General features: G+C 31.8%; 33 protein-coding genes, 2 long non-coding RNA genes and 1 other non-coding gene across 56 annotated transcripts; 19 read left to right on the top strand and 17 right to left on the bottom strand.

Moving 5' to 3' along the window:
- Positions 1–12147: 12147 nt before the first annotated feature.
- LOC138342325 (uncharacterized) lies at positions 12148–14171 on the bottom strand. The gene is made up of 2 exons (XR_011215162.1): positions 13380–14171; positions 12148–12908 (listed from the first exon to the last, which is right to left on the bottom strand). It is a non-coding gene; the product is annotated as an uncharacterized lncRNA (long non-coding RNA).
- Positions 14172–15238: 1067 nt separating this feature from the next.
- On the top strand, positions 15239–15858 carry PSK4 (phytosulfokines 3). Its single transcript, NM_001306180.1, has 2 exons — positions 15239–15392; positions 15525–15858. Exons 1-2 carry the CDS (start codon positions 15273–15275, stop codon positions 15651–15653), a joined length of 249 nt encoding a protein of 82 aa, NP_001293109.1. The 5' UTR covers positions 15239–15272; the 3' UTR covers positions 15654–15858.
- A 2574-nt stretch (positions 15859–18432) lies between these two features.
- Positions 18433–19005, top strand: PSK2 (phytosulfokines 2). The gene is made up of 2 exons (NM_001306182.1): positions 18433–18569; positions 18653–19005. Exons 1-2 carry the CDS (start codon positions 18450–18452, stop codon positions 18782–18784), a joined length of 252 nt encoding a protein of 83 aa, NP_001293111.1. The 5' UTR covers positions 18433–18449; the 3' UTR covers positions 18785–19005.
- A 673-nt stretch (positions 19006–19678) lies between these two features.
- LOC101267466 (uncharacterized) lies at positions 19679–22783 on the top strand. Its single transcript, XR_182442.5, has 2 exons — positions 19679–20208; positions 22407–22783. It is a non-coding gene; the product is annotated as an uncharacterized lncRNA (long non-coding RNA).
- A 743-nt stretch (positions 22784–23526) lies between these two features.
- On the bottom strand, positions 23527–27794 carry LOC101267180 (protein PHLOEM PROTEIN 2-LIKE A10). Its single transcript, XM_004231894.5, has one exon. The coding sequence runs from the start codon at positions 24946–24948 to the stop codon at positions 23695–23697; it is 1254 nt and encodes a 417-aa protein (XP_004231942.1). The 5' UTR covers positions 24949–27794; the 3' UTR covers positions 23527–23694.
- Positions 27795–31294: 3500 nt separating this feature from the next.
- On the top strand, positions 31295–34927 carry LOC101266885 (ACT domain-containing protein ACR1). Of its 2 annotated transcripts, none has more exons than XM_010317729.4 (8): positions 31295–31481; positions 31829–31915; positions 32105–32150; positions 32835–32949; positions 33103–33176; positions 33340–33996; positions 34129–34233; positions 34355–34927. In XM_010317729.4, the coding sequence occupies exons 2-8, from the start codon at positions 31842–31844 to the stop codon at positions 34739–34741; spliced, it is 1458 nt and encodes a 485-aa protein (XP_010316031.1). In that variant the 5' UTR covers positions 31295–31481; positions 31829–31841; the 3' UTR covers positions 34742–34927. The 2 variants fall into 2 exon arrangements, with proteins under 2 accessions (XP_010316031.1, XP_004231941.1); XM_004231893.5 differs by having other exon boundaries at positions 31324–31481; positions 33103–33170.
- Positions 34928–35066: 139 nt separating this feature from the next.
- On the bottom strand, positions 35067–39474 carry LOC101265979 (uncharacterized). 2 transcript variants are annotated; one of them, XM_004231890.4, is made up of 3 exons: positions 38484–39474; positions 37313–37503; positions 35067–35938 (listed from the first exon to the last, which is right to left on the bottom strand). In XM_004231890.4, exons 1-3 carry the CDS (start codon positions 39085–39087, stop codon positions 35273–35275), a joined length of 1461 nt encoding a protein of 486 aa, XP_004231938.1. In that variant the 5' UTR covers positions 39088–39474; the 3' UTR covers positions 35067–35272. The 2 variants fall into 2 exon arrangements, with proteins under 2 accessions (XP_004231938.1, XP_010316030.1); XM_010317728.4 differs by having other exon boundaries at positions 37313–37500; positions 38484–39320.
- A 5284-nt stretch (positions 39475–44758) lies between these two features.
- On the top strand, positions 44759–49613 carry LOC104645675 (uncharacterized). The gene is made up of 3 exons (XM_010317725.4): positions 44759–45281; positions 45575–45653; positions 48821–49613. Exons 1-3 carry the CDS (start codon positions 44906–44908, stop codon positions 49404–49406), a joined length of 1041 nt encoding a protein of 346 aa, XP_010316027.2. The 5' UTR covers positions 44759–44905; the 3' UTR covers positions 49407–49613.
- A 3295-nt stretch (positions 49614–52908) lies between these two features.
- On the top strand, positions 52909–54432 carry LOC101266579 (uncharacterized). 4 transcript variants are annotated; one of them, XM_010317724.4, is made up of 4 exons: positions 52909–53242; positions 53323–53398; positions 53468–53710; positions 54053–54432. In XM_010317724.4, exons 1-4 carry the CDS (start codon positions 53159–53161, stop codon positions 54157–54159), a joined length of 510 nt encoding a protein of 169 aa, XP_010316026.1. In that variant the 5' UTR covers positions 52909–53158; the 3' UTR covers positions 54160–54432. The 4 variants fall into 4 exon arrangements, with proteins under 4 accessions (XP_010316026.1, XP_004231940.1, XP_069150705.1 ...); XM_004231892.5 differs by having other exon boundaries at positions 53004–53242; positions 53323–53380; XM_069294604.1 differs by having other exon boundaries at positions 53004–53242; positions 53323–53380; positions 54062–54432.
- A 552-nt stretch (positions 54433–54984) lies between these two features.
- On the top strand, positions 54985–58287 carry LOC101266283 (glycosyltransferase 6-like). The gene has a single exon (XM_004231891.5). The coding sequence runs from the start codon at positions 56663–56665 to the stop codon at positions 57992–57994; it is 1332 nt and encodes a 443-aa protein (XP_004231939.1). The 5' UTR covers positions 54985–56662; the 3' UTR covers positions 57995–58287.
- Positions 58288–62125: 3838 nt separating this feature from the next.
- Positions 62126–64979, bottom strand: LOC101265691 (putative glycosyltransferase 7). The gene has a single exon (XM_004231889.5). The coding sequence runs from the start codon at positions 63650–63652 to the stop codon at positions 62285–62287; it is 1368 nt and encodes a 455-aa protein (XP_004231937.1). The 5' UTR covers positions 63653–64979; the 3' UTR covers positions 62126–62284.
- Positions 64980–69807: 4828 nt separating this feature from the next.
- On the top strand, positions 69808–69881 carry TRNAT-AGU (transfer RNA threonine (anticodon AGU)). Its single transcript has one exon. It is a non-coding gene; the product is annotated as a tRNA-Thr (tRNA).
- Positions 69882–69910: 29 nt separating this feature from the next.
- LOC101265385 (heptahelical transmembrane protein 4-like) lies at positions 69911–73395 on the bottom strand. The gene is made up of 4 exons (XM_004231888.5): positions 73014–73395; positions 72641–72911; positions 71634–71931; positions 69911–70811 (listed from the first exon to the last, which is right to left on the bottom strand). The coding sequence occupies exons 2-4, from the start codon at positions 72889–72891 to the stop codon at positions 70158–70160; spliced, it is 1203 nt and encodes a 400-aa protein (XP_004231936.1). The 5' UTR covers positions 72892–72911; positions 73014–73395; the 3' UTR covers positions 69911–70157.
- A 6900-nt stretch (positions 73396–80295) lies between these two features.
- Positions 80296–83579, top strand: LOC101265085 (uncharacterized). Of its 2 annotated transcripts, XM_004231887.5 has the most exons (4): positions 80296–80656; positions 80805–81104; positions 81180–81331; positions 83235–83579. In XM_004231887.5, the coding sequence occupies exons 2-4, from the start codon at positions 80855–80857 to the stop codon at positions 83358–83360; spliced, it is 528 nt and encodes a 175-aa protein (XP_004231935.1). In that variant the 5' UTR covers positions 80296–80656; positions 80805–80854; the 3' UTR covers positions 83361–83579. The 2 variants fall into 2 exon arrangements, with proteins under 2 accessions (XP_004231935.1, XP_069150706.1); XM_069294605.1 differs by lacking the exon at positions 80296–80656 and having other exon boundaries at positions 80708–81104.
- A 1353-nt stretch (positions 83580–84932) lies between these two features.
- Positions 84933–87489, bottom strand: LOC101264773 (desmethyl-deoxy-podophyllotoxin synthase). The gene is made up of 2 exons (XM_004231886.5): positions 86094–87489; positions 84933–85755 (listed from the first exon to the last, which is right to left on the bottom strand). Exons 1-2 carry the CDS (start codon positions 86985–86987, stop codon positions 85138–85140), a joined length of 1512 nt encoding a protein of 503 aa, XP_004231934.1. The 5' UTR covers positions 86988–87489; the 3' UTR covers positions 84933–85137.
- Positions 87490–88634: 1145 nt separating this feature from the next.
- LOC101264475 (probable amino-acid acetyltransferase NAGS1, chloroplastic) lies at positions 88635–95572 on the top strand. Its single transcript, XM_004231885.5, has 10 exons — positions 88635–89226; positions 89331–89418; positions 89966–90171; positions 90341–90492; positions 91333–91753; positions 92262–92359; positions 92921–93032; positions 93142–93301; positions 93736–93808; positions 94961–95572. The coding sequence occupies exons 1-10, from the start codon at positions 88903–88905 to the stop codon at positions 95109–95111; spliced, it is 1785 nt and encodes a 594-aa protein (XP_004231933.1). The 5' UTR covers positions 88635–88902; the 3' UTR covers positions 95112–95572.
- On the bottom strand, positions 95563–100847 carry LOC101264166 (NADH dehydrogenase [ubiquinone] iron-sulfur protein 4, mitochondrial). Of its 2 annotated transcripts, none has more exons than XR_011215110.1 (5): positions 100468–100846; positions 99472–99560; positions 97650–97779; positions 96734–96880; positions 95563–95751 (listed from the first exon to the last, which is right to left on the bottom strand). XR_011215110.1 is itself a non-coding variant. In XM_004231884.4 (5 exons), the coding sequence occupies exons 1-5, from the start codon at positions 100630–100632 to the stop codon at positions 96314–96316; spliced, it is 471 nt and encodes a 156-aa protein (XP_004231932.1). In that variant the 5' UTR covers positions 100633–100847; the 3' UTR covers positions 96109–96313. The 2 variants fall into 2 exon arrangements, 1 of the variants encoding a protein (XP_004231932.1); XM_004231884.4 differs by lacking the exon at positions 95563–95751 and adding an exon at positions 96109–96370 and having other exon boundaries at positions 96851–96880; positions 100468–100847.
- Positions 100848–103033: 2186 nt separating this feature from the next.
- On the top strand, positions 103034–108117 carry LOC101263861 (putative F-box protein At1g49610). Its single transcript, XM_004231883.4, has 4 exons — positions 103034–103316; positions 103847–104926; positions 106816–106983; positions 107595–108117. The coding sequence occupies exons 2-4, from the start codon at positions 103889–103891 to the stop codon at positions 107967–107969; spliced, it is 1581 nt and encodes a 526-aa protein (XP_004231931.1). The 5' UTR covers positions 103034–103316; positions 103847–103888; the 3' UTR covers positions 107970–108117.
- A 1804-nt stretch (positions 108118–109921) lies between these two features.
- LOC101263560 (uncharacterized) lies at positions 109922–110895 on the bottom strand. The gene has a single exon (XM_004231882.5). It carries the CDS (start codon positions 110738–110740, stop codon positions 110240–110242), a length of 501 nt encoding a protein of 166 aa, XP_004231930.1. The 5' UTR covers positions 110741–110895; the 3' UTR covers positions 109922–110239.
- A 369-nt stretch (positions 110896–111264) lies between these two features.
- On the bottom strand, positions 111265–117103 carry LOC112940952 (pentatricopeptide repeat-containing protein At5g67570, chloroplastic). The gene is made up of 9 exons (XM_069294606.1): positions 116304–117103; positions 115849–116040; positions 115596–115677; positions 115321–115509; positions 115067–115180; positions 114246–114339; positions 113980–114137; positions 112741–113178; positions 111265–112398 (listed from the first exon to the last, which is right to left on the bottom strand). The coding sequence occupies exons 1-9, from the start codon at positions 116864–116866 to the stop codon at positions 111613–111615; spliced, it is 2616 nt and encodes an 871-aa protein (XP_069150707.1). The 5' UTR covers positions 116867–117103; the 3' UTR covers positions 111265–111612.
- A 475-nt stretch (positions 117104–117578) lies between these two features.
- Positions 117579–121754, bottom strand: LOC104645674 (ADP-ribosylation factor-like protein). The gene is made up of 6 exons (NM_001346439.1): positions 121570–121754; positions 119145–119226; positions 118989–119021; positions 118759–118880; positions 118198–118359; positions 117579–117878 (listed from the first exon to the last, which is right to left on the bottom strand). Exons 1-6 carry the CDS (start codon positions 121605–121607, stop codon positions 117761–117763), a joined length of 555 nt encoding a protein of 184 aa, NP_001333368.1. The 5' UTR covers positions 121608–121754; the 3' UTR covers positions 117579–117760.
- Positions 121755–133691: 11937 nt separating this feature from the next.
- LOC101262066 (uncharacterized) lies at positions 133692–137238 on the top strand. The gene is made up of 9 exons (XM_004231877.5): positions 133692–134147; positions 134244–134431; positions 135093–135368; positions 135458–135516; positions 135753–135789; positions 135876–135947; positions 136033–136183; positions 136267–136425; positions 136522–137238. Exons 1-9 carry the CDS (start codon positions 133959–133961, stop codon positions 136939–136941), a joined length of 1551 nt encoding a protein of 516 aa, XP_004231925.2. The 5' UTR covers positions 133692–133958; the 3' UTR covers positions 136942–137238.
- A 3249-nt stretch (positions 137239–140487) lies between these two features.
- On the top strand, positions 140488–145789 carry LOC101262370 (uncharacterized). 2 transcript variants are annotated; one of them, XM_010317720.4, is made up of 4 exons: positions 140488–140746; positions 140896–141064; positions 142034–142613; positions 144743–145789. In XM_010317720.4, the coding sequence occupies exons 3-4, from the start codon at positions 142062–142064 to the stop codon at positions 145592–145594; spliced, it is 1404 nt and encodes a 467-aa protein (XP_010316022.1). In that variant the 5' UTR covers positions 140488–140746; positions 140896–141064; positions 142034–142061; the 3' UTR covers positions 145595–145789. The 2 variants fall into 2 exon arrangements, with proteins under 2 accessions (XP_010316022.1, XP_069150158.1); XM_069294057.1 differs by having other exon boundaries at positions 140607–140746; positions 142114–142613.
- Positions 145790–148185: 2396 nt separating this feature from the next.
- LOC101262675 (protein SHORT-ROOT) lies at positions 148186–150744 on the bottom strand. Its single transcript, XM_004231879.5, has one exon. The coding sequence runs from the start codon at positions 149984–149986 to the stop codon at positions 148463–148465; it is 1524 nt and encodes a 507-aa protein (XP_004231927.1). The 5' UTR covers positions 149987–150744; the 3' UTR covers positions 148186–148462.
- Positions 150745–154441: 3697 nt separating this feature from the next.
- Positions 154442–160559, bottom strand: LOC101261768 (peptidyl-prolyl cis-trans isomerase CYP65). Of its 3 annotated transcripts, none has more exons than XR_739546.4 (12): positions 160186–160559; positions 160027–160089; positions 159833–159936; positions 159383–159474; positions 159190–159279; positions 159022–159097; positions 158569–158942; positions 157184–157440; positions 156764–157052; positions 155623–155730; positions 155059–155517; positions 154442–154903 (listed from the first exon to the last, which is right to left on the bottom strand). XR_739546.4 is itself a non-coding variant. In XM_004231876.5 (11 exons), exons 1-11 carry the CDS (start codon positions 160311–160313, stop codon positions 155308–155310), a joined length of 1791 nt encoding a protein of 596 aa, XP_004231924.1. In that variant the 5' UTR covers positions 160314–160559; the 3' UTR covers positions 154692–155307. The 3 variants fall into 3 exon arrangements, 1 of the variants encoding a protein (XP_004231924.1); XR_739545.4 differs by having other exon boundaries at positions 154442–154918; XM_004231876.5 differs by having other exon boundaries at positions 154692–155517.
- Positions 160560–161744: 1185 nt separating this feature from the next.
- Positions 161745–164164, top strand: LOC101263263 (uncharacterized). The gene is made up of 4 exons (XM_004231881.5): positions 161745–162128; positions 162425–162575; positions 163509–163579; positions 163701–164164. Exons 1-4 carry the CDS (start codon positions 161892–161894, stop codon positions 163923–163925), a joined length of 684 nt encoding a protein of 227 aa, XP_004231929.1. The 5' UTR covers positions 161745–161891; the 3' UTR covers positions 163926–164164.
- Positions 164165–164612: 448 nt separating this feature from the next.
- On the top strand, positions 164613–165191 carry LOC138342201 (uncharacterized). The gene has a single exon (XM_069294426.1). The coding sequence runs from the start codon at positions 164613–164615 to the stop codon at positions 165189–165191; it is 579 nt and encodes a 192-aa protein (XP_069150527.1).
- A 224-nt stretch (positions 165192–165415) lies between these two features.
- On the bottom strand, positions 165416–169355 carry LOC101262973 (adenylyl-sulfate kinase 3). The gene is made up of 7 exons (XM_004231880.5): positions 168873–169355; positions 168121–168261; positions 166676–166825; positions 166475–166593; positions 166293–166377; positions 165960–166006; positions 165416–165698 (listed from the first exon to the last, which is right to left on the bottom strand). The coding sequence occupies exons 1-7, from the start codon at positions 169156–169158 to the stop codon at positions 165600–165602; spliced, it is 927 nt and encodes a 308-aa protein (XP_004231928.1). The 5' UTR covers positions 169159–169355; the 3' UTR covers positions 165416–165599.
- Positions 169356–176440: 7085 nt separating this feature from the next.
- LOC101261475 (BTB/POZ domain-containing protein At3g49900) lies at positions 176441–179830 on the bottom strand. 5 transcript variants are annotated; one of them, XM_069294056.1, is made up of 6 exons: positions 179639–179816; positions 179492–179544; positions 179046–179242; positions 178820–178889; positions 177478–177999; positions 176441–177312 (listed from the first exon to the last, which is right to left on the bottom strand). In XM_069294056.1, the coding sequence occupies exons 3-6, from the start codon at positions 179189–179191 to the stop codon at positions 176554–176556; spliced, it is 1497 nt and encodes a 498-aa protein (XP_069150157.1). In that variant the 5' UTR covers positions 179192–179242; positions 179492–179544; positions 179639–179816; the 3' UTR covers positions 176441–176553. The 5 variants fall into 5 exon arrangements, with proteins under 5 accessions (XP_069150157.1, XP_010316017.1, XP_004231923.1 ...); XM_010317715.4 differs by having other exon boundaries at positions 179492–179549; positions 179639–179806; XM_004231875.5 differs by having other exon boundaries at positions 179492–179549; positions 179631–179793.
- Positions 179831–183989: 4159 nt separating this feature from the next.
- On the top strand, positions 183990–184678 carry LOC101261182 (large ribosomal subunit protein uL24z). Its single transcript, XM_004231874.5, has one exon. The coding sequence runs from the start codon at positions 184095–184097 to the stop codon at positions 184533–184535; it is 441 nt and encodes a 146-aa protein (XP_004231922.1). The 5' UTR covers positions 183990–184094; the 3' UTR covers positions 184536–184678.
- Positions 184679–186383: 1705 nt separating this feature from the next.
- Positions 186384–190390, bottom strand: LOC101260681 (mitochondrial outer membrane protein porin 2). Its single transcript, XM_010317714.4, has 7 exons — positions 190042–190390; positions 189840–189907; positions 187583–187693; positions 187405–187491; positions 187098–187306; positions 186645–186989; positions 186384–186542 (listed from the first exon to the last, which is right to left on the bottom strand). The coding sequence occupies exons 1-6, from the start codon at positions 190250–190252 to the stop codon at positions 186683–186685; spliced, it is 993 nt and encodes a 330-aa protein (XP_010316016.3). The 5' UTR covers positions 190253–190390; the 3' UTR covers positions 186384–186542; positions 186645–186682.
- Positions 190391–192224: 1834 nt separating this feature from the next.
- LOC101260388 (calcium-transporting ATPase 2, plasma membrane-type-like) lies at positions 192225–197341 on the top strand. Of its 2 annotated transcripts, XM_004231871.5 has the most exons (7): positions 192225–192802; positions 193308–193362; positions 193441–195392; positions 195526–195684; positions 195910–196081; positions 196195–196493; positions 196583–197341. In XM_004231871.5, the coding sequence occupies exons 1-7, from the start codon at positions 192626–192628 to the stop codon at positions 196820–196822; spliced, it is 3054 nt and encodes a 1017-aa protein (XP_004231919.1). In that variant the 5' UTR covers positions 192225–192625; the 3' UTR covers positions 196823–197341. The 2 variants fall into 2 exon arrangements, with proteins under 2 accessions (XP_004231919.1, XP_010316015.1); XM_010317713.4 differs by having other exon boundaries at positions 192492–192802; positions 193308–195392.
- Positions 197342–200811: 3470 nt separating this feature from the next.
- LOC101259898 (BTB/POZ and TAZ domain-containing protein 4) lies at positions 200812–203786 on the top strand. Its single transcript, XM_010317712.4, has 7 exons — positions 200812–201153; positions 201289–201357; positions 201569–201832; positions 202177–202322; positions 202657–202960; positions 203065–203378; positions 203489–203786. Exons 3-7 carry the CDS (start codon positions 201584–201586, stop codon positions 203613–203615), a joined length of 1140 nt encoding a protein of 379 aa, XP_010316014.1. The 5' UTR covers positions 200812–201153; positions 201289–201357; positions 201569–201583; the 3' UTR covers positions 203616–203786.
- Positions 203787–205001: 1215 nt separating this feature from the next.
- LOC101259597 (formin-like protein 6) lies at positions 205002–210056 on the bottom strand. Its single transcript, XM_004231868.5, has 4 exons — positions 208624–210056; positions 208344–208543; positions 207007–207248; positions 205002–206298 (listed from the first exon to the last, which is right to left on the bottom strand). Exons 1-4 carry the CDS (start codon positions 210054–210056, stop codon positions 205504–205506), a joined length of 2670 nt encoding a protein of 889 aa, XP_004231916.1. The 3' UTR covers positions 205002–205503.
- Positions 210057–223521: 13465 nt separating this feature from the next.
- On the top strand, positions 223522–229329 carry LOC101259304 (phototropic-responsive NPH3 family protein NPY3). Of its 6 annotated transcripts, none has more exons than XM_019212546.3 (6): positions 223629–224175; positions 224357–224407; positions 224941–225361; positions 226493–226562; positions 227142–228317; positions 228490–229329. In XM_019212546.3, the coding sequence occupies exons 3-6, from the start codon at positions 225300–225302 to the stop codon at positions 229066–229068; spliced, it is 1887 nt and encodes a 628-aa protein (XP_019068091.1). In that variant the 5' UTR covers positions 223629–224175; positions 224357–224407; positions 224941–225299; the 3' UTR covers positions 229069–229329. The 6 variants fall into 6 exon arrangements, with proteins under 6 accessions (XP_010316012.1, XP_019068091.1, XP_069150160.1 ...); XM_069294059.1 differs by having other exon boundaries at positions 223995–224175; positions 226320–226562; XM_010317710.4 differs by lacking the exon at positions 224357–224407 and having other exon boundaries at positions 223522–224175.
- Positions 229330–237081: 7752 nt separating this feature from the next.
- Positions 237082–239260, bottom strand: LOC101259010 (probable N-acetyltransferase HLS2). The gene is made up of 3 exons (XM_004231866.5): positions 238738–239260; positions 238459–238658; positions 237082–238269 (listed from the first exon to the last, which is right to left on the bottom strand). Exons 1-3 carry the CDS (start codon positions 238924–238926, stop codon positions 237405–237407), a joined length of 1254 nt encoding a protein of 417 aa, XP_004231914.1. The 5' UTR covers positions 238927–239260; the 3' UTR covers positions 237082–237404.
- Positions 239261–243793: the final 4533 nt, after the last annotated feature.

Consider the following 243793-nt stretch of genomic DNA (forward strand, 5'->3'; position numbering starts at 1 on the left):
CCAAACACACCCTTAATTCAAATTTTAAATGTCCTTCGCTAAGAAAAGCGAAATGCCTACTGGTTTTAAAATTCAACAAGAGACAAAAAAACACTTGATAATTCTTTTCATTTATTCTAATCTTGATAGACAAAATTACCTTATACCTATTTTTAGCAAAAAATAATAAATATTACGTGAAATTAATGGAGGTATTCGAAAACTAACCTCCAAACCACAGTCATAAAACCAAATTGAGATGTCTATTCACCATTTAAGTAACTGAATTTAATTATATCTGTACATCTATATAACACATGATAAGAATTATAATACTCTAATTAAACAACATATAAATCCTCGCCAAATTTTCTTAACCAAGGTAAACATCTTTAACTTCTTTACTAAAAAGAAGATTCCCAAGCTGCGTGCATCAAATAAGAACATCCCCATAATTTAATTTCCCTCATTTTCATAGCACTATTACATTATTGCTTATTGTATTTTGGCCGTGAATAGAAGTTGAATCGAGCTGATAACCATAAATTTTAATCCTAACCATGAATGTTATATATTCCACTAACGTTACGTTGATCATGTTTATGTTTTTCTTCATGGGCAAATAATGGATTAGCAATATTGTTGAGCTGCCCAACGTTAACCTCAGGGATCATCAATGTACAACTCTCTCCTACGTCATGATCAGAATCATGTTTAGTATCAATATAAACGCACGAACAACGTTCCAATGATACGAAAAATGCCGAGGCGACGCCGCTAATAAGCCGCGTCGCAACGCCATCAACTCTCTTGGAGACCACTGTCCCATAATTTGTGATTGATTTTTCTGGCTCTTCTCTTGGTGTCACAATCGAACTTTTTTGACACCAAAGGAAGTCCACGCCGCATCTAGGTGTTTTCTTCATCCTAATTGTAATTGTAAATTTAATTTGCTGTAAAAATGAATTTTACAATTTTTTACGCTAAGCTTTTTATAATCAAGTCGAATATAAGTATATGATTATTGGCGTGCCATTAGGATATTATTTACTTCCTCATATAAACAACACCAAGAATTTCTTCTCATCAAAGTGTCATGATTTAAATTATGCAGGCCTGTGTGTTTATTACGACTCAAAATATCATTAGGGATGATTATATATATATATATATATATATATATATATATATATATATTATAGAGTCACTCAGCTAACAATTTTTATTACAAAAAAGTCGTACAACTTTATTTTGTAACACAAAAATCATTCAAATAATGATAATTATCTTAGAAAGTCGCTCAACTTTAGTTTGATTGGTAATGAAAAATTCACTCAACAATCAGTATTTCACCTACAAAGTCACTCGGTCAATTCAAGTGATATTTCTGCTAGATATTGCTGACAAAGAAATTTTCTTAAGTTCTTTTTGAAAAAACTAAAATTCTTTATTTTAGTTAACTCGTTCCTTAATTAGCTGTGTTTAAGTCAGATAAAAGCAATTAATTGTGTGAACTGGGCTGTACAAAATCGATCAAAAATCGAATAAAAAATCGAATCAAACCGTAAATAGAGTCGACATGGAAAAAAAAACCCGACTAATAGTTTAGTATTGAAAAAAAAACGACTATATTTGGTGTTGGTTTGGTTTTAACTAAAAAAATTCAACCAGAGACCAAGTCAATCCGACATTATATATGTTATTTTAAAATTTATTTTATACATACAAATATTTACTTTGATATAATTTTAAAATATTTCTTATACTATTTCATAGTTTTATATTTTAATATATTAGTTCAAGTTTAAAACTTAGAATTCGTAAATGTCCAATAAAGATTATAGTTCATAGATGTTGATATATATAATAAAACTTAAATCAAAATCAAATTAATACTAATGCAAAAAGAAAATCAATTCAACACTAAGAATGATAATAATATTGAATATTTGTTCTTTAGTTTTACATTAATATTAGATAATTAAAATACATAATCTAATTTTAATTTTTCTGAAATATTTAGTAATGTAACTAATGCTTATTAAACTTATTTTGGCATGATTTGGTACTTTTAAATTATGATCACTTTCACAATATTTATTTTATAAAATGATTTCATTATTATTTTTAATTGAATATTTTTTTGTCATCAATACTCATCTCATATTTTGTGTTATTTTTCTAAGAAACATCTTAGATAATTGTATTTTGGTTGGACTAAAAAAATACTTGAAGCACAAGTTAAATATATGTTTGTATGCAAACTTAACTGTAAAAATCTGAAAAAATTCAAAGTTTATTATTTGGTTTTATTTATAAATTTAAAATTTTGACACAATGATTTAGTTTGGTATTTGAAAAACTCGAATCAATTCGAAGTTGAAAAACTCGAAAAAATTAAAATTTTATTAGTTTGATTTGATTTATAAAATTTAAAATTTTATAAAAATGATTTAATTTAATATTTGGAAAATGCGAACCATTCCGATGATGTATACCCTAGGGTGAACATGTGAAAAACTTAGTGCAACTCTTTTCTTTTAGGTCAGGTAATGAGAGTGGTAATTAAATGCAATTTTAACAGGAAATAATTAGAAGAAGAAAAGAATGTTTTTAGGGGTAACTGGTAATTAAGGGATAACTTATGGGACGAAGTAAATTAAAAAAATACTTATGCCTAATAATTTTTGTTCACATTTATATATTCTTTTAAAAATTATAAATAAAAGGATAATTTTATTATATCACTTTTTAAATATAATAAATAATACATTTTAAAAAATATAATAAAGAAATGACTATAATTAATTATAAGAATAAATAGAAACTAAGTGTATAATTACTTAAAGTGGACAACATTGTTTGACACTCTAAGTGACCAAAATTTTTGGCCAGAAATTTAAAAAACTTATAATTTCTTTTTTATTTTAAAAAATTGAGCTTTTCTTTCATCTTTTTTTAGTTAAAATGTATTAAAATTAAAAAAATAAAAATGTTTAAAAAGATAAAATAATATAGATAAAATGTCATTCTAACTAAATTTTGGTCAATTTTTTTTTTTCAATTCTAAAATATTATAGTGGACAACTGTCGTTGAACGGAGGAAAGGGAATATCAAATACTGCAGTCTGCAAGTCTCAAAAGTTTATGAGACCGAACCAATATTCTTTTGTCTTTGTTTAATTAGACATGGAATTTATAAATCCACATGATATATTACACAATTATTGAAAGACCTAACTCGAATTGTAGTATGTCATATGCTTCTGTTGTCTGATTGATCTTATTTGAACTAATTCCATTAAATTACGAGAGGAGAAAAAGAAAAAAGAAAAATACTAGGGTTCCATTTTTGAAAAAATGGCACAATAAGATAACCTATAGATTTTATTGACAATAAATAATTCACTTTAAATTTTTTAGCAATTTTCTTTTAATATTTATTTGACATTAAATAGCCACATTCTTTTCTAATAGATTTTTTCTTCTTCTGATATTCTCACTCTATTTCCTAGTAGTTATGTTTTCCTCCCTCCTTATAATTTGTCAATAATTTTATTTTTATTTTTCGTATTCTTCAATTCTCACTTCCTTTCCTTTTTTTCCTCCCTCTTTTCAAGTTTAGGATTTCTATATTTTTCTCTAAATTATTTTCATTAAAGATCAATCACAGTAAGTAACTCAAATCATACTTATTTTATATTTATTGATTTTCTTGGTTATTTTACAAAAAAATTGAGATTTTCTATATTCTTTATCTTGCTTTTTATAAATTCTCGTATTTGTATTTTTTGCTACGTTTTGCTCCATAAAAATTTCTATATCGTGATTTCTTGATTTGAGATTTTCTCAATTTCTAATAAATAGTTAATTACTCCCTCCTGTTCAAAAAAGATGACTTAATTTGACTTGAAACGGAGTTTAAGAAAAGAAAGAAAACTTTTTAATCTTGTGGTTCTAAATTAAAAAAATGTACCAAAATGTCCTTTAATCTTGTGATTCTAAATTAAAATTATGTCAAATGTACCAAAATGTCCTTTAATTTTGTGGTCTTAAACATGCCACTTGGAAAGTTAAAATTAAAGTGTTGCCAAAAAAGAAAAGGGGTAATTCTTTTTCAAACAGACTAAAAAGGAAATATGATCATTCTATTTCAAACAGACGGAGTAATACATTCATGACAAGTTTTTAAAATATTTAATTTTGTTGATTGAATTTGATGATGAATATTTATTTTGTCTCCAACAAATGTATCTAAGTTTGTTAATGATACAAACGAACAAATAATAATTATTAATGAATTTTGTTAATTAGTAGTGCAAGCAACTGTATACATATGTAAATTTATAAAGATACTAATTCAAACAAATGTATATCTATTTATAAATGAATATGGACGAATGTATCCAATACGAATGTATTCCTATGTAAATTTTAAAAAATATTAATGCAAATAAATGTATACCAGGTTATTATGAATATGAATAAATGTATACCAATTTATTATGAATACGAACAAATGCATCCAATACAAATGTAAATTATATTTTAATGAATACTAATGCAAATAAATGTATCCAAATTTGTTAAATGAATATGAATTGAGTTCAAAGACAAAATAATTGTCAAACAATGAACTCATAAGAATACTTCAAAGAATAATCATAATCAAAATATTATTTGTTAATTTTTTTACAAAAATATATAATTCTAAACTATATTTTGCTATTTTTAAGTGGAAATGGTTGAAGATAGGATAGAGATAGTATTAATTTTATTTTAATTTTTTTTTAAAAAATATAAAATAATTTGAAAGAAGAGAGTTTTAAATAATCTTTTGCTAATTTTAAGGAGAAATAGTTAATAGTTAGAAGAGAGGTGAAATTATTTTTCTTTTATTATTTCAAAAAATACATAATAATTTGAAAGGAGAGACAATTTTAAATAATCTTTTACTAATTTAAGAAGTAATGATTATTAATTAGAAGAGAGATGTATTAAAATCTTTTATTATTAAAAATAAATAAAAAATGTCGATAAAGTTACTTTTTAGGCTAATATGTGCCAATGTTTTAGGGGCATCCAAGCCCAATAAATGCGCTACAAAGAATTGGGTCTTGACTATAAGTCCGGTAAGAATGTATGACGAGTCCAATTAGATTGAGTTGGGCCATTATATTTTGCAGAATAATGTCAGAAATTTCATTGGGCTAATTCGTACTGTAGTGCACGGATGTGTTTGAACTTTGGTGTGTGTATATATATATACACCAAAAAAAAAACTTTTGATATACTAAATTTTATTCCATAAATCTAGATCATAAATATAATGAAAATCTGACTTTGCAGCAAATATACATTTATACTAATTTATACCATGTGTTGGATAAATATCTTGTAATTAGAATCGAAACAAGAGTGATCAGAATTCAGTTTGGAGTCATTAGACCCTGAATTGTCGTTTAAAATAACCGCTTCTTCTTCTTCTTCAAATAAAAAAGCCGGTTCGATACATTTCGTAGGAGTAAACCCGCCATCCAAAGCCGTAGATAAATTGGCGGACAGAGTAGTAGCTGGAAAAGTGGACAACATGATCGGAAAATCGCTTCGATTGGTGGTTAGGGATAGCAATGATACGGGTGCATCATACGATCAAGCTTAAGATAACAAAATAAATACATCATTAAGTACATATCAACTTTAATAATATTGGAATACATGAGATGTATATGTATTTAGTTAAGAATATGTACATCCGAGTTAAGAGATCATATATATCATTGAAAAAATGTCATAGGCTAAAAAATAAATGATTTTCTTTATTAATGATAAGATAAATACTAATCTATCGTTGTGATTTTTTTCTAAATGTGCATTTCAATTGTATTTCATATTTAGATACACATAATTTTATGTATATGTTCATTATGTATCCAAGATTCATGTTTTGAATATAATATATGAAATTGATACTTGATACATCAAATTAAATTAACAGTAGATAATAAATTACATCATATAAATAGATAGGTATAATATTAGATCACATAAATAGATACATGAAATTAGGACTAAACCACATATAAAAAATATATGAAATTAATATTAGATACTTCTATGATACATATGAATATACTTGTATGATACTCATGTATCTAAGTGTTTAATTTGTTAGATACATCATATGTTGATAATAGATACATCATATGTTGATAATAGATGTATCAAATTAATAGATTTATTATTTTAAGAGTAATAAAATGAAATTAATCAAGTTTCATAATCGACTAACGTATACATGCGTTTATTATTTATTAATATTAATGAATTTATAGCTTCAAATAATGATAAAATGAAATTAATTAAATATAGATACATTCTTTGATTTTTGCCATATAGTAAAGAATTTGATTAATTTATATTTTCAAAATTAATTGCCTATTCTGCAGATACATGTATCTATTGGATTTAAACTCGTGTATCCTGAATGTGTATATGATAAAGAAAATAATATTTGAAACTATCGAAAATTTTAAACTAAGAATTTAAATTAGTGAGATTTATAAAGTTTGACGTTATATTTATCGCGTGTTATACTACTACGTACTTGATATGTGCTTAGGTCATCATTTGGTTTTCCTCTGATTAATTGTTACTTGTAATTATACTTTAGGGGCGGATGTTATTACTATTAAGTTTTGAATTTATCTGAATTTAATGGATCATGATTAAAAATTGTAAAATACAAATGATTCAGTATTAAAAAGTTGAAAAATTCAATTCCACAAACTTTATTCCAAGTCTCAAAAGTTGGTGAGACCAGACCAACATTCTTTTGTCCAATTAGAGATTACCAGTTACCCCTAAAACATTTTTTTTCTTCTTCTTCTTTCAATTTGATCAAAAGATATATAGCACAGTAATAAAAAAGAACTAAAGAATTCGAATTGCAGTATTTCATAAGTTTCCTGATTCTGTTGTCTTTATTAATTCCACTAAATTATGCGAGGAAAAAAAAGATATCACATTGGACTATTATATTATGAAAAAAATGAGCAACAACGACTTGGGTCACGAATAATAAGTCCGGTATGGATATATGACGAGTCTAGTGCTGGTAATTTAAATTCATTTTTTACTATCTCATCTAAATAACTCATCAAATATGGATTGAAAGAGTAATTTTTTAAATATGGGTAATATTTGAGATTATATGCATATTTTACCCATTAAAATAGGGGTATATTATGGGTAAACTACGGGTCAAATATGAGTATTGAAAGTTTTATTCAAATTTTCAAAAAAATTTCTGTTATCAAGTTTTAGAAGCGATTTTCAAAACTTTCATATATGGGTCCCTATTAATATTTCAACTCTCGACGTCCACCCCACGCTTTCCCAAAAAAAATTAAAGTTTATTTTTAAAAAGTATTTTAAACTTCGAAATTTCATTTTTTCACCCCTACCCTCGACACCCCCCCAACCCACCCCTACACCAGACCCTCACCTCCCCCGCCCAAAAAAAAATTTAAGTTTATTTTTAAAAAGTATTTTCAACTTCAAAATTTCATTGTTACATCCTTACCATCGCCCCCAATCAACCCAAAAAAAAATTAAGTTTGTTTTTAAAAAATATTTTCAACTTCAAATATTTATTTTTTCACCCTACCCTGGACCCACCCAACCTCAGCCATCGCCGCCCACCCCCTACCCCCAACCCACCCCACCCTCTACCCCCAAACCTCGAAATTTTATTTAAAGTTTTTTTTTTACTTATATAATAATATAAAACTAAGTGAAACATTTTCAACATATTTCATCTAAAAAAAATTAAATTATTTTCTCCATATTGAATTCTTAAGTAAAGAAATATTTATTCATGAGATATGAGAAAAATATGGGTAAACTTTCCAACCAATTTTTACGCATATCAAATATGGACGGGTTGAATGATTACCCATTTTATGTTTAACTATTTTTAACCCGTTTCACATTTGACCCAATTTACCCGTTTGCTACCACTAGACGAGTCCAATTGAACTTTAGTTGGGCCATTATATTTTGCAGGATAAAGTTTCACAAAATCGGTTGGGCTATTTCGTCTGAATAACCTCATAAGAAAAAGGAAAAATATTTCCTAACACATATACAACAAATTTATATACATTTTAAATAGGGCAACTTTCACATATAGCAAACATAAAATTCATATTTGTATGCTATAGTAAAGTTTGCATAATTGCATTCCATAGCAAACGTATAAATGTATAATTCGCTATACATATACAATTAAAGCAAATTGTATAAAATGAAGTGTATAAAACGAAAACGAGAAAGAGAAAGGGACTTGGGCAGAGAATTGTATAAAACAAAGTGTATAAGATGAATTGTATGTGTAATTATAAGTGTATATAACGATTGTATGCAATTTAAATTTGTATAAAATGAGGAAGAGAGAGACAAAAGAGATTTGGGCAGGAAATATACAATTGAATCGAATTGTATAAAACGAAAAAGAGAGAAACTATATACAATTTAAATTTGTATAAAACAAGAAAGAGAAAGGCAAAAGCTAACAAAAAAATTTATGTCTTTATACAATTTTCTCTCACTTTATACAAACACAAACTCATTTTATACATTTGTGTTTGTATAAGGATATATAATTATTTAAGTTAAATCGAATTTGGAGAGAGATTTTAGGAAAAATTGAAAGAAATTGGAAGAGTAAAAATAGCTAACAGATTTGAATTAAGATAGAGGGTGGGCCACAACCAATTAAAAATAATTGATTTGGGAAGAAATTTTAGGGATAACTAATGAAAATGGAGAGAAAAGATAGGGAATGAATTAGAATAAAAATGAATCTTCTGCTTGATGAGTGGGTCCGAACCAAATGCCAAAATTTGTGCAAATTTGCTACGGAGTACAAATATTTCAAACAGTAGCTATAGGATTTATTTTAATTTAAATGTTTGCTATTATGTACAATTTTCCCTTTTTAATAAACGTTTATTACAAAAAAATTAATCATATTGATGTAATAAATATTATCATTTATATTTACTCCATTAATTTATATCATAAATAATACTGTAACTATAATCTAACTGTGCAACAAATTATATTTTATCATGGTATAACTAATAATTTATACCATGGTTTGGACAAATATCTTGTAATTAAGACAGTTAGGGACTAATTTGAATTTAGAACACTGGCTTAAAACCAACAAATTAACAAAATGATAATTTCAATATTATTATAATCTTTTAATTTTTCTAGAAATATTACAATTTCGTAATATGTTTGGTTTCTACTCTACATTACATTTCATTATTCAGGTATATATCACTCATATACGATGTTAGTAATTTCCGCAAGAAATAAATTGATGCTAAAAATGCTGGATGGTATAACTTTACTGAATCTTGATTTTGTTTTTCCATAACTTGGCCAAGTGATCTCACAATTGTTAATTTATCATAATGTTTAAAATTGAGAAATCTTAAACTCGAAAATATAAGACTGGCTACTTTTTTCTATTAATAGGGAGCCTATATCTCTATCAGAAAAATCAACGTATCACTTGAGATAGTTCAATGATATCCTTTGGTTATAATTAAACTGTCGTGTATAATCCACAATTATGACCAACCACACTAACCAAATACATAACAAATATTTGAAGTATTCAAATATTTTGAAACTTGTAAGTAATGGGGACCAGACTTGTATATATATTACTGATGGATGGTGGGAAAAGTAAAATAACAATTTTAACTTTCAAAGGTTTCCTTTTAAGTCCACAATAGTTAATCATCACGTTTTGTGATAATTACTATTAATCGTCATTATATTCAACATATAATTTTAAGTGTTCATACTCAAGGTTCACGAACTTCCCTCATTTCTATTTTAATTGCTGGATCATCAAGATTAATTTTATTATGACATGGGCCTAATATAATCCATTTTCAGTTATTTATTTATTTTTGTTTTTAAAATTGATGCCATATGCATGTGAATTTTGTTTATAGCTAATTAACAGTAAAGGAGATTTCCCTTACCAGTTCCGTTTGAAAAATACTGATAAAAGGTTGTTGTACGTGTAATTTTATAAGCGTTAAAAAGACTTGAAAATTATAATAATCATATATCGACTAATATTTTTTTGTAAATTAAGACGTTAGCTTAGGAGCTAACTAATTTGGAGTTACGTTATTGCAAAAGCAACTTAAATTAATTAACAACTTATCAATTAAGGAATTTGAGGATGCATATATATATATATATATATATATATATATATATATATATATATGTCTCATTTTAAATGTGAATTGAGAAGTCAAATTCTTTGTATGTGACGATAATTTCCTCCACAGTACAAGCATTATATATAATGGCAGTAATGATAACAATTGACGAGCAATATATTCACATATTTATTTTATTTTGAACCTTACCACTTCTCTAGTCTCACTTTGAATATTGGCACAAAATGTCAATTGCACATTAATAGATGCAAGACCAATAGCTAAATTAAAGCAAGCAAGTCATCACTTTTATGAAGCCTATCTGCAGAATTTCAGAAAAAAGAAAATGAAGGTGAACCAAAAAAAGAGATACTTTACGACAAATCGTTCTAAAATAGATATAATGGCCAGCCTGGATTGTCAAACATAAAATGATTATGAGGTTTTGCTATGCAAATTTTTTGTTTGACCGTTAGGAGGCAAACGAATTGTATTCAAAACATGTTTGAAGCTTTTGTATCAATAGTCAAACATCAAAATGCGTGTCTTGAACATATATATATATATATATATGTTTTCTCATTTGAGCATCGGTAAAATAATATATTTTCCACTTTAATTTAGAACGCTTAAGATCAAGTTGTTTGAGTTTAGTGTAAATAAATGCTAAGTAACAATTATTTTCCTATTGCTGCAAATTAAGCAGTAAATAGTAAACACACTTCAATCAATCCACTCTTCTAAACTAGCCGTATATCCTTTACTTGGAGTTTTGGATACGTGCATATATTTGATGCTGGAAGTCTAACTTCAAATTACATTACTGATAACACGTATTGTCTGCTTTAGTCTAATAGACCTCCTGGATTTGCCTTTATATCATTCAATGAAAAACGTACGTTTCATATAAAGTTAAGTTGTAACTTATTAAAGTCTTCATTTTTTATTATCATTGCAATGTAATATTCGCCAAAAGTGTAATATGCAACCATTTTTTTCAGAAATTTGTCGGCCTATATACAAAAGCATATCAATCTTTCTCTTTGTCAGCTCATATGGTTGTCACACTATAAAGTTGTCAAAAAAACGCCGAATCACAATCTTAGAAGATCTTGTTAAAACCCTTTTATTCTTAAATTCCTTTCTTTCTTTGTTTTTTCTGGTAGGCAGCATATATTAACATATTGTTTGCTTGATCAAGAAAAATATACAAAAGGTAGGAATTAAGCAATTTGTGCTTTAGCGGCCGAAAGTGCTTAACGGATCAGAGCTTTTGACTGGTAGAATATTTGCCTTTAATTTTTAACTTCAAGCATTCTTTTCACTTGCTATTTTTTAAGGGCACATCCAATTTCTTTAAAGCAAAAGTATATATGAAAACATGACTTTTTAGGTATATGACCTTACGCGTTTGGTCAACTTTGGTGAATAGGACATATTTAGGTTATTTTTCTCTACAGCTCTATTTAATTAAGTGCGTTTTTTAGTTATAAATTTAGTTAGCGTATTGTATTTGAATATTCAAAGCTGTTGTACTTGAGTACTTCTGGTGATGGGTCATCTCATGATCATTAGAATAATGATTTATTCATTAATTAAGTTAATTAAACACATTGCTTAGTCCGCTTTATGTTAAAGAAGCTGGCCTTTGGGTTGGACAAGACCGGGAGGGAATTGAGTTGAATTGTATATTAATTAGAAGTATCTAAATAAGGCACAATTAGACTGGTATATTTTCTTGTATCCATCACCACCTTTACAAATTGGCTAAACCTAAAGCTTAGCACCTCATCAATGCACGTAACCTTTGTTGCTTGATTCGGTTAGTGTTCGGGTCAGAATTTTTATTAACGATATTCTGAATATGAAGAATTAAACAAATAAAGAAGTAAGACTGAGATTCAACATCTACTATATATAATTTTATTTTATTTTCAGATATAAATAATACACTCTCCGTTACACAAAAAATGATCTAGTTTAACTTGATACGAAATTTAAGAAAATAAAGAAGACTTTTGAATCTTAATATCCTAAATTAAAGTTATGTCAAATAAACATAATTGTCCTTTAATTTTATGGCCTTAAACATGCTACGTGGAAAGAATTAAAATATTAAAAAAAGATTTATTCTTTTTTAAACGGAGAGACTCACGGAGTATAAAGGAGAGGCTCATGTTTCTTTATCAAGTTGAGAACAAACAGAAATGCTGAAAATTTATTAAAAATTTATGTACAACTTTCATGCACCACATGCAACTTCATTTTTTAAAAAGAAGTTATAACTGTATGGTAATTGTATCTGTTGATTATTTTGTTTTAAAAACATCTTTAATATAATGGTTGGCTAACAGTGATCTTTTTCAGTTTGAAATAGAAGTAACATATCATATGGGGCCATGATAATCAAGAGACAGATAAGGAAATTGGCCTATATATCACCATAAATATGTAAGAAGTATTCATTCATCATTAAGAATGTGAAACATAAATGTCAACTTTTACTAGATATTCTTCAATTTAAACGGCGATTCTGCAACGTAACCTACTCTGTAGCGTTTTCAGAGCTCTCTAGCCACACCAAGTCCTTAAAATTAGTTTGATGAAATAAATTGCCAGGTCCCCATATTTCACTGTCCTCCAGATATGATATCCCCATAACACTACGTACTACACACGGCACCACAAATTAATTAATCATAACAAGAAGACTACAAATATTTAAATTCTCAACTACCTAACAAAAGAACCAGTAATAAAAGGAAGACGGTTGATCATGAAGAAAACCGTTAAAAGAACATGCTTGGCTGTTCTAGAGAAATGTAGTAGATCTATTATGCATGCTTTAAAATATAGAAATCCTGATATTATATCATACGTATGTTGCTTCACAGAAGTGTACGTCTATATCGAATATTAACACTCAACCTTGCATTGATCTCGCTCTTGGAAACTGTATTTATAAGGTTAGTCAAAAAACAGAAATAGAAATAAGATAAAGTAGACAGAATATAAAATAATCTGAGTCTACAGAAAATAATGTGTCTCCTTAAGATATTTAATCCCCTTACTGTACCCAAGATTATGGATTAATTTGTCCCAATATAAAACGGATTAATCATGTTAAAGAAATAACGGTACCTCAAACTTTTTTAACTTGAGCAAACTTAAGAAGAGCAACAAGTCACATAGATTCAGTCAATCAACACTTTGATTTTGAGAGGGACAAAAAAATGCAGAGAAGAAAATTTCAGTGTATGAAAAAATGAAAATGACTTCCTTTTATAGCCATTTTCAGCAAGAAACGTGTCTATTCAGAGAAATCTGTTTCACTAAGCGCTTCTCCCATTGGGGAGAAGATGAGCCCCCTGATCTGGTGCCTCTTCGCAAGAAGAGATTCAACCGAATAGTCCCGTCCCGGTCTGAATTCAGGCACGGCCCGCCCGTCTGCTGCTAGGTCCGGAAATGGCGCCGGACGAGGGTGCCGCTATGCCCCTTAATGAATTGAATGGTCCCGTCAAACCCGTTTTATTCATAAAGTTGCATCTTTTGAAAAAAAAATATCAACTTTTCGAAAAATGTGTCTGTTAGAAAAATAACGACTTTTTGGAAAGAGTTATCCAAAAAATTTATCAATCACATCATTTGCCAAATCCAAATCCGAGCAATGACGGCGGCGCGACTTCTTCTTAGCTCTTTAAGAAGTAAAGGAAGTGTTATATAAAAGAAGTAAAGGAAGTGTTAATTTATATAAGGACAATAATTTTTTTTTCTTTTATCGATATGGGAGAAATGAATTTTCATTTGTACTTTATAAATGATGTTTCATTTTCGCTCCAAATTAGTTCGCTCACACTTTTAATATTTTTTGCTATTCACACTCTGCTAAACCCTACATGAAATTCATATGAACACCTCAATGCAAAAAGCATCTTACGAAATGCATGCAAATTATGACATATTAGTGACCAGTTTCACATAGATAATTTACTTTTATTTTGAGACTCTTTTCGGAGGTTTTTACCAAATTAAGTCATTATATAAAGTCATTCACCAAAATAATACATTTTTCTAAAATTTTACAAAATTAGTATAAACGTATTTTACGATAACGTTTTAGGGTATATTTTAATTTTTAAAAGCTGATGGCGTCAGATTGATATACGTTACTCATAGTAACGTTTTAGGAGTAAAACGTTACTAAAAATAACGTTTTAAGAGTAAAACGTTACTTACAGTAACGTATATCAACCTGATGCTGTTAGTTTTTAAAAATTAAAATATACCCTAAAACGTTACCATAAAATACGTTTATACTAATTTTGTAAAATTTTAGAAAAATGTATTACTTTGGTAAATTATTTTATATAATGACTTACTTTACAAACCTAGGCCACAAAAAGGCGTCATATTTGTGGATGAGGAGAGTTCACAAAATTAAGTGACAGAAACAAATTCAAATGTCAATTTTCGAGTTAATGGTGTTCATTCGAATTTTCCTATTCCCTTTAACAACTCGAAAATAAAAACAATAATTCACGTTTAACGGACCCCAGAAGGCGTGTTAGCCCAAAACTTAAATCTCTTAGCAAGACAATGCCATTTTGAATTATCAGTGATAAATACTTCTACTTTCAATCGGAATTCAACGACTATATATTAAACAAAAAGGTATAACATATGAATATCTATTTATCTACCAGTAAATTAATTGTACTTCCATTAAATTATTCCTGTTGTCTGCTTTAATTAATGTCCCTTTTAGTATATGTCTTTCTCTGGTAAAAAAACTTTGTTATTTTACATAGATTGTAGTCCACTTAAAAGATAAAATATCGTCATTCCCCTGACATGGATATATGTTTAAAGTCTCCCTTTCACTCATTCAAGTTCACACCTAGAAATTTGTGACTGTCATTCTCTCCATTTCATTATAAATTGAAGCCACCACATAACACAGAGACCATTAAGCTATAGACAGCATATACATATTCAAAAACTAAGCATCTAGCTAGAGCTAAATAATAAGCCATCATGTCTAAAGCATCTGCCAGCTTTTTTTTCATCATCCTTCTCCTCTGTTTTGCCCTGTCCTATGCTGCTCGCCCTAACCCACTTTTTCACGAGGCTACTCTCAACAATATTCAACACCAGGTATGTAGTCTGATTATTGAATTATATGATTATCTTATTTAAAATTACGTTGTTAAATATAGAACGTTATTATTATTATTATTACGAATAATTTAGTCTGGTATTAGTATTAAATAATTTGAATAATTTCAGGATGTTGTTGAACCAAAGGAAGTTGGTAAGGAAGAGAGTTGCAAAGGAGTCAAGGAAGAAGAATGTTTAGAAAGGAGGACTTTGGCTGCTCATCTTGACTATATCTATACCCAAAATCAGAACCCTTGAAGAAAGTTTACGATTCCCAAGGACCAAAATGATCAGTTAATTTGTTTTACAATGATTAATTGACCTAAGTTTAACGTTAATTCATGTTTCACTAAAGTAGTGATAGAACGAGTGAGTTATCACATATATTTATAGTATTGCTTTTCGTGTGTTGCTTGTTAATTTTCCCCTGTACGTTAATAAATCCCATATGAAGTTTCTGGTGTATGCAAGTTGATCGATTACTTAATTTGTCTACTTGAATGCAAGTTGATCGATTAGTAGAGCAAGTTCAATAATTTCTTACTACTAATTGAGAGAAAAAAAATCACAGTGAGAAAATCTATTTTTTGATGCAAGAAGTATGTACTTAAGATATATAATGTTTCTGTTTTAATTTTATCATGATTAGGATTTCTGTATTAAACTTATTGCAATACGCCACGTCAAAGTTAGCGCAGCATTTCGGCTACGGAGACGAGAGAAGACCGGTTGTTAGTTGTTGAATTAATAAAACGTGAGCATTGGACCTGTACTAAGTTTTTTTTTTCTTTTTGCAAAATCCTAATATAGTGATTTGTATATTATCATAAATTCAAGTTGGTACCAATAAGAATGACGACTTAAAAGTTTGACATATATTTGGTTTTATCTAGAGATGGTTTTTATTTTGACTTGTTTTCAAAATTAATTCAATTTTTTAAATAAAAAAACTAGATTTTTAAAAATTATACGAAAAGTACTATACATTGCAATATTTTACAAATCAATATGATGAAAAAATATATCTTAAAATATTAGTCAAAGTTTTATAATTTGACTCAAAAAAATGAAAAATATGACAATTAATAATGGATGAAGGGAGTGATATACAAGATATCAAATTTATGAGTGCACCACAATTCCACAATTATATTAAGTTGGGAAACCAAAATTTTTACTGAATTTAAAATACAAAGAAGATGAAGGGATTTAATATTTACTAATTAAATATTTAAAAGATAATTTTAATCACATATAAAATATATAATTTTTGTTGAAGGAAGTTCGGATGAACCTGGCTTCCCTACGTTGGACTCATATTTCCAAGTTCCTCCTCATATCATGTCGTGATTACGAAGTGGCATTTTATATCGAAACAAACATGTATGATTTTTGTCCATTATGAAGAAGAATAAAAAAATGTCAACCTGCTATACGAAATGTGCTTCGACCATAAAAGGGACTCAAATATATTAGTGGTCTAAAGTAAAAATTAAATTGAATCTTAAATTTTAACTGTTAATAACTTTACATATTTGATTTCTTCTAGTTTTTGATTGATAATATAACTATTTTTATTTTAAATTATTTTTAATGAGATATAGTAGTTCAAATATGTCAATTTTTTTTAAAACTGGTCTTCAAATATGTCAAATTTCTTCTATTGTTCCTTCATTTTTCTTGAAACTTTATTTTTTTCTACAAATAATATTCAATATTTGTTAAAAAATACTAACTTATAACCTATTATTATTAAAAATGAGGCCCTTAAATTTGAGAGCTTAAGACACTTGTCTTTTTTTTAATACGGCAGAGCCACCCCTGTTCGACCAAGACGATTATTCTATTTCTGTCAACTATATATTTAGAGTTTTCCAAAGAGTCAATAGCAAATTGAGATGCATGCATATTGCTCCTATATTTCGCTTTCCTCCAGAATATCCACAAGACTATACAAGTATAAAACCAAAATAATAATAATACTATTATATAACGAGAAGACTAGCTGTGATTAAATTTTTATTTCTATTTTGTTCTAGAATATGTGGACCATTGTACACGTGTTTTTACTCATGTGGAAAATGCTTAGATTGGGCAAGGTAGAAAAATAAAACGCCCCTGGTATCATGAAAATCTTTTAGACCAATGTGTAAATCGAATGCTAAAACTTGCATCTCATTCTCAGAATTTTGATTATTCATTATCAGTTTGAGAATAATACTCCTCATGAACTACTGTTGTTCTATTGTTCTTTCTAATTCCTTATTCGGGGAAAGGCCTTTTACCCAATAACTATTTTTATTTAAAGGGAGTCAATTGAAGGAAATAAAACATTTTGATCACGTATGAATAAAATAATAGAAGAAAATTACCATTTTCAGATCTCTTATCTATAAATATAAAGATGTTAAATGATTTATAAATTTGATTCTCCATATTCAATTGTCATTCATAAGTTTGAGAAATTATTATACTGGATGAAAATTTTAATTCAACCACTAATAGTAACAATAATCAAACTTTGGTGTCTTGGCTTTGAGACACCGCTTTATTAATTTTCCCATTAATTACGCTCATCACAAAAGAAGTCGCAACCCAACTTTTGCTAAATATATATTGGGTCAGCAAAGCATAAATGCCTTTCTAATTGAAAAAAAGGTGAATACTAGTTGGGAAACGTAACAACCATTTATCAATGGTGTTATAAATGGCGTCATGTACGTAGCTATGAATTTTATCTTTTATCAATAAATTATCGTTAATTAATACTCCTTCGAAGATTCCTTCTTCTTCTTCTGCCCTCTTTATTGTTAAAAAAAATAAATACTTATATCTTAGTCCAAATTGAGAAAACAACTAATTTCCTGATTCTCCATTACCCAAATATCTTTAAAGTCGCCCATTTTAGCTCATCCTTGTTCACACTCAATCGTTGAGATAGGCCCTCCACTTCGCAGTATAAATACATGTCACCACATAACGCCATAGAGCTGCAGTTACATAGCAATATTACTCGAAACAAGTATTAGTATTAAATTAAAATTCTAATTAACCATGTCTAAAGCCAATACCAGTTTTTTCTTCATTATACTTCTCCTCTGTTTTGCCCTGTCCTATGCTTCTCGTCCTGCCCCAGCTTTTCACGAGGCATCCCTCAACATTGATCACCACCAGGTAACCAAAGTTCAATATGTCAGTGAATTTTTATGATTAAACATTAGACGATGATCTAAAATTTTGTTATTATTACGTTTCAGGATCATGTTAGGGAATCAAAACAAGTAGCAAACGAAGAGAGCTGCAACGGAGGGCAGGATGAAGAATGTTTAGAAAGAAGGAACTTGGCTGCTCACCTTGACTATATCTATACCCAAAATCAGAACCCGTGAACTAGTTTGCTATTTGGTATATTGGAAGTAGATGAGACAGTTACATATCACACATTAAAATTACCTTACTGTACATCAGTCCCGTTGATTTTTCCTGTACGTTAAAATGTATTAATAGCATTTCCTCTTCCGTCCTAGATGATACTATCTCTGTTTTGCTTTGTATTTGGCGGTATTTCAACTAGGCATATGGTTTAATTACGAAATAAAACCTTCTTTGTATATTTACATGTGTGTTTTCAGATTTCTAATTTTAAACATGTTTGTGACATTATTAAGAGCAAAATTAAGGAATTTTTCAAAAAAATAGAGTATCACTTTTTTTGCTATGACATCCCGTAAAATGAAATTTACTAGAAAAATTAAAATGTTTTGGTATATGGAGAACAATATTGGGACCTAGTTGGAGTAGCTTAACATGGAAAGAAATCACATAGGTGGTGTGGGAGGGTTGAAATTTCCAATAAGTTGAGAGAGTGTTAAATAAACCTTGTAGTGCACGGATGTTAAATTTAGTAAACTTTCAAAAACCAAGAGAAGAAAAATGAGCAGAATATTAAACGTTATAGCTGATCTGATGACGCTTTAACAGCACAAGGTCGGCTATATAAATGCTGAAACGAGCCGTGTTAAATTATAGTACATAGATAACATTTCCTGCCTCATCAAAGATAAAAATAAGGATAGTAAGACTTACTATCTTTGACATTTGTCAGATAGTTGAAATTGGTGTATCTCAACGTGGTTATACATATTTCTAGTACTCCGCCATTACAATTTTTTATTTTTACAAATGTTAAGCTGATTCTTGACTATAGTATCCTAAATTCATATAATAACAATTTATTTATTTTTATTCATTATATAATTAGTTCCATCTTGTAGGAACTCTTTAAGATAGCATGCCACAATTCATAACTCATAAGTTAACAAGAAATAACTAACAATGGACCAACATGACATTTTTCCACAATTCAATTGTAGTACCATCATATAGCAAATTGGATGACAAACACAAATATTAATGGCAATAATTATAATGCTGAGATTACTTTTTGTTGCAATTGTCTAAAATAAATTGTACAAATATGTTAATGTAAAAGCTAATTGTAGGTAAATATCGTGAATAACCTAATGGAATTAGATCAAATTACATTGGGTAAAGATAACTAAATTGGAGAGTAGCTGAATGGTAATTTTTGAAAGTAGAAGGGTTGTTGTGTAATTTTCTTAAGGAATAGAAGAGGTGAAGGTAATTGAACAAAACAGTAGCTACAGCCGATGCCGAATTGCCGATAGCTCCGATCTCTTGCTTCTCAAGACGGAAACTACTGGACTGAGAGAGAGAGAAGATTAGGAGAAGATAAAGGGAAGATGTTCAGGAGAAGATTTTTGTCGTTTCCGCTGGTAATTGGCGCAGTTATGTAAGTTTCGTATTACCATTATTCCATACTTGCTTAAGATTGACATTTGTATATGGATTCATTACTGACCTATCATGGTACCCAAATAGAAAAGAGGAAAACCAGAAAAGAAACCCATCGTACTGCGTAATCTAAGTTTTTGAAAAATTATCATGAATTGGAGCAAAGGTGTTTGAAGAAATACATAAATGAACTGTCATATGTTCTTATCATGATGATTAAGATTAAGAAATTTCTAGGGTTGGTTCTCTAATTGTTGTGTTCATAGCTCTAAGTATGGTATAGGTTCAAGTATCAAAAATTGTAGAGAGCATCTTTGACTTGTCCTAAATTTAGCTTGCTGTTTGTTTTCTGTTGTTCCTATTGTTCTCCAACAATAAAGTCTCTGTTTAAGCTCGATTCACCTGCCTAGACAAAATTTTGGACTTCCTGAAAATTGAAGATACTACAACTTAGGAAATCTGCGCTCACAGTCTATCCTGTATAGCAACTAAAATTGAGCCTAGAACCTCGGTGAAATTTCTAAGTGTTTTTGGGGATAGATATTGATCCAACCCCCAATGTTTTCCTTGGTAAGGTTACTAGGTTAGAGAGTGAGTACGAGACAATCCATTAGATATAGCTCCGCCAACTCCCTACATGCAGATGGCTGCAACCAGTGGATAAACGAATTCCCTCTGACCATTGGCTGAAAGTGAGTTGGAGAACATCCTCAATATCAAGCTCCCCGCCAACAAAATAGAGAGATAAAAAGACAAAAAGTAAAAGAATGACATATTTTCCTTCTCTCATTTACCCCTTGTTCTTCCTAGCTTTTGCTATATGTACCTTTTGACATGTTTCTGCTGCTATGGTTATCATACAGTACGACAATATTTTGTTATATTTGGTGTATGGTTGGGAAGTATGCATTTTTTGCGCCATTCCTAGCACATTTACTTCTGTATATTTTGACATATTGATAAGCTAGAGATAGAAAAGGGGTTTATCAAAGAAAGAATTAGAATAATCGTTAATAGCCGCTACCTGTACTCTTCACAATTCACAGGTTGGAGCTGCCACATCCTTAGTACTGCTTTGTGAATCTTCATCACATACTCAGAGATAAGTAGAAGTGTATTTTCCATTGTTCCATCTGTTTTTTTTCCTTTATAAGGGTTCCATCTAACTGTTAGAAAGAACTAGGTATGACTTTCAAGGTCGTTTGGATGGGGTTATCTCTGAGTGTGTGGGGTGTGGCTCATGCATGCAGGGAGGAGGTGGGTCGGGTTGCTTAGTTTGGAACAGTGATTAGTTAGCTTAGGTTCAGGTGAAATATTAAATTGTAGATGGATTCCTCTTCTCTTCAAGGGAAGAGTAGGAAAATCTGCTTTCATAGACACCCAAATTAAGAAATCTGCTTTCACATAGACACCCAATGTAATTGTATAGTCCCTGTAGTATTTTAGCTCTTTTCTGTTGAACCATCAATGCCCATTACTCCAAGAAAGCCAAGGTGCTTGTATGCTAAACTTGAATAGAGATACTTAAATTTGTTAAACACCTTGTTTCATTTTGCTCTTTTTCTTTGCCAACATTTTGTTTGTAAGGGGCCTTGTTAAAGAGAAGGCTGTCTTATGTTTCTTAAGGGCTATTGCTGCCTCTTTTAAGACTTAAGAGTGCATTTGTACTCTCTTGTAGCACTAACAAATAACTGCTGCATATACCCTTTCTTGTTTCTTGCCTCTTCCTTATGTTAAGTAAATTGCTGTACTGGTACTTCGTATCATTCTAATCTCTCGATAATACTGCTAGCCTCTGCCTTTGTTGAATCATTACCTTTAATAACTTTGGCACCTTTATTCAGCTTGGTGTTTCTGAGGCATGATTAACCTAATTAATTAAATATTTACTATGCAAATGAACAAAATGTGTATGCACTGAATTTGTTGGAACCTAAGTTATATTTTTGGAGTATACAGTTCAAAGTAGAAGTAACAACTACGGGTGATTAGATATAGTGTATTTTCCCAGTATACCTGCTTCATGCCTTTCTTGACCAAAGCAGTTCCTGACACGTCTTTGACATCTGGATTTTTACACTCTACAGTTCAGAAATTACGACTTCCATCCTCTTAGACCTCAGTCAATAAATAATATGTATACTGCATTATGTTTTTATTTCTATTTGCTTGATCTTTTACTTGGTCAATTTGTAGAATTGGCGTTGTATCTGGGAAAGCTATATTTGCACAACCACTTGATGAATATTGGAAGAAGAAACTTCAGGAGGAACCAGCTGCAAAAGAAAATGATTTAAGCACCTCATAGAACGATCAGACGCATATCTGAGCCTAATATAATGCTAGTATTTTTCTGTTGGTAGTTGCTCTTTAGAAATGCTTTCTGCAGACACATCCTCATCCAAATAGTTTACGCCATGATGATTTGGATATTTCATCCTTCAGTGGCTTGTATGAGACTGTGCATCAAAATTATTTCTGGTTTTTTTCTTGTTGTTGTTGAAAATAGACACGCAAAAGCAACCACTGTGGCATTATGGTTCAGGAGAAATATTATATGTCAATTAGAATAATATTGTGCCTATGTTACCTTACGTCTCTTATTTTTTTTCCTTCCACTGCTTATTGCATCTTACTTGGAACCAAGAAAATCATCCTCTTTGAAGTATTTGGATTAAGAATTTGTGATCAGAATCAAAAATTGATCATTTACAAAGCATGGTGGTTACTGAATGTAATATCATGAAACACAATTTGTTCCTCTTTAATTTGGAAGGATCTTTACTTGCCACAAGTATGCGTCTGTTTCATGGTTCTGTTATCCAATGGCTTGATGGAATAAAATTTTTAGAACATTAGCGCTGAGCTCCTGAATCGACAATTAAAGCTGAAATATGTCGAAATCACTTTTTTTTTCTTCTAGGAAGGCTACCAATACATGGTTTGCTTCAAACGTATCTCAAACATTATTGCAGCCTACTTAGTTGCTTTTGGTGTAACCATGAAGCTGTGGGCCTAAAATAGCGGGTTATCAACTTTTGAGGGGTTCCTATTGCAACACTGATTTTGTCAATTATTTTGTTGACAATGGACCATGCCATTATCAGAAGCTATTCTGATATTCCTTTTTACTGTATAAATTCATACCACTGGATCAAACAACAAATGCCCTTACTAAACACCTGACTCGAGATCAAAAACTTCAATGGTTGATTGTTGGTTGCATGGCTTTTAATATTTTCTTTACTTACTAGAACTATGATCACCTCAACTGAATGAAGAAAAGCAAAAGAACCGCTGCCAGGAGACAGAAAAATTAGAGGCATAATTACATTCACTTTGACATACTTGAATTGAAATACAATCAATCAACAAGAAGAGACAAATCATATACAGTTGTACTATCCAAGATTCCCTTGGGAAAAGAATGTAATACTCTAGGAAGCTTAACAAACAAAAAGCCTCAGATTCTATTCGAAACTTGCTAATTTGGAACCAGGATCCAAGGGCCATTAAGTATGTGCAAACACAGCGCGAGGCATACACTAACAGCAGTAGATGATTTCCCACTCACATACCTGCAAGCTTCCGTACTCTTATCAACCACCTCCTCTTGTATAACATCTACACTTGTTCTCAGTGTCACCACTTCCTCCTGGACAACATCTATGCTTTTTCGCATACACTCGTACAACTTTTCTAGCAGAAACTCCAAGAAAGATTTAACACTCGCAAAGGTGACCCTCCCAGTCAAATCAAGAATAAACCTCCTATTTCTTGGGAAAGCCAAAGTAGAAGATACTTTATTTGTCCACCCGCTGTGCATGTTCTCGTCTTCGTCCAAAAATTGCTTCGCTTTGAAACTAAGTGGCAAAGAAGAATACATTTCTGAAGTTGTATCCATATCACTATTTGTCAAAACTTGATGAGAAGTTTTAACAAAAGTTCCAATGGCACCACTACATATGGCTACTAACATATCTCTCATTTTCATTTCATGCTTGGGATTAGTCAACCCAGAAAATATTTCATCGTAGGTGTTGATGTTCATTGTTCTATCGAGATAAACAGCAACTGCAGTGCTCACAAACAATTGTATACAATTTCCTATCAGTTCTCTGCACTTGTCCTGGCATAGAACATCAACCCATCCTGGAACAGAGTGTTCAATATCAGAATAACTAGCATTGCCTTTTTTGTCCGAACAATAAGCAAGAACCAAATTCCTCGCGAAGCTCCCAACAATTACAGAAGCAAAACCAGACCCTGCATCAGTAAACAGTTTATCTAAAACCTGGTCAAAAAGCCCAGAATTTGCAGCCCCAGAAACATCATTTTCCGCAGTTACTTGCTGGTAGCCTCGCACGACTCCTACTGTCAACGCACTAGTGACCTTAACAATAGATTGTGAAAACTCATCTGATTTACCAATCTTCGAAATTTGTTTCAAACTTCTAGGAATTTGATCAGAGTCAGAGGAAATGAATTCCTTCAGATCTTTCGAAACAATCCCAATTACATCAGCAGAATCAGCCACCATCTCAGCTAAAGAAACAAAAGCACTTATGAGCTTGAAAAATCTATTCCTCTTTCTAACCATAGAGGGTGAGTAATAAGCTCTATAAGCGCCATAACCAGTAACACCAAGAGCTCCTAAAGCAACAACCCAGTTCCTATTTCTCCGAGTATAGTCTAAACCCTTCCTTAATAGCTTTAAATCCGCATAATTCAAAGCCATAAATCTCCAAAATCTTGGATTCTGGACTTGAATCCTCGAAACGGATTTGAGAAATTGTTCTAACAGATACAAAATTCAGGGAATTTGTTAACAGAAATATAGCGGAAAGATGTATTCCAACCTGAATATGCTCAAGGCTGACGTCAAAGCAGTTTTTGACTATCTAGATCCTGGTGCAGTTGCGCATCAGCAACAGAGAAAAAAAGAAGAAAAAAAAGACGATGATCCACCACAGAACTACTGTATAAATTATGCATTGTAGATTGATAAGAACGACTTAAAATACGACAGCTACTACTAGGCCTACTCTGTTTCAGCTTTCACGCTACGTCCTTGTTAACTGCATTTATTTATTTTTATTTCACAGATATTTTAATATAATATGATTTGAATGATAAATAGTGGGGATGTGTGTGTATGGAAATGGATAGCGATAGCTGTGAAGCATATTAGTGGTCTTGTGTTTGGAAATTACGTAAATATTTTTTTAAAAAAAAGTTAAAGTGAAATTTAATGTAATTAAAATTTTTATATATTTTTTGCCAGCATAATGAAAAATTTATGTTCTCTTAATATTGAAAATCTTGTAAAGCCGCCCCTGTGAATAGATAGGGATATAAGTCATGAGGAGGAGTCTGGAAATTAGAGAGTTAGGTATTCTGTTAAATGCAAGGAAAATGGTATTGGAACTTGAAAGGATATAGATGATCACGTTCATGGCGGGTCCCACTATTATCTTTAGAGTCAAAAAGCGGTGTACAAAATTAGCTACAATTTTTGGTGACGTGGCTTTGTTTTCTTTTGCCAAGTGGTTGCAACCAACTGGCTCCTCGTGGCCCGGGACTTTCATTTTCTTCTTTCGTATCATTTTAGATATTATTTCTTCTTTTTTCAATTTACTTGGAAAGACATTTTTTCCATAAAAACTCAAAATGCATTTTTCTAATTAAGGTACGGACTAGGGAGTGTTCAAAGCTCATAGGTCTTACTCGATTTTGTTATAGCATTTCATCGACAACCTTTTTAAAGAAATAAACAAAGCATATTCTTATTTATCGTGTATCACATAACTTGTGGGGAATATTATGCTCTGAAGTCTGAAAATATTTATGTATATCTCAGAAGAAATATCACTCTTTGTTACGACTTGGCGATGCAGGCCAGGGTTTCCCAACAGAAATATAGATAATCAGGACCAAATAAGTCCAATTCACAACTACAGGAATTGGATTACGTTTGGCAATTGCCTTCAAATTAAAAGTCAGGGAAAAGCCCAACAACAGTCATATACGAAATATAGGAGTCCTTTGATATGGAAACTAAATTATTTCGTTGTTACGCTCCTACAATTATAATTGATTGACTAATTTATTCCCTTAGGAGATGAATAATCATGATTAATAATGAGATTAAATTTATTTTACGTTTAATAGATATTATCTTTAGTATAATTCTGAAATATCTCACCTTATCCTATGTATCAACAATTCCTTAATTATATCAAGTGAAACATTTTTTTTTAAGTTGAAAGATTCTCTCATATAATAACTCATACTAGCTCCTTCATAATGAATGGAATGTAAAATAGTAAGTGTGGTTATGATACAAAAACAAAAGAAAAATATCAATCATGTAATCACCCACCATGATATACATAAGACGTATTCCGTTTTGATATAAGAGACAAATAAAACGACAAGTGTACAACCCAACTTCTTTTCATTATAACACGTACCCTTCCAACCTATTTCAGATTCATTCACGATATGAACCCATACCGTCTTGGACAAATATTAGATCATTTACAAATAGAATACTCCAATTCGGTTTCCTTCCTCTGCCAACGGCATATATTGGGATTGTCTAATGTGATTTTTATTATCTCTTATAATTTACGGATGTTTAGAAGTGAATTTATACGTTACATAGCCCTTAAAAAGGGAAAATTGTACATAATAGCAAGCATTTAAATCAAAATAAATTTTATAGCTACTATTTAATTTATTTGTATTGCGCAGCAAATGTTGCACATATTTTGCCAATTTAATTGGGATTCACGAATCTAAAAAAAGCTGATGATTCAAAATCAGTTTTTTTTTTTCAATTGATTGGGGTTCACGCTCTATTTTTATACAAATTCATTAGCTATTTTTACCTTCTGAATTTCTTTCAGTTTCTCCTAAAATTTCTCCCTAAATCATATTTTTCTTAAGAAATTATATATAGTTTCCACTGATATAAATTTTAATTATACACAAATTTTTAAAATTATAATGTGCAGTTCCACTAATACATTAATAGTTATTGTACTAGTAGCTTCACAATAGTTTCTCTGTATATACAATATAAATATTTACATTTGATACAATTTTGTGCATTGTTCTTTTATAAGGTTACTTTTTGTATAATGATCATTTAGACACATACAATCGCACAAACTTATTCATCCAAACTAAGGACGAACCTTCACTGTATAAATAAATAAATTTGAAAAAATAGACAACAGTTTCATATACTTATTCAACTTAAAACAACACCGATAGGTATATGTATATAAACTACAACGAGTTCTATTTTTCATTTATATATATATATTTCCAATATACACTTATATAAACAATTTCTTTTGTCTAATTCTCTTTCTCGTTTTATATAAATTCAAATTGTATATAATTTCTCTCTTTCTCGTTTTATACAATTTATTTTATACAATTCATTTCAATTGTATATGTATAGCGAATTATACACATGTATATTTACAAATATGAATTTTTTATTTACTATATGTGAAAGTTGCCCTACTAAAAATTATAGGGATTACAAAAATTTTGATATTTTCAAAAAAAAAAAAAGAACAGTGGGAATACATAATTAATATATTATTATTATTGTTATTATTATTTATGTTGAATAATCGTTGAATGCTCTCAAGTAATCATATAAAACTTGATTTGAGTCCTTTTTCACTACATGCCTAAAACATAACGACAAGCTTATTAATCAAGAGCATTTTGATTAGTAATTCAATTATAGCTAAGGTTTCGTCATCAGCTGATTTTCAGATTAGACAAATGTGAATGACGGCTTTTCACAATAATGATTCTTTTGCTTAATCAACTTATTAATCATTGTGTAGTGGTAATACTAAAAAGTTTTGACAACTTAATTAGTAGGTGACGTGATATAACTAAAGTCCTTGTGTTCAATTTAAATATTTAAAAATATTTTTTTTTTAGTAAGAGACGGGAAAAAAGGGTCACCTGACCCATAACTATAAAAGGAAAAAAGCACGTGCCGGGTAAGAAGTTTGCGGCTACAATTTATGCTACGAAATTGACAGCTACGACCCGAGCCGCCGCGGTTGATCTATAAGTTTGCCACGCCATATTTGACCCATGCTCATGCCCTGCCACATAGGTCTCCCCAGCTGTACCTTTTCTTTTTTTCTTCGCTCTTACTCTTATGAAAAAATAATAAAATAATATATATACATATATATGTATAATATATCATTGACATAATACTTATATTGTAATTCTTGAAATTTACGATATGAAATATGTCGTAATATTTATAAGGATATAAAAACTTCATACTAAAAATAATATAAAAGTGTTTAATTGAATTATTTCAAAATTTTAAACAAAGGTCATTCTTTTTACGTAGGTAGAGACATAAATGTATTATTACATCTATAAAACTGGAGAAACTTTTATCAAGACTAAAAAAAATAAAAAATTGCATAATTTCAATGATTGGAAAAGGGTTATGATGTATTTTAAACGGACTAAGAAAACTAGATTTGCATTTATGTATGTATTAAAAGCACAAAAGTTCTCAATAATGTTATTTAAACATTGATTTCGCTTGAAACGATTATAAGAAAATAGTCAAAAACTTTCAGAATTAATAAGGAAAACAAAATTAATATGTCCAAAAAAGGAAAAGGCAAAAAAGGACCAAAAAATAGGGATAAAACTTATTCCTATAAAAAAAATAGTAGTATGTATTATCTTTATAGTGAAAGAGAAAAATTTAAATCTAAAATAAAATTCATTTAACTTCTTCCTTTTTTTAATGCGGAAATTGGTAATGAAGCTTTAAGAATCACTTTAGAATTAGAATTCCTTTAATCAATTGATTAATATTACTTATGTTATTAAGTAATCTATTTAGGTTAGAAAAATGCATTTACAAAAGCACTCAATATTAGGTTTATTAATAATATATGTTTTTCTTTTCTTAATATTTTATTGTCCTTTTATTTTGTTAGTATCTTTTCTTCGTTATCATCCTTTGTATTTTGTTTAGTTCGTGATTCAAATATTTTCTGAAATATAATTTTTCATATTATATATTTAAACAAAATATGATCATTTTGATTGAGAATAAATCAATGAAACTATACTAATTTTTCATAAAATATACTATTTGAATTATAATTGTTCCATTTACTTAGACTCGTGTAGGCTAGGAACGAAAAATAGTGAGCGGTAGGTATATCACATGTGGATCAGACTTTGGATTTTGAACATCAAATGAAAAATAAAAAAATAATATGTACACTCACGATAATATTAGAATTTTCAAATCTCTATTCAAGTTATCATAAGAAAAAAAAAGAAATATTCAATTAATAATATTATCGTGACATACACGTACAATGCACATATTTTAAACCAATACATTAAAACTAATGAAAATATTATATAAACAAATTGTTAAATTATAAAGTAGAATCAATGATGTAATTTTATTGTGACGAGACCTATAACGGTAAAGGAAAGATGCTATGATGGCTGACAATGACATTTTTTTATCGAAGAGATGAGTTCACAAACTTTAAATTTATGTCATAATATTTATATAATTATAATTTTCTTAAAATTTATGATTATAAACATGCCATTAAATTTATAAAGATATAAAACTCTTCACTAAAAATAAAATGAAAAGTCATTTAAAAGTTTTAGATAGAGGCCATCCTTTTTACATATGTAGAGACGTGTGATATTAAATATGTTATTAACATCTATAAAATTATTTTTAAAAAAATAAATTATTAGGAATAAAGCAAAAAAAATTTAAATCACATAATTTCGACTTTTAGAAAAAGGGATATGATATTTTCTTAAATAGACTAAGGAAATCAGGTTTACATATGTATAATCTAATATGTATAATCTAATGGGGAATCGAATATTGTATCAAGAAAATCTTAAATTATAAAATAGAATCAATGATGTGATTTTATCATTGTAAGGGATGATTATGGTTGTCATGGGAGGTGGCAACATAGTTATTGTAATTGTGGCCTGATGAGAAATATATTTGGTGATAATATCCAGAGATGGTTTACGACATGGCGATCTGATTGATAATAAGATTGTTGTGATCATAACGTATATTTTTAATGTTAATAAACATGTCGATTATTGATTAGAAAGGAAATATCGAATAAGTAACTATTTGGCTAATAGTAATGGTGTTGATAGCAATAATAATTTACTATGATGACAAGTATAATAGTGAACGAAATGTGTTATAATGATGATAAATTATAATTTTGATAGCAGAAATAATTTATCGTTATTTTATTAATAATTATTATATAATAATGAAATAGTTAATAGTAATCGTAACCAAAATAGGAAGCTTGTTTTTATTAAAATCTTCTAATACTAACTTCTTACTAATATATGACATTATATCGAATATTTAAATTTTTTTTTTATCAAATTCATTAAGTGATTAAAACTAAAAAGAAAAACACTTTAATACTATAAAATAAAAAGTATTAGTAAAATTTAAACTTCCATTTTATGAATTTACTATCTCAGCACACAATTATTAATCAAGCTGGTGAGTCGTGACTTCTTGGTACACTTCCTCAACAACTGCAAGAACTACCAAAATGAATTACTCTCTCTTCCCAAATTTATATTATATAGTTTGAATTTATAAGTCAGATAAAAAATTATAATATTTTATTCATATACTTAAATTATTATTTATTCGTGAGTTAAATATTTTTTATATAATTTTTAAATATATAAATTATATTTCAAGAATTATATATTCAAATTCTCCAAATTCACCGTCAAAATAAAGTAATTTGACATTGTAATTTGGACGAAATGGAGTAAGTAAATATTTTCAATAAATAAAACAGAAACTTGGAGAAATAGAGTAAATAAATATTTCTAAATAGATAAAATAGAAATTTATTTAGTGAGAGAACAGGTAAAAGAAAAGGAGAAAAAATGTGAAAAAAGGGGAGTTTTCTTGTGGACGTAAAAGAAAAAAAGAAAGAGCAAGTACGGATTTGTCTCCCCTGTTGTATTGTATATAATTAGGAGAGCCACATATTTATATAACACACAAATACTTATAACTCTCTCCTCCAGTTTTTGATCCCTCTTTTGACTCTGTCTCCTAATCTCCCTTTATATATATATATATATATATATATCTGTTTTCTTTCATCAAAATCTGAATTTTACATTCAAATTTCAAGATTCCACCTTTCTCAGGTAAATTTTTAGTATCAATTCTTGGTCAAAATCTTGATTTGCATTCAATCTAACTCGCCGTTTTGCTGCGTTTTTTTTTTTTTGCTTTTTCAAGAAAGTAATGGGTTTCTACTTTTAGTAATTTGATTACTACTTCTTTTGAACTACTTGTCGTGTGTTTCTTGAAAATACTGAAAACTTGTATCGATTGACAACCAAGAAATCAGATGATAGTAGTAAAGATTTGTTCTTTTTCAAACTTGTTGATTCAAAAACAGGACAAACAGCTGCTAGCTGTATTATATTTGTATATACTATAAATTAATGTGGATTTTTCTCACATGTTGTTGTACATTTATCAATCACAGAAAGCAAAAGCAAATGGAGATTTCTGTTTACAAACCCTATGGTGATCATGAATTTCAATCACTAATTGAAAGAATTCACCCTCCCAGGTTTAGTTTTAACTTCAATCTTACTGTCTAATTTTTTTTTTATTTATAATTTTGATTGATACACCCACCTTGTTGGATTTCAGTATTGTGTAAGTAACTTTTATACTGCATAGAATTTGAGCCCTTGTTTATATTTTGGCTTCATTACTTAATTTGTTTCTTGTTGTGGCTTTGGCTTTGGCTGTTCAGGGTGTGCATTGATAATGATACTTGCCGAAACTGTACTATTGTGAAGGTAGGAAAAATCGTTATCATTTTCTCTTATTCTATATGTTGATTTCGATAATGACTTGATTTGATTTGTTTTGGTTTAAGTTTTGAGTACCTAACCAGCTAATGGATTCCCTCTTAGACCCCAAACAGTATATACTGGGGCCAACTTACAGAAGTATTAGCCTAAAAAGACCTGCATTACCATCATTTAGTTAGGCGGTAATCAATTTAGTTAGGCGATAATTTTATATATTTTTCTTGCTTTAAGATTAATCCATGTGCTGTTATAGTTGAACAATTTCTTAGAAGATAAATAATTATTCTAAATTCGCACAAGGAATTTCGGAGAAGCTTATGTTTGCCTACTTTCCACTTATAAAATTCAGATTGCAATACTGCAGCTGTTTATTGATTGTTAATTGAAATGCTATTTACACAAAAATACTTTCTTATAGGGTCCACTATCGTTAAGGGATTGGGAATATTCTTAACCAGTTCTGGTGTAACCAAAAAGCTAAACAGAAAATGATTGAGAAAACTGAAATTTAATTTCTGCTCAGTTTCAACTCCGCAAGCTGCAATTTCTTTTGTTGTGCAATATTGATCTGAGATGTTTAAATTGTGCAAACATGACGTGAGAATTCATATAGCTGAATCTTATTTGTCCGGGATTATGACGTAGTTATTGTTATTTTTTGGACCACAGGTTGATAGTGCGAACAAACATGGTATATTGCTGGAGATGGTCCAAGTTCTGACGGATCTGGACCTACTGATTCTAAGATCATACATATCCTCTGATGGTGGCTGGTTAATGGATGGTTAGTTCTCTTCTTTATATATGCCTTTTCTCCCTTACAGCTGGTTTGAATATTATAATCCAATTAAAAAAAAGATGCAAGTAACAACTTTCTGAGCCATAGCTGAGTCATTCACAACTATAGTATTTTGTTTTTTCTTGCATCTTTTTCCAGTTTTCCACGTAACTGACCAACTTGGGAACAAAATCACTGACGAAAGCCTCATCCACTACATCGAACAGGTTAGGGTATGCTTTATTCACTTGAATTATACTACTTCAAGAAACCCATATTGTGGGTTTTAGGATAAAGGGCCTATAAAGTGTGTTGGCAGCTGTTATCCAAAAATAGGTTTTTATTTTTCGTTTTACAAATTAAACATTAAACTAAAAACAACCTTAATGCTTACAGGCTATTTGTGCAAGTAGAAGAGGGTCCAGGGAAGTCCAAACATGTGTTGGTAGAAATGTAAGGCCCAGGCATGTCTCAATGGAGCACACAGCTATGGAGATGACAGCAATAGATAGACCAGGGTTAATGTCCGAGATATCTGCTGTGCTGGCTGAGTTAGGATGCCATGTCTCTGGTGCCGTGGCATGGACACATAACAAGCGAGCAGCCTGCATTGTTTACATGGAAGATGATCTGAAGCATGGGCCAATCATGGACCCCTATAGAGTGGCACAAATACAGGCCCAGCTGGAGAATGTTGTTGAGGCCCACCATTATGAAGGGGAGCGACGGAGTGTGAGGTTGGCAGCCCCTGCAGCTAGCCAGACCCATACCGAAAGACGGCTTCATCAGTTGATGGCTGCTGACAGGGACTACGAACAATGTTGTTCCTGTGGTTATGACTCAAGTGGAGATGATGTAGCTCACAGGCAGAAGAAGGGATCTAATAGCACAGAAGTGAAGATAGAAAATTGCAAGGAGAGGGGCTACTCCATTGTTACTGTGAGGAGTATGGACAGACCCAAATTGCTATTTGACACTATCTGCACCTTGACAGACTTGCAATATGTCGTGTTCCATGCATCCATCAATTCTTTTGAATCCATTGCCATTCAGGTAATCGTTTACTTTTGCCCTCTTTATCTAACTGCTCCTGCAAAGTCATGGTGGTACAGGTCCAGACAGTACAAAAAAACCCTAAATCTTTGTTTTTAACTATCTACGTGTGCATGGAAAAAAAAAACACAGGAATACTATGTGAGACACAAGAATGGATGGACTTTAGATTCAGAAAGTGAAAGACGGAAAATGATCCAAAATCTGATGGCTGCTACTGAGAGGAGAGTATCTCATGTACGTTTTCAAATGGATTAACTAGAACACCGTTTAGTGTATCTTTATAATCTACTTCCGCCCTCCCTATAACAAAGTGCTCTAATGAGATATATATTAAGTGACTATATGATTTATACAGGAATTGAGACTGGATGTTACTACTCAAAACAGGGTAGGACTGTTAGCAGATGTCACAAGAGTGTTTCGGGAGAACGGATTATCCATAAGCAGGACTGAGGTTGGGGTACAGGGAGAGCAAGCAGTTGGCACATTCTATGTAAAAGATACTTCAGGGCAAGATGTGACTTCAGAAACCTTGGAGGTAGTAAGACGAGAAATTGGAGGTACCGTCCTGGTGGCAAATAAATCCTCAGGGAGGCCATCTTCTCAACCAACAGATTTGTCAAATACAAGCCCTAGCAGTAGCAGTGGCAAGCAAGACAAGAAGCCTGGTTTCTCATTAGGAAGCATGTTCTGGTCTCAGCTTGAGTGGCTTTCCAGCAATTTCAGACCTATAAAATCCTAAGTGCTGATCTTGAAGACCCTACTGTGTTTAGGCCATGTTGATTGTAAATATTTAGCAACTTCCTTCTGTAAATAATTAGCAACCTCCGTCTGTAAATAATTAGCAACAGTGGTAAATAATGATAGACGCATGGTACAATGTACATTATCTTTGCAGAGTAAAACCATTGGAAGTTCCAAAATTAAATGGGTGGCGTATGAATCCTATCAACTAGAATCATCGGTATAAAGCTTTACATTTATTAAGCTTGACAATTATATTTTGAATTAGATAAGCTATGCTCATACAGTGGCTTATATTTTGAATTGGAACTTCTCCGAGTATATATGCTCATGTAGTGACACAAGCAGGAAGCTACCATCAATTAATATCATGAACACTATATTACAACCCGATTGTCTTTCATTAGGCGTTCTATGTACAAACAATACAGTTAAGGAGTTCTCAGCGGAGAGTACGGACTGGAGGATGGGGAATAGCTATTCACAAGAAATGAGCGGAACAACAACTATATTTAAATCTTACATAAGTTCACGCCACCTCAAGGTCATCAATATCCAGCCAATCATTTGATTCTTTGCTATCAGGATTTTCCTTAACAGAACTAATCTGATTGATGGAGCTGGAATCTCTAGACAAGTCGGTGGAGCTTTTCCTCAACTGGACCCAATCTTGTGAGTCCTTATCAGAGCTGTAAGCTGCGTTTTTTGATTTTGCAGGCATATCTGAATCATCCTCTTCAAGATCACTGAAAGACACATCCTCATCATCCTCAAAAGACATGGTGGTTTTACTGGTACCTGTAATTTCCGTGTTTTCTTCCTTCAACCAATCATCAGCATCCTCTTCGTCACTCTCCTCTAACTTAGTCGCTGATGCAGATTGCAATTTTTCATCTTTGCTTAGGGTAATAGGTCCTTCTTCAGCCACAAGTCTATCAACTGTTTGATTTTCACTAATGACAGGGTGCACATCGGTACCAGAGCCGACCACTACAGATAAAGAGGAAACATCCACACTAGACATGTCTTGAACCGCATCCGCGGAGAGCGGAGCAGAAGGGACAGTAAGCATCTCCTCATGTTGAGAACCACCCCCGTCAGTTGATTTAAAAGTCTCCTCCTTTGACCAATCTCCTTCTATTGGCTTGGTTCGTTTTTGTAACTCTTGCGATAATGAGGCCCTGGCATTGAATACCTGCACACAGGATTAGCATTTTCAGCACCAAATGTTACCAATAACTATTCTCTAGTACAAGAAATAAAGGATTAGTGAACTGTAGACTACTTTTTAGAAGGCATGCTTTGTTCATATGCTAACTAACCAAGCATATGCGCAATCACTCTGTTTTACTATTGGTTTCATACTCATTATATATAGATGGATAGAGTATAATTTCCCTCCCTACTCATCCAAATGCACAACTACTGAAAAATACATGTTTACGGTACACATTAGGGGTCCAGGGGGTTCACAAGAAGCCCAAAAATGTCAATAGGACGCTCACCAGAAAATACCAATAGTAATGATAAAAAAATACAACCTTGAAGCTTTCAACTGCTAAAAAGAGGAGAAGAAGAATTTCCAAGTAGCAACATAAGCAGCAAAACAATAAAAGAAGGATTTGATGCAAAAAGATAGGTAGGAAGATGTTTTGACTAGCTCCCCTGAATAGCGAGGTGTCAATATGACATCAATATGCTGAACATGTACAGGAGTAAAGTCCCAAAAATAGCAATGAGTCGGAAATGGGAAAATGAATAATCTCTAAGCTCTGATGGATTGTTTAAATACTAGCTACAGCAATACTGGCATTGGTTTCATAAAATCTTCTCACTAGAGAAAAAACTATTCTGACCCATACATATTACCAGAAAGAAATAATTACTTCTGTATAAGAGTTGTTACCCTAGAATCAGATGAGACCAGGCCAATTCTCTAAACCCCATAAATAACTATGATTTGAAAATGTTTTTTCCAAACCCACAATAACTTTTCTGTTTAGAATAGTCCCATCTCTATCCATTTTTCATAAGGATATTTCTCCTTCTGCTCTTTAATACTTAATCATCCATTATAAATAGTAACACAACAACACAAGAGCTACTTCACAGTAAGAGCTGTACACATATTAGTCCCACTTCTACTATAAAAACTTCAATTCTTATTTCATAACCAGCCCAGACAAAAATGACCTTGATGGGAACTACATGAGTGAATGGCCAACCATATCAAATAGAAAAAAGGTGTGGAAGATTTGACTAACTCGAAACAAAGAAAGATTTAGCAAGTGACCTTCCATTCATTAAATCCTAATCAGCCTTTCTCCAGGTCCAACAACGTATCCATTAAACTACATTCTACTCATTAGGAACCAGTAAGTAGTGCCAATCGTTATCAGAGACAATGATTCAAAAAACAGTAAGTTGTGCATGGACTGTCTTTTACTACTTTTGTCGATAAAGCATTTTTTTCATTTATAAAAGGAGATAAAAAGAGCATCATTTAAAGTGCTAAATAGATTGTAAATGAGAAATGGAACCATTTATAGCATTACATGCACTGCCTTACCTGGGGTGTGGATAGAAGTTCAGCATCTTGTTTATTCAGTCTAGGGTGCAGAAGAACAAAGTAAATCTCCCAAAAGCGAGCCTCATTCATGTAGCCTGGGCAGAGCTCAATCCTCAAAGCAGCCAGTCTTGGAGCAAAACGCTCAACAGCTAATGCATGCTCTTGTTGTGCATCAGACAAGTCAAAATCTACTGTAATATATAGAGCGAAATGTTAGATATTCCATCTTTAAATATACGTCTCGCAGAGCATACATTACACAATAATGTACTGACAGTCACATAAGTGAGAAAGAGTAACAGTCATGTATGATAACCAATAGTTTAGGTAAGGGTTTTGAGATTAACCAGAAAAACAGGACACAGATAAGAAAATAAAAGTGAGAAAGGGAGTCGACATATTTCCATGTCACCATCATAATGGGAGTATTAATAAAACTTACAACAATAAAATATATATATATATATTAATAGAATTTCAGCATCTTGCTCATCCACTTCAGGGTGAACAAGTACATATATGACCTAAGTCATCGTGATATATATATTTCTTTGATAAGGAAAGTCATCGTTATATGAAAGGGCAGTCACGGAAACACCCGGAGGTTTATGTTTCACCATGAAATACACATAAACAAGCATCTGTTTGACTCTGCACATCCGAAAGATATATTCACAAAGTTAGAAACTTTACCACTCTACTTTCAAGTATTCAAACAAGCATTTCATTCTTTACCTTGAATCCTGCAATAATCAAATTGAAACCTAAATAAAGCTTCCATTTTTTTCTATCTTTGAAGCTGCTACCTAGTAATTAAAGTGTTTTCAGTTTTAAGGCCAGTGTGGATTGATGAGTGATCTATTTCCAAGCTACAAATCTCCAAGAGTATATTTAACCTTTGAAATCTGCTTGTTATCAAACAGTTAGTTTCATATCATCTTCGCCTAAGAGAGGAAAATCTTCCATGTTCAAGTCAGGTTGTGTGGCACCTACGCATTGAGCAGTCCAAACTATTATATCGATGTCAAAGATTCATTATAGAGCATTCTAATAACCAAAATCAGTTTTGCACAAGTAGTGAGTATTGATATGAGTAAGAAAAATTGCAATGAAAGCACAAAGTACAGGCTTAAAATTAGGTGAACATCTAAAAGGAACAATAAAAAGACACCTTCGTCATCTTCATCCTCGAACAAAGGGAAATCCAACCATGTCTCAGGATGCATAGCAATGTCCCTCACAAAAGCCACTACTTCCTCAGTAACACCAACTGCACCTCTACCTGAATCAAACCTCTTATCTTCTTCCTCCTCCGGTCCCAGTTGCAGTAAGTTGGACGCCATTTTGGTGATTTCCGACACGGGAATATTCTTCGAAAGCTTAGATATCCCACTCTTGAATCTCCCCCCAATTTCAGCAATATCACTCCGCAAACCCGCGATCCCCGCAGAATCGGACTCCTCGTCATCCGAATCTCGAGCTGGTTCTGAAGTCGGATCCAGTAAAGATTTGTCGGGCTCGGATTGGGACGGTGGGGCCAGGAAAGAGGCCACTCCCCAAAACTGACGGGTTAGGGTTTTAGTGAGCTCTGAGAAGTCATCCTTAACGCCGCGTGACGGTGATACTGGCAATGAATCATCCTCATCTTTCTGTTGCTTCTCCGTAGTAGGTTTGCCAGTAGAGTGATCGTGATTGCTTGACACGGCGTCGTCTCTGTCATCGTCGTCGTCTTCAAGTCTGAGAGTGCTGGCAATAGATCGAGCAAACCAGGACATTGTTAGATGGAGGTTTCACAGTTCACCGGCGAAGACTAATTTGGCTAAGACAGTTGGGAACTTCGCAATCGACAAGCAAATATGAGCTCAAGGACAGACAAGCAAGACAAAGCTACGTCACGTTTTGGGGTCGCCTAATAATTGGTGTTTGTTGCTTCGAAACTTCTCTGTAATTTTATTTTTTTTTTAAAAAAAAAGAAAGAAATTGCAAAAGAGTATTGATTTTCCTTTTTCTAAATACTTATTCTCAAATAATTTAAAACAAACAACATGGGTAGATACATCCGATGTTTTTTTTTGGTGACCCGCTCAGTTTATATTTTAATGAGTTGGATGAGTGCTTTTTTAAGTGGGTAAAATGAGGAGAAAAGACATAAAGTTATCTCTAAAATTGTTCGATATTTGCATAAAGACATCTTAACTTTGTAAGTGTCCGATCACTCCATGAAATTATTTAATATCTTTTGTAAATTGGTCATTTTGACTTATTTTCTCGCTTGGATTATTATCACGCAAATGGGACGCGTGACCCAATTTTTTTCTACCATAACAAGCTATAAAGTGTCAGGTGTCATTATATTCCTTTAATATTAATTATTTAATCAATTTACCTCATCTTCCTCGTTATCTTCTTCACTAAAATTCAAAAATTCAATTATCTTTTCTTCATCTTCTTCAACTTAGAAGATCCATTTATTTCATCCATTTTTATCACTTTTTTTCTTGTCTCTTGCTTTTCTTTGTTTCTTTTTCTTCTTATATCTTTTTTTTAAATAAAAAAAGAGTTTAACTACTATCCACCGACGGTGGACAAAAAATTACACGGGCATATTATTTTTGGAAATATTTAATTTTTTTAATTAATATATTTTAATATTATTAATATTAAAATAAAAATAATAACAGAGTGTTATATGGTAACTTGAATTATAAATTAATTGTACAAATTTAATTAGGATTCTTATTTGTCTTACCAAAAATAAAAAATACATAATTTCTTGTGTTTTCTTATTGGAAAGCACTTCAATCCTTCAAAGAAAATCATTGCCAACGTATTATTTTTTTTTTATAAGAACCGGTACTTGTTGCCATTGAAGCAATGCTAGCAAAATATTAATATGAAACTATTCCACAAACATAAAGTGCAACAAAATCAACATATTCAAACTTATAAGAGTAAGCAAACAAAATCAAACACTATTAAATACGGCCCATGATTTAATCACAATTGCATGCTTGGTTACATTTTTTTAAACGAAATCCTTCTTTTGAACAAACAAACTCTTGACCAATAATGGATTTATCTTTTCTTGATCTACTAATTCGATTTTTGCGCACACTAAAACCATTACGATGAGCATAATCAAGATAAAATTTAAATCCGGTATCAAGTGATTGAAATTCCATACCGATGTAAGGCTCTCTTAATTCTTGCTCACCTAGTTGAGGAACAAAAGATACAACTGCATTCATGTTGCTTTCTATATCCTCCAAGGAATCTTCAATTCCTTCTGCATTTTGCTCTTCTAAATTAGAGATTTCAAAAGTTTCCTACAATACACAATTATTAGATATTAGACTGATAGGGTAAGTTAGCTTTAAAATTTTAAATATTTTTCATGGCTAATGTATTGAACTTCTTCAATTTGCTAAAAAGTTCTTAAACGTATTCTTTAAATATCTTCATCACTACAAAACATAAATTTCTTCATACTTTAAAACAAGAATATTTCTTTGAAACGTTTATTCATGTTGCGAAAAAGACTTAAATAAGTTATGTAAAAAAAGATATACGAGGAAAACGCTACCATGATAATTGTTTCAAATTGCTTCAATGGTGGATAGTTGGTTGCTTCAATGGTTTTTGTAGAAAAAGAAGAACGTTAATCCAACTAAGAAAACACAAGAAATTATGTATTTTTTATTTTTGGTAAGACAAATAAGAATCCTAATTAAATTTGTACAATTAATTTATAATTCAAGTTACCATATAACACTATGTTATTATTTTTATTTTAATATTAATAATATTAAAATATATTAATTAAAAAAATTAAATATTTCCAAAAATAAAATGTCCGTGTAATTTTTTTGTCCACCGTCGGTGGATAGCAATTAAACTCATAAAAAAAATAAGTCCATTGATTAGAGAATACTATGAAACTCCATCTTTTTTTTTTTTTGTCTCATTACCTTGCTTTAGTAACTTGAGAGTTGAATTGATTTTATTTAGCGATGTTTTGATGACGAAAATAATGTTGTAACATGGAAGCATCATGGAGGCTACATTGAAGGTGACTATGATTGCTACTTTTGGATGATTTACAACAAAAAACAAAAGATTTGAGTAACGAATATTTAAGAAAAAAGAGGGGAAAATGAAAATAAAGTTAATAAAATAAAAATGAAAATGAAACTAAAAATTAAAAGAACTTAATACGTGTCAAACGACTATTGGAGCGTGATTGCACCTCTTTTCTTGCAATTGGGGTTAGGTAAGAAATGAGATATTTATAACACTCTTAAATTGTTTAATGGGAAAATAAGACACCCACAAAGTTGAGGTGTCTTTTTGAAAATTCGAGACAACTTTATATCTTTTCTTTAAAATGAGTTGATACTCATATTTTGACCCATTAAAATATGGGTAAACTATGAATTAAGGTTCACTCAAAATTCATGATATCACTAAAAATATAGTATAACTTTTCTTTCTATTTATGTTATTCTATAAAACTAACTATTTTTTTATGATTAAAAATGTGAAATCTTTGACCCTTCAAAAATATATAATTCAAATGTATATTTCTTTTGTTAATTATAATTACATTATATTATATTTATTTATTTAATTTTATATTGGATAATCAATAATAACGTAAAATAAGCAAATCATGTATTAGTATTGACTTGTTTAAAGTGCATTAAACATGTTTTAGTTATAAAATGCAAATATTCATTTGCTTTGAAATAAAAATATCTTCGCCTTGTTATTACATAAATTTATTTTATATTGAAAGTTATAGGATTCTTTTTATTTTATGGTACAATAAAACTAAATAAAGAATATTCAACATTTTTCATCTAAACAGGGACTTAAATATCTTTTCTATATTTAATTCTTAAGTAAAATACTATTTATTCATGAAAACATGGGTAAAATATGAATAAATTAATATTTTACCCAATCAATTTTTACTCATATCAAATATGAGCCAGTTGAATTATTATCCATTTTTTATTTATCCATTTTCAACCTGCTCACATTTGACCCAACCCGCTCATTTGTCACCACTAGTCATATCACTTCATATAATAGGTGATTGAATAAAGTAATTTTATATATATACTAGGTACATGTGTTTGTGCTTGTTAGAGGTTCAATATTTCAATATTTTTTTATTTTATTTTATGTGATATACATAGAATTTAGAAAGTTGAATAAATTTTGTACTCTCTTCGATCACTTTTAATTGTAATGATTTCTATTTTTAGAATCAAACTATAAAAACTTTGATTAAAATTTTAAGATGTATTTTTTCATAATATTGATATGCAAAATTTGCAATTTATAGTACTTTTCATATATTTTTGAATATCTAAATTTTATGTTTAAAATATCGAATAAATGTAATCCAATTTAACTTCGAAAATTAGTCAAATTGACTTTCAAAAAGAGCAACATGGCAAATAAAAGTGAACAAAAGGAGTATGATTTTTAGATATATAAGTGGTTAATTACTTTTTATTTACGCAAATTAATTGTGAAGAGGTCTATTAAGATGTCTATAGTTAAAATATTTTTGTCACCAGCCGTTAATTTTTACTCAAAGTTGTTACAAGATATAAACATATATTAGTGACATTCAGAATAATAAAGCAATAACTAAAGAATATGAATTTAAAACTAAAAGTTATAGCTAAAGTGAAATTCATAATTTTGAAAAAATTATACACTAATTAAATTATAGTAGATTTTTAAAAAAAATAAATAAACCAAAACAAGCTGAAGCAGGCACGTCGATAAAGACGTGCATATTTCCGCGTGAAATCTATAATTTAAAACTAACTATACTAATTAAACTAACATAGAACAAAACAAATACCTTTTTTAAAAAAAATAATCAAAACACGCTGAAGGAGGCATGTCGATTTTAAAAGTCATAGCTAAAAAGATTTCATAATTTTGAAAGAATATACACTAATAAATTAAAGTAAAATAAAAGAAATAATTTTTTTATTTTTTTTTTGAAATAAATTGAAGCAGACACGTCACCGGAGAAGTACGTAAAAGTCAGAGCTAAAATTGATTCTATAATATACACTAACTAATTCAAAGTTGAACAAAAGAAATAATTTTTTAAACTTTTCTGAAACACACTGAAGCAACCATGTTGATAATAAAAGTCATAGCTAAAAAGGATTCCATAATTTCGAAAAAAATCATACACTAATTAAATTAAAGTAGAACCAAAAAATATTTTTAATTTTTTTCTTCAGAAAGACACTAAAACAGGAATGTCGACTGAGACGTGCATGCTTGAACACTAACTCCCTCTTAGATAATAAGAGACACTAATTAAATTAAAGTAGAACAAAATAAATAATTTTTACAAAAATTTCTGAGACACACTGAAGCATGAAGCAGACACAACGATTTTAAAATTCTTAGCTAAAAAGAATTTCATAATATCAAAAAAATTATATACTAATTAAATTAAAATAGTTTCAGAAAATTTATTTGAAATTTTTTTCAGAAGGACAATGAAGTAGATACATCGACAAAGACGTATCTGCACTCTTATATAATAAATATATATATATATATATATATATATATATATATATATATAAAATAAAATTAAGAAATTTATGATATGTGTAAGTATACATAATTATTACTTAATCATAAATAACTAATACTGTAATATATATGTATCACTTAATCATAAACAATACTTGAAGCTCATGATGTGTTGTCTGCTATTAATTGAATTGATCTCACAAGGCTTTGGAGTTTATTAAGCTTATGCAACAAATTTAAATAGAAAACCTTATAGAATTTGTGTTTATGAACTTCTAGTTAAAATTTCAAGTCAAATAAAAAAAAATTTCATTTATTAGACATGAATTTGGTGCTCAAAATGTGAGCATATATGGAAATTGAAAAATATGGCGCTATCTAAAAAATTTCAAAAGTTAAATATTTGTTTTTTTTCTTGATATACAATTTCTTATGTGTCATTGAAAAATTAAATGAAATTACACATTTAAGAGATTGAATTATGGACACAGTGACTTAATGAGAAACAAGTTTAAAATATTGTATTTTAATAAATTTAAGAAATTAGTTGACAAAGTGTTAAGTGAAAGAGTTCAGAATAGAAAACATATACAATTGTTAGGTCATCAGATCATTTCGCCTTTTTTTTTTAGATAGACTTAAAAGGGAAAAGTGAATCTTTTTTTAATATACGGAGGGAGCGTTAAACAATGGAGAAAGTCTTACATTAGTAATTTATAAATGAGAGAACTTCTTACCTTTTGAGCTAGCTTTTAAGGCCGAGTTATATCTAAAAACTAATTTGACATGGTATAACAACTCTAACCTTACGTTCGGAAGGGAGCACTAAAAATTGATGTATATTAATTGCACTTTTGACAATGCCCATAATCTTTAATTAGTTGCTGCCCACTTACCTATTTTTCTTTCCTACACAAGTACTAATTTTGTACTTGTCCATTTGTAACATTCTGTTCATCTTGTTCCCGATTCCAGTGTTGTTCATAAAGGCTCGATTGTTAATTAAGCGTAAGAATGAGCACAAAGGCCAACAAAGTAAGCAGAATTAAGAAGTGTATGAAAGCACCCATCAGAATTCTAATTAAAGCCAGGGATTGCTACGTCCGGAGCCTGACGAATTGTTCAGGCAGAATGGGCTACGGAGGTGCCATTGGCTCATGTCCTGCCTTTACACAAATCTCCTCTTCCTCCAGAAGTTTCAGTGCTAATTCATCTGCGTCTAGTGGCGGTGATGATTTCAGGGAGCTGATTCGAATTTCTTCGAGAAAAAATCATGTGGAATTGGAGAACGTGAGGCAGATATCCCTCGATAGAAAAGGGATGAATGTTGTGCCTCGGACTCGTTACGTTGCCATTGGAAGAATTGATGAAGAAGAGCCTTGTGATTTTGGTTAATATAAATACAGATGTTTATCCAACAAGTAGAAGTTATGCTGTTTCCGATATCAATTTGAAACAGAATCCCAAAGAAAAAAAAATTCAAAAGTTTGCCATCTGTTTACTTATTTTTTAATTGGAGATTACAATAAAAACGAATCAGTTGGTCAATTAACTAAACTATTAAAATTTCTCATGTCTTTCGATTGTTTACTTTCCTGGATTGTAATTTCTGTTCTGTCTTCGATTGTTGTCATCTGTTTTTGCATATGAATGTTCAATTAATTAGCGCTGTCAGTTCTCCAGGTAATAAAAAGGTTCAATTGAACTCTCGTCGCTTGATTCACAAATTACGACCACCATCATCTATTAACCTTATGATGATGTAATTATCATCATTGTCGTCGGTATAATTGACCAACAAACAAGTTTTACAATCCCTATTAAATTACTCATATTTAATTAGTTGATATACATTTATTTATTGAAATATCTAAAATATCTAATATTTTAGGATCTTCTTCGACATTTACATTGTGTAGGAATTTCTAGGTCCAAACAATAAATACATCATAATAAAAGGCAGCTTTAGTACTCTTTCTTATTAATCATAAAAGTGTGTGTCCATAATACTATCAGCACTAAAATATTACATTAATTTTAACACCTACACTCATTGAAACAGTAAAATAAATTGATAAAAGAAAACATAATAGTGATGAAAATTTGAAACGATCGATGTCCATCTCTGAAAAATATGAGACAGAGATGATAGAGGGGTGGGTGTGAGAGTTATTTAATAAAATAGTCATGTATTACCCTTTAATTTGGAGAAGAAAAGTGATGGAAGAGGCTAGATAATTTTATTTTTATTTTTGAGAGGGAAGGGTTAGGGGTGGGGGTCGGGGCTATGTTGGATTAATTAGCCAAAGTCATGTGTCTATTTTATTAGATATTTTAGCTATATTATTGTGAGTGAAGATCACTCACTTTATTTTGTTTACTAATTAGTCAAGATTAACCAAGTAATATATTTGGAAATGAATTAAAGAAATCTAACTAAAATAAGTTTGAATTAAAATGTCAAAATAAAATCAAAATTAATTTAAGAACTTGTTGTGTATTTTGGACTTTTAATTTTAAATTTGATATAAAAATTGGCGAAATAAAAGATAGATAAAAATCAAATCTCATTAATAAAAGTAGCCACTTTAATAGTATATCTTTCTCTTAGTTTTCATGTAAATATATAAGTTGCATATCTAATAAATATGTTAATTTTTCCACCACACCTATGTAGGGATGTTTATGATTTGGTTGGAATCAATATTATTTAAAATGTGATCAATTAAGTAAGTTATTTGTTAAATGAAGAATTATTTTTTATATTGAATTAGAATTTATTTTTTTCTCTCTCTCGATTTTGGTGTTTTATCATATTTTTAAATAAGATTGATTAATTGTTAAATAATTATGTGATTGATCTTTTATAAAAACTTTAATTGTGGAGTGATCTCATTTCAAAATAGGAGACTAATTTTTTTTTTGAATCTACATATCAAAATAAAAAAAACTAATGCAAATCAAATAAACATTATTATTATTATTATTATTATTATTATTATTATTATTATTATTATTATTATTATGGCAATGAAATGACTTCAATATATGTCTATAGTTACTAGATGTCGCAATTGAACAAACGAGTTAACAATTTCTTCCCAATAATAATAGGAATAAAACAAATATATGCATTTATTTACTAGATGTGTGAGCATATGTAAAATTATTTTATTGGAGTAATTAATTTGATTTGAATTTTGTTGGTTTAAAATATTTCAAATTCCAAAATCATTATTAAAAGAAATTCCAATTCATTTTAAAAATTTTATTGGATTCGGCTTGTCAATTTTCCATGAAAACCCCTTCATCCCATCTTATTATTCTCTCTCTATATGAAGTATTATTAATTAATAGCCATTACGATTAAATTTTAAAGAGATAAATTATTTAACTCACAAAAATTGCAGACTTTGCCTTGTGCTGCTAAGTTAAGGTCCACCAGACCTCTAATAATATTTTTTGTCCTCAAATAAACATGAATTAGCGGTCCTTTTCCCTCTTAATTATATTGGTCCTCTTTTTAATTAAATAAATCTCGACCGAGTTGGCCAAGCCACTGCCAATCATTTCACATGTTTTCAATGAAAAATATTTTTTTTTGAAGAAAAATACAGATGAATACTCCAACTGAATTTGTAATTCATCATTCATAGAGATCACGAAATTATTACAAATTTATAACAAAACACATATTAAGGCGCATTCAACATTTGTTTTCAATCTAAGCTAATTTATAATTTATAATTTATATATTCCAAGTTGTATAATTTTTTTTATATAATTTATATATTCCAATGTGTAATATTTTTTGTACACATTGCATAATTACTTGCTTTAAGTTTTACTGTTTCTAGTTAAATTGAAGTTTCCGAATTCATAAATAGGCCATAAGCTATGTTTGACTTTAGACCTCGCACTACAAAACTAAGAAGGACAAATTCGTAGTGATTTTACCCCTTTGATTAAATTCATATATGAAATTTTCCCTTCTTTTTAATATGCCGTTTTAAAATTTTTATCAAATTTTTTTATTCTTTAAATTTCGGATCCTGAAATATTTGGCCTAAGTAGGCGTTTAGTCATGTTTCGTCCTAAAAATTGAATTTTTAAAAAATAAATATTTTTAAAATGTAAAATAATATATGAAAATTATGTAATTAGAAATCTCTATGTCAGTTCTACCAATAATTACAAGAATTTGTTCAAAACTATTACTAATAGTAACATGAGAAAACAAAAATGTCAATTCTACATTTGAACGACAACTGACTCAAGAAATAGTTGATATTATCTTCTTTTAATTTTTATCTATTGTGAGCTTAAAGAAATATGAAATGGCACGTATTCTTCTCACGTTGACTGGGGAATTTGAAAAAAATGTTTTCTTTTTTCATTTTGCAAATGCAATTCCAAGTCTTCTTATTATTATTAATATTATATTATGTTCCTTTCTCCGTCGTCAATCGTCATTAACATTATTAGTAATACGAAAATTCAACCTATGCGTGCACTGTTTAACAAAATATTTACTTAAATTAATCATCATTGCCATCTCGATTACGGCGTGTTATCTTTTTTTAATTATATATTGAACATTAAACTGTATTTGACATGGTCCATACTTCAGCCATAATTTTATTCTTCCTTTCCGCTTATTCATTATGAACTCTTTGGCCATCACGTCCCACATAAACCTGTTTATTTTCAAGTTAAAAATATTATTTTAGTACGAAAATTTTAATAATTTATTTAATTAATTATCTGAATTTTTACTTTATCGATAAATACTCTTTGCTTCTTTCTTTATATATTTTCTATCAGCCAAATCCTTTTCGAACCTTTTTTTATATTCTTATTTCATGTCAATCTGTCCCAACGAACAAATTATAAATACTCCCACCAGTATAGTGTCTTCATTCATTAAAGCATTAAACTGTTTTCTCCCCACTTGTTTATTTTCTTCTTATCAGTCCTTTTTTCTTGCATATCTGTATTTGCCAATAATACTCAACATTCGACGATTCAAATTCTTGGATATCAAAGTTTGAAAATGAGTACAAACAAGGGAAGCAAAGAGAGTAGACTCACGAGGTGCATAAAAGCACCAATTAGAGTTTTAATTAAAGCAAGAGACTGTTACGTCCATAGCTTGATGGATTGTTCTGGAAAAATTGGGTATGGCAGTGTTATGGGTGTTCCACAAATCTCTGCTTTACCGAGAAGTTTCAGTGTCAATTCATCTGTATCTAGTAGCAGGGACGAAGATTTCAGGGAGCTGGTGCGAATTGCTTCCAGAAAAAGTCTGGTAAACAAAATGGAAACAGAGCTTCTGAGACAAAAATCAATTGCTAGTAAAAATGTTGATGCGGTGCCACGGAGTCGATCTGTTGCAATTGGAAGAATCGATGAAGATAAGCCATGTGATTTTGGTGACGATGTGAAAGTGAATACAGATTTGTTTCTGAGAAGTAGAAGCTGTGCTGTTTCTTCTAGAAAAACAGGGGTGTTCTGAAACAGAGGAAGAGAATTTGGAAGAAGGAAACAAGGCTTGCTGTTGTCAATTATCTGCTTGACTGTTTCTTTGGGTTGTTTTTGTTATGCTCTCTCTTTCGCTGTTGTTGCATATACATCTTCACTTTGCATGTATAATGATCGCTTTGATTTCTACCCGTAATCGCTTAACTAATAATTATTACTAATAAACATTTTATAAATTTCATTTTCTTCTATAGAAAAAATGAATTTATAAGATAAAAATTATTAATCGAGTAATTATCTAAAATATTAACTCGGATAATGTAGCGAGTCTTCTTTGTCACGTTCTCCTGTTTTCTCATCAAAAAAGTTCTTAATGACAAGATCTGTCCGGTGCCCTAAAGTGTCCTCCGCTGTGCAATTAGCGTCGCAGATGATAATAAAATGTCAGTTCTTAATTTTTTTAAAAATAAATGTCTGCGTAAAAACTATAGTTCTCTATCCAAATTATTAAAAAAAATGTATGTCATTACCAACTGAGCCTATATAAGGTTGATTTTTTATATACTTTTTAAATATTTTAAATAGTTAAATATTTATGATTTATAATATTTCTTAAGTACTTTACAACTATATATATTTCTCAAAATTTCATGCATTAAATATAAACTTTTAAGTCTCAAAAATAATATAAGTTGTATAAATTAAGATAAAAAAAATAATATCTTTTCCTTTTAATTTGTACTCTATTGCCCTTACTCAACAAAGAAATATTTGCAAGATTTTAACTAATGACCTGTTTTTTTAAATTGATTTTAAAAAGAGGCTTTAGTAGAAATCGAACACTGGATGGTATCTCAAGATTCTATCACTAGCATGAGAGAACTTCTATATGTTAATTAATGATATGACATAAAGAATTGTAGTAAAATAGATAAATTTGAACTATGGAAAAAAAAAATTCGCCAGTTAATTTCGCCAGAATGATACGTATAATTTTTTAATGTTATTTCATCTTTTAAAATATTTTTATCCTTTTAACTTTAATACCTTTTAGCTATAAATGGGAAAAAATTAATTTATTTTAGAATTAGAAATATATTATAATTTTCTTTAAAATTTTCTGATCGTTTAACACTTTTTCCTATATTAAACCCCCTAAAAAATGTTTGTTGGACTAAGTTTCTCATTTATTAAGTGATGTTGACAAAAACCTAGCAGGCAATGAGGTTTTTCATAGATATCAAGATTTAAGGATAGTTAATGTGGATATTAAAAAATGTTAAATTAGTTTAACCACTTGATAGGAGAGGAGGTAAGCATAATAAATTATGACAGGTGAAAAGTGGTTCAAGTCTAATTATGTGCAAATAACCTCTCTTAAATTACAGTATTGATTTTAGTTGTCCACTTCAATCGTCACGGGTAAACCAACCAACCCTTTTTTTTATTTTTTAAAAATAAATTCTGTTACCTGTATTGTCACTACTTAGAGTATGTATACTAGTAGAAATAGAAACACTCGTTTGCTCGACCTAAATTAATACAAAATTTGTTATCATAAAATATAAGTATTCTACACATTATTGAACTAGCTCACTAAAGAAAAAAATATAATGAAAAATAAATGTTTATTGATTCGCTGAAAAGTTTTCTAATTTTTTGTGCAAAATATTTTTTTTTTCTGAAATATAATCAGAGAAATTTGAAAGATAAGTGTTTCTACTGGCAAGTGGCAAGTTGATGTCTTGCCTTAAAAATTCTTGCCTACCTCTTGTTAGGTGACTTAATTCTATTTTTAAATATTAGTCGAACAAAGTTGATGACATTTTCTATTACAGGAATTATATGGGACCCTTTTTAAGGTTAATGTGAAAATTCGTAAAAAAATTATTTTCAGTAAATTTTTATACTAATATTTAGAATTTTTTTATTAATTTACTTTTTTCCCGTAATATTCTATCTGTCCTCGTAATCATGTTTGTGAATTGATTATAATCTTTGAGAAAATAATAGAGATTGACGAGCCGTTGTGCCAAGAGAAATGAGAGTTAAACACTTCTTTTTGTTTTTAGAATAATTTTTCATTTTATTATGATTTTTGAGAAATTTTATATCTTCGACTTCAATTTTATAAATTTTCAATAAAACAAAAATATTTAAATTTTATTATTATGAAATGCCTTTTAAACAAGTTTATCGTAATCGTTTAATGATGATAAGGAGGCAATAATCAAGAATAAAGACAATATATATTATGATGTAATTAAAGTACTATATGATTTAAATTATTAAAAATCCAAATACGAATATCGAGCTAAGGAAAAAAAATTAAGAAGGAAGGTTTTGATGATATTCACGTTTAATTTTTTAAATGCTCAGCCGCAATGTGCTGTGGGCACAAACTATTCTTTTAAAATAAAAAGTATTGTGGTTCAACAAGAAGCAATTTTGCATATGCATATAATCATGACACATTCCATTTAATTGCTATATTAACTGCAGCATTAGTTAATTAATTCAGCAAATCATAATGACTTGCACTTTGGTTTAGAGTTTAGACACCCCCCTCCCCTGAATTCCTGAAAAGGATATCATACAAAGAATTGGAACTGGATGTACATGAATAAACAAGTTTAGAAAAGAAAAAAAAAAGTGGATTTCATTAGTTTAAAAAAATTAGACATTTCCATTAAACAGGTCATTTATATTATTTTTTTTAAATTACTAATTTCACTTATTGTGAACAATTAATTGTTTTAGGTGAGGTGACGTTAGTTTCAAAATGATTAATGCATAAAAATTCAATTTATATGAGTTAAGCCTGTTTGACTCAGCTTAAAAGCTGGTCAAACTGACTTAAAAATTGGTTTTTGACTTATTTAGCTGTTTGACAATACTTAAAATAACTTATTTTAAGTTTAAAAAAAACTTGTTTTAAGCCAAAAGTTAAAAGTTGGAGTAGGGGTGTAAAAGTTGGGGTAGGGGTATTTTTTTTTTAGCTTATAAGTTGTTTTAAGTTTACCACATTTTTATCTTTTTGCCCTTAATATTTTTATACAATCTCCAAAATACCCACCTAACCCTAATATCTCTTTCTTCCATTTTTCCCTTTTCACGTTTGACATAGCAACTTCAGCACTTTTATCCAAAATACCCACCTAACCCTAATATCTCTTTCTTCCATTTTTCCCTTTTCACGTTTGACATAGCAACTTCAGCACTTTTATCCAAACGCATAAGTGTTTATTTTAAAAATAAATTTCAGCACTTTTAAAAGTATTTTTTTAAAGCTGCTTTTATTAAGTCCATTCAAACGAGCCCTTAGGGTCAAAAAGTTTAAAAGTCCTACTTCCAAATGAAGAATAAAGAACAGAATAAACACATGCTTTCTAAGTTTTCATGTATACATAAAGAGATAAAAGCATTCCCCGTGAAATAATTTATAGTGCAAAAGTAAGAAAAGATTACTCTTAGCTTTATATCAGATGTCAACATTGTCTAAATTTATAATCTTTAACCTTACTGACACAAGAAGCATTTTGAGTTGATCTTTAGTTATAACAAGTAGTACAATTTTTTAGAGGAAATTTCAAAAATCACTAAGACTAAAAACATAATTTGATAAAATAATTATAATTCATAGCTAAGCGTTAAATAAAGAGAGAGACAAAGAGAAAGAAGGAGAGAAATGAATTGCACGTGTAAATTTACGAAATATAATTGTATTTCAATTGGGATACATTACAAGTGAAGAGAAAACGTGGTAAAAATAAATTTAGCTTCGGCATGAAGAGAGAAGAGAAACGGCAAAAGCTCCATGAAAGGCTCCTTAGGATGCTCTATCCTCCCCCACCATCACCTCCTTCCCAAGTAATTAATTTTCTCCCTCGCTGTTTGTTTTTTCTTCTTTCATACTACTTGATTCTACCCCGAGTATATTATTATTGTAGGAAGAAAACGATGACGACGAACCATTTGACATTCTCCAACAAGGCGATCAAATTCCAGGTTTTCTTGCTAACATGGGTATAATTTTGATGTCTCTGCACTTCTTGATTGACAAATGTATTTGAAATAATTGAGTATTATGTGCAGATGAACTGGAAGAGGATAGGGGTTCTTCCTCCTCTGGCGACCAAGAGACTAATCATGGTCCTGACAAGCTAACAAGGGCACAGAGGAAGAGGATTCGACGGAAGAAGCTTAAGGAAGCTTCCTCACGCCGCCAGAATATAATAGGGCCGTTGTTGCCTACTGAAGAGAGTGATCTAGAGGGTGTAAATGTGAGTACGCCAGATGAGGAGCCACAAGGTGTTCGACAAAATGCCAACGAGACAGGTAGGCTTTGAGGAGTTAGAAAAAAAATAAAATCTCAATAGCTATAGTTTTCTTGTCTAGCTCCTTATATTTCACTTTGAATATCGTAACTTATATCTAGTGGAGGCAGGGGCGGAGCCAGAGGGGTGCAACCGTGCAAGGGGTCAATTGAACACCCCCTCACCTTGGTTGAAAAATTACACAATTTAGATAGGGGAAAAATGATTTTTTGCATATATATGAAAGAAGTTGAGACAGGAGAACATTTTTTTTGAATTCCTGGCTTTGGAAATAAAATTTTACACCTGTTAGTGTACTTAAACCGTCTATGTATAGAACTTTTAGCTAGTGTCCATTGTTCAGATGATGCAGATTCTTGCCTGAAACAAAACAAACAAAAACAAAGAAGAATGGCTAAACGGTTGGTTGGTGGTAGCTCAAAGTCAACTGGGGGTGGCAACAAGAATTGAAAGCTTCATTTCTTTGGTCGAGGGATAAGAAAACTTGACTGACTGCTTAAAAAAGGGTCACTGCAAAGTGAAAATGTTGAAATATACAACTGCTGACAAATTTTTAAGAGGTTGTCTTGTTCTTTCACAACTCTGAGGCATGTTTTTTTATAGTAGCAAATGTTCACTAAATAGTAGTTAATTTAGTGATTTGTTGTCTTCTAGTATTGTAAATTTAACTTTAATCCATATTATTTTGATGACATATATATACCTTAATGAATGTTGGAGAAACCTTGTTTTAAGAATTTTCAGAGTTTGAAGAACAACATGTGTGTGGTTAGATACTGAATGAAGTGAATTGAGAATCACGTGGCCTCAGCTTCAAAATGTTATTGGAGGCAAAAACCTTAGAAAGATGGAAAACAGAAAAGAAGCATGGATTTGAATATTTGGAAGTATGAAAACGTTGTTAGTAGAAGTAATAACTTTACTCCATAAAGAAGGATGGAAGCTTTTGATCGGCTGATCATGAAAACTTATCATGGATTACATTATGCACTCTTAGTTTGGGCTATTGGCCATTTATCTGGGCTGTAAGTTGTTATAGAAAACCTTGTCCAGACACAACTCAACCGGCTTGTAAATGGGACAATTTGTTTGGTGGGTGTAAATGGAAAGCCCACTTGTAAGATTTGTGAGGCCGCAAGGAAGAATTGTTCTTCACTATTACAAAGAAGTCAAAGGGGCTCAACATCATGTTCGGATGAACCCTGGCCATTAGTCGCTCCACTTGTGGCTTTCAATCCCGTAAGGTTCATTTAAAGGAGAAACACATCATTTTTTTTTTTACGTAGGGCTCAAAATTAAATCTTATAATTAAGAATGAAGGAATTTTATTCATCACCACAATCCTTCCTCATCTTTCCACCAAAGGAGCGGCTGCCTACTAAAAAGTAGTAATTTCTCTAAAACGCTTCTTACAGTAGGTTACATCCTAATTTTCATATTACTGAATTTGTATTTCAAAATATCGAAATTAAACTTTGATGCCCAAACAGGCCAAAGTTGTGATAGGACATTTATCATCTTCTTTTATAATAAATGCTTGCATATAAATTTTTTATCATAAAATTACATTAAGTGATAAAGATAACTATTTTTTGGATAGTTGATAAGCAGTTCCACAAAGTTAGAGAGGAAGTCAACTCCAGGAATTAAGGATCTTAGCTTAGCGGAAGGTATGGCGTAAACTGCTGAGGCAGATCCTTTTCTTGTTATTTTTGTACTAAGAGGTGGGGTTTGCACCCATTTAAGATTGTTTTGTTCTTATCCCCAAAAATCAATGCTCTATTACTTATCATTGGTCAATAATATTAACATATTCCAATACTTGTTCCTACTATTACTAGGCACTAGCCGCCACAAGAAAAGTTGCACCTCATTTAGGTAATATATGCACTATTGCTCTTGTGGAAAGTGGAAACTACCACTTTTTCAAATTATCAACAAAAATTGTCAACAGTAAAGAGCATTATTATAGGTAAAATTAGTGATAATAATAACACCAAACAGAGACCAGTTCTGTAACAAGGATTATTATAGTAGTACTAATAAAGAAAAACACAAAACAGAGGGGGAAAAAATACGATTACTTGGTCCGCTCAAAGGATTATATCTAGAAAAGGAAAAAGTATGAATATTGTAATTTATACAAGCGTTTTAGAAGTGAAAATGTCCATCATTGATCAAAGAGATTAATAATTGAGATAGAGTCTGAATATGATATCACTTAGCTTAACATTAAAAAATCATTTTCACAATTCAATAATTATAGCAATATTCGCTAAAGTATCATAAAAAAATATGTGTTTACAAAAATTTTGCGACTATGTTACTCGCGCCATCTTTTACTTGGAAAATCACAAGAAAAATATTTCTTAAAAAAAGGTTAGGCGTGAGAATCAAGTCCTCAATTTGCTCAATCCAAAGTCATAAAATGGAAGAATTTAGAAACTATATTTTACTCTTCCCCATACAAATTCATGTTGCACATGGAAACAGTCTCAACAGTCCACAAATCTCAACCCTTACATAAGATTAAAAACTCCCACCTATACTCTTGCCATTAAATCCTCCTGGCCTGCCCATTTTGTCAATTTTTATTTTTTATTTTTATAAGCAAAGCAAAGCAAGTGAGGGAATTAATTACAGATCTTAGTTTCCTTATAAGATGCTAGGCCCAACTTTATTATAATACTAAATATTATTCCTTCTCTTTGATTCTACCATTATTTTTTTTCCATTTTTATTTACAGTAACTTCCCTTACCCAACCCACAAATTAAATGACCAGTCAGATTCATCCAGCTCACTAATATAAATAATAATACGCTACTACCTCCATATTGTTATTTCTTGTGCCAGTCATACATTAAATTTCACATTGCATTCCTTGTGACTTTGAGACCTTCTCACTCACATACCATAGTTTCAGTATCTTTCCTTTTCATTCACAACGGGCCATGGCCCATAACGTGTTTCGGGCCAAACAGCAATCGTCTTCTCCGAGAGACAAATCTCTGTTCGCGGCCGTCATAGTTGCGGTTCTACTTGTCTGTGCTATTTGGTCATTTACTGATCCTTTGCCTAATTTATCAGGTTTATTATACAATCAGAATATTAGTTCACCCGAATATTGCCCACCGGGACGGGAAGCTGTTGACCGGAGTTCCGACCCGCCGGAGAAAACATTCTACAATGACCCGGAACTCAGTTACACTATTGACAAACCAATAAAAAATTGGGACGAAAAGAGAGTTCAGTGGCTGCAGCTTCATCCTTCGTTCGCCGCCGGAAGAGTTAACCGTGTGCTCCTCCTCTCAGGATCACAGCCCACACCATGCAAAAACCCTAGAGGTGATCATTTACTGTTAAGGTTTTTTAAAAACAAAGTTGACTACTGTAGAATCCATGGCTACGATATTTTCTACGGAAACACGTTTTTTCACCCTAAAATGCGTTCTTATTGGGCGAAAATACCGCTTGTTCGGGCCGCCATGCTGGCTCATCCTGAATCCGAGTGGATTCTATGGGTTGACTCAGATGCAATCTTCACTGACATGGATTTCAAAATTCCATTACACAAATATAATGACTACAACTTCATCGTCCACGGCTGGCCTGATTTGATTTTTAAGAAGAAAAGCTGGGTCGCTATAAATGCTGGGATTTTTCTTATTCGAAACTGTCAATGGTCCATGGATTTCTTAGATGTTTGGGCTAATATGGGCCCGAAAAGCCCAGAATACAAGCAATGGGGCAAAATCTTACGAACAACTTTCAAGGACAAAACGTTCCCGGAGTCCGACGACCAATCCGCACTGAGCTATTTAATACTGAAAGGAGAACAAAAATGGCGGAGCAAAATTCACGCAATTACTGATTACTCTCTACACGGATACTGGCTAGGAATAGTAAACAGATTTGAAAACATAACAGCGAATTACATGAAGATAGAGAGAGATGTACCCAAGTTACGGAGGAGACACGCGGAGGCTGTGAGCCACAGCTACGCGGCCGCGTGGGAGCCCTTGTTGGCGGAGGGCGCTGACGAAAAGGGCGGATGGAGGCGGCCGTTTATCACGCACTTCACGGGGTGTCAGCCATGTAGTGGGGACCACGCGACGGAGTATGTGGGTGATTCATGTTGGGTGGGAATGGAACGAGCGTTGAACTTTGCGGATAATCAGGTGCTACGTAACTTTGGGTTCATGCATGATGACATCAAAAGTAATTCCCCTGTCTCTCCCTTAAATTTCGATTTTCCGGCTGAAGACAGTGAAGAATTCGTGTGAAAGAAAAAAAACATGACCTCAGGTTTTTACTGTAGGATTAAAAAGACACAAGTCCTGTGAATTTTGGATGTTCTTTTAATTCAGTATCAATGTATTTGATAGTTATTGTAATAGTAAACAATGTTTTTTAATCCCTTACACAAAAACAATGGGATAAGTTGCCGGTCACTGTGGAGTTATTTTTACCATCCATTTTATTATATCTATTTTTGATGTAAAATAGAAGTGTCTTAATCTGCCTTTATAAGGCAACCAATAATTGAAAAGGCAAAAGTCCATTCATATTTTAAGAATTTGTGGACAAGTGTGGACTGCTTTCTGGGTCATCATTCAACCGATGATTTTCCAGTTCCAAACGAAAGATATATTTGACAAAAAAAATATAAAAAGAGTGGCTTGATTGACTGAGGATCGAGGAAGATAGGGTCATTATATTTATACAAATAGAAAAGAATTAGCAGCTCCCCTTAATTAGTGGCGTGTTTCTGTTTAGAGATTTGTCAAAATTGTCACGCCAAAGTTGTGTGACAAAAGCCTAGACAAAACTTCCACCAATCTTTAAAAGGAATTTTTTTTTGTTTTTTTATAATTTATTTGCTTGTGTTTTGCTGTTTAACCCTTTCCCGTCCAACTTCAGTGCTAATGTTTTTTGAGTCATGTAACTCTCTAGATAACAACTGAACAAAACTAAGGACCACAAAGGTTTTGTCTTATTTAGTTTTCAAAAAAGAAGTTGATAGTATCATAGTAACAGAGTTTTTCAAGACATTGAAGTGCAGTTGATCTTATAAGTAATTTGATTATAGCATAAAAAGTTGAAAAAGATACTTGTGGTTGAAGATTGGAGTTCAATTTCAAGTTTCTTATGAGTGGAAACTGGAAAAAAGAAAAGGGAAGCTGTGATGTCTGCCAGAAAACTTATTGACTGGTCTCTTCTATAAAAAGAGGAGCGATCCACATTTACCCTTTCTTGGGAATGAAATTACGAGAGACTCAAGTGGGTTGGGACTCCCAACATGGGCATCAAAAGTAAATAGGATACCCACATACTTTTGAAGCAACAAAACTCGCAATTTTATGTTTCTTGATCGGGTGAAGTGTTTCGTGAATATGGAGCACAAACGCATAAAACAAGACAATTCATTTATATCGTTTTGAAAAAGATGCATTTGAAAGAACATAGACACATGTTTATAAAATATTCATTTTTATTTGTCATGTTGTGATTTTCGAAAATCAATCTCACTAATTTTTTAAGCTATACTAGACTACATTAATTTGATATTTTAAACAAAAAAATTAGATATTCAAAAATTATACAATTTCTTTTATAGATTTTGCATATCAATATAATAAAAAAATATATCGTATAAAAATAAAGGAGAAACTAGTATTATTTGGACTTCATTAGTTGATATAACAAACTTAAAATAGAAAAAACGGAGTTCACTCCATAATTTGTGCAAGTAAATCGGCTTGCTGTCTCTCTCTCTCTCTTCTTTTATCACAAGAAATGAACTAAACCATAATTGAGCTGACTTTGCTATGGGTTCAAATCATTGCCCAAGCCCAAACTTTTAGAGTTTTGCATTTTATTTTGTTCACTTCCTCTCATATTCTATTACACATAAAAGTATTGAGAACATAATTGGGCCTTGTGCTGGCGAAATTTTGTACAAGTCCGTCTTACAAAATTTTGCAACCCACTTTAGGGTCATTTATTTCGGATTAATAATGCAATGATTGGTAATTCAGGGATCAGTATTAGGAGAATTAGTAATTTGAGCTTGCATTGAAGGTGTTAGTAATATATGAATTAGTATAGTTACTTTTGTCTTCTTCTTAAATGACCTTTCTACTATAATAGTTTTATCATTTTAAATTCAATCCGTTAATAGACCTATTTGACTTCGAATAAAATAATATATATTATTTATGAAAAAGATAAAAGAATTCCCAACCAAATATCATATAACTTAATGTTGATTTAAATTTACTTCAAAACCAAAAAAGAAGAAGGTAATACTACAATTTTATGATGAATTTTATGTGGAGATTATACCTCCTCCAACCCAAACCAAAATGGCCCTTTAGTGGTTGGACAGGCCCATTATGCTACGAATGGGGTATATGGCATTATAAACCACAAAATAGGATTGTGGATTATTGCTTTTGTGCATTGTAATAGTTTTTTTTTTTTTCCTTTTATGAAACTTGATTTGTTATAAGGTACTGTTACCTTAAATCATTTGCAAGAATATTTTTTTTGGGATTATTCTTTCAGTTTGATATTTTGTTGTCATTTTTTTCTTTTTCTTCTTGCAGTCTTTTCACGAGTAATTTCATTTTTTTAGTCTATCAGAAATGTCTATGTGCCAACAAAAACAGTCACATAGGAATAATGTTTACATACATGTTATCATTTCTATACCCCATTTATAGAATTAAACTGCGTACTTATCTACATCTAAAAATATAATATATTGCTTAATTATGTACTGGGCGGATTGTTATTATTATTATTTACGTTAGCTTCATCACATAGTTTAATTAAAGCCTGATTATTTCAAGCATGTTGTTAGTAAGTTGTGAGATTAGAGCAGTGATATGCTTTTATTCAATAAATAATGAGTCTGATAAATTTGTCTATTTTATTATTTCATAAGGTTTATGGTCCCCTCATCCACTCTCCGTTTCTTTAATTGGGTGTTAGTCAAATTATGGCTTTACAGATGACCCATATCTTATAATGGTAACTAATAATTACTATCAATTAACAAATTTAACCAGCACATTTCGTGCTGCTCGATCATCCTAATCTAATATTACACATTTAATTGGTCATTATGAAGCAGCTGGCGTTACGTTTCTGAGCACAACACCACATGCTACCTGTTCTTACCAATACAAGTCCTTTTATATTATTGCTCATTAATTATTTTTTCTCACACGTGCCAACTGCGTAACACTATACTATTGTGTTAAAATTCAGTTTCGAAAGAAATAAAAAAGATTTTGGTTACATCGATTTTAGATTCTGAGAAGGTGGAATCATAAATCAATTTCTTATGATGATTGATGAGTGTTACTCAACCGTTGAAACATATCTCAACTAATTTTATACAAGGTTCTATAGTATGTTAATATAACTTGTGTCTAATCAGATAGGATATAGTGCTTAATGAAATGGAGGAAGTAGATATAAATTATCCACACATGTTTGTTTTTTATAAGAGGAAAATCTTGATTGAAAACACTTGTTGATTTGTCGTTTAATAGATTTATAATTATAATATGGAATAGTGAGTGGGGTTGTAATAATTTTGAGCCTCTTTTGTTTCTCTGATTCTGAACACTATTATGAATCAAAAGTGCCAACAGACAATGCAAGTCTTCTATCCAACAAACAACACATAGCCATGCCGGATCTCACTAAAAGATTCGTTTTCCAGACACAAGGATTTCTATATCTTTCATTATTAAAAAGGAAAAAGAAAACGTTTCTCGTATCGTCCCTGTAGCTTTTGTTTTTTATTTAAAAAAAACGTAAGATGAATACATCATTAAGTCAAAAAAATAAAAAAATATAACAATTGTGTCAATTTCAGCAGGACTCAGCTCTACCACGAAAAGGAGTGTTGTGAAACTAAGCATTTCCAAATTCAAATTAGTCGTATTCCAATGTTTGGAATCAAACAGAAAAACGGAAAAAAGAAGAAATTCTAATCGTGAACTCTTCAATCACGATGTGTTGATTTCTTGAACATATCCATGTTACAAAACACAGTACTTCTAATTAATTCTAAATAGAAAAAGACATGTGAAAATGTCCTTTTATCAATACAAGTTGCTTTCAACCCTTGCATTTTTGTCCTCCATGAAATTACACTCACATGTGCAGCTACTTCTCTTTTATAGTTCTTGTGTAAAACGAAAAGTGAAAATGGTACGAAATTCAATTATTTCTATCATTTAAAGCTGATATATCAAACGTTATAAATCGTTTGTACAACGATAAGAATATATATAAGTCACTTTGAGGATATCAACTCCAAATAACAAGGGCTTTTTTCAAATAGAAATAATCTTCTATCCTAACAATATGAAGAAGAAAAAAAAACACTGTTTGAATAGTATAAATTTCTTCAAGTGGTGACTATATATAAGTTAAACTCCATATTACAACTAGCTTACAACATTGCACCATAAAAATACGAAGTAAAACGAAAGCAAACTACTACAAAATAGGTACATACATGTGTATACATAGAACTTAAAAGAACGGAAGTATTAGGCAGGAAAGTTAAAAGGAACAGGAAAAACAGAGGAAGAATCAAGCAGATCCTTATGCATATACCCATACTTTCTCAACACCTGATTATCAGCAAAATTCAAAGCTTTCTGCATAGCATCAAAACAAGTTTCACCAGAATACATCTGATTATGATCTCCACTACATGGCTGACACCCTGTGAAATGTGTGATGAATGGCCTTCTCCAACTGTATCTCCCATACCCAGCTTCCTTAAGGTGTTCTTCCCATACACTAGCATAACTCTCACTCACCCTCTCTGCGTGTCTTCTTCTTAGCCTCCCTTCACTTTTCTCTATTGCTAAATACCTGTCGGTGATGTTATCGTACGTTCCCACGATTTCCACCCAATACCCCTCGAAGTAATATCCCCCTTCTACGTATATTTTGTTACCCCATTTTTCCTTTTCCTTCAAAAGTAGATATGCTAGACCGGATTGGTCATCCGATTCCTGGAATATCTTGTCTTTGAAAGTTGTATGTAAGATTTCACCCCACTTGTCGTATTCCGGTGACTGTGGCCCCATTTTCGCCCAAGTTTCCATTAAGTCCATGGACCATTGACAGTTCCGAATCAAGAAAACTCCGGCATTGATGCTTGTCCAGCTTTGTTGCTCGTATAATAACTTTTCCCAACCATGAAGTACGAAATTATGGTCTTTGTAACGATCCAAAGGAAGTTTGAAGTCCATGTCGGTGAACGCAGCATCTGAATCGACCCACCAGATCCACTCAGTTTCAGGATGAGCTATCATGGCAGCTTTAATCGCCGGCATTTTCGCCCAAAACGACCACATCTTAGGCTGAAGTAAAACGTTGTTGTAAAAAATATCGTACCCGTGGATTCGGCAGTAGTCTACTTTGTTCTTGAAGAATCTAAGCAGCAAATGGTCGCCTATTGGGTTCTTACACGGCGTCGACTGTGAACCGGAAACCATCAGAATCCGTTCCTCTGCTCCGGGGATGAAAGAGGGATGCAAATTCAGCCATTGCCTTCGTTTCTCGTCCCACTTCTTAATCGGCTTCTCCATAGTGTAACTCAAATCCGGGTCGTCATAGAAAGTCGGGTCGGGCGGGTCGTACCGTAAATTGAAGCCTAATGAAACCGGGTCTACCTGAGTTTTCAAGGCGGAGTTTTGGTCGGCGGAAGTGGTTAAAAAACTGGGATCGGCATTTGGACTAGTGCTCATGAAGGACCAAAAGGCCCATATTACTAGCAAAGCCACAATACTTGCACCAGCAAAGAGAAATCCATCAGAGAAAATAGAAGAAATTTTACTTCTACAGTTTTGCTTAGCCATGGATGTGTAAGATGTATGAGTTTGGGGCAACTGAGGCGTTACCATTTTATGAGGGAGTGCATACGTTACCCAGGCAAGCTGGCTTTACGTCTAGTAGCAATAAAAAAGTTGTCACCATCTACTGGACATTGTGTCCAGCTTTGGTTCTGTGTGTTAAGAAGATAGTTCGAAGAGCAATTTTGGCAGTAACTAAGAAAGCATACAAATTCCGTCGAGTATGTGACGATAGAAAAGTAGATAAGGAGATGGGTGTCGGTGAAGTGAAGTGAGTAGAAACAAGTGTTCATCACCTCACTAAACTTGCTGCCATTGTCTGGACTTCAGTCGGTTTGGTGCGGCTTTTAATGGGGTTTTCTTGCTTTCTAGCTCAGTTTTGGGGGCCCAAATATTGGTTTTATGTTGTGTTGAGGTGTGCTAAAACAGGTCAAGTGTTAAAAGAGGTGGGACACGTGGAAATTATACCGACACTTTAGGCTTTTTGGATTAATAATTAATTAAAAATGTTTACCATTAGTATGGAACGGGGGATTCATTTTCGATACTTCTTGGGGTAATAGAAAGTTTTTCCGTTGATTCAGAGTAATTGTCGGCTTTAGTCGCAAATCAGGTCTTATTACTACTTTTGATTCTAACTTTAATGACTTTTTTTCAACTGTAATGATGTTAATACCCATATCATTTTCCCCTAAGATTGAGTATGGTGTTTTAACCATTTCATTTTACCGTTTTGCTATAATAATTTTTACTTGAGCTGACTGTTAAAGTAAAGATAATAGAGTATACTTATTATTTTCAGACTCTACTAAGATTGGTTTGAATTTTGATATTTAATTGTCTTCACTAAATAGACTATAATTCTCTACTTGAATCTCACTTAAGAAAGTAACAGAAGCATATTGATCCTGTTCAACCCCTAATACCCCAACCTTGAACTTCTTCAACCGTAAAATTCCCATCCTTTCACCTACCATACCACCAACCACCTCTTTAACAAAATGTATAGTGGTAAAAAGAAATCGATATTATTTAGTTTTGTTTTATTATTTTTTTACGAGGAATTAGCATGTTTTAAATCTAAATAAACGAATATTGACAAAAATACTTACTACTTTAAGGTGAATTTCAAAAATATTTATATTAACTAGCTTTGATTTTGAGGTATTCGAGTACCTTCAGGCTTCATGTTCATTATAAAATGACTTGCCCAAAGATTAACATGGGTGATGATGTTGTGTAACTCAGCGAAAACTATGTACTCCATGTTGCAAATATGTCCAAAGGGTGAGGAGGGTAAATTAAATATATAGATTTGTTCCTATGAACTTATTATAGGTGGATAACTATCCATATTTCTCTTCTTTTTTTTTTTTTGTTAATCCTCTCTTTCGACAAATTAAAAAAAAAATTCTTTTTTTATCATACTCTCAATTAATTAATTTCTTAAAAATATTAAGTTTGTAATGTACTCAATTCGTAATTAATAAGAGTAAAATGATAAATTCACTGTGTTAATTATTAACTTTTTGATAAATATATCAATTAAAAAATGAACAAGTTATTAATTAATATTTAGTTATTTTAGTTATAAATTTAAGACTATTAACAAAGATAAATATAAAAAATTATACCTGATTTATATTTTAATTATTTTTAAAAAAATATAAAATACCTCAATAATTTAAACTAGAGAAAATAAAATTTAATCTAGCGCATGCCGAAAATAAATACTACTCCATTAATACTTTGTTTCGATAGGAGAGGATGCTGCCTACCTACCTATTTATCTCCGCCTTCCCTTCAATTTTCCATGTGACGTTCTTATGTTTGCGTCAGAAATTACCCCCACATCTTTTTCTTCTTCATTTCATTTTTTTCAAAATTTTGTTCATCCAAATTAAAGTAGTAATTTCGAGTATTCTGAACACGACCAGTTTTGTAATTTCGAAGTCATATATATCTGAGGCTAAGCCTGTCCTTTTTTCTTTATTGTTCTAACGTAAATGTAGATGCTTGTTGCTTTAAATAAGGTCGTAGGCACATAATTTGCAATACCACATCATCTGCCAAATATGATGTTTTAACCCTTTTTTTTTATTCTAATAAGAGATTCAGTTGCATATGAATTTCTTTTCCTTTTAGAAAAAAATTTAATACAACAGTTTGTTATAATAAAAATAACATCCTATACACATTTAAGGTTATATATATCAAGTTATAAATATATTTTTCAAAAATAAATTACTTATAACAGATTATTATCGAGTTATAGCATATCAATTAAAAATATATTTAATTAAAAATAAACTATAAGTAATTATTTAAATACTAATTAATATGTTTAAATATTTATTTTTATTTTTTACAATTAAATTTTATTTCAATTTTTTAAATAAAATAAAAAAGAAAAAAAAACGTTTATGTATAAATTGGTAAGTAGCACTAATTGTGGGATTTGAATAAATTTTAATTAATAATAGATAATTAACAAATTAGCACATATTAAGGAATTCAAAAAGGATTTAAATTATTTAGTTTCCTTAAAATGCTCAAATTAGTTTAAATTAAATTAAAACATGATTTTTTTTTTCATTTTTTCTCTTTATCACCTTTTAAAGCTTTTAATATAAATAATAAATTATAACTAATTAAATTTTACATTATATAGTTACCTTTTAAAAAATGAAATCTAAATAATAAGGATTTGATTTTAATTAATTCCGTATTATACGGCTGCCCAATAACTATCCACCCCCATCTCAACCAATACATACGCATACATCTTCCCCTAATACACTCCATCTCCCCAACATGCGAAGATATTTTGATCTTCCCCAAACTCCTGCCTCACTCATCATCTCTTTTCAACACGCAAAGATTTTTTGTTCTTACCCAAAGCCCGCCTCACTCATCTTTCCCATTATTCCTCTCAGATCTGTTCATCCCAAAACCTAAACATCCCTCTCAGATCAGTTCCCCATTCAGTTCATATAGAATATCTAGAAAAGGTAGTGAAATCCCAAGTAAAAGTAAAAGATTGGTCGATGAGTCTGATGACTTTCATGTTCCTTCATTCGACATATTGTCACAAACTCAAACGCAGAAATCAAAGGAAGAAGAGAAGTGTAGTTCAGTTAATTCGAAGATGGAAAAAAACAAAATCAAAGAGGCAAAGGAAAGAGGCAAGAAGAGGAAAGGAAAAGAAATTAGAACATCATCATAATCCAATTTTTGCTGAGGATTAAAAAAATACAAAATCAAAAAAAATAAAAGGCATTGAAATTGATCGATCGATAAAAAAGTTTTCAAAAAAAGCATCAGAGACACAAGCTACAAATAAACCCAAAAAAGTTGATAAAGTCAGTAAAAAAATTATTTCAAATTTGAATTACAACGTGTTGTGTTAGTGTATTTAATTTTTGCTTTTATTTGTCAATAGTATACTACATGAAATTTGTATGATATTTGTATGAGTTGAGTTTTTAGTATTCTATATTATAATTATATATGAATATTGAATGATTTAATGTTGTATGTTTTGTATATGATATAATTTGAATATATCAGTGTATGATTTGATACAAAATAAATGTATTAATTTTATATGATTTGTGTATGAAATAATTGGTCATTATAATATAGGAGTTTATGCATTATGTATTACCTTTGTATCCTATATGTATAAAATGATATTCTTGTCCAGTAAAATATGTGTATGAATGATGTATTTTAATGTTGTGTATCCTATAATTTTAACTATTATAATAAATATTGCAATTGTATATTTTATTTTTTGATTATGATGTATGAATTGACGTATTCATACTAAATGAGATTAGTTTGTAGTTTAAAAGTCACATATTAATTATTTTTTTAAATTGAATATGTATTAATATTGTTTGAATTGTGTATGAACTGAGGCATATAGTTTGTATGATTTCTGTATGAATTGAATTAAATGTCCATCGATATGTATTAATATTGTATGAATTTTGTATATAATTTGTATGATTTGTGTATAAATTAATTGAATGTCAATTTAATATAGCATTGTATATATGATTCTTTCTATGGAATTTTATAGTATATAAAAAATAATAATTTAGTTTTACAAATTTTATAGGAGAAGAAGGTTCAAACACATTTATCTTTCTGTATCAACATGATTGTGTTCGCTGATTTGTTGACCTTCCTCGGTCAAGATAAGTTTCAGCAATTTTTACAAGAAATCTCATTTGAATTTTTTTATGATTTACATAACATAAAAATTCGATGTCAATTGTTGCGTCATACTTTCCTTCTTGAATCTGAAACTGGCAGGGATGACATGTTCATTATCAATGTAAATAGTACAGAGTTACATTTTGACTTAAAAGAGTTGGTCGTTGTAATCGGTCTAAGATCTGGACCAATTTCTGATTTTGTTTCTGATTCATCTGTTCCAAATAGATTAACTGTAGAAAATTTTAGATACTTTGACAAAGTCCCCAAGTCAAATTTTTACCACAAGTTTAAATTGGAAAACTTTTGGGAAGAAGATGACTGTTTATAATTAGTTAATATAATTCATACATACTTCATACACATTTAATATATCATTCATTGTCCTACAAACTACTCCAATTAAACAAACAGAATATAATTTCAATACAAAATTAATACAAAAACATATATTCTAATTTCAATATAAACTAGAATATTCTTTTTTAAAAAAAAAAAGACTTTCATAAACAATTGATACACGTTTCATATACTTTTCATACACTAATAATACAAACTTCAGACTTCAAACACGATATACGTAACATAACTATTTCATTAAAAAAAGAAATATACAAACTGTTTCAGATAATACAGTTATTAAAAAAATCGAACACTGTTCTACATGTAAAAAAAACATCAAGTTAATTAAAATCAACAATTCATAATTAAAAGAAACAAATCATAATTAAAACCAACATGATGAATTTCAATTTCCACCATGTTTAATTAATATTGACATAATGTTCTCCATCAGATCAAATCAAATTGTTTCAAACGCCAAAATTTATCAGGTTGCTAAAAAAACGAACTGAAATATGCAAATATGAAAATAATCGTGAAATTTTGAGAAAAATGACTTCTACGTTGATACCAATCTGAAAATAATCGTGAAAATTTGAAAAAAAGATGAATTGTAATGATGATGCAAATAGGTTTCCAAATGCCAATGTGAAAATAATCTGCAAATCTGAAAATAATCGTTAAAATTTGGTATAGTTTTTTAAGGAATTAATCAAGAAAACTAATATCATTTAAACTAACTAGAGATATTCAAGGCAATGATGCTAATCTAAATTTTTTTGATATCCCTAAAAACGTGTTAATCTAATATTAATTTTTAATTAAAATCCCTTAAACATGCTAGTGTACAATTTCAAAACGTGCTAACTACATTCAATGTAATTAATAAAATATCCTATTTTCCATTATTAGTTTGTCTGTGTGTTAATTAGGTATATTTATTATCAATTGTTAGTTTATTTCTTTTTTTTTAATTAATTGTTGATAACAATTCTTTTTAATAAATTATAATTAACATTATATTTATTATATTTATTAATAGAATGCTATAGATTGAGATATTAAATGTTATACACTGAAATTCAGACTCTAATGCTATAACTTGAGAATATTATTATATAAAATGCTATATACCTAATTTACACTTTGTTATATGTTGGACTGATTATTTGAAAGAAATTTTGAATAAAGTTTTGCAAAGTGATTTTATATGAGTAAGTGAATATTCTCCGCCCACAATTTCTTTCTTTTTGAAAAAACATATTCAAACATGAATTATACTTTTCTTTTGACTAGCTAGAGTTGGTTTATCACGTGTGAGGCGCTTAGTGCATTCTGTCTCAGCTGACCATTTTTGTTTGACTAAAAGCAAAAGATGATGATGTTTTCTTTGGTAAAAATTATCTCTAATAATTGAATAGACGAAATAATTTTCAAATTTTTGTACGTAAAAATGAAAATTTCTTGTAACAAAAGAAGCTTATAAAAGATTACATAGATTTCTTGTAACAAGAGACATATAAAACTAAAAAGAAGCTTATAAAAGATTATCTCCCTTCCCTTGCCTTGCTGATTTTCATTAAAAGTTGGCAGAAGTTTTTTTTTGTTAACTTAGATATTCAAGAGATTAAAGTCATCAAGCTCTCGTAGCTCAGTTGGTTAGAGCACCCGTTTAGTAAGCGGGAGGTCTTGAGTTCGACTCTCAACGAGAGCAAAATAGGTTTTTTTCCTTTTTGTAACTCATTTTTTGGTCCAAGTAAATCTAATTTTATTCCTCCAGATGATTCTCTAAAAAACTTAAATACAGATCATACCAAACATAATACACTAGTACATATTGAGACTGATCATATACTGTACTAGAGTCTAGAGGATCAATCTTTCTAAATGGAACATTTATTAACGAAGATGGACAAACGAAACATCTTCTCTACGTTTACGTACAATTGAACTAAGAATTCTCACTGACTTATCAGTTTTTGAGTGGATCTTAGCACCCTTGCAGGTCCCGCCACCTCAGATAAACCAATCCAGCGCGGTAATGCGTATAAGCCCCTGCCACCACGAGTACATGAAATAGTTGGTGGCTGTGGCCAGCAATGTCAAACTTCCCAGGCATCCATCTTTCTGGAACTCTCATGGCATATACCAGTGCTCCAATGCCGTAAAATATGCCCATCAAAAGTTCATATCCAGTCGTATGAAGTGCCTCAGGTTGGTGCCAAAACAAAACCAGCTTGTGCAGAATAGGTACCGCACCTGACAGGCCCATTCCAAAGAATAGAGATGCTCGAATAACTCGATATTCGGGAGTCTGGAACACAGGAAGTAGGGAACCCAAGATTGTGCCAATTCCCAGGAGGGTAATAAATCCCAGGTACAGATTGCAAAAGAAGGGGTAACACATGAAGGAATAATAGACCGGAGGGTAAAATGAAGTTGATATCAGGGCAGCGATACCAGCATAGTCGAGCCTCAACATGATGTATGATAAACGCTCTGAATGGCAAGAAAGTAAATGACATGTGCTGCTTGCTAACAAACAAAACATTGCCCCACCAAGGAAGGCATAGAATGGCCAGCGAGTTATTGGTCTCACCAGCAATGGTGCTAATATATTTGCCACATCTTCTTTTACACTCCGCTGCAAAGATTGTACAATAGTGAAATATCAGTTTACTAAGAGGCAGTCTTAAATTAGGTCTTAGGCCTAACTTACTCCTCCCTCAAAAGCTAGGCCTAACTTACCTCTTAGGATTTAGGCCTAATTCACACCCCAAAAGCTAGCTCAAAGGGAGGAGGATTGCTAAGCCTTAAAAGGAGTCCACCCATCTCATTAACTATTAATGTGGGACTTTATTGCTTTAACATGCAGCCTAAGAGTAGCTAGTTGATATGCTATGGCTTAGTGGAGTGATCCACATTAGACATAACAGTATTACTATTAACTGTGTCAATTATTTATAATAATAGAAGAATTCTACATTACTATGTTTTCAGTTATGAAAAATGAGTGGGGTTGCAACCAGCCCAGCCCCATAAGAAAAAATCAATAAATTATATAAATTAAATACCACAAACATACCCTAACAAGAGTAAAAGTAAACTTCAGACCAGAGACAATCTTATCGATAATTATCAGAGCAAGGAAAACTTTAGATTACATTTTTCAGGGGTGAAGTATTAAAAGCAGTAATATCATTTGGAAGAATTCTTATATTTAAGCATCAGTAGTAACTCCAACTTTCTAACAGTTCCATGTCCTCTTTTTCATTAAAGGATGCATGACAGGTCCATGAGATGCACACTCCACAATGGACTTGTGAATTCCTAGCCAAGCAAATTCGTCTTGATAGCATTTATTACAGATCGAAATGGTATCAATAAGATGAAATCGAACTAAACAAGCAATACAATGTGTCCGAATAATTATACAGCAACCAGTAGTTGAATAAGGCATTCTTACCAGTACACAAACATCTGTATGGTTGCTGTGGGAAAATCGCTCAGGCAGACAGTTGTGCAGGAGGTCAATAATATGCCAATTAGAGGGTGAACGTAGCAAACCATCTCGAAGTTTGTGCAAATCAGGCATATACGGCAAAGAAGGAAGACAAGTTAAAAGTTCTGCTTGTAATTTGTGCAAATCAGCCTTCCTTAGCACATCAGGCAGATTCTGTAAGGAATGTAGATCTACAACCTTGGGAACTTTGGTTGCAGTATAAATTGTGAGCGCAAGGAAGAGGAAGAACCCTATCAAATGCCTATAACAAGTAGGAAAATCAAGATCCTGTTCAGCAATCTGTTATAGCTTCTTTTTCTCAATCAGTAGGTCAGGATCAGGATAACATAAACAGAACATTTGGCAAAGCAATGAACCAAAGGAACCAGCAGTTGCCGCTTCAGTAAGGAAATTCAAAGAGTAGAGCCTATGGTCAGCCTAGTACCTAAACACCTTCTAAAGCACAATCATAGAATGCATAGTTTACTCTTTGAATATGACTTACCTAGTATTTGTCATCATTTTCTAAATTTTTGTGGCAACTGTATAGATCAGTTCTCCTAAGACAGAATGTAAATGACTGAAGTAGCAAAACACTTCATGTAATTATCATCAAATTTCTATTAATCATAACAATCGATCCAATAACCCTTTCAAACAAAGAATAATAAATGGTACATTTTCAGCCTGTACAGATCCTCATCTTAGAACAGCAGCTAAATGACTGATTGACCCCTTTTCAACAACTTAAAGGACCTAATGGGCTAATACTTCCCACAACAATGAAAGATGAAGAACTTTGAGTCCAAAATTCAATTAATCCAACACATATATACGTAAAACTTATCGCATTTTCTAATCGGGGAATAGTCAATTAAACAAAAGAATGTAAACAGGAAGAGAAAGGCACAAGTATCCTATAAAAAAAATGAAAGCGGAGTAATAAGAGGATTGTTAAAAGTAACTCTTACGTCCAAACATTGAGGGTCTCATTGTGAATTGTGAAGATGCTGAGCAATGCTTGCTTCAATGGCCATTCGGCCCGGTAATGACCCAGAATGTATTCGTTGTCTTTCAAATACCCAGGCAATGAATGATACTCCACAAGCTGGTACTTCACTTTCTTCCATAATCTCTTTCCTTTCCCTTCCTTGGAAGGAGACAATAATTCATTATCCTCCCTTGACCCATTACCAGTCAATTTCTCTTTGCCCTTACCCATCTTCACATTCAATTTCTTATCTGTCAATACAAAAATCCTGATTAAGCTAAACAAACAAACAGATCCGAGTCCTAACAATAACAAAATGAGAATTGCGTAGAGAAGTTGCTAATACAACATACAATTCAAGAACCCAACAGAGATGATAACGTGTTTCTTGATCGTAGAACCCTAACCCTTAATCTTTGGACGAAATTAGGGGATGCGATTCTTGGCATGAACAAGAAGAAGAGGAAAAAAAAAGCTCTTGTGAAACCAAATTTATGGGGAATTTAATTTCACAAGAAACTTCGACGTGGTCGATGCAACGTATACCTATTAATACAAGACGCAAAAGACAGGGCCAGTAAATTGAGAAACGACTCATCACATTTTCTTTTGTCAACAATAAGTTCGAATAGTTAAATAATTAAACTATTAACATTTTCATTAATAAAACCATTAAGACTAAAATGCTTCAAATTTTTCTTTAAAATCAATTTTTATCTCGTTTATGAAAACACATAGATTAGGTTGGGGCTGTTTGTCTGATTGAAAATAGATGCTGACGTGATTTTGTTTAATTGTTTATGGTTTTGGCACGATTATATACTTACAAAATTTATTTGTCTTTTGATACTTACAAATTGCATGGCATATTATATTGCATGTTTTTTTAAAAATTATTTAACTGTATATTCACATGTTATTTAAGTATTTAATTACTTTTAAACAAATGTAGCGATTTATTTAGACATTTTATTTAACAAAATTAAAACAATTGAATGTACTAAAAAGTATTCTTAGAGCTTGACATATTAATGAACACATCTAATTTTTAGAATAAACTTGATTCATTATTAAATTTATGAAAATAAATATGATGAATCATAGGGTTTATTGTAAAATAATTAAAGAAGCTTTTTAAAATTGTTAATGTAAAACTGCTTAAAACTTTTGAAATACTATTGTTGTGATTCTTATAACTTTTTAATTTTTGACGGATCCGAAGTTGTTGTATATACTATAGTGGATTAGTGGCTATATATTCAAAGTGGAGACCAAAAAAAAAGAGGAAGATATTAGTACAAGCAATGATTGAAAGTTGCAAACCTTACGATGGGCCATGTGTTATTGGAACTTGGCATATTCCAAGCCCAGTTGATTTATTATTCTTTTGGACCTAATTGTCATGAACAACCACGTATCATGACAACTATTCGCCACATATTTTGTCACGTAAGAGCCAAGTAAATTTCATAGGAAAAATACTAAAATGCCTTCGAAGATTTTATAGGCATACAGAATTCTAAAGAACTAACAAATATCTCATCTTTCTTATTCAATAGTAAACTAATTATCTTAATTGTATATGTAAAATCATCAATAATTTATCAAGTGTTATGCCAATAGTATCGTATAAAATGAATGGAAAAGACATTTTCTTAAATAATTAATAATAGATCATATTAACCTTAATTTATGTGAAATTTGAATTTTGCCATGTACAAAGAAAAAATATCAAATAGAGGGGGTAAAATTAAATTTTGTAATGGAAGGTTTTTTTTTTTTCGTCATACCTTAATTACGTGAATTAGATTTATGTATTATTCATACACTTCAATTTTTTGTGAGTTAAAATCTGCAAAAAGAAACAGAGGACAAGCTAATATGCACATGTAAGTCACATTAAATGTGGTGACTGGTGATTGATTTGGCCAATTCTTTTGACCTGACCACTACACGCAAGTGCTTGCTTACAGAGAACTAAGAATAGGGACACTAGCTAATTGCAATTTGAGGTTGTTTTGATTATGCTACCAAATTTCATTAAGAAGATAAATAAATAAATAAAAAGTATAGTACACAAAGAAAATCAAGAGCCTCCATCTATAATATATATATACATAGCAAATAATTTTAATCTTGAATTATATTGTTAATTACTTATTGACATGAGAAAAGTTAGCCATCATGACAACAACTTGTGGTTAGTAAACGGTGTGTTTAGCACTTCTAAGTGGGTCAAAGTAAAAAGGTGGAACGACATATATACAGAGAAATCCAAGTGGATTTCCAAAGATATATAGATGAGTCACAATAAACATTAGACGATAGAGATTAAAATTCACAATGGTCATCTCTTAAGACCAAAAAGAAAAAAAGAAATATTTTTTAATTTTTATAACTAAGCCGTCAAACACCATCGGGCTAATTCATATAGGTTTAGACATTTTACGAGTCAGATTGTGTTAGCCCATTTTTGGTGTGGGGCAAAAAAAGGTCGCTCCAACCCACAAGTACGTGGGCTACAGGCTTGTCAGGTCAGTCTTTTTTAAAAAAAAATTATATTATTTTTAAAATTATTAAATTAAATTATAAATTATAATTTAAAAATATTATCATAAATATCGACAAAATAATATTGCATGATGTTAATGTTACTATTTTTAATCAAATCCATAGATAAAATTATTTTTATAATATTTATTTGTTCTTTTTCAAGTAAAAGTATAAATAACTAAATAAAAAATATTAACTTAACTGTTTTGAGTTTGAGCTCTCTTTAATTTTAAATTTTAATATTATATTATATTATATTTTTAAATTAATTTTTATTGGCCCACGGGCCGGCCCTACTGATATATCTCAAGCCCCACAAATCAGTAGGTTTATTTAAGTTGGGGCTAAAAAACTTTTTTCAAATGTGCTCCAAAAATCATAGTTCACTCCTATTAAATCCCAGGTTAGGTCAGGCCGGTCCAACGGGTCTAATCTATATTGACGGCTCTAATAATAACACGCTTAAGAAACTCACATTTTTATTCATACGTCTGTTTATATCAGTGAACTTTTAAATTTCTTTGTCCATGTATTTATTTCATGTCAAGATATTTTTAAAATTTAAACAACCATGTTTTAAAGGTATTTTGCAGATATTTTTCTTCGTTTAGTCTTATATCATTAAAAAAAAAGGGCAAATATATGAATAAAACAATTGCATTACTTCTAGTCAGAGGCGTATCTAGAGGAGATGTCGTGGGTTTATGTGAAATCATATTCCTCTCTCTAAATATATATATTAGTGTTATATATTTTTTAAAAATATTTAAATATAGATGTGTGAATTCATGTTTAAAGTATCATATAATAATACAATGATTGGGGCACTTGTCTTTTTGATAACCCTCTCCAAGTCTGTTATATTTTTGACGTTTTAATTAATTTTGCTTTTTCTTTTTGCCTTTAATCTTTCAAAATTTTCAAATATATTACATTGAAAATTTCTAAAAAAATTAGCTCTATAATTTTTTTATATTACACAAGTACCCCTTCAACCATGCCCGAAATTTTAGAGATACACTTATATTATACTAAGATTCTATTATACCTCTGAACTTATTTTATTAATAATTTTCTACCTTTTTCGGCCTACGTGGCACTATCTTGTGGGCCCAATGCTGGTTAACTTTTTTTTTCAAGTTAGTGCCACGTAGGTCGAAAAAGATTAGAAAATTGCTTATAAAATAAGTTCAGGGGGTAATAGGTCGTATAGTATAAGTGTATCTCTGAAATTTCGGGCATAGATTGAGGGGGGTATTTGTGCATTTTCCCTTTTTTTTTACAGTTTAATCAAATGTGTATATTTTAATTTAAAACTTATAGTACGTCTATATTTTAGACCTATAAATTTTAAATTTTATGTTTCATATCAAAAATTTAAATTCAAATTGATCATATATATATTTAAGATATTTTTTTTTTATAATTATGCACTTATCTAGTCGAAATCTTAAATATACCTTTGCTTATGATTTATTGAGCCTCCACGTTAACTCTCAAAGTTGCGCTAGTTATTCTTTATTTTTGGTATTTTTCCTCTATGGTGGCACCTTTTGACTCTTACGAGTCTACTCTATCTTCTTCCTCTATTTTTCTACTCCTTTTATCTTTTGTGGTGTACCAAATTAAGAGATGAATGTGGTCACCAACTAAACATAGCATGCACCAACCCCTTATTTTCAATTTCTTTTTTTTAAAAAAACTATGCAGGCCCTTTAATTCATCACATTTGTTACACATGTACATTATTAAGTATGCCAAAACATAAATTAGTCATCATAACATAAAGTCCAAGACGACCCAAACACTCGATAAGGCCTCTAATTTGTTAAAAATCCAAGCTCAACTCTTGGAACTACATATTGTTTAGGCTATCGGAGAATATAATGTACTTATGTCATATTAGTTGACTGGTTATATTTTTGAATTAAAAATATTTATGAAGTGAAGTATCGTACAAATTCTCTAATTAAGTAAAGTTATGTTGTATAGATTATTAGAGTTCGAAGTCAAAAGGATTTTTTTTCTTCTTTTAAAATGCCTAAACGGCCATTAAAACTTTTTTAATACCAAAATAAATAACTCGATTTCCTAGCATCAAGATCCTTTCTCAATTATAACACCATTAACAATGTCTAAAATTCAATCTTTATCGCTACCGGTGCAGCAATTCGACTGATATTTTTCTTCTGAAATCACTAAAGCAGCAACGATTTCATAAAAAAAAATACTCTAATATGTTTTCTTTCAATTTTTTTTTATAAAATAAAGTATCTATAGGAGGAACGATGTACTTGATTTTATTTTTAATTATTTGTATAGTTGAGTAAGATTATGTATTAATTTTATGAAGTAAAAAAAAGAAATAATAATAATTGATACCATTTTTTAAAGGGAAAAATATATTCTTCTTTTTTAAGAAAACGAGCTTAGGACATTATAAACTTGTTTATTCATGCCGGTCTAATTCAATTGTCCTTAATGTAATATCAATTTTAATATAAATTTAAAATCATAACTTTATTGTTTTAAATTTTAAAAATATTTTTTTTAATCTTATGTTCGATCAATTTATATCCCATAAAATTAAACGCAAAAAATAAACATATGTTTCTTACTATGTCGGTAGTACAATACAAGCTTCCTTAAAACAAAAACTACCTGTCTATTTTGCTATAAATGTGCATTAATCATTATTTTTCCTTTGTCGCACAAAATTTTAATTAGTTGAAAAAATTACTTAATGTTACTTAGCTTCGTGTCACTGATTTAGTCATCCAAAAAGTCTCTCATTTTCTCTTATATTAAATAAAAATAAAATAACTCGCTTCATATACGGTTAATTTTCTTTATACATGGTTTAATTTGTTTTTTATTAAAATAAAAATGTTAAATATAATAAAAAAGTAGTTACCAAAAATATTGACTATTAATATAATGTAATATTATTGCAGAGAATGAATTTTATAAAAAAGAAAATTAAGTTTGACTATAAATAAAAAAACCGTGCTACAATTGGGAAGAAAACAGATGCATCAATTTTTGCCCCTACAGCGAAAAAGATTGAATTTTAGACAGTATTAAAATTTAGTGACCCTTTATGTATTTTAAAGAAAAAAAGTTGTTCTTTTGCTTTCAAATTCTAAATTATTATACTGAAAGGGAGTAAAATATCTGATTTAACACGTATATTATTTTAAAATTTAGAGATGTATTTATTTATTTCTCCTTCCCAAATCAAATTAAATTAACTCCTTGCTTGAAATAGAATGTTTGATTCTTCCAAAATATTTTTTCTCTTATACTTAATTAGTAGGCGTTTGACACTGTAATTTTCACTTTAAAATTATGACATTATTAAATAAAAAAATTTTGGTCATATTTTCGATAAATAATAAGAGTATTCATATTTCCAAAAAAGAAAAAATAGCAGTTGAATTTTTATTTTGTTTTAAAAAGAGAATACTATTTTTGTAAAAATTATAAATAATTTAATTTTAATACTTATTTTATCCTAATAAACTAAAATAAGTATATGTATGTCTTGAATTTTTTTCTTTATTTCATGCTAAATTAATTTGTGCACGTGAACGAAAAATTACTAAGTACGTCAACATTTTCCCCCCCTAAAATTTGGCTGTAAATATATTTAGACACTATAATTATAACACATTTCAATTGGATATCAAATAAATTATTTATATTGGACACTTTTATTCGTTTTTAAAAAATAATTATACTTTATATTTTTAAGCACCCAAATAAATTAATCACTTAAGCTATACGTATCATTCCTTAATTATATACAACGATATCAATTTGAAATAATATGAAGTTTACAAATTATTGAGAATAATAATTAAAAAGTGATATATTTTATGTGATTAATATATTGACACAATGAGAGTTTAAGAACATGCATAATTAATTTTAAAAATATTTTGAATGGAAAATATCTAATAGAAATGTTCTATCATGTGTTGATAATTATTTAAGTGTCTAAATGGAATATATCTATGTTACTTTAAATAAAAGCATGCAAGTCTTTTAAATGTTGATTAAATTTTTCTCCCAATTAATAAACAAAAGTGACTTTCACTATTTTCCTCAAATTATTACTTAATTATCTTTACAAATTTTATAACCAATGAATTCTAAAAATATATATGGGAAGATGAACTAAAAATTAAGGAGTCCTAAAATATATACTTCATCGGTCCCATTTTATGTGATACCATTTCATTTTTGGCCAGTTCAAAAAAGAATGTCACATTTCATTATATGGTAAGTATTTAAGGTACAAATTTCTTTTACCTTGTTGGTCCCACTTAATTTTAAATATTACTCTAATAGATTTATGAGAAGAGAAAAAGTGAATTCATTTTGAATGACAATTTGATAAATAATTCAAAGTCTTTATTTATTTCTTAAATTTCGTGTTAGATCAATTGATGCCACATAAAATGGAACGGAAAGAATAGTAAAAGAAAAATGAATGATAAGAGATATTAGAAAAATTATATACGAAGAAGTTTTAGAATATATAATAAGAAAAATATATTTTAAACAAGATGATGCACAAAAGATAGAAAGCAAAATAGAATCATATTAGGGGAAATTAGGAATTTTCCCATAGTAGCATGGCCTAAAATTTGTTATAGAGAAGTTCATATTGTACTTTTTGACTGTAATAGCTCAAGTATTTATATATATATATATAAACATCAACTACTATTTTTTTTTATATAATTTTATTAATCGACTTAAATTTTAATAGTAACTACATACATAAATGTAAACTAATTCATCGTATCTTAAAACATTAGAAGTCTCAAAAAGGAGGGTCCACATGCCACTCTGACTTTCAGAGTCCCTCACCTGCAAACGTGAAGTCGTAACTCATAAACTACTTGCTTAGATGTTTTATTTTAAATAAATAAATTAAAAATAATTCACGTTATTTTAATATTTAACTAATTCATTAGATTTAAATTTTAAAATAATTTTAATAAAATTAATTTAATACTTATACATATCTTTATTGAAATATTTAAGAAATATATTAAATCAAGTAATACGAAAGTTGGAAAGTACGGTAGATTTATCTACCCCTACCGCTGTTTTGTAGTTTGACAACAATATGCCATATAGGTCAGGTTGTGGGGGGTTTGGCAGATCTATACTTTTTTCTTACGTCTCTCTATTTAAAGCTAATCCCTCTTTCATGCTTTCTTCACACGCTCCCTTTAGTTTCATTTACCACCAAATTTACTTCATTTTCTGCCACGCTTCCTTACATCATTATTTTCCCCCTGTTACTACTTCTTCTTCTTCCTTCTCTTTAGCTCATATAAACTCCAAAAAATTTACACAACTGAAAACCGTGCGTAGTTTTTCTTCCTTTATTGGTGATTGAATTTTTTGTGTGGATTCTTCTGCATCGGTGAGTGTGTAGACTGTCAGAGTTCTCTCTGTTTTCATTCCTTTATTATTACTTGACAAGTCAGTTTTGGAGTAATCAATCATCTTCTTCTATTCATCTTTAACTTAACGCAGAAAATTAAAATTAAAATTTGTGCATTTTGATATAGTTTGCGCTCTGCATTATTAATCGATCGACCGGCCGGTGTTTGAGTTTAAGATGGGGAATTGCCAAGCGGCAGAGGCAGCAACTGTAGTGATTCAACATCCAGGCAATAAAATTGAGAGGATTTACTGGTCTATAAGTGCACATGAAGTCATGAGTTCGAATCCTGGCCACTACGTCGCCCTTGTTATCACTTCTCCAACGGGGAGAACACACAACGGTTCGCCCGTCAGGCAGCTTAAGCTTCTCCGCCCCGGAGATACTTTGCTTCTTGGACAAGTTTATCGACTCATCTGCTTCGAAGGTAAAAATAAAATATCTCAATTTGTTTTTTCTTCAATAATTTCTTATAATCTGATCGATCATTTTTTTTTTCCAGATGTACTAAAAGAGTTTGCTGCAAAGAAGTGCGTGAAACTTGGCAAGTTGCTCAGGGAAAGTGGAGGCCTTGTTCTCGATTCAAAGAAAATCTCCGTCGATTCTTCAGCAGTGAAAAACAAGCCCAAAATGGTGAATGGAATCCCAGCTAAGGTAATTAATTTTTACAAATTCCTTTTAGGACCATTTTTTATTTAGATGTCTTTTAAATTCTCGGGTCTAATTTAAGTCATTTTCACCCTTTTAAATATACCCAACGGCCAACTGAATACAAACTTAAATTACTGTTTGGATTTTCTTTTTCCTCTTCCTTTGCATTCATTTTAAATGGTACTACTACTATAATATTCTGTTTTTCAAATTTTTGGAGTAAAAAATTGGCTTGCAATTTAGGATTCTTTTGTATTTGATCTATTTAGACTTGATGATGCATTGTAATATTTCGATCACTTATAAAGCATCTTCCCCTTCCGTAAAGTTGAGGGCATAACAAAAAAAAGCTTATAACTTAGATAACTTCCTCCGTCTCATATTATTGTTCACTTTATTATAAATAGTTTTTTTAAATTACTTAGATAAATTACTTTAAACTTTCCAATTTCACCCGTGTAATTAATATTTCTTTCGAAGCCTAAACACAAGCTTATACGTTGTAAAATATCATTTTTTTTTCAAGACTAGATAAGATATATCTATTTTATGATTTCTTAATGAACGTGAAACAAACAAGTTTACGGTGAAGGGAGTAATAAATAAACAGAGGCGTCTTTTATACCTCGGATAGTGATATTGGGCCTGCTATTAAGTGTGTCTATTTTACATATGATGGCAAGTGAGATTATAATTGCACCTATGAGGCCATGATTATCTGAAGATTTGATAGGAATATATGACATATTTGGTTGTTAGTATTATTTGTCTAATTACATTATTTTACATATCTTTATATATAAACAGGGGAATAATTTGTTAGGTAACCATCCTATAAATGGTTCCTTACTTTATTTCCCGCTAGTCAATTATTTATACTATCACATTGAGGTTGTTATTGGTGCGCTTTTAAGAAATATGTATTGATCTATCAATTAGGGTGGATGAACCTAAGCCATTTCTTCTGTGCCATTATTAAGCTAGCTCGAAGTTTAGAAAATAAAAAGAGACTTTGAATCTTGTTATGTTAAATTTGTGACGTATATATTAGTGGGACAACATTAGGGTCGGCAAAGATCAAAAGGATACGGAGAAAGGCTGGCTAGAATTATGTTTCTTTTTTTTCATTTATTTACTTTGCTTGGTTTTGTAAAACGAATAATGGAAACCATGTGCTTTTCCTTGGTTAATTATGGAAAGGTATAGTGGAATCTCTATAAGAAGCCATTAAAATGTGTAATGAGACTCTCTCTCTTGATCATTATAGCATATGTTTTTAATTCCACTTCCCAATTATGCGGGCTTTATCTCTGTCGATCATAAAGGGAATCACATGGGTATTTCCTATTCATTTAGGGAGTTGAAACAGAAATTAAAGAATTAAACAAGAGTTTACCAGAATATATATCAAGTGGTTGTTAAAAGAGTATATAATAATTGTTAATGCTGATTCATTGTTAGTACAGTATAAGATTTTTTAAATTAGCGAAGAGACACTAAATCTGATTTTTCTCCATCTCCAAGCGTTTCAGTTCCAGAGTCTTAATCAGAAACTGTCGTTAGTGGCGTGACTTCTGGTTTAACGAAAGGATTAATTACTTAAACAGATAATGAATATTAATATTTTCAAATCGTTTGACTTTACAAGGTTACGGAATATTGTGATGAAATTTGTGTGATTAGATCATTTGTTTGATAAAGTAAAAGTAGTAATGGTAAATGGTGCGTCTGACAAAGTCGTGACGAGAGATATTCTGTTCAAAGCATAATGACTAATTGGTCATTGGTAAATAGCGGGTCTGAGAGAAAAAAAAAACACAGAGTCTCATCCAAATAGAAATGCTTTATTAGTATTGGTGTTTGTGCAGCTCAAAATTCATGCATCTTTTGTGCACTTTTTGTTCAGATGGAACATGAAACTTATCAAAATGGAAGCAGTAGCAGCAGTGGGCAAAGAAGTGTGGGAAGGCATCATGGTGGTGTGGGGCAATGGAAACCAGCCTTACAGAGTATTGCAGAGATTGGAACTTGAACTATACCCACCATTAAGCATTACACTTTCCCTACCATGGCTAAACCTTTTCCAAAATAAGAAAGGATAGCAACTCAATTGTCCCTAGCTAATAGTAATTAGTTTAGAAAAGTACCACTTAATTACTACAATGTTTGACGAATTCCCTCTGAAGAATGCATCTACTTAGTAGCTGCTTATTTTCAAGTTCCACGTAATTAAAATATTACCTGTTATATACTTACTGCTCTTTACCTTACTTATAATTATCATTTCGCAAAATCCTTGCAAATTAAGTTGTTAACTTGAAGAGTAAATTCCTGATGGTCATTCAACTTATAGTAATCAAAATCAAATGAAAATTAACTAAATTAGCGGCAAATAATAGCGACTATAAACTTTATATTACATAATTTTAGGGGGTATGATATGATATTCACTCTAAAAAGATTTCATCTAACTCATCCTTTTTATGGACCTCAACATCTCCCAAGTACAATATATATAAACTTCCAGCATTTGCATAACACCAACACATGGTTGTAACTTCCTTCTATTCGTTATTACAGAACGAGATGCGATCACAAGCTATAAAACAAAAAAAGTTAAAAATGGCTGCTAATCCCAGCCTTCACTTTTACTCATCCTTATTGAATTTTGCTTGTCTCTTATAAAAGTATTACTGTAATTAATATATAGTCTTAAGTTTATAAAAATAATTAATTAATATTAAGAAAAACATTTAAAAAATTATGTTGAAAGTAGCGACAAATGGTATCCAACACACTGCACACGTGCTAACATCCAACTTGACTGATTTGTAATTTTGTAAGTATTAACAAAGCAAAGTGCATCTAGCAATAATTTCTACGTTAATAACAGATAAACGTAGTGGATTTGTAATAATACACAGAACACATCACATTTTCTAGAGTTTCTTTTTTCTATTTCAACCATCATTAATATTAATTCAAATATACCTAATTTATATCTAACAGTACACATACTACACTCTCTTTTTAAATTTGAAAATAAGATTTAGAAAACTAATCCCACCATGGTAAATTTAAATAATTACTAGTATTAGGTTAAGAATCAAGGGAGTAATATTTTCGGATAAAAATAAGAAATGGGTTATTGTAAAAATTTGAGGGTGTTCAAATTTTTTTCATCTTCTTCAATTCATCCTCAAGTTCCATCTTATCATCAACAAAAATAGAGGAGAAGGCTGATAAATGAAGAAAAATGGTTGAAAAGAAGAAGGAGCAGAGCTTAGGGTTTGAAGGGATCGTTTGATAGCTGGTTTGGAGGTAAATTACATTTATTAATATTACACTCTTTAAAGAAGAAAAGAAATTGTGAGTTCTAACTTATATTCCTATTTAACACAATGTATGTGTTGATTTACACTCTGGTAAATTTGGAACTACTATTTTTTTACTTTTTGAATTATATTGAATCGTTTGTGACCTTTACACAATATTTGATTGTTCAATTCCAATATTTTGATCTACTTCTGCTATATGGTTAGCCTCGAACAGCAGTTAAATTCACCAGTTCTAGCAATGGTTGCATTGCTCAGTACACAAAGAGTTGTTCAGAAAGTACTTCAACAATATTTTTCCTGTAGACAACTTATTATAGTTTGATTTAGCACATACAGTAGGCAGAGACTAGACAAGAGATTTTTCTTCTGTTTGGGCATATTAAGAAATGTGGACACTTGGGTGGGCTGCTTTCATTTTGCTAAAGTGAATAACAGAGAAAAAAGAATAGAAGAAACCTTATTTCATGTGCATTAGGATTTGGAAATATGAGGTTTTGCAACCAAGTACAAATCATTCTTCCTTCCAACGGTTGCACCAAAAGTCTCTGTCATGTCAAGGTCACTTGCTTCAATTCCATCAGGGAGTTCCCAGTCGAAATGAAATAGTAATTTGGCAAGTGGAAGTTCAACATTTGCAATTCCAAATAATGACCCTGGACACATCCTTCTGCCACCTCCAAATGGTATGTACTCAAGATTAGTCCCTACGAAATCCAAGTCTAAATCTTGGAATCTTTCTGGTTCAAAGCATTCAGCATTTTCCCAGTGTTGTGGATGTCTACCTATTGCCCATGCATTGATGATGACTTTGGTTTTTGCAGGTATGTCATAGCCACCAATTTCACATTTTTCTATAGCTTCTCTTGGTAGTAACAACGGTAATGGTGGATGCATTCGTAGTGTCTCTTTGATAACCATTTTTATATAATCTAACTTTTGAATTTCCGATTCTGTAATTTTACTTTTCCCTTTGAAAACCTCTCTCACCTCAGCTTGTGCTTTTTCCATCACTTGTGGATTCTTCATCATTTCAGAAATAGCCCACTCTAAAACTGTCGATGATGTGTCTGTTCCCCCTATGAACATTTCCTGAATGTGTACAGCCATATGACAAACTTTTAGTTCACAAGAATTGAGCTGATAAAGTTAGTCACTCAGTAGTATTAGGCAATATGATAAAAACATCTTCTCTATGCTCCATGATAAGTAGGCAACATATAGATACATCAATATAATAATTTTGACATATCAAGCATTCAATTTTATAGTAAAGTCCTCATGTATAATTTCCTTCTAGTTAGCAGATATTTTTCTGTGTGATTGAGTTGACACAAACATAATATGATGTTCCAAAAAGTGTTACTTGCAAACAACTAAAACACGGCTTGTTTTAGAAAAGGGGATTTTATAAGGTTGAAAGAACATACCAAAATGACAGATTTGAGAGTGTTTCTTGATATGGGGATTTCTAAATCACCACTTTCTTGAACCCTAAGTAGAACATCAACCAAATCTTCCTTATACAGCATGTTACTGCTCATATCTCTCTTGTTTTCCTTATGCTCTTGTATTATATCCTCAAAGATTTTATCAACCTTTTGATGTACTTTCTCGAGTGCAGGCTTCACTCCACTTAATGAGTGGAAAATTTTCAAGGAAGGAAATAAATCTGGTATATCAAAACCTCCTGATAGCTCTGTAATTGTTTTCATAGCTTTAATAAACTCATCTTTGTGTTTGCATTTCTTACCAAAGGCTGCCCTGGCAGTTATGTTATTCGTCATCGAGAATATCATTTCACTAATATCAATAGGAACTTGTGGCTGTATCAATGAAATTGCTTCAATAAGATTATCAACTTCCTCTTCCCTTATTGACTCAAATGATTGAACCCGCTTTGCACTTAAAAGCTCCAAGACACATACTTTTCTAAGCTGTCTCCAATTAGCCCCATAAGGAGAGAATGAAAGGGTAGGACTGTTGTTGCTTAGAATCTGTACAGAAAGAAGTTGTGGCCTATTAGCAAAGATTAAGTCATGAGTCTTCAGTACCTCTTTTGCCACTTGTGGTGATGATACTATAACAGCTGAAACTTCACCAAGTTGTAGGTGCATCATGGGACCATATTTGTTTGACAAATTCTTAAAAGTATGGTGAGGCAATGAGCTAGATAATTGATGCAAATTCCCAATAAATGGTAGTTTTCTAGGACCTGGAGGGAGTTTATACTGAATTTTGGATTTTTTCCATAGCTTCAGAGCTATGGCTACAAAGAGAAGGAAGGCAATAAGCATAGCAAAATTGGAGTGTTGAATCTCCATTACCACAGTAGAAGATCTAGAGTATCAGCTGTCCCTTTTTGCTTGTTGAGTTGACTGTTTCTTTATTTTCTTCATTGAATGACAAAACTTCTGATTGGACCGTTTTTCTCTTAATTTATCACCAAAAAAAAATAAAATTCATGAACATACATCATGTCTTTATCTACCGTTCACAAAGTGTTGACCAGACCTTGTTAAACATAATCTTTTTTGTCCCGCAAGTTATTCCAGGAAAAAATAAAATCTATTAGAAATAATTTAAAAATATCCTTTTTTACCTATTAATTTAGAAATTTCTTTAACGTTTTTCCTAGGTTCAAAAATGTTCTTTAATTAACAGAAAATATGATATGAAATTGTACTAAACAAGTGGCCACTTTTCATTGGTCAACAATTTTTTTATCAAATAAAAAAATCCACCCAACCCAAACCTAATCCGTTTTCATATGGCCACTTAATTTTGATACTTGCTTTCTGGCAAAAATTAAAAGGTAAATCATCAGCAAAAGTAAATCACTTCAATTTTGACTTCAACGTTCTAGGGTTCTTTTCATCCTTAGATTACATTGGAAATACAAATTTGAATCTTTGGAGTCATCAATCCAAAATTCACTTTCTTATTTTTGAACTTAAAAAAAATGTTTAAAATATTTTTAAATCAATAGACGGAAGAAATACATTTTTAACCCATCTCTAATAGGTTAAGAAAATTTTAAAGAGTTAATAGTTGTTTATATTTTTGAATGGCTTACAGAAACAAGAATTGAGGAATCTTTTGTAATGATTAATGCAAAAGAGGATCTTTCAAGTTTCAAATGTCTTACTATAGTGCGTATTTTTTTAAAAAGGGAACTCTCCTAATACATGTAAATTGTAATAGTACAAATGTTGAAAATGAATGTCTCTACATTATTCGATTAACATAGATTTTTGTCAGAATGCAGTCCACCAATAGCATAATCTATGGCTTTTTATGTAACTTAATCTCCATAAGGCCATTTGGTTATGGATCAGAGCTTTTCCATAAATAAAGTTCAATTACGAATTAATAAAGGTGTTTATCTATAAATAAAAAAATAATTTAAAGTAAAAAGTGATCTTTGAACTTATAAATACTTATTACATTATATTTGGATCATTGTTATTCATGTTTTGTATTATATTGTTACTATATCTACAATATTTGTTTTGATTGTTACTTAAAATTTTTATATTGTATTGTTAAATTTCCTTGTTACCTAACAATGAAAATCCTTATTTTATGGGACAACCAATTTGATATGTTCCTATTGTTACTTAATTTCTTTTCTCAATTATATATTTACATAATATTTTAAAAAACTATTTTACCCTTAATCTTAATTATTTGAATCAAGTCAAATCTCTTATACATAATATTTTAAAATATTATTTTACCCTTTATCTTAATTATTTGAATCTAGTCGAATCTCCCACTTTAAAATAATTAAAATATTTTAATAAATTTATAAATTACAATACAAAATAAAATCAAACCGTTAAAATATTATTAAATAATAAAAAGTACATACAGTCAAATATATACCATATAATATAATATATTATGAAACAATGGATAATAATGATTCAAACAAAATGTTAAATGTTAAAAGTAGCCATATTTTTCTCATTTGTTTGATGTTTTAGAAGGCTAGATAGAGTATGATATTTAGAAAAAAAATAGGGCTGCCGACTGACGGCCAAAGTTATTATTGAACATATGCACCAGTCAAACATATACGTGGCGAGTCGTTGGTTACCGGTATAAATTCTTCCAACTCCACCTACCCCCAACGCCACCCCATTCACCAGGCAGCTGCCATAGCCCGCTGCCGTCAAAAAGCCCACTACAGTATCGGAGTTCGGCGTGCATTTGCTTGCTCAAACCTGAGCGACCATGGCTGCTTTTTGTGGCAACAGTATTTGGACTCCTCAAGCTCGAAATTGTTTTCAGCGGGGAATAACTTGTTCTAATTCGTTAAAGTTTTTACCTTTTCAATTTAGTTGTTGTAAGAGATTGTGGGGTAGGTCATTGAAGTGCAGGGTTTTGGGCGAAACGGACGATGTGGGATTTGAAGTGAGTAGTGCCATAAAAGACGACCTATTTGTTGGTTTTTTCAGAGAAGCATGGCCTTATTTTCTTGCACATCGAGGAAGCACGTTTGTTGTTTTAATCTCAGCTGAAATTGTTGATAGCCCTCATTTGGATCATCTTCTCATGGTATGATTGTCTTCTTTTTTCTTTTCTTGTTCCTTAATTTCATTTTAATTGTCAGAGGTGCTGTTTGTTAGCTTTAGATAATCTTTTCTGCTGAATTATTGCAGGATATCTCCCTTCTTCATGGTCTGGGAATCAAATTTGTTCTTGTGCCAGGAACTCATGTTCAGATTGACCGGCTTCTGACTGAAAGGGGTGAGTGAAATTCTGATATATTCTATTTTTATGTTATTTCTTGTTATGGACAATGTAAATGTTTTTTTCTCTATTTCTGATATCGAGAGCAGGTATTTGTTAGTATTACTGTTTGAAATAAATATGTTATTCCTCTTTGCTGCTAACAGTTTTAGCATCATTTAGATACCTTATATATCAGAATTTATGATTTCTAAATCGAAGGTTATCTTTTTTTAGGAATTTCAGTTTTCATTCTCATTGTCTCAGAATGATTTTCTTTTCTAAAGATGCTAATGAAGTAATGCTGATTAGGACCAGTGGGGTTAAGTAGGTATGCACTTCTGTGTTCTCCTTTAGGCGATGGTATATGCTGGTATATGCGTCATTTGTATTTCAGAATAAATAAAAGTTGTAAAGGAACTCTACAGCTTTAATGTTAAATGGCATCGACATTTAATTTTGATTACTATATCTTCTTTTCTTTTGTTTCCAAATACTGATTTCATTTATCTTCTTACAAGAATATTCTAAGAAGCAAGCGATTTTTGTAACTTCTATTTAACAGGAAGTGAGGCCAAGTATGTAGGCCGCTACAGAATTACAGACCCTGATTCACTCGAGGCAGCTATGGATACATCCGGAAGAATTCGTCTTATGATAGAGGCAAAGTTGTCACCTGGCCCTTCATTGACTGGTGTCCGCCGACATGGAGATAATAGTCGCTGGCATGATAGTGTTGGTGTTGCCAGTGGTAATTTTCTATCAGCGAAGGTGCAAATTTGTCACCCACTGCCTGTTCATCTGTTCATTTTTGCTTTCTTTCCAAAACCTACATAAAGTGCCACCTACTCGCTTTACTAGATGTATAATCATTTTGGAGGTTTAAGTTTTATCATATATCTTCCATTGTAATGGTGATTTCATTCCAATTTGCTGGCAGAAAAGAGGAGTTGTCGAAGGAATTGATTATTCTTCAACTGGTGAAGTAAAGAAGATAGATGTTTCTCGAATTCGCGAGAGGCTTGATCAGGATTCCATAGTGCTATTGAGCAATCTTGGTTATTCCAGCTCTGGAGAAGTATTAAACTGCAAGTATGCTATATGACTTTTGATAGGTATTTTTGTTGTTGATTTGCATAAACTGGTGCTGCATAATGTTTACATAATCTGTTATCTCAAATGATAAATGCAGTCCAGACAGCTAGATACTAAAGTTTAATGATTTGCTTCCAGCATCTATTTCAATCAAACTTGTATTTGACATGTCTGGTCTACTCTAATTTATCTAAAATCACTTTGTTACTGTTTAGCTGTTTGACAAGTACTCAAGGGATTTTGTGAAACACATTCACTTGTAAGTTGCACACCTTAAAGTATCCACGTGCATTTAGATACAATTAAAGAAATCTAGAATTTTCACAAGGAAAGTACATTTTTAACCTTCTGCGCTATGTTTTATTCCTTCTATTCAAGTTAGTAGTCTTTTCCTATCTATGAATATGTATAGGTCAAATAAACTTTCATCTATATGAAGGGTGGCATCGCTGGTATTCATTTCATTGAAAGTTAACTTATTTGATGACTTCAAGATACTACAAAATACACTTGGTAAGAGAAAAAGAACTTACTACGGTAAGCTTGTCTGAAGCCACACCTGGTCAGTAGTCAGTTTTATGTCGCTTCAACTCATGTATCATTCACTTCTATCCCTGTAGAGAGATCAGATAATTCATTATGCCACTGGGAGGTGGTTTTTAGGCTTATATTGTATATGTAGATAGCAATTGCTAGTTGATCAGGCTAAATAGTTCTCAGTTTAAAATTTAAAGGTTTGACATGTGCTCTGTTGTTCATGCAACTGTAGCTTCTCTTACCTATTTTATTTTTCTTTGAGTTGTTAAGACTGATGATATGATCCGTTCAAAATTGCAGCACATACGAAGTTGCAACAGCTTGTGCCTTAGCTCTAGGAGCAGAAAAACTAATTTGTATCATAGACGGCCCAATTCTTGATGAGTCGAGCCGTCTGATTCGTTTCTTAACTCTTCAAGATGCTGATATGCTGGTCCGCAGACGAGCTGAGCAAAGTGAGACTGCTGCTAATTATGTAAAAGCTGTTAGTCAGGAGGACTTCAATCGTTTAGGTTACCATGGTTCCAATGGATCGCTCCCTTCCCAAAATGGCGATGTTTATAGCCAAAGATATAATCCGACATTTCAGAATGGCATTGGTTTTGACAATGGAAATGGGCTTTGGTCTAGTGAACAAGGTTTTGCCATTGGAGGACAAGAGAAACTAAGCCGATCAAATGGTTATCTCTCAGAATTAGCTGCTGCTGCTTTTGTTTGCCGAGTAAATTCCTGATAACACAATCAAATTATTTTTTACCATGCTTGATCTTCGTAATGCTAACCTGTTACTGATGAGTCTTGAATATACAAAGGAAGTTTACAGATTATCTTGTAAAATCGCATCTCTTTGTTATTAATTATTTTTTTTTGGGTTCCCACCCGGTGTCTGGAGCCCACATTGTAGCACCGACTAAATTCCGAACGCGCATTGCAGGGCCCATTCAGGGGTTTCGCTCCCAACTAGACTTTCTCCATACCCAAGGCTCAAACCCGAGACCTCTGGTTAAGGCTGATATGTGTGTTTCATGGATAGACAACTCGTTATTTTTACGCTAGTGATTGACATTGTGCAGAATATTATAAATATCCACTCTCCTAGTGTTCTTCCATCTTAATTGCTTTAATGTGGAATTTTTCATTATTAAGAATATTGTTGTCACTTCACTTATTAGCGTGATATCTTTTTCTTGTTGAAACTTATTCAAATAATATATTTCTATTTCCATCAGGGAGGTGTTCAAAGAGTGCACCTGCTGGATGGCACTATTGGTGGAGTTTTATTAAAGGAATTGTTCCAAAGAGATGGAGTTGGGACAATGGTTGCTAGGTATGAATATTCTTAAGAATATTAGTTGTGATTACTGTTTCAAGATCTGTTAATTTAATTGCCAAATTTGGATCGATAGTCCTAGATTCGTCAGACTAATCCTCCTTTGCTTTTATGCTTAAAATACGAGGGTTGGAAGCATAGAGTGCATGTAGAAAACCATGTTATTACTTGGTCCAATTTCTCTGTCAAAAATTGCTTAAATCTCTAAGAGTTGGAAACTTATCGGAATCTACAACTATTGTGCTATTGTTCAATCTGATTTGGACACTTATACTTCATACTTATCAGGAATTTCTGTACAACTCAAAGATCCGGTCATCATCAATAAATAGGTTCAGAAGTTAATGAAATGTTTAACCAGCTCTCTTATCTTTCCAAATGAAACTATCCTCCTTTTACCTTTGGTCAGCAGTATCTTAAAAACTGCACGACCAGTGAGAACCAGGATGTTATCATGACATTGAATATCAATACCCTCCAAAGTTTCCAGGATGTTAAATCTTAGTTTATGCTTATGTTAATCCCATCAGCTAATATGTGCATGAATCTGTGGTCCAGCGATCTTTATGAAGGAGCACGGATGGCCAGGGTGTCAGATGTTCCTGGAATAAAGCAGTTGTTACAACCTCTGGAAGAGTCTGGAACATTGATCAGAAGAACTGAGGAAGAGGTTACACCTAATGCTTGTCATTGTTCAAATTTATCTAGTCAGCTTCTGTTTTATCTTTGTTGGCTTATGTTTCTTTAACCATAATCTATTATTGCTTAACTTGTTCTAGCTGGTGAAAGCACTGCATTCATTCATTATTGTGGAGAGAGAGGGTCATATTATAGCATGTGCAGCTCTCTTTCCTTACTTTGAAGAAAAATGTGGGGAGGTTGCTGCTATTGCTGTTTCTCCGGATTGTCGTGGCCAAGGACAGGGAGACAAGTTACTCGGTATGGTGACTCTTTTCTCATAATAAAACCATTTATTCTTCCACATTGAAGACATATGAGCACCTTCGAGGATATTTTATTTCCTATTTAATCCATATTGAAATTGCAAGCACATTAGCAAGAGAGTACTAGTATGTGTGTCCCAAGGACCACCGCCTGGTCCATTATGGAATGACCTTATAACCATGAAATCTGACTCGATTATCAGATTCTGAGCCTTTTGTGGCAAGCGTTTAGAAATTGCTAATATAGAGATACTTTTGTCAAAATAGCTCTTCAGAGAATTATTTTGGAGAGAAGCAGTTTGTCTTTGGCTAATTCATTTGAGAAGTACTTCCTATCGTATTTGATAAATGGATATTTGGACGATCTTTTTTAATAGTGATGTTGAGCATCTGTATTTACCAATAACTTTGTATTCCAAAATTTTGCAGATTACATTGAAAAGAAAGCATCTTCTCTTGGATTGCAAATGCTCTTCCTTCTAACAACTCGCACAGCTGATTGGTACTCTCCTCTCACATTTCTACCTTTTATTCCCATGGCATTTAGTAGTTTACTGATAGTACCATACAATTCTACTTTCAATTAAGCAAGTGAACATAGTTTGTCCAAGTAGAGGTTTGGACACTTAACTAATTGACAATCGCGCAATGACAGCTTAGAGTAATGTAAATAAAACAAATTTGTGATGTTTGAGCTGAATTTGAGTATGTTTGACATCTTAACAAGAAGAAAAATAGATTGAAAGACCAACATAGGTGTTTTAAATAAGACAGACACTTGCCTAAAAGAACAAAAAAATGTTTCTATTGATTTTGATTTACTACACATAATTATTTGGATTTCACTCTACTGTTATTTATTTAGGGTGCATGGACACTAACATATGTGTTAGGCAACTACTTGGAACTTTTGTTACATTTACAGCATATCTCCTATATTCCTCGTTCTTTTTTGCTCAGAAGTAAAAAAGTAGTTTTGGCTTCTTCATATATTCTTGTTGAGTCTTCATAAAGTGTGCTCAAAAGTCGCATCTCTTATAGACATTAGTTGTCTGTTATTCATTAACCGAGGAGACAAGTGTACGTTTCTAAGACGGAAAAGAAATCAAAGTACACGATGCTCATTGTTTAAATAAGAGGATAGCAATAATGTTGTTAAATCCAGACCTCTAAAGAAAAGAAAAACATGAACACTTGATTGATGCAAAAAGCTAACACAGGTCAGACCAAGAGGAGAAGAAGAGAGCTGGCTGTAACTTGATTCGCTTGAATGCTTATAAAAGTCAAAAAGGCTTTCAAGTGACCTTCAATTGATCAGCGAGCTTATTGGTCATGATAACTTGATATTCACATGTTATGCAGTTTTATATTCGAGAGATCAGTCCCAGCTTGCTAATCCATAAATTTTGAATATATTTTTTTTGTCTACCTCTTGCATCAATTAAGTTACTTATTAAAGTTCTTCATTTTATTTGTCCATATCTTCATATACAAGGTTTGTGGTTGCAAGACTTAGATAATGAGTATTTCTGCAATAAATGAACGTTGGATGAATCATATTCACCTTCCTCAACGTTACTAAAGGTGGAAAACCACCTTCTTAATTCTTTAAGCGAGTCCGATATTTCATTGATGCCAAGATTATTTGTCACAGGTTTGTGAGGCGTGGCTTTTCTGAATGTTCCATTGATCATATACCAGAGCAAAGAAGGAAAAAAATCAATCTCGCCCGTAGATCAAAGTATTACATGAAGAAGCTGCTACCCGATAAAAGTGGTATACGTATCGATTGCACCTTCGCGTAGGAATTGAAGGTTTTTCATCTGTCTGTGTACTAGCTCTGCAACAAGCTCGTATTTAGTCAACCAGAAAATCAACCAATTGTTCCTGACAACTCAAGTCATATATAGGGGGGAGATTAATCTTTGTTGTTATTGCCTGCTATTATCTTTTGCGGTAGGTTTGGAAGAGTATTTTGATCGACGATGTATGCTTATATCTACGTTAATTGATCTTCAAATAGCGGACACCCCTTTGTTATCTTTTCTTTGTGGGTTCTTGGTCAAAATGTTTCAAAAAAATAAGTTTTTAAATAATGAGAAATTCTTGGTAGAAGTAGGAAAAAGCCCCACTACTAACCTTATTCCATCTAATAGTGTTTTGTTAGATTATGTATGAATTCAATGAGAATAATTTCTCTCTTTTTTTTTTTGGTTATGTATCAAACACTAGCAAATAAAAAAGAGATTCACTTGATTTTCAAGAATACATTTTTATTTATGCCAAACAATACATTTTTCTTCTTACTGGAGGACAGTCGACACACGCACATATTGCTTAGGATCTTGGTTAAAGCTCTAAATTTTGGGTCGTATTCAATTCAAACGAATAATTAACTAATAAGTTTCGAGGGCTTTCTTCAATTCTTCACACTTAAATTTTCCCCTGTTATTTTCACAAGATTTCGACGTGTATGCTTCGATAAATAAAAAAAAGTGAAATCAATAATTCTATATTTTTGGAAAATAGAAGATAAGCACTCTTTTTTTTCTCTTTTTGATATTGTCATTCACCAGTCAAGCCTTCTGATCGATATGAGAAGAATAGTTAAAACTAGTTTGAATTCGTGTCTATATGTAGAGCGTCATATGACTGGTACACTAGAAGAAGTGTGGTTTCTGTACTTGAACAAGAAACAAACTCAACCGACAATCACAGTTCGTAAGTATTTTGACACGCTAATTTCTTTTGGAGAGAAAAACAAGGCTACTAGTGTTTTGACACGACACAATGTCCCACAAGTACAGAAACACCCGGAAATTGCTTCACAAAGGTTTTAAGACATTGCATGTACTTGTGGATTTTCATAAGTTTGATTTATTAAATCCTTCAAGAAGGAGATCTGCCCAACTTTAGAGAAGGTAAAAAAAAAAAGAAAACAGAATGCAGGGCATTAGGTAGAACATCCACAAGCACCTCAAGTACTTGAATTGAAGTAGAAAATAAATTATTCTGCTGCCTTGGGAGGTCCCTTCCACTTAAAGTTGTCCGCATATGACTTGATCTGCAAAACATATGGCAGGTTATAAAGAAAGTTAAACACAGATAACTGAAGGCCCTTGTGTTAGGTTTTGGTTGTGCGCGCGTTCAACGAATATATGCTATCCTTTGAGCCAGTCAATAATTAAATTATTTTTGAAAACTTTAAAGTGCTTGTAGTTTAAAAGTTTTGATCAATTCCTTTGCGACAGCATTACAACATCAAAACTAGAATGTTTCTTGCCTTGGTATATCTGCAGATATGAGAGGAACTTGGAATTGTGTGTGATAGAAAGGTCCTTTCAAAAAAACAGGAAAACAATCTAGGCTTTTAAATCGGTAAAGGTGGCACCAAAAAATTCATGAGGTGATAGTTATCTCCCTATACTGTGTCTACAGACAGCTACTTCAATTTCCTAAGCAAACAAGGGAACATGAGTTTTCACAATCCCAAGAGGAAATAAACTAGACTAGATGTCTAAATCAGATTACAGTATAGACTGACCTTTAACAATGGTGTGTGTCGTTTCTTCACCTGCAGAACCAAAAAAAAAAAAGGTGTACCGCATAAGCATCTCGTTGAAACCAAAAATGAAAGGTGATTCTGTTTATCTCTTAATATAATATAAACCAGAATGTTTAGCTTAAAGCTTGATGCTCCCCACTTAGTGGGATTTCATTGAGAATGTGTTACTGTTGTAAACTGCAAAATCTTGAATTTACATCTGGGTTTTTGGTTTTCTTGTTTGTGATATGAAACTTTAGTTGTTGTTTGTCTGTCTGTTAGAAAAACTGAGATTTGTCCCAACTTATCAATATTTTAATACAGTATTACCAAATTGAAGTCGGACTTGAATATGTGAGGCATTAAATGATTATTTCACAGCACATAACATGTCAGATTGAAAGGACATTGAGTTTGCATAGAGGATTAGAAGGCTTGAATGGTCAGAGTTTTTAGAGGAGCCAAAACCTAAAATAACATCCTAATTCATGCCTTTTCCTAACATGGAGTATTTTAAGAACCTGTTCATGATCGGTGGAGCGGGGTCAAAGAGCTTTTAGGTGTCAAAACCGAAAATCCTAGACTAATTCAAACTTCCCAGATATGGAGCATTTAAAGACCTTTGATTATATCATGCAACAGGGAAGGGGGCAATCTCCACTCACCCCCACCCTTCTTGGCCCATGCTTCTAGTATAAGTTTCTTCTGTTAATTCCAGAATACTTAAGAAATTGGAATTAACAAAGTTCATTCAGCTACCGGAAAACACAACAGGAGTTTAAGAAACTCAATGATGTACCGTATATTCCCAACCATGCTTTTCAGCGAATGCTTTTGCAGCTTCTTCACTCTCAAAACTAAGAGCTGAATCACCAACATTGGCATATGGATCCCCTGTGGATGTCCACCCCATCAATGGATTCTCCCATCTACATAAAGAGAAGAAAGAAAAATTTAGTGATGCTATGTCGCCAAACAATCCGCCTTAAAAATAAACTTTTATTCCTCAAATCTTAAAGATACAGGGAATTGCAATAATTAGAACAAAATAGCTAAATTCATACGTTGTCATCCAACTTCCAATTTATTGCACCAAAGTAATATAACTAACTGTAATAACATGAAAACTCCATTCGGCTAATATAGGATATACGTAGAATTTTTTTTTTAAAAAAAAAGCGAGAGATGCTAAAATGAGTCTGGAAACACAAGTAGGTTGTCATTTCAGCAACTAATCTTACATAATATCCACGTGACACCACTTACAAGAATATAAATCTGTCCTAAAAAATGATGGCTCACACAGTAAAGATGTCGGGTAGTAAGTTGGATCGGAAAAAAATTGTTCATTTAGGTAGCACCACGTAGATATTATCTAAGGGTTGAGTTGCTGACGTGGTTGTACTTGTATAGAAATTTCATACAATTTAGCAACCTACTTGTGTTTTCTATGACCAGATTCTAGCATTATTATTGTTTTTTATTTAATGTGATATTTGCGCATAGTTAAGAGTCATTTTCCATTACAAAAATTAATTTTATAGCTTTGGTGCACTAAGATTTTTAGTTGGATGACCATCCATGAAATTACCCAGGATAAAATAGTTTGATTCGCATAGAGGAGAGTACAAAACTTTTACCATGGCCATAAATTATGAGTGCTTCTCTCTCAGCATCTTCTGATATGAATATACATTTTTTTCATCAACAATCAGCAATTTTTCTACTTAAGTAAACTCGAAGAAACACCGTCTGGCTAAGCTGAATTCAATGAATGGGGTTCATTCTCTATTGAAGTTTAAAGTTAATCAATAATTGATCTTTACAGCATAGGAAGAACTCTGGACTCTTATTAGTAATTTCTTTTTATGAACCCGAGAGTTTTGGCGTTGTCAAAACCAATATACCTTCCTAATTACCTCCCTCCACGACCAAAAAAACCCCATAATCAGATGCACCAACATTGTATTAAATGATACTCCCCAGTCCCATTTTATGTGGAACCCTTTCCACCCTTTACTTTTAAGTCCGTCCCAAAAAGAGTGTCACCTTACTATAATTGGAAACAATTTAATTTAAAATTCCCCTTTTACCTTAATGAAATGATTTAAGGTCACACAAATGTTCTAAGATTGTTTTAGACCACAAATTTCAAAAGTCCTTTTTTTCTTAAGCACCATGCCAAGTCAAACGGTGACATATGAAATGGTTCAAAGGGAGTAGATAAAAAGGAAGACACCAATGTCCAGATCTCTATAATTATATGAACCACTAGAGGAAAATAAGTTCACAATCTCTTTAACCTTCACAAACCAAACAACCTGTTGTGGTCCAAATTTCATAGTCAAACATTGTATTTTGAGACCTAGGCACAATTAAAATTATAGTCTTTTAACGGGAAAAAAAACTTATAATCTATACTTGTCAAAACTTTCTTTAAGGTTTTCTCTTTGTTTCTTCTTGTTTAGTACAGGACAGAAGGATAAGGTAGATGAGTTTGTATATTGTAATTACTGTACAAAGTCCTGCAGGATTTTGTGCTGGCTAAAAATAGACTAATATTGGTGAACCATGCTAACTTCTTAATAATGAAAAGAAAAGGAAGATATCCAAAAACATACTTCTGGGTAGACATGAAATTGATTTTCCATCTGCCAACTTTTCCAGAGCCTTGTTGACTAGCAGTCCGAGCAGGAGAGAAAATCACAACCTGGTGAGCAAACATTATTAACTACCAAAAGGGGCATGGTGCATAAGATCTAATCCACTAACTGAGAGCAATTTTCCACATGAAGAGACAGAAAATATATGTACTAAAAGAAAGATTAGGATCATTTGGCACATTTAAACACTTCAAGAAATTTGAGAATATAAGAGTTGAAGAAATTGAACAAGCCAATACATTTGTATATAACCAAAATTGAAAGAGAGGGCAAACCAACCATGCACATGAAAGGAAAAATATGGGATAAATAAAATAATAGACACGAACATAGAGAGAAATAAATGTGAATTATCTCTACTTTTTTGGTGTAAACAGCTTCGTATAGATGATATAGATCAGATTATAGATTTGATAAGAAATCTATATAACTAAATTTGTGCAGAAATGGATGAAAAACCTCCGTGGGGAAAAAGTTTGCATTAATCCAAGCTGGGGTCTGATATTAAGGCTTATCAATTCAAGCTCTAGAAGGTCCAAGTTCAACTTAATACTTGCCAAGCAGAAACTACTCCCTACCATGAAAACTTACAACTTTTTACTTGTCACAAGTGTCTAAGCAGCTATGGTCTCTTCTATATCATTGAATAGGAGCGAGGAAGACAAAAGGAGGGCTAAAAAGGAATAGTCTTCGGATTAGAGGTAACATAAATTCACAAAGGCAAAAATGAAAAGCAATCAATCAACTATATCAATTTCAAATCAATTGATTCTAACTATATGGATCCTCCATATCCATTTCCCAAATCATTTGCTAACCCTAAATAGCGGAACCCATGGATCTGCTATAGAAGCCCTAATAAATTGGTAACCTACAATGAAGTTTTTCATACACCTAAATGACCTGACAAAATAATAGATATTAGCGAAGAGACATAAAGAAAAGAAATTATACCCTTCTACGAAGATGTTCATCTGGAATACCAGAGACCATACCGATCTCTCCGGGCTTGATTTCGACCAACGCTTCTGACGCAAATTGTCTACATAGCGGCGTCACAGAAGATCGCCAGGCGGCTTGAGAGGAATGCGTCGCTAGTCGTCGGAGAGAGCTAGCCATTTGCCTGAGATGATAGAATCCGGCCGAAGTGATGAAGCCAGATATTACTTTGCCCTTTGTATTTTTATTTTCACGGTGATGTGGCGTATGTCTCGTATAAATTCACGCATACATTACTTTGCTAACATACGAGTATTTTGTACTCTGATGTATTTAGGCGAATAATTATATAAAAACTATAGTGCTCAGGTGAGATACAAAAAATATTTAATTTTGATCCTAATTTCAAGTATAGATTTAATTTAAAAGAAAAATTTGGGAAGGGGAAATCAAAATCTGTGGGTATCAAAAGAATATAAAAAATTAAATCCAATGAATTTTTATCACTTTTTTAATAATTGTAGACTTTTATTTTAGTGTATAATTGTCTCAAATAATTCAAATGATCTTTTCAATTAAAAAAAGTGATAATTTTTCGAATCTAATAACCTCACATGTATGTAAATATATTTTATATGTTACTAATATGTTAAATTTAATATATAAATATAACTTACGTCTTAGATACAGAAAACATGCAAGCATTTCTATTAAATTTTTAAGATCAAACACCACGATAACAACATTTTATATTCTTGACATCTGATGAAGAAGTGAAGTATTTCTTTAAAAATATACCTGAAAAATATTTAAAAACAATATATTTTGAGGTGATACTTGAAAAATAAGAAAAAAAACGAAAATTAATTAAATCATACCGATATTGAAAAGAAACTAATATGATTGAGATGACAATTTAATCGTAAAAATAAAATTAAGATGATATAATTTCTTAAAAAATAACCAACTGAACCGTCCTATTAACTCACATATATGAACTAATTTAATTATTGAGACAAAAACTTCACTTAATTTGTTCACTTATTTGAATAATTGAAATTAAATTTTAAATAACAGCGATCTTTTACTTATGAGCTATGACCATAAAAATAATGTTATATTATCCATACTATCGCAAAGCACAAAATTCCAAGGCAGCTTAATAGATCGATTTTTTATCCTTTATAAGAGTGTAGTGTGTTAAGATAAAAATTATAATTAAAAGTTTATTATTGTATTTTTTATTTAATATAAAATTATAAGATGGGAAAATTAAAATTTGTATAAATATAAAATATATAAAATTATCACTCACAAAATTGAATATAAACTATAAGTTTTGCTTAAATACACATTTAAACATTAAATATATGGTAATTTATCTTTTTTTTTTATTATTAAAAATTCAAATCAACTTCGTGCACTTTAAATAATTTCACGAAATATTTTATTACCTCTCATTAGTAACATGTATTATATAACTCTATTTATCAAGATTATGAAAATTATTTTATTTTTCATAAGTCGAGAGTAAAAGTTGATCAGTTTTTTTTTTATTTTGAAGCAGCGATAGAAAAAAGGACGTTTAATGCCAAAAAAATAACAAAAATAAAAGCAATCTATTTTGTCTATTGCTAGAGGTAAAGGGGCTCTTCGACCAAGGAAGCATTCTGGTAGGAAGGTCGACCACTACATAAGTCGTCTTCCGTCTAGGAGAGAAGCAAGCTATCTTTCTTTGATCCCCCTTCCCGGGCAAGGAAGAGAACGAAAATGGACCGTAGAGAGTAGTCGTGGTTGATTTTGATTCGAGGATCTTACGCGGCGGAGCGAACTCTTCTATCGTGTTGCATTTTCTCTGGCGGATCCTCCCTCCCCCCGGACCGTAGTACTGGAGCGATTCGAGAAAAACGATTAGGCGCATATTCTATCCTTTCTACAATGCCTATAGACGAAGTGCTTCGTTTCAGATTAATTCTTCGCTGCAATAGCTTCGATCCACTCCCTCGGTGAAAAACCGTAATACGCCCTAAGTAATTCCTACCAGCAGACTTCCCTGTACTCGAAGTGAATTTGTTTGTCCTTTTCTCTCTCCCTTTAAACAATTTTTCATGACTAATTTTAAGATCCTATTTGACTTGTTTATTTTTTAGAAACACTTTTTATAATTGACTTTTCAAAAAGATACTTTTATGAAAGAAATGGTACTTGATTAATTCATTTGAAACATAATTTTGATTAAAAAAATTGTATTTGGTTAATTTTTTTTGTAAGAATCAAATTACGAAAAAGATAAATATCAGTGTATTTTTAATTTTAAAATTATTTTTTAGGGAATACTAATTTTAAATATCTATTATAATTTTTTATTAAATTAAAATATACGTATTAAAATTTTTGATCATTATTATTATGAATAAATTAATGTTAATATAATATTAACATAATGATTTAAATATAATTAAAATATCAAGTAAAATATATTTAAAAATCATTCCCAAAAAAATAAATCATTAAATAAAAAACAAATAAATATAAAAAAAAAAGTATTATAATAAAAATGTATACATGGATGAGATATTTTGGTCTGATACTGTGTGTGTCTTTTTTTATTATAAAAAGAATCAATTTTTTCTAGCTTTAGAAAAACGGCTGCTTCTACAGCACCTTGTTTCTTACAAAGAAAATGGGCAGGCTCTTAATAAGAGGGGTGCGTTTGGCGGCAACTATATAAAACAATTTGGGGAGGCTCAATTATCATCACGAGTAAATTTTGGGTTCTAGGGTTTCAAATTTGATCATTCACCATTGTCGACGAAACACGATGGTTTAACTTCTGTTGAGAGGCGATTTATTTGTTCTTCCTGGTACGACTCCCTTCATTTTTTACCCATATAATTTTAGGCTTCTGCTACTTTTATGTTTGAGTTAACTTGACATCAATTCAGTATTCCATAGAGAAGAAAAATAGAATGGGTTAGTTAGATGTTACTGATAAACTTAAAAAGAGCTCGAATTTTAATTTAAGAGTATAGAGTAGTTGATTTGTAAAATTCAGATGCGAACTTAGTATTTCTAGAACATGACGCACCACTAAAAAAAATAAATAAAAAAATGTATTAATTGGTAATTGATTGATTCCTAGTGCTCTAGGTAATTAATTCAACATTCAATCAAGTGAACTGGGCTTCATGTGCCCCTTTTAAGGCTATAAATTTGCCACTGGTCAAACCAACGTAGATAGAGAAATGATAAATGGTCGGAGTAGGTACATGAGTAGTTTAGTATATAGGTCTCTCATTCTTGTAGGGAGCATTTTTCCAGAGCAGGAATCAAGGAGTATCAGACTTTTGGTTAAGATCAAAATTTATTAATATTTGCTCGTTTCTCCGCGCAGGTACAGCAGTGGTTAAGCATATAGAGGTCTCTCATTCTTGCAATGAACTCGGAAAGGAAATGTAGTGTGACAACCATGGGCGACCAAGACCAATCTCCTAGCAGTTCTGGTGATGATGGACATTCTAAAGGCCAGATTCTTGAAAACCCACCTCAGGAAAAAGTGAACATTGAGACAGAAAGTGAAGAAACTGGCATTGATTGGATCAGCGAGCTACCTGACGCTCTAATTGTACAAATTCTCTCTCTATTGCCCATACAAGATGCTTTCAGAACATCTGTTCTCTCTAAACGTTGGCAATACCCCTGGACTTCTATAGACAACCTTATTTTTGACAACCGAAATACCAATTGGTCCAATAGAGAGAATGTGATTAATAAGTTCATTTCCTTCACAGACAATGTACTACCTCTCCTTTGCTGCTCTAATATTAAAAAGTTCTGTCTATATTTCCGATTTTGCCTTGTTGCTTCTTATAGTTCCAAAATTGACAAGTGGCTTGAAATTGTTTTGAAGAAAAAAGTGGAGGATCTTGACCTGGAAATATGGTATTATGATCAAAGCCCCTATGTCTTGCCACAAGTTCTCTGCAACAACTCATCCATTGTAAAATTTAATTGCGAGTTTTGCAGAATACCAGAAGAATGTGTACTAAACTGGACATCCCTGAAGAGTTTGACACTAACCTATTTGTTTCTTCGGGACGAACATGTTGAACAAATAGTAACAAATTGTCCTCAGTTGGAATTGTTGAAGCTATGTGAGTTTTGTGGTTTTCATCGCTTACATATAACTTCTCCAAAATGTAGGAGTCTGCAATTGATTGATCATGCCCATCCTGATGGAGATTGGGGTCCATTTGGCGGTGATTGTTCCTTCGAAGTAGTTGCCCCATATATTCAACATCTAAAGATTTCGGGGCATTTTGATAATGTGGAAATAAGACTTGGGGACCTTTCATCTTTAGTCATTGCTGATCTTACTTTCTCTGTTGATATTGTATATGACAATACCGTGGAACTTCTCTTGGCAAGTGTACGTTGTGCTAATGAGCTAATGATCCCATGCTGGTTTATCGAGGTAAGTTTTCAGCCAAAAACTCTCCAGTCTTTTTTATGCTGAATATGAATATAATACACATACATGTGTTGTGTCAGTGAGAACAATTTACAATACTTTTGAAAACCACATACCAAGAAATGTGTGTGCATTTAAAGTCAAATTATAATTAAGATAGACTAAACAAAGTCAGAATACTAAGGGGGAAAAAAAGAATGACACAGTAACAAAAAGAAAAAGATTCAATCTAGACAGCTCTGAATCTCCAGAAGAACTTAAACAATATAGAGAAAATTGAGAGCACGATGATGCAGGTGTAAAACTTGTCTCTGTAAGATGTATTGCTCTATAGTAAAACAGACGTAAAAAGGTAAAATTGAAATAAGATAGAAGGTCTACCTAATCTTGGAGTTTGATACCAAGGAAACACTTGTCTAGGCTAAAAGGCAAGTAATGGTAATACTCACTACATTAAGTAAATCATAGAGTGACTAGTTGAAGAATATTCTTTGAATAAGGAACTTTTTAGATGAGCCAAATGCACCCAAACAAATCAATAGCCAAATGGCCACTCGTTATTAGGATTGATGAGTGAGAAGGGACACTTGCATATATAGGTACTCTTTTGGTGCATTAATGAGTAATCACTCGTCGTTGGTGTCAAATCCTCTGTTGTCGCTGGCATAGGTCCCCACACTACTCGAATATCCCTGATTTGCTGTGAATGAAAAAGTAGTTCATATCCTCTATGAACCTCTCACATCATGAGCACCTACTACAGATGTTGACCCTCTTCTTTGGAGGTTCTCCTGGGTTAAACAAGCTCCTTAAGGCACCAGCCAGGTAAAGCAAAGATCTTTAAGCATCCTACTTCCAGGGGAGCTTTGCTTTTCCAAATGCATTTCATAAGCCAAAATGTGCTACTGCCAGAAGATCTCCTAGATAGACTAATATTCTTTGATCTTGAAGTTACCTACTGTGTTTCCTTTCCACAAAAGAGATTCAGGACTGGAAGATAAAGGGGGGCAGCTATGCAACTTATATAAAAGTGAGGACACGGTTAAATTCACAATCATTTTTGCTGCACCAGAGACCAAAAACGCAGTCCTGTTCAGATCACATTTCTGAAATTGTAGCATCTTGTGTTTGTGCAATACTGTAAATATATGGATACTGCATCTTCGGTGGTGTTTGGACTAGCCAAACATCCTCCCAGAACTTGTCTCCTTCACATTTCCAACTTGAAGAGGTGATGGCGAAAAAATAATTTTTGTGGACTCTAATATGCCTCCATATACCATAGGGACTGTTGCCGAACCTGGTCAGTTATCCAAGGGATCAGGCATGCATTTTTACCATAACGACACCTCCAAAGTGCCTTCTCTTCATTACTACATCCTCATAACTACTTCTGCAGTGAGCTGTTGCTCTGCATCTTCAATTTCTCTACTCTTAAGTTCTCCCTGCCTTCAAATTTGCGGTGACTGATTCCCAACTTACCAAGTGAAGGTTCTGTATTCTCTCTCTCTCTTGCAGAAGCAATTCCTATGTAGTTTGTTTGTCCAACCTTTTTGTCACTGAAAACATGCAGTGGAGCAAAGAGATAGGGTATATGGGATATTATTCTGAACTTAAAACAGTTTTTGTTGGATGTTATCATCACACAGTAGCTTTGTAACTGAATTCCTTGTTAACTATGTTTGTTTTCTAATATATTATAGAGACTATGGGGAAGTTCTGAGGCTAGAAAAAGATCAAACTAAGACCATAGAAACATTCTGTTGTCGGGTGAAGGGGTGTGAAGGGTGAAACTTTAACCCATGAGTTTGGGATGTTTTTAAGCCCTATAAAATTTGATATCGTGATACTTAATGTACTTACCTTCTACTCTGCTTCTCTCTCCCATTTAGATGATTTATGTGGCGGTGATAGAAAAGAAGAAAGATGTTCCATTTCTGATGCGGAAGTGCAAACGGTTGACGATAAATTCTTGGATTTCAAAAAATGCCATTCTCGGCATAGGTGTTCTCTTAAAGTCAACTCCTTATCTGGAGAATTTGACGATACTTCATGAAGAGGTATGTTTTCAACTGATTCTTGCTTTGAGATACCTTTTATATTCTTTTTCACTCTTTAATTTTTTCCCTTGTGTTTGTTTCATTATCCTTTACATTTTCAATATCACGTTTTGAGGCATAATATAGCCTTGGATATCAAGCTGTTTTATGTATAGCGCCCTTTATTACTGAAATTGTTGCCCATCAGACCTACATTTTCTAATTTCTAAATATATGCGACCATAGTGTTGCTGCACTGAAGACTCTTCTTCCTTTTACAATGAGTTATTAGCTTCTTGCTTTTGTTTGGCATAAAATATTACATTCAATCGTCTATTGATCTCCAACGACATCAATGGGAAGTCTTCAACATTTTTAGTACTTTCCACTAAATTACTATCAGTGGTCTATCTCAATGTAATTATACACCTTCTGACTAAAAAGTACTTTCATCTGTTTGTCTAATGTTTGACTACTATGTTGCTTATATGTCCGTCTCAGATTCTCTTCTGTGTGTTGTTCTGCAATTTCAGTACCATAAAATTCCATTCTAAAATCCATACATTTACTCAAGTATGTTCCACCTGTTACACTTACACTTAACCTGATTTGTGGTTCTTCTGTATCCGTAGGGAGATTTCTTTGTCTGGGATGAATACTTGGAAGAAGAAGTGTTTGATTGGTTAGGAGACAAATCCCTCTCCTTGCATGAAAACATATTCAAAGGCTCCTTGCAGAATTTGAAGCATGTTGAGGTTACTTCAAACTGTTGTAGTTGTCAACACAAAGCTGACGCAACAGAGCGCCTTTCAGAATTTTTGAAGTCCTTGCTTGAGCATGCAAAAAATCTTGAGAAACTGGTTATAGCGCCATGGCACAATGGATGCAATATCTCTTCAGCCAATATCTCAAAAGTGATTAAGAACTTGCTAGCTTTACCAGGAGCTTCTAATATTGCAGTTGTTTCCTTAGGATTGGTCTCCGGTTTTGACTTTTCAGGGGAGTAGAAACTTTTATATTGACCTTGTTTGTTCTAATATTTTGTTCAACTACTTTTGGAACTCTTATGTTTTTGTATGTCAGTGTAAAAAAATGTTGATCATCAAGTTACTGTGCAACTTAAAGAGGAGAAGCAATCTACTATAATTGATTAAACTTCTGTGGTAGTATTCAAAGTTGTTTTGCATTATCAATGTATAATATGCCGTATGTTCTATTTGATATTCTTCCTTTATGAGAGTGTAGTTTTAATGTTTTGATTACACATTGATGCCACTACACATTTACTACCACTAATAAATCATATTACTAGCTAAATATTTGATTATATCATATCAAAATTTGTTGATCCTCCAATGTTTGTTTGCACCTCCAAGGTACAGGCTCCAACCATCGCACCTTTGGATACTGGGGTATGGAAATTTGTCGATGTTTACATGATGCACAAACTTTTTGTTCCCCCTTCACAAGAGTGTTGATGTGAAATGATTACTTACTCTTCCTCTTAAGGTTGTTTATTCAGCATGCCATGCAACAAATATGTTCGGTCCCAGACAATCGAGTAGGCTCATTCTTTGGTTTATAAAGATCTTGTAAGATTGAATTTCATCTTATATAACAACACAACCAGCGCCTTAATAATTTAGAGATTTTATCAATAGTATTGGACCACTCAAAGGTATAAGTAGACATTAGCCTTGCTGGTCCGATCCCTATCGGAAAGAAAATAGAACCGCATTGCCCAACAAATCAAGCAGAAATTAGAATGAGAGATGGTTCAAATGATCGCATGGAAGAAGATTTAAATTCAAAAATTTACATCCTAAAATTTGCTACTTCATTGGGCCCTGAACCTCAAAAAATCTCTTATACTTTCTCTGTTGAGTTCCTGCTAATGACATAAAATACTTCTATTTACAGAAGAAGAAAAAAACAAGGAACTGGGTAATTTACTTTGAGCAGATACCAGTTAAGTCAGTCACATAGTTCATAGATGACAAACAGAGACTTGAACAAACACAAAGGTCATGGAAGAACTACTGTGCAGAAGATGCTGAACATATTTGAATGTAGATCCAAAAGAGTTCACATTCAAAGTGGCAACTTCTGTCCAAATATAGAAGGGATTAGAGTTCCATATATCATATATTTATGAGAGTAATCCTTTACATGAAAACAGACAGTGAGTGCAAAAGAAATGGCTACAACTGAACTAGTAAATCCGATATACAAAGCAGGATCATTCAACTTAATCTTAGACAAGCAATAATCAAGGAAGAACGATATGGCAAGTGATAAGTAACACTTAACATTTAAATTGGAGAGAAGCATACTGATGGCCACCAAATGAAGAAAGGAGCAAGGAAACAAATCTTTAAGAGAAACTGGTATAATTGCAGGTCACTACAGCAGCAAAAAAGTTTAAGAAAGCTAAGCTAATTTTTTGGATTGCTGATCTATAAAGCCAAACATCTTTAGCCTTTTAAGATTTCAAATAATATGCTAGCAATTGAGAAATCATATGGTATAGGAGGTCATACACCAATGCTGTCCACTTCAAATTTGGGTATTCATCAATTATGCACATACTATTAGTTTCCAACGGGAGCATGCTATACAAAATAAATGATCACCATGTAACTACCTAAACTAATCAGTGGTAAAAAGTAAAAACAGAACCAATACAAAAGCAGAGAGGAAATGAATCAAGCAGGCCAAGATCAGTCAACACAACCAACATCATTGAGGTACTAATATGTAAGATTACAAAGAAACAAAGATAAGCAACTGATCAACGAGGTAAACCCTACGCCACTACAATTGCTTGAATGTATATGTGTCGTTAGGAATGAAATACATGTGGTATTTCGTGCAGATTTTCCAATAGAGACTACAAATTAAGAGAAATGCTAAATGCACTAATATCAAATGCTTACACATTATCACTGCTAGTAAGCCATTTGTAAGTAAATCCATGTTAAAAGGGAGAACAATGGATCTTGCAATCCAAAATAATCAACATGCTCAATCCCAGCAAGTTATTACAATTTCAATCTACTCTATTGCACAGAGTAACTGAACTAAGATAAGAGTTTATTGTAGCAGTAACCAGGAACTATAAACAGTAACGGGCACATAAAAATGAGTAGCAAATCAATGTTGTGAAGTCCCTAACAATGTGCAACCAAAATTCGTCAAAATGGAGTACAATTTCCATTTCTATTCCCCATAAAAATAACAATTTAAAGTATAAGAACATGAGGCAAAATTGGAAATTTCATTCTAATACCGCTGTAGCACCTATTGCCTTGAGCTTTTCTATAATGGCATTAGCTTCATCTTTCGTTACACCCTTTTTCACCACTGCTGGCGCTTTTTCTACCAACTCCTTAGCTTCCTTTAAACCCAAATCAGTAAAAGACCTAATTTCCTTAATCACCTTAATCTTCGCCGCCGCATCAAACTTGTCAAGCTTTACATCAAAGATGGTTTTTTCTTCCACCTTTGCATCCGCAGCCGCTGCACCAGGGCCGGAAGAAGAAGATCCAGAGCCCAAACCTGAAACAGCAGGTCCATATCGGTTAAGACCCATTTTGTGCCGGAAGAGGATGGAGTAGTCATGCTTTTCGAGCTTATTCAGGTCCAAAAGTTGGTCGGCGATCCGCTCCAACTTCTGCGTTCGGGTTTCTGTAGCTGTGCATAGAGTGTAAGCTATTGATGGGGCACGGATCCGGGAAAAGAGTCTTGTCAATGAGATTTTCGAAACTAGAGATGCCATTTTCAGTAATTGCAGAGACTTTGTATTAGGGTTTTAGAGAAGTGGGAAGAAGGTGAAAGGAGAGGGGGGGACTGAATTAAAACGGTGGCGTTTTGTGTTGTCAGACAGTGTCGAGTTACTATTTGAAGATCTCTAAAATGTTTTGAAGTATTAATATTTTCATTTTTACGTCTATTAATTCTTAAATATATAATACATACTAATTCTTAGTTTGATACACCATATCAAGTGGATATCTCAAAATTAAATATATCCTATTTAATTTGAAATTATTTTATCCTATTTTCCAAATGAGATAAATTGATTTAAGAACACTAAGTCAAAGTATTTGTAATATGATTCATGCCTTCTTTTTTACCTTTGTAAACAAAATTGGGGTAGAAACTTACAGCATGAATATTGAACCTCCCCACTCCAACCACATAACCAATCGACTAAATTATGAAAATTCCTTCATATCGTAATCCAACCAAATAACCAACCAACTAAATTATAAAAAAAAAAATTATATCGTAATTCAAGTCTAATAGTGAATCTTAATTTGTTTATTTTTACTTTTATTGATACATAGTACCCAAAAAGAATTGGCTAGTGGAAAAGAAAATAATAACAGCACTACTTCCATTTTAACATTATTTTCCAAGTTCCTTCTCCTAGCGTCTTAAATTTGAGAAGAATGAGTAAATTAATTGTCGAGTAATCTATCATATAATATCACACCACATGTCATATGCTTCAACTATCTCACTGCTATAGTTCTCTATTTTTACAAGGTTGAAATTCCAGGATCCCTTTATCATAGTTAATCTCCAGCATCATTTCTGCAAGAAGGCTCGTCATCACAAGGAAAGAGCAATTTCTGTGAAGGAAACTCACATCTGGCCTAATTGAAAGTTGAAGAATGTAGCATCCTTTTTCCTCATATCCTCCCACGTCTTCAATATTTCATACGCTGAGGGAACCTTGGTTTCACTAGAGTTGTCATCTTCATCACTAGACATCCCGAGTTCTAACTGATCGATATCATCCAAGTAATCAGGTTGGTCATCAAAAGTTAATTCGTCATCAGCAAGCTCAAACATTGTGTTTGTCCCAGCTCTCTCATCTTCTCTGTGACTTAAGTGTGACATATCCGAAACTAACTCCCCATCAGCACCTTTTTCTCTCTCATCGTAGGCTTCATCACTACAGTCATCTTCATCAACTTGAACATGCTGAAGGGGTAATTCATCTGTATTTGCTGGAACACTGCATCTATATAGACTTCCATCCTTGTCAGCTGTCATAGCACTGGCATCTGTTAATTTAGCAGGTTCATCTATTATAAGCATACTTGACGTGCAAGATCCACAAACAGATCTCAATGCCCTGCACAAGTTTACAATGGTCGCGTCTGATCCCAAACTGTGGCTGCATATCACATCCAATAATTCTCTCAAACTAGAATGGCTAATTCTTCCATTGTTGCTGTTGAATAGGTCAATCCACTCTTGTTTACTGACTTGAAATGGAACATGAACCATTGATTTAATTAGAGCAAGGGCTCTTTCATGATCATGTTGACATGTAGCTTGACACAGAATCTCAAAGAAGAATGATGGATGAGGTATATGACCAACTTCCAGAATTGCATCAAAGGCATGCTCTAGCAAATGCACCTGCATCAACAATGAAAGCAGCTTATAAAAGGAAATGTTGAATACAAACAAACAGGATTTAATCTAGTCCCAACAACTGATTTTTATAAGTCCAAAACAGACACTCAGCTGGAACACAATCTTTCTTTCACTCATTTTTTTTCTGTCATAGCTCAATTGCAAGTAAATAATTGAAATGAGTTGAATCAACCTATAGTCCTACACATTTTGACCAGCTAAACATCATGATTAAGTTTTCTTTCTATAGGGAACAAGGGTGTAGTCTACTATTCGCATGTCAAAAAGATATCATAACTCATAAGATGCAGGTCCTGATAAAGAAGCCAGTTTTTCAAATTTTACCTTCCCAGCTTTTGATGCTTCCACCAAGAGGTAGGCATGTCTGCTTTGATCAAGCAGATGCCCAGCTAAAGCCATCTCCTTGTATACATACTCAAAGTATTCCCACTGGAGAGAGCAAGCAGAGGACTCAAGCATCGAGGTGTATGTGTATGCATCTGGACTAAGGGAAGAACTAAAATCATCCTTGCTAAGTTGACGACCATGACTCTCTGTCTTAGCCCACTCAAATAATTCCTTAGCTTTATAGAACATATCATTCTTGCCATAAACCTTCAACATGGCATTTATGATTCCTATGTCAGGTTTGCAGTGCTTTTTACTGTAATCATATATACATATACAACCATCAATATGTCCACCGTCCATGGATGATAAAATCATGCCAGAAAAGGTAACTGCCAAGGGTCTTGTACGACGTAGCATCTTCAGCTTCTCAATCTGCAGTAAGAGCGGAATGACTGGCATTGAGTTTGTGCATCAAAACATCAGCAGAAGATGAACCAAGCAGACACATTTACACAAAGAGGAGAGAAGTCTCGAAAATAAGCAGATACATTGTATGTTATGCCACCTTATCAATGAGAGTGAGAGAGAGCATAAATAACACAGCCGAAGATGCATAGTTGAAGGCAACAAAATTTTGAGGCATGTAATGACTAAAGATTGAAGTTTAAGAAAATAAAACAGAAGGAACCAATGCGTGGTACACAATGAATTACTCTACAAGTACTATAACCAACATTTTCTTTTTAAAGCTTATCATGACAACAGTCTTGGCTACAAAGGCAAGAGCCACAAATAGCTAACATTCCTCAATCAACGGGCTTGAAGAACTACCAAAAAATCAAGGCTAAGAATGCATGAAATTTTTAGAATGAAATTATTGCATTTCAATTAGAATCCAACATCTGCCAAAATAAGTATCGTCTAAACCCCAATAAATTTGTGGTATTTTAAATGACAGTCTTTATAACAGCCTGAAAAAAGTGATCTACTACATGCAAACCTTTGGTCCTCCAAAAAGTAAAAAATGCGCCTAATTTTTTTTATACATCTAATCCACTAGCGTACACTAAGCAATAGAAATGAAAACAGAACTTTTTTATGCAAGCAACATATGAACTGACTTTTAAGGAAGTCCAAATAATTATCTATATAAGTTCAGCTTCACTAGCTCAAGGAAGTCGGGATTACAAAAACCATCATAAAGAAAACAGATAAAGAGAAAGGTACCCTCACCTCCAAGAATGCTTCTTTCCACATTCCATGGTAGCAAAGACAGCAAGCCAGCTCATAATACACTGAAGCACTTCCAACAACTCCTCTTTGTTCCATTTCCCTCACCGCTTGAATGGCTTCATTGACTCTCCCCTCTTCCCAGAAAGATTTTACAAGAACTAAACGAAGGCGCCACAATAAGTCGGTAAGTTAAAAAAAATTGAGTGCTCTTTTTTCTTCTTTTTCTTTTCATTGGAGGTTGGGGAAGAGAAAAGAAACCATCTTACTTTTATAACTAAGAGCTTTTAGGGCTTCCCCACTTTTCTTCATCTTTCCAAAGAACTCATGGACAAGATCATATTTTCCAGATTGCAACATTACCTTTCAATAAAATTGCAACACGCTTGTAACACTTGCAATGCTACTATAACTACTTGGAAATAAATAACAATCATGATATGGTTAATACCACACTCCAATAAGTAACTACTAAAAATCCTCACTGACTGGTTGTTTGGTGATGCTAGTCTAAAATCTACTGTGTCAGCAAGTCACGCAATGATACAGTGTTTGTTATTTATTTATTTATTTTCTTGCTTCATATATGACCATTTCCTTTTCTCAGTCTTTTTTTTTTCAAAACAAGGAATGGAAGTTGGTAAATGAGCATTTCCTTTTCAAATACTAACAAGACAGATCATCTGAAAGTGTTCTCTAACTTGTTCACGTAACAGTAATCAAGGTGCAATTCACAATGCTGTTCGCGATTTCCTAGAATCATTCTATCTGAACCATGAATTAGAAGGAACACAAAAAAAAAGGAGCACAATTTTTTTTTAGTAAAACATAAGATGGATGACACCTGTTCAAGTTCTAAGCAGAAGGCAAAACAGTTACTTATAGTGATTGCTCCTTACAGGTATCAAAAGTATCTTATGCCTCCAGATATTAGAAAGTAATTATTTTGATTTCATAGGCTGTTTACAGTTTAAAAAAAAAAATGGAGTCAGGGGACATTCTGTAACTCAAAGCACTTCCTTAGAGATCGACTTCGAGTAGTAAAAAGTCAACTCTTATTAAGTGAATAAGGAAAAAAGGTATGAACTACCTCCATTGCGAGTCCATAGCTTGGCCCATTTGGCTTAAGACCATTCCTTCTCAACTGCTCAAAAACCCAGAACACTCCCTTCCACTGGCGGGATTGTACACAAGCATTTAAAACCTGGAAGCCATTTAGGTAGACCAATGAAGTCACAAATATGCAGCTTATCAAACATAAAAAAGAAATTGGAACCCAGAAGTAAAAACACTACTTTTCATCAGAAAAGAAAAAATACAACAGGAAGGACAACAATTACTTACAGCATTATATACCACAAGATCCGGTTGAAGAACAGGGTCCCAATTCTTCCTCCTCATATACTTTAACTTTTCGGGTTTTTGCTTCATGCAGTCAATGATGTTGATTAACTCTTTGAGCAAACCAGCTTGGCCAAGTGTAACTGCCACGCTATGGTAGGCTGCAATATCAGGGTAAATATGGGCATCCCCCTAAACATCACAAAGTGTTAGGCTCTCTCCAACCACATCACATGAGTATATTCAAGAAGAACCGACAGAGAAGAGTTAGGAAATACTCTCATCAAATTGAACACTTGAAGAGCCTCATGGGGCCTTCTTGCTTTCCCCAGAACAGCCAACAGTTTTGTGTACACGAACCTAAATAAAGCAAAGACTATAGTTTCTCTTTTTTCAAGAAATCGGAAGCAATAAATATATGATAGATTAAATACTGACGAAACTGTAGCTCTGAAACAAAAGCATCATAGTTACTTACATAAACGAAATAACATTTGGTTAATTGCTGATAAAACATTTAAACGTACGTACCTGCTTTTGCTGCGTCTATGTTCCTTAGAGGTGTAAACCCAATGTACAACAGACAAAGCGTGTCTCCACTGTCCCTTTTCACCAAGCCCTTGCACTAACCTCAGCATTTGCTCCTCAGTATACTGCAATCCAGAGTGTTTCATCAACTTAGAAAACTTATAATCCTTCACACCAAGTCCCGTCCCACTCAATCTACAACAAGAATGCAGAAAATTATCAGCTTCAATTCTTCAACCTACAGTGAACATGCAGAATTCACACACTTAATCAATAGTACTACAACATCAACAATTACAACTTAAAACCAAATTGCTAGAGTCGGATATACTGCCACATTTATCAATACCAGGAGCCTCAATTTCAGACTAGCTGGACACAAGTCAGGTATACTTGCACAACTATTGATACTACAACAATAACATGGCCTCAATTCCAAATTAGTTGGGGTTACATACCTATCAATGATAAACCGAATAGTCTCAGCTTCGCCTCTACGACGTTGTCTGTAATCCCAGTTAGCCCTTTCATTGTCGAACCATCCTTGCTTGATTTCAACATCATTATCCAAAAGCCATGAAAACTTATCTCTTTCACTCTCAATTATATTACTGAGCTCCCACAGATGCTCAGAATTCAATTTATCACCAGAATACACTTTACTCTCACTGGAAAGCTCTTGCAATTTGAGTTTCTCAATCTTCTCCCAAGGCCTTCCCACCATTCTTTCATCATTTTTGGCCTTCACCTCTTTCTTGAAGCTTTTGTACTCTGATTTAACGGCTTGGAAATATGATTCTTCGGCGAGGGCTTGTTTTTGGGTATCTGTGAGTGGTGGGGGTTCTTTAGCGGCTTTTTTTGCGAGGCGTCTGTTGAATTTTTGAAGTTCTTTTATGCGGAGAGTGTGGATAATTTTCGGAGTTGGGTCGACACCTTTTTGCAGGAGGTTTTGCTTTAACTTTCCGATGTCTATTGCCGGTGAGGGAGAGGGAATACATGGAGGTCCGGTGGAGGCTTCCATGGATATGGAGGAATGAGAAGTGAAGTGAAATTTGCAGAAGCAATTACAGGTTGGTCCTCCCCGCTCTTTGCTGATAAGACTACCACGAATGATTTTATTTGAGCTAACATTTTCTTTTTTAAAATGTTAAACATTACTACACTACTATTTCCACTTCATTTGCGGGACTATCAAACTATTTAATAAAATAAAATGAGAATCTTAAAATTAAATTATTTTAAATTATAATAAAACAACATTTTGTTTTTCTGGAATAGATTGCCTATAAATTGTTTTGAAACAATTTTCGAGTATTAGATGTCTAAAATGTTGATTTGAGAAGTAATATGAACTTGACAGCATAAATAGTTGGAAAAAATAAGTAATTGACAGATCATATATTTTTATTAGATAAAATATTCACAAATATTTTTTTCTTTTTCTAACTTCAAATTAAAAAAAGTCGTTTGTTTTTAATAACCACGCAACAATTATGCAACAAAAATCCATCACTGCAACGTTAAAGAGGAATTGACAATCATTTGGTGTTCAATCAAAGAACACACAAAATTGGCATTATTAATTGGGGCTTCCATATATGAAATAACAGAAATAATTATGATAGCTCAGACTAAATTCTAATAAATATAAAACTTAAAAAGATCCGTTCCTTTCACACAAACTCGTGCAGCAGACAAGTAAAAAGTATAAGAGGAATTGCAAACACAATTAGAGAGAGTTGAGACGAAAAATGGCAAGAAAAAAAACATGTAACAACTCACTCAATAGACAAAATAACTTAATTTACAGTACAAGAGAACTCTGGAGAAACCAGCAGAAAAAACCAATAGCCTCAGCAAATTTATCATACAGATCAGCACCACTACAAAAAAAAAGAAAAAGTTAAAGTCATCTTTAGCTCTTTGATTTCGAGTGCTTAACAAGCCAATCAATGACTGAGTCAATATTGGTGGAATTCTTGCACGAGATCATATAGCAGCACACTTCTCTATCAGTTATTGATTTCAATCCCCTGCAAAACAACATAATGTTCTTTAAGATAAGAGCACCTAGATATATTTAATGCTATAAAAATAGGAGGGATAGCAGGAGGGATGATCCAATCTTCTCTGCCGCTAAGATATGAGAAGGACATGCAGAGGTATTTGCATTCCTTCCAAAAGCTTTTTATACCATGTGAAAGAAGTAAATTTCTTTTCCTTCCTTTCCAGTTTTATGGAATTGGACCTAAAGTGAAAGATAAAACTTTTACCTCCCTTCCACTAACCACAACCATACAGTAAACTAAGGCCAAAAGGCCACCAATCGCTAGCTTAATACTCCGCACTTACATCTGCTCAGTCAAAGCCTGTTTGGAAAGGGAATCAGGCTTGTCAATTTTGTTTCCCAGCACCAGCAGTGGAATACCACTCAGAGATGGCTTGCTCAACAGGTCATGGAGTTCACTACTTGATATGCTGAGGTTATCAGGATCAGCAGCATCAACAACATAACTGCGGGGAAGGACATTTAAACATTCCAGAAACCAAATTAGCTCGAGGCTATAAAATAAGAATTCATGTATATCAAATTACAGTTGAGGTCCTTAAAATTTGTTAAAACTCTTAAGGGAGCAACATATTTAGCATCATTCCTTTAAATACACATAAATGATCAAGATCAAGAATTCCACCTATCGAAGGCATAAAAATATAAATCTGTCAAGCACCAAATAGGACAGGCAAACCATGAGATTCAATAAAACTGTTCATTAATAAACCATGGAGAAGATTCATCTCAATTCGTAATAAGAGTATCATGTGTTATCTTCTAAATGAGTGTATAAATGGATTCATCTCACATCTATCTGTAAAAGCAAATACAGTAATATAAGCTGGAGAGGAGATGCATACACTATAGCAGAAACAGCACGACAGTAACGCTCCCACATACTGCGGAATCTGGGTTGACCTCCAAGGTCCCACAATTTTATAGTGACATTTCCTTTCGTCACTTTGCGCATGTTAAATCCCACCTGAATACCAAAAATTTCCATAAAATTATATAAGATCACTTAAAAGTATTTAGCAGAGTTGGCCAAAAAGTAAAAACCGGTATGAGATCCTTTAGGATGAAAACTTACAGTTGGTATCATGTCTTCACTGTATCCACCAGTCTAAGAATAAGAAGAGAGAAACAAACCCATTAAGGTGTCAGATTCCATCAGTTATATGGAAGCAAAGCAAGTGAAACAATAATGATGAGCTGGCACTAGAAGGTTAACAAGGAATTTACTTACTGCAATAACATTTACAAGAGATGTTTTTCCTGCATTTTGCAATCCTATCAATGAAAGCTCCATTTCCTGCTTAAAGAAGAGGCTGGAACAAGCAAGTTTTGACATGAGGAATCATTTAATAAGAGCCAAAGGAGACATATGCATTTAAAATATTGGAATTCTGACATGCTTTATACTTTTAAGTCTACCTCAGAAAGAAGATGACAATAAGTTTCAACTGTCAAGTTCCAAACTCTGAAGTAATAATGAGACGCAACACCATAATTGAAAGACCTTACACTAAAAGTAACTACAAGATCTAAAGTGCTCAAGCATGGTGGGATGACACAAGACTGAATAATGGATGGTGACATTGTAAAATCTGTCAAATATAAGTTATTTTTGGTCGTCATTTCTGGAATCACCCAGTTGAACCTCAGGAAAAAGTTTTGTATATGATGAAAGGTCAAGGGGAAGCATCAATGGTTTCACTTTCATCAGTCAGTGTCTAGTCCATTCAAAAATATTAAAAGGTGTTCCAACCACATATATAGAGTTGATTTTTCTGATACGAGGTGGTCAATCATTGAACAGGCAAAGAGTCTGTCTACAACAATGACTCCGATGGAACACAATTCACTTTTTTGCAAGAAACTTAGAAAAGTCAAAAGCTACAAGGATTTAGGTGGAAAATGTCCAGCCAAATCTGGAAAGTAAATAAACCAAAAGGATACCATGACAAAAGGAATAAGTTATCAAGACCTTCTCATGAACAAAGAGAAAAAAAATGAGCGACCATATTAGGGAAAGAAACACGATTCAGCTGGCACAGGATCCTTAGAAGGAAAGACATGAAATCACTTCTTATAGCTAGCAAAAGATTTACAATCAGTACAACACGAATTGAAACACAGGTAGGAAAAGATTTACAATCAGTACAACATGAATTGAAACACAGGTCCTCGGCAGGCGGGAACAAAAAGTGAAAGAAGAAGATAGAAAGGTTCGGTCCCAGTTGGTCTCGTCTATAGATTTTCTTTCCCTATCCTATTGTCGAAACGAATGTGGTCATACCCAAGGACTATCGCATCAGCAAGACGACTTTCTAGTCAAATCCTTCTAGCGCGTGTGGACAGGGGCCTAAGTGGGGGTTTGGGGGTACAGACAAATCAAGTAATTTTTCCGTAGATCATGTATTTATATTAGAAAATTAAAGATATATATATATATATATATATATAGAGAGAGAGAGAGAGAGAGAGATAGATATATATAACTTTTAAACCCCTAACAAAGCTAATTGACGGCTCAGTGGTAAGGAATGGTCTATGGAAATGCCTTCCACGCTAGAGTTGTGGGTTCAAACCTCACTATCAACAAAAGTTTCTTTTCAAAAAAGAAGAAGAAGAAAGAAAGCATGTTTTGCAATATTTTTATCCTAAAATTTAGAACACCAACTCCGCCTCTGAATGTGGATGAGCACTACCAGTTCCGACTCCTAACCCTGGCTACACCTCTGAGTGTGGATGAGAACTACTAGTGTCGGTTGAGAGGTTTATCCTAAAATGCTCAAATAAAACAGATTTTTGTCATTTCAAACTACCACTACCTAAAAGAACAATCTTTTAATGTGCGTTGTCGTGTTGTTGGGAGGTGTAGTAGTGAAGTAGAATAGAGGTTGAATGACCAGAAACTTCCGCCCCATAAGTCATAACTCTTTCAGAAGTGACCAAATGGGACAAGATAAGAGACACGCTGGATAGAGTTGGAAAAAAGAAGTCCTTTTGTAGACAGTTCAACATCTGGTAGCCTAAAAACCCAAAACCTTGTTATGCCCACATCTGATAACCAGACTGAATGTTTGCTGCCATTGATTTCACATTCCAATTTCTTTTCCAGCATATGAAAGTGTGAGTGATAGAAATTTGTAAGATATGTGGGACTACGATGACCACTACTACCCAAGTTTCATGATAAAATGCAGACACACAGTACTGTCCCAACAAATCAAAGACTCGTTTGACTAAGAAAGAAGATGCAAAACTCCCATCTTTTTATTCGAAATTCCAGAAATCTCAAACAAAACAAATAGGAAGACACAGACAACAGAGTCATTAACCAACCGTTCAACAGACCATCCAAATAGGAAAAAAATGAAGATAGATCGTACGCCACATGACAAATTAACCTATCCATAAGCCAACAACTGCATATCAACATCCCCATATGTAATTAACCAATCGACAGCACACAAAATACTCAATAATTGGCACGTTATGACAAAGAGTATGCATAATAGAAAAATTCATCAACTAAGCATCAATCTCAATTTAATTCATATAGGTTATATGGATCCTATTTAACTTGATAATGTTTTTCGTCTTTCATCCTAGCCCTTCACGAATTATAGTTTGCAAAGTTCATGGTAACAAAAAAATATATATACCTTCGAAGCCAATTGAGAAAAGCTTCCCAGATACCCATGGCTGATGCGAAGAATCGTAAAAGAGAAAGATCTGAATATCAGTATAAAGAAGAAAGATCCCTCTCAAACACAACACAATTAAATACCCTCTCGGTATTTTTCCCCTTCCCCCTTTATTTGTGTATCCTATATGCGTACAAAATGGTGAAAACTAAATCATACGAGATATGGGAATAAATTATTGCGCTACGACATCATTCTTTTCTCATTTTTAGCCCTAGAAACTACATTAATTACTAAACAGCCATTAGTGTGAGCAGCTATATCACGCTGTCATATGAGTACGTGGACCAATCATACTGATCTCTTGAAGTAGCCAATAAGGGAATAAGGTGCTACGCGCGAGAAGGATGTGCGTGATGTACACGCTCAGTGAGGGTTCAAATTTGTTGGCGGAGGGGCAGTGCTAGATGGATGATTATTGGACGGCGGACGGGACCCACGGTATCTTGTATTCGTGGACGCATGTTTAGCCTAAACTCTAGGGTCAAAATGGCCAATTTGTTTAGTTCATTTTGATTTATTCACTATTATAATAAAAAGGGAAAATACATAAAAAAAAAAAAATCTAAAGCTGAATCTTTTTAAAGTTTTATATATGGCCTTTTTTATTGGTAAAACATATAATTAATATTTTAAATATTTTTCTTGATATATTAATTCTCTAAAAATATATAATTTATTTTATTTAGAGATATTAGTGGGCCTTTTTTATTTTTTTTTATTTTTTTCTTTTCAATATTAGTGGGCCCTTTTTTATTTTTTTTATTTTTTTCTTTTCAGTTTGTTGTGTTCCTCAATACAACTTTTTCTCCATTGAAATACCTCGTATTTCATTTTTCTTCCACTTCAAAAAAAATATTATTTGCATTTTACTGGTCCTTTACTAATCCGTCAAATTTAATACCAAGGTGATTTTATTGATGTTGATTTCGCTCTACATTATTGGTGTCGATTTCATAAATGTAAACTTTCTTAATTTTGAGTGGGCCATTTTGATTTCTAGATCTATTCAGATATTTCTATTAGAATTTATATTTTTTTAATCAACTTTAGTATGTAATCTTTATTTCTTATTTGAGTTGTCTAGAAAAACTTGGCTTAAAAAAATATCATTTTGCAAGAGGGTAAATGCGTGGGGTGGATTCGAAGAAGATAATGTGAATATTATGGTGAATAATTTCATTCTAGTTATTTAAAAAAATGTTAAATAATGTAGAAGAAAAGTAAATATTGAAGGTTGAAATGGTGAACAACAAGGAAGAAGAAATAGAGGGGTGGGGGTATGCATTTATAAATTAATTAATTGATATAATTAATATTAAAAAGTGTTAATAGAAAATAGTGAATAAGTAAGAAAAAATTAAAAATTAATGACGTGGTACCTACATGGTTATGATGTGGCGCTTACGTGACTATAATGTGGCGGGTGAGAGTGATGTTACAGTCTTAAGGTGAAAAAAAATCACTTCGAAGATGATAAGGAGGTATTCAAACGTCCGTGTAATTTAAGTACCAAAGTAAATTTTGCCACCAAATTTAGGGGGGAGTTTTTTTTGTATTTTTCGCTAATAACAAAGAAAATTCACTTTTACCATGTCAAAGATATTACTCTGTGTTATGAAACTATATAAATTTAGAAGAAGAAGAAAGTAGGGAGAAGAGAAAAGACTTCTTATTTCTCTTGAAGTATATTTAGGATTCATAAATCTTTTACAAATCTTTTTTACAATGAAGGAAAACTCTTTATTTATAGGGAAAACCTTACTTGGTCCCCAAGTAGGATTCCTAACCATATCCTACTAGAACTCCACATAATTAGACATTCACTATAATATAAATTGTTTATAACACTCCCCCCTTGAATGTCGATAGATTATGTGCCTCGTTGAAACCTTACTAGATAAAACCCAGTGGGAAAAAAATCTAGTGAAAGAAAAAGAGTACACATATCTAATAATACGCATTATGGATGCCTCATTAAAAACCTTACAAGGAAAACCCAGTGGGACATTTCTCACTATGAGGAAAAAAGAGTACATCGCGTATTAACTCCCCCTAACGACAACATCAATTCAGAGACTGGAATCTTCGTTTTCCAAGCTTGTGCACCATCTGCTTGAAAGTTGTAGTTGATAGAGACTTGGTGAATAAATCAACAATAATGTTACTTGAACGTACCTCTTGCATGTTGATATCACCATTTTTGGGAGCTCATGAGTAGAAAAACCTTGACGAAATATGTTTTCTTTAATCTACTTTTATAAATCTTTCTTTCAAGATCAAAGATTTCTGCAAGTTTCTTACTTTAACTTCTTTAAGCAAATAATCTATTGCCTTTTGAAAACTCTTCAAGAGTTTCAATTCTAGTTATCAACTTGCATAACAATATTTCTATATGCTTCATGCATTTTGAATCGATTTAATCCTTATAAAGATTATAAAAAAGTTCTCCAAAAACTTGCACATACTTTAGATTTTGAATCCTTCATGACTTTTCATATTAATTTTGTCAAGTGTTAACATTCAATATTAAATGTATGATATATTCTAGTGACTAGAGTGCAAGTCAAATAAGTTTTACGCTTACCAAGATGCATCATTCCACTTTTCACTTGATAATTATTTCTATACAAGTATGCTTTAATAGATGTAGAATTCATATTCTCATAATCTTTTACAATATTACGCGCTATTGTATCAAAAATATCGTCAACGATATATCATTTTGTATCGATTCACAATACGACAAAACTTATTGAGATCTCATCATTTCATTATTTTTAGGTAGCTACCCCTCTCATGAGGTTTCATAAAGTGTTATGTCGTAGGCTCTCCAAGAGCACATTGTCTCTTTATTATGATCATTTTGAGTTTTTGATCCTCCCCCTTTTTCAAGGATTATTTTATTTAGAATTGATTTATCTATCATGCTTCATGTATGTCATAGACTTTAAATTTAAGGACATTCGATTGGAGTATTTACAATTTTTGTTTTGCTTCTAATCTCCCCCTTATGTTAGACAACCTAACATATATCTCAATCTTTTGGAGAATCTATATTTGTGCATCATAGTATATTCATTAATCATATATTGCACATCAAAATTATCAGATGAAAACTATTTGGTCCCTGACCATAAACCAATTAACAGAAAAATTGATCATAACTTATTGGTTTGATTCATACAATTATGTTTGTATGTAATATCATATTTCAGATCAACACATGAAACTTTATTTTCATAAGCAATGATTCACTATGTAAGACATTTAGTGTCACATCATCTTGAGTATTTGTCAATATTACCAAGATAAATCGTCTTGATTACATATTCTGAAATTATGCTCTTAACTCAATTATTTTTGCACAAACAATTTTGTAAATGTCAAACTACTGGTTGACAACAAACGCACATGTGATTATCTTATTGATGCATCTTTTTATCATATCACATGATAGGTAAACGGACCTATATTCACCTTTTATACTTTTCAGAATTTAGTGATTTAGTCCCAACTTTAGTTGATCCAATCAACTTTATCACGAGTACGAGCAGCGTAAAAAATTCTGGAAGAATCTACTAGTTTTTCAATGTATGTCCATTATTCAGTATGCACATCTTTGGGATGACCAAATTATTCATGTCAACTAATAAAATTAGTAGTACTCGTAAACTCCAAGTTTACTACGCCATGTGCCTTTTGCTTTAGTAAATTTTTGATTTACTATTTTATGAGTAAATTTCAATTTTATTACTCTAAGAGTAATTTTTAGATTTATTTCTTCTCAATTACTTTACCCTTTAGGTGAGTCGTGATTCCATCATTGAATGAACTAACTGAAGAAAATTGTGCATGTAACATATTATTTGTGCCAACATTTTTGCAAACATCAAGTTGCGAGATAATAATAGGCACACATGAGACCATATAGAAGAAACATTTATTAGGACCATTAAATATCTAAACAATCCACTAGGTGGATGACTAGGTCCACAAATATTTGTATACGTTCCTAGAACGCAGAATATTCAATCTCAACTTTCATTTATGATGGTCTCACAATTAACTTGCCTTGTTAACAAGCAGTACAAGAAAATTCACGTCTAGCATGATGGCTTATCACCTCATTCACTCTAAAAAATGGATCTGTATTTTTATCATTTATCAAAGACTCTCATTCTTCATGAATGGAACACAATCATCTAAGTACATCAAATTTTGATAACTTAGTACCTAATTTCATATTCATGTGCATCATTTAATCAATTGTCTTCTTTTAGACATTTATGCACTGCTACATTCACTTTGTGATATGGATCTGCTTTAACGAGATATATTTCATAACTAATTTTATCAAAAACTCATTATTTCCCTTAGTCATCATAATATCATCAATATGGTGCATTGAGATTCAAACTCAACGTCTTATGCCATAAACCAATGAGGGACTTGAATCCAACATCTTATCTTCTTTATTTTTATGCAATTGGATTATATTCTCAATTAAGACTCACTTTAGAACATTTAATAATATTATACAACATCTTTCAACACGAGGAAAGTTGTGATGAAAACTTTTATCATGTATCCATAGTAAGAAACATATTCTAATATAAAATTTCTAAAATTTTCAAAATTGTAGTTCACCAATATATTTGAACAAATCATATATTATTAACTTTTTTTTTCTTTGCTAATTCCAGTGGCATTATGTAGAACATTATAAATTTCATTAGCTCTTGTAAAAAGAATCAAGTAAATAGAATAAAGAAACATGCTAACCTGGCATATTGCTTTCTCTATAACGTTGTAATACTAAACAATTCAATTAATAGATCCAAAATTGATTACTCAATTTATATATAAACACGCGTCTCTCTCCTCGTACAAATCAACCAGCCAATTTCACAACTTTGGCAAAAAGATGAGTTCGGTAATATATAGCTCAATCGATATGTCTGTTGGTTAGAAACTCGTGCTGATAACGTGTTATGAAATTATATAAATGTAGAAGAAGAAAAAAGTAGGGAGAAGAGAAAAGACTTCTTATTTCTCTTGAAGTGTATTTAGGATTCATAGATCTTTTACAAATCTTTTTTATAATGAAGGAAAACCTTTATTTATAGGGAAAACCTTACTTGGTCCCCAAGTAGGATTCCTAATCATATCCTACTAGGACTCCACATAATTAGACATTCACTAAAATATAAATTGTTTATAACACTCTGGTTATTTTTATTTATTATTTATTTCGAAAGTATTTTTTTATATTTGTTATTTTTGATATTGAGAAATACAACTTTTTTATATATTTTATTTTGACCATTAAATATTTATGTTCTAAATCATTTGTCAAGGCCTAATATTAAGTATTATTCAATTAGAATAGTTTGGTAAAATACTTATATTTATGATGTCTTAATCAAAAAATAACAAAAAAATAAAAGGAAGGAGTATTATTTTTTTGTATTTTATTCTTAACATTGATTACTAATTTTTCATTTTTTAGAACTTAATATTAAATATTAATAAGATAATATAGTAAATTAGTGTATCAAATTTTAATATGACATGTAAATATGGACCAAAGGAGTACTTCTAAATTTTCAAGAAATTTTTGTCAAACAAGTAATCAAATTGCATTAAAAAAAAAGTAACAGAAATCTTCAGACCATTATTAACAAGTTTCATTGTGATATTCATGTAATGATGTAACACATTGATAGCTCCTAAGGTGACTTGATCATGGGATGCTAATTAATATGGCGCGCACATAGTTATATGATGTTCAATTTTACCGTATAACATAGAAAATTAATTTTGATCATATGCTTTTTTACCTCACTTGGCATTCTGATTTATCTTATATTCTGATTTATCTTATATAGCAATGCTTTATAAATGTATCTCTAAAGTAATTATTATGTAAAAGACTTTTAACATGGTGATTGACAGTTAAATTGTCTTTATTTAAGTAGATACAAATATGAGTTCGGAGCTTAAAAGGTGAAAAATGTTAACAAAAAATTTTAAAACGATATATGAAATTTCTTTTTAATCAAAAAGGTAAAATCACTAATGAAGTAGCGATTTTATCGGCTTGAAAAAATAAAATCGCTGCAATAGCAGCAATTTGTTAACTAATTAACTTATACAAATATATTGCAATGTTCTATATAAATGCAATTAACTCATCTCTTTTTTTGATAATCTTATGATTTTTTTTTGGCAAAGGGATAAGGTTTGATTAAGTAGGAACTTGAGGTGAATTTGAAATCAACTATTTAGGTAGAAATTGATTTTGAGGTTAATTTTTTTCTTTTGAATATATGTATTTTAGATTTTTTAAAAAGTTTGTCCTTTCTCATAAAAAAATTAAAAAGAGAACTTTTCTTCGTATATTTGGTATAAAGAGAAAGAAATTAAATTTTGCTTCTTTCTTTCTTATTTTTTGGTTCTTTAACAACAACTTAATCAATTATTTAGGTAGGATTTAGTTTGAAGTTGATTTTTTTCTTTAGAATATATGTATTATTTTTTTTTATAAAAGTTATCCTTTCTCATAAAAATTAAAAAAAGAACTTTTATTTTTATACTCGATATAAAGATAGAGAAAAAAAATTGAATTTTGCTTCTTCCTTTCTTATTTTCCGTTCTTTAACAACTTTTTGTTTAAACTTAATCTTTCAACTACATTTTTTTTACCTCTCCTCTCTCTATACATGGACAAAACTATACGATGTTTTGTTAAGAATATGGGATTGCAATAATTTTTAAAACTTAATATATAATGTATTTATCATTTAGATTATAGATAGAAATTTATTTTTGATAATTTAATCTTGGTCATTTAATTTAATTTATGACATGTGTCATTAGTCAAAGTAAAAATTTTGAAAAAATGGAGAAAAGAAAATCGAAAAGGAGACGGATCTATCTTAGCAAATGAGTGAATTGTGTTCATAAATAAGATATTTAAATATCCTAAAATATCTTATAAATTAGTATAACTTACGTAATCTCATATCGTTGAGAACTAATTACATTATTTCTCTATTTTTTTTTAAATTATAAAAATTTCTTAAAATTTATGATATTAGGATACGTTACTATACTTTCGGTTACATAGGTAAGAGATGTATTCAAGAGGAAAAAAATGAATCAGATAGAATAAGATATCCGGATATATTATTGAACTTTCGGATACAACAAGAGACATCTGAATACATAATTAAGTGAGGACTGTAATTGAGAGAGGAGAAATGTATCAAAGAGGGGAATCATGTATTCGAGAGGGTGATAGAGATGTATTAGCGAGGGAAGATTGATGATTGGAGAGGGGATTTTTGAACTTTTAAAATTGATATAAGATTTTAGAAATTATGATAAAATAAAATAAAATATTTCTTATAAATTAATCATATTTCTTTTATAAATTAATATTAACACGTTATCAAATACACATAAATAATTATTACGATATCAGTCAAAAAATATAGGGAAAACTACATAAATGCGCCATAAAATCTAAAATAATTACAATGATACTCAAATCCAAAGTAATTTCTAAAATATTCACTTATTCATAAATAATTACAGTTCATATCCTCATTCATTAAGGGTGATAATTTTCACTTAGGTGATACTAAATCGGTATCATATGTTTGTTTGTCATGGTTTCTATTTTTAGAATCAAAGTATAAAAATTTTGAGTAACATTTTAAAATACATTTTTCATCATATTAATATGCAAAAAATTGTAATTTGTAATACTTTTCGTATAGTTTTAGAATATCTAATTTTTTTGTTTAAAATATCGAATTAATGTGATCTAATTTACATTTGAAAATTAGTCAAATTGACTTTCGATAAACGCAACATGACAAACATATCCGGACGGAGGGAGTATTAGCATAATTAAGGTTAATAATTTTGCTTAATTGATACTAAATCAGTATATATATACTATATTGATATCATTAAGGTTTTTTGTTTAGAAATTATTATTACTCAATGATACTATAAGATCATCTCCAATCCAACACCAAATTTTACACTAAATCATATATCTGGTGTAAAAATTGATGTCTTGATCCGCAAGCCACACCTATTTTCACATCAAATTTGGTGTGTGAATAGTGTTACACCAAATTTTGTGTAACACTATTCAACACACCATATAACTTTTTGAATATTATAATATTATTTCATTATACAACCTTTTAATTAAACATTATATAAATTGTATGTTTTAATTAAAAATTTTGTATGATTAGTTATTTTTTGTAATATTTTTATAATATTAATATAGTATTTAAAATAATTTTTTTCAATTATGTAATGTTTATTAAATTGTATTTCATTAATGATTTCACTTTTATTTGTATTATCCATTATTATGTATAATATAATGTATAATATTTGCTAGCAATTTATATTATTTAAAAAATTATGGTACAAAGTACTTTTATATTAAACGATTATAAAAGGATATCATATGAGTTATATAAGATAATTGTTTTAGAAAGAATTTGTTTTATAAAATACTAAGAAAATATTAATGAAACAAAAAACAATAATATAATAACGAAGATCATGAAATTACTAAGTGAAACAATAATATACAATAACAAAAATCAGCCTTTATGATATCAATACAGTGTATCTATACTAATTTAGTATCAAATCATGAAATTATCATCATTAATGATACCAATACACTATATATGATACTAATTTAGTATCAATTAAGCAAAATTTACTAAATGAGATGTATAATATATTATTTAGTGGGATATGAATGTAAAAAAATAAATATATATTTATAATTATTTTGCCTTTATAAAATATTTGCTTATTTTTCCCAAAAATATATCATCAATAGTAATAATTAATTATCTTTTAGTATAATTATTCCATATGATATGAAAGATTTTTTCATGTCGAACATAAGTGTTTTTTTTCAAACTTTTAAAGTATGACATATTTTGCAATATATAAATTTATGAATCAAATTTGAAACTAAAATTCTACTAAACTAATATGTCATAGATAAACATAAAATTCAAATTACCATCCCTCCTCTAGTCCTCTCTTTCTTATCCGAGAGAACCGGCAAATATTATAAAGCATGCTGTAGCTATTTGAGAAAATAATTTTTTTCCATCTTTATTAGGAAACATCTATAGAAATTATACTTGTTTTACGTATGCACATTAAAAAAGAATACTAAAATTTTTATTGACATTAGTTAAGTATTATTAGAATTAATATTACTTAAGACTTTTAGAAAAATATATTAAAAAATACTACTTACCATTAAAAATATATATTTAACAATAATTAAAAATTAATTACTGCTAATGATCATTTTTGACTTAGTAAAATTCCAATGCTTATTGTTCTCTTGTCAATTAAATCAACATATAGATTTCAATTACTTTTAAATAGTTAATTAATTTATGTTTTCACATAATCAAAATGATAAGTTGAGGTTTTTTTTTGTTGCATTGCAGGGCTTTTTTACTGGTGACGATTTTAATATAAATTATTTCCATATCAACATTAAATTTGAAATATCTGATTAAAAATAAAACACTCTCATCAATGCATCATAATCCATATTAATATAATAAATTAAGTTAATTAGACATACATAGCGAAAAGTGTTCTGCTCGATGGATATTCTCTTATTATTAGAAAATAAAGAATTAACGATCGAATTTTTTTTATTGCTCAACAAGAAAAGTTCGTTAGTAATTTTATTCAATGAGAATCACCGATAGTATCTTTGTAATGTCTCCACATTTAGCTTTCAAAGCGTCAAGTAAGTAGTTGGACACGTGGATGATGACTGTTTTTTCCGTTACCTTCAAATCCAAAAAATAATATAGGGGTGGATGGGGCCTTAGGACACTTTTGCGAAAGATAAGTAAATCTATCTTTGTAATAGACTCATTTTTGTCGAGAAAAAATGCGCGAGTACTTGGACTATAATCGAAATTTCAGATATAAATTTTAGTTAAATTAAAGTATTATTTTTTAAATTTATTTTTTTTATAATTTTGTACATATTTTATCTTACGTGACATATTCTCTGACTCCATGCAACTGAGACGCGAGGGAGATATTCTGATACCACGTAAGCTAAAAATATGAACAAAATTACAAAAAAAATAAATTTGAGAATTAATACGACATTAATTTAGTTAAGATGCGGTTTTAAAATTTTATTTTCCATATTTGTTACTATAGTTTATCAAAATTTAATACTCCGCGTAAGTGGTATTTGAAAGCTGTATGCATTGTCTAGAAATCTGTCAAAGTCACACATTCAATCAACGAAGGCTATCAATTAGCAACCACAACCCTACTGTTTCATATAAACACGAAACCCAGAAACAATTGATGAATTTAAACAATACGTCACATATTTAATTTGTACTTCTTACAATATATTTATACAACTAATTAGTTACGCAACAAAAAGATAATGTTGGAAGTATATGTATGTCCAAATCTCTTTATTGATATTATCTATTATTGTATATATACATGTTAGATAATGTCAAATGTGTATTGATTATAATTATTTTTGTACTATTGAAAAAAGCTAAGTAAATTATTTAAAAACATTGATAATTAATTACGATCTTCAATAATAGCCTAATGATAACATGTCTTCCTCCTCTATAAGTTTGACAACTTACCTCAAATATCCCAACCCTAATTTATTTTCCTTCTCAATAAAAGCCTATATTTTCGCAATATATGTAATAAAATATAATTACCTCCCAACTGTAAAGTCCTCCTATGGTAAGCCTTCTGTTAAAGAATGACAAAGAATGAATTATTAATAAGATGGGTGAACTCCTTGTAAGGCTTGGACAATTCTCCTCCAGCTAGCTTTTGGGGTGTGAGTTAGGCTAAGACCTAATTTTACATGGTATCAGAGCAGGGCCCGTCTCACCGGATGTTGGGGTTCCCAAAATTAAAATTGTTCACGCACCAGATGCTAAGCACTGGGCGTGAGGTGGAGCGTTAAAGAATGACAAAAGTCCTATATCGTGATTAATGAGATGGATGGACTCCTTATAAGGCTTGGACAATCCTCCTCCCTTTGAGCTAGCTTTTGAGGCTTAAAACCTAATTTTACCCCTTCCATGTTGAAAGTTGAAAAATGGACGAACTTTTGACTTTGCACCGATTGAGTGTCAAAACATCCTACTAATTGACACTCAAATTTTTTCAACAAATTATAAGCAAAGGAAAAGCCCATAATTTGTGTGTGGGAGAACTTTTCTTTGTAAAAAATATTTATTTGTCTTCAAAGCACCTTTATTAATTAGGATATACTTCACAAAAACTTTCTTGGGAAAAATAAAAAAAAAACATCCAAACACATCTCCAAAGTATTTTTCCTAAATATTTTAAAACAAAACAATTATTATTTTTTTTCAAAAAAGTTGCACAATCGCGTGTCTGCATTGTAAAAAAAGAAAAGGGTAATCTTTTACATTAAATCTAGTTCCTTCAAAATAAGATATATACCAATCGTTCTAAAGACACAACTAGAGTGGCTTATTTTAATCACCAAGTGAATACTAACTTATTGTTGCAACAAAGTTCACGGTGCAACTATCACTGTATCGTTGTTTTTTAATTGTCATATGGTATTTTTGACGGTTAATTAACTAATTTTTATAATAAAATTTTAAATATTTAAAAATTACATAAAAATATTAAAAATTATAAATCTTTTCATATTATATTTTATAATATTAATTAAAATTTATAGTGAAAGTATAAATAAAAAGTCTAGGGTGATTTCTTTTCTTTTAAGAAAAAAAAAACAGAAAGGATAAATGGAGAAAACAAAAGTAAAAAAAAAAAAAAAAATAGAAAGTGGTGGTGGAAAATACCTCCATAAAATATGGGGTGATGAGAGGAAAAAGAAAGCTTATATGGAAAGAAAGAAGAAGATTCAAATTAACCCCAACTAAAAGATTGGTTAAAATAAAATTCCAATTTACGATCGAAAGCCCTTAAATATCGCATACTTTATAGGCCACTTAATTAATAATCTCCTTTCATTTGATTTGTCTGACTTGTTCACAAAATTGAGTCCTTTTGTAGTGAACAATAGAAATGGAGTCAATTATACTTACTAGAGAGAAGAATATTATTAATCCCAACACACAAGAATAACCAAAAGTTTCTTACTAGCCACAAGCTATCCTAACCTTAATGATCAAGTCAAGGAATGAATTTTTCTCTTCTTTTATACCACTTTTACTTTTTATGTTTTGCCTCAAAAATATTCAACATCATACTATATCATCATCATGCCAAAATTACATGGAAGGGTTCTTCTTCCTTTCATTCTTTTATTAATTTCCACTAATATAATTGCCCAGAAATCTCTTGTATTTGGCTTCATTGATCGCGATCAAATTTCAAAAAGACCTGATCCTCTCAGACATTTTAAGTCATATAATGGGAGTTATAATCTTGGTGACAAGCACTATTGGGCTGTAAGTTTTTATTTTTTATGATGAGATTAAATTTTTTTAAAAAAGGGAATTAGCTGCTGATTTGTTTTTTTTTTCTTTTCTTTGTTTGTTTATCAGTCTGCGGGTTTCACAGGCATACATGGATATGCAATTGCTGGGATTTGGTTGTTAGTTGGTTTGGGTTTTGGAAGTTACATGATTTTTAAGTATTTTCATGCCAATTCAACTACTTCAATGATTGAACATTCGCCTTCGTATTATATTTTGATGTTCTCGCTGGTTGTTCTGTTTACAATTCTTGCCATGTAAGTGCTTTTGCTTGCTTAATTTTTGGTAACACTACTATTTAAATAAACATGTGCTCTGTTCCTATAGGAAATACATTAAGCAATCATGTCATATCAATCAACAAATAAGTAAAAAGCGTATAATCTCACAAAATAGTACTTTGGGCATTCCCTTATTTTTACAAGGCATAATACATAAGTTAAGCGCCATGATAACTCTATTACCTTTAACTTTGCGTGTGCACAAGTAGATATTTAAAATTATAAAAATTTGAAAAAATAGACACATTCATCCTACATAGCACCCGACATTGCAATTTTGCATCCTACGTGTATATGCCATGTAGGACACATGTGTTTACTTGTGCACAATCAAAGTTGGACGACACAATTATCCGCTGAAAACCAAGTTAACGGTCATATTTATATATTATGGTTTTTCATAACAGTAAGCTTTCAAAGAGGATTATGATTTAGAACTCATAAACTAAAAAAGAATCTTAGCTCCACCTCTAAATCAAACACATTTTATTGTCCCTATCTTATATTGATGAGGATTAGTGACCTATATATAGGAATAAAGCAATGGAGTACTACAATATTTGATATGTCGTTTATGGCTAAGTTTGATAAGAAAAGACTGACTGATGTGTCTACTACTTTTTGTTTTGTTTGGAAGAGTTGCAAGCTGCGTTGCTTTGGCTGCAAACAATGGTTTTGAACATAGAGTAGAAAGGCTTCGCCGAACAATTTTTGATGCTGGTGGTGATACATGTCAATCCATCAGAAGGGTAATAAAGGTTTTGCTAAGTATGCAAACTCTTTTAAGCCCTTATAATTTTCAGGCAGAGCAGACGTTGAACATGACAACCCATAGGCTTCGAAGAGGATCTGTTACGATGCAACAGTTTATTGACAAAACCCAACACACAAGCAAGGAAGCAATTCGAACTCTGTAAGTCACTGGGCTATGCCATTGTGTCAGTTCTTATGGTTAGTATCAAATTTTTATCCTCGTTGAAAATATGCTCCGTTTTGTTGCAGGTATGTTGCAAATATTGTCGTTGTCACTGTCAATTTAGTGCTTTTGATTAGTGCATTAGGTGAGATTCTGTCACACAATGCATCATTATCTTTTAGAAAGTATTTTCATGTGTATAAAACTAGAGATTCTGTGAAATTTGATAATCTTATATGAGTTATAAGCTATTACACGATTTCTACTTTTTCTAGCTGTCTTCTTGCTTTTGATTTTCCTGTATAGTCAGTTCCTTCTAACGTATGTTTAAATCGATCATCAATGTCATGGTTAGACTAATGGAATGCTGCTTTGGCTCAGTTTTACTCATTTGGCACTGGCCTCTTGGATTTATAATGTAAGTAAGATTTTGATACTTCTGTTTGACATAGAATCGCTTTTATATTCTCAAAGCCTAATTAAACAGCTCTTATTAACTACTAGAATAATCCTCTGCTGCTGGATTTTGACAACTCTGAGTTGGGTGCTGACTGGTTTTGATTTCTTTTTCCATACGTGAGCACAAATTCTTCTCTTCCTCTCAGTAATTCAGCTTAATTTTTCATTTTATACGCCGTAACTTTAGCAAATGCTGATGCAGCTTTGCAGATGACACTTGCTCAGCTTTGAAGGACTTTCAACAGAATCCTCAGAACAATAGCTTGCAAATTATACTTCCCTGTGCAAATCCTGGAACTTCTGACAAAACGTTGGAGCAGATTGGCGCCACGGTTCATAATTTCATTACTCAGGTACTGTTATCTATAATATACAAGAAACAAGGATAGGAGCTTACATATATTCTTAGCATTATCTTTGTGTTTTCGATTTCCAGCTTAATTCTAAGCTGAGAGAGGTACAAGGATTAGGATTAAATGATATCGGGGAAAATAGCGTAGGAACAATTTGTGACCCCTTCTCTGGTGCACCTAATTACAGCTTCACACCTGATCTGTGCCCAAAGGATACTATCCCAATTGAAGATCTGAAATATGTAAGTTACAAGCTTTAACATACTGAACATATATAAGGATCTTTATGTCTCATGTCCAGTGAAAATTTGGAATTTTTTTTTAATGTTTGCCTGTAGGTTCTGTCAAAAGTCACATGTTATGAAGGAAATTCTTCAGGAAATTGCGCGGGTGAAGGAAGATTCATTCCACAGGCCTCATCTGTGATATTATTCGCTTATACTCAATCTATTCAAGACCTGATAGAAATATTCCCTGATTTGCTGAGCCTAAGTCAATGCTCCAAAGTAAAACAAGCATTCGCCAACATTTTACAGTACCAGTGCAGGCCATTTAGACGTTCAGCACGAGTACTATGGTCATCTATGTTGTCACTCTCCATTCTCATGATACTTTTAGTACTAACATTGATAGTAAAAGCTCACCAAGAAACTGGAAGAAGCTTTGATACATGCTCCATTACTCCTAAAAAAGTTGAAACAATACCAAAAACCTTGCCAGATTGCAGTAATTCTGCAGACAATGTACAGAAAATGTAGATGCTTTGCATTTTTTTTTCTTTTTTTGTAGTTATAGATGGAAGTATACAGTATACCCATTCCCCTGAAGTCGTAAGACGCCAAAAAAATGGGGGTTAAGTTATAGAAAATAGAAATAGAGAATTCTTACTAAACTTGTACTTGATATATTGTTCTTGTCATGTACACGACTTAATAACTGTGTACATATTTGACATGAACAGTGATTGATGGATACTAGAGGCTAACTTTGGCCTTGTAAATTTGCTCAATTTGTGACACTATTCTAATTGGTTTTAACTTAGTCTTTCCGTTGAATTGGTCTGTTAGTGTTGGTGAAATTTTAAAAGATACTTATTAGTAATTACTAATTAGGATTCTCGATGTTGCCTTGCTGGTGGAAATGAGCGAACACTTGTAAAAAAATTAACTCGCATAATCACTCTATGAATCTGCATGAATTAAATTACCTAATACATCCTCTGCCAAACAAATTTGAAATGTTGAAATCAATGTAAAATAGTTAACAAAAAATAGAAGTGATTTTAATAAAAACTGATATTTGAAATGTTGAAATCAATGTAAAATATTTATTATATAAGATAATAAAAATAATTTTGATAGTGTAAAAAATATTTATGCAATTCTTGGATATTACACCCTCCGTCCCTATTTACTCGTTCATATTTCCTTTTTTTAGTTGTTTTTATTTACTTGTCAATTTTGACAAATCAAAAAAGGACATTTTTTTTTCTATTATACCTTCATTTAATTTTTTTAAATTTTTTTCCAAGTTTTAATTCATCCTTTTTGAAACCACAATTAATAAGGGTAAATTGTAGCTTACTTATGCTAATTATTGCTATTTTAATGTGTGTTATTTGTAAAGTGGACAGCTAAATATGTGTGTTATCCCACAGTCCCTATTTATTTGTCCATATTTCCTTTTATATTTGTCCCTATTTACTTGTCCATTTTAACAAATCAAGAAAGAATAACAATTTTTTTCCTAATATGCCCTTATTTAATTCTAGAAAATTTCTAGTACTACTAAGTTGTAATGCATGCTTTTTGGAACCAGAAGATACATTTTTTATATTTGGGGAGCTGCATAATCTTTTAAGGTAAAGATAAAATTATAACTAAGCTATGATAATAATTGGTACCTTAATATGTGTGTCACTTCTAAAGTGGACAACTAAACAGGGACAGAGGGAGTATTTTCTCAAAATACATATGATGATTGATGACAAATATGTTGGCATATATACCATTAACCATAGAATAATTAGAGTAAAACTTACCCGTACTGGATGTATACATCAATCCAATACATGCATGTGTTTTACTTCATTAAATCACATAATAATAGAAATTGCACTAATTTGATATAAACACTCAATGCGGATTAGTTTTTTTCGAATAATTATTTATTCAGTTTTGTAAAAGTTTTAGTATAACATATATTCATTAATAGTGTCTATTTCCTTATAACATAGCATGTGATTTAGTGTATAGTGTTTTGGCTTATTAACAAATGATTAAATCATCGATTCTTATAAGTGTAAAGCTTTTTTGTTCACAATCTAAGATGAAAATTAGACATATCATCTTTATAATTGTAGCACAAGATTATATATAATTTATCTTATTTATGGGAACGCTATAGTTTCAAGTTCTTGTGCTAATGCATTTTGTATGTATTGAACGAGACCAAGCATAGATAGTTTCTTTAGACTGACTGACAAAAGCATATACTCTAAACTGTTAAATGTGCTTATATCTTAATCATGAAATAACCATTATGATCTGTATATATTGATTATTATTTTGATTTATTAAAAGATGAGACTAGGAGATGAGTAATATTCTGGTAGATTGGATGATCATAATATATATTGATGAAATCATAAGTTAGTTGATTGAATTCATATCTTGATATTTTAGAGATTGACGATATGCCTTTTTGAGAAGTTTATAAATTTTTATTGTGTCAAATCTTGTAAGTTGATTTATGATCCAACACATAAAATAAGTTAAATGTTTAATAAGAAATTTCAAAATGTAATTGAAGGACTACAATTACAAATTTCTAGTAGAATAATTTGTAATTTATTCTTGTAATTAAATAATTTAAATTAATTATTGAAATCATTTACAATATTAGAAAGCCTCATAATTAGTTTTGTGGTTCTTACATATTTAACTAGAAATGAGAATACTAATTCTAGATTAAAAAAAAAGGGAAAAAGAATGTGACTTTGTGATTGTTGAAAGTAACATGAATTTTTCTTCTCCTTGAATAGGAAAAAAAAAATTCTATAAGTAGGATTTCTTCAAAGCTAAAGAAATATTAATTTTCTTATAATATTTGCCTATTAAAGTATCACGATTGAAGACTGCATATCTGTTATCTCACTTTGTAGATTAACTTGAGTATCAGTCTAATTTGTGATTCACTCTTAAAAGTATATTTATGTTTCAAAAATTTTATCTATTTTTTATAGATGTTTTAGCATAAATATATTATTTATTATTTATGTAAAAATTCTAATATCTTTTCGTTGCGCGTACAATTTTCTAACCAAATATATATATAACGAGCAACCTCGTTGACCGTGGAAAGCCGGACACCTAATATTGGTTGGCTTGGCTGCCATTTCCTTATATGCTAAAGCAGGCACTTGAGCAGAAATAATTGAAAAATGATTAAAGTTTACGCATAATATAATACTCACGTTCCTTGAAATTAAAGGATCACCACAAATAAGATTTCAAATAAAATTATTTTAAACTCTTTAAATTTTTAATCTTGAATCTATTTTTGTTGGTGATATTAATATATTTGCCAACACAAAATTACGCTCTGTCTTACAAAAACTAAACGCTTACTTTTTTATTTGTTCAAGTTAAAAACTTAATAAATAATTTTATATTTTATTTTGATAATATGTCGAATTAGAACCAAAAAAGTAAAAATAAATGAGGGAGTAATGAAAGTGAAGGTAGATAAAAGATCTCACGAAAACATTAATGAATTGAATGTCGTCTTAAATATTTTGGCCATCCGTCATCAGTTTTCCGTTGGCTATCTACTCAACCTTGATCATCTCAAACGGCCAACAAGCATGTCTTTAATAAGTAAATTTTACTTTAAAAAATTAATTTTTTTATATTCAACTTCACATTAAATATTTTTTTTAATCTGTTTAAAAAAGAATGATTTATTTTTTTTGACAATCCTTTAACTTTAACACGTGACATGTTTAAGATCACAAGATTAAAAGACATTTTGATATATTTGACATAATTTTAATTTGAAACCACATAATTAATTTTCTTTTCTTTTTTTAAATTCTGTTCAAAATCAAATTACGTTTTTTTTTTTTAAACGAAGAGAGTAACTTATTTATTCTTGTACTTCGACAAGTGTTGGCTGTTGCGATACAAGTCAAGTATAGTTAATTATAAACAATAATGGAACAGTAATTGACGAGTTAATCCCCACCAGACAGCTAAGGACCGGTTTAATTTAAGGGTAGACATTAATAATGTGTGTGAGAATTTGTTCAATTCTAATTAGATGTATATTTGATTTCCATTAGAGTTTTTGAATTTATTCTAATTTTAACCTTTTAACTTATGTCTGATATTATATTCTCTTAAAAAAAGCCTCTCAAATATTTCACAAATTCAAATCATAAATATCTTATATTAGTTTGTAATTTATTTTCTATCCATTTAAAATCAGAATTTGTTCACTGTAACACCAGAAGAAAGTGAAAAGGAAGTGCTGTGGAGAGAGAAAGAGAAGGAGATCGGAGAAGTAAGCTTAGATAGGTGGAATTTAGGGGGCCAAGGGAAGATCTTTGGTCTCAAGTTATCATCATTATTAACATTCCAAGATCCAATAAACAGCTTATTCTATAACCTTTTTCTACTCCTTAACCCTTATCTTCCCCTTCAATTTGGTAGGTTGGGGCAAGATATTGCAGAAATTAACTTTTCAACAGCTAGTTAAGCAGCTGATCTTGAGGGGAACTTCATATGCGCAGAACTTGATGATTAGCTCAACTGACTGAGCAACTTCGATTGAAACATATGTCGAGAGATTTCGTTCAATCTTCAGTTTGGTTGTTTTCGGGTAAGCTTGTTTCCACCCACTTTTACCACAATTTGACTCTTATACTTCCCCTTTTTCTTCTTCCTTTATGAGAATTAAACTATTTCAATTAACTGCCTTGCATATTTTTGTCAAGACTTTGTGGGCTTTTTGCTGATAAAGGTTCACAAACTGTGGATCTTGAGCTGGTCAATGCTGAAACTTTTGCTTTTATGTTAATTGATAGTCAAGATCATAGAGGATTGCAATTGCATCGTAACAGACAATTTGTGTAGATAGTTTATGTTTTTCTTGTGATAAAGTTGCAATCTCTCGGTTGATATTGAGAAGCACATTGTAGCAGCAGGGATTGAAGTTGGAGTTTAAGCTGAGACTTATCTCAACTCCCACAAAAAACGATAAAGAAGAAGATGCAAACCTTAAACCTTCCAAACATTCTATGTGCGGTTTATACTTCAATAACTTTAGTAGGGGGATTGGCCTCTATTTTATAGAGGGCCTACCCATCACAAAGTTATAGGTGAAATGGGTCTCAACTCACCTATATGTAATTGGGATTAAGGTTTATGTTTTATTTAAAACTTGGACCATGCCGTATCCTTTCAAGCTATAGTCAATGTAGAATTGAATTCTGACAATCTAATCAAATATTCTGTTATAAGCGATTAAGAAGTTGTGTATGCTCAATCATAAACATGTTCCATTTGTTTGTGTCTTTTGTTGGTGCTCAAGAAATCTGCTAGAGTGATTTGATTGTGCATGTATGATATTGTCGGCAGTCAACTATGATGGAGTTATAAACTTCAGAAAACTTGATTTAGTCATTTCTCTGCTTGTTGATACAAGTTACACAGTTTCATTTATTACAAAATATTTACCTTTACTGAGAGAGATGTGTGGGTACATTCAAACACAAGTACGTATTGTATATGCTCCACATAAACTGGCTATAGTTCTGAGTCTCCATTGGTTTGATTTTCTTTACTGCAGCATTACATTAAGATAAAAAGGGAACAAAATGAGGTTGAAGAACAAATCCAGGAATCTAACGACTATACGTTGCTATCCAGGACGCAGATGCTCATTTTCAGTTCTCTTATGGAGTATAGTCGGTTGCCTTGTTTTACTTAATCTATATTGCTTTATTTTCGAAAAGGATGCACCGCATGGGGGTGCACACTTACGTATTAACCAGCACCAACACTTTCGTGAGCTTGAAGAGGTTGAGGAGGATAATATACAGATGCCACCACCAAGGAAGCGATCCGCACGTGCTGTCAAACGGAAGCCTAAGCGACCAACCACCTTGATTGAAGAATTTCTTGACGAGGCTTCGCAGCTAAGGCATGTCTTTTTTCCTGGTCTAAGAACTGCAATAGATCCTTGTAGGAGTTCTGGAAATGATACCTATTATTATTACCCTGGAAGAATGTGGTTGGATACTGAGGGAAACCCCATACAAGCTCATGGGGGAGGTATTCTACACGATCAGAGAACAAAAATGTATTATTGGTACGGTGAGTATAAAGATGGGCCAACGTATCATGCTCACAAAAAAGGAGCAGCACGAGTAAGTCCTGGATTTCATACACTTTTATAGGTGAATAACTTGTATGTAATTGTTTTCTCTTTATTTAAATTGTTGTTCTGCGTCTTGTAACATAAAGAATTCTGTGCCCCTCCTCTCTTCTCTCCAAGTGTATATACAAGTGAATAGGTATTGGAGCAGGGTTGGAGGCACGCGTCCGGAATATTGTGTGATAAGAATGTGTCATGAAGGCTTAAAGGTAAGTTCTATAGAGTTGTGGTTAGACCTATATTGTTATTGGGGCAAAGTTAAGAACACACACCTTTAGAAGATAAAGGGTGGTAGAGATGAGGATGCTCAGATGGATATGTGGACATTTTAGGAGAGATAAGATTAGAAACGAAGTTATACAAGACAAGGTGTGGGAGTGGCTCCGTTGTGGACAAGATGACAAAAGCAAGACTAAGATGATTCGGGCATGTGATAGGAGATGAAGTGGTGTGTCCGAGGTTGGCTATGACAGGTTTTAGGAGAGATAGAGATAGGCCGAAAAAGAACTAGTGGAAGTTGATTAGACGGAACATAACATATCTTCAGCTTACCGAGGACATATTCCTAGATATGAAGGTATGGAAGTCAAGGATTAGATAGAAGGATAGCAGGTAACTGAGTGTTATAGTACTTTATGTGGAAGAGGAAGGGGTTAGTCTCCTCTTCTCATGTTCTCCTTCTTTTGTAGTATTATTTAGTATTTGTGTATCTTATTCTTCAATTGTATTACTATATACTTCTTCATTTGCTCCGTCTATCTTGCTATTTTTTTTTTTTTGTTATTTTCCTTCCAATCCTGCTTTCATTACATTTCTTTTGAGCCATCGGAAACAACTTCTCTACTCCACAAAGGTAGAGGTAAGATTTGTGTATATTCTACCCTCCCAAGACCCCACTCGTGAAACTACAATGGGTATGTTGTTGTTTTCTCATAGTGTACTCTTAATCAACGCCTCTTTCCCTGTTTTGGATGAGTATCTCATTTGCCAACCTGCAAGCCTCCTTTGGGTTCCGACTGGAATAAATGATACCAAAATGTTGTCTTTGAATTCTGGAACTTCTCTCATCGACTGGAATAATCTCATATTCCTTTTCATTCCATGTAGTCCAAAAATGGCATGGTAGCTAAAGTTTTTTAAGCTACTTTCCTCTCCTTGCCCTTCAACTTCAGTTTCTAACTTTATCTTCAGTGTACCCGATCAAAGTCCAATAAGGAGGACACTATCACCAAAGCTGTGAGGCTACTGTACATTGTAAAGTTAAATGATTAGCAACCTCCTGTTACCCTCCTTGTACAGACTACACCAAATACCAATAATCGATTTCCTCTTTCTAACTTCTAAGTCTGTTTTGCAGTAAGAATTGTATCCACCATAACCATGTGAAGAAAGTCGCTTTCTTCCTCACATGTCCATATCCTCTTCCATCCTGTCTTATTTGGCACCCTTGTTTGTGATAGACTTTGCTAATTGGATCTCACTGAAAATGTTCTGTAGAGGCCATGTTGAACACATTACATGACAATGCTCTTTTTTTTTTTTAGCTGTAAATATCTTCCTGTATTTTGTATCGAAAAAAAATACAAGAAAAAGATCTCAATGAAAATGTGTTGGTTCCTAGCCCCTTCCCTACCATTTATCCTACTCACCTTCTGCTATAGTGTAACTGAATTGTTTTCATTGGACACTTCCTCCCATTCCCTACCCCACAGTGACTTAACCAACCAATCAGCGGTCGATTACCAAATAAACAATCTTAAGCAGTTTTGTAAGACTTTTGTACACTTGAGAAGCATTTGGAAAATCATTTGAGCATGAGTGCCTCTTAAAGGGACATTGTGGTGTCAACCGTCTTAGATGAGTGACCTAATGGGGTGATCTCTTAGATATCAGGCTTGATACAAACATTGGCACTGTATCATATGCATAGAGATAAATGAGCTGTTCTTTATATTTATGTATAGGTTATGAGACATTTCCTTGGTTCCTAGATTAATGATTACTCGTCCATTATCTAGATTGGTTTTGCTTTTTTGGCTAAGGGTGATTTATTCTTCATCTTTGGAATTAGTTTTAGCTTTAATTTTTCGGCTTTTCATCCCTATTCTGTTATTCTTTCAGGTTGATGTTATCGGTGTTGGTTGCTATTCATCCAAAGATTTGTGGACTTGGAAAAATGAAGGAATTGTTTTGGCAGCAGAAGAACATAATGAGACACATGATTTGTACAAGTTAAATGTACTGGAGAGGCCAAAAGTAATTTACAATGAGAAGACAGGTAAATATGTAATGTGGATGCATATTGATGATACAAACTACACAAAAGCTTTGACTGGCGTAGCCATAAGCGACCTCCCCACTGGTCCATTTAATTATCTGTACAGTAAACGGCCCCACGGATATGAAAGCAGGGATATGACACTCTTCAAAGATGATGATGGTGTTGCATACCTCGTTTACTCCTCAGAGGACAACAGTGAGCTTCATATTGGTCCACTTAATGAAGAGTACATGGACGTGACCCAATCCATGAGAAGGATTCTTGTTGGACAACACAGGGAAGCCCCTGCTTTGTTCAAACATGAAGGAACCTATTACATGATCACGTCAGGTTGCACTGGTTGGGCTCCGAACGAGGCCCTAGCTCATGCAGCTGAATCAATTATGGGGCCATGGGAGACCATTGGAAATCCGTGCATCGGTGGGAACAAAGTTTTTAGAGAAACAACTTTCTTTGCTCAGAGCACATTTGTGCTTCCTTTGCCTGAGCTACATGGTTCCTTTATTTTTATGGCAGATCGGTGGAATCCAGCTGACTTGAAGGATTCAAGGTATGTTTGGTTACCTTTAAGAGTATCGGGGCCAGTAGACCATCCTCTTGAGTACAATTTTGGCTTCCCCTTATGGTCCAGAGTGTCTGTTTATTGGCATAAAAGATGGAGACTTCCTTATAGATGGCAGGAAATAAATTGAGTAGAGGAATCGAAAATCATTTGTACAAATATGTTTTTTCAACTTTTGGGTTTTCTAATAATTTTTCCATAGTTGTGCTGTAGCATTCTTTTTCCTTCTTCACCATAAAGATTAGTCAGTACCATGCAGAATCACAATAGGTGTAAATTGTTTAGATCATGAACGGTAATAATGTAATTTTTGAGTTGGGATGTGTGTTCTCGAGTGAAAACAAACTCTAAAGCTGGAAACTAACTATATCCCATGTTTTGGTTTGAGGTATTAGCTAATCCGACCACTATTTATTTACTACTTCATGTAGAATGTGCGATAAAATAATCATGAGATTAGCTAAACCATCAAACCAAAATGAGATAAAGTTTATACCATCCCACCAACCAAACGACCCGGAGTGAACAATCTCAACGTCTCATTTTTCTTGTTTCTTTCGTTTCGTTTTCCTTGTGCTAAAACGGTGTAAGAATTGCATTTTAAACAAAACAAAGCAATAAATAAAGAAATAGAACATAATCCTAATTAATAAGCACCTTTGTTTATCATTCTCCTTTGTAAATCGGAGAAGACAAAATATATTTCTTCGAATTTTTATCCATGAGTAGTTGTGCAGTCGCTCTCTGTCGAATTAATTACTTATTAAATATCTATTTTTGGGTAATAAATCACTTTCAGATTGTGTAGCACTGCAAATTACATAATAAAAGAAGATAATATAAAGACTTTTTTTCTTCATCAGATACCTAATTAGACGCAACATTTTTCACACTTCTCTTTCTTTCTTTCTTTTTTTTCTTTTAAAAAAAATGTAGTAAATCTTAGATAATTAAATTCCTTTCCTTTAATGCAGGTGAAAAACTGACAAGGATCTATCAACCTTTTATGGGCGGTCACCCACCTTTACGCAAATATATATATTTTTAGGCTATCGTTTATGTTTTGTTTTTATATTATAAAAATGGCATAAAATATTCACTTGAAAAATTATCTTTTTCCTATCGACATTTAACTCAAAAGTCTTATGTTTTCTCCTATATTATTCGACAATACAACCTTATTAAGATAAAATATTAAATTATCATCTAACATTTATAATAATTTATTAAAATTTTGATTGTAATCTAATGTTTCCTCGTAAAGATTTCTGATTTGCTTAAAAGAAAACTATACAACAATCAAAATTGTTAATAAATTAGAATAAATAGAAGGATCATTTACTTAATAATCGTCCCTAACAAAATCAACTTGCTACATTTTAATCATCACGATAAAATCTTGATTGATTTTCGATCATCATAAAATATATAAAGTAGCAGGTCCCCTTTATGTAATAAAAGAGAATCAAATAAAACCAAATCATAGACAAAACAGCAGCAAATGAGACCATGCTTTTGATAAATCAATATATAAAGAAAAAGCCCACCTAAATGAAGTTCTTACGTTTTTTTTTTTAAAGAAAAAGTTGAAAAAGGTGGAGGGGGCAGGTCTTATCAAAAGAAGTTCCCACCACTTGCCACTATAACTATTACTGAATGAATGTTTGTTTGTAGTTTGCTTTCTTTGTTTTAGTGGGCCAAAACCCAAAAGTAGTCATCCACTTCAGAAGCCACAAGTTCATTTTACTTATGTGGAAGGAGGCCATCAAGTGGTCTTAAAAAGTATGGAGAAAAATATATAGGAAAGAGACCATATCTATCTATACAGCGTGCAGGCCACTTATGTATAATTCTATTAATGTATATACTTTGTTTATTATATCACTAAAGACTAAACACCTTTTGTTAGATTCCCAAACTTAATGGCCGTCCTAAGATTCTATGGTCCCAAACAAAGATAACGACCCCTTTTTTTCCACCCTACTACTACTCTTCAAGTACCCCTATGATCATGTTCTTGTATTTGTCTTCTATTTTTTAAAAAAACAACGATAATATCCAGACTAGATTGTGAACATCACGATTATCTATCAAATAGTCTTACAAGCACCTAAACATTCTCCTCTCACTTTATTGACTAGCAAGTTGCAACGGTAGTCTTCATTATTTCTTTACTTTAGTTAAAGACCATCAAACATCTATGCTTATATCATCATTTGGAACCTATTACCTACTCCATCAAGATACAAATTTAGACCAAACACTTGACAAATTTCAAGAACTTTGAGAAGCTTTAATGTTTCAAGAAGATCATGTACATTGGCTATTTGTCCTGTTGTTCTCCTAGTTAACCATAAAGACAATAGAATCCAGATGGAGTACTTTTGTGCATTACTCTTTAACACAATATTGGCATTTTGTCAATCATCCATGATATGACTAATGGATGTATTAGCAGGAAAGACATATTATTTGGCTAATCTGTTGGATGTATTAGCAAGAAAGGCATAGTTTAGTTTGGATTATACTAACCAACTCCTCACAAAAGGGAGAATTATTATCACTTAATTAACGATAACCACCGCCATATAAATTATACACATATTAGTGCAATTTAACCACAACTCAAATCATATAAACGATCCGTGTAACTTATGGGTTCTCACTTGGTATCATAGATAACTTAATTGACTAAAAATAGTGCACATAACTTGAAAACAATTGGGAAAAAAAACAAATTTTCTTTTCTTGAATACTGAAATTAATCCAATGTTAACAAAAGGTTAATCATCATATCCGATAGAATTAGTATGTTACTACTAATTAAAAACTCAAAAATTCTATTCATCATTTAAAATTTAAACCAAAAAAAAAAGAAAAAAAAGCCAAAGGTACCTTTCTTGATTCCATATCCACTCCAAACAAATCCACTAATTAAAGTGAGAGCAAATAGAGAGATGTCGATGGTGACTCACCACCAATTGGTCCTAATTTAATTTTAAGGCTTCCATGCACTGGCCCACACCACCGGCTGTTCCTTCCACGACAAGAATATGCCGGCGGAATCTCCGCCACACTGTCCCATCGACCACCCATCTTTATACCTTCTCAACAAAGCTCTAACATCATCACAAACTTCATCACTATATAAAACCGGACTGAACCCTCCTGCATGCATACGATGTGACCATTTTGCCCCCGTTTCTCTCCTCTCCATTGACTCTGATGGTGGGCATGCTAGTAAATCAACAATCGAACGTCCTGCTTGTCGCTCTAGCATCAAACGTTCATTACTTGTTTTCGAAAAACTCTCGTCTAATGATTCAAAATAAACCCTAATCCATTTCAAACATTCTTGAAAACCATTAACAAAATCGAAACCATCAACGCCCACATCAAGATCAGCCTCTTCTTCAACAATTGTAACAATCCTAGGTTGTAACCTCCTAAATAATGATATCAAATAATCCCTTCGATTGCCAGCTGGCGTAACCGAATGTAACGCACCAATACAATTAATTGCTAGCGCTTCCTCTTCTTTAATATCTAACGCACCCATATCCAACTCAGACAAATTTCCCACGTGGTGAATCACGTTGAATTTAAACGGTACGCCCATAAGCCTAGCAAATTTTTCCATTCTACTACCAATCTCCTTCATTACTTTTTGCACCGACGCTGCACCTCCGCTAGCAGCTGCAACCACCGTCGTGAGGCGGAGATGCGGTGTTTCGTCGGTGCGGGTTGCTAGTGCTTCTAGTAAAGTAGGCCATTGAGTACAATACGTGTTGCTAATATCAATTATATGCAACTTCGATTCACCTTCTAACGCTTCCATAATTGCACCATTGGATGCAACGTGACCAAAAGTTGTCCAAGGGCTAACTTCCTGAAATTTCAAAACTAATTTCCTCGTTGACTCGAACGAACATGTTTTATCCGAAGCGGATAATAAGGTACGATAGCATCGTTCGCCAGAATCCGTCATACGGCTAAATAATGCTTGAAGAAAATAAGAAGCCAATTTTTGTTCGGTATCTCCATAGGGGGAGCTCAGCTCATTCAACATCCACATGAGCTGTTGGACACGTGTACTGTTCTTATCGGCTATGGCACGAGAAGTTTCTAGAAGAATGTCTGTGGCCCATTTTCCAGAAAATGAGGAAGCGAATTCGAGATTTAAATCACGTGCTGGGGAGAATTGATGATCATATTGAGATTGAGATTGATGTGTTGGGGTACTGCTTGTAGTTGTGGGTGTGGAGATTTGTTGATATTGATTGTAATGAGGAGGAGGATAGTTGTTGTGTTTAGAAGAAGAAGAAGAGAAATCATCTTCATCCATGAAAAAGTTGAAGCATTCTTCGTCTTGATGATTATGATGTGGATGATAATTGTATGTGCTGTTTTGTTTGTTAGAAGATCTAGAGCTGCTTGAAGTTCTGCTGGAGTTAAAAGAGTATTGATCAGATTGTTGTTGTTGTTGTTGTTGAAGGCTAACTAACCTAAACAAAGTATCCATTTAACACTAAAAGGGTTACGTATCTCTCTTGCCACATCAAACAATAAATGTACAAGACTAGTAGTAGTACCTTTAGTGATTTTGGTTCAAAGCATCAAGTGGAGTTGTTGGAGGAATTAAAAGCTTGACGCCTATTTACATAATTAAAGAAAGAGAGAACAACTAGTGGGCATAGAATAAAAAGATACTTACTACTACTAATAAGTACTACTCCCTCCCTACCTCCTATATTATTTTGTTTGATTTAAGAAAACTATTTTCATATTTGTTTAAATTTTTAATTGTAAAGGTAAAATATAAAATAATTAATTAATTTTATCTTGATTTAGCATATAAGACAAATATTATACAATATGGGATTGAAATAGTAAAAATTATTATTTTTTCTTTTTTTATATATCGAAGAACTTGATTAATATCGTTGATAAAGAATGGAATAGTAATAAGAATGAAATAGGGATTTGTTTTAGTTTTTCTAGTTAATCAAATGGAGTAAAAATAGTTCTTTTTTGTTTTTGCCGTTAAGAGATGGGTGATGATAGAAATTTGTCTGACAAAAAGATATCGATAGTGGTATGTATATAATTATAATAGTAATAGAAAAAAGTAGTCTATAAAAAGTGAATGAAATTAGTTGCTTTTTGATTATATATTTGATATAGACATAGAAAAGAGGGAGTAGAAGTGAGTGGGAGCATGCAGATAGATGCAGGCGTGACAAATTTAATAAAATGAGTTTTGAGGGGAAAGAGAAAAAAAGAAAAAGAAAAGCTGGCCGGCGTGCATCATCGTGATCATGATTCAACAATTTTATTAGAATCATTATGCATTATACATTATCGAACCCACCACTACCCAAAACATTATTATTTCACATTCTTTTGCCTCCTAATCCATCTTCAAAGCCTGCCAAAACAACAGTCACCAATAAAATAAAATAAAGATGAAAATTCGATACCCTCTCTTTACCTTTCTTATACTTAATATCACTTCAACTTTGAATACTATCTTTTATGTCAAAATTTTGATTAACATTTTTTTTTTTACATATTAATATAAAAAAGATTGTAACTTACATGTTATAAATTTCAAATTATGTGAATTTTGATCAATATTATTTATGGACTAATATAAGAGTGAATGGAAGGTGTACTAACATTGGACAATTAACATAAATCCAGGGCATGCTCCTTCACTTTTCTCTAAGCCCCATGAACATATACGTACATCATCACCACTATATCTAGTTACTTACTAGGTCATGCATTTTCCTAGACAATATACTTCTGCCGCGCCTTCTTGTGACAATATAATGAATCCATGGACATTAATATTTTCTCGACAGTCTACCTCTTTTAATCCATTTCACAAGTTTTCTCATAAAAAATATTTATCCTCGTACCAAACACGCCTTTACTGAAAAAGGTAAGTATATTGAGAAGCAGGTATTAAGCTCGTAAACTCACTTAACACGAGTATTGCTTTTTCAAAAGAGAACTAGGGGGTTGTGCCCGTTCAAAAGACATACTCAGTTTAATCATCAAAAGCAAACTATTAAAAAGAAAACTTATAATATGATTGAATCAAATTGAAGCGAGAATTTAGTAACTCAGTTGATTGGCTACTGAACTTTTACTAGTAGTACATTTTATATTAATTGCATTAGTATCTAGCAACCCAAAATTGTCAATTCGTATTCTTGGCTCTATCCTACGTACAATTATTGGAAATTTTTCCTACATTTTGTACCTTTCTCTTAACAGAGAATGGTCAGTTGGTTTGCTATACGTACATTTATAGGTAAAAAAGAACAATTTGTATTGACATTCATGATTCTAGTCCGTTTATATGATCAATTTGAATAAGGGCAAGATGGTCATTGTATACACCAATTTTCTAAGATATAATATTCTCTTGGGAAACTCTCCCAAGAATTATTCTTTAGCATTGGAAAATTATAAAATTTAAGTTGTTCCAAATACACACTCATCTTTTTTTAATCTTTTTTTTTTCTTTCTGTTAGAATGTGTCAAACAGACAAATTGGTTTTACGCGTCGAAGCTTAATTAATTAATAAAATTATATTATATAAAATAAAGTTAAAAAAAAACATCATCAGCAACATAATCCCCACATGATTTTTATAATGAAACTGGATATGATACGACAATGTTTTGTTTATAAATTGGATTGTCGTTGGATTAGTTTAAAAGGTGACTACGAAAGATTATTAAACAACTCTTTAATTCCACTTTGGAGGATAATCACAATTTAGTTCCTTAATTTATTTTTTCTTTCCTGTTTGGTTTAATAATCAACACAGTATATTTAATTTGTTTGCGTGTTTAATGGGTCAACTTTTCAACAGTACATAGACTCGGTTTGTAGTTTCTCTAACAATTTATATACCATGCTATGTATTACATACCCACGCGGGTGTTTAGCTAATGCAATATCTATTATTATGTGATTTAATATAGTACAATTACTATAACTTTAAATACATAGCATATATATATTTGCTTGGTGTAAATACTCGGTGCAATACTATTTTCAAGATGTCATAAAAAGTACCAAGTGAAAATGACTGATTAACAAGCCGCACATCTAGAAAAATGAAAAAATGTAAAATATAAAGAAAATGTCACTTTTATGAAGAAAAAAATTCAATACCTCATATGCATAAACAAGTAAAATTTTGATGATAAACCCCTTCTACATTTAATTCCCGCAGCTGCATGAATGTAATGGCCTAAATTATTCCTATAAACCCGAATAAAAGAAGGAGGTGTTTAATCATGTTTTATTATAAAATTTGAAGAAAAAAAAGATATTAGAAAATTAATTAGAGTTGTGTGGCTATGTAACTTCAACTTGAATTCCGAAGTATTATAGTTAAATATATCTTTTTGAAGTTCAATTTTGAAAAAAAAAATTCATGATGAAAACGCTTCCTATATGGAGGTGTAATTCGTAATAGAGTGAATATAACAAACCCCACCAGTTGTTGACCAAACAGACTTATTTTGTTTTGATATAATCAAAAGAGTCGTCAAGTCGAAACATTCTTGTCAAGTCTTGCAGTTTACATTAAATTATGAATACCGCTCAGCATGTAACTCCAAATTAGCCTGGCAAGTGTAAACGGTATAGTAGAGTCGCATGTACTTCTTCCATTCAATAATTATTTATTTTTTTAAATATTATACTTATTATATTCAAAAAATAATATTGTAAAATTGTCATTCAATTTATAATTTATTAAAAAGTGTGTTAAATTAATAATAGATAATTATTGTTAGACAAAGAAAGTACAGTACATGAAAAAGGAGAGAACGTAAACATACATACCAATCTGTTTTACACCTCCCCAAAAAGGTAATTACTCCCCCCTCTCAATTTTTATCCTTTTTTAGTTACTCTCTATTTTTCTATATATAGTATTCACTTTTGACATATTTCATTCAAATGTACAAACATCTTAACCATTCAGATTCAGATGTTATAATCTTAATAAACTTGTTCATATTTAATTTGACATATTTCTTCAGCTGTGTACAAACATTTTAATCATTCCAATTTAGACATTCTAATCTTGTTGAAAACTTATAATGCCTTAAATACCAGGTTTTAGCCAAAAACAGAATTCAAACTCTTTTAACAATACATCTAATCCATATAGTATGTATTGTACTTTTTACCCTGAGGTAAATTGTATAAAAGAATCCTTTATATCCATTGCTTTTAAGATCTTTTTTACTTTTCAATATTATATAGGAGAGATGGGAAGGAAGGAAATTACAAGATAGGAATCAAAATCATACCAACAAAGTTGAAAGTTCAAATAATCAACCGACTAAACTAAACTAGTAGAATCCTATTTTGCGGAGTTGTTCTTTTCTTCCTTCACTTTTTCTGACTAAAAAAATACATTTTCAAAGAGGGAAGGGTGATAAATATAATGTTTGAAATGGAGACTTAGCTTTTATAATGAAGTAGTCAAAGAGTAGAATGGAGTCATGAGTAGGAGCCCAAGGGACAAGGGGATCAGCTTTTTGTTCTGTTTAAGTTGGAGTCCCACCACTGACTCCCATTAGGAAATGCTTTGTATGTATCAGTAGTCAGCTGCCTCTCATTATTAAGTCCCTCTCTAAGCTATTCCTGTTGCAGACCATGTGAATATGTGATAGATAGTACTACTACACCTTATTTTCCTTTTCTACCATCATATGCTTATGGCTTTGTGACATTCAAACACCTAGATAGGAATTCACAACAAGATTTTCATGCACAAATGCTCATACCTGAAACATCATGCCTTTCAACCAAAACCACAAACAACGTGACACTACTCTATATCACCTTCTAACTGTGAGGTTTATGGAGCGACAACTAAATGTAATTCATTCCAAAGTAATTCCTGTAACAAAAGAACATAAATAAAAACGCCAAAAGAAATGGAAAATTTCATCGTTATATTATATATAAAAAGGTTTCATGAAAACATAATCACGTTACAACTTCAACTCATTTTATTTTCCTTCCTGGGTTTAAACCTCACCATTAGTATCCCTTCCAAATTGAACTTTGAAAGTTCAATTGTCACAATGGGAACATAGATCGTCATAATCCCAGCAAGCATGTAAATGTCCATCAATCATAGCTCCCATTAACAAGGAACATCAGTTGGAGACTAGCAAGCAAGTGAAACATCAAAAGCTCAATCTTATATCACCATTCTGAACAAGGGGAGAAGCAGTAAAAACCTATATAATTGTTAATAATACTACAGTTATAGTAAAAAAATATCACCAAGTGTCTAAAACAAGTGTAATAGATTGTTCCTAACTCTGCACTCCCTTTTCTCTTCTTCTTCTTTTGTTTCTCCCATCTTTTCCATAGGGTCCCATATTCGGCCTGGCAGAGAAAAGTCTTTGACAGTATCATTACACTTAAACAACTAAAGTAAATTCCACCAAATTAAAAATCATTTGGGAGAAACACTAGCCCTAGATTCATCAAACGTTCATAGTACAAACAGATTTACTAAGCCTGATGATGTAATAACATACCTACAAGTTCAGATTATCGGGATTGAATATGTTACAGATGATAGCAGTTCCTCTCGTCGATTAAATAATAGTAAAACTCAAACCAAAGCATCTCTCTGTGTGCTTTTATCAAGTATCAAACTGAATCATCCCTAGTCTTTTTTTAAAAAAGCTCGTATTGAGAGTTCAGATCCTAACCACTTGGTTTCCGTCTTACACTTGTTTGCTGAAGGAAGTTCAATGTCACAGTATTAACAGATAATTACAATTCTACCATGCTGAAAAATCTTTAAGTTCTGCTGTTGATGAGCCTGTTTTTCTCTTCTTCACTACAGAAATAGGTGGCAGACTGCTATCAGAATAAGTTTTGGAATCAGCCTGTGCAGCCCTTGCTTTCAAATACTTCCCAATTCCACTGCCAACAGCTTGAATCTCTGAGGTTCCAGTTCCAGGATTGCTGTACCATGATCCAACCTTCTCCTGGAACACAGGAAGAGAAAAGAGATAAACAGAGAGTATTAACAGATCCAACAAAACAAGCAAAATGGATGTCATTGAAAGGCTAAAAAAAAGAATAATACTAACATTGTCTGCATCTTCAGTTTTGTTGTCATCGTTTGTTTTCTCCTCTTCTTCATCAAGCTCTGCATAGGGGTTTACATAAACTTCTACACTTATTATCTTGATTTCTTCCTGCACAGACAGTAAAGCAAAAGGTTCAAAAAATATCTAGATTGAGAAATGAAAATACTGGATATGCAGAGAAAAAGCAGCAAGATTTTCAAGTCTGGGCTTTCTTGGACAGAAATGAAGATAAATGGAGGATTGAACAAAAATAGCCAGACAAATGAACAAATAAATGATATCTGGAAGAACATAAAGTCTTCTTTGGAAAATGAAAGTATTAAATGTGACGGTATAAAACAACCCAACAGCTCACAATTGGCAGAAATGGCACAACTACAGTCTTTTTACAGCTCTTTACATATGTATCATATCCTGATATGATCCTATCACTCCACTTTCTACTGAAACCTGAAAATCAAGTCGAACTTTGGGAATGAAAGATCTTTCCCCCTATTTCTCTTTAGACAAGTAATTCATTTTTAAAAAAAATTGTTAGCATACCATTTTGATAACCACAGATAGAAAAAGCTAAGCATGATGACTGACTGCAAGAATGGAGGAAGATAAATTAACACGCACATGCAGTACAGGTCTACTTGAAAAGATCTTCAAATCTCATCCTTATCCCAAAGCTTAACAGGTCAAAACAGATTATTGACTTGTTTGGTCTTTGATTATGAGCTGTTTCTAGTAATTTAATGAAAAAATAAAAAATTATCCCAAAAGCAGAGCAGCTCAACTGAAATTCTTGACATGATCATATTGGATTAGGAAACTCTTTCTTATGATTTAATAAGCAATCCCTATTAGAGAAATATCAGATCGATCACTATAGTTGAGAAGTATCAGTATTCGGTATATCAATGTCTAATCACGCAATACTGGTTCAACAATGGGAACTAACCACATAGCTTTCAGACACATAGATGGAGTAGCTATTTCGGCTATTGCTGGTATGACTAGTCTTTTATAGTAGTTCTTCTCCCTAAGTTGGTTAAAGTGTTAATCAATCAAACCATATTCATTGATTCACCAAGGCATGATTCGAGATCTAAGTTGAAGAATGAGAGTTAAATATAGAGTTACTCTTCCTACTAACCAGAGGTCGGTCATCGTCATCAACAGGGACTTTCTCCATGGTGGAAAGTGTTGGCAAGCCTCCAACAACCATACCAAAGACGGTATGTTTGAAATTTAAGTGAGTGGCAGACTTGTACAGGATGAAGAACTGTGAGCCATTTGAGTGAGGACCAGAATTAGCCATGCTAACAACACCTCTACCAGAATGCAGCAACTTGGAGTGCACTTCATCCTTGAAGGGCTTACCCCAGATCGACTCACCTCCTTTCCCTGTCCCAGTTGGATCACCACCTTGAATCATGAAATTCCTGCAAAAGTGGACAAATAAGTTCCTTGACATTCAATATTTCCTATTGATAAACAGAGATTTATTTATTTTATTTTTTTGATAAAGAAAAAGATTTTACAACTATTTTCAAGTAAAAAAGGTAATAATTACCGGATGTTTCTGTGAAAAGCTACTCCATTATAATAACCTTGTTCACAAAGAGTAATGAAGTTCTCACATGCCCTTGGAGTTATGTCACAATGAAGCTCAATGTTCAAATCACCATGTGTTGTATGCAGCTGGACATAACCTTTCTTCTTGGGATTTTTCTCAACTTTAACATATTCATATTCATTCTTTGTTACCGGATCATAGGAGGTGGAAGTGAAGGATCGAGAAGCAGCACCAGTGGTAAAACGACTCTTAACCTGAAAGAGTTGAACAGCTTTATAAATCACTTTGAATAAAACAACAGATTTTTATCATGGGTCTATGTGTAATTTTCTTGTTGAGCGTCTCTATTATATTTTTTGGACAAGTAAAAATTATTGCACCTCAACATTATAGAGGTTAAGATTAATCAACACCAAATAGAATGCAAAATTCCAAATACAAGTCAAAGTCCGTTTTTTTATGACAAGGGAAACCGATCAATTTGAAGTTAAATGTTCATTAAAAAAAAGGGGGGGGGGGGGGGGACCGCAGCCGCTACCCTTTGAGTGCACAGGGTAAAACCCCTGCTCCTATGCAATAGCTCGCAAACCACATATGAGAGGTAACCCGCATTGTTTTAACCAATTAAAAAGGGCACACCTGATAGCTAGCTACCTGTAAGGCAAGGTGTATAAAACATTTTGTTTGTGTCCCATAACAAAGAACTATATGTTTCTTAATTAACGTGTGAAGAAGGAATATTACACAAGCAGAAAATTCTTATAACATACATCTATACTAAGTGTACACTTGCAGGACATGGTTGCAAATTGGATTATCCAGATGAAGAAACCATATTGACAAGCCACAAGGAGGTCAAAAAATCAACTATGCCAAATCCCAAACAACTTATGGTCAGCTGAATGAATCCTTACTGACCATGCTTCTCTATTTCAACTCATCTAGGCTTGTATAATACAATTCAGTAATAATAATAACAGCAATTACTAGAGGTTTTCAATACTTTCATCTGGCATACAAATCTCATATGGAACCAGAAAACTCCTAGAAAAGTAAGACCTAAAGGAAATACTACGTGGATAAAACATGCTTCCAATTAACAGGTATTGCCTATATAGATCTTTTCTTCTATTATGTGCTATTTTCGATACGAGGCAAGGCGACAAAATCATGATCTATAATTAGTTATAAAAAAAATTCTAGAAATAGACCAGAAAGTAATATGGGTAAATTCCTAAAAAGCACACCATATATACTGGAAATCTAGCATGAACATATAGGTTCCCAATTGAATAGTGTAAACTATGCATGTAAGTTAAATATCTACTCTTTGTGAATTGATCCAAAGAAAGCAATGAGATGTTTGCTTCCTAAAAACTAACCAGCTTAGCATTTACTGGAGTCCTTTCACCCGCCATGTGCAAAGCTATCCGCGCAGCTGTTTTATCAGTTGAACCAGCCTTTGCAGCAGCAGCACTTCTTCCATGAACTGACGCAGATGCAGCATCCACAATGCTGAAAGTCTGCTGCGCTGTTCCTTCACCATTTTCTTTTGTTTTCGCGTCATCTTTGATACGTGATCTTGCAGCTAAAATAGCCTCAAGAGCAGCAGCTCTTTCATTCTGTGCCTTGTTCCCACCTCCACCATGCAGTGCAATCTCTTTCGCTTTCTCACTTCCAAGTTCCTTGAGCATTTGCTTGATGTCCCCAGTAATATTTATGTTGTATGTTGGGTCAGAATGCATTTTCTGTATTTCTGATGAAGTACCAAGCACTAATTAGAAGAAGTGGACCATAATTGCAGCAAAACCTGTGTAATTAAGAGAATCACTCACCTTCATCGTCAACCTTTAAATTTTTCTTAACATGATCAAAATCTAGAAGCACCTTGGTGTCCAGTGCATTAGGATTCTGCAGTTAGATGTTCAAATATATCATATAAACAACATTCTCATTAATCATCTATAACAGTTAAGAGGAAGGATAGTAGTTTAAAAGCTTACTTGAATTGTTATAAGGTCTTCTCTAGAGAATGCTTCATCAGTGAGAAGCTCCTTCCAGTTCTTTGTTTTGATATTCAGTTCTTTAACTGCCTAAGCAAGAAAGCCAGGATCAAACTCTCCATACAAGGAATAGAAGATGCTCTTTTCTTTGAAGGACACATATGAATAGTGGTCAGGAGACAAATATCCATACCTCATAACAGAAAACATTTCCCGTAGTTCTTACAGCAACTATATGTGTGAACTCTGTAAAAACCTTGTTCAAGACCGGACAATGATACTCTCCTGAAACAATAAAACACCAGTTTTCAACCCTTTCCTGGAAAATGACAACTACTAATATGACTGCCCTCCCTAGAGCTAGTAGAATTTCTAGGTATAGCTATCCCTGATTACCAAAGGCTAAAGACCCAAGATTTCATCCTTAAACTGTGATGGAAGTTTGAACGGATGACTGTGAAAAAAGTAGGCATAAGTGTTTATCGATCATCCCACATTCAATGTCAGAAGACATATACAATGATTGTACAACTACAAGTATAACTTTTTTGTTCTTTTAAGTATAAAATTCGTGTTCAAATTGGATTTCCCGTCAAATTCCAAAGCTAATTACAAATTGGATATCTTCAAAACAAGGTACTACCTTCAGAGTTCTTGTGGAAAGTAAGAGGAATTAAGTCTTCTTGCTTCATAGGTGCCCCAGTTACTGGATTCCTCCCATATTTCCTGATGTATGGAACTATATGCCTGAAAAAAGAAAAAGAAAACTACAATAATGGATACTCCGGATGAAAATCCCATCAAGAAACGGAAACTCTGAATCCAAGAAATACTGACATTATTTCAAAAACATTGCCATCTTTTGTGCATACTGGGTCCTCGAACGGTGTAAATGTAAGACTGCATATAAAATTACACGCCAAATTTAACAAAACATATACTTCACAAAAGACGATAATGATGTAAACAATCAATATAGCAGAGAAAAAAACTTACGCGCAGCAATAGAAGGGAAGCCGTTTAAAAGGGGTTTTAAGTTCTTTCGATTTAGCGCCACCCCATTCAGTTGCCCATTCTGTCTTGGTTATAAACATTCGATCTTTACTGTGTTGTTTCTTCCCCATGATGCCTTTCTTGTAAAAGACTATAATCTCTCTGAATTAGGGTTTTAGCAGAACACTTTTATTTTCCAAGAAACAAGAAATCTTGTTGACTGTGTTCTTGAAATTGCTTCTTGTGGCGATACCGTTTTACAGTATCAGATAAATCTCTGTGTGGCCGCTTTGAACCTTCTTCTCCGGTGTGCGTTTCCCTTTTTTCTAAATCTGGACCTAACTTGAACCCGAATTTATAATACATTGGCCCGGCCCGTATTTAAAGAGGTAATTTTACATTTAACCTCGTTATTGTTAGATTTTTATTTTGATCGTTGTGATACTTTCCTACACAAATTTAAACCTTAATTAAATAAAAATGGGCATTTTTATTGTTTTTTATATAGAAAAAACACATTATGTGAAATGGAGCTCAGATTTAATTTTTAAACTAAATAATCTTTTGATATAAAGTATAAGTACAAATTTAACAAAACATATGAAAAGTTAAATATTTCAAAATTAGTACTCAATTTGTTAAATTTATCAAAACTCATAATTATTATAATTAATAGAAGTGTTCATTTCAATTAATTAGTGATTAAATTATAAATATATTCAACAAGCTATTTTTATAGCAAAAAATTATATATATATATATATATATATATATATATATATATATATATATAAAATAAAAATAAAAAAACTGACTGCTACATATTGTCTTTTCTTTGTCCATGAAAAAATGGAAAAGAAATGGTGATATACCGCATTTTCTTCCTCCAATGAAAAAAAATGAGGAATCCATTTAAAAATTTCAATTGTAAACTTACTCTCTGATCAAAATATTTTATGCCTCAAACTTACTCTAAACAAGATCTATTTATGAAATATCTCAAAAAGTCAAAGGGAAAGAAAAAAGGAACAACTATATCATATTTTTTTTGTCTCAAAAAGTCGTAGTTTGATTTAATGCGAAGTTTTAAAAGTTTTTAAAAATTTTTTGTGATTTAAAATATTTTTTTTGAAAAAAAAAATTGGCTTAAAATATGTTTTAGATAATTGACTATAAATATTTTATTAATGAAACGAAGTCATTATTATCTCCGTGATCACTAATTTCATTATTTATTTCCGAAAATCCCCATCATTTGTGCCCCTATGTTGTAGTTACTGAGAATACGTTTGAATTGATGTAAAAGTCGATCAAACATATTTTCAAGTCCATTCTTACTTCTGAAAGTGTTTGACAGTATATAAAATAACTTAAAATAAGTTTAAAATGTTTGACAAGATTAAGAAAGTGTTTGAATTGGCTTAACAGTTAGTCAAACCTATTTTAAGTCAGCTTTTGTCATTTTAAAGTGTTTGAAAAATATAAAATTACTTCAAATAAGACAAAAAATTAACTTAACCAAATTTTAATTTAAAAATCATTTAAATTTAATTTATTTTTTTGACTTAAAAACTATCCAAACGGGCTCTAAGTTCAGCCCAATGAGTTACAGGCTTGAGACCCAGTACTACTTCGTCGTAACTCAAACTGTTTGGGCCAACATTGTCGCCGCCGGAAACCCCTGAAGAATTACTCAGAAATCAGCGACGATGGGTGGTGACCGGTGTAGAAGCACGAGTAGCAGTAGCAGCAGCAGTGAAGAGGATGGAGATGCTGATTGGAGAGCCGCCATAGATTCTGTTGCTGCTACAACTACATTTGGCAAAACTACCGCCAAAATTCATTCATCAACTACTGCTACTAACGGAGAATCTATTGCCCATCCATTCCAAGAAGATGAAATAGATACTATCCAACCCCAGAAGCTCAAACATTATCAAATAAAGGTACTTTCTCATTTGCTTACCTGTGTATTACACCTTGCAACTTTTGTTAACTGAGTATTCCAATGATGTTATCGTAATACTCTAGAAATCCCTTCATTTTAATAGATTTGATTCTACGGAGTCTATCTCTATTCTCATACCCTAATTATAGTATGCCTTATCATGCTAGCACTAATAACAGGACAATTGGAACTGTAGTAATTTTCCCTAAAGGCCTTCAACAACATTTTGGTCTATCATGTTTTTGCCATTGCGGTCATTACTTGATGAATAAATTCATGAATGGACACTAACAGGGCCTGAAGACTTTGGAAGACATTTTAGACAAGACTTTAGACATAGTGAGACGCGTTGATGATGCTTCACAGGAAGAAACACCCTCAATGAATGGAGGTGGAGTCCGGTTGTTTAGGCGTGCTCCACCTGGGATTCTGTTTGATCACACAGGTAAAAAAAATAATCTAAAGCAAGTAATTTAATGATTGTTATGTCTGCTTAAATTTGTTTGTTGTTTGTTTGCTTAACATTCTTAAATCCCCACTTTTACTACATTGACCAACCTTGATTAATAGAAGCGTAAGCTTGATACTGTGTTAACATGCTTTCTCTTATGGGATAAAAGTTTATTAGATGCATAATGGAAAAGCCATGTCCTTTACCCATGCTGGAAGGAAGAGGCAGGCCAATTTCTAAATTCTAACAGCAACTTGCGTTCCTTCATCCTAAATTTCCAGGCTATCGTTTAGATTTGAAATTTTTGTTTCACCTACTCTTTATCGCTTTAGTAGAGATGTCAACACTTAACAGAAACTAACTAAAGGAATAATCTACTGAATGACTACCCTTAAATTTTGAGGAGTCAAGCGACCAAACTACAGAAATTTTGGCGGTGGGGGGTTTGTTTAGTGCGTTTTACTTTACTTACTAGACTAATATGATTTGGAATTAATTTGTTCTGATGGTCACTACTTAGATGGAGAAAGTCAAGGATGTGATTGAAAGGAATGATGAAAATTCATATAGAACTTATGGAGTAAGTTCACAAAAATATTAGGCATATTGAATAGACAAAGGACATAAAAACGTCTCTTTTTTCTAATTTATTTTGATTAAGGGGGCAGGGAAAGGATGGGTATCGTGTACTAACTGTTCCTAGACAAATACACCGCGGAATGGATTCATTGCCCAATGACTTACAGGAGGGAGAACTGGGTGAATGAGATGGGTTTTACTACTTTGCCTCCTTCGCGGCCTGAAGTCTGAACACATTGCTATCAGAGCAACTATAGCTACATATTGTTGAGAGGGTGCACACTTTAGATGTCAGTAGTAAGACTAGAGCCTAAAACTAAAACATTTGTCTCCCTGCTTTGTTGCTAGATGAACTCCAAAAACCCAGAAAGAAACCAAGAATTCGTCCTGGGAAGGAATTTGAGGAGAACTCAAAAGAGGTTTGTCTTTTCTACTTCTCGTTTTGATTCATAGTTGGTGAAATCTTTTATTTTGAACTCTCTTTCCACCTCGCTGTTTTGTTATTTCACCTTCTCACTCAGTCCATTATTGTTGCCACAGTTCAAAAACCAAATCAAGTCCATTGCTGTTGATGGGATGGATATTTTAGCTGCATCTAAAAATGCTTGCCAGAAATCATTGGCCAGACTAGAAGCAAGAGAAGCAGCAGCTAAAGCAGCTGCTAAAAGAGAGGAAGAAAGAGTTGCAGCATTAAAAAAAATTAGGGGGGAGAGATGGCTCCCTGCTGTGGCCAGAGATATGCAGTCAAGACTTCAACGACGTTAACACCTGTAGATGGACTATGCTTCCATTATTCAGCACTCAATCTTTCATTTCTTTTACTCTTTATAGTTTCTATGGCTCATTTCAGCCTGTATTTTATGTTAGGCCACCTGAGCTGCTGTCCTTGTCAGTTCCAGAAAAAGACATCGACACTGTTACTGTATTGCCAAAAGAAAGGAAGAAGAATTTCCTTCTGATTAAATTCCTTTGACATTTCTATATTAAGTTCAAAATTTTGGTTATTAGTACGGCCACTAGCAATTGGCGTCAAGGCAAAGCATTTCTGCGTTCATTTGCAACCGAGGATCGACCGGTGTTGTTAGTGAAGGCGCCGGTGATTCTTTGGTTCATGTTTTTATTTTTTTTGAAAGAAGTAGCTGTGCAGACCTGACAAGCCCTCAATGTAGTAGTAGATACAAACAAGAAGCTTAAAATACTTGTAAACTTGTACAACCTTAAGTAAACAACTCTTCTTCTATTGTTATCATCACCATCAAAGTGACAAATGAGAAGCTGCCAAAAAATCTCAGAAAACTTGAAAATAAGGAATTGAACCGTCTAATAATCGGTTAATACAAAGCCACCTAGGAATAATCTCCACAGTGCTGATCCTTCAATGAGTAATCATCACCACTTGTGGTGTAAATACCGTCTAAATCTCCCTTTATTCTTCTCAGCAGAAACTGCACCATGGGATGCTGCAACCCAAGGACAAGGAAAGCCCTCAAAATAGGCTGTGGCATCACCGCAATTCTGCTAATTATTCTTCTTATCGTTGCCATTACTCTATATTTCACTATCCTTAAGCCAAAAAGTCCAAAAGTCACAACTCAGTCTGTCGCATTAGAGACAGTAAGATTAGAGCCATTTCCAGCATTTCATCTCAACATAACAATTGGCCTAATCCTCACTATCCATAACAGGAATTATGGTAGCTTCAAGTATGACAATAGCAGAGCTTATGTGACTTACCGCGGAGATCCAGCAGCAGAAGCACTAATTGAAGCAGACACCATTCCAGCTAGAGCAGATCATGATTTGAACACAACTGTGCTAATTGATTCAGATGGTTTCTCTAAGAATCCTAATTTCTTAGGAGATTTATTATCTGGTTGCTTGAATTTTACTTCATCAACCGCTTTACATGGGAAGGTCACTGTATGGAAAATCTTGAAGCTCAAAGCCAGAACAGTTAGCACCTGTGACATTTCAGTTTTCACCAAATTCCAGAATGCATCTTCTGTATGCAAATCCAAAATTAAGCTCTGATTTTTGTTTATTCATTTTCCTGCTATTCTTTTGTCTATTTGTTCTCGTTGACGATGAAGAAACCATATCAATAAACTAGCAAGAGCCCACGTATGATTTGAAAACCAAACCTCAATTACGGTTCTTGCTTCTAGAAACTAAACATCGTTATTAGCTTCACTTGAACAAGATTAGGGATTTAGGTCTGTTCGGGGTTTCTAGAAGCATGTTTAGAAGACAATATCTCAGTGTAGCACATGAATGCAATGCTTCTTTCTGTGATATGATCATAAGCGTTGTATAATAGCAAAGCTAGCCTTCAGTTTACAAACTAAATTTATATACATCGTTTTCCACTTATACACAGGGGAAACATGCAGTTTCCTTAACATCTCTCTGAATCTCGCTTCAACATAAGGTCCTAAACAGTTAAGCTTTCAGGTATCCATTTCTGTCCAAGTATGAGATCACTACATCAGCAAAGTCATTAGGAGAATCACATAGCCCTTGGTTCTGACGCAACACTATCTGCACAACAAAGACCAGATATAATTAGGGCTTAGAGAAAAAAGCCATAATGCACATTCAAAGAAAGTTGAGTCTCAATGGCAAAAACAGAACGATTGAAATTACTTATCTTCAGTTTCAAAATTTTAGTAATAGCCCCTAAAGTTAGGGAAATGTTGATTATCTGAATACTGACAATTACTGAATATATGAGTGACCACTCTATCCTCAAATCAATAAGCATGTCAAATTAGTTTAAGCAAGAAGAGAAACTTGTCTTACCTCTGCTTTAAGTGGTGGCTCATAAGGATCATCAATACCAGTAAAACCTGCAAATTGCCAAAATCCCACATTATAAAATCACCTTCAAGAGCCAAGATCAACCAAATGACAAAAATGAAATCAGCAGAGGAGATGGGATCTCCTGCCTACAGCAGCAGGGACACAAAAGTTTAAGTACCAAGTAACTTAATAGCTAAGAGAGAATCAAATTCAATTCTCTTTCTTTCTCAAAATTAATCTAAATCATTAGTGCAAGAGTGTATACAAGTATACAACTACATGAATATACTTCCTAGTCACAAAAGGAAGAGATGCCGAGATAATAGATAAAACCTTTTATCTTTCCTGCTCGAGCTAGCTTATACAATCCCTTAGAGTCCCTTGTCTCACATACATGTAGAGGAACATCCATGAATACCTAAAAGTTAGCCAACTTAAACAGCTCGTTAGATATGCCTAACAAGCAAGGTGTCACTTGAGAAGCTAATTCATTGAGTACCATTATTTGTACAAACCTCAATGAAATCCCCTTCAGGTAGTGAAGCACGGCAAGCATCTCGCTCCTCTCTGTAGGGAGATATTAAACTGGCAATGCAAATAACTCCAGCATCCACAAAAAGCTTAGCCACTTCCCCTGTAAAATAACCATTTACAATTACTAGATCCCAGAAGGAACAATATGATGGCTTTGAAACATGGAGAAGGTAGCAACCAACCGATCCGCCTTATATTTTCTGTCCGATCTTCAGCTGCAAAACTGAGGTCACGATTTAGACCATGGCGAACATTATCACCATCAAGGATGTAACTGAGTTTTCCTCTAGCATGTAAACAGCGACCTAGAGCACATGCCACAGTGCTCTTCCCTGTAAACATTTTTAATATTTAAAAATGAAAAAAAAGAAATGCCAGGCAATATAAGCAATAAGGATAAAAGTATTGCTTGATGCCTCCTTCTTCTCCTTTTTTTTTGCGGGGGGGGGGGGGGGGGGGGGGGGGATTTAAGCAACGTCAAGAGAACAAATAACTTGTCCTGTATCAAGATGTTTTGCTACAATCATTCCATGTGCTTCTAATCATATCTACACTCATAATAACTAGTAGCTTGTTTACAAATAATTTTTGAATTCAACTAGGCAGTTGAAAGAGACCAGGTTGAAATTGCAATCGCGTGAACCATTTGAATGCTGACACGTTTGAATTACTGTTTTCCATTATTTTAGCTACAACTCTTCCCTTGTCTACTGATGAATGGCAACTCAAGAAAAATCGGTATTCATCAAGCAAACTTCTGGTAGGATAAATATCCAAAATTTTATACTTATATGATTCTGCTATTTCTTGATGTTCCAGTGTAATCAACTAAGCATGAAGCGGAGAACATAAAACTGCAGGAGTATACTATAGCTGAATGCTGATCACAGATTTTCAAGAAGGAATAAAGTTGGCATGAGTTCCACAATTAACCATCTAGTAACTAAAAAATCATAATCAAATATCAACATGCTACTACAAATGAAGGGATCATTACAAATACACTGAATGTGATGCAGAAACGAAAGACAGCCTAATCTTTCTTTTTATGAGAGCCTAATCTTATGATCTACAAAAGCATCATGGAATTCTGCTAGTATTAGATGAATCCATTGATCAAGGCCGAAAAGGAAAAAAAGAACTAAATAGGAAAAAAAACACTATCTAACTAAATCCATTTATGAGTAAGCCTAATCTTATGATCTACAAAAGCATCTTTGAATTCTGATAGTTTCAGATGAATCCATTGACTAAGGCTGAAAAGGAAAAAAAGAACTAAATAGGACACTATCTAACTAGTACTTCAAAATCAATCAAATGTTAGGTTGCGACATTTTTGGTTTAAATCTTGAATTTGCATTTAAACCCACAGTATGTTGAAAAAATAGCTTATGGAGAAACTTCAAATGCATTTGTTGGTAACAGAATGGAAGATTATAACATTTCAGACTTGTGCACTGTTCTGAAGTATCATACGCATGTACAGAAAACAAAACCAAACCAAGAAAATACAGAAGCATACAGTACATCTACATCAAATGGTAAAAAGTATCTGCAAGAATATAAAGTGATGGAAAGGTGTAGAAAATTTGATAACAGATATGAGCTTATGGGATGTGAAACAAACCTGAACCACTGAGACCAGTTATCCATATAACACAGCCCCTTTGCTGAAGCAACTCCTGTCTGTCACTTTTCTCTACAGAGCATTTGTGCCAAACAATGTTTGTTGAATTCCCGTTTGTAGAAGTCAGGGATATACTTTTACCTAGTTAGATTATTCACCACATCAATAACTATAACTTTTTTAACACGCAAATTACATTTAATACCTCCACTGAAAATAATAAGCCAGAAGTAAAGAGTACCGTCCGGCTATTGCACATAAGCAAGAAAAGATATGTCCAAACAATCCAGATAAAATCAGAGGTAAAGAACTTCTAATGCTTCCACAGGATACAACAGGAAATAGCAATATGAGCCAAAAATCAGAATTTGACAGCCTTCCATACAAAGAGAGATTCAAGATTTTAAAGTCGGCTGGTGTGATTGCTAATTGCACCAACTACTTTTTCATTCTAATACTTCCACAGGATACAAGAGGAAACAGCATATGAGTCAGAAATCAGAATTTTACAGTGCTTCCGTGCAAAGAGAGATTCAAGATTTTAAAGTGGCGTGATTGCTAATTGCACCAACTACTTTTTCATGATCATAGTCAAATATACATTGTTAAAATATATGTACTTTTGAGTCCAAAAAAGTAACATCACGCACATTCCATAATAGATTAGCGGTTACAAACATAATGTGCCTCAAGAAAACGGATGAAAATATGTATATCATGTAAAATTTTAAAAGACGATAGAATATAAATACCAGGAAAGCCAGAAAAATCGTTTGCACTGATTTCATCGTTTGAATTGTATCCTGGCTGATGAGAACTTGCGGATTTTCCGTTGATATGAACGATTCTAGAAGTCTCCGTTTTCCTTACCGGCGCTAAGAAGGTGGTTTTCACCTCGGTACCGGTAATGTTGAAGCCCAGTGATTTAGCTTTGCAATTACACGCCTGTAGCTTCAAAATCCCTAACTTCATCGACGCACAGCAAGATGCCAACTGAGGACGACAAATCAAGGCATTGTTTCCGACGACAGTCATCATCAAGCATCTGAACTGGAACAATCTTGAATCCTGATCGATTGATTGTATATTGAAGGGAAAAAATGTACTACTCCGAAGCTAGGGAGGACGAATGAAATTAGGAACGAGGCTGAGCTTTGGTGGGATATTGTGATCACAACATTCACGAGAGAGGAAACGGACGCAATAGATTTCTCTCTTAAATATATAAGCATCTTGGACTCATTGAGGGGGGAAATGGTTTTTTAAGACATTTTTATTTTTAGAGGAAGTATATTTTATTTAATTTACTTTGTTATTATCTGTTAACCTTACATAATAAATCTGTTTAGTATTTCTTTATTCAAAGTTAATATTAAAAAAAGAAAGAAGAGATTATAGTGTGATAATTATAACATTATTTATTTGGTAGATAAAAAGTAAATTCAATTAAAAATGGAAGTTGCATGATTGAAAGGCCAAAGGGGCAAATATACCCCTCTGAATGTGATTTTGGATTTGTATTAAAAATTGATTAAATTAATTTATTATTTTAAATTTTTGTGAGTGCTTGATAAAATAATATATAAAAAATGTGACTCTACCTTTATTATATATTATATAACTTAAAAAATCATTAAAATTTTTATCAAAGATATTTTTTTTTACGCTTAAATCTTTTAAATATCTTTTATCGAACTTTCACTATGCTAAAATTTGCAAAACCAAAGCTTCATAATTTTAACGTGTGAGTCAAATTATTGTAAAAATTGGAACTTAACAGTAACCGTTTAGAATTAAATGCAGAAGCAGATTAATTTGGAAAACTTTGGCAGGACCAATCAACTTCAGATAATTAGTAAAGGGAGAAATAAATAGAAAAAGATTCTTTATTAGTCTAATCTTGACTATTATGAATTTGTGATTTATGAGTAGTAGGAGTTAATTTTGGCATTAAAACTGGGAAATAGCAAAGGTGGTAGACTAAAAATTTAAGCGAAAATACATTTTATTATTTAATAATATTTTTAAAACACCCTTTATTTATATACATATATATTATATTTATTATTATTATTATTTAATAATATTTTTGTCACGCTTCTTTCATATGTGAGTTTAATTTTTTTCATGGACAAATATTTGAAAATTCTTTTTAATTTTGCGAGGCAGTAAAATTCGATTTCAAAACTTCTGCATGCTCAGATACCACGTGAGAAATAGAAAAAAATATTATTGAATTGTTGTATCTACCTAAAACCTTATTTATAGACACTACAATTAACACATTTTCTAACACTACTATATAATCATTTTCTAAGTAGGACACTATATGCTATTCATATTGCTAATACTATTATTATACCTATTTCTATACCAATTACAATTGTATATACTTATTATTGTTCTAACCTCATTTACTAAATAGTATAATTTACCCTTTTTGTTAATATATAGAATTTTTAAAAATTCTTAAAACTGGTTTTTCTTATTTTTAAAAATGTCATGTGGCTTACAAAATTATGTTATTCACTTTTTTACTCAACCAAACCCGAATCGATCAAAACATATCAATTCTTCCTAAATACGATGGGATCAATTCTATGACGATGTAAATAAAATAATTTTTTTTATTTGAGTCGAATCTAGAGACGTAAAAAAGAGTGAGATAATTTATAAAAATCATATGACATATTTTAAATTAAAAAATTAGTATTAATATAAATTTCTTTTTTACAAAAAAAAAAGCTAAATATACGTCATTTATTTGATAATTAGAATATATATACATCATTTTAATAATAGTATAGTTTATTTTTTGGTCGTTCTCGCACGACCTTATCCGTCCCGTAAAAGAACAAAAAGAAGGGAATCGTTATGAAGTGAATCCTAGTCATTATATTTTGTCATATTCATGACTGAAATGAATAAGGAAGATCCCACTCCACCTCTATTCATATGCCAAATTTTAACCAATAATATATATTGAATTAAATTTTAAAATTTATTTGGTTGTAAAACTTGATAGATTTTGAAACTTTTTGAACAATTTTTATCATCAAATAAATATTTTTATCATATCAAAAATATATATACAATCATCAAAGTAAATATTTAAGCAATAAAATTTTAAACTCTTATCAAAAGCCATGTTACACGATCATTTAAGTTGGACATCTCCGCTTGATGAAAATCTAAGCTGTCCATAAAAGGAGAAAATTTAATCTTTAAATATTTTAAATTCTATTTAGATTGAGTTTAGGGGACTCTATTTAAAAAAAAATAAAAAAATGAGGGTAGAAGAAAGAATATCACAACATTGTGGGAGCTTTTTACAGACCTGGGGTCGCAACATAAAGCAATAATTTTAACTTAAGATGAGGCATTGCAAAACACAGATGAAGAAACTTAGAAACTTAGAGGTAGTAGAGATCCGACTCATATTGCTCTCTATAATAGTGCCAAAGATTCTTATGAAATCTTATTGAAGCAAACAGAAAATTATTGGAAACAGAGAGCAAAACAATTTTGACTGCAAAGAGGTGATCGAAATACTCGTTATTTTCATCTTATGGCTACCTTACGAAAAAGAATACAATATCACAATTGAAAGATGAGTCAAGAAGTTGGGTTGATTGGAAGAATGGACTGGTGACCTTATTGTAAATTATTACTAACAATTTGTTCAAGACACAACAGGGTTCTAGTGTCATTATTGACATTGTTGATAGGAATGTTTCTGATGAAATTAATGAGAATTTGAAACGCCCTGTTACAATTGAAGAGATCAAACATGTTGTTTTTAGCATGCAATTCACATGCGCCAGGAAGTAACAATACTAATATTATGTTAATCCCAAAAAAGAAACAACCTGAATTTGTTTCAGATTTACAGTCTGTCTCCCTATGCAATGTTGTTGATAGAATCACTTGTAAAGTCCTTGCGAACAGAATGAAACGATGTATGAATCTAATAATCTCTGAGGCCCAAAGTGCATTCATTCCAAGAAAATACATTACAGATAATGCAATGATTTTCTTTGAAGCTATGCATTATCTAAAGAGGAAAACACAAGGCAAAGAGGGTTATGCAGCACTCATAACAGACATGAGTAAAGCTTATGATCGCGTTGAATGGGACTTCTTGCGAGCAATGATGATAAAGATGGGATTTTATTTGGAGTGGGTGAATAAAGTTATGCAGATGGTAACAACAGTTACTTATAAATTTAGTCATGATGGCAAACAATTCGAAAATATTTCTCCAAGGAGAGGCTTGAGGCAAGGTGATCCCATATCACCTTATCTATTTTTGATAGTTGTGAAGGGTTTATCAGCGTTGTTGGTGTCATAATTTGCAATAAAGCACCATCTATTTCACACCTATTTTTTACGGATGATGCTTTATATTTTTTTTTAAAGCAGCAAAGGAGGAGGCAGAAACTATCAAGCTATGTTTGAAAATTTATCAGGCGGCCTCTGGTCAACAGGTTAATTTTCAAAAATCTAATATTTTCTTCAGTCCTAATACAAATGAAAGTGTGAAAAAAGTAATCGTAAATATCCTTCATGTCCAGGGGCGGACCCACATGGTGTCCGCTGGATGCTCGAGCACCCATTAACTTCGTTACGGAATATGTATATATCTATGTAGAAATTGATAAGTATTTATATAAAATTAACATAGAGCACCCAATGAATACATGATTTAGTTGGCCCAATGGTTTTTAGGTGGGTACTTAAGACTCTTTTGTGTTGTTGTACCAAGGTTCGAATCTCATTGTTACGTGCTCTCTTTAATGAAGTTGATATGGAGGCTGTTAGATAAATTCCGTTGAATATTAGGCCTCGAAGAGACACTTGGATGTGGAAATTGAACAATAAAGGATTATACTCTGTGAAAAGTGGGTATCGTCTCCTTTATAATCAACACATAGTACCCAGCTCGTAGGACCAACAACTTTGGAAATTCATTTGGAGTATATCATTGCCGCCTAAGGTGCTTAACTTTATCTGGAGAGCTTTGAGAAATATTTTAGCTACATGTGAGAGCCTTTCTAAGAAAAAATGTGTAGCTAGTCCAATTTTCCCTCGATGTTTGCAAGCATCAGAAACTGTGAAACATTGCTTGGTAGATTGTCAATTTGCAAAACAATGTTGGATTCAATCAAAGTTTGGTTGACAGGATGTACTAGGAGATTTTGTGGCATGGTTTGAAGAGCAAAGAAAGAGCAATGCAAAAATAAAAATGGAGGAAGCAGTCATGATTTTGTGGAGCTTATGAGAAGCCAGAAATAATTTATATTGGAATAATAAACAAAGTGTGCCCGCTGCCACTTTGTACCATGCAAAGAAGGAGCTGGAGGAATGGAGGAGAGCTAATTCGGGAGCCAAGATGACAGTTGTTGCTGCTACAAAAATTTTATTGCGGGGAAAATTTTATTTGTTGGTCGTGTGGCTAGCCCATTGTTGGCCGAGATCATAGGGGTGCGTGAGGCTCTTAGTTGACTAAAGGAATGGTTCAATAAAACGAAGTTGGTTGTGGAAACTGATAATCTACTTGTGAAGCAAGCTCTAGAAGAAAACATGGTGAATTACTCTTACTTTGATTCTTTAGTTTTTTATTGTAAAACTCTTATCTAAGAGTTACCTTTTCTTTATTTGTCGGCTGTTAAGAAATCAGCGAATTAGGTTGCTCATTGTCTTGTTAGAGCATTTGTTTCTATGTCTGGTTTGATGGAGTGAGATACTAACCCTCCATCTCTCATTACCGATGTACTCTTTTGCGATATGAATAATACATGATGAACAAACTATTTTTTTTAAAAAAAACTTTTAACATTCCTTTTTTTTTAGGACTTTCACATACAAAATTATATTATTTTTTTCCTAGTAAATTCATGTTTAAACAATTCAAAATCTCAAATTTTCAAAATAAAATCTCTCTAATAAACATCTTTTCAACATATTATTAATAATTTTTGCATGTATATTTCACCTTGCTTCTTTGTATTTCAAGTTTAAACTTAATATCAGATAGTGATTGAGTAATTCATTTGAGACCCAAATTCAAAATCATCAAATTCCTGTAAAATGTGAAATAAAAAAAACACCAAGCACCACAAATGGTAGTTTTGAACTATTTACTCGAGAACCTTTCCTTTTTTTTTTTCAAAAAACTTGCATATTTCATTTTGAATCACTAATTAATTTGGAGTTGCTTTACATAAAGACCCTATAAACTAGGGGTGGGTATGGTACTTAAAAATTTTGATATCATAACTTCGGTATTCGATATCTAAAGTACTATATGTTATCATATCAAATTAGTTTAATATGGTTTGAAACATTTAATTTCGATTTTGATCTATTATAATATAATACTTAATAATCATAACTTGTTTTACTTTGACTTAAATATATTTATAACTCTCCATACAATTCATTTAACATATAATCTAAAACCATGTTCTTTGTCCTTTAGCAAGTACTCTAACAAGACCAATACAATGATCAAGGGCGTATCTAGAGGGTGTGTCGTGGGTTTACTTGAATCATGCTTCCCTCTCTAAGGTTATATATAGTAGTGTTATATTATTAAAAATATTTAAATATAGATATATGAATTCACGTTCAAAGTATCATATAATAATATGATGATGATTGGATGCATCTCTCTAAGTGATGATATTATTTTGGATCTTTATTATATATCTTGTGTTTTTGAGTAACACCTTTCTAAGTAGTTATCGATAACATTTTTTGCATTTCAACTAATTTTGCTTTTATTTTTTTTCTTTAATCTTTCAAAATTTTTAGTTGTGTCACATTGAAAATTCATAAAACTTTAGCACTGTAAAAAGTTTATATAATTAAATAAAATGTGTATAGTAAATTTTAAAACTAAGTATAATATAGTTTGGACCTGTAGTTTTTTAAATTTCTTTAATGATTCATATCAAGAATGTAAAAGATAAACGGATCAAATTTATATTTAAGATGCATTCATTTTGTTATCGTGCACCCATCTTGTTTGATATCCTGTAACAATGATCAACATGAATATGAAAAATTCAACAGCACAAGTCTCAATCACATTAGATCAACTACTTTTGTTAAATAATTTCACAAAAAATAATATTTCAATAATAATCGAATAGTCATAGACGCAAAGTTTAAATAACATTATCTAAAATTGTGCACAGTAGACTCTAACTTGACATGGTGGTATATGTCAAATTTAGAGTCTATAGTTAATTAGTTACCAACCATAATCGAGTTAATAGACAATTAAGAGAGTATATAAACATTAATCATTCAAGTGTATCATTTAATATATATTATTGAATAAGAACATATGATTACAATCTTTTGTGTACTTCTCTTTTAAATTCCAGTTCTTCTTCAGCTCATCCATTGTCACTCAATCATCTTCTTGTTGCACATTGTGCAGGTTCAAATTAATTAGTGTTTGATTATAATATATATGAAGGCCTGCTGTCCCATCCACGTAAGCTTCATTGATCCAATGCGATTTGTTGAACATATCATTCTATTTCTTTTCCTCATCTGACTATTTCTGCCTCTTTAAGTTAGTCACAACTCACATGTGACTTGTGAGCGTAGTAATAAATGAGAATTTAGTTTGCATATGCCACTGTTAAAACAAAGTTTTATATTTTTTTTCCATTCATTTTTATATGTCATGTTATGCTTTTTTTAAAGTTAGATTAAATTATATTAATTTGATGTTTTAAATAAAAAAAATTAGATATTCGAAAATGAGAAAAATGATAAATATATCTCCAAACTATTATAAATGTTATGTAGATACCCTCCATCATCTTTTGGAACGTTGATGCCCCTGCCATCTAAAAACTACTGCATATATGTTTTTCATTTTAGCGGAAGACTAAATAGAAATACGTGACACAATCTTATCCATCAATCAATATCGGATCGATAAATAAAATTATGACACGTGTATGTGTTTGTTAGTATAAAGGACATATATGCTCTAGTTTTTGGACAACCGGAGCACCAATGTCTCAAAAGTATGACAGAAGGTTTTCTTAAAAAATTTATACGAGAAATGCTATAAATTACATTTGTTACCCATCAATATAATAAAAAAATACATCTTAAAAGCTTCAGCAAACACTTGTACTCTACAACCTAAGCAATATCTTGTTTAAAGGAAATCACTTTTGAACCTTTCAAAAATTCAACCAAACAAACTATGAATAATAAGTTGTGCGGACAAAGTTGAGAGAACAATTTGGAATATAACACAATTTAAATCCTATATGAGTCCCCAGATCAATTTTGAGAAACGTTATCTTGTCATAAACTAATAATAAGAGAAGAGAAATTCAACAAAAGCTGAAGTAACACATGAATCTAAAAAGATTGTGCAAACAAAGTACTTCATTTTTTTTAATCTAGAGAACGAGGCTGCCTGCGAAAAGGCACATCCTTCTCTATCACCACAACTTCTCCATGTTGTTGTTTACCATTTTCGGCCTCTTTTACATTTTCCACCTTTGTCTCTGTTTTCTTCTTTGGCACTCGGAATGCGTTCTTCAATCCATTCATAAACCTTCGACTAAAATTAATCTTTTCCACTTTTGTATTTTCCTCGTAAGATACTTCTGATGAATTAGACGAACCCATTACCGCTCTATCTCTAGCTGTAAGTATCCGAAAGCTTGCGGATGAAACTGATCCAATTTGCCCTCTATCGATCTTATTCTCAGAACTCAATCGAAAACTAGCAGAGCGAGCGGAGTTATGCGACAAATCATTCTTCGCGTTTTGATCTGATTCGTTAAGAAGCTTTTTCATGCCACTCAACTCTTGCTCTAAACTCTGGATTCGCGAGCTTGTGGCGTTCATAGCTGCCTTAAGCTGTGAAACTTGACGAAGTGCTGCGTCTCGTTCGAGAATTGCACCCAAACTAACATCGTTTTTGCTGTGGAGAACATCAATGTGATGATTGTGGTTGTCAGCAGCAGTGGTCGTGAGGATAGAGCGGCGGGTGCTCAATTGCTCAATGAACATGGCTTGGACCACAAACCTTAATGGCATTCTGGCGTTTTGGACCGCATGCATGAGAAGTTGTGGCGAAAGGATGCTACAATCGATGTAATTGCACATTATGACTTTTTCTTCATCTGTTATCTTCCCTTTGTATTCCTGTTGAAAGAACAGAGTAACTAACAAATTAAAGGACAAAACCAATGAAGTGCATCCTTCATAGTAGGAAACTATATGAACTAGGTTAAAAAAATTTATACTCTCCCATCCTAATTTGTGTGACATAATTCGAATTTTGTGAATTGGGGATCGGGAGTATCTTACCTTAAGATAAAGGTCAACAACTCTATAGAGCTGATCATGGCTTCCGCTCAACCACCGATTCATGGACTTCACGATTAACTGAAATTCCACTGGCAGCAACTCTTTAACTTCGCTGAGGCACTTCATAATGCTGTCACCATTGTCTACCAAACTTAATGCTTCAACACATCTACTCAACAGTGACGATGTTGTTTCACACTCCGGGAGCAGAGAAACACAAGAACGCAGCACGATCGATGCATATTCACGATTAACGGCAATTACACCGCGGAAATATGCTTCCGTTTTCTGAGCCAAGTTTTCGCCACCAGCAATGTTATTAGCCTCCGTCATCTCTAGCAATTCCGCCGCCGTATTTAGTGCAGCGACGTTAAACGGCGTAACGACGATGTGCGAGTCATAACAAAACTCTGCGATCAAAGAGAATGTTTCGGCCGTTATCTTTAACGGCGGAGAGAGGGTTAATTCAGACAGACCCTTCAGCTTTCTTTTCAGAAATCCACTCCTTGCTGCCAACGGATCCTAAGGTAAATTTAGTAAATACTCAGTAAATGCCCCCAGTTTTTGCATTAATTGCGAAATGTACACTTCAGTTGTAGGCACAGCTATCAAGTGCATAATTGTAAAACAATTTTATGATCTTCAATTATGTAGTGTCAATTGAATTATAAGAAATGCAAAATATAATATCTCCATCTTATATCTTGAAATATTCAAACCTTATCAAAACAAAAGAAAAAAAAAGGGCTGATAATGGTGAAAATTGAGTCGTCCAAAATAAAACTCAAAACTATTTTGTCTTTTTAACTTTTTAAGGGAGAATTTTATTTTATTTTTGATAATGAAACACTTGTTTCTGTAGGACAATAGTAAAAGTTTACAATCAATTATTCTAAAAATGAAACAAGAAAGAGGTTTCTGGAAATATGTACACTAATTAGAAATTTTTTCTTTTATATAATTTATAGTGTCCTACTGTCCTTTAAATTAAAAAAAAAAAAAAATAGTGTCCTGCTGTCGTTTTTTTTGGAGTATACTGTTTCAACTTGATCATCTTATCATATGTTAATTCTTGTTTTGTTTTTTGAAGTAGTTTTCATATTTATGTATAGACATTGTGTTGAAACGATTTAACTAAAGATTATGTTAAGATATGAACAAATAAGAAAATTATTCAGTCAACTTTAGTCCTGTTCAGATTGATGGAGATGTAGCAACAACACACCAACAAGTCAATAATTTTAAAGAAAAAAATTGTCGAAGAAAAAAAAAGAATAAGTTCCTTCTGAATCAATTTACCCATGGGTAAAAAAAAAGGAATATGATTGGAGCATGAAAGTACCTTGTGTAAGCGAAAACGTGAGCTCTCAACATGTATGACTACATCAGTCTCATTTCCAGTGACTTGCGACCTTACATAACAAATGCAGATAAAAAATCAAGCGTAAACAATATTTATTGAAAGTAAATTCACATTAGTACTAATCGTATAGCTATAATTTTAAAAAAGACAGATCACCTGATACAACATAAACGATACTAATACGAATAAGTAATTAAATTCTTACCAGGAGACGATCTTAGAGCGAGGAGGTGAAGGAGATGGGGAGATTCTTGGAGAGATCGAAAGAGAAGTAGTAGAGGAATCTTCGGCATCGTCTTCATAAATCGTATCCACAATCCCTAAATCTGCCCAATTTCTGATGGTTTCCATGGCCAACCCCTTCAATTTTCACCTTACAGCCCAGTATTGCTACTGCTTCCGCTGAAAACGTTACGTTTATGATTTTAGGAGGCTGAGTTACTAGTGGAGAAACCAAGGAAATAGAGAATTATTCCTCCGCTGGTAATAATGTAGTTGAGGGGCATTAATTATTTGCAGGTAAGGTAATAAATGATTCTTTTTTTTTCCTTTTGAGTTTGGAAATTCAAAATTACTTGCTTCCTTTTGTGAGCACTATTAAATGGTGGTTTTTGCAATCTGATTTGCTTTCTTTTATAAATCTCCACTTACCTTATAAGACCATCAAACTGTACAGAACCTGAGTAGTCCAAACTGCTGGAAAGCTACACTGAACGGAAAAGACGACGGCTATTTTACTAAAAATAGAATATGACGATGATTAATTTTGTTTAAAAGAGATGTACTAAACCTGTTTACCAAATGGCAACGCCAACGAAGAGTATGACATATATATACGACCTGAATCTGAATTAGCAAGTACAGAAAAAAAAAAGTTGTAAGCTTGTCTATGAAATGAGAATGGCAAATGCTATTGAAGCAGGGGTGGAAGCTATCGCTTTCAGGATCGGTGCATGTAGTTGTGCCAAATTGAACTAAAATAAGAGACTCATTCAAAGGGGAGGGGGGTAATTGAGTAATTATTGCAATGTTTTATGGAATTATTATCATAATTGTTTATGTTTGTATTTGCATTAAATAAATTATTATTCATGGTTGTTACGTTTTGTTGACAACCTGTGATAGCGTTATGAGTGATGCATTCACCAAATTAAAGAAAATATAAATAGAGCAATGACTAACTTTTTGTTGGTATATATTCTCCTTGTTTTGATGGTCAAAGAAACTTTTAAAATTGTATTAAGTAGGGATTTAATTAGATATAACAATAAGAAATATTAATGATCAATATTTAGACCACAGTCAAATATATAATTAGAGGTCACTAAATTAGCTCATGAAATCATAACTAGTTCAATTCATTCAAGTTTGGATTGATTATTCACTCGATTATTTATTAGCTTAGCCCATCAATTTTGGGTTGATATGATCAAATTGATTATGGTCAAAATATTTTTAAAATGACCATTTTTTAATTTGATGTATATAAAGAAAAATAATTATTTTATTATATAGTAAAAGATTATAAAAAAAATAAATAAAACAATTATAACTTAAGTAAGTTTTGAGGAAGGTAGATTTTGATTCATATTTTAGCCCATTTCAACTCAAGTAACTTTTGAACGAATCAACAATTTGATAGTTTATTAACTCACTTCTTCTCCATCCACCTAATTTTAGCTCAACCCGCTCATTTACCATATTTCAATTTAAGATTTCATGTAAATTATTTTTGGCTGCACAAAAGAAGGATTGTTAAAAATTATACTAATAAAAAAAAGTTTAAACATTTTAAGGGACGTGACTGAAGTTAAAAGAAGTTCAAAAACTTGAACGCGACGTCAGAGAGAAAAGAATAGTAACCAATTGTTTTTGCCGTCACAAATTATAATTGATCAAAGGCATGAGATTGAATGGTTATGTAAATATGTTGATATGGTCATAAAAAATTAATGTAATTAATATTATTAAAAAAACGACACAGAGTTACATTTTTTAGTAAAATAGGCTATTAAATTTCCATCTTTAAAAAAAGGTTATCTTGTCTGAATTATTTTAGTAATATTGAAATAATTCGAGCAAAATATATCATAAAGTTTATAGTACTGAATCTGCCCACCCAAAGAGAGTTCTTTTACATTTATTTCCACACAAATTATTGAGAAAAAAATACTAGACAAATTAGTATGGATTTTTTAAAAAAGAAATAGTGATAGTTTGATAGCTAATTATAAAAAGTAGCAATAATTTCTAAAATTCTCTTTGTTTTGGTGATATAATAACATATACAAATTGAATTGTCATCACTGATACATAACAAATCAATGTATCATTGATACATCACAAATTTTAAAAACTATTGTATCACTGGTAGAAGATGAATTTCAAAAACTCTCACTATATTTAATACTAGTATTTTGGAACCCTCAAAGTTAGTCTAGTTAAGTAATTATCTCAATTAGTGCCCAAACATTAGTTGTTCTTGGTTGCCATTCAATATATAGTCGATGTCACCTTTTTTTAAAAAGAAAAGTTTCCTCGTTTGTGGCACTATTTAGTCGAAGTTTTAAAATGGGATGATTGTAGAAAATGACAAAATAATAAAGGAAACTAAATGTAGTAATCCCCTTTCAATTTTTTCCTTTAATAAGCAAAATATCGATCAATTTGCTATTTTAGGGCCACTGAATTGTATAAATAATTCCCCAAAAATAAAATTGTATATTTTCTCTCTTCCTTTATAGTATACAATCTCTTCTCATTTCTTTCAGTTTCTCCTTAATACTCTTCACAAATTCAATTTCAAATTTCAAACTTCTCTAGCACGTCTTTGCGGTTTTGAAAAGTATTTCAAAAATTTCAGATACCGCTAAAAACCTTAATTATATAATCGACGTAACAGTTGTCGTTGTCTCATCTACTAGAATGCATAACCAAAATAGCCAATGAAACCATTTTCAGAAGTTTTGCATAAAAAATTTAATTATATACATATACAATTCTAAGCTTAAGAATTTCAAGAAAAAACACAATATATATTTATACAAATTCTAGTAACTCCAGCTTTAACTTATACACATTTTCAAATTATATCAAAAGTCTTTATATACACAAAATTAAAGCTTTATACAATTCACCAAAAACATTAAATATGTATATGTATATAATTGACAAATTCGTATGAACATACAATAGTTCCATAAAATTAAACAATTCACCAGAAAATACTAAATAGGTATGTGTATATAACTAACAAATTCGAATAAACATTCAACAATTTCATACACTTATGCAATTCACCTAAAAACACTAAATAGGTATATGTATATTATTCGTATAAACATTCAACAGTTTCATATACTTGTACAATTCACTAAAAAAACACTAAGTGGGTATATGTATATAATTAACAGATTCAAATAAACATACAACATTTTCATACACTTATATAATTCACCCCAAAACAACTAAATAATATATGTATATAATTCGTATAAACATACATCAGTTTCATATACTTATATATACTATGAATATTTGAAAAAAACTAGACGAAAATGTATTATATAAAACCAAAACATAATAGTTTCATACATGAAATCAACCAATCACATATCACATATACAGTTCCAAACACAAAAATATTGTGAAGTCAGCGAATCTCAGATCAGAAATTCAAAATAATAAACAAATTTATCATAATTTTTTCTAGATTTCAAAATTGACTATTCAAATCTATTAGGGACAAAATATGCACATCTCAATATACATTCAACTGAATTGATGAAAGTGAAAAAGAAAATCTGATTTGAACACAATTGTCGATAAAAATAAAAATAAAATCAGAATATGTTTTCATCATGAAATTACCTCCTATTTCTGTCTCTGAAATCAAATTTATCTTGCTTGTTTAATTAATACCTTCAATAACTTGATTGATTTTTGAACTGACTACAATGGAACTATTTCGGTTGAAGGAGACAAAGAAGGATCAAACTGAAACAGAGTTTGCATGAATTCTGAGATCTTTTTCTTTATTTATCTAGCAGATTATATCACCTTTTTTTAAAAAAACATTTAAAATGTATAAATGGCGTCTAAGATTATACAGAAAAAGACACCCGTAGCAAACTCAAATTTTGCTACGGAACGCAATTTTGAAAAGTTTGCTATAACCTAAAATTAAGAATTTTATATTTGTTATATATAAAATTTGTCCATTTAAAATTGTGTAATTTACATAAATTTCATAGTTTTAATATGAAATTACAATCTATCCCTGATACATTTTCAATTACATTAATCCCTTGAAAATTAAAAAATCGGATACAATAATTAAATCTCAGATACATTAATATGTAGCTCAGATACGTTAAATATTGTTTCGAATAAATTAACTACTAGCTTGTATACATTATAAGTAGCTCAGATAGATTAATATGTAACTCAGATATATTAAAAACTAACTCGAATACATTATATATAGCTTAGCTACATAATATATGGCTACATAATATATAGCTTGGATAATCAAATACATTAAAAAAATAAGATATTCATGTAATTTGTCCTCAAAAAGTCGTGTTTGATTTGAGACGATTTTGTTTGAAGTGCTATAAGGCCAAGCATGGGACTATTTTAACTAGGAAAAATTACATGAATTTACATTTTTAAAATTAATTATTGTTTTTAATGATACTTTTTGTTTATTATCATTTATAACAATATTGTGATAAATCTGTAATATGTATTAAAATTGAATTATGTATGCAATATATTTGAATTATAATTGTTTTTGAAATATATTATGTTTGTTTGGTAAAAAATTATCACATTGTATTTATCATTAAAATTTATATTATATTTGAATAATAAATTTATCTTTGTAATATATATTAAAATTATATTATAAATGAATTAAAAATGATTAAGTGAAAAAAAATATTATTACTATAAATGATAAATATATATTTTTTTTTATAGTATATTTAAGTAAGTTTCCTTTTTAACTAAAGTTTTGACTTTGCAAGGCCCAAAATTAAACATTTGGACATGAGCCCAGAGTAGACCACACCGCTTCAAGTCCCATATATTACAGTTGGGCCGAAGAGTTAATGTAGGCCCAAATTACCGGCTGATACCCTAGAATTTCCTATACGTCCATCTGTCATATAAGATCTCAAAAACCCTACTCTCAGTCATCTCTACCGGCCACATTTGCAGAGAGGGAGCGTTGGGAGAGAAATCGTCGAAGATGAAGTACAATCCAAGAGTATCCTCCTCCCGCCGCAAGAGCAGGAAGGCACATTTCACGGCGCCTTCCAGCCTTCGCCGGGTGTTGATGAGCGCCCCTTTGTCCTCAGAGTTGCGAGCCAAGTACAGCGTTAGGTCCATGCCAGTAAGGAAAGACGACGAGGTTCAGGTGGTTCGTGGAACCTACAAGGGTCGTGAAGGAAAAGTTGTCCAAGTCTACCGTAAGAAGTGGGTGATCCACATTGAGCGCATTACCAGAGAGAAGGTTAATGGATCCACTGTTAACGTTGGTATTCACCCATCCAAGGTTGTTATCTCCAAGCTCAGGCTCGACAAGGACCGTAGGTCTCTTCTTGACCGTAAGGCTAAGGGTCGTGCTGCTGCCGATAAGGATAAGGGTACTAAGTTCACCACCGAGGAAATCATGCAGGCAATTGATTAGTTCTTCTTCTATCTATTTTGTTTCTGTTTTGTTATATCTTATTGCTTTTGCTACTTTGAAGCTTGTTGGAATAGCTAAAGAGTATTTTTCTGAGACTCTGAATTTTGTTTCAGTATTTTAATAGTATGCAATTTTGGGTATAATCAGTTGTGATTCTCGTTAAAGTCTATTTCCCTGTTATTTGTGCAAAAAAAATTTTGGATGTAGGAGTTCAGAGTACCCGTAAATTTGAGTATTGAACTCGTTTGAAGTGTGTTAGAAGTTGTTAACTATATTAATATAGCTATACCCTTCCTGCATGCATTACTGACTTTTCAGGGAATGTGATTGATTCAAGTTCTTGTGATTTTTTGGTTATTTTGTATACTAGGGATTGCTAAGTTTGGAACCCAACCCTCTGTTTTAGGAAGAGTTTAATTGATGAATGTTTGATCTTGCTACATTTGCTGCTTTTAACCAGTATCTACCGGATTAGAGACCTCAGTCATCTTTAATATTTTCCTATCCTCTACTTAGATTGATGCATTGCCTTATACAACTCATAGTAGTAGTGATTGATTGATAAAAGGTGAATACAAAATTTTAAACATATAGGTGCAGGTTAATGCCACTTGCTTCCTCCTATTGGTTAACTATTAAGTAATTATTTTAGAGCTCGAGAGAGACCAGTCTTTTAAATCTTCTCTTTATATATTGCTTTCTGTAATTGGAACTTGCAAGGATAGTACTCCTTTCCTTTCTGGTTGCCTGAAATTGCATGATCAGCATCTTGATTTGGTCACTTCTAGCACACACTTCCACAAGTCAAATTGAAATAAGAATCAGCATATCTTCTCTTTGGTTAGTTTGAAGTGTTCAACTTAAATTACAATTCCACAAGTCTAATTTATAGGTGAGATAAAAACTTGCGACTTCAAGCTTGTTTTCCTGTGTGCAACTGGTAATAGTCTTTTTGTTTTGTTGTATCTCGTTCTATTTCTTCATTTATATTTCAATTTTCTTGTCCTTTAGATTCATATCATTTTGAATGCTCTTGGTTCCTATGAATCTCAGTGAAGAATCAACACACTCCCCTCCCTGCATATAGGTGAATCCCTATATATCACCCTCCGCAAATTATGATCCCTCCAGTAGCAGTATGCGATGTTACTGGGTAAATGAAATGAAAACAAACTTGAGCGTTTCATCTACTTCAAATGCGCCTCAACGATATTGGTAGTTGTCAGCAAACACTAGTTTGTTCTGAGCTGTGGAACTACAGTTTTTATTTGCTGGAGATGTCGAAAGGCCTGAAAGCTATTGCTTTTGGGGAAATTTACTCTGTATAGATCAAGAGCATCTAATAAGCATATATATTTTTAATTAGCATAGAAGGAATCTAGTAGGCGTTTGCTCATAAACTTGGTTGAAACATGAAAAAAAGACGGCTTTGACGTTGATTGTCAAAATGGTACTGATACTCCGAATATATTTTTGAACATTTATTAACCTTGGAAGAGGAGTTTTGCAAGTGCAAAAGTTTTTCAAGAAAGCCAATGGTAAAAACTCATCTCGAATGACTAACCAAAAACACAGTAATTTTTCTAAAAAAAAAATCATGAAGAAGCAAGCTCAGTATAATGTTGAGGCGTGGAGAATTGGTCTAAAAAGACGCAGGTAACGTAGTATAGTCGAAAGAACTACCAGATGAAACTTGTCGAAAGTACTTACCAGAGAAGGCTATGCAGGCTCCAACTTATTTTGGGTCTATTTGGGCTAGAACTTATTCACTTCATAAAGGATGAAAAATTATCCAGTCACAGCAAACAATTACCAAAAAACAGTATGTAGCAATTAAAGAGATAAACATAGAAATAATTAAAATGAAATTAACGCAACTGGTGAAGTTACCTATTGCACCATATCAAAAGAAAAAGCTCTTCCAGAGGGAACACATCAAACACTTGGTCTTTCTCCGAGGGGAAATGTAGAAGACGGGGAAAACTAGAGAAATACCATAAAGAGGCCCTAGAATCAGAGCAACTCATTCAGAAACCATATAAATTGAGGGGGGAAAAAACCACAAGTTTATCGAACTACTTATTGAACACCTCTCCTCCAGGCACTAACCCCAAAAAATGTTAGTTGTTCACATCCAAAAATGCAGTTCACGGCTTCAGAGCAAGGGCCACACCAAATTTGGGAGTCTTTTCCAAGGCCTTGGTGTCAAACTCACTAGAAATAGTCAACAATGACTTCGGAATCAGCTCATGCTGCAGTAGAGCCCCCAGGTTACCGTGATTATTGAGCTTGAGCTTCACAATTGTCAGGTTATCAACAGCATATGACCCTCCAACTGTGAAGGTGTTCTCATTTGTGGAGAACCGTCGAGTGATCTCGCCCACAGCTGCACTCTTCTTCAATTCATCTAGATGATGTATATATGATGCTTTTATTGTGTCCCCTTTGTCACCCCTGGTGTAAAAAGAATCAATTAGGCAACAGGTATGTCAAACTTTTAACCTTCTTATCATTTATGTTTTAGTTTCACTTCATAGATACAAAAGCTCAGTGAAAACTTACAGTATTATAGCAGCACAAGAATCTGGTTTTGTCACACTAATGCCAGCGGTATATTTTGCAAGTTTACCTTCGGCTGTCTCGTAACTTGCCTCTGCACCGATGGCGAAAGTGGGAGTACCAAGCGTGACAGAGAGATCAACTATAGGGTTTTGTTTCAGACCAACAGCTGTACTAAATGCAGCATGATGGTGATAGTACTGAACCTCTAGCTGCAAGAACAACCAAATTTATGTTTCAGAAGGGAATATTCTATGATTTCCAGCAATCAATCAATACTCATTTGCCATAATATAGGAAAAAATTTCACCTTCCCAGAACTGTAGTCAGGGAATTTCAGTGAGGCAATGGTTTTCGTTGAAGGGGCAATGTCATTTAGAGTAAGAGTGGTTGAAATCTGCAAGCAAAAGGGAGAAACATGAAACATTATAAAACAAATAAAAACAGAGGCATGGTTTTGCAAAGAAGACAAGGCATGAGCAACTCACGTTTGACGCTGTATCAACTTTGACATCAATTAAAGTATTCTTATATTTGTATTGTGCTCCAACATCTCCAGTTGAAAGCCCTCCCTTCTTCACTGCAGTTGATGTAAGGGCCTATATCGAGAAATCAAGATTAAAGAGCAAGAACTTAGAATCCAAATTGATATCTATTATTGTCAGTAATCCAAATAGAGAAGAAAACTAGCACATAAAATCTGAAACTATCTATTGGAGCAAATAAGACCATATACTTTTGGGAAAAGATTCAAGCCAGCCATATGGCCTTTTTAAGCAGCAAATAAAAGAGATTATCTTATTTCTGAAAAGTACAGAGCAAACATAGTTAGAAGATTGTAGAAGAATCTTTGCCAATATACTAAGGAAGTCCAAAACTATAATGAATCCAATGAGGCCATAAACTGCAAGAGCTTCTCAGTACCATGTGCAATCTTGTTCTGTACCAAAAACATAAGTCTATCACATTTAAATTCTTATCTAGATATAAGAATGGAAACACCAACGTTTTAAGTTTAGTTTCCCTTTCAACATATTATGATACAAAATATAAAGTTCAGCAAGGGCTCTAGATATCAGTCACTGAAGCTCTCAAACAAGCTTCATAGGAAACTGTAAATAAGGAGGACCACCTCAAATCTATGTTGCTCGGACTCTCCAAAACTACCGACGGGGGCATGTTGGATCCTCAGAAGTAGTGCAATTTTGAGGATACGATGCGGGTGCAGCAACACTTTAGAAGCACCCGAGCAACAGCCACAAATATTTCAATCTTAGAAAGTCTGGTACTTCTAGTTGGCGGGAGTAAGGGTAGAAAGTTTGAACAAAATACTTTGACTTAGATATTAGCTAGAATCAATAGATAATATATTAAAAGGAGTTCACCAACTATGAGAAACATACGCTGGATCCAAAATAGTTTATTCATTATAATTGAGAACCGTATTTTACTCTTAAAACTTCAATCTATTTCACAGACTTCCATAGATGTAAAACAGAAAGTTATCAATACTTATTTAAGACATCTCAATTAGTCAACTCATACATATTATTACCTAACACTAGGCTTAACTATTGAATTCTTAATTTGATCAATGCAATTATTTCCACGATTCAGAAAAACAATATATATAGGTTTTTGATGAGTCACATATCCTCAACATGTCAATTAAAGGATGATTAGTTCATTATTTGAGCATCTTATCAATCTTCAGGACGAGTGTTTTTGTTGGGAGATGGGAGAGGGTTATAGGAGGCTGGTGCCAGGGACTTTCCAAAGAATTTTTTTCTTCTCTTTTCAAATTCAAGAAGAATGCTGTCTAGATCAATTTTTAGCCAAAATGTACTTCAGACAGATGACGGACAAAAAATGTAAAAGAAGACGGTAGAACTTTCTGTCTTTCATGTCAAAACATTACTACTTAAACACCAAGCATATACATCAAAATTCTAAATCATTTTCTTTCAGCTTAGAAAATATTAAGAGGAAACTACTATTGTTAGAATATTACTGCATTTACCATACCAAATGAGTGAAATTCATTATCAAGTTTGAGGTTCCTAAATCCACTATCAATTTTGTGCAAATGATAAAAATATTCCCACAAAGACATATATCTTAACACCAATAATTAATCACAAGAATTCTAGGACTGGGCTAACTTTAAGGTGATGCTTGATCATTTTATGAGATAAATGGAGGAAAAGGACTGGAGTTTAGCTGTGCACTGCGGAATTGAATAAAAGGAATAGCATATCTGAAAAGTAAGGAACAATATATTGCTGCCGGCAAGATCAGCAATATCCTTCAAGAAAATAAGGAAGTACAATTATCCATTCAGATTGATTTTATTGGCAGCTAAACAGCATTATCCCACTTTTGCTGTTATGTAATTTAAGCATTGATACAGAAAAAAAATAAAAATCAAAACACACTTGAAAGAAGACCCTAAAATTCATCATAGAACAAATAGCTGTTGTCTCATAGTTGAGAAATCTTCATCATAGGATGAGAGATCACTAATAAACAGAAAATTCCATTCAATTAAGAAGATGAGTTATGACGACCAGGAAGCAAACCATCTCCTGAACTCCAAACGACAACTCAAACCATGAAATCACTCTAAGCAGATTGCATAAACCCTAAAATTCACAAATTCAGTACCGAAAAATCTAACTAAAACCAGAATCTCGACTTTAAACTAAGAAATAAGTCAATCAGAGGTAGAAGTGGATAAAACCATACCACTCCAGTGTCACTGTAGGTTGAAATAGATAGTTTCTGATCGGAAATATAGTCCTTAGTCAAAACATCTGTATCAAAATATCATGTGGTCAGGTAAATCATATGCATCTATCTGCTTAACTTATAATCATCGCTAGTTAGCAGCAAAACTGAAATTGAAAATGAAATGAAGGAGATGAAAGCAACTGGATCGGAAAATTACCTCTGGCTTTCTTGCCAATATCAGAGAAAAGTCCAGGTCCCTTGCTCATTTTCTCTGGCAGAGGAATGGAAGTTTCGTAAAAACAACAGAGAGAGAGAGAGAAATTGGCGTAGCGAAGGGAGCCAAATAAATAAATATTGGGGCAGCCACCACGAGAGAAAGGCCCAATCAACACAACGTGACAGTTTATGGGTCGCCAGCAAGGATCCATTATAGACCGCCTATTTTAATCGGACGGACAATAATTGGGTCTGGTCTATGAGTACTTCTCTTATGTCAGTCTGCTATTGAAAAAAAAAATATGGTAAACGGTAGCAACTGATTTGAAACTTCATCTTTTAAAAGGCAATTACTACTTTTTTCAGGTCCCAAAGTAAAAGTCTTGACGTTGGCAAAGTAAAGTCCAAATCTAAAACTTAGAATTTTACTAGATTAGGTTTTCTTTTCTTTTTCCATATTGACTTTCGAAAGACGGAGAAAAAAAAGCTAGGAATGAACGCAAAAATAAGATTAAGGCCTTATTAATTTTTATTAAAATTAAGAGATCTAAATTTGAATACACATATGAATATTAAAATTTATATTAAGATCTGAATATTTTGATTTGAATATCAAGATGTGGTCTCTGAATTTGAACATTAAATAATTAATGTTGTTTGTTTTCAATATTTGAATGTAAACGCGAAATTAAAAATTATACAAATAAAATATTGTAAAGTTTTCATTTCAACAAAATATATTACTTTTTTATTTAAAAAAAGTTTTAATAATCATAATTTGGAGTACTATTTTTTCATTCAAAAATCTTGATAAACATCAATACACCAAAAAAATATTATTGCAACTCGCGTTCTTGACACACATCAATACAAGAAAATATTAATATTAAAAAAAAATTTGAAATGATTTATAAAAACTTATTAGTTGAGAAAAATGGTGTTTGATTGAGAAAAATGAGAAAGAAAATTTTCAGTTATGAGATAAAAAGACATGCTCAAAACATAGAAGTTATGATTTATTATTTGATAACTTATCAAATGAGTCTGAATGTTGTTAAGAGTCTCTTACAGATCTGATTCGTTCATATCTCTTCATACCCATTAAGAGGTTTTTTAAGAAATGAAACAAATGAACTTAATGGGCTGAATCTAAATTATTCAGATTCAGACCAAAAAATCAAACGTACTTAATAGGTTGGATCTGAATGATTAAGATTCAGACCTCCATTAAATGCAAACAAATGAGGCCTAAGTCTATCGATCTATTAAGATGCCCCAATTGCATATGTCATTGCACTTTCTCTTGAGACTTATCATAATGATAAATGGCTAGTTTCATTGTGACATTCTCTTGAATTCTTAAAAAGCTTCTACCGCACTATTCCGTAGAGAAAGAGAACCTGATTTTGTCTCGATTGTACTACCAAAAGCTCTAGAAAAGTCGTGATAACAACGCACTCATCTAAGAATAGACTTTCTACTTGAATGCTTTTAGCAGTTATCCGCTCTGCACTTAGTTATCCAGTATTTATCATAAAAATACAACAGTAATTAGTATCTCAAATTCAGGACAACTATTCGGCACACAAAGCCAAACGATTCACATGAATTTCCTTTCCCAACATTAATAAAAGCAACAAACCATCACAAAAATGATGAAATTATTTAATTCATCAGGTATGATTTGTTTTAGTCATAAATAAACTATATGTAATTAGTTAAAACATATTCCTTTCTTCGACTTGCTTTTGTTACTTTTTTAGATCGTCATAAAATAAACTGTCTTTTATTTCTTTTGTTTCTAACTTTTTAATTTGAATTTTTTACCTACCATATATAAAATCTAACGATATTTTGATATATTCTAAATATTTTTAATTTAAAATTACTAGTTTCAATTTTTTTAAAACATATTTAAATTTCTTATCAAGTTATAATTAAATTGACAAAATTGTAACGAAGGAAGCATAATATAAAATAAAGAGAGTATCATCTTGAAAAATGAAGATAGGGTATCGTTTACGAAAGAGGAATATATGGGTCCTGCGTCTGCGAAACGCGTAAGCGAAGTACCACAATTTTAACTGACTTGACTTTAATTAAGAGAGTAAAAATAAACACCCAAACTCAATTAAGTCACTTAATTACTACTCCTAATAGACTTTGTAGCATTACCCAATCGACTAATTCGATGAAACCTATAACGTAACATAAGCCATAAAAGCAGGACCGTTTTAATGCAAAAGAAGAAATGAATCAAAGAAGCTCCATTAATGTTAAACCAAGTATTCATAGCGTCTTTCACCCAAAACTCGGATCCATCTTCTTCACTACTCCTTAATTCTTTTACTATTATTATTCTCCTTGTCTCCATAAAGCTCCCACACACACCACATTTTTCTACTTTTGTTTCTGCAAATATATTCTTCTTTCGCAACAATGTCTTGGAAACTTCTTACCCCAATTTAACTTTTTCTCTCTTCACCGTGTTACTGTTCTTTCATCAAAGTAACCGTTTGTCTATATATATTGATTTGTATTTGTAATAACTAAAACAGAGAAGAAAAAATAATTAAAATATAAACATGGAGAGCTATTTGAATGAGAATTTTGGTGGAGTGAAGGCGAAGCACTCCGAGGAGGAGATGCTCCGCCGATGGAGGAGCCTTTGTGGTGTAGTTAAGAATCCAAAACGTCGATTTCGTTTCACTGCAAATCTCTCAAAGCGATATGAGGCTGCTGCCATGCGCCGTACAAATCATGTACGTACTCAACATCAGTTTTCTCTATTAAAGATATATCACTGATTAATTTTATTGTTAAAAGGAGTTGCCGTAGAATATGTGCCAACTACAATGAGTGCAAGCTATAATGCTTATGTCACCTTGATTGTTCAAAAAAAATGTCTGTTTGTTGCGTTATATAAAGGATTTGAGACATGGTTGATTTTATTTGATTCATATAGGAGTTTGGCAAAATGATGAGATGCAATATCTACATTTATAAGATAGTTGATACATTATACAGTAGTATATAGTATGAATCCTTTTAAAACATTTCCGTTAGTAATTTTTTTTTCAAAAGGAGAAATTTTCCTTCCCTGATGCATGCAAATTTTGCAGCATTAGTATCTTGTTATCTTGAAATTGTATATAACGTGATCTTGTTGATGTTACTGTCGTATTATGTTTTGTACTGAAGTGACAGATTTATGATCAAAATGCTTGTTCGTACATGTTGTTGAATGTTATGTTTCATGTGTTACAGGAGAAATTGAGGGTAGCAGTTTTGGTTTCCAAGGCTGCATTTCAGTTCATATCAGGTGAATTTCAATTTATCCTTCAGTTTAATAAGGTAATCCAATGGGAAAATCTTAAGGTGTTAATTCTGTGGCTTCCAGGTGTGCAAGTAAGTGACTACACTCTCCCTGATGAAGTTAAAAAAGCTGGTTTTCAAATTGACGCGGAAGAGCTAGGATCCATAGTTGAAGGCCATGATCTGAAAAAGGTGAAATTTCACGGTGGAGTGGATGGTATTGCAAATAAACTGGCTACTTCAAGTACCGATGGGCTATCTACACGTGATTATAGTACTCTAATCCACAGACAAGAGATATTTGGAGTTAATAAATTCCAAGAAAGTGAAGCTCGGAGCTTTTGGTTATTTGTTTGGGAAGCCCTTCAGGACATGACCCTCATGATCCTCGGTGCTTGTGCATTTGTTTCTCTCCTTGTTGGCATTGCAATGGAGGGATGGCCAGATGGGGCTCATGATGGCCTTGGTATAGTAGCTAGCATTTTGTTGGTGGTCTTTGTTACTGCAACAAGTGATTATCGCCAATCCTTGCAGTTCAGAGACCTGGATAAAGAAAAAAAGAAAATAGCCATCCAAGTTACTAGGAATGGGTACCGACAAAAGATGTCTATATATGATCTAGTTCCAGGTGATATTGTTCATCTCGCAATAGGAGATCAAGTCCCTGCAGATGGACTCTTTCTTTCAGGATTTTCTGTTTTAATCGATGAGTCCAGTTTGACTGGTGAAAGTGAGCCAGTGACAGTCACTGCTCAGAATCCCTTTCTTCTTTCTGGAACCAAGGTTCAAGACGGGTCTTGTAAGATGTTGGTAACAACAGTTGGGATGAGGACTCAGTGGGGAAAACTATTAGCAACTCTCAGTGAAGGCGGAGATGATGAAACTCCATTACAAGTCAAACTAAATGGAGTGGCAACAATCATTGGGAAAATAGGCCTTTTCTTTGCTGTTGTGACTTTTGCAGTACTTGTGCAGAAAATGTATAGCCGTAAACTTACAGAAGGATCACACTGGAGCTGGTCTGGAGGAGAGGCTAGGGAATTATTAGAATACTTTGCAATTGCAGTTACAATTGTAGTGGTTGCAGTTCCTGAAGGACTTCCCCTGGCTGTGACGTTAAGTCTTGCGTTTGCCATGAAAAAGATGATGAATGATAAGGCACTTGTCCGGCATTTAGCAGCTTGTGAGACAATGGGCTCTGCTACAACTATTTGTAGTGACAAAACTGGCACGTTAACAACCAACCGTATGACTGTAGTGAAAACATGCTTCTGTATGAATGTCAAGGATGTGCAAAAGCCGAGTGATGCATCCTCCCTTTGTTCTGAAATACCTGATTCTGTACTCAAAACTTTGCTGCAGTCAATTTTTAACAATACTGGAGGAGAAGTTGTAGCTACCAAGCACGGGAAACCTGACATATTGGGAACACCAACTGAGACTGCTATATTGCAGTTTGGTTTATCACTTGGTGGCGATTTTCAGAAAGAACGACAAGCTGGGAAACTTATAAAAGTTGAACCATTTAACTCTACAAGGAAACGCATGGGTGTGGTGCTGGAGCTTCCTGAAGGAGGTTTAAGGGCTCATACTAAAGGCGCTTCAGAAATAGTTTTAGCTGCCTGTGACAAGGTAATTAATTCCAGTGGGGAGGTTGTTCCCATGGATGAAACATCAACTAACCATCTGAAGACCACAATTGATCAGTTTGCCAATGAAGCTCTTCGCACTTTGTGTCTTGCATATATGGAGCTGGATAAAGGATTCTCCCCTGCTGCTGATATTCCAGTTTCTGGGTATACTTGTATAGGTATTGTAGGTATAAAGGATCCTGTTCGTCCTGGAGTCAGGGAGTCAGTTGCACTCTGTCGTTCAGCTGGGGTCACTGTTCGAATGGTTACTGGAGATAACATCAATACTGCAACAGCCATAGCTAGGGAATGTGGTATACTGACTGACGCTGGTATTGCCATTGAAGGTCCAGTTTTCCGGGAGAAGAGTCAAGAGGAATGGCTAAAACTGATTCCCAAAATTCAGGTACTTCAATCATTTTGTTTTACAAATGAAAACGTGGAGGTTATAACAAATTATTCTTTTAAAATGTCCCTGTTCATTCATTGTGATATCTAGTTTTTTACTAGTTCATTCTACATGCTCTTTACTTCTTCAGGTGATGGCTCGGTCTTCACCACTAGACAAGCACACGTTGGTCAAACAATTGCGTACCACATTCAATGAAGTGGTAGCAGTTACTGGTGACGGAACTAATGATGCTCCTGCACTTCATGAAGCAGATATTGGACTTGCTATGGGCATTGCTGGAACTGAGGTGAAATATAATCTCTCGTTAGTCCATTCCCAATCAAAGATAATACATAATGTTATTTGGTACCTAATTCTCACTGGATAATGCATTTACATGCACAGTTTCCTATATAGTGTCTATCTTATGGCGAGAGTCTTATCTATACTGACTACATAAGGCAAAGTTTGCTATATTGAGTGATCAATTTGTAAGTTTACTCTGACATACTTCCTCTGACTCTGGTTTCAGGTTGCCAAAGAGAGCGCTGATGTGATCATATTGGATGACAATTTCTCCACAATTGTGACAGTAGCCAAATGGGGACGTTCAGTCTATATAAACATTCAGAAATTCGTTCAGTTTCAGCTGACTGTTAATATTGTTGCATTGGTTGTCAACTTCTTGTCAGCTTGTTTCACTGGTCAGGAACCTTTATCTTCTTTTACAACGCATTTAAAGCTATTTTGATTGCCAATTCATTGAAACCGGAATGTTATTCTCAACTATCATGCTTCTGGTCAAACTATCCTTCAGGAACTGCTCCACTTACTGCTGTTCAACTCCTGTGGGTTAACATGATCATGGATACTTTAGGAGCCCTTGCCCTCGCGACAGAGCCTCCTCACGATGAACTAATGAACAGAGCCCCAGTAGGCAGGACGGGAAATTTTATAAGTAACGTCATGTGGCGGAATATCTTGGGACAATCCTTATACCAGTTCGTAGTAATATGGTTTCTTCAGTCAGTCGGAATGGGATTTTTTCGTTTAAGTGGCCCTGATGCTACACTAACCCTCAATACAATTATCTTCAACACATTTGTATTCTGCCAGGTAAAAGATGAACTACACTTGCAATTATTTTTTTTCCAGTAAGTCAGATAATAATGGTATATTTACATTACTTCCATTCTTATTTGCAGCTCTTTAATGAAATAAACTCCCGCGAGATGGAAAAAGTTGAGGTTTGGGAAGGAATGCTTGATAATTACGTATTTGTTGTAGTTATCAGCGTAACACTTGTGTTCCAAATCATAATTATAGAATATCTGGGGACATTTGCAAGCACAACACCTCTTACATTCTGGCAATGGTTTGTTAGTGTATTTTTCGGATTCTTGGGCATGCCAGTTGCAGTAGCCTTAAAGGGGTTTGAGGTATGAAGTAAATGAATTGAAGGTACCAGGTCTTTTTGTACAATTCCTTCACCAGAAGGAACCGGAACCGCTTTACCAACTCACTCAGATTGCCTGAAAACTCAATAAAAAAGATTTTATTTTATTTTTGATATTGCAGCCTCAGTTACACAACTGTAGATCCCAAAATACCTTTACATTTTCCCTGGTTTTTCTTTAGCTCTAGGGGAAGAAGAAAAAAGAAAACACCAAAAAGAATTAGGAGGATCAATCCAGTATTCAAAAGTTTGTGATTTGTGAAGAGTGTTTAGCCTAGGCTTTCAAGCAGCTTGTGATTCACCTAAAATTTCAGCACATAGAACAGTACCAACTCCTTCAAACAGCTACTTGTAGTTCTTTAGCATTTTTCTGATTTGTCATGTAATTATAACTTTACCTGTTGATGAAGAGATCTTTGCTTTAAGCTTCCAGTTCCTTCTATCTAAGTGTGGCTCTTCTTGTTCTGTTTGTTGGATAAAATGCAATAAAGGAACATTGTTAGATTTCTATAGCTGTTTGATATTCTCTAATGTTTCTAGTTGATTGGTCAGTTCATATGAAATTGCAGCATACTATTAATAACTATAGTATAATAGTCATGATTAAGATGCGCCATAGTTCAGAAGATATTAAAAACTCGGAGAGCAGAAGCAAAAACAAAGTTAAAATTAATGGTACTTTTAATGAGAAAGGTGTCAACAATCTACTTCCTCCGTCCAAAAAGATTCTTTTGATTTGAAATATGAATGTCAAACTAAGATATTCAATGCGAATTTGGGCATAAAATTTTCATACATTATCTTGTTTATGCTCTACTGACGATAGAGAGGATGTTAGTAAAATTAATAATTTGCCTCTTTTGCATGATTTTGAACTAGCTCATCTACATGAAAGTAAAGGGAAGATTCATATATTAAAAAAATAAAAAACAGAGACAAACTAAAATTATTATACAAATCGTCATTGCTGTCATTTTAAGAACATGTGTGTTTATGCTACATTGATATGCGAATTTTTAATTATTTGTATTTGTATGTGCTCTGTTAATATGGTGGTTGAGATACTGTACAATATTTATTAAAATTAAACTACTAAAGGTAGAAAATTTGTCATTTTATACAACTGGGTACGTGTGAATTCAATATTGAGTTGCCTCAATGATCAATGATGCACATAGACAGCTTTACAATGTTTGCATGTGGTTCGTTGTATACTAAAAAAAGTAGTAGTAATACTTCAATTGATAAAATAATATTTCAATTCTAAGCTCCATTTTGCTCTCTAAATTATAAAGCTCTCTATTTTTTCTACAACCAACTCTAACTTAATTTTGTATTTTACTAACATAAATTTCAAGAAAATATGTTATAATATACAAATCAATGGACAAATTCTAATAAGATTGAAATACAATTAATAAGAACTCAATATTTGAAATTATTAAGCTGCTTCTCTAAATGCTCTATTGATGCATACGGAGTTTAAAATGAGCATTATCATCCTTAATTTTTTTTTTATGTATTAAAAATTATTCAATTAGAGATTTTCATCTACCACCATTTCCGTCGTTGGAGTTGGAACCTCTACGACATCTTGAATTGATGCATTAAGATCATGTTCACCCTCAATTATCATGTTGTGCGGTATAATACATGTAGTTATTATTCGTGTAACACTTCATTTTCTAAAAAACGTGACGGTCCCATAATAATTGCAAAATGAGATTGTAAAACTCTGAATACATATTCAACATCTTTTCGGCATGATTCTTGCTTCATTCCGAATAATTATTATGTTATGTATTGCATTTTATCTTGTATTTAAATTATAATGTTATGTATACTGTTATGTTGTATTTAAATTATCATATTATGTATTTTATTTTTAAATTAAAATTTTAATCATATCATTTTAATTGTGTCTGTTCTATATAGTGAAAATTAATAATAAAATCAAATCATATCATATATGAAAATTAGAAAAAAAAAATACTATTAATTTGTGATATAAGTACAATATATTAAATAATATATTTTTTAAAATATTATCTTTCATTTAAAAAGAAATATGAATATTAGATATTTAATTAATGATATTATATGTAAAATAATATTTTAATTAGAAAGTAATAGAAATAATAATAAAATAATCAAAAAGTAAACTAAAAAATATGAATATTAGTTTTTCAAATTTGGAGATATTACTATTCATCTCTCTATATTTGAAGAATAGAGAGTGATATAGAACTCGGTTAGAGTATCCATTCTCTATTTTACTCTTTAAATATATAAAATAGAGAATAAAATAGAGTTGAATTAGTCTTATATCTTATTTAAAAATCTTTATATATGTCTTACTATTTAAAGTAGGACAACTTTCACATATAGCAAACAGAAAATTTATATTTGTATGCTATAACAAACTTTGCATAATTACGCTCCATAGCAAACATAAAACTGTATAATTTGCTATATATATATATACAATTGTATAATTCGCTGGCCTAAATTGTATAATTCGTTGGCTTAAATTGTATAATTCGATGGCCTATTTCGCTGGAATTGTATAATTTGTTTTGCATACAGTTGAATCGAATTAAAATGTATGTATATTGCATAATTATAAGTGTATAGCAAGAATATATATGTTTTTCTCGCTTTATACAAAAACAGAAACACAATATATACACTTATGTTGTATAAAGCTAGAGAAAATTGTATTTCACTGCAATTGTATAATTCGTTGGCCTTTTTCTCTGCAATATTTGAAGTAAAATGTTCGTAAATTATATAATTAAGTGTATAACACGAAGATATACATTTTTGCATGTGTATATACAATTTTCTCTCGCTTTATACAAAACAGAAACTGAATTATACACTTCTGTGTATAAAGCGAGAGTGGAGAGTGGCGAGCGAGATTTTTGGGAGAGAGACGCTAGCAAATTTTAGCTAATATTTGATATGGAGCACAATTAAATCAAACCCTAGCTATTCCATTTAATTTAGGTTATTAGTTTGCTATTATATACAATTTCCCCTTTAAAGTATAAGAAGGGATAAAATAAAAGTTATAATCTTCGCTTCAAATTACATTTATGCCCTATAATTTTGAATGTGCATAAATAGAAACTTAAATTTATATAAAGATAAATAAATAAACACACACGTCATTCGACATGTCATTTTTTATCTTACGTGTATTGTGTCATGTTGGATTCATATGTTTATTTAATTAAAAATTGAATAGTTAAAATTTCTAATTATGCATCATGAAAATTAGAGTCAAAGTTAAAATTTAAAACTAAGTTTGAAATCTAATATATACCTTATGCCTGAAATAAATAGAGGAAAAAGTGCAAAGGGCCCAAGAGAATAAACTCCAAAATCAAGAAAAAAATAAATAAGCGTTGCTTCACCGACACAAGACGGTTCAATTTCTTAATATTTGTGTTTCTTTCAGCTGAGTCAAGTGAAGTTACGTTTTCCTCTATTTTATTTGCAGGTTGGTATAAAAAATAAAAAAGACCACTTATTGTTATTTTATTTATGTTGACAGTTTCCCGGCTACAACTTCTTGTACGCAAATAACTTTTGCGATAGAAAGATGGTACCGTCTCGTGATGTGAAGGGACGGATGGTTTATTATATATTTTTTCATTTTCATCGTTATTTAAAAATCATATCAAGCAATATCAAATTATCATTAACAAAATTAGATTAATAAAATATGTCTATGACAGAAAATTCTGTATCAATTTAGTATAAGTCAAGTAAGATGAAATATAAAAAATAATTATTTAAGTGATTCATTTTACTTGATAATTTATTTTATCAAAAAATTCATTTGAACGGAATATATCAAATTACAAATATAAGCTTAATCTTTTTTTTTTATTTATTTAGAAAAATCAAATGAGCCAATTAATAATGATTTCCAAAAGTTTACGACTGGGTTGGATTAGATTTGACTTGAATAAGATTCACTCGGTCTTTGGCTAATCAATGGTGTAATCGCATAGGAGCTGACACAAATACACATCATCATATGTTTATCTATTCGTTAATTAATTAACACCCATTCCTAATTTGATCCCAAATCCTTCTTCTTACCCCTTTAAATAATCAGCCTCCACCTATTCATTACTCTCCTTCTTCTCTCTAAATTTCCTATTGATCCAATCTCCCAATTGTTGCCACAATCGGCTGCCATTTTGCCGGTAACTGAGCAGCGGCAATATTCTTAATATTTACTTCTTTGGCCCTCCTGCATTAACGTTTTTTTGGGTAACAATTGGGTTTGACGGATTGGTTTCAAAGGTGAAAATTTTGATACATAATATCTAGATATAAGATAGAAATTTGAGTTAATCGCCTAATTTTTTGAATCGAGGCAGATTGATTGATTGAGAAAAGTCTCTTTTTGTTGTTAATTTTTTTATTTTGGAAGGACAGAACAAAGGATTTGTTTGAACATTGAAGCTAATTCCCAGAATTTGTTTCTCTGTTGGGTGAATAAACAAGGTAATGCCCAGGCAGAATTGATTCAATATAATTCATTGTGTTTCTATCAACTCTTCATGAATTCAAATAAACACAAATGATCACATTATCGGTTTTGTTGATTAGGAGATATGGAATTGCGTTGAAATTGATGCAACCTAAAATATATAAAAGGTTGAATTTCCAATTTGACACGTTATTGATAGTGATTTACCTTTTTAAAATTCTGTAGAGGATCGTTAAGCGAATGAGCAAGAAAGATGAGGAATCTCCGCGGGTGAGCGCCTCACCAAACCCGCCTCCATTGCCAGTGGCTTTCATAAGTAGCCGGCAAGAGAGAACATTTGCAGCGAGGAAATCAGCACTGAGAAAATACTGCTGCACGCCAACTGCTACAAAGAATACTTGGGATTGCCTCTTTGATGAAGGTTACAGAGCTGACGTTTCCATTAACACAGATAACGGTGGCGTCCTCTACGCACATGCTAGTATTTTGGTACGTTCTTTACACAATCTATTCCATAAAAAATTTGTATGAAAATTATATTATCTTGGCGTGTGATAATTGTTTAAGGTGTAAGATAGGGTATAACAATAGAAAATATTTTCCATGAATAATATTTTATCCTGAAATATGATTGTTTAAGGAAGAAGTTATGGTTATTATAGACAACAAATGTGTAATTGTTCGTGATATTCAGCAAAGAGTTAGATTTATAGAACATTAATTCATTTTCCTTGGTTGAAATTCAAGGTAATCAAACACTGTAAAATCATGAAAGAAAAGATTTTTCACCATACAAAACAGACACTAAGATTTGATCCCATTTATGTGAACAGGGTGTGAACTCTGCAGTATTTAGAAGCATGTTGAGTTTAAAACAATCCAGACCACATGGTCGATGTGGTCATCAACGATCCATCACCATAAATGGGGTTCCACCTGAGGCTGTTCAAGTTTTCATCAGATTTTTGTATTCTTCCAGGTACAATCATTCTCCTTTGACATTATTTTTGTGCTTTGGTTCCTTGGCACATGCCTATTTGGCTTCCAAATTCTTAACCATATTTCTAGGGGTCGAATGTAGGTCAATAATGTTGTTAGTAATTATTTGTTCTCTTACTGTACAATTATCATAATTTGACATTACTTGTCATGTTTTGATGGTAGTTGTCTCACATTGTCATTGAGATCTGTAAATTGATCTTTACGAAGTGATCAAAAGCCAAATCAATATTGAGATAGCACTATAATATATATGCAATCTAAAGTACAATAAATTAGGTTGATCATTTGTACTTTCATTATTTACTTTGCAGGTATGAGGAAGAAAAAATGAAGGAGCATGGGTTGAGCCTTTTGGTGCTATCGCATGCATATGCAGTCACCCACCTAAAGCAAGAATGTGAGTGGCAGCTGGAGCAAAGATTAACCACGGAAAATGTAGTTGACATCTTCCAGTTAGCACTATTATGTGATGCCTCTCGGCTTAGCCTTGTTTGTCATCGTTTTATGCTGAAAAATTTTAAGCCTATTTCTGCCACAGAAGGATGGAAAGCTATGAAACAAAGCCATCCTGTGCTTGAAAAACAGATGTTGAAATCCATAATTGATGAGGATATTGTAAGTGAAGTATCCCCATATGTACAAAAGGGATCTTATCCCATTTAAGTTTTTTTTTTTAATTTCCTTTTGGGTTTAATACTAATATGACGACTTGTTTGCAGAGGGAAAAGGAAAGGGTGAGAAAGAGCAATGAGAGGAAAATGTATATGCAGTTATATGAGGCAATGGAAGCCCTGGTTCACATATGCAAAGATGGTTGCCGTACAATTGGTCCTCACGATAAGGTTTTGAAAGAGGATCAAGAACCATGCCATTATGCAGCATGCAAAGGGCTAGAATCCCTTATTCGTCACTTTGCTGGGTGCAAGTTGAGAGTCCCAGGTGGCTGCATCCACTGCAAGAGGATGTGGCAAGTTTTGGAGCTGCATTCTCGCCTTTGTGCCAATTCAGATGTTTGTAAAGTTCCTTTGTGCAGGTTTGTTATGTTAAATTTATCTCTCTCTGAAGCTCAGCCAATTGTTGTTTTATATCGATCAGAATTCATCCTACTTTTTAGATTGACTTATCTTTTTGATGTTTACGCAGGAGTTTTAAGCAGAAGCGGAGAAAACAGAACAAGAAGGATGAAATGAAATGGAGTATATTGGTGAGAAAGATAGTGAGATCCAAGAGCATTTCTGGAGCTCCATTCTTCTCATCTGAATCCACATAATGTGCAATACAATCAATTGAATCTTTCTTTAAATAGATATACAAATTCATTGAATCTTTCTACTATTAATTTGGATTTTTGTGTCAAGCTACACTTTTACAATGTATCTATACAACTCATTGTAACAATTTATTAAGATCAATGGACGATTAAATTACTCAGCTTACTTGAGATCGATAGCCCACTACACCTTTGACAATGCATCAATACAACTCACACGATACGGTTACTAACAATCATGTAACTGCCAACGGTAACCATACTGCTCAGCTGCCTCAAACTATTCTTAGTTTCTGCTTATTTGCTGTTAGAAAAGGACGACGCACAAATATAAAGTGCTCCAACCTTTTTTTTTTGGAGGGCATGAGTCATGGACAAGGTAGACTACCTATATTACATCCTCTAGTGCTCGGCCCTTGGCATTGCAGACTAATTTTTAAACGCATACAGTTCAATCAGATCACCTTTTCAAGGATAACTTCAATATTTTCCTTTCAAATTTACTAAATACATAAGTTAATTAAAATCTTAATTTTATGTCTGGTCCAATAAAATCAGCGGGAAAGAGTAATAAGAGTAGCAAACTAGCAATAGAATACCCCTCCTGTTTTATTATATATTATGATTATGAAAATACTACGACAAAACATGAAGTCACCATATTAGTGAAGACTATGTAATGACATATTGACATTTCAGTAGTTATAAAATACATTACTAAAATTTAATTATGTCAGTACATAACTGTATAACAGTAGCTTTTTTTTACTAAATAAGTGTGCCATCTGTAATGAAGAAGGGGGTAAAACCGTAAAGAAGAAAGTAAAAGAAAAAAGTAACCAGTTATACAAGGGCATGACAGTGTGACGCTTCAAATGTTTGGCCAAGAGAGAAATGGTGCCGCTCATGGAGGGAAATCGGATTCACAAAATCAGTGTAATCAGCACCAAAAAAACGCATATTTGGGAGCTGTGAAGAAGGGGAACTGTAGCCATTGAGGAACCTGTGCGCCTCACGATGCCTAATTCCGATCTCATCAGATATTACAAGGAGCTTGTACAATTATTAATCAGGTTTGCATCGGCTAAACAGGCATTTTTACAGTCATTTTATGGTATTCATCATTGATGTAGTTACCATTACATAAGGCGAATTTATAATTTAATGACATTGGATACAACTGTTGATCAAGTATTTTTACATAACCACTTCATATATGTTGTATCCCTCTCTCTTCATCAGGAAGGGCTTTGTATATCCAAAGTTGCTGAAATGCTATGCTTTATTTAGTTTTACTCATCTTTTTGCATTAGTGATGGCTCTACGGACTGGGCCTTAATACCGACATGCTTTCCTTACTGGTTAAATAGCTGTATGAGACTTAAGTTAGACAAAGGCGTAAAGAATGTTTATTCTATTAAGTAAGAGGAACAATTTCTCTGTATTACAGCATGGTACTAACAAAACTGACATCAGGCTATCATGTTCCTCGGCATTGAGCTTTTATGTCTCTTCACTATGTTTATAAATGAACAGGACTGTGTCTAGGTCTATATCCGTCCCAAAAGAAAAAAGAGGAATAATCCCTTTACCTCATGTCGATTCATTTGCATTGAAGGTTGAATAACTAGTCCCATTTGATGGAATCCTAGAAGGTTGCTGTCTAATATTTGTATCTCTGTGAAGGTTTGATGTATAGACTGCCTACTCTTTGTACTGTTCCTTCACTTATTGCGTCTTGTTCATGGAGCTGGTTTTTCCTGCTAGCACCAAAGTGTTATCGTCTCCTTGAAGACGCGAGACTGATTCAATCTGGTATTGCTGTCCTCATCTTCATGCTCCATTTGTGCTTGTACATTAATGATATTCAATCATTTTCACATAAATCTCATGGTGATAAGCTATTATCATCCCAACTCCTTTCTTGTTTCACATTATATCTGCTTAAGACTGGTAGTGATGCAGTAGCAACTATTCTGAATGATCTTGCACCACCTACCACTGTTTGATCCTGCATTCGCCTAACATCTTTGCACACATTATCCAATATGGAGAGGAAGTCTCGCACAATCACGAATATTCTGAGAGGATGAGCTTCCTCTTTTGCAGCATCACCATGAAAATATTCAGTTACCTGTTTGACCATGGATAAGGCCTTTCTTTCTTCTGCCCTTATCCTCACTATTCCATCTTCTGCCTCCTTAAGGAATACTTTCATCGATTCAAAAAAGTTACCTTGCATGCCTTGCTTTTCATATTGCAAAACCGATCTTGCTTTATCAAGTCCCACAGCAAGCTTCAAGACATAGCTCCCCAGGACATCTGAGTCCATTGCTGCTGCTTTTTTGACATTACCAAGTTCTCTGCTTAATCCAGAAACAACCTGCAAACCTTGTTTCTTGAAATCCTCCTCTTTGAATTTGATGTTTGCTTTATTAGAAAGATCTTCGCCTGGGGGTTCAGAATCCAGCTCTTCTGACCTGATAATCTCCTGGACCACAAAGTGAAGCAAGGTCGTCTTCCCATCTGTTCCTTTTATATCTACTAATTTCAAAAGAGTGTCAAGTTTGAAAGCTCTGGCATCACCACGATTAGTTCCAACGTTCATGCGGTTTCCTGTCCTTAGAACAGCTTCAAGGAGTTTGAGGAATAGTCTACTGTTCTTCAATTCTTCACTGGCTACCTGTTCATATGATGTGCAATGCACCAGAGTTATTGCGATCCTTTTAAATAATTGTAAGAAAAGTCAAATACCAGGTTAGATGCAGAAAGAAATTTAGCCTAGATAATTTTATTTAGGTAATTCACACAATATTTCTCCGAGAGTGGCTCAAGTTCATCAGTGGAAATTTGTTGTAGTGAAGATTCTTAGAATGGTAATCCATGCTAGTAATATCATTAGAAGTGTTAAATTACTCTAAATTCAGGCACAAAGAACACCAATGTAGAAGTTCCAGTGCAGTCAAGATCCTGGGAGACATCAATATATAACATATTTATGTAACAACATTCTGAGAAATTAGAATCATGAGGGCATACTAAAATTTGTGTAAAGGAGGAGTTCAAACGAGATGATAAAAGGGTAAGGGTACATTTGAACGATTCTTGAGGTAGTCTGATGCTTAGTCTGCAATTTGAAGGTTCTGTATTTTGTTAAAAAAAGAAAAAACAATTCTTGAGATATCATAGTGGCAAGGAGTCTATCTTAATGTATATTGGTGGAATAATTAATAATTGTTATCTGGGTTGTTCATATGGAATGTCCTAGTTTTGTGAACAAGCATCAGAATTTTGTCCTAATCAATATATTAATGTTGTATTAACAAATGAATACAAATGACTTTTAAGCTCTTTGGAGACGGTACAAATTTAAGTAAATAGTTGATAGTACCTCAAGGGTTTGGAAGGATTTCCTCAAATCTTTTACTTCGCCATCAAAATTTGCTCTGTAAAGCATGATTTCTACTCTTTTAAAGGCAAATGGTATATCAAGCACGGTCTTAAGGAATCGTTCTGCAGAGCCTAACTTTGAGGCATCTTCACTGTACTCTCTTAGTTTTATCTCTTCTTCTTTTGTTGGAGCCATCTTGACCAAAGTCTCCAGAAGCTCAGGCCCTAGTCCTTCAGGATTTCCTGCAACACCAAAAGACATCCATGTATAACGAAGCTATAAAAAAAGGATTTCCTGAGTGATAGTTAGGATAAATAGGCATCATCATAGGTGTAATGAATATTCAATCTGATATGATGTGCATAAAACATGCCAAATTTACTGGTGTCATTGGTAAATTGTTTTGGTATATGAGCTGAAAAATATGCAATTAAATACTCCTAACTATTAGACAATTAGCTTCAAAATGGCATATGAAGTCCTCTTGTGCACTTGTGGTGTTCAACTCTCTTTGTTCAAAGATGGCACAACTTGAGACAATATACTCAGAAAGATGTATTATAAGTTGATGTTGCTTGCATGTCTTAAAATTTTGGTTCAGGAAATGCTGTCAGAGTTTTCAGGGAGATGTACAAAGTCTATACATAAGAATGACAATAATATGCATATTTTCTGGCTAGACAAAGAACATATAAGTTTTCAGGAATACTAAAAGCATTATGAAAGATGAAGGGATGCTCTGTCTAAATGCTTCAAAGTGTTTTATTGAATTCAACAGGACCTCATGTGTGTTTGGATGTCTGCTGTTTTCTGCTTTCTTGCTCTTCTGAAGTGGCTGGAGTTATTGCTTAATGATAAGCAGAAATATAAGTTTTTACCATTGAAATAGGAAGACTTTCTTTATTTTTGCTGGCATAATTTGATAATACTCCGAGTCACCTAATTGTATTAGGGAAACTCTTGAGACTACTATGGCTTGGATGCTTGAACTCTATGGTGCAATTAGAAAAATATGCATTTGAAATGGCCTTCTCATTACACGGAGAACGAAAGTAGGAAGGAATAATACCATATGAAAAATGCAAGTTCTCGCTGGCTTTTTCTAGTAATGAACTTGTCGACCTTTCTAAATGTTCTCTAACCTAAAGGTCCAGCTAATGTCTATGCTTGTTATATCATTTATCCATTTCAAAATACTAAATCACAACATGCACAAAATATTAAATCAACATGCACAAGGACATGCAGCTTCACTTCTCTGGGCATATCTGAGCTATGTACAAAATACTAAATCACAACATGAGAAATTCTGAATCTCATCATGAGAGATTACGTACCATTTAGCAGGGCTTCAGAAACTTCGTCTTTAGTTACATTCAGTGCTCGTAATATTATGGCAATGTTCTGCGACTTCTTGGGGTCAAGTACCTTATTATCCTTCTCAGCTGGAGGAAGGACTGATTTCCTTGTTGCTTCCTTTGGTACAGAATTTGCAGAATTACATCCGAAAAGTGATTCCATCATGTCCTCATTCAATCTGCAATACAAAAGGTACTTCTTCGGTAAGATATTAATGTTGCTGGTAACCGACTATAACATATTTGAGCATCTACTTACTGGAAGGAACTCGATTTTAATTGGTCCCACACTGTGGCTCGATCAGAGGTTGCTCTCACTTTGTCCCAGTGCAAAGGCTTCAACTTAGGCTTGGATGGATCTATATCGCTAGAATCATGTCTTTCTAAAGAACTGGCACCTCCGTTTTGTTCTTCAGAAGTACTTGTCTTCTCACTCCCTGGTGTTGATTTGGGAGTGGGACTCCTTGATTCTGTCTTGACCATTTGCTGGTAAGCTGCTGAAGGAACATTCCTTTGTGATCCTTCCGGTTTGTGGGGTGTTGAGAATGGAAGTGGGGGTGGAGGAGGAGGAAGAGGAGGAGGAGGAGGTGGTGGTGGTGGTGCTTTTGATATTTGTTGGGCTTGGTTGCTTATCAATTGAAGCCTTGTCATATCTGGTGGAGGAGGTGGTGATGAAAAATTGGCCCTTTTTGGCACATACAATTCTGGCCTAGTATATTGCAAGGGAGGCTCAGGTGGAAGTTGTTCTATCAGACCCCCTTGTGGTTGCCGCGGAGGAAGAGGGGGAACTGGAGCTTGCTTAATTGATGGTATCATAGTATGTTTTACTTCAGCGGATGAATCAGAAAGGCGTGATCTTGGAGAAGTTCTCTTTGAATAAGGAACATAATTCTTGTTGCTTGAGTAACTCTCACGTAAACTGGGAGTGTAATAACCTTCTTCATTGCTGACAGTGGAGCCTTGTGGAGTATGAAATGCAGTGTCATGACTCTCCTCATCTGATGATGACATTGCAGTAGGTGAATTAATGCTTGGAGGAGGTTGGGGTTTGCTCAATGGTGGAAGGGGTTGAAGGTCAGGACTTGGTCTATACCTGCTGTCCATTCTTTTCACAGAGCTCAATTTTCGATAAGGTGAGCCAGTAGCATCATTGGAATCAGTCATAGCTGATGTCTTAGCAGGTGGCTCAACTGTCCCAATGTAAAGGAAAGTCGAAGGCGGCGTTCTTGATTCCTCATTGATCCTCTGATCAGAATTTCTCCTCACAAGCTTTTGAGTTTCATCTGGGTGCTTAACCCGGTGTTTGTAAAGGTAGAATGCCAGAGCAGATAACATTCCCAAGGTAACAATTCCAACTGATATTGCAATTGCCACTTTCTTGACTGGCTTTGCTGTTTGTGTGGCAACTGAGTTTGACACTGGAGTTCCATTAGCTGGAGTTACTTGAGGTTGATGTGTCTGATCTGGTGTAGTCCCAGTAGGGACTTCTGGAAAAAATGGCTGAGAGTTGACTGGCTCGGCCGGTGGCGGCGGTGATATTTCAGAATCCGGTGGCGGTGTTGAACTTACTGGAAAGAGTGGTTGATGCAGAATCCTCCTGTTTTTTTCCTTGACAACCAAATCTTGAAATTGACAAGTGAAAGATGAAAGCAGTGATAATATGAAGAAGATGCTTAGACCTGCTGCTCTCATGGTATTGGTTTGAAGGTATCTCTTAAATTACTACTTTCTTTTCCCAAATTCATCTCCGAATTTTGCTCCACTAATAATTCTCCAGAGAGAAAAAGACAGTAAAGAGAAGCTTCTGTTAGCTGCAAGATCTATTTGTTGTAACCTGTAGGGGTGGGGTGACCATTAGCCCGCACTTTCTATAATTATGCCCTGAAATTAAGATTTTGTTAAGTTTAGAGTTAGTAAACTAGATTAACTTATTAAGCAATTTGATTTAAAAAGTAATAGTTACAGATGGCCATATCAAAGTCGATTGTATAGGCATATTATTAGTATAAAAAAAAATACTATTGTTTGTAAATTAGATAAGTATTGAACGATAATTTTCGCAATTAAAAAGAAGTCAATTGGGGGACGCATAAAGGAACGGAATGCCACAGGTGTAGTGAGAATCTACTTTAATAAGATTAGGTGCTTTTTTCCACGTTAAAGAGGGGATATGACAATTACTGCTGGGGCTATAAAGATCACGTTCCATGTTGCTTTTTATTTTTGTCCATATAAATCTTTTTATAATTATTTTTTCCCCTTAACTTTGCCTTTTTCGTGACAGAGTAGAGGGGACAAAGTAACGTTCCACCTCTTTCTTCTTGACACTGTTAAATACATAGTCATGTGTCAATTTTAGCTTCCAAATTTATTTGGACAAAAATAGGTAATTGAAATTTATTTTTGACTGCTGGCTAAATTATATTCCTCTCATTTTCACGTGTTCACACGGGTCATCTCGGTAATGATCAACTTTAATTTATAGAGGAAACTAAAAAATATGAATTCTATAGTTATTTACTCAAAAAATTGTACAGGTTGAATTAGGAGTCATGTAGTATGAAAAAGTAGTTTGAAGAGAATTCTGGATTACAGTTTTAGCCAACAATTATCATATCTGTAATTAATTAAGGGGACAGTGACTAGTAATTTGAGAAAAAATAGTTAACGTTAGTCTCCTTTTTTTCAACTTTTTCCATTTTTTCTGACAGCTAGATCCACCGACGATGTATACATCTAATCTTGCTAATATTTTATGGGATTTAAAAAACACGTCCTTCGAGTATTTGCTTTAATCTTCTTTTTCTTGTTTACTTTTAATTATTTAATTATACTTATTTATTCATCTACTTATTGTGGTTAGATCTACAGATGATCATTATTATTACAAACAAGAAACGACAGTGTAATCCTTTTCACCGCCCACCATACACTATATATATTGGGGTCAATATTCACACTCCAGCAGTTTTCAAGAAGGTGAATATTTTTTAAATTTCTCTAATTAATTTCATTATTTTTCATGTTTTTATACAGAAACTATGAATTTTTTTTAAATAGAATATTGTAATTTTGAGAAAAAAAAATGAGTGTCATATGTATGTACAAGTTTCACGTCTTTATATTTGGGAGCTAAAATTTTCACTAAAATATTTTAATAACCAGTGAGGATTAATCACCACTGTTCAATTTATCTTTCCCTACTTTCTATTAATTATATATAGAAATTTCTTTCTGATTTCTTTATGTAATAATAGGGTCCTGTACCAGGATTTTACCATAGCTGGAAAGAGCAGTGAAGATGCACGCATAATTAGTAGAGTAATTAGTGCTAAACGTTACTCAACCATATGACATAATTAACCATGATAATCATTTCGTAAAATTTTATAATTTAGATATCTCATCATAATAACTTTCACACGAATATTCTTTTCTTTTTTCCTTTTATATTACGCCAAATGGTGGGCACAATCATAACAAGCTCATGGTTTCCCTGTTCGGGAGTGAATACTTGCCATTTATTTTGAACAAAAATGACATATAATGTAGACATCAAATCATGGTTACATAATAAATATTTATATTTAATGAATTCATTAATTTGAGGATAATTTTATGTTACCCTCATTAGTCATATGAAATATGAAAATTAAATAGGGAAGTGTTAAATGAACAAAAAAAATTGGTCAGAATTTAACTAGAAAATTAAAAAAAAAGTTATTATACTTTTTATTTTAAAATAAATTGATTTTTTTTAATTTTTAATTAAAATGTATTAAAATTAAAAAAATAAAAATATCATTCTAGCCAAATTTTCTAGCTAAAAAGATTTTTCCTCTCGATTTTGCTTCTTCCTCAAAATTTGCTAAATTAATCTTTAATTAATTAGAGGCAACCACAAATTGAAGCGTGCGAATTTTAGATGAATCTCCAAACACGCAAAAACTGTCGGTGTTTAGTTGAAGAAAAGTACATATTTAAGAAAAAAGAAAGCTTAATTTAGGTACATAACTTGTCATTCATATGCCCATAATTCAACTTAAATTATTTTGATTAGACGTGAATGACACACTGATTTCTCTTTCCATGCCAATAAAGCGACCAGCTTAATTAACACGTACAATCGTAGATACACGAAAACCTAGTTAAATATGTCTATTTTTATGCTTTATAAATTTGTTGCACCTATAAAGTGTACTTATTTGAATCAATTTCTTTTGATTGGCCTACACTGACGTGTTAGATTGTGTATCAGCTTAGTTTTCTGATTTCTCTCTTTAAAAATCAAGAAACCATACTTAAATGATGAGTTTAAATTTTCAGTAAATGAAACATGTTAGACTGTTCAACTATATAATTAAACTCATGATAAAACTCGTACTAAATCCGCACTAACAGACCCAAACAAAGAGTAATTTAGAGTTTAAACGAATTACAAAAGAAGATATCATAAATTTTATATATATTAATAATTGAATATTTTTAACGAAATGACTGAACACATTATTTTGTGAATAGTAAAATCATTGAAGAATAATACCAGTTTGGTAGGTAAAACGATCTAGTCATTTTTTCGGATTGTGACACACACGTTAAATGAATGGTATCTGATGAGGTCTATAGTGGGGCAACAAAATTATCCAGTACGATTTGGAGCAACTTGAATTTACACATCTTGCCTCTCGAATACTTTTTGTGCTTTTGCACCATTTCAAACTTCAGCAGTTTAAGATTGAATCGTAATTTATTGGTAGTAGGTCATGATATAATGATTTTAATTATTATTTTCATATCAATCTTATAATGATTTAAGAATTTTTTTTTTCTTAATAAATCAATCGATAATAAATAAAATAATTAATAAATTATAATTATACACTTGTAATAGAGCCGAATGTATCTCATTAAACTCCGTTCATTTGTCCTTTTGACATATGAGGGTCCTGGGCCCAATTATAACACCAAGACAAATTAAAACAGGAAACAATGCATCTTCCTTTCTTATTTTCAAATGTTTTGTTGAATATCACTAGTACTGAGGTTTGGTGGTCAAAAATTTATTCGTATTGAACATTTACATCAAGTTAATATATGCATGTTATTTGTTTTGATTTATAATTTATTTTACTTCATCAAATCACGTAATAATAAAAATTTTGTGAACAGTGCGAATAAGTTTTTCCTTATTTGCATAAGAATGGTACAATTGGCTTTACGGGAAGTAAGGCCGGGGAGTAAATTGTATGCCGAGGAATATATATTAATATAAAGAGATGAGTGGTCGATCCTCATCATTTAATTTACCTTTTCGAATCGAGTTATGTTTGAGATTCATTGTTTTGTGAAATTACTATCAAAATTCATTTTTTCCACACAATATTAATATATATTAATCCCCTTAGACGATATAGAACAGATAAGTAGGGAATGTTTAGGCATATAACAGAAAACAATTTTCCTTTGTTTCCTTAAGAAATGGCAAAAGAGAATGGTGGGGCTGGAGTCTATTATTATTCTGTTGTATGAATGGGCCTAAAATTACATGTCCAGCAGCAATTTGTTATGTTATTTATCGTCCGTAACGATAATATACATTGGGTTCCTTACATGTTAAATCCGATGCTACTTGGTGGCAAATTATTAAGAATTCTCGCTAAGTGTTCTTTTAAGAAGTAAACACACGAAAAAAAAATTAATTATACTATATATATGTATATGAAATCTAATTTTAACAATTTTATATAAACTAGGTAAAATTTTGTCGAAGGGGTTTGGCGGTACTAGTCTCAAACTCTTTGTGATGCCCCTATTCGAAAAGTGGAGCTGAGCTCTATGGGGCTTAATGAGAAAATTTGTGTAACTATTGAAAAATAATTATTATCTTGGAGCTTTAATTATTACTAGCAAACTTTATGACATACTCCAAGACAAATGTTATTTTATTTGCACATCTTCCTAATTTTTCCAGTTTTTTTTTTCTGATATCAAGTTAATTATGAATATAAAGAATTCAATTCTTTCGTGTTTGGGTGGGTAGATATTTTGAAAATTATTTTTCTAAGGTAAGCAACTTCCTAAAAAATGAGGGGGGGGGGAAGAGTTTTCATGAAAGTAGGACAATCAAGTTCTACTAGTAATATTTAACGTTGATTGTGTTTTCCCATCCTCCAACACACCTTATCTTCGTCCCTTACCTCCCATAGCCTTATCCCCACTATCCGACACCCTCAATCTCTCCGTATATTTTATCTAGATTATATACAAATACTTTTCAGATCATAATTTTTGTTTACCTAACGAACAACAAAAATTAAAATTACAATACACATTTTTGTAGAAAAAACTTCACCTTTGTATTGAACACACGCTGAAGTGATCTATGTCAGTCTATTTTTCCAGTGCAGAAATCATTATATTGGGCTGCAGCATATTTGTTTTGGACCCTGGCTTTACAGTAGCCCAATTAATTTTCTTCCTTAACTAGTTTCAAAAAAAAATTCAGTCTCTTTAGAATATCATTCTTTTTAGATATGTACTATATAATAGAAAAAATTACTAAATTACATAATTTTATTTTACCTAATTCAAATATTTTTCTGCTCTTTTATTAAAATTCAAAAATCTCTTTTTTTATCCCCAATGATACTTTACTTACTTTTCAAGTTGGAAAAGTAAAACAAAAGTTTACCTTCCCCAAAATTTTCGCCCAAAACTTTCCCCCTAATTTTTTCAGTTAAAAATTCAAAGCAAATTTGAAATTCAAACGATTTTTATCCCTAATCATCCGGAATTGAGTTCAAAAATAGATATATCATCTTCCCCATACAATTTCTTCATTTTTTTTTCTTTTTTTTGTTTTCACTGTTTTTATTGTTCTTAAAAATTTATATTTTTTTTAGAATCGAAAATCTCCGTAGATCTGAGTTATACATCGTTGCATGACAATATAGTCATGACAAATTCAAGTTCTAGCAAGAGAAATTCGTCAAAGAGCAAATATGCATCTAGTTCGAAAGACCCAAAACCCCCAAAGAAAAGGGATAGAAAGGCGGCATCTCCGATTGTTCGACCAACACTACCAAAGGTATGTACATTTGTTTCCATATCTATCGTGATTTTCATATTTTTTAGTTAGTCTGATGATTCCGATTTTTTAAGTATCGATTATTTTGAATCAGGATTTTTGTATTTTTTTCGTTATCCTGATGATTTATATGTTTCTATTAAGTATCGTTTATTATTTATCAAGAATTTTGTATTTATTTGTTAGTCTGCTGATTCATTTTTTTTAAGTATCGATTTTTTTCGTATTTATGTGCCCTCGTGATAAACTGATTTATGTGTTAAATTTTAGGTATTTTACATATATATTAATGTATCATATGTACTATTTAAGTATCAGTTTGTTATGTATATTTATTTGTATCTCTATATAAAGAATAATGAAATTATTTGCTATTTGTGTATCTTTTTATGTTGCACACGAAATACAAAGATGTTTATGTTTGATGTGTTGCTGTTATTTAGTAAAATTTACATACAAAATAAGGTATCAACATATACGGAACACTGTTATGGAAGTATGGTATGGACAAAGTCAAGGCTGAATATGTTAGTGATAGCGACGATTCAACAAGGTGTATTGGTTGATGTTGATTAGTTAAGTTTCTATTATGTTGAACTTACGTTAATTTTTATTTTGTATTACAATTTCTCTTTTTCGTTCAATCCTTCTAAGTAGTTATTAATTTGAAGAATTTCTTTTGTCAAATATTTGTCTCCAATAATATAAGTTAATTATCAGTAACTATAAATTATTTTTGTAAAAGTAAGATCAACATTATAACTGATGATACCATATAAAATTTGTTCACAATAAACCTCATATTTTATTTACACAATTATTACACAGAATGATACAAAATAATTTAATTAAAATATTGTTGTTTTTCAGTAAATCTCAAGATATGATACTATATTATAATCAGATACAAAATTTCATAGAATTATTAAGAACATGATACATATTTTAGTATCAAAAAATAAAATTAGTCTATAATAATTAATACAAATTAATGTAATCAATATATTTAATCGTTCAGCAGTTTGAATAATATACATATATATATATATATATATATATATATAGAGAGAGAGAGAGAGAGAGAGAGAAAGAGAGAGAGAGAGAGAGAGAGTATATGTTATAATTTTGTCAACTTTTGTCTCCAATTATGAACTTAATTAACAGTACATATAAATTATTTTTGTAAAGTAGGATCTACGAAGAAACAGACGTTACCATATAAACTATGTTCATAGTATACCTGATAATATATTTACACGGTTATTACACTAAATGATACAAAATAATTTACTTATAATGTCGTAGTTTTTTAGCAAAACAAAAAATGTATGATACTATAATATAATTAGTTACACAATATCCTATTATTATTAAGTATATGCTACATTTTTTTAGTATCAAAAAATAAATTTATTTATCTTTAACAATTAATACAAAATTATGTAATGAATATATTTAGTATCGTTCAGCATGTTGAGTCATACAATAATCTCTCTCTCTCTCTCTCTCTCTATATATATATATATATAGTATAGTCTATAATTTTGTCAACTTTTTTTCTCCAATTATATAAGTTAATTAACAGTACATATAATTTTTTTTTGTAAAAGTAAGATTTACAAAATAAATGATGATACCATATAAACTTTGTTCAAAGTATATTTGATACTACATTTATACAATTGTTACACAAACTGATACAAAATAATTTACTACAAATGTCGTAGTTTTCCAGTAAATCAAAATGTATGATACTATGTTATAAACAGATACACAAAATCTATAGTATTATTAAGTATATGATACATATTTTATTATCAAAAAATAAATTTGTGTATCTTTAACAATCAATACAAAATCATGTAATTAATATATTGAGTATCGTTCAGCATATTGAATCATATACTACTCTGTGTATATTTAGTATCTCTTGTTGTTTTGCATTGGATAACAAAATTTTGTTATCAGATACATTATATATTTACCATTATATGTAAATGATATTAAACAAGTTATAATTTTGTCAATAATACAGTCAAAATTCGATATATTTAGTATCAATATACATTTTGTAGCTTGAAAAATTCACATGATTATAATCACATGAAATGAAAAGGTTTAAATCTTATTAGTAAATTGATAATATCCAGAAACATTATTACACATCAAGCATAAAACAAGAAAAAAAATAATCATCAAGAATTTAGGATCTCTTCAACACACACGTTGGTACCTGTTGTTGCATCGAAATTCATTATCTCTTCAACACCTTTATCTGAAGTATCAATGTATAGAGGATACGTTCCGAATCCAACCTCATGTTTCTTAATTTCTATGTACAATTTTAAACCCATATGTTCAAATACACGATGAAGACGAATTACCTTCATGAACGAAATATTTTCCCCAACCACTATCCCATCACTTTTGTATCGCTCATATATAACAACACTTTTTCATATTTCAAAATGTCGTAACAAGATCGAAATATCATTTTTGAATCTTCACAAATTGTGTTCTTGATTTTTTAAAACAAGCTCGGCTTTTTTTTTTCGATTCACGATTTGAAGTTTTCAATATTTGAAATTCAATAATGAGGTAAATTAGTACATGATGTTTATGTAGATTAGACGCTTAATTTGTTAAACGTCAACGTGAATTGTGGGATAATTCTTATTCCTTTTGTTGCGCCGTAATTGTTAAAAACAAACAAATAATTAAAATATCCGTCCGCTATAATTTAAGTATCGTTATGTTATTTTAAGTATCCGGATTACTTTATAAAAAGAAATTTTTGATAAATATTAATACAATAAGGATAGAATGTAATTTGTCCCTTAGAATATGTGATTTGTCTAATTTTTATTTTACTTTTTAATGACTTATAGCAGTTAATCAATCTTATATTTTAGGTTGGTAGTGTTATATTTATTTGTTAAGTCACCTAATAATGTGTAAAAAAAATATACACACACAATATGCATACATAAATAACTTATTAATTAGTATTGTTTTTATATTTTCTATCGCAAGCATCAAACAGGGTAATTCTTTTTATCTTGAATTGAGCTATATATATTCCTCTACAGAATGTTTTAACCTAGTTATTTTTTTGGATTGAGCTACCTCAACTTTAATCCAAAAGTTTCGATTAGTGTTGCAGGAGTATATATATGTATATATACACACCACTAGTATGTTTATTTAGGACCACATATGAAAAAAGATATCCATATTGCGTGTGTATATATATATATATATATAGTCCTAACTACAAATATATATTCAGTCTGTTCAAATTTATTCGATCACATTTTATTTTATAAAAATTAAATTTTTTAATTTCTAAAATTAAAGAACGAATAAGATTCTAACATATTAAATTTTTGATGTTCGAACATTGAATGTTATAATTTTTCTCATAAAAGATACATTTAAAAATATTAATCAAAATTTATACCATTTAATAATAAAATAAAATGCGTAAGTGAAGGGAATAGAAAATGAGTGGTGAACTGCCAAAACTCTTTGAGTGTACTTTTGGGAAAGCACGCAAGTGATTGCGAATTGGCGGTAACTTTTGCATTTATGTAATGCAAATATGAGCTCAAAAACACAGGCACTCATCTTTTTAAACCACCCTTATATAGTCTGTTTAGCATTTTAATTTAATTAATAGTAAAAGATAGTATTGTGCTTATACTAGCCGTTGGTTTTTTCCTTCTTATCATGCATGTGCACCTTTATGACGCATACACAAAACAAATTATTATTGTCCTAGTGCAACTTTCATATACAATAAATATGAAAAATATATTTATATGTTATTGTTATAGTTTACATAATTGTGCTCTATAACAAACATAAATATATATATTTCATTATATATATACAAAAGAAAGTATTTGTATATTCTGTTTCTGTTTCAGTATACATATACAAAAAAAGTATAAATTATATTTGTATAAAGAAAGAAAGACAAAAGAAAAATAGGGCAAGGAAAGATGATATTTGTATAATCATAAGTGTATACATGATGAAAATATATGTATCTCTATCTGTATATATAAGTTTCTCTCGTTTTATACAGATACAAATGCAGTATATATCCATACCATTTTAAAGATATGTAATATTCCTTGTACCAGCAATTTTAATTTGGTCTTAGGAACATAACATTGTTTGACTTATGGAAAATCACTTTTTTCCAGTTTATTGATAAATAATAAAAAGAAGCCCCGTTAAAAGTAGTAGTAGTAATAATAATACTGTGATTAAGAGTAATATATAATAAGGATGCATGTGGGCTACATCATTTTCTTATTCTGCTTGAACTCACTAGCCTTCATCATTGCTCTTAATTATAGTAGATGGAAAAAATAAAATATGCGATCGTACGTAAAATTACTTTTTTTTTCACACAATAATTGAGTAATATTTCACTCAAATAAAATATCGTATCGTATCACATTCGATCAAATATCACATTCCACTAAATGTAATAGGGGGTGATTTATATATAGCTATAGAAAAAATGAATTACGAGTAATTGAGTAAAAAAAATCAAATAATAAATTGATTTAGTGATACAACTACCAAAGAAGGTGATTAATATGCTGGTCAGTAAGTATATATATAGTTCTCTATTTCATGTATTAGGATGTTTCGTTATTATTTCTCCTTTTGTTGGATTTGGAAAGAAAATAGTACTACTGCTATCAAATATTCATAAAATCCAAAAAAGAAATAAATAAAATTAGTGTATTCCCCAATGAAGGAAAAAGACATAAATAAAATGAAATTAAATGGCAGTCGTGTGTGTGATTGCAAGAAAACAAAAGGAAAATCTTTAGAGACATCCGACCAAATGTGGTGGATATATCTTTCTCAAGATTGACTCTAAAATCTCTGTCACCTTAAATAAATTATCTTTGCCTAGATCTTATTGATGCAAAACTATAATAACTACTGTATAATTAATAATAAAAAGAATAAAACTAATATTACAAAAATAATTATTGATTTTCCTCAGTATACTACTGAATATATACGGGGAGAAACTAATATGATGAAAAGTAGAATTAAATAGAGATACTAAATAATAAAAACTATTTTTTTTAATTAATATTATTTTAATGATGACCAAAAAAATATGAGAGGTAAAATGATCCAAAGAACTACTACTTATTTGCAAAATAAATTGTTATTACAAATAAACTACGATGTAACAAAGATTTTTATTATTTGTGAGTATTATCTTGTTCCTTCGTTGATTCTTCTCTATAGTAACATATTTATTGCAACGTAGAAACGTCAGATTACATTTCCTTGTGATTATATAATTAGTAGGATATTAAAAATATCTCTTAAAGAAGGCAATATATATATACCCCTTTAATGAATACAAATTAAAATTTAAAAAAATATAATTTTTAAAAATCAAAATCGAACATAACTTATAAAATTAGCGCAAGAGAAAAAGAAAGGAAAGAGATTCCTCACACGATGTTAGAATTTAAATTTAGCAATGGAGCATTATCATAGGAAAGTGTAAAAAGCAAAGAATATGGCATGTCAGAAAAAAAATATTATAAGTAATTTTATTTTTGGTGACATTGGAAGAAGAGGTACTTGGAGTTTGGGACATGGGCATGTGAGAGGTTTCGAGACCAAAAATTGAAAAAAAAATATACTTTTTAATTTTTTGGATAATAGAAAAAGGAATGTGGTCACATTTTGTCCATAAGGGGTGCCCATTTTATTGATTGGACTACTCCATGCCATATATATGCGTTAAGAAAATATTAAGATATCATTATTTGAGGGTCCATTTAATCAAGTTTTAGAGTTTTAATATTTAATTTGACTTATTTTAATATTTATTACACAAAAAGTACTTTATTGCTATACTCAATATTTATCAAAAGTCATATCAAAATGACTACAAAAGTTTATAGGGGATCAACTTTTTTTTTTTGGCTCTTGAGAGCAACAAGTGACGCTAATTATAAGTAGCTAATTACATAAATGTAAAACTAATTGATGATAACTTCAAATATTTATTATTTTATTGTTATCAAACTATTAAAAAAGATCATTAAGTTTTATCATTGAGAGAAACTGAATAATTATTCACATGTTAAGTAAAAATCACGCTAAAATATTCTTTCTTTATATAATTAAATTTATCAGCAATATTATTGATTGAAAATTATAAAGTTTTCAGTTTAATTATTCGTAGCTGTACATAGATTACTCGTGAAACTAATTGACATAGAGAAAAAAAAAGTAATACTTAAAATTTAAAAGCTAAGGGAAAGTCTAATGATTTAATAGAGGCGCAGTCCTTGCCCCAATATTAGAAGCCATTAGTTACCCATGTGCCACCCCACAGTATGGCCTACTACTTTAACTCATATCAGTGTCGAGTCATGTAAAGTCGAGGATTCATTAGAATTTTTTTTATTTTTTTATAAAAAAATTAGATTATTTTTATAGGATTAGATTTATCTTTTATATATATACACATTAATGTTAAACTTTTTTGGAGTTCTTTAATATTGTATTTTTAAATTTATCTTATATATATATACACATTAGATATTGAACCTCTTTTAATTTTTATCGATATTGTATTTTTAATCCTTTTAGTATCCCAGCACTAACTCATACAGTGGCAAGAGAATTACTTACTTTATGATAAAACAGTCAAATTAACTCTGTAGGAGCTGTTTGATTCTATAAGAAATATCTTATACATATATTAAAAGTTATATTAGTTTTATTATGTTTAGCAGAAGTCTTGTGTTAGGTATAAAAGTTAACATAACTTATACCATGTTTAATTGGTAAAAATTTAAATATTGTATAAAAGTTATTCATGTATTAATTTATATGGTGTTTTGTTGTATTTTTTATATTAATACCAACACAATTTATGAGGAAATCTATGTATAAAGTTATGCAGGGTAGAAGGTGAAATAAGTTATGTGAGTATTAGTTATACATGTATTAAAATAATAAATTACACATTTACTTTATAAATTTATTTTATTTTTTAATTGGCAACTTTACTGTTTTCTATATATGTTTGTTTTTTATAGATCATTTTTTTTGGGAAAAAGGTCTGATATATCTATCAATTTTGTCATTTGGAGCTGATATACCACTCGTTATAAAAGTGGCTCATATATGCCCTTAGCGTTATACAAACGACTCACATATACCCCTGCCGTTACAAAATGGCTCACATATACCCTTCATTTAACGGAAGTTAAAAACTAGTTTTAAATTTATATTTATTACTTCTACTTTTTTTAAAAAAAATTATTTAGGGGTATATATGATTCTTCTATCAAAGTTTAAGGTATATTTTAATTTTTTTCATACATAAATTATTTTTTGACTTCTTTTATTATAATTATTTGAATTTCTTATTCTTATTTTGTTGTTTTCTTTCATTCCTTAGTTTAAAGAATAAAAAATTAAACTTTTTTTTGTATTGTAATTTAATTTCGTATTCGAAAAAAAATTTGGTCATCTACAATAAGTTTTACAAGAATATTAGTGAAACATAAATAAATTTGATTATCAAAATAATAATTATAAATTAGTCATTGGAACAAAAAAAAGTCAAAAAAATATGTTTGACAGGAATTAAATTTACTCATATGAGATTATATTTTTTAGAAAAAAATAATAAAAATTTAGATTATACATTATTCAATATATTCCACATTTTATTAGCATGTATTATTATTTTGTAAATAACATATATTTATAATTTACAACAAATTTAATATTCAATAATTAATAATTCATATATTATAATATCTACCTAACAAAATAATATTTACATAATTAATATCTGCATAACTAATAACCACCTAATTAAATTCAACATAACTAATACCTGCATAACTAATAACTAATACCACTAACTAAACGGCTTTGTAATTCATTATACAGAGTTCGATTATATGACATTGGTGTGAACGAATTTGCACTCAAATTTACTGCAATGGTCTATTAGTCAAATAATGATACGTTGATTTCAAATTTAGTAGACGAAAGGCAACTGTTTAAATTTCTCCTATCAATTATTGATGTAAATGAATCTGATTTCGTATTCACACACTTCAACAATTTAACTATATGGCATTAAGGAACTTCCATTTACGATAGCTTTTCATGTAGTAGCAATAAGAATAAGCACATTCCACCCTCTTCAATATGGGATAACTTGTTGCTCTTGGGTGGAGGTTGTTGAGATTAACTAGGGTTTGGTGCTCAACAATTATGTAACTCCAACCTTACTTTTTTTCTTATAAGCAATATTTCAACTCACCAAAGGGCAAGGCCATAGAAAACAAACAAGAAAATTTAAAAATTCTGAGTATAACTATTGAGAAGAAATGAGATGGAAAGCACTGTTATAAAAGTAGATGAGGAAAAAATGGAGTGGTCATTATGTTAATGCTAAAAGAATACGGGTAAAAGAAAGGTTTGTTTAATTGGGGAAGTGTTTGGCAAAAAAGTCGACTATGTCAGATTGGCGTGCGTATCACTGTACAAGTGCTTAAAACAGAGAGAGAGAAAAGTATATAATTAGAGTTTGGAAGATGATGATTCTTTACACCTTTATTTGCGAAAAGAAAGAAGCAAACCCCACTTTCCAGTTTCATCTAAAAAGATAAAATATTAAAGAAGAGGAGGTGAATAGAGGTATTTTGTGAATTAAGGGTGTTGTTTTCTTGATAATCTGTACTGATTTTTTTGGGGGGTTGGAGAGAAAAAGGAAAAGAGGGTAATGGTGGTGGGGACGGCGGTGCTGATTCTAAAGAGATAGATTGATATCTAAGTTTTATTTTGGGAACATTCTGAGATTGGCTTTTTGTGAATACAGAGTGTTGCTTTGGTGGCTGGCAAAGATTAGGGACAAGTCATCTTTTTCTTGGTTGGTTTTTGTGTTCTTGTTGGCTCTTTCTTTGATTGTTCATAGTGGGTTTTTTGTCCTTTGGAATGTCTTCTTGGATTTGTACCTCAAAGTTGTTCTGCTTTCTCTAGTGCTTTTACACTCTATTTACATCCTTCATTACCCTTTGCCTTCCCATGAAATTTTTTCGTTGCTCTTTGCTTCTTTCTTCTGTATCTGAAAAAATGTATGGTTCTTAATTTCTTTTTCTAATTTTTGCTGGTTGGGTTCCTAATTTTTCAAGAAATTATGGATTTGGTGTATTTGTGATTTTCTTTGTGGCACGTTTTCAGTTTGATTTGTGTGTAAGTGATATGTTCGATGTGATGCTCTGTTTGAGGCAAATTTTGTTTTCGTTTTCTTTTCAAGTTGAGAACAATTTTTTTGATATTTGTGCCTGTTTGTTCACTTATATGCGACCTTCTAGACCCTATTGATGATTCTTGTCGAAAATTTTTTGGTGGTTGTGTTCTTGAAAACATATCTTAAATCTTAATGTTTCTTTGTTATTACAGGTCCTTTAACTTCATTGGTGAGGGAAGACTATTTGAGTAGAGGAGGAAGTTGTTTAAATAAACAATTAGAGAAAGGGCGGTGGTCTAAGTGGTGAGCATGTGGCCTTGGGTTTTGAGAGTTTAAATTTGCATATTTTGAGGTATTGAGTCGGTTGGGTTGTATATCTTGGACTGGACTTTTGTGGTTGTTTGTAGTTGAGCTTACAGCAAGAACCAATAAAGAAGCCAAATCTCCTTTAAATCTTGTCAAGTCTGGAAGTATAGGTACTTCCAGGTCCTTTCCTTGGCATTGTCCTCTTAATTACTGCAAGTTTAGATTTGGGATACTGTAGGTGAATCCATATTTCGAGAGCGTAAAGATGAAGTTTATGAAACTTGGATCCAAGCCTGATCAATTTCAGACAAAAGGAGATAATATCAGGTTAATAGTTCAATCATCTTTTGTGAATTTTTAGTTTATTTTCCTTGTCATTCTAGTTAGGTATTTATTTTTTGTTCATATATGTCTCATGTATATTTTTATAGTGCCTTTACCTCTTACCTCTCATACAATATGTGTGTATTGCCTTTCCAAAATCTCTTCCTGAAAATTTAAAATTTTCAATCACTTTTACATTCTTAAGCATGTTGTTCACAAGTGGTGGGATGGGCTTGAGAAGAGTGAAGCTTAAGTATTAGAACAAACAAGTCTCTGAGTTGCTTACTGTTGCTTAAGGACTTAAGTGCCTCAATCACTTATTCTTGATTCCCCTCTTGTCAAATACTTATCAGATATGTTTCTGTAAGACCTTGCTCCTAAGTTGCTCAGACTCTCCAAATATGTTGCCGATCCAACACGCACTCGACATCAATTTTGAAGAGTCTGAGCAACTTAGCCTTGCACTGCTCATAATTTCTACTCATTAAGTTGCTGTGGACTGTTTCTTTAAGCTTGTGAAGTGTCTGAAAAACTAATTTGCTTCACCATTTTTTGTAAGTTTGGCAATAATATCCATAGCATCATTTTCTCACTACATGAAATAAAAGAAATGTAGAATTATCCCAATGAGGAAGGAGTAGGATTGTACAAGTTTCCTTTTTCTCATCTATGAACTACACTTGAAAAGATTGGTTCATAACATAGTTTCATTGATGCCAAAAGCTTTATCTCATGTGGTGTTTGTCCAGAAACCTCCCCTCCCCCCTGCTATCTCAGTTCAAATAGCTTGGTTAACGGATGAACTTTTCTTTCACTCATGAGAACTGACATCCTTCCTCTCTCCTTTACACCTATACACACTACCTTCTTACAAACACTTGGGATCATATACCAATTACAGTACCTTGACAAAGCTGGTGTTCAGTGATAGCTGATCTCAGTTTGTCCTTTGTTTCGGCAGGGAAAACCTCCATTTTCCAGTCCAGCTACTACATATTAATTATGTGCACTATGGTGGGGTGTATCATCTCGATTTTTTTTGATACGTAATCTGATAGCGATGTGTATATTGTACGAGTTAAAATCATTTGAAATGGTTTCATCATGAATATGATGTATGAGCTTTCTATTTAGGTATGTAGCCACTGAATTGGCAACAGATATGGTCATCAATGTTGGAGATGTAAAATTCTATCTCCACAAGGTATGCTCTCCATCTCAAGCCATATTTGCTACTCTTTTTTCTGCTTGTTAAACTAAAATTGTACTTTTGAAACATAATCTTAGATATTGATCGACCTTGATTACTCCAGAAATACTACTAAAAGAGTAAATTACTCATCCTGTTGGCGTTAGACATGCCCACCAATTATCGAAGTGGTTAATAGACAAAATTGATCAAGGTGCAAAGTTTTTTATCGATTTCATCTTGGCTCCTGCTTACTGCTGGTTATTTAAATGGATAGCCTACTATGATGGGATTACTCTCAATGAGAGAGCCTAATCATTCATTTTATCTGGTTATTCACATGCATATAGATGTGAATCGTTCTCATGTTCATATTGTTGTCTGCTTACTATCTTATCCATTCAATACATTACTTATTAATACTGATAGGATTATACTTCCTCCAGTTCCCCCTTCTGTCCAATAGCTTTCGTTTACAGAAGTTGACAGCTAATATAGATGTGAATCGTTCTCATGTTCATATTGTTGTCTGCTTACTATCTTATCCATTCAATACATTACTTTTTAATACTGATAGGATTATACTTCCTCCAGTTCCCCCTTCTGTCCAAGAGTTTTCGTTTACAGAAGTTGACAGCTAATACAAATGAGGAAAACAATGATGAAATCAACATTGACGATATACCTGGTGGACCTGCAGCTTTTGAAATATGTGCAAAGTTCTGTTATGGTATGACGGTAACTCTGAATGCGTATAATGTAGTTGTGGCTCGTTGTGCCGCGGAATACCTGGAAATGTATGAAACTGTCGAGAAAGGTAACATTATCTACAAGCTTGAGGTTTTTCTTAAATCTAGCATCTTCCGGAGCTGGAAAGATTCAATCATTGTTCTCCAAACAACAAAAGCTTTTCTTCCCTGGTCTGAGGAATTAAAGATCGTTAGTCATTGTCTGGACTCTGTTGCATCTAAAGCTTACATTGACACCTCAAAGGTGGACTGGTCGTATACATATAATCGCAAAAAGCTCCCATCAGAAAATGGAAGTGATCCGCTATGGAATGGTGTGCAAAAGCAGCAGTATGTTCCACGAGACTGGTGGGTTGAGGACCTTTCTGAACTTCATATTGACTTGTATAAACGGGTAATAACAACAATAAAAACAAAGGGAGGAATGTCTCCAGAAGTAATTGGTGAGGCATTGAGAGCATATGCCTATAGAAGGCTACCGGGATTCAGCAAGGGTAAAATCCCAGGAAGTGATCCTGTTAAGTATCAGTACTTGGTTGATATGATTACTTCTCTGTTGCCCACAGAGAAACATAGTGTTTCATGTAGTTTCTTGATCAGATTGTTACAGACTTCTGTTTCTTTGGAATGTGGAGAGACAGTACAAAGTGAACTGAAGAGGAGGATTAGCCAGCAGCTTGATGAGGCATCGGTAGCTGACCTCCTCCTTCGGGCACCAGCTAATGAAACTATGACATATGATGTTGACACAGTACTTGAACTTGTTCAGCAGTTCATGCTGCAGAAAAGGAGCGGTCAGAGTGATTTTCCTGAAGATAATGAATATCAGGAGATGTACCCTGCATTTGCATCAGACTCTTCCAAAGTCAAGGTGGCAAGGGTGATTGATGGTTACCTTGCAGAAGTCTCTCGAGATCCAAATCTACCTTTGGCGAAATTTGTCAATCTTGCTGAAATGGTGTCTGGCTTCCCTAGACCTTCCCATGATGGAATTTACCGTGCTATTGACATGTATCTCAAGGTATCCTTTTTGCAATTTTCTTTTTCAAAGAAAACTTTTTTATAATCCGTAAGCTCTACATAACTCGAAGAAAAAATGTATTAATTAGTAAAAGCCTTGAGGCGCCGCATGGCACATTTGTGTGACTGATTTATTTTGATGGACTCTTGAATGATCATTTCCTTTTTGACAGGAACATCCAGGAATCACCAAGAGCGAAAGGAAAAGAATTTGTAAACTTATGGACTGCCGGAAGCTATCAGCTGAGGCATGCATGCATGCTGTGCAGAATGAGCGCCTTCCGTTGAGAGTAGTTGTACAAGTTCTATTCTTTGAGCAAGCCAGAGCAACAACATCATCTGGTGGTGGCAGCACCCCTGACCTAGCTGGAACAATCAAGTCTTTGCTTCCAGGGGAATCCCATGGGAGCTCAAGATCTGCCACAACAAACACAGACGAGGACTGGGATGCCGTGCCAACTGCTGAGGAACTTAAAGCTTTGAAAGGGGAGCTTGCTACTCTAAGGTTGAGAGACAAAGAAGCTGGTTGCAATGATACTAATTCAATAGACATAAAAATGAGTGTTGAAAAAGTTATTGGTGGCAAAGCAAAGGGCTTAATCATGTCCAAGAAGCTCTTTTCAAAGCTGTGGTCCAACAAAGATAGACTAAGCGAGAACAGCAGCTCTGATACATCAGAAAGCCCCGGTTCTTCCAATGCTGGGGAATCGAAGTCCACCCCATCAAGAAGTAGGAGGCATTCCCTGTCCTAATGTTAGTTGCAGATTAACCAATTTCTCTTAGAGAAAAAGTTTCACCCCTTGTTTGATGCTAGGATTGGAAGAAGCTACGTCTGCCGCTAACCCTTGGAAGTAGTAGGGAGAATTCCTCCTATAATTTTTGAGCATTTTGAAGCATGTATTTGCAAGGTTAGATCAGCTTGGGACTGAATTGGATCCTCTTAAGCTTTATTAGTTTTTTCTGTTGTATTCAATTGTTTCCCAAGAGAAATACAAGCGACCATCTTTGTTTTAGGCTCTCTTTTAACAAGACTGGAACAGGCACATTTATGTATCAAAGTGTGTGAACCAAATTGTTTGGACTTGAATTCCTTCTGTTACTTATGCAGGTGATTAGATAAATCTGGTGGAACTTGAGACAACTATGGATGATCATGCAGGAACATTAAAATGTTTTGTTCTTTTGCTCTATGCATTCAGTAATTGTAGTGAAAAAACAAACTTAATTACATTTTGAAGCATGTAATATAAGATGTATAGCATGAATTAATCATACAAAAAGATGACAAGAAGCAATTTGTTGATCATCAAGAAATTTAAATTATACATACAACTATTTACATGATATACATAGATCTTAACAAAATATCATAATTTAGAGGCGGATAAAGATGGAGCTACTATACATAAATTATGCACTAATGTACACATATTGTATATCCGCTGGATATTTAATTCTATGAGATTGAATGCACAACTATTTAGGTTAATTCTTCTATCCCTAAAAAACTGTGTGTTGTACTGTTGGGCCACTAATCGTTGGGCCAGTATCTTCCTTATGGGTATACATACATGCTGGTTTAAGTTTAGGGCTTAACTGTTGAATGACAGTAGCAGTCAAATGGTTCATCAACCATTAGTAAACTAAAATACAGTAGTCTACAAATAATGATATGATTATTTTGATCATGCTAATTAATTCCAGTAATTCCTATCCATCTTTAGATGGAAGTAGAGCAAGTTTTTGCCTTCATGATTTATGTTATTATATGAGTGAAATAGTCCGGGTCACTTCTTCTATATGTTTTCTATACAAATCATCATTAAATGATTCATTTTCAAGTTCTTATATGGTGTTATGCTCGTTCAATTTACATATAACTTATATAGGAATTAATGGGACCGAAAAAAGGGTGGAGAGAGTGTAAACGAGGGTATGTGCCTTCTCATAATCTTGGTCTTGTTGCAACATTAGTCTAACATGAAATTACACGTTTTGTTTTTCAAATTTTTTACTCTTCAATTTATCTTTTACAATTGAATATATGCCTAATGCGGCAAAAATTCTTCAGAAACTCAAGTTATCTATGAGCATAACTTGTGAAATATTACGATTCAAAAATATGAACTTATATTAATTTGTGTAAGTTTGGGCGAGTTAACACCCTCCTATTTTCTTACTTAATTGCTCATTTTGATCTAATTCAAATTCTAACTTTGGTAAAAGTTTAAGTTAATTGGCCTAAATATGTAGCTGAATTAAACAATAACCTTGTCAAAATATTAATAAAAGTCTTTTCTTAATTGTTTAACATGTTATGTATAGTCATAATCATAATAATAATAAAAAAAAAAAGTTTTATTACGTGATAAAGTAATTTATAAGAAAACAAAAAGAATTTAAAAGGTTGGAAGTCGATAAGTTCGGATATCACTCATTATTTAGTTCATGTTAAGCCAATGTATGCCCAAAAAGAATTTGTCCGACCGATATTCGCTCAAACTGTCTAGTATTTAACATTCGTAATTGTTATTGATTGCCTTTTATTTAGGTCGAACTTTATTGTCATAATTATTTGATGTATTATCGTGATTTGCTAGATATATATGTTCCCTATTATCTTATTTTATTATTTGACATTATTAGTTATTGCTATTTCCATTCAAACAAATCTTTCTTTTATGTTGCTTTCTTAAACAATTTTATTATTTGACATTATTAGTTATTGTTATAACAAAGTTTGCATAATTGTCCTCCATAGCAAATATAGAAACTTAATTCGCTATACATATATAGTTGAAACAAATTGTATAAAACAAGAAAGAGAAAGACACTTGGGCAGAAAACTGTATAAAAATGAAGTATATAAAACGAATTGTATTACTATAACTGTATAGAACGATTATATACAATTTGAATTTGTATAAAATGAGAAAGAGAGAAAGACAAAAGAGACTTGACAAGGAATATACAATTGAATCGAATTGTATAAAACGAGAAAAAGAGAAATTAGGTACAATTTGAAAATTGTATAAAATGAGAAAGAGAGAAAGGCAAAAGAAACTGGGCAGGGGAGTATTTTTATTGTATAATTATAAGTGTATAGGACGAAAATATATGTACTTGCATGTGTATATACAATTTTCTCACGCTTTATACAAATTGAAACACAATTTATACATTTCGCTTCTGTTTGTATAAATGAGAAAAGCGAGGGTGGCGAACGACATTTGGGAAAGTAGCGAGCGAGATCTGGAAGAGGGGAGAGAGGGGAACAAAAATATATGTATCTGGAAGAGGGGAGAGAGGGGAACAAAAATATATGTATTTATACAATCTTCTCTGCTTTATACAATTAGAAACATCTTTTATACACTTGTGTTTGTATAAAAAATGAGGAAGCGAGCGAGAGATTGGAGGAGAGTGGCGAACGAGATATTTGGGAGAGAGACGTCTGGCAATTTTTTGCAAATGTTTGCTATGGAGCACAATTAAATTAAACCCTAACTACTCAATTTATTTAAGATTATTAGTTTGCTATTATTTATAATTTTCCCTTATTTTTACTAGACTGAAACGGGAGATGAGGGGAGTGTAATGAATTATAAAATTTCTTAAAGTTCATTCAAGAAATTATAAGATTTCGAATTTTCATGATTCATGCATTTATTAACGTTAATCCATTTTGATAAATTTTATCAATTATTTCTATATAGAATAATGGCTTCTTCTTTTTTCTTTTTTTTTTTTTTTATAGTTTTGCTTCATGATAAAATGATAAATAAACAAACAAAAATTGTAAAAATGCACGTTGAGTTATGACCTTATGTTTAACTCAACTTTTTCTAGTCAATCTCAAAAATAACCTTTGGGCGAAATTTTAATATGTTCAAATTAAATTCGAATTGACTATTTGTCACTTCACTAAATAATGAAGTGAATTATATTTCAAAGTTTCGACAACTATAATAGTTATATAAAATACTAACCATCTGTCACCCCCCTAAATAATAGAATTCAATTATATTTTGAACTTCCGACAATTATAACAGTTATACAAAATACTAGAAAGAGTTGTCAAACTCAAATGTCTCGACCTTCAAATAATTTCGTACAAAAATATTCCTCTTATATTTTGGTAAGTACCACTACTTTAATAACTAAATTTATGCTAGTATACCATTTCCCAGGTGAGTGCACATACAAGGACAAAAAGATATATCAGTAGTAGTGTAACGGATGATACTGTTCCTTTCTTAACTAACGACTTCAGGTTTAACTCTTGGATATGGAAAAATCTTTGATAAGGAATGCTTTTTCTCAAGTGGAGTCGTACGATGTGAAAATATGTTAATTAATTAAGCTTCAATGTGAGTACTGAACACGAGAAAGAAATAAAATGAACAATATAGTGGAGGGAAATATTGATATGGGCCACAGAATCCAAGTTGGATCCCCACAAAGTGAGGCCTTCATATTGAGGCCCAGACCGTACTTGAGGAGAAATGACGTTTTCTAAAAAAAACAAAACGCAGCAAATGGAAGTATCCTTCGCCTACCGACATTCCATTATGCTACTTTGTTTTCACATTAGAATGTTCACTTTTTCAATGATTTTGCCTCTGAATTTATTTTTCTCTTTAACTCGTTAGTTCGTTCACTTCTTACCATAATTTCAACCACAAAAACAAAAATCATACATTTGCTTTTGTTTTTCAGATTATTGAGCTTTCACTTCACACATACGTAATACTTCCCCAATCACTCCCATATATATCAATTATGATTTTCATTGCGACACTTAGCGTAAAAAGAGGATCAGTATTCACTCTTCCATGTGGTTCTTCCCATCAAAACCAAATCCGTGGGGATCCACACACTTCCTAAATTCGCCTAAACATTACATACTAGTTAATCGCTTCTAATGTCTAATCTGATGGACATCCTAACCAAATGGGCCTAACACCTGTATAAATCGGTAATCACAGATTATGTTTGTTAAATTAGGACTTAAACATAATTCACGCCCCAAAAAACTAGTTTAAAGGGCGGAGGATTGTCCAAGTCTTATAAGTAATTTACCCATCTCATTGGGATTTTTGTCATTCTTTTACACCCCACTTGCTTAGCATATGGTGCTTGGGCATGGGCAATTCTGATTTTGGTGGCCCAAGCATTGGATGAGATGACTCTACTCTGATATCATGTTAAATTAGGTCCCAAAAGCTAGCTCAAACAGAGAAAAATTGTCATCTCATTTACGATCAAGGTGAAACTTTTGTTATTCTTTAAACAATGTTTTAATTATCTTTGACTAATTACTGTGATAAAAGCAATTAAGGCCGACAAAACTTGACTTATCTAAAACGTGTAGTAAAAATTAATGCGGCTTTTCTCCTACTTTACCTAAACCAACTATCGAAGTTCGAGCCAGGTGTGAATTTGGTAGAATATTGGGCAAATGCAGCTACTTTTATTAATTTTAGTATACGTAATTAAATATGATTAAGGCCAAATTACTTTCTCATTGCCCTGGTCAAAGCTTGCCTAATTCGCTATCTTTTTACCCTAATGATATAGACAAGATAATTATAATATTGTACTTTGAAAGTAAATAACTAGTGATAAATATCTGAGATTATTTTTGTGCTTTTGATTATTGATGAAATTGAAGTGACAAGTGACAACCAACAAATTATGTGGCTTTGGGTTATTTTTGTACATAACCAAAGTAACTTTGTTTGGACAGGGATTAATAGAGTCCGAAACATAAAGTATCAAATTATAATAGTATGTCCCGCATGAAATGATTCCAAGTCAATCACCCTCATCTATAAGATTGTCCCAATAGATTTTGTATACCCCAATAACTACGAAGACATAAAAGTAATTATTTTAACAAGTAAAGCTTCTGATAGACGCTTACCTTCCTAAATTAGCTGGTAAAAGAATGTCTTAATAGGATAAATTCACTTGTTTTACAGACGCGTTTTTCTCATTCTTCTGAGGCTCTACCTCCCTTCAAATTTGCAAGTGAGAAACGTAAATATATTTTATCATTTAATTTGATTTTTCAATGACATGTTATTGTTTTAGTATGCCTTTGCCCAAAGTTGCATCGTTAGCTCGATAAATCCAGCTTAGGAAAGGTGTCTACTACCAAAATGGTAATGCATTAGGCTAAAGTTTTTAGGTAGATTATATTGTCTGAAATTGACTTATCCATAATGACAACTAGCACTTGGTCGAACACAAAAAATTAGTGATCACCAAGCAAATTGAAAGGCAACCATATATCAAAAGTAGCCTAAAAGCTTCATGAATTATATGATCATATAACTACTTTTCCAACTAGATAGAAAAAGATTTCCCGTGACATATTATTATTTGATGAAACAGACATATATGATTGTACGGCCAGCTTTCAATTCTTATTCTAGATTCCCATAATATTGCTTGAGAATGTAAGTTATCCGATGAAAATTAAAGTGTTTATTACTTGAACAAGAAATCTTTAGGGATCTATTGAAATATAGTAATAAAATTAAATGGTAACTGCCTTCATATATTATGTATATTACAATATTTTAATTTGTTATTATTTTGAAATCCACCTACAATAATTTTAATGAAAACTTTGCCAATCAAAAGATTTTAAATTGCATTTTCACTTGACTCCTAACTTATCAGAGGGTTTAATCACTTTAATTAAGTGGGATGGGTAGAGTTTCATGCAAGAAAAAGAAAATGATCGGCACTTAATTTATATTAATATAATATGACATATTGCCATGATGCACCAAATTAGGTCTTGCATATTCCTTTCTTTTTCTTCTTTAAACCGATCAAACTTACTCCGTAATTAGAGATCTTAAATTCAAGTTAAACACATGCAAAAAAAATCTTGGATGATAAGGAGCGCTTCCCTTTAAATGTGTCTGATACAATGTGAATTCATATTAATCAAAACATAATGCAGATATAAACGACGAATCAAAAGGTACATTCTTTCTGTTTTAATTTGTTTGTTTTATTTTATTTTTAGAATGTTTTTTTTTTTTAAAAAAAAAGAACAACTCTGTCTTTTTTGATAATTATTTAAATATTTAAAACTTTTCATATTATATGTTTAAGAACATAGTATCTTTAATTTAAGATTTATTTACTCAAATTCCATGAGAATTCGATAAACAAATTGATACCTTGACTATTCAATCTTTTCAAAAAATGTACTCTAAGTTTGTAAATTTTTTTAAAAAGAAAACTTAAAAAATAAATTAGTAAATCAATTTTTTTTTAATTTATAATTTCTCAAACAAATACAACACAAAGAAAAACAAACGACTAATACAAAGCGGACAATATATGAACTGAGTTATCAGGAGAAAAGTGTGTAGTATTATATTTCGAGATATGATGGTGACTGATCATGTATAACAATATGATGGTCTGATTACATCCAAAATCCACCATCCTCTTTGACAGATACCTCTATTACCATCCAATATAATTATTTTTTATATCCAAAGATTAAAAAGAAATAGACAACAACCTTCAGATTAATAACTTTTCTTCCCTGCTAAGTTGCTAAAATATTGTATAATCTAATTACTAATCCCCCCCACCATCCAATAATTAATAGTTTAGATTTGTCTTCCATAAAGATTAGACTTGGAGGCCTGGTCCCAAAGGTAATGGAGACCAGAAAAAGACAAAAGTATATATAGTGGAAAATAAATTGGTCCCATATTATTCATGTGCACTTGAAATAAGTGGAATGAAGTTGATCTCCTTGCCCTACCCCAAGTCATCCCTAATCACTACTATCTTTCTAATACATTTTTTTTTTATTTTTATGTTTTTGTCACAAAGAAACAAAACCCCGTTTCATAGCTTTCTTGCTTAATCATCATGACGGAGTATTTGTTTTTGAAAAGACAAAGCTACTTCAATTTGGCTATCTTATCTTAATTATAATGACTTCGTCGGACATTATTTATGGATATATATTATCTAATTCCATGTTTTTTTTATTTAAGAAAAGGCCCCCCTGTATTTGTCAATCTCTCAATCCCTCTTTCACTCACTTGAAAACCCCACTTACAATTTGATTTCACGTCCATGATATTATCACTATCACGTTCTTTCTTTCTTCGATGCGTACAGAAGATTTGATTAATTTAAATTCGTTAGATCATTTTATCGTTTACAATTATATTACCTTATACAAAAGTAGGCCAAATGCAAAAGATCATTCCAAATTTGCACACATCTCTTATGAGTAGAAATAATATAACATTATTGATGAGTCAAACTTTTTTTTTTAAATCATAGAAATGTTGTAGTTTTTTACTTCGTACATCAAATTAAAGATAAAATAGCAATAAAATCATTGAAGAAAATTTAGTAGTGGTAGTTACTTATAGAAATATCATATTGAAGTCAAGCTTTTACACAATTAAATTAATAGTAATATAGTTCTACAATTTCCACAAATGAAAAGGGAGATAATTCAAATTAGACGGCATGATCTGTAAATTTCTAAAACTTACAAAAATAAAAATCAACATTAGAACTATCAATTAAGATTAGATGTGGGCGGCATTGACAAACTTTGTACTATCGAATCTTTGATAGATGGAGAGAGGTACATCATTAATTTTCTGCGTAAATATATGATTTTTTTTTTCTATAATTCCAGTTTAGTTAAATGAATGGCTTTACTTTTGCATATAAAACTTTAGAATAAAGAAAGACAAAAAGGATGAGATAATGAACATAAAAATATAATAAAATCGATACACCTTCTCTTCTGTTTGGCCGGGAGAGGATCCAAAAAGCCACATCCATTTTACATAAAATGTTGGATATTCCCCTCCTTTACAACTAATGAACAACAAAACAAAGTTTTTATCATATTTTTATATCATACATATTTGCTTCATCCAACTTATATCTAAATACTTGGAAATTTAAAAAGGAAAAGAAAAAACAGGAAGCTACTAAAAGGGAAATATCAACTTTACGAGCAGCTGCTTTTTTCTTTGAACTTCTAAAATTAGATTCCCTCTACTAGTATTTTATAAAGTTAGACTTCTCTAGGATCAACAAATATAGAAAGACCAGGTTGTGATTTTGTCCAGTCACCTACAGACCCGTCACTGTATTCTTCCCCAAGTCGTTTCATGCACCATAGGTCCTCAGCGCATGATAGTTTCTTCCAGTGCGGGATTGCTAACCTTAACGGCTCACCGCTCGCTACCTCCGTTGCGACCACGCTGCACTCTGATTCTTTTGCTAAATTATGAGCAAAATCACACAGGGATTTCATGAATTTAACAGATAATGGGCCTTCACCACCAAGCCCATACAAAAAGTGAAGCCCAAATGGCTTGAATACCTCCGGCACCGACGGCAATTTCAGCCATGGAAAAGCCCGGTCCACTAAACGAGTGGTTTTAGCAAGGAATTTCGTCATTCTCGATGCGCCGCGAACCTCTAAATTGAACACGTCCTTACAGTTCCACACACTGAGCAACGCCCATGACTCGGGCGGATGAACCAAGAAATCTTCTACACCAGGCCAAGTTTCGGCAGAGTAAAGGCCTTTTGGAACCGCGAGGAAGGTACCGAGATTGAGAGGGTTGTTGAGAACGGAATCAATGTCGCGGGGGAAGAACTCAGTGGTGGAGTATCGGCGGCGGTATAGGGTTTCCGCATCCGTTGGATGGAGCTTGAGGATAGTGACCCGACTAGATACCCGGACCCGATGAGCGAAAACGGGTTGGACCAAAATGGAGGGGGTACGGAACTTGGAGTAACCGCATTTGTGGTTGAAGAGATTAATGGAAGCTTGATTGTCGTTTTCAGTAGCTATGTACGAATATTCAGCTCCATTACCTCTGAACCATTCCTCCATTCCGCACACCAGTTTTAGCGCAATTCCCATTCTCCTGAAAATATATATATTTTTTTTAAAATGTCATTTTACTGTTCCAAGAAAAAAAGAAAAGACAAAGTCTGTGCTGTGCCCACACATTGATCAACTTTTAGCCAAAAAAAAAAAAAACTGAACTATTATATTAAACTGAAGATCCAGTGCTAAAAATAAATGGAAATTATTATGAATGAGGGAGGTTTACCGGTGAGCAGGAGAAACACGAAGGCCTAAAATATAGGCGAGTTTGGTGAAGATAGGAAGCGGCTTAGCTGAATCAGAGCTGTTTTTGACACCACTCCTCGAGAGTTTCGTCCCACACGTAACGGTCTTGATGCAACCCCTTATCATCCCTACAATTGATTTTTCTTCGTTTTGTCCATTGTGCACCACTATTTCTGCAACCTGATCATCAACCATTAACTGTTATATATATATACGCAAATGAAGTTTTATATATATTAAAAAAAAATGGTTAGTTTACCAGCATGAGATAAGCAGGAGAATTGCGAACTCTGCAAATTGGGTCACCCAAAAGATCGGTGTAAAGAGAGAGTTTACCACCGGGACCAACTTCGCATCTTCTCTCTACTTCTTCCACTTCTTTGCTATCATTTTTCGCATCAAATTCTCTCACAACAATCGACACAACCAAATCACCATTCTCCACCATTTTTTTGTTCTACTCCTTTCACTCTATCAAAACTAAAAATGTTTTAGAATGAATTTGTAAGATGCAAAAGAGTGGCTTATATAGCTGTAATAGTAGCGAGGATAACGTGTAGGGGGAGGTTAAGAAGACAAGCGGCAGAAGAAAAAGAAAATTGAAGAAAAACACAAACGATGATGATAGTAGAAAGACAAAGAGCAAGCGGCAAAAGAAAAAAAAAAAAAGAAAAAAAAAAGGGGACGTTAAAAAGCTCTTCTACTTTCTTTGGGTGTATTGTTCATGATTATGCACAAATAGAGAGATTTGCTAAATTAGATGCACTCACCACTCCCTCCTTTTATACTGATTTCCGGGGCTGTCTTTTCTTTTTACAAGCACCCACCCCCTAACAACCCCCACACCCCAACCCCCTTATTATTATTATTATTAGAAAAAAAAGAAAATAATCTGTAGTTTAACAAAGTCATATTTTTTATTTATATTTTCTTGTCTTTTACTATCTATAATAAGAAAAGAAGAAATTTAGCAAATTGTTTCGAAAAAAGAAAATATCTAGTTTGCTTTAGTGGGACTAGTCGATTTCTATGACTCATGAGTGGGAATAATTAATGGAAGAGTTAATATTCATCTCAGTTCTTTTTTTTTTTTTTTACAGTTTACGATTTTAATCATGAATCATCATCAGAATATAAAGTTTTTGGAAAAAGAAATGACGGCTGTGGCTGCGCAGTCCCATTGTAGTTTAATTATTGTTTCACTTTCAATTTTAAATTTTTAAATACGCATCAATGGATTCAATTGGTAATCATTATCAGCTCTTAAATACACACTAATTAAGATTTTAACTATTCTCATTATATACTATAACGCCTTGCCGCATCATACATCCCTTCGGAAATGCAACTCATTCGTTAGGAGACCACCTAATTGATAAATATATATAATTATAAATTTTAATATTGTTATTCTCTAATGATTTATCAGAAGAAATTATCAATAGTAATTAGAGAATTAGTTGTGATTTCTTTTATCTTTCACAAAGTAGTATGTATCGATAAGAAATATAGATAGATCAAGAAAATCACACAGAATTATAATATTTAAATTACATAAATACAAATAGAAATATCTCTTAAATAAGTTTCACGATTGTATGATTTTCTAGTTGAAGAGACAGTTTATCGTACAATTCCGTACATATATTTATTTGTAAATGTCATTGTAAACCTATAAAACGTGTCGTTATCGTATGAAAATTGTCAATAAGTTTCCGTACATTTATTGACAGGAATCATCATAAACGACTAAAATGTGTCGTTTTCAATACGTAAAATCTCTTGTCAGAGATATATCGGTAAAAAGATTCTTAAGGTAATTGCTTTCTATGATATGAAGGTAAATGTGATCCTATTATACTACACTTTTCATTGTAACAATAATAATAACATGTTCAGTATAATTTCTTAAATGTAATATAAAAAATGATGTGTACATGAATTTTATTATTATCTTATAAATATAGATTGATTATTGTAGACATCTAAAATTTAATGAACTATATAAGATAAACTCAATAACTATTAGGGCTACTTTATCCTAAACCATTATCTTGCCTATATTAAGAGTTGTTTGGCATTATTGTTGGCAAAATAAGAACACTTCTTTTAAAGAAAAAAACACTTGTTTTAAGAAAAATTAAGTGTTTGATAAATCAATAAAATTGTTATTAAATGGAAGAACAAATCATTTTTTTATTATTCGGAAGAAGATAAAATTTTATATTTCCTGAAAAAAATAGAAGCAGAAGTAGAAAAGTATTTTTACAAGACAAAATAGTATTTTCATATTTACATAATACCCATAAATCTCTTAATAATTATTTAATATATCTCATAACTTTAAAGTTTCATTTTAAGAATTTATTTTTATATAATATTTTTTATTATTTTACTTATATTATCATTACTTTACATTTAATATATTGGTTATATCTAAACGACATATTATATCACTATTTAATTGAATTTTTTAATTATCTATGCATACTATTGACGAAAAATTAAATATGTAAATTTTAATTCAATTGAAAAAACGTTTGATTAAATTTTTAAATAATAGATATTTCAAACAGTTTCTATCTATAAAAAAAAAATTATATTAAAAGCATTTTGATACTTGTTATTTTTGTAATGCGTCACTTAAAAGTGTTTTTTTGAAAAAGATTAGGTTAGCCGAAGTTGCTTATTAAAATAATTTTTCAAATGAACTAATTAGATGCATATTATTATTTTTTTCAAAAAACACTTTTCGAAAAGTTATTTTCAAAAGAGCTTCTTAAAATAAGTAAATTTTAGCCGACACTAAAAATATCATATTTTCTTTAGAGAAATTTTATATATCCGACAATATTTAGTGTAAACATAAAGAGATTATGATCTTGAAATCATATAAATGATAACGAGGTCAAGAAATCAATTTTTTTGTCAAAATTTTCACGTGATACTCCTGACGGTCGAATATATCGTAAGAAAATCTAAATTTTATACGTGCTTAAGAAATTCTAGAAATGAAATCTTTAAAAGTAGCATCTATGTAGATTTTATCTCGATCTCATTAATGTAGATATGTTACTATAGATATCAAAATTTTGTAAGATTTTAATTGGAGACTACTCTATTCTAAATCCTAGTTCATGCATATATATATATATATATATATATATATATATATATATATATAAGTGATACATTTTATCTTTAAAAAAAAACATCTCAAATATTTTTAAAAATTCTATCTTATTCATAAAGAGTTCGAGATCTCAAAATCCTACATACTCACGAGATACATAATTATAAATAAGTCCAGACATTAAATATCATCTACGTCAAAATAATCATTTATTAATTGTAAATTGCAAAGAAGTCCAAATCATCAATGCTCAGTATAATTTCACATTTGAATTTTGAAAGAAGAAGAAGAAGTTATATGCGCTTATTTTATCCCGATCTAACAAATGTGAACAAGTTATTATATGCATTATAAATTTGTGAGACTCTATAAAACGAATTTAATTTTTATTACTATATCCCAAAATCTCCATGCTTATATAATCCTCTCTTAAAAAGATATCATGAGTATGTCAAAAAATCATATGGTATTTATAAAGAGATCTAAACTATAAAAATTTCATAAATTTATAAGATAATTAAAGTTATTTCATATTTTTAGCGATCAAATATATCACTAAAAAAAATTAAATATTCCATGTTTGAAAACTTTCTATTAATAACCCTTTGAAATTCGAATCATTGAGAAAATTAAAAGAAAAAAAAAAGATTTGAACTTCTAACTATTCATTAATATTTTATAATTGTAATTTACTTTTGTTTATTTCCTCTAATTCGTTAAATTTTTCAGATGAGTCTTTCCTCGAATATTATTCAATACAATTTCAGATTGTTGATGAAAGTTGTTTCCTAATTTAAATTATAACGAATTGAATTATTAGTAGTGTGATAAAAGTTGTAGGAACAAACATTTATAACGTTTGATTTTGTAGAAAAATGACGAATTTACGGTTTTAAGTTGCACAAAAATCAATAAAGCTTTGGATGATGCATCACTATAATGGCATGATAAGAGCATGAATAAATAGCCAATATATTTTCTCCACATTCATAACGGACCTGAAAATACTATAAAGACGTGGCAAGAATCGCAACCGTCCGTGGCCCCCCCCTAATTAAAAGCCGCATTTTTTACGGTTTCTTAAACCGCCTGAGACCATCTCTATTTTATTTTGTCATTTTCTATATTAGAATAAAATTGAGAGTGGACAATCCAATTCACCTTTAAATTACTATCTATTCTCTAAATTTAAAGAGTTAAATAATAGTTCTTTAACTCTTTATTTTAGGTTTTCAATATTTTATTATTCAGTCACTTTATAATTAACATATTAATTTAAATAAAAGATAACAATACAATACACAACATAATAATTTAAATACATCATAAAATATAATAATAACATAATAAATAATTCGCAATAAAACAAGAACCATGTCAAAAAGATGTTGGATGAGAATTCGGAATTTTGCAATATTGCAAGTCCGTCACATTTTTGGACAAAGAAAATGCTACATGATATAATGACTACATATATTATACTACACAACATGATAAGACAGAATTGGTGTTAGATGAAATCTCCGATTTAAACAATTTTTAGCTAGACATAATAAAATTAAGGATAAAAATGATCATGTAATAGACTATTAGAGCATTTATGAGAGCAACGTAAGAATTTCGAAAATTGTTTAATTATGTAACATTTATCTAATCTTATTTCAATTTTCTTTAAATTTATATATTATATATTATTCTTGTGCAATTTAATTATGGTATTTAAATTTTTTGAATAAAATATAATAATTAAATAAAAAAGTTGAAAAAATAATTTTTTGTATCAAATGAGAATAATATAAAGTAATTATTGAGAAAAAGAAATAAATAACTTATACCATGAAATAAGAAAATAAAAATAAAATAGGAATAATAATATAATATTGATGAGAGAGAAAAAAATTATTTTTAAAGAGTTGAATAGAGAATATGGTTGGAGCTGGTTGTCTGAAAAAATAGAAAACGCTATACTTGGAGAGTAAAATAGAGTTTAGGGTTGAAGATGTCCTAAAACCACTCGTACACTTTTAATTTAGTTTTATTCTTTCTATTTTTAAAGTTAAATTATAAGAATTTTGACTAATTTTTTAAGATATGTTTTCCTATTGGAATTTTCATATAGATTTTCAATATTTAAATTTTTTGTCTAAAATATCTAATTAATGTAATTTAATTTTACTTTAAA

This window comes from Solanum lycopersicum, chromosome 2 (assembly GCF_036512215.1).
Source record: "Solanum lycopersicum chromosome 2, SLM_r2.1".
Classification (NCBI taxonomy): domain Eukaryota; kingdom Viridiplantae; phylum Streptophyta; class Magnoliopsida; order Solanales; family Solanaceae; genus Solanum; species Solanum lycopersicum.

Excerpts from the sequence above, each read along its gene's own strand:
- PSK4 (NM_001306180.1), top strand. The coding sequence starts at position 15,273 with ATGTCTAAAGCATCTGCCAGCTTTTTTTTCATCATCCTTCTCCTCTGT. Across the intron at positions 15,393-15,524 it reads TCAACAATATTCAACACCAG|GATGTTGTTGAACCAAAGGA; the intron begins GTATGTAGTCTG and ends GAATAATTTCAG.
- PSK2 (NM_001306182.1), top strand. The coding sequence starts at position 18,450 with ATGTCTAAAGCCAATACCAGTTTTTTCTTCATTATACTTCTCCTCTGT. Across the intron at positions 18,570-18,652 it reads TCAACATTGATCACCACCAG|GATCATGTTAGGGAATCAAA; the intron begins GTAACCAAAGTT and ends ATTACGTTTCAG.
- LOC101267180 (XM_004231894.5), bottom strand. The coding sequence starts at position 24,948 with ATGGCTTTGAATTATGCGGATTTAAAGCTATTAAGGAAGGGTTTAGAC.
- LOC101266885 (XM_010317729.4), top strand. The coding sequence starts at position 31,842 with ATGGAGATTTCTGTTTACAAACCCTATGGTGATCATGAATTTCAATCA. Across the intron at positions 33,997-34,128 it reads TTGAATCCATTGCCATTCAG|GAATACTATGTGAGACACAA; the intron begins GTAATCGTTTAC and ends AAAAAAACACAG. Across the intron at positions 34,234-34,354 it reads CTGAGAGGAGAGTATCTCAT|GAATTGAGACTGGATGTTAC; the intron begins GTACGTTTTCAA and ends TGATTTATACAG.
- LOC101265979 (XM_004231890.4), bottom strand. The coding sequence starts at position 39,087 with ATGTCCTGGTTTGCTCGATCTATTGCCAGCACTCTCAGACTTGAAGAC. Across the intron at positions 37,504-38,483 it reads CGAGGATGAAGATGACGAAG|TAGATTTTGACTTGTCTGAT; the intron begins GTGTCTTTTTAT and ends TATATATTACAG. Across the intron at positions 35,939-37,312 it reads AACTTCTATCCACACCCCAG|GTATTCAATGCCAGGGCCTC; the intron begins GTAAGGCAGTGC and ends TCCTGTGTGCAG.
- LOC104645675 (XM_010317725.4), top strand. The coding sequence starts at position 44,906 with ATGAGCACAAAGGCCAACAAAGTAAGCAGAATTAAGAAGTGTATGAAA. Across the intron at positions 45,282-45,574 it reads AGAAGAGCCTTGTGATTTTG|GTAATAAAAAGGTTCAATTG; the intron begins GTTAATATAAAT and ends TCAGTTCTCCAG. Across the intron at positions 45,654-48,820 it reads TCTATTAACCTTATGATGAT|CATTAAACTGTTTTCTCCCC; the intron begins GTAATTATCATC and ends CATTCATTAAAG.
- LOC101266579 (XM_010317724.4), top strand. The coding sequence starts at position 53,159 with ATGAAGAGAGAAGAGAAACGGCAAAAGCTCCATGAAAGGCTCCTTAGG. Across the intron at positions 53,243-53,322 it reads CACCATCACCTCCTTCCCAA|GAAGAAAACGATGACGACGA; the intron begins GTAATTAATTTT and ends TTATTATTGTAG. Across the intron at positions 53,399-53,467 it reads AGGTTTTCTTGCTAACATGG|ATGAACTGGAAGAGGATAGG; the intron begins GTATAATTTTGA and ends TATTATGTGCAG.
- LOC101266283 (XM_004231891.5), top strand. The coding sequence starts at position 56,663 with ATGGCCCATAACGTGTTTCGGGCCAAACAGCAATCGTCTTCTCCGAGA.
- LOC101265691 (XM_004231889.5), bottom strand. The coding sequence starts at position 63,652 with ATGGTAACGCCTCAGTTGCCCCAAACTCATACATCTTACACATCCATG.
- LOC101265385 (XM_004231888.5), bottom strand. The coding sequence starts at position 72,891 with ATGGGTAAGGGCAAAGAGAAATTGACTGGTAATGGGTCAAGGGAGGAT. Across the intron at positions 71,932-72,640 it reads GAGACCCTCAATGTTTGGAC|GCATTTGATAGGGTTCTTCC; the intron begins GTAAGAGTTACT and ends TACTTGTTATAG. Across the intron at positions 70,812-71,633 it reads ATACAGATGTTTGTGTACTG|CGGAGTGTAAAAGAAGATGT; the intron begins GTAAGAATGCCT and ends CAATCTTTGCAG.
- LOC101265085 (XM_004231887.5), top strand. The coding sequence starts at position 80,855 with ATGGGGAATTGCCAAGCGGCAGAGGCAGCAACTGTAGTGATTCAACAT. Across the intron at positions 81,105-81,179 it reads TCGACTCATCTGCTTCGAAG|ATGTACTAAAAGAGTTTGCT; the intron begins GTAAAAATAAAA and ends TTTTTTTTCCAG. Across the intron at positions 81,332-83,234 it reads TGAATGGAATCCCAGCTAAG|ATGGAACATGAAACTTATCA; the intron begins GTAATTAATTTT and ends CTTTTTGTTCAG.
- LOC101264773 (XM_004231886.5), bottom strand. The coding sequence starts at position 86,987 with ATGGAGATTCAACACTCCAATTTTGCTATGCTTATTGCCTTCCTTCTC. Across the intron at positions 85,756-86,093 it reads CTCTCAAATCTGTCATTTTG|GAAATGTTCATAGGGGGAAC; the intron begins GTATGTTCTTTC and ends GTACACATTCAG.
- LOC101264475 (XM_004231885.5), top strand. The coding sequence starts at position 88,903 with ATGGCTGCTTTTTGTGGCAACAGTATTTGGACTCCTCAAGCTCGAAAT. Across the intron at positions 92,360-92,920 it reads GTTGGGACAATGGTTGCTAG|CGATCTTTATGAAGGAGCAC; the intron begins GTATGAATATTC and ends TCTGTGGTCCAG. Across the intron at positions 93,809-94,960 it reads ACAACTCGCACAGCTGATTG|GTTTGTGAGGCGTGGCTTTT; the intron begins GTACTCTCCTCT and ends TATTTGTCACAG.
- LOC101264166 (XM_004231884.4), bottom strand. The coding sequence starts at position 100,632 with ATGGCTAGCTCTCTCCGACGACTAGCGACGCATTCCTCTCAAGCCGCC. Across the intron at positions 99,561-100,467 it reads ATGAACATCTTCGTAGAAGG|GTTGTGATTTTCTCTCCTGC; the intron begins GTATAATTTCTT and ends TTTGCTCACCAG. Across the intron at positions 96,881-97,649 it reads AGCATGGTTGGGAATATACG|GTGAAGAAACGACACACACC; the intron begins GTACATCATTGA and ends TTGGTTCTGCAG.
- LOC101263861 (XM_004231883.4), top strand. The coding sequence starts at position 103,889 with ATGAACTCGGAAAGGAAATGTAGTGTGACAACCATGGGCGACCAAGAC. Across the intron at positions 104,927-106,815 it reads TCCCATGCTGGTTTATCGAG|ATGATTTATGTGGCGGTGAT; the intron begins GTAAGTTTTCAG and ends TCTCCCATTTAG. Across the intron at positions 106,984-107,594 it reads TGACGATACTTCATGAAGAG|GGAGATTTCTTTGTCTGGGA; the intron begins GTATGTTTTCAA and ends CTGTATCCGTAG.
- LOC101263560 (XM_004231882.5), bottom strand. The coding sequence starts at position 110,740 with ATGGCATCTCTAGTTTCGAAAATCTCATTGACAAGACTCTTTTCCCGG.
- LOC112940952 (XM_069294606.1), bottom strand. The coding sequence starts at position 116,866 with ATGGAAGCCTCCACCGGACCTCCATGTATTCCCTCTCCCTCACCGGCA. Across the intron at positions 115,181-115,320 it reads ATCTTGTGGTATATAATGCT|GTTTTAAATGCTTGTGTACA; the intron begins GTAAGTAATTGT and ends AATGGCTTCCAG. Across the intron at positions 114,340-115,066 it reads GCTATGGACTCGCAATGGAG|GTAATGTTGCAATCTGGAAA; the intron begins GTAGTTCATACC and ends TTTTATTGAAAG.
- LOC104645674 (NM_001346439.1), bottom strand. The coding sequence starts at position 121,607 with ATGGGTATCTGGGAAGCTTTTCTCAATTGGCTTCGAAG. Across the intron at positions 119,022-119,144 it reads CTCTTGTAAATGTTATTGCA|ACTGGTGGATACAGTGAAGA; the intron begins GTAAGTAAATTC and ends TCTTATTCTTAG. Across the intron at positions 118,881-118,988 it reads GTGAAGACATGATACCAACT|GTGGGATTTAACATGCGCAA; the intron begins GTAAGTTTTCAT and ends TTTGGTATTCAG.
- LOC101262066 (XM_004231877.5), top strand. The coding sequence starts at position 133,959 with ATGCCAAAATTACATGGAAGGGTTCTTCTTCCTTTCATTCTTTTATTA. Across the intron at positions 134,432-135,092 it reads CTGTTTACAATTCTTGCCAT|AGTTGCAAGCTGCGTTGCTT; the intron begins GTAAGTGCTTTT and ends TTTGTTTGGAAG. Across the intron at positions 135,517-135,752 it reads GCTTTTGATTAGTGCATTAG|TTTTACTCATTTGGCACTGG; the intron begins GTGAGATTCTGT and ends GCTTTGGCTCAG.
- LOC101262370 (XM_010317720.4), top strand. The coding sequence starts at position 142,062 with ATGAGGTTGAAGAACAAATCCAGGAATCTAACGACTATACGTTGCTAT. Across the intron at positions 142,614-144,742 it reads ACAAAAAAGGAGCAGCACGA|GTTGATGTTATCGGTGTTGG; the intron begins GTAAGTCCTGGA and ends TTATTCTTTCAG.
- LOC101262675 (XM_004231879.5), bottom strand. The coding sequence starts at position 149,986 with ATGGATACTTTGTTTAGGTTAGTTAGCCTTCAACAACAACAACAACAA.
- LOC101261768 (XM_004231876.5), bottom strand. The coding sequence starts at position 160,313 with ATGGGGAAGAAACAACACAGTAAAGATCGAATGTTTATAACCAAGACA. Across the intron at positions 159,475-159,832 it reads TTTCCACAAGAACTCTGAAG|GAGAGTATCATTGTCCGGTC; the intron begins GTAGTACCTTGT and ends TTATTGTTTCAG. Across the intron at positions 155,731-156,763 it reads ATGACGATGACCGACCTCTG|GAAGAAATCAAGATAATAAG; the intron begins GTTAGTAGGAAG and ends CTGTCTGTGCAG.
- LOC101263263 (XM_004231881.5), top strand. The coding sequence starts at position 161,892 with ATGGGTGGTGACCGGTGTAGAAGCACGAGTAGCAGTAGCAGCAGCAGT. Across the intron at positions 162,576-163,508 it reads GATTCTGTTTGATCACACAG|ATGAACTCCAAAAACCCAGA; the intron begins GTAAAAAAAATA and ends CTTTGTTGCTAG. Across the intron at positions 163,580-163,700 it reads TTGAGGAGAACTCAAAAGAG|TTCAAAAACCAAATCAAGTC; the intron begins GTTTGTCTTTTC and ends TTGTTGCCACAG.
- LOC138342201 (XM_069294426.1), top strand. The coding sequence starts at position 164,613 with ATGGGATGCTGCAACCCAAGGACAAGGAAAGCCCTCAAAATAGGCTGT.
- LOC101262973 (XM_004231880.5), bottom strand. The coding sequence starts at position 169,158 with ATGATGACTGTCGTCGGAAACAATGCCTTGATTTGTCGTCCTCAGTTG. Across the intron at positions 168,262-168,872 it reads CGATTTTTCTGGCTTTCCTG|GTAAAAGTATATCCCTGACT; the intron begins GTATTTATATTC and ends TAATCTAACTAG. Across the intron at positions 166,378-166,474 it reads CTGAAGGGGATTTCATTGAG|GTATTCATGGATGTTCCTCT; the intron begins GTTTGTACAAAT and ends GCTAACTTTTAG.
- LOC101261475 (XM_010317716.4), bottom strand. The coding sequence starts at position 179,191 with ATGGAAACCATCAGAAATTGGGCAGATTTAGGGATTGTGGATACGATT. Across the intron at positions 178,890-179,045 it reads CGCTCTAAGATCGTCTCCTG|GTCGCAAGTCACTGGAAATG; the intron begins GTAAGAATTTAA and ends TTGTTATGTAAG. Across the intron at positions 178,000-178,819 it reads CACGTTTTCGCTTACACAAG|GATCCGTTGGCAGCAAGGAG; the intron begins GTACTTTCATGC and ends AATTTACCTTAG.
- LOC101261182 (XM_004231874.5), top strand. The coding sequence starts at position 184,095 with ATGAAGTACAATCCAAGAGTATCCTCCTCCCGCCGCAAGAGCAGGAAG.
- LOC101260681 (XM_010317714.4), bottom strand. The coding sequence starts at position 190,252 with ATGGATCCTTGCTGGCGACCCATAAACTGTCACGTTGTGTTGATTGGG. Across the intron at positions 187,492-187,582 it reads AAGTTGATACAGCGTCAAAC|ATTTCAACCACTCTTACTCT; the intron begins GTGAGTTGCTCA and ends TTTTGCTTGCAG. Across the intron at positions 187,307-187,404 it reads CTGACTACAGTTCTGGGAAG|CTAGAGGTTCAGTACTATCA; the intron begins GTGAAATTTTTT and ends TTGTTCTTGCAG.
- LOC101260388 (XM_010317713.4), top strand. The coding sequence starts at position 192,626 with ATGGAGAGCTATTTGAATGAGAATTTTGGTGGAGTGAAGGCGAAGCAC. Across the intron at positions 196,082-196,194 it reads CTTGTCAGCTTGTTTCACTG|GAACTGCTCCACTTACTGCT; the intron begins GTCAGGAACCTT and ends ACTATCCTTCAG. Across the intron at positions 196,494-196,582 it reads ACACATTTGTATTCTGCCAG|CTCTTTAATGAAATAAACTC; the intron begins GTAAAAGATGAA and ends TCTTATTTGCAG.
- LOC101259898 (XM_010317712.4), top strand. The coding sequence starts at position 201,584 with ATGAGCAAGAAAGATGAGGAATCTCCGCGGGTGAGCGCCTCACCAAAC. Across the intron at positions 202,323-202,656 it reads AGATTTTTGTATTCTTCCAG|GTATGAGGAAGAAAAAATGA; the intron begins GTACAATCATTC and ends TTTACTTTGCAG. Across the intron at positions 202,961-203,064 it reads CCATAATTGATGAGGATATT|AGGGAAAAGGAAAGGGTGAG; the intron begins GTAAGTGAAGTA and ends ACTTGTTTGCAG.
- LOC101259597 (XM_004231868.5), bottom strand. The coding sequence starts at position 210,056 with ATGAGAGCAGCAGGTCTAAGCATCTTCTTCATATTATCACTGCTTTCA. Across the intron at positions 208,544-208,623 it reads TTAAAATCGAGTTCCTTCCA|ATTGAATGAGGACATGATGG; the intron begins GTAAGTAGATGC and ends TTTGTATTGCAG. Across the intron at positions 207,249-208,343 it reads TTCTGAAGCCCTGCTAAATG|GAAATCCTGAAGGACTAGGG; the intron begins GTACGTAATCTC and ends TTGGTGTTGCAG.
- LOC101259304 (XM_010317710.4), top strand. The coding sequence starts at position 225,300 with ATGAAGTTTATGAAACTTGGATCCAAGCCTGATCAATTTCAGACAAAA. Across the intron at positions 225,362-226,492 it reads ACAAAAGGAGATAATATCAG|GTATGTAGCCACTGAATTGG; the intron begins GTTAATAGTTCA and ends CTTTCTATTTAG. Across the intron at positions 226,563-227,141 it reads TAAAATTCTATCTCCACAAG|TTCCCCCTTCTGTCCAAGAG; the intron begins GTATGCTCTCCA and ends TACTTCCTCCAG.
- LOC101259010 (XM_004231866.5), bottom strand. The coding sequence starts at position 238,926 with ATGGTGGAGAATGGTGATTTGGTTGTGTCGATTGTTGTGAGAGAATTT. Across the intron at positions 238,659-238,737 it reads CTCCTGCTTATCTCATGCTG|GTTGCAGAAATAGTGGTGCA; the intron begins GTAAACTAACCA and ends GTTGATGATCAG. Across the intron at positions 238,270-238,458 it reads CGTGTTTCTCCTGCTCACCG|GAGAATGGGAATTGCGCTAA; the intron begins GTAAACCTCCCT and ends ATATATTTTCAG.